We start from the raw sequence: 288,358 nt of genomic DNA on the forward strand, positions 1-288,358 counted from the left end.
GCACATTATCAACATTAGAATAGAATCTCATTATCCATTAGCTGGTATTTGTGCGATTTATAACTCACTTTAGATTGAGTTTTGCAGAATTTCATGATCTTTGCCACATCATCAGCTGAAAACGTAGGTACTGTGTCTTTGTTCGTCAGTGTGATATTATTAGCTAGGATGATGGCCCTGTGTTTTCTAAGCTGTAGAAATATTTTAAGAGCTGCTGCTAATTAACTATTAAATAAATGCTTGGATGAAGTTATCTTCATAACAGATAAGCTACTTGGAAATTGTTTTCAGTAAAATGGAATGAGTTGAATTTTCTTTGTATTTTTGTTAACCTTTGCCTGTCTTCTCTAAATCTCAGACACGGCACTATACTGTGTATTGTTTTTAGATCTGAGCTCTCTTAAAGCTTAAAGAAGGAACTGGTAAAAAGATTGCTGTGAAATGGTTTATGAGAATTAGAGGTCTTCAATACTGATGTTCCCTCTGCTTTGAGGCAAATCTAGCAGAATGCATGTGGTTGTTAACACAGGAAGAGAAAGAAACCTAATAGAGGCAAATGTTTCAAAATTTACAGAGTGAATCACATTATAATTTACAGAGAATTATATATTCAGTAAGTCAAATACTTTTTAAAAAAATCATTTTGAATGAGAAAAGAAAAACTAAAAAAAGCTAGGAAAAGTGAGTGCCTTGTATTTTTTTTTTTTTTTTCATTTTTGAGATGGAGTCTTGCTCTGTTGCCCAGACTGGAGCGCAGTGGCGTGATCTTGGCTCACTGCAAGCTCCACCTCCTGGATTCACGCCATTCTCCTGCCTCAGCCTCTGGAGTAGCTGGGACTACAGGAACCCGCCACCATGCCTGGCTAATTTTTTGTATTTTTAGTAGAGACGGGGTTTCACCGTGTTAGCCAGGATGGTCTCGATCTCCTGACCTCGTGATCTGCCTGCCTGGGCCTCCCAAACTGCTGGGATTACAGGCGTGAGCCACCGCGCCTGGCCAGTGCCTTGTATTTTTCTTAAAGCTATGACAGATTATTTCATTGGATTGAAAATTAAATGTAAGCCTCAATTTTAAGTACAAAAATGATTTCTTAAATAGGTAAATACAGGTATCTTAAGACATTTAGCACTTTTGGCAAACATTTATCTTCCTTTTTAAAAACACTACTTAAAGAAAAGTTTCTTTTCAAAAACAGAATTTAAATGTGCAATTTGCTTAAATTCACCAAGCCAATGACATAAATATTTATTGGGAGGGACAGATTGAGGGGCAGGTGGGACAGCCTTGGGAGAACAGGACAGTGATAAATGAGACATAGGAGTTTACAATTCAGTGGCAAAAGGAGAAGCCTTCTGGAGGAAACCCATTCACCTTCTAGAGGGGAATGGCCCTGTGGTACTGATACAAGGACAGGCACGCTGGTTCAAACAACATTGATGACGGCACTGGGACTAGGCATTATGGGCAGGAGACGAGGAGAAAGAGGTTGCTATATAGGCTTGGAGGAGAAAAGAGAGAAAGTTGTTTAATTTAAATCCACCAACCAACCCATGCACTCCTCCACCCACTCACCCATCAAATAACCAATAGATATTACCGCATATAGACTGCAGACAAATTGCTGTGCTGGTTCCTGTGAGGGAGATGGAAAGGCGAATAAGACCCCGTTCCTGACCTCAGAAAAATAATCTAAATGCCAGCTCTTTCCTCCAGTGAAAAGGTCAGTCCTTCTTGGTTCATTATCTTGCCAATTTACATGACAAACAATGACAAAGAATTTCCTTCCCTCTTTCTGCCAATATATAAGACTTGTCATTTTTAATGGTTTTCTGTTTTTCCTTTGGGTTTAACTTTCCTCTTTCAAAGAAATGAAAGCCTGGATCTTGCTTCTTAAAGGCAATTTTATTTCTTTGATACTGTTCCCAAGACTCTGCTTAAGCTTTTTAAAGTCAAAGAAAGTTAGGCATGGATTATCCTATATAGAAAGGTATATTGACTCATTAACTACCCTTTGTGGAATACCACACATTTTTTTTTTCCCTCTAAGGTGTTTAATACCTTGTTGCATTCCATTCATGAAGGTTGTGGTGATAAGAGTCATTGATATAAATATGTTTTAAGCAGAAAGTGTAGAACAGTGAAAAAATAAATTAAAAACTGCATATTTGCCTGGAGCTAAGGCTAAAGAAATCAGCTTCATTATTTTTTGTTGCTTAGTTGGTCTTATGGGTAAGTCTGTTTATACCACATATCATTCTTGTCCACTTCCAGAGATTTCAAAGGAAATTCCTAATTAAGAGGATCTAGCTCCAATTATGAAAACTATGTTCCTGTTTTTAGATGTTTCCTTCAATGTGGAAGACCAAGTAGATTTGTGGTTGCTGCTTGTATGCTTGGAGGTCGGGGCGGGGGTCATTCATCGTAGTCACATGACTAGCTCCTACTCACTGGCATAAGTTTAAATTCTGGAACTCCAGATAAATTTGACAAAATGATTGGTGCTCGAAAAGTAGATCCTGAGCTTCACTAAAATTTGTCGTGGGTGCCTGGGTCTCAGCTCTGGCTGTCTGGAAAGTTTCTCTAATCTCTGGATAGGCCTTGTCAAAAAATTCATTCAATCAAGTCCCTAGGCTGCACACAGAAAGGAGACCCTGGGCCTGGCCCACGAAACCGTTTTCTCCTAGGCCTCCTGGCCTCTGATGGGAGGGGCTGACTTGAAGACCTCTGACATGCCCTGGAGACATTTTCCCCATTGTCTTTGGGAATAACCTTCTGGTGCTTGTTACTTATGCAAATTTTTGTAGCTGGCTTGAATTTCTCCTCAAAAATTGGGTTTTTCTTTTCTATCACATTGTCAGGCTGCAAATTTTCCAAACTGTTATGCTCTGCTTCCCTTATAAAGCTGAATGCCTTTAACAGCACTCAAGTTACCTCTTGAATGCTTTGCTCCTTTGAAATTTCTTCTGCCAGATACCCAAAATCATTTCTCTCAAGTTCAAAGTTCCACAGATCTCTAGGGCAGGGGTAAAATGCCGCCAGTCTCTTTGCTAAGACATAAAAAAAGTCAGCTTTGTTCCAGTTCCCAACAAGTTCCTCATCTCCATCTGAGACCACCTCAGCCTGGACCTTATTGTCCATATCGCTATCAGGCTTTTGGTCAAAGCCATTCAACAAGTTTCTAGGAAGTTCCAAACTTTCCCACATGTTCCTGTCTTCTCCTGAGCCCTCCAAACTTTTCCAACCTCTGCCTGTTACCCAGTTTCAAAGTTGCTTCCACATTTTCGGGTATCTTTTCAGCAATGCCCCACTCTACTGGTACCAATTTACTGTATTAGTCCATTTTCATGCTGTTGATAAAGACATACCTGAGACTGGGAAGAAAAAGAGGTTTAATTGGACTTACAGCTCTACATGGCTGGGGAGGCCTCAGAATCATGGCAGGAGGTGAAAGGCACTTCTTATATGGCAGTGGCAAGAGAAAATGAGGAGGATGCGGAAGTGGACTACAGGCATATGCCACCAGGCCTGGCTAATTTTTGTATTTTTAGTAGTCACGGGGTTTCACTGTGGTGCCAGACTGGTCTTGAACTCCTGACCTCAGGTGATCCACCCACCGCAGCCTCCCAAATTGCTGTGTTTATATGTGTGAGCCACTGTGCCCGGCCCTGGATACTATTATTCTAAATGAAGTAACTGAGAAATGCAAAACCAAACATCATATCCTCTCGCTCATATGTGGGAGCTGAGCTATAAGGATGCAAAGGCATAAGAATGATACATTGGACTTTGGGGACTCAGGAGAAAGGGTCGGGGGCAGGGAGGGATAAAGACTACACATTGGGTACAGCGTATACTGTTCAAGTGCTGGGTGCACTAAAATCTCAGAAATCACCACTAATGAACTTATTCATGTAGCCAAACACAACCTGATCCCCAAAAAACCTACTGAAATAAAAAATAAAAAATAAATAAAAAAAAATCCCCACCAAGATGGCCTACATTCCTACAGTCAACATGGAGGCAATGAATATTCACTGCAAACCCATGGCAGACACTGCTGGTTGCCTGTCCAATATCTGATCTCCTCTTCTTCCTTGCTCATAGAGAGTCTCTATTAGTTCAGGGTTAGAAATAACACAGCAATGCAACTTGTGCAACTGGGTGGTCATGTGACATAGTTTTGCCCAATTGGATATCTATGGGTGGCGTCTCTGAGGAATATATTTCCTTATTAAAAAGGGACAGATTCACCTGTAATCCCAGCACTTTGGAAGGCCAAGTGGGGTGGAATCACTTGAGCTCAGGATTTTGAGACCAGCCTGGCCGACATGGCGAAACTCCATCTCTACTAAAAATACAAAGATTAGTCAGGCATGGTGGCGCATACCTGTAATCCCAGCTACTCTGGAGGCTGAGGCAGGAGAATCACTTGAACCCAGGAGGCAGAGGTTGCAGTGAGCCGAGATTGTGCCACTGAATTGTTTTTGCCTCTTGACACTTCCAACCATTCTTTCTCTTGGAAGTCAGTAAAAATGCTTGTATGTACTGGGTCCATATGATGATGATAGTGAGGATTAAAGCCACTGGTTAGGGTAGTGCAGCAGGAGAGCTGAAGGGTCCTGGTTCCTGGATGACCCACTTGAGCAGCTGCAAAAGTTGTAACTTGCCTTTTTGGAGCTTCTTGTTATTCAAAAGAACACATCCCTACTTGACAAAGCCATAGTAGCTGGGTTTTAGCTCTGTGTGGCCAAAAACGATCCTAATTGGTGGATGGCCTGAAATGCAACACACCCAAAGCTGAGGAAGCATCTCCTTCATGCTGCTTCTCTGTTTCTTTTCTATCCAGTTGCCCAAGTGGACAGCCTGGACGCCATCCTCACTCCTGCTCCTCCCTCATTGCTGTTAGCTGTGACACCTGTTGTGCTGCTGCCACGGAAGGTGCTCTGAGCACAACCTCTGCTACCCAGCCACTGCTACCCACTGAGTGCAACCGCTAAAGCTCCTGGCAGGCAATTGCCAGAGCTTCTGACTTTGAGGAAATCCCTGCTTGCAGTATTTGGGTGCTGCAGAATCCAGTGTGGCTGGGTGGAGAGAGGGATACTCTGGTTCAGGGCCACACTCTTGGTAGCTCCTTACCGAGCTTGTCTGCGGATGGAGTCTGTGTAACAGAGCCTCTGTTTCATCCTTTTGTGCAAAGAGGATCTGGCAGGGATTCTGGCTTGAGCACTCTCGGTCTATCTGAGCTGCTATAACAAAATACCATACCCGAGTTTATTTCTAAGTTCTAGAGGTTGGGAAGTTCAAGATCAAGGCACTAGCAGATTTGGTGTCTAGTGAAGGTGTATTTCTTCACAGATGGCACCTCTTGCTTTGTTCTCACATGGCAGAAGGGGCTAGCTTGCCCTCTGGGGTCTCTTCTAAGGACACTGATTACGTTCATTAGGGCTTTGCCCTCATGACCAAATCATCTTCCAAAGGCCCTACCTGCTAATACCATCACATCAGTGATTAGTTTTCAACATATGAATTTTGTTGGGACACAGCAAGTGCTATGGTTTGTCATAAAATTCATATTCTATTGTTTCTTTTTATACCTAGAAGCCCTTAAAATACTATGAGAATATTAATCTTTTACTTTCCTTTCCCGTATTGTATTAGGAGGGGGAGTGAAAAAAGTTTGAGAGACTCACAGGCATTTGGGCTATGGGAGGTTTAGGCACCAGCTCTCAAAGATAAACACTAGCTGCCATGTTTGATGAGTTGCCAAACCCTTTCAGTTTCACCTCAAACACACTGCTCTACTTGTTCCATTTTTCTACATCCCCACAGGCGGTGCTCCACCCAGCTCCTCTCATCCCTTGCATGAATTCCTATGGCTTCCTGATTGACCTCTCAGCACCCAGGTCTGCCTTCTTTCAGTCTGTTTTCCACCTTGCATTCACAGCAGTCCTATCTGTTCATGTCACATCATCGCACTTTCAATGACAAAGTTTCTCTGATGCTTTCAGGATGAAAGAACAGACTCCCACATCTGCCTTGCGGTTGATCTTTGTGGAAAGGCTCCTTCCTGCCACTTCATTTCTCACCAGTGTTCTTTATTTGCTACCTTCCAGTCCTACTGGACAATTTCTGGAAGCAACGTGTGCTCTCTTGGATCTTTAGGACTCTGCAAATACAGTTGGTCCCCCATGTCTGTGGGTTGCACATCCACAAATTCAACCAACCACTGATGGAAAACATCTGAAAAAACTCCACGAAATAACAATTCAATAAAAAAATAAATAAAAATATATGATAAGAACTATTTATGTAACATTTACATTGTATTAGGTATTATAAGTAATCTAAAGATAATTTAAAGTATATAGGTGGATGTGCATAGGCTATATACAAATATACTACATTGTTTTATACCAGAGACTCAGATGTTGGTATCCCCAGTGGTCCTGGAACTAAGGGATGATGGTATTGTATTATTCCCTTGAATACCAGCCACCTTCTCCTGCCTCTTCTTTATCTTCCTAATTCCGTCTTATCCCTTCAGATTCCTACTTAGACACCACTTCTTTCAGGACGCCCTCTCTGAGCTCTAAGACACAGTGAGGTGTCCCACCCTGCAACTGTGAGCTCTCGGAGCACGTTGTATATATCCCCTCATAAGAGCAAGGACCCTGCGTCAGAAAGACAGGTTTCAATCTGGGATTGGCCATTTACTTGCTATGTGATCTTGGGTGGGTTATCCTTTTTAGACGCAGTTTTCCTATCTATAGAAATGGAAAAAACAGGCCGGGTGCGGTGGCTCACGCCTGTAATTTCAGCACTTTGGGAGGCTGAGGGTGGCAGATCACCTGAGATCAGGAGTTTGAGACCAGCCTGACCAACATGGAGAAATCCCATCTCTATTAAAAATACAAAATTAGCCAGGCACGGTGGTGCATGCCTGTAATCCCAGCTAGTCAGGAGGCTGAGTCAGGAGAATCGCTTGAATCCAGGAGGTGGAGGTTGCAGTGAACCGAGATTGCACCATTGCACTCCAGCCTGGGTGACAAGAGCAAAACTCCATCTCAAGAAAAAAAAAAAAAAAAAAAAAAAAAAAGGAACAACAGTAGTAGCTACCTCTTAGTATTGCTGTGTAAATTAAATGAAATAATGCATGTGATTTCCTATGGATGATATAGTGGTACTGGGGAGAAGAAGTCACAGTGGAGACAGGAAATGCCCCTATGCACCTCTCAGGTGGTGCCTGTTCACAGGACTAGCTGTCTAACCAAAGCTTGTGTCCAGGAGCTCCTGGCAGTGATGACTAATGGGAAGTGAGCCTGCGGCCATGGCAGGCCTGGGTGCTATGGCCAGGGCTGAGAATCAGAGAAGAACTGTGTTAGTCAACATAGGCACAAATGAAACACGCCTTCCCTGAAACATTCTGGGGAAGTCTCTTAGGAGCACACCAGGGCATGGGGAACTGGCGGATAAACAATCTGTTGATATTAAAAAATAACTTCTAACCTGTCTTCTGCATTCGGTGGATCTGGTATTTACTGAAGAGTAAATTTTTACTGTTTGGAAATGATGTTAGGCACTTCCCCCAAATTACTTCAATGAATGAACCCATACAACCACACACCAGCTGCCCTTCCTTCCTCCATCTGCCTAGGAGACCGACAGAATTTCTCCAATGCTGTTTACCCCGGCAGATCTAATCAGATTACAGAATGTTTTAAACCACCACAATGAGCTAGCTGGAGATAGAATAAAAGAGAAAAAAGGGAATTCAAGGAAATGTGAAATTTGGGCTAAGTCTGAGTAAAAATACAAGAAGTCCCAGGGTATGAGCAGAAACCTAGAACAGAGGCAGAGTGGTAGAGAGGATCCTTTCTTTCTGTGAACAATAAGTTGGGAGAACACCTGAGCGAGGTCAGGAGATAAGTTGGTAATGGGATCATCCACAGTTTGGAAATGGGTGCTGGATACACCTGCTGTGTATCAGATTCTCCTCCAGCAGCAACTGCTGACTTCTCCTTTTCAATCCTCCTAAAACAAAGTCACGCCCTGACACTGGGTGACAGTCAGGAGGGGACAAAGCCAATAGAGAGAAGACAGACGCTCCAAAAATGGTCAACATTGGCAACATGCTAAGGCAAAAAATTTAAATAAAATGAAACAACACTCCTCTCGAAGAAGTTGGCAAGGGTTAAATAAGAGCATTTCCCCCTCAAGCATGAATTCTAGTGAGAGGTACCTATAGTTAACTGAATAAGGAGGGCATGTCCTTCCTTCTCCCATCCCATATTTCAAACTCTTCTTTTACAGTGAGTTATCTGTGAAAGATAAGTTAGTTATCTTAGCCTTCCAAAGAACAGACTCTCAGCGATTAACTGATTCATGGATCATAGTCCACTCTAGGTTGCTATCATAGTGGTGTCTCTACAGGTTGCCTTTTCCTGTTGCCAGAACAAATAATGTCCACATCTATTATCCAGAATGACTAAATGCAGGGAAATAATATTTCTCCCAAATTTGCTCCAGATAACTGGTGCACACAGAACTGAAGCACAGTGACAAGAACTCGAGTGTTATTTTCATCTAACAGGAAAACTAGAAAGAAAAGTAACATTCTCTAGGCCTGAGAAACAATAGGATAGAAAACGACCTGATTCACAATTTATCTCCATGGAGAAATAGGTGAACATCTAAAAAAATGGAAATATTACTCACATACCATAAAAGTAGGTGAACAATTTAAGTTGCAAAATGAGGCAGAGAAGAGAGAACTGAGAACTGTTCAGTGTAGGAACAGAAACTTCCATAGAGATCTCTAAATACAGGAAGAGATCATCACAGCCTGAGGAGGTTGAAGTCCTGTCCAGGACTCAGATTTTGAGACTAAGTGGGTTTGTGAGTGATTTGCCTCAAGGATGGGAAGTCAGTCACATGTCCTCTCAAGATTGCATTTGCTTCAATGGGAAAATGATAATTTACATGGCTAAACTTTTCCAGCATTAGATGGGGGCAAATAGGATACAGATGCAGGACTGGCATGATTCTATAGAGCCTCCACATAGAAAAGAAACCAAAACCGAGGGCATAGTGTGCAGGATGGGGTAAGATTTTAAAAAAACAACATAAAGCCAGTGGAGCAGACCATTTTACAGTATTTTGTAATACTGTACAGCAGACCTCCCAGTATTTTGGGAGGCCGGGGTGGGTGGATCACAAGGTAAAGAGATCGAGACCACCCTGGCTAACACAGTGAAATCCTGTCTCTACTAAAACAAAAATTAGCTGGGCGTGGTGGCGCGCGCCTGTAGTCCCAGCTACTCGGGAGGCTGAGGCAGGGGAATTGCTTGAACCTGGGAGGCAGAGGTTGCAGTGAGCCGAGATCATGCCACTGCACTCCAGCCTGGTGACAGAGTGAGATTCTGTCTGAAAAAAAACAAAACAAAACAAAACTGTGGTCTACTCTCAGAACAATCACATTGCCCCACGACTCTTACTCATGAATCACTGATGTGTGATAAAAACATGATTATATGAAAATTTTTTTTTTTTGAGACAGTGTCTCACTCTATCACCCAGGCTAGAGTGCAGTGGTGCAATCTAGGTTCACTGCAGCCTTGATCTCTCGGGCTCAAGTGATCCTCCCGCCTCAGCCTCCTGAGTAGCTGCAACTACAAGGCACATCACCACACCCAGCTAGTTTTTGTATTTTTCGGGGTAGAGATGGAGTTTCCTCATGTTGCCCAGGCTGGTCTCAAGCTCCTGGGCTCAAGTGATCCGCCTGCTTTGGCTTCTCAAAGTACATTTCATGGCTGGGCGTGGTGGCTCATGCCTGTAATCCCTTTGGGGCTTGGGAGACATGAGCTACCACACCCAGCCATGAAAACTTTTAACAGGCAATTACACTGCTTCAAGATGGCAATTTAACTATGAAAAAGGAAATTGTTGGTAGTTTACTGGATTTATAAAAATCAGTCCTCTTCTTAAAAGGCGAATTGAAAAACAGACTTGCTTTAGCTTGTCAATAACTGTGTTCCTGAGAGTAGTAAAGGGTATATAGAATGAGGCAGAAACATTTATGCAAAAACTATAGATCGATGATTCTCTTTTTCTTAGTTAGGATGTATCTTTTCTTTGTCCTTTCTTCCATGGCCAATTGGGTGGGTTCATGGTTTGACTCTGAAGGCCAAGGAGGAGGATTGAGATATGGTTTCTCAATCCAAACTTGAAAGTAAGTTTTAGTATAATGTTAGTTGATAGAGCTAGTTTCAGGTTGAGGGTTTTGTTGTTCAAAACAAACCAATGGATTTTTTTTTTTTTTAAGTACAACTTCTTTTTACTCAAGAGCTTCTGACTCAAGCTATTCACTCTTAAAATTCCGGAGACAGGCCTGGCATGCTGACTTACAACTGTAATCCCAGCACTTTGGGAGGCTGAGACGGGCTGACTGCTTGAGCCCAGGAGTTCGAGACCAGCCTGGCCTACATGGTGAAACCCCATCTCTACAAAAAATTAAAAAATTAGCCGGGCATGGTGGCGCACACCTGTAGTCCCAGCTACTCAGGAGGCTGAGGTGGGAGGATCACTTGAGCCCAGGGAGGTTGAGGCTGTAGTGAGCCATCATTGCACCACTGCACTCCAACTTGGGCGACAGAGTGAGACAAGAAAGGAAAGAAAGGAAGGAAGGAAGGAAAGAAAGAAAGAAAGAAAAATCCCAGACTCAGAACCAAGAAGTGGCAAGGCATATGACAGATCAGTTTTCTACTCTCTTCCCCAGTGGACACCTGTTGAAAAAATGCATAGTGCCCCATCTTCAAATTCCTTATCTTTCTTTCTTGTGCCTCAGCCTCCCGAGTAGCTGGGATTATAGGTGCCCATCACCATGTCTGACTAATTTTTGTATTTTTAGTAGAGATGGGGTTTTGCTATGTTGGCCAGGCTGGTCTCAAACTCCTCAAGTGGCCTCAAATGATCCACCCACCTCAGCCTTCCAAAGTGCTGGGACCATAGGCATGAGCCACCACTCCTGGCCCTTTATCTTTCTTGAGCTACTTCTGTTTATTCATTTCTATAACTAGGATTCCAATGCCTTTGGCTAACTGAGGAAAGTTGAAAAGTGACTGATGGAAAGAGACTCCAATATGGTTGGACTGAAATTTTACTCCTTCCTAATCCCTGACTCTCCACTGTACTCCATTAAGAGTTGATCGGGGTGATCCTTGCGCAGTCATTGGCTGGGTGGAAAAGCTCCACACCCTGTGGCCATATTTAGTACTACAGAGCTGCTTCTCTTCCTAGGTGCCACAGCCTGTAAACTCTTCCTAGCAGCTAGCCTGGATATACAGCAGGATGAAATGTGTGTGTGCTATCTGTGAATCTTTTACATTTTCTGTCCCATTCGTCTCATTTAGCGTCTCCACTGAGTGATCCGTGTTATCAAAGAGTAGGAGATGTACCCAGAGCTTCCATTTTATATGTAGGTTTCTCTTGATTTCCACCTAACACTGACTGAGGAGTATCAACTGAGGACTGCCCTGTTCTTTAGTCTTAGACAAAGAAGTTGGAGGATCAGCATAGGACATTCCATGCACTAAAAAAACAAGTTACTTTTGAAAGTTAAAAGCTGAGGAAGCCGGGAGACAGTGTTGTAATGGGAGGAATACAAAACAGGGAACTGGGAGATTTTATTTCTAGCCTTGGTTCTTTCATGACCCATATGAGGTCTGGGGCCCATCACTCACCCTCCATGGGTTTCATTCCTATAAGGAGGAGGGACCAGATCCTTTCCAAGGTCCCTTCTGTCTCTAAACTTCTATGATCTGCCTACAGATGGTATTTTCCATGCTCAGCACCATGTCTCCTGGCCTTGTGTTTCTGAGCACACAGATCTCTGTTTCTTATCTTTACCCATCCCTGCCTCTGACCCTGAGACCACTCTTAGCTGAGGTCATTCAACCATATCTCTTACTTTTCAATTGCCTGTGTCTTTTAGAGCTAGTATTTGAGTCAATCTATGGGAACACATCCTTTCGAGTCATTTTTTTTAGCCATTAAAAATGGAAGTCATTGAATAAATAAACTAAGAAAAATTTATTCATTGGGAAGTGATACAAACTCAACCTGGGATTTCTAGACAAGTTTACATTTCACCCATTTTTAGGCACTCAGATATTTTATGATGAGTACAAGTTTCATTGATATCACTCATCTGACCTTACTTCGTTACATTGTCACGTGGTTGCAGTCTTGACTTTGATGGCACAAAGACTGGCCACCATCAGGAATGTGATTTTCACACTGTCATTCAACAGAACCTCAAACAGCACCTACTTCTGAAGATACAACAATGAAGACATAAGCCCTGATATCAAAGAGCTTATAGCTTTCCAGGGGACAGAGATATGCACAGAGAGCTATATCAGTGCAAAGGAGTGAAATCTAATCAGCTTGGGGATGACATTTGGTAAATCCTGAAGGATGTGCATGAATCACCTAAGCAAGAAGGGGCTGAGCACATCTTTTTATTCATTTCAGTGTAATAAGAATTGAAGCAGGACTTATTGTTTTCAATGATTTGGCTTTTTCTAACTTCAGATATATAAGGAATCAAAGGACATCTGATTCTAACCCAACTTATTTCTAAACTCAAATTTACTTTGCAATATCTAATTTTGGGAGTCAAATGTTCTAGTGTATACTACTTGATGAAATACTCTAAAAATCCTGAGATAGATCTCGGGAAGTTTCAGTCAATCTAAGTCAAGCCTATAGGTTCTTCTAGCACACATTCCTGAAATCCAGTAAAGTGGACACGTATGGGTTTAGTCACAGGTTTATGCCTGTGAAACAGGAAAGAAGGGTTGAAGGCTTAAGTGTAAGATGGAATGAATGATTTGGGGATGCTTTTAGTCTAGTAAAAGAAGACAGGAAGATTTGGGGCATAAAATATTGAGAGACTATTTTATGCTATTTTGAGTACAGTTAAAGTTCTCTTAACCAAACTCCACTTGCAATTCTCCAGCTTCTGTGTAACACTTCCCAGTGGATGCTGCAGCATATTGAACACTCAATTTTTCTTTAATAGCCTCAGCCATCTCTGCTATTTGCTAGTTACATAAGTTAAACTGTATGTAAGCCAAAGAGATATAAATTTATATTATCTTTCTTTTCCTCATTCAAATGTATACTTTATTTTTTAAGAGTCAAGTGCAGTAGTGAGAGTGGGAAAGAGTAGAACAAGGAGTTTGATCTGTAACTGATGGTGAACGATCAGTTGAGACAACTATCTTTGGATCAGGGTTTTTTTTTTTTTTTTTTTTTTTTCCTCACCAGTTTATCTATTTCATCTTCTGCACTATCTCCTGACCACACAGGCCCTGGATTATCTGTATGCCATCAAGTTACCTAGTTACCCACATCTTCTGACTATGCACGATAGCCACAGTCTTCCATCTCTTATTAATACAGAATGGGCTTGCAGTATCGGGACTCCCTCCAAATTCCCTACTCCTAAGTGAGGATGGGAAACAAGTCCTTAGAAAACTATGCACTAGGTCTGACCACTGAGGAACAACTGCAAGAAAAGCAACTTTGAAAATTTCTTTATTATAGACATTTCAGAACCATTTAAATCAACAGACAAGGAAATTTTTAGACATAACATACTGTGTTTATCTTGAGGTACACATTGGGCCCATTAGATAACGTTTTGGAAAGTAATGCCATTGTTAACTGGTAGTTAACAACCCAAGTTTTCCAAGCAAAGAAACTGTAAAGATGGTTACAAAATTCTTTGAAAAGAATACACCATTTCCATTCAAGATAAACTCTCCAAATTCTTAACTGATTTCAATTTTTAGGCTTAGCTTAAATATTTTAAATGAAACTTAATATGAGAGTGGGAGAAAAGGTTTATAGCTAAGAAATTATCTGAGCCCTACTACATGAGATTGTAAACAAAGGAAATTTGCGATCTGATAAGCTCTATTACAAAATTTATAGCCTAAAAATTAGAGCAGCAAAATTACAGAAGATATTTGTATATAGTTTAAACTGAAATCACGTTTATTCCTTGTTTCTGGCTATCACAATGAGACAAATTTTAAAACACCAAGTTTTAAAGACTGAACAGTGTGATTTAACATGATGTAACCATGAGAATCCCATATTGTTACAATCCCACAATCTAAAAACTACTTCACATAATTTGCACTCTAGGCCTTTTATTCTTCTTGCTCAAGCAGCCTGGTGCCTTTAGGTAACTTGAAAGATAGTGGAAATTGATATAAGAGGCATGTTTCTGAAAGCCCCCTATGTCCAACAACAGATTTAACTTTTCTGGTAGACTGAAATTAAAATTTCCTTTGAACAGTTCGCTAGGTTCTTTGAAGGATTATTTGTTTTCCAGTTTGTTATTCAAAATGTTAATCTTATACTTGCTAGGCACGATGAGTAGTGACTTATACAAAGTGTTTAGAAAATGAAGGACCCTCCATCCTTCCACACCCCACCTCCCATCCCTGGACTTCTCAGGGAGCTGTATGGATAACATGCAGGTGGCTGTGGAATGTGAGCAGAGACTGTTTATGCATGTGTCTGAAAACAGTTGGAATGGACTGTCATAATATTTCCCATAAGATTGTTGAATTTCGACATGAGACAAGAATAAACACTGCAATTTAGCTGAATGGGCAGTTCACTGCAACTTCATAAACTGCAATGATATATGTGGGTTGAAAGAATGTAAGTAAATTTCACAGTTCATAAAGTTGAGCAGCTCAACTTAAAGAAGAGAAAACTTGCAAGATTGATCTGTGAGTGTTTGAATTCTGCCTCCCAACATGAGTCAGGTCCGCATTATACATTTTAGTTGCTTGGCTTGGTTTATTGCTGATTTTCTTTTCTGATGGGGGCCATGATGATTTTTGCCATGAATCTAAGGACCCAAAAGGGTCTTGTTTAGATAGACACTTCCTCTCTTTTGATTACAGGGGACCTGCCAGAGAAGATAAGATGATAAGTCTTGACCTGGCTGGTTAGAAGGGTTGTGTGTGTGGATCTCTGGGCATCACTTTTCACTGCAGAATCGCAGGGAAGGGCTGTGAAAGGGAAGGGCTTCTCGAAAGGGAAGGGCTTTCTCCTTATTATCCCTGCTTTGCATATCTTGTCATGATTCTCTTGGAGCTATGAATGCTCTGTCCAGTCAGGACACCAAGGTCCTTCACAGACAGGTGCTCAGCTTAGGAATGGCAATTTCATTTATTTGTGGCATTTATTTGTGACAGAAGATATTTATTACAATTAAAAGAATTCCAGGTCAGTAAAAAAAAACAAAAAACAAAAAACAAAAAAACAACAACACTAGGCAATGAGAGAGATACTTTCTGCCTCCAACACATTCCAAGTTTTAGTGATCTTGGGGTGTTCTGTACCCCTTAATAGAGGCTGACGTTTTAAGGACAGGACACACGTAATTCTCCATATACCCAGCTGCCCAGAGGACTTCACGTCTTTCTTACCCACACATACATACTCTTAGCAACTGAGATTTCAAATATAAACAATATGATCTCCAAGAGGGCAGGGGCTGTGTCTTTTACTCAGCACTGTAGTGATACTAGACTGTAGCATAAGTGAATCAAAGGCCACAGTCCCTGCCCTCAAGGAGTCGCTGCATTGCCAATCAATATAAACTTGACAAAAATACACCAAGTCCAAAACAAGCAAAAAGAATTTAAAACCCTATTTTGTGTAAAGTTTTTACAAAAAGAAAAAAAACGCTAAAAGGAGTCAGTTGTTTATGTGAGGCAACCTTTATAGTAAACCCAAACCAACTCTGTTCCTTCTTCCTGAGTTTGAGAATTGTGTCCGAGTGCTAAGTATTTTAAAACGGATTCAGCTAGGTTTGCCAATGAAAACTTGCAGCTTAGTAACTGCATCTTGTCTGTTTTTATTTTAAAAAGAAGTTCTGAGAGGTTTACTTTACTAAGGGAGGCAGTCCCCCTCACACAGAAGGATGCTTTCAAAACACGAAAGCTTCATAGGCCTCATGTCCTGTGAGTGCAGTACCAGCACTTCCTCATTGAATCATCTGTGACTTTTGAAGAGGTGCTCCAGGGTGAGAATTTTACAGGGTACTCTTTTTGCCTATAGTATTTACATTTTAGGAGACACATTAGGAGGAAAAAAAAATGCTTTTTTTTTGATAAAGGAGATCTAAGATGGAAAATTAGATCTAAGATGGAAAATTGGGTATCAATTCACTTCAACTCTAAAACCACGATATGGATTAAAAATATCTTTCTTCTAATGCCAAGAAATAAAGACATATTTCACAGGTCTACAAAACTAGACTGGTGGGTCTTGTCTTTCAATTTATTTTTTTATTTTGGTAGCAGGAAGAGATGGTAAGATATAAGTCCATCCTGCAAGTTATGCTGCCGCCTCACTGGCTGACCTTCCTATTCAAGAGGGCACTGTGTGCACCTCGGTCATGGGCTGTCCGCAAATCTGGAATCTGGGGCCAGACTCTCGGGTGCGGGGGAGTAGATGATGCCTTGCTCCGAGAACTAATACAGTCTTAAGATGTATATTCTCTAAAAAAGTCAAGAATAATGACGCCATTATATTTTGGAATACTTAATCATATTTAGCAAAAATTCTCAGACTAATGTAAAAGTATGGTAATAATGTATTTTCTTTGAAAGAGAGGGAAGAAGTGGTTTATGAAATAAACAAGTCCTCTTATTGGTATTTTTAAAATACTCAACAGATGTAGCATATATAATAATAAAGGCTGGTGCGTCTGATTTCTGAGCTCTCGTAAAGCATGAAGTAGGTTGAGAATGCCTAATGTACTCTGACAAATGCTCTTCAGACCTCTCGCCATCAGACACCAGGGGAAGGAGACCCTCAAACCGGAGAATTATAATTCAACAGAAACTGTCATTTCCCCAGACATCATGGGAGTATTACATGCAAAAACCAGCCCTGCAGTGAGTGGGCTTAAACTCAAACTTAATTCTTCAATACAGGACTCTTTACTGATTTGTTCTAAGTTTTCAGTGATGAACCCAAATAAGATTGAGCTTCAAGAGACAAGGTTCTGAGAATCTTTGGAGTCATTCTGTCCACTATTCCTAAGAGAATCAATGTAGATAACAGTCCCAAAACCTCAACAGATTGTTTAAAAGTGAACAGATGTTATCTAAAATATCAGAATCAAAATTACGTGTAAAACATATCCGGGTGTATTGTGTATGCACCTATACATGTTTATATATGTATATTCTTTTTTCTCTGCTCAATAAAATTAGCAGCAGTTACAGATAAATTATTGTGGTCATGATTTGTGTGATTTCTAAGGACAACATATATCCCTCTATCAACATATGACTCTTGGAAAATGCCTTGTGATAAAAAGATCCCCACCAAGCATACAACATTAAAGTGTCAATTCGTATCACTAACATTTTCAGGCACAAGAGTAAAACAATTAGCAAGAAGCAATCTGAATGACAGAGCACAGAACATAGTTAATTGTCTAAAGTCAACCCTCCTGAAAGAAGGGACTTGTTGTTCAAAAGTGTTTTTTTTTTTTTTTTAAAGATTTTTATGTCTTTCAGCTTTGGCTATTTTGTAATAAATATCATACCTTCTCGCATAAACCTACTTGGGTAAGAATGATTTCTCTGCACATGCCTTTTTTTCTTTTAGCAGCTGCTGAGTGTTTGTTGAGTGACGTACAAGGCACACCTCCAAGTGTTCTGTACAGCATTTTTATTGATGTACAAAATAGCCTGTTCACCATTCAAAAACGTAATCTGCATAGTAAGAGTTTCTCTTATCCCTATTTACAGAGAAGGTTTTTAGTGCAAAAACATGAAATTGTGTCCCAGCCCACCCCTTCTAGCACACGCATTGATCAGTTTTGTTCCATGCTGGCCGGGGGTTATTTGGCTATATTTTGGGCCTCCAGCCATTAATGAATTGCATTATCTTCTTCACCTGCAGTTTGCTCAATTTGAAATCCTCTGAGAGGATTTCTTCCGTTAGCTGAACAAGCAGGTTCCCATCAATCTTTTCAGTAACAAAGAATGATATGACATCTTCGGACAAACCAATGAACCGTAGTGACTTGGACACTTCCTCTATAGAGAGTCCTGATAGGTCAGCAGGTGGCTGCCATGGGGAACCGTCACCACAGGATCTGGGGGCCAGCTGGAGATGGAGCGGAGATGAGAAAGGGTAGGAGGCAGAGAAGATGTCCTGCATGCCCTTTTTAACAAAATACTGGTCCTCCGAGAGATCTGGTGACCCAGACTTGGGGTCTTCCTCAGCACCATCAATTTTCAGAGGCAAAGGAGATGTTTCGGAGGCGACCTTCTCTTCCACTAGTTTTGGAGCCCTGGGGGGTAAGGCAGGGCATGACGTACTCTGCTTTGTCACACCAGCTGCAAGAGATTTCACATCTGTGCTCTCCAGAGAGTAGCTGGCTGACTTGGGACAACCAGAGACGCTGCTACTGAATTCTGCAGTGACTGGGCTAGTGGGGCTGGCCAAGAGCTCACAGCCATCAAAATCAAAAGGTGCTGGGCAGTTTCTCTTTGGTGTGCCTGGCGTCTTTTGTCTAGGGTAACTATAACTCCTGCTTGGATCCAGCAGGAAGTCACTCCTGGTCTGGCTTTCTGATGCTCCTGAATAATGGTTAGGCCATGAGAGCCGAGAGGACACAGCTTCAGCAGAAGGACTTCCAAACGGGGATTTCAGGTCCACAGAATCAGTTTTCACTCGGTTACATGGATAGCAGGAAACAGGAGTGCTTTCAGAAGGACTTGTGTCAGTTTTAGTGACGCTGCTTAAAAGCAAACACAGAAGGAGAAATCAGTTAAAAGAAAAAAGCCAAATCCCAAGGCTTTTGTTATTTATAGACGTTACTGCTGAGTAGAAAAGCGCAGTTAGTTTTGAATTCAATAAAATTCCTGCTAACTTCACTGGGTTTTTTTTTTTAAAGAATCTTTAATAAAATACATTGGTAATTGTAGACATGTACATAATGATTTAAAATGCTACAGTGGAGATAAAATAAATATTTCAGCTAGTAAGAAAATAATTGTTAATAGGTGCCTGGATCTTTATGATGAGGAAAATTATTAAGTCATGTGTAGGCTCTGCACCAACAGGTGCCATGATTGATGAATGATGTCTGCAGTGAGCGAGGGTAGAAGGAGAGAATAGTAAATGAGTGGCGCATGCTTGCCATGCTTGTGCTACAGTGACATGATGGCATCACACCACCCGTGACTCTATTTCCACCCAAAAGTCTGAGGCAGGAGGAAATCCTTCAAATAAAATGTTTATCCTTGTCTTAGTTTCTGAACAATCGAGTAACATTAGCGCAAAGATTTAAATGTCCAGAGAACAAAAAGTACCTGCAAAGAGAGCTACTTTAAACTGTAATGAGCACATGTGGAGCAGTGGCTTAGGCTCTGGGGGGTTTTAAGAGCAACATGAAACTAGAGTGTGCTCAAAGGAGGGTGAGCAGGCCGGTGAGGGGTCTGACAGTGATGTCGGGGAAACAGCAGAGGGAATCAAGGATGTTTCTTTTGGAGAAGAGAAGACTTCTATCATAGCTGACTCGGAATTTTCATGAGTTGACAAAGAGATATGGGATGGACCTATTTTTGTTTCTTTAGACCTAAGAAATGATTGAAAGTTACACAGAGGTTGATTTCAACTCAATATAATAAAGGGTTTTTTTTTTTAAGTATTGGTACTTGCCAACAATGGAATGAGCTGTGTTGCAGAAGAATGATCTCAGAGCACTGGAAGTATCCAGACAAAAGGAAATGACCACTCAACAGTGATGGTCAAAAGGGGACTCCTGTCTGGATGGAAATTCAGAGTAGATAGCCAATGGGACCCTTTCCATTTTAGGTCCTGGTCGAAGGTGTTGTCTGCTTGAAGGTGCTGTCTGCTCGTGTCAAAGTGGAAAGAACCAGATGCTGATTTGTGAGAACTGATGGCAGCCCCCGGGTTGTTTCCAGGAGAATCTAGTTGGCCTTTACCTCTGAATTTCTCAGACTGGTGTGGCATCTTTTCTTCCCAAGACATTGGCTCTTCCATTCTAGCTCAAAACAAACAGGGGCCCCATCATGCTCACTCAGTAAAATTATTTAAAAAATTAAAAAGCCATTTCCTCTCCCACCACCCTGCCTGTTAGGGCTACCGTGAAAATGCTTTCAAGAACCCATGAACTGGTGGATGAGAAGATAAGCGTGCAGTGGGACCTGGCAGGAAGACTTACATGTTGTGTAGCCCTGAAGAATAGTAGGACAAGGTGGGGCTGGGAGAGCGAGTCTGTTGCCGCGCTGGCTTGACTGTGCGAGGAGGGATGGAGGGACTGGTGGACAAAGGCTTTGCGCTTCGGGGTGGAACAGGTGGGGCGTTCAGGAGCCGGCATTCTTCTCTGACCTGGCGCAGAAAAGAACACTCCAGGTTAGCAACAGACTGACAATGCCACCGGGCGCCAGCTCAATCCTGCAGACTTGCTCAAGTCACACTCTTAAACCGTAACAGCAGGGTGTAAGCATGGCAGAGAGAAGACTGAAGTAAACAAGAATGATGGGAAGCACAGAGGCTGCCAGAGAGCAAATCAGACGCCTGTCACACACTTGCTGGGACAGAATGATTTTTGAAAGAAACTGCTTGGCAAATGCTGGCTGCTGCTGAAATATAGAAAGTAATATGAAATACGGCAAGTTAAAGTGTCTATGGTTAAAGAGCTAGTGACATGTGAGGATGGATAAAGAGGAAGTATTAAGAAAATAAGAACGTAAGGCATTCACAAATTTAACTTGAGGATTCATCTCTTCTATTAGGTTGTGTTTTTTTCATTATTCAAGCTGAATTCAATTTGATCCAAACCTTAGAGAACCCTGGACCTGGTCCAGGGCTAAAGCTCCTTCTGAAGTCATGTTCAGGGATGTTTTTTTTTTTTTTGAGATGGAGTCTCACTCTGTCGCGCAGGTTGGAATGCAATGGCACAATCTCAGCTCAGCTCACTGCAACCTCTGCTTCCTGGGCTCAGGTGATCCTCCCACCTCAGCTTCCCGAGAGCTGGGACCACAGGTGTGCGCCAGTACACCTGACTAATTTTTTGTATTTTTAGTAGAGATGAAGTTTCACCATGTTGCTCAGGCTGCCTCCCAAAGCACTGGGATTATAGGCATGAGCCACCGTTCCTGGCCAGGGCTACTTTTTAATTTTTTTAATTTATTTTTTTTATTTTTCAAGACTGAGTCTTGCTCTGTTGCCCATGTTGGAGTGCAGCGGCACCATCTTGGCTCACTGCAACCTCTGCTTCCCGAGTTCAAGCAATTCTCCTGCCTCAGCCTCCTGAGTAGCTGGGATTACAGGCGCCTGCCATCATGCCCGGCTAATTTTTGTATTTTTAGTAGAGTCGGGGTTTGACGATGTTGGCCAGGCTGGTCTTGAACTCCTTGCATCTACTTGCCTGGGCCTCCCACAGTGCTGGGATTACAGGTGTGAGACATTGAGCCAGGCAAGGGCTTCTCAAATGTAAATATGAGTGTGTATCATCTAGGGATCTTGTTTAAAATGCAGGTTTTGATTCTGTTGACCCAGGGTGGGGCCTGGGAATCTGCATTTCTAATAAGTTCCCTGGTGATACTGATGCTACTGGACCATGGTCCACACACTGACAAGGTTGCAGAAGGAGTAATGAAGCGGCTCTCTACATCCGAAAAGTACTTTTTATAAGAGCTGCTTCCAGCTCTCTCACATTTCCTTCGTCTTCACACTGGAGAGGATCTAGCTGATCTGGGCTGTCCATGGCTTCTCTGAGACTGCCTGCCATTCCCCTAATTTGCCTTCCATTCCTTGCAGGCATTTCAGAATATAATTACTAATGAAGTGACATTTTTCATGTACTTCTACGTGTCAGGCAGCAGGGGGCAGTTTATACCTGGCTCTGCTAGTCTACCCTAAGCTATAGAGGTAAAAATATTAACAGAGCCAATTCTGACTCTGTCAAAAATGCTATGCTTTGAAATGCATACCTTGTCTACTTTTAGGCTATGTTCCCACCAAGTTTTTCACCTTCACTTTCAATTCCTTTCTGGCCAAGCAGCTCTGGGATAAGACAATGAAACAGCAAGCTCCTATTAGCTTTGGTATTGAGTTTGCTTAAGCGGAAATGAAATGGGTTCATGTTATCACACTGCATCTCCTACTATCTACACCACACCCGGGACCTCTACCTCGCATCCCTGGCCTGATTCACTTGCCAGAGAAAACCAGCCATTAAGAAGACTCATGGCTATGGGTAGCCCAGTAAACCCAACTCTAAATGAAATGGAAGCAATTTAAAAAGTCTTATCAACTGCATTTCTTCCCAGGGCTGGGGATCACTGCTCCTACCTGCAGGACCCACAGCCCTGGTTACTGGGGCCCAGTGGGTTGGTGAAAGGGAACGGTTTCATCTGGAGAAGCTCTTTAGACTAAAAGAAAATATTCGGAGCAGCAGATTTCTTCCACAATAGACGCAGGCTTTCCCCTTGTGAGCTTTTAAAAAGGTGGTGGATGACTGCAGAAAGGATGCCCGGGAGGAAATGAGGTTTGGATAATGACGTGAGAGGAATGCTTGGCTGGGCTGGCCCAGGAAAGACCCTTGCACCATTCTGGGGTCTTTTTTTTTTTGGAGACGGAGTTTCACTCTTGTTGCCTAGGCTGGCGTGCAATGGCATGATCTTGGCTCATTGCAACCTCCGCCTCCCAGGTTCAAGCGATTCTGCTGCCTCAGCCTCCTGAGTAGCTGGGATCACAGGCATGCGCCACCACACCCAGCTAATTTTGTATTTTTAGTAGAAAGGTGGTTTCGCCATGCTGGCCAGGCTGGTCTCGAACTGCTGACCTCAGGTGATCCACCCTCCTTAGCCAGGCGGGTCTTCTTAAGAGGCTGAGAACCAACCAGGATGCCGGAGCTCAGGCTGGGCCACCCCGCTTTCTGGCTTTGGTTCATCTTCCTTCTGTCTTGTTAGTGAACTGCACAGTAGCCAGATGTGTTTCTTTCTTAGGGAATATCTATAGAATTTAGGGTGGATGGCTGTCACTTTATTACAGATGTGCTTGGTTCTATTTATGTTTATAGAAATAGGGCGCATGGAAAATGTGAGACGATAAGGACTCTGTCAGTTAACTTTTCAATTTTAAAATAAATACTTAGTTACTTCCCAATATTGGATTAGAGTGGAACATGAGGAAAACATGGTTAATGCTGGATTCAATTTAGCACTTTCAAAATTTTAGAATTAGCCACTAAATATGACGTTTCATTAGGAAACACTTACCTGGGATGTCAATTATAATATGCTCAGATGTCAATTACAATATGCATTTTAATTTACAATAGTTGGCTGACTTAGGTTTATAAACTCAGAAAAGAAGCCCCTTGCAGTTGAATTTGACCTAAAGGAACTCCCCTCTTCCTGTACTTATAATTAACCCCAGGTACCCAAGGTCACTTAGAGCTGGTTCTGCCACCTTCATAACTAGGGACTCCTGAAGGGCTAATAGGTTTCCCACAATGGTGAGGAGAGGGCAGTAGTGAAGAGAAGCATTTCTAAGCTAAAGGGCCTGGTGAGGAGGTTCTATTACTCTTTGCTTCTTGATTTGATTCACGCAGGATATTTATATCCAGGAGGAAGGTAGCTGTGCTTTAGATGAATTTTATCTGTCAATAAAAGGCAATTTTTAAGACTAGACGGTCAATCACCCTATCTCCAGTTTTCCTTCATATTCAATTTAGCTTTTAAGTGTAACATTTTCAGCACATCCCTTCTGGAAGCCTCAGCATGTGGCTCTCATCATGTTACTCGCTGTCTCCGACGGCTCCCTCTGATTCCTGGATAAAGGCCGGCCCCCCCCTGCCTGCCACCCAAGGCTCTGTGCGACCAGGCTCCCACGCATCTTTCTAGCAATCTCTCCCACTGCTCCTAGTCTATATGGGCACGCAGGTCCATGCAAAGTGGTGGACTCAGTGTCCCCCCAGCACACCCTGTGCTTTCCTGCCCCTTTCTCTGGTTTAGTTTTTACTGCCCACCACACCTAAACACCAGTTCCTGTGGGCCAGCCCCACACATTACACACTCTGTGTGCCACTCTCCATCTATATTTAATGAGCCTGCGAGCTAAAATGTAGGGACTGCCATTTTAGCTATCCCTTGTTATTATTATCCTGGGGATAGCAGAGTTTGGGGATTTGTCACTCCTGGCATGAACATGTCACACAGAATGCCTGGTAGATGTTAAGAAATGTCACAAAAAATACAAAAAAAAAAAAAGGCACTTAAAAAAACCCATATACCATAGAATATCTTTTATATGTTTATGTGGAAATTATTACTGACAAGTCATTTGGGCTGAATGTTAAGTTTTTTTGGTGACCCTGAGTCAATCTAGGGGAAAAAAAGGCACCAGAAGACCTGCCACATATGACCACCACCAACTCTACCACCACCCTTTGACACAGTGTCATGGTGAAAATGACAGTGACAGTATTCCTGAACTAGGAAGGGCTTTAATCTAGCACACCCCAGAGTAATGACTATTCTAAAATGAAGATCTAAAGGACTATATTGTGCCTAATGGACTAAAGCCTTTCTATTTATTTCCAATGTAATGTTTATGACTGGACTTCCACTGGCAACACAAGGAGAGAGGGGCCCCTGTATTATCAGGAATGAACCTCCAACCCTCACGCTCAGTGAAGAGCTGGCGTTCTGTTTTGAGGTGGGTGTTACCGTCCATTGCAGATGACGGTGATCTCTGCCTATGTGTAGTTAATTTCAGGTTATGAGTACCTTGACTATTCACAGAGAAGCTCCTGGAACCAAAGTCCTGTTGATGACAGGGTCAATGAGCACAGTGCGGATACACGGAGTACCCAAAGCCTCGCTTCCTGAGCAATTCCCCGGCCTAAAGCTTTTCTTCCCAGCTGCCCCACTGCTAGCATACTTCTCTCCTCTTGCTCCTTCAGAGTAAGTCTATCTCTTTTTTTTTTTGAGACAGAGTTTTGCTCTTGTTGCCCAGGCTGGAGTGCAATGGCGCGATCTCAGCTCACCGCAACCTCCGCCTCCCAGGTTCAAGCAATTCTCCTGCCTCAGCCTCCCGAGTAGCTGGGATTACAAGCATGCACCACCACGCCTGGCTAATTTTGTATTTTTAGTAGAGATGGGGTTTCTCCATGTTGAGGCTGATCTCAAACTCCCGACCTCAGGTGATTCGCCCGCCTCGGCCTCCCAAAGTGCTGGGATTACAGGCGTGAGCCACCGTGCCTGGCCTAAGTCTGTCTCTTTTCTAAAATGTTCAGTGTTTCAATTATCATCAAACATGAGACACCACTACTCTGGTGTTGATACAAGTCTCCTTGGTATTCACATTGCAAATCAGGAATGCAGAGCTAAACAGAAAGCTCATTTATTAAAGAGGTAGAAACGGTGAGTTCTGTTCTTTCTCGAACTTCATCCTCTTTAGTCAATGAGGCATATTTCTAGAGAGGCATATTCAGGCAACTGAAATAATCTAATAGTGGGGGCTTAAAGCAAGCTGTAAAAGGTGTCTGTCCTGGGGGCTGACGGCCGGGATCACAAGCATCGACTTCCACCATCCCTGAAAGTCTGAACAACATGGCTATCACTTCTCTTTTCCTACAGCCTCTATTAATTCCACTTTGCTATTTGTTCAAATAGATTGAGTGCCTATCATGTGCTCATTGAGTTAGTGTTGAGTATACAACAGTGAGTAACTCATGGAATTACTTATGAGGGAGGGAAACAAACATAATTAAAATACAATCTGGTAAGTGTGATAAGACAAGTATGTGCAAGTTTCATGGGAGCACCATAAATTTACTCAAGGTGGCAGGAGAAGAACAAATTCATAGGTAATTTTACTGAGAAAGTCTTAGGAGGGATTATGAGTGTACAAAAGGTAGAACATAAAAGAACATGGCATAAAAGAAGAACCAGAATGATGATCTGGTCTGTGGGCTTAGATGATGAAACAAAACACTGGTACCATTCATCAGATAGAAATTTGGAAGAACAGGGCTTGGGAAAAGCAGAGGAGGTCAGTTTTGAAAATACTAACTTTGAGCTCAGTGTTCTAATGATAGATAGAATCTGAAGTTATGGCGGCACTGAGATCCCAGATGAGAAGTGAAGAAGGCTGAACCCCCAAAGGATGGGCAGAAGAGAAGACAGGAGGGGAAAAACAGGTAACTACACTTTAGTGCTCACAGAGCAGAATCATGCCTGAATGGCATCAAGGAAGCCAGGGGAGGGAGAGCTGCAGGGGAACAACAGTGCAAAGATGGAGAGATGTCAGGAAGTCAGGAAAGAGGCTGGAAGAGGTTCCCCTTATGTGACAGCTAGCAAGTCACTGGTGATCTTAGCAAATGAGGCGTGAGTCAAGTGAGGGGGCAGAGCCAGACTCCAGTGAGTCAAAGTTAGACAGGAGGTAAGAGTGGTGTTCGTGAGGGCAGACCACTCTTCTCAGGAATTGTCTGGAAAGAAAGGAGTGAGGCAGTTGTTACAAAAGGATACTGGTTTGAAGAAGGCATGCCTTTTTAAAAAAAACTTTAAAGAAACTTGAAAAAATGTGCCTGGGTACGTATATGCATGCATGTAAGCTGGAGGTCAACTGTACACTGATGCCTGGGACCCTGTGCTCACCTTTAATTTAAGAAGATAAAGGGGAGACCATTTTTCCATTGCTCCCTGCCTCTGTCATGCCATCACTGGCCACATAAAGCTAGAAAAATAAATTAATGGTAGCATATCATCTTAACAGTGAAAGCAAAGATGAAACACACTAATAGAACAAACGCTTTGGAAAGCTTCATGTTTCTAAGTGGAGGTGGTCAACAAAGTCAAGTGCAACTCCAATCTATGGTCCAAATCAAACACATCATAAAATGGAACTATTTTCTTTACTGTCAGAATACTGCCCAGGGAGCTTAACGTCATTTCCTGAGTCCTGGAATAGACATTTAACCTTCTTTTCCCTTCTCTCCTTACAGTTCTAACTCTCGCTTAGTTGGGAGGGAATTAAGCACAGGTCAAGGATCAGTAATTTGTCTCCTCTAAATTGCAACATGTTGAAAATAATGCACGAGAATTTGTTAACAGTAGGAAGCTCATCATTGCATGAGTGGAAAGCAGAGTTACATGTAGATCTTTGGAGGACAAAAACTGAAACATACATACAATTGGAGTGTTTTCTACATAGTATCTATGAAATAATTTCTTTCTCCTGTTACACCTCTTTCTCTGATACTTCCTAGGGGTTTATGAAACAATATGTCTAAGACTGGGGGCTTTTTGGTACAACAGCATTTCTTGGAAAGCCTTTGTTTTTCACAACTTCTGACTCCTCTGTTCTGTGGAGGAAACACAACTTTCACATGCAGTCACTAACAGGACCAAAGAGCTTAAGAAACGTAAAAGGACAGTTAACTAAGGCATGGTCTTAGCAGTTTTCAGATAGCTTTTTGGGAAAAAAATCAATTTCAGAGCAGTGGTGGGTGCTCAACTCTTACATACAAGATGATGGATCTAGGGACATCTGCTGACAGGGCCATGTATTTCCTGAGTTAACCTTCTAGAATCAACTGTCACATGCCTGGCAGGGGCGTGGGGGAGACAGTATACCTCCTGTCTCAAAGATCATATTGTTTGGAATTGTGGACAATCAATAAGGAGATTTTGGCATACTTAGGTGGTGTAAGGATCGTTTTGTTTCCATATTGACAATGATTAAGAACACTGTAGGGGAGCTTGATTTAAAATGAGATTCACCTTTCTTGTGCATTTTCTTCCCTAAAAAGCCAAATGCAGGACAATGTCAGCAACCCAAAGAAAGGAGTTTTGTAACCATGCTTCCTTGAACTTTGTAACTTTGCCTTCACTGACTGCCCTCTGCCCTGTATTTTACATTTCTTCCCACACTCCCAGATAACAAAATCATTACAGCCGTTAAGAAACCTTATTTATAAAGAGGCTTTTATACAGAGTTCATAACCCTGTCGCATAACCATCAGTGGATATTTTCAGTCAAACAGAAATTAAAGTTTTATAATGACAAAGTACAATAAATGAACCTCTATTTGATTAATTACACAAGGGCAAATGTGATTTACAGTCAAAATCCTGATTCTTAGATGTGTGAGCTTCTTTTTTCCATTTTTATACATTGATGATAAGGACCTAAGACAGACCTTTCTCAGAAATGGTCTCCAATATTCCAGCCTCAGGCAAGGGAGGCCCAGGGGAAGGAGCGGGCAGCCACTTACTCAGTGGCAGGAGGGGCAAGTGGTTCTGAAAAGATGTACTTGTTTAACATTTAGGGTGCTTTCATGGACTCAGAAAGTATATGCCATTGAGGAGTAGAATAAAGATCTTTCCTGAGCAAGGAGTGTACGTGATAAATATACTTAAGTAGTGTATAACCTTCCTATTAATGTGATTTTATACAAATGGTACATACCTAATTGTACAGGTTTGGAACAAGACTTATCCAATAGAACAGGGTCCCCAACTTTTGGGATATGGACTGATACTGGTCTGTAGCCTGACAGGAACCAGGCTGCACAGCAGGAGGCGAGCAGCTGGCAAGTGAGCCAGTGAAGCTTCATCTGTATTTACAGCTGCTCTCCATCCCTCGGATTACTGCCCGAGCTCCAGCTCCTGTGAGATCAGTGGCGGCATTAGATTCTCATAGGAGCATGAACCCTACTGTGAACTGCACATGTGAGGGATCTTTGCACGTTCCTTATGAGAATCTAGGTTGCGTGTTCCTTATGAGAATCTAATGCCTGATGATCTGTCACTGTCTCCCATCACCCCCAGATAGGACCATCCAGTTGCAGGAAAACAAGCTCAGGGCTCCCACTGATTCTACATTATGGTGAGTTGTATAATTATTTCATTATATATTACAATGTAATAATAATAGAAATAAAGTGTACAATAAATGCAATACACTTGAGTCATCCCGAAACCACTCCCTCCCCCAACCCCAGGTCCGTGGAAAAATTGTCTTCCATGAAACTGGTCCCTGGTGCCAAAAAGGTTGGGGACTGTGGCAATTGAATATTATATCCTTATTATCATTTTAATCATTAAGATTTTCAATGGACCCAGAAGAAGAAAAAAACAAATCTTGGCCTAGAAGCTTTCATTTAAAAAGAACCTACATGAAACAGAATGGCAAGTAGTTTCAAAGTTATCAAAACACAATAATAATTTAGTCCTTATTTCAATTAACAAATGGGAACTTAAGTACGGCTTGCTTACAAAGTACTCCTCAAAGCTTGTAATTAAAATTAATTAAATGTCAAATGCCCTACGAAACCTCATTAACTAGTGGAATCCTGAGTATATCTTTTTGTAGAGCAGTTATTTTGAAAAGTAAATAATCACTAAGCTTAAATATTAATACATCAGATTTAAGAAAATCTGTCAATACCTTTTCTAATATTAATATTTTACAGAGAGAAAAAGCCCAAAGACAAAATAAAATAAAAATGCAGAGTAGAATCAATTCTTAGCTACTTTCCACAGCTTATTATCAACAAACATATTTTATGGCACTTTCTTAACTTGGGTAGTCACGTGAGGCCCCTAATTCTGTAGGCTGGGCATATCCAAAGTAATGAGATCTGGCAGCACCAGGAGCTGGCCTGGCCAAGCCCGAGGAAGGGAGTCAGTTATCCAAGGCCACTTCTCACCTTTGATATTTCTGTGTTGGTTTGCCCGGGAATACCAGTTTCTTGACACTTGTTCACAGCCTTAGAGCCTCATGTGGCTTTTTCACAGGCACTCTAGTTCTTCAAAACCCCCGACTCTGCCACTAAAAGATTATGCTATTGGGATCCACAGGGTGCCAAGCATTTCTGGAGCTCTTTTTGGGGGCATATGATGATTACAAAGTTTGTGATGATTCCACAGTTAGGTAACTAAAACATAGTACCTATCTTACCAAGTAGAAGTTTTAAAAGTCAGATTAAAAGAATGTTTTGCTATTTTTAAAACCAATTGTGTGTTTTTGTAATATCTTAGAAACCCAGCAGAATGAACTAGCACACCCACTTCTGGAATGGGAGGCTGACTGACCCCCGTGGTAGCTGGCTCTGCCCATCTGCTGTGGGGGTGGATATGTCCACTCCCGCCCACCTTCTGACTCTTTGGAGGGGACTTATGTACCTGGAAAGTGTGACTTCTTCTCTCCATCCCTTAGTCAAGGAAAGACAGTGGGAAAAAACCTCTAAACAGTGACTGTCTACCTGACTCTAAACTGGAATCCATCCTATATTAAATTATTGCTACTATTTATTTTAAATGTTTACCGAGTGCCAGGGAGAAGTGCCAAGTTCTTCGCACAGTACAAAAATGCAGTGAAGATGTTATTATCCCCACAGGAACTGACTCAGGGAGGTTAAATATTTTGTGCAAGGTATGAAGCTACAAAGTGGTAGCGTGAGGATTGAAATCGATGTGCAGCTCTCAGATGCAATGCTGCACGCCTCTAATTATCTATCACATAGTGAGTGTTCTGCCTGTCTGAGGCAGATTCAGATGGCCCAACTGACTTCTCTATAGTTAAATCAGTTTTTTTCAAGCACCTACTAGGCTAGGCCCATCAATCTGGCATTAAATTTACTCTTTAAGTCCCATTTTTCTCAAACACCAACAACACAGTGTGCTTCATTAAAGAAACTTTATGATGAACTTCCGGCCTTCTAACAATGAATGCATGTTACCAACCCATCTTAAAACTTAGTCCCTAAACTCTGTTTCTCACAAGCTGTGGGGCAACCCTGTCTAACACAAAGGTTCACAAATTCATCAACACTGCAGTAAAATTTAGTTGAAACCAGTGGTTCACAAAAGAGCTCCTTTCATCATTTTCCTTTTACCAGGAATTGCTATAATATCAACCACTATCCATGAGGGAATGTGTTTTTTTCTGTTCTTAAAGGCAGATGGAGGCCGGGCACGGTGGCTCATGCCTGTAATCCCAGCACTTTGGGAGGCTGAGGCAGGTGGATCATGAGGTCAGGAGATCAAGACTGTCAGCCCTCTGAGCACAAGCCAAGCCATCGCATCCCCTGTGACTTGCACGTATGTGCCCAGATGGCCGGAAGTAACTGAAGAATCACAAAAGAAGTGAATATGCCCTGCCCCACCTTAACTGATGACATTCCACCACAAAAGAAGTGTAAATGGCCGGTCCTTGCCTTAACTGATGACATTACCTTGTGAAAGTCCTTTTCCTAGCTCATCCTGGCTCAAAAAGCACCCCCACTGAGCACCTTGCGACCCCCCACTCCTGCCCGCCAGAGGACAACCCCCTTTGACTGTAATTTTCCATTACCTTCCCAAATCCTATAAAACGGCCCCACCCCTATCTCCCTTCGCTGACTCTCTTTTCGGATTCAGCCCGCCTGCACCCAGGTGAAATAAACAGCCATGTTGCTCACACAAAGCCTGTTTGGTGGTCTCTTCACACGGACGCGCATGAAAAAGACCATCCTGGCCAACATGGTGAAACCCCATCTCTACCAAAATAAAATTAAAAAAAACTTAGCCAGGCGTGGTGGCGTGAGCCTGTAGTCCCAGCTCATTGGGAGGCTGAGGCAGGGGAATCGCTTGAACCCAGGAGGTGGAGGTTGCAGTGAGCTGAGATCGCACCACTGCACTCCAGCCTGGTGACAGAGTTAGACTCCGTCTAAAAAAAAAAAAAAAAAAGAAGACAGATGGAGAACACTGATCACTGGGTGCTGGGGTCCCCAGATAGGACACTGCCACACAAATGGTTTTAGAAGAGCTGTGAACCTGCAGGGTTTTTGTTTGTTTGTTTGTTTTTCTGAGACTGAGTCTTGCTCTGTCACCCAGGCTGGAGTATAGTGGCACGATCTCAGCTCACTGTTGGCCAACTGGTCTTGAACTCCTGAGCTCAAGTGATCTGCCCACCTCGGCTTCCCAAAGTGCTGGGATTACAGGTGTGAGCCACCGTGCCAGGCTAACCCTGCAGTTTTGATAACCATTTGTAACTCATTGAATAGACGAGAACAGACTGGAAGTCAAATGATCTATTTATAGAATTTTGTGCAATATAAAGTCTTCCCAGCATTGCTCTCCAAAATGGCATTTTCTAAAGAGGGGGAAAAGAAGATTGCTCTTGAAGATTGCCTTTTGTAGAGTACATCTGGGTAAATATTTTACATATCAGCCGATAACCAGAGAATCTAACTGATGAATAGAGGCCTGCAATATTATAAAATAGAGGATATGTTTAGAATAAACACATGGATCAATAAGGATAATCCACTTAAGAGGGACTGTCAGGTCATTCTGATCTGGGGGCACCTTGCAAAATTTTAAAAAGGGAAAATGCCAGACTGGGCATGCTCCCTCAGTTGGGCTCAGCTGCAACAGTTCTAGGGGTTGCATCTTGTCTATTTCTTGAACCAGGAACTGTTTACTTTTCCCTGGGACATTCCCGTTAGGAAGAGAACGGCCTCTCATATTCCAGAGAGGTTAGTGTCAGTGTTTTGTTTAAAAAATTATTAAACATGGCTGGGCGCAGAGGCTCATGCCTGTAACCCTAGCACTTTGGGAGGCAGAGGTGGGTGGATCACTTGAGGTCAGGAGCTCAAGACCAGCCTGGCCAACATGGTGAAACCCCATCTCTACTAAAAATACAAAAAAATTAGCCAGATGTGGTAGCGCATGCCTGTAATCCCAGCTTCTCGGGAGACTGAGGCATGAGAATCACTTGAACCCGGGAGACGGAGGTTGCAGTGAGCCAAGATCGTGCACTGCACTCCTGCCTGGGCAACAGAGCGAGACTCTGTCTCAAAAAAAACAAAACAAAAAAAGCATAAAAAATTATTAAACAATCTTTACAAAGAGATAAGAGGACTAGAGCATACAATTCTAGAGCATCAAATACAAAGATACAAGAGGACTAGAGCATCAAATGCAAGTTAATATACAAGATATATTAACAAAATACATGAATGGGATTAAACGGATGACTCTGCCCCCAAGGATTTTCTGGTTGGCTGACGATGTAGTTTCCCTGTTTAAGATACAAACAGAAAAGGGCTGATGAGCAGAGCCCGGAGGATGCCAGAGCTGCAGCACAACTTGGGAGGAAGACACCCTTTCTTTGACTGCCATGGCACCTTCTATTTCTAAGGACCTGGTGAGAGATGTCACCTTCCCAGCTAATATCTAGCTGGTGAACTTTCAAGGGAAGCCAACATCTTTAATTACTGGGTAGGATAGTTGGCTGGACACATGGCACATCTCTCTCCCAAGACTCATTCCACCGGAACTATCCAAATAACTTTTACTTAATTCTGTGGGAGCACTTAAATTTATGCCCCATTAAAGTTCCCTTTTGAAAATTACAAGCTGAAGCCACATCTAACAACTATGATGTTCTCTGGATCCCACGCACATCCTAAAAATGGAAAATTCATTTCATGGCCACAGAACCAATAAAAAATATGACTTCATTTGAAATGCCTAAATTTTTTTAAAAAACCAAATTAAATGATTTCAGGTGTTTATAAAAAATCTTTAGGTTTATAGCAATCTACAAACACTGGACACGCTCTGAAAAGATTCTCTTATGTCATAAGAAGTTACAGCTTAGACTGGAGGCCAAATTTTTTTTTCTTCTGTGAGATTTGCTTTTAGTTTCAAATTTAGCATTTCTTTTTTAGTACCAAGGGCAAAGTTCGACCTCTTAATATTTATGTTCTTACTCATCTTTCATTAGCCACAGAAAAAACAAGTGATGCTAGTTTCCTACCTCTAGACTTGGTTACATAAATGACCCTGGGTGTGACCATCTCGGATGAGTCTGTAAGTCAATCAGCAAACATGAGTCCCCACTGTGTGCCAGGTAGGACCTAAGTTCAACAGGAAAAGCTCATGCAGTCATGTTTCTATTGAAGGTCAGAGCCCCAACCTTCAAGTAACATGAAATACATAGCTGAATTAAGACATCCCTCAAGTTCCAGGAGTACTTGTTTGGAGGGGCGCCCCCTTACTTTTTTTTTTTTTTTTTTTGAGACAGAGTCTTGCTCTGTCGCCCAGGCTGGAGTGCAGTGGCGGGATCTCGGCTCACTGCAAGCTCCACCTCCTGGGTTCATGCCATTCTCCTGCGTCAGCCTCCTGAGTAGCTGGGACTACAGGCGCCCGCCACCACGCCCGGCTAATTTGTTGTATTTTTAGTAGAGACAGGGTTTCACCGTGTTAGCCAGGATGGTCTCGATCTCCTGACCTCATGATCCACCCACCTCGGCCTCCCAAAGTGCTGGGATTACAGGTGTGAGCCACTGCGCCCGGCCCGCCCCCTTACTTTTTACCCGGCTTTTGATGAACATTCTTAGGGAATTGCTGACATAAACACAAGGGCCAAGGACCCCGGCTCCACCATTAAGTTCCCCAAATAGTCCATGATACTTAGTGAATACAGGGATCTCTGGGCTTGTGCCTGATGGTCCCCAGAGGATCCTGTAAGGAGCAAGGGCAAGTCCAGACCTGTAGCTGCTGGGGAGCTCTCAAGCCCTGCAACAGAGGGCCAGAGGTGGGTCCTCTCTCAGGAAAGCTTTGCAGCAATGAGGACTCTTTATGGACAGCTAAGCATGGAGCCTGGCACAAACTGCTGCCTGACACCCAGGGCTGTCCATGCCCTGGCACCAGCCTTTCAGCCACCACTGGCCTTCCTGCACCCTATCCAGCCCTATTCAACTGCCCCACAGAACTCCTTGTTTTCCCTCTTACATGCTTAAAGCTGCCCCAGCTTCCAGCTCGTTGCTCATGCTGCTCTGTCTGGAATGTCCTTCTTTCTCATCTCTCTACTCTTCCAATTCAGGTACATTTTCTAAACGCATTTAAAATGTCATAATCTCCATGGAGGCTCCTCTCATTCATCCCGCGACTAGAAGTTTCTCTGTCTCTTCTGAATTCTCCACACATTATCTCTCTCTCGTTTTCCTATTGTTTATCACCTTTTAACTTGTATTAACAGTCATTGCTTTTCATCTGCTACCTTCCCTGTAAAACTGAGACGTACGAGGGGCTAGAGTCCAGGTTTTCTTGATGATTGTATTTCTAGCATCTAGCCTAGTAATTCCATAGTTTTTAAAAACCCGGTTCTGCACAGCCCCAGTGTTCCAGAAAGGTATCCTAAGATCACCCGGTAGGGGCAAAGAGTGGGCAGGGACCCAAGGAAGACCCCTTCCCCACAATCTGTGCTTTGGTCAGGTAGGTTTTGATTTGAACTCTTCTATATATTGGGATTCATGTAATTCTTTTAAAAAGGATTCTTCTACAGATAGAAAAAAGAAAGCCACTGTAATAGATATTGTCAAATAAATAAATAGAATTACACTTAATACCTCTAGCCCTTTCTCCCTCAGGGATAATGAAATTCAGTGATCAAAAATGAGTAGCAAAGGTTCAGAGTGGCTGGCAATTGAAGAACATGGTCAAAATAGAGGGCCCTTTCTCTTGTTCTAAACAGAACTGTACCAAAATTTTAGTTTTACATTAAAATCAAGCTCTGAATAAGTTATGTTTAAGGTGTTAAATAGAACTACCCTGGCACCTGGTTCTGGTGTGTGTGTGTATGTGTGTGTGTGTGTATATAATACATTAGCACATCCACTATGCTTTGATCTCAATGTAACTTCAGGGATATAGGAAAGAGTTATAAGTGAGGCTACTGCCTCTTGATTTTCCTCTGCTTCCCCTCCCACCACCAAATAAATTTACTCCTCCTTCAGTCTTCCCCATCACAGTAAATGACACTAATATCCATTCTGTTGCCCAGGCTAAAAATCTAGGAGTTTTCTTTGATTGCTCTCTTTCCTTCATGTCTGACATCCAACTCACAAGTAAATATTGTTGGGTTTACCTATGAAACAGTCTGAAGCAGCCGTCTCTCTCTGCCAGCCACTACCAGCTGCCACGGTTTAGGGCCTTACCACCTCGCACCTACCTTAATGCAGTCACCTCTTCTCTGCTTCCCACCTTCTACTCTCTCCTCCCTATTATCCATTCTCCGGGCAGCAGCAAAAGTCATGTTTAAAACTCTCCTGTTAAAAACTCTCCAAGAGGTTCTCATCAGACATAGAGTAAAACTCTAATTCCTAATGGTCAAAATAATCAAGCTAGCATGTGTATCTCACTCCAAACTAAACAAATTTGCTCACTCTGATAATCTTCAGTTGGGGAGTTTTAAGAAAATAAATTAGTGGATGACTGAGCAGAGAGACAGAAAGACTGGCATCGCATTCAAAAACAGAAATGACTTACGGCTTCAGATTTGGGAGGCACTGGAGGTGGAGGTAGGGCAGTATCTGAAGACTTCATTGCTGCTCCCAGAGTCCCAGGGATGGGAAGAGGAGAAGTCGCACATTTGGATCGGACAGAACCTCTAAACTGATCACATCTGTTCTTCTCACTCAGAGAGCGAGTGAGAGGCTGATGGCTGGGCTTGCCTTCTTCCAGCCACAGCTCTTCGTAGGGAAGTTCTGACTTTCCCGAGATGCCTGCTGATTCTTCACTAGCTTCTGGGAAAAGGTAGTCGCTCCCACTATCTCCAGAGTCCTGATAGGGCAGGATGTCATGAGGAAAGGGAGCCCAATCTCCCCCCAGGTCCCTGCAACCATGAAGGTTCACCTCACTGTTGCCATGGAGATTGTTGCCATACACACAGACCGAAAGTCGGTGGAAGGACTGGGTGAGCTCATCGCGGGCGTAGCTGAGCGAATTGGGCACGTGGTTGTGGCCAGAGCACCGGCCCTTCTTGGGGCTCTTGCAGTCCTCATTCCAGTCAGTTTTCACATCACGGACAGCCCGTGAATACTCATCGATGTCGAACTGTTCTTGGCAGATACCTAGCCAGTGATGGACCAGGGTTTCGGGCCAGCCCTCTCCCTTCACCAGGTGTTCTGGGAGGCTGAACTTGGGGACAGTCAAGTGCAAAGGAAAGTGCATGGGGAGGATCTTGTTGTTCCGCAGCACACAGCAAACCACCACCGTCTTGGTCTGGATGTTCACAAACTTATAGCGGTGCCCCTCACGGATGAAGTGGAGGTCGTATGGGTTTCTCGGTGGAGGGCTTGGCACAGTCACATTCACAGGAAGCCTGGTTTTCTCCACAATGTTGCGGATGGTGTGTTCGCCCTCTTGCATCTGAAGTTCCAGGGGACTTCGGGTGCTAAATCTGCCCTTGCACTGGAATGGAAGGCTAATGCTTTCGTTGGTCCGGTGATTCATACAAATAAGGCACGGCATTTTGCCTTTTCCCAGCTTGCTGATGGAATTGAGCTTCCCAATCTTTTTGAAGATTGTGTTGAGTCGTGACTTTTCCTTGAATGTCTTTGCATAAAGGATTTCTGCCTGCCCCATTAGAGTGAGTTCATCCCCAGTACACAGGGTGATGTTGTAAACTTCAGTGTCTTCATTGCATTCACCTGAAGCAACCTACAATATAATAAATCACATTTTACGTTCATTTCCTTTGATCTATTCACGCAAAGAACTTCCTATTAAGACACACACAAATTCACAGAGGAAAATGCTGCACTTTTCTATAATACTAAATTTAGACACCTCATTTCTTTTATTATACTTATGTGATTAACAATAACTACTATTTGTTCAAGATGATATTAGTTTAGAATCTTATAAACATCTCTTTTCTCTATATATGCAGAGTAATCTATCATATGGATACTAACAGGGATATTGTCATTTTTTCTTTTGCAGTTATAAATGTTCTCATGAATGCTGATGTAGAAAATTCCTTGTTTTTTATTATTTAAATTTTAATTTTTTACTTTTTAAAATTTTATTACATTTTTAAAATTTGAAATTGAGAAAAAGAACTTAAAAATGTGGTATTTCTCAATTTTTTAAAAAATTATACATCCATTATTTAATTGGAAGAAATATTAAAAATATAAATATAAAAATGAAGAACTTCTATACTATCTTATCACTAAAGATAATCTGTCAAATATAAATAGAAAAAAGAAACAGAATTGATCCATCTATCTCAGAGATACAAATAGATACATATATACACAATTCTGTTACCTGAGTTTCTAACTGTATCCATTTCCCCCGGGCATATCCTTCATCAATAGTAATACTAACCTAATGTATTCCATTTTGTATGAATGTGCATTATTTGACTAGTTCCTTACTGTAAAATAAAAATATAGATGGATTTTTCCAATGTCTAGCAATTATAAATAGTACTGCAATGAACTTTTTTACAGCTCAATTATTTCCTTAGGATAAAGTACTAGAAAAACTGCAGGGACAAAAGCTACGCATATATTTGTTTTTTTTGTTTTGCTTGGTTTTGAAGACAGGATCTTGCTGCTCAGGCTGGAGTGCAGCGGCATGATCACAGCTCACTGCAGCCTTGACCTCCCAAGCTTAAGGAATCCTCCCACCTCACCCTCCTAAGTATCTGAGACTACAGGTGTGAGCCACCACACCTGGCTAATATGCATATATTTGAAAGGTCTAATATGCACTGCCCACTGTGTTTTCATCAATGTTATACTTATTTATACTTTTATCACTTTATGAAATTATGTCTCCCTATACTCACACTGAAGTTTATTTCATGTTTACCAGTATGAGAGGTAAAGCATGCATGCTGAATTTATTTTAAATATATTTATTGGTATATTCATTTTTCAGTATTTATCTAATTATTTAGATCTCTTACTGATTACTTTTTATGTAAATGAAAATGTCATTTGTGCTATGTATTCTTCCATTTGTTGTTTGAATTGCAATTTTATAGCTTAACTATTAAAGTTGGTTTTTTTTAAATGTAGTCAATATTTTCAAAATTTTCCTTTGTGATTTCATTCTTGGGTGCTATGTTTCTAGCTGAGATGATATAGATTCATGATTCTGAACCAGGGGTGACTATACCCACTAGGGGGCAATGTTTGGAGACAGCTTTGATTGCCATGACTGGGGAAGCTGCTGTTTGCATCTAGTGGGTAGAGGCCAGGGAAGCTGCTCAATATGCTATAATGCCCAGGACAGCTCCCCACAGCAAAGAATTAGCCAGTGCAAAAATATCAGTGGTGCTGAGGTTGAGAAACGCTGGTATAATTACCAGTGTTTTCTTTTAATACTTTGCTATGTATCTCTATTTTTTTTTTTTTTTTTTGAATCCTAACCACTAGCCCAACAGGGAATGTAACTGTATTTACTCTGGTAGCTTATTTAAGGTAGGTTTTTTTGTGTGTGTGAGTGTAAGTTAACTGAGTGTTGAGTACACTTCCTAAAGAGTCATCCCTTTCATCATTAATTTGCAGTGTCACTTTTACTGTATACTAATATTATATACTTTTATATCATAAATTAAAAATATATAAAGTATTATATACTAAGTTCATAAAATACATACATTCAAATATATACCTATATTTGCATTTATTTTCGGGCCATTTATCTTAGCGACCTTTCTATTTTCCCACTGTAACTATATTGTTTTTGTGTCTTCATCTTATATTTTCAGATCTGATAACAAAAGCCCTGACTTGTGTTTATTCTGACTCAAAAAGTATGTGGATGGCAGAAAACAAGAGAAATAAAGTCAAAAGTCAAACGACAGACTGAAGATATCTGCAAAACATATCACAGATAAAGAGCTAATATCTCTAATATACAAGCAGCTTTTTAAAAGTAAGGACCTGAGACCATCCTGGCTGACATGGTGAAACCCGTCTCTATTAAAAACACAAAAAAATTAGCTGGGCATGGTGGCACCTGACTGTAGTCCCAGGTACTTTGGAGGCTGAGGCAGGAGAATCGCTTGAACCCGGGAGGCAGAGGTTGCAGTGAGCCAAGATTGTGCCACTGCATTGCAGCCTGGGTGACAGAGACAGACTGTCTGAAAAAAAAAAAAAAAGAAAAAAAAGAAAAATAGGCAAAATACATGAAAAATCAATTAACTAACAAGATGTACAATGGCTTTCAAACCTATGAAAAGATGTTCAACTTCTTTCCTCTAAGAGAAATGCCAATTAAAATTATACTAAGATACCACTTCTTACCTAACATATTGATTAAAAATTCAGAAGCTTGACATCACACTCAGTTGGTAAGGCTATGGGGTAAAAAGCATCCTTGTCCATAGCTGATGAGAATACAGCATGATACAACCCGTGTGGCAGGGAATTTGGCAATATCAAGTCAAATAACATATGCATTTATCCCTCCATCCAGCAATCCTACATCTAGGAATTTACCCTGAAGACATTCCTCCAACAATATGAAAGTACACATGTATAAGGTTATTCACTGCAGCATTATTTGTCTTTGCAAAATATTGGAACTCATCTAAATGCTTACATATAGGAGGCTGACTGAATAAACTACGGTACACACACTTCCTGGTACTATGCAAAAGACAATGAGAATAATGAATCCAAGGAATGCATATGAAATGACTTTCAAGAATATATTGTTAAATAAAAAAATAAAGTGCAAAAAAAGTTTATACAGTATACTTTTTTTAAGAAGAAAGGAAAAATTAGTATATACATTTTCTTTTTATTTTTGTTACCAAAAAAAAAAAAAAAAAACCAAAAACATGCACAAGGAAAAACAGAAAACAATGAAACTGGTTACTTACTGGAGCTAGGGACAAGGGAGGAAATGATACCTTTCTGAGTATACCTTGCCACAGAGTTTTGACTGCAAGGATGTATACTAATGTGCTACATATTTTAAAAATTAGGTCAACAAGAATTTTTTTTTTATTATAAGTTCTGGGATATGTGTGCAGAACGTTCAGGTTTGTTACGTAGGTATACAAGTGCCATGGTGGTTTGCAGTACCCATCAAACCATCATCTACATTAGGTATTTCTCCTAATGCTATCTTCTCTCCCTTAGCCCCCCACCCCCCAACAGGCCCCGGTGTGTGATGTTCCCCCCGTGTCCATGTGAACTCATTGTTAACTCCCACTTATGAGTCAGAACATGCAGTGTTTGGTTTTCTGTTCCTGCGTTAATTTGCTGAGAATGATAGTTTCCAGCTTCATCCATGTCTCTGCAAAGGACATGAACTCATCCTTTTTTATGGCTGCATAGTATTCCATGGTATATATCTGCCACATTTTCTTTATCCAGTCTATCATTGATGGGCATTTGAGTTGGCTCCAAGTCTCTGCTATTGTGAACAGTGCTGCAATAAATATACATGTGCATCTGTCTTTATAGCAGAATGATTTATAATCCTTTGGGTATATACCCAGTAATGGGATTGCTGGGTCAAATGGTATTTCTGGTTCTAGATCCTTGAGGAATCACCACACTGTCTTCCACAATGGTTGAACTAATTTACACTCCTACCAACAGTGTAAAAGCATTCCTATTTCTCCACATCCTTTCCAGCATCTGTTGTTTCCTGATTTTTAAATGACTGCCATTCTAACTGGCATGAGATGGTATCTCATTGTGGTTTTGATTTGCATTTCTCTAATGACCAGTGATGATGATTTTTTTTTCATATGTTTGTTGGCTGCATAAATGTCTTCTTTTGAGAAGTGTTTGTTCATATCCTTCACCCACTTTTTGATGGGGTTGTTTTTTTCTTGTAAATGTAAGTTATTTTAAAACTGAATGCAAATGGAAATAAATGCAAAATCCAACTGTTTTTTAAATCGACAAAATAACCATTCTGGGGAAAGAGAAAATCCAAGTACCTTTGGAATGCTGTCTGATATGGTTTGGCTGTGACCCCAACCAAATCTCACCTGGAATTGTAATAATCCCCACTTGTCAAGGACGGGACCAGGTGAAGATAATTGAATCATGGGGATGGTTTCCCCCAAGCTGTTCTCGTGATAGTGAGTTCTCACGAGATATCATGGGTTTATAAGGGGCTTCCCACATTGCTGGGCACTCATTCTCTCTCCTGTCGCCCTGTGAAGAGGTGCCTTTCTCCATGAGGGCAAGTTTCCAGAGGCCTCTCCAGCCATGCAGAACTGTGAGTCAATTAAATCTGTTTGCTTTATAAATTACCCAATCTTGAACAGTTCTTTATAGGAGTTTGAGAATGGACTAATACACTTTGACCATATAATGCCAGTAGGGAAAAAAAGACCAATAAATATTCTGATCCTTTTGGTAGATTTGTTTTTCATAGGGATATGGGTAGAGAAACTCTGAGTCAAATTTATTTGTATTGTAAGATTGAATGAATGGGTAAATATATTGATGTCTTGCGAGTTACAGAGATTGCATTTTGGAAGCAGAGACAGAAATGCAGAATGAAGAAGACCAGGAAAGGCAAGACAGAGCTCCTTGGGGTTTGGATTGAAATTAGAGGTATCTGTACTAACTCAGACTTTTCAGCAGTTATACACACAGACACACATAGACACACAGACACATACACACACACACAGACACACACACACACACGTATATCTTAGATTTTTTCCTTTCCAAGCAACCAGACACTGCCCAAATCATTCCCCACTAAGAGGAACCAGGGCTCCCTGGAGAAATGATGAATTCCAAGGGTAGGGCTGAAATGGTACAAGGTGTGCTTGGAACATTTTGTCGTGCCAGAAAGTAAGGTGCTCATAAGATGATGGGAACATGCCAAAAAGACACAAGAACCAGCCTAAATGAGCTCCTACTGCTAAAATCTGGGACAATTTGAGCATCACAATAAAGACCACGATGAATTATAATCTATTGAATAAAACAGGAACACCTAAGTCCATGCTGATAGCAAAAAGATGACAAACAAGGAAGACTGGAAAATCATAATTTTGAAACTTATTATTTACTTCATTATTTATTACTATTATACTTTATACTATTATAACTTTAGTAAAGATCATTTTATATAAGAATCATCAATAGATCCAAATTTATAGGAGTTTGATTAAGGAGGTGATTAAGGAGGTTATATGCATGGTCTTAGTGTCTTTTTCCAGAATGCTTATTCACTGCAAGAGGAAAAAAGTAACTATGTAGTGGAGAATATACCTTGGACAGTACCTTGACCAGGTTATCAAATTTAGTATCACCAAAGAGGCATACTGACATCCTCTACCTCTGAATGTGACTTCCTGAGAAGTTCATGACCTCGCTTATGTACCATTCTAGCCAAAACTATTATGAAAATCCCATCATGAGGAAATATCAGACAAACCCAAACAGAAATATTCTATAAAATACCTGGTGTGTATTCTTAACAAAATTTCCATGCCAGAAATGACAAAGAAAGGCTGAATAATTGTTCCAGATTAAAATGAAATAAGTAATTGTTCCAGATTAACATGAAATAAAGAGAAGTGAAAAGTAAATGCAATAAAGTACACTTTTGGGACATCTGACCAAATTGGAATCAGGACTATAAATAAAAGTATTGTTATCACTGCTAATATTCCTGAATATACTGTGTTTACATAAGAGAAAACCCTTCTTCTCAGGAAATATACACTGATGTATTAAGGGGTAAGGGACATAATGGATTCAATTCACATGATTCAGAAAAAGATACGTTATATTATGCATATGTGTATCTGTATATGTGAGTGGAGTCCGGGGAAATGGGTAAAACAAATGTGCTAAAATGGCAAAAGTTGGTGAATCTGGCTAAAGTGATAGGGTGTCCTCATTATTATTCTTGGAACAATTCTTTAGAACTGAAATAATTTAAAAATGAAAGGTTGAAAAATTTGCCTTTTCCAGATAAACTTTAGAATCATTTTTTCTATGGTTTGTAATGATAACTTTATTGTAGTACATTAAATCTACATGGTGTTTTGGCAAGAAGTGACATCATTGAAACAGCATTTCCAAAGAGGCACATAATTCTCATCATTTATTCAGATCTTTTATTTCCCTTATTAGTATGTAATTCTGCCTTCATTATCAATCCCTGGACACTGCTGTTGAGTCATAGTTGTTGAATATGTTTTATTGCTATTTTGCATGTCCAGTGTCTTACTGTAAGGTTTTTTTTCCAGTTAATTCTCTTGGGATTAGGTGATTATAACTTACACAAATGATGAAAAATTTATCTTTATCCTTTCAATTTTCATCCCTTCTCTCTCATAACAGAGTGATGGTGGTGACAGTGAGCATTTTAGTGTTTCAGATTTTAATGAGAATATTGTGTTTTAATATAAAAATACGAGAAATTTGTTTGAGATATTCTTTATCATGTAAGTAATGTCTTTCCAATTCCAGTTTTCTAAAAGTTTCTACAAATAAAATTTTTAAAAATTTTAATAAAATGTTGATTCTATATCCAATTAAGATGGTCATATGTTTATTTTTGTTGTTGTTGTTGTTGTTTTGTTTTTGAGATGGAGTCTTGCTCTGTCACCCAGGCTGGAGTGCAGTGGCATGATCTTGGCTCGCTGCAACCTCTGCCTCCCGGGTTCAAGTGATTCTACTGCCTCAGCCCCCTGAGTAGCTGTGATTACAGGAGTGAGCCACGTGCCTGGCCCATATGTTCATTTTTCACTTCTGTAATACACTCATTATATATTATAATAGATTCCTAAATATTAAAATAATTCTACATGCTTGAAATAATCTCCACATGATCATAGTACACTTAAGACAAAACTGTGTAATTCTCTGATAGTACCTGATCTATGATGTCGGCATCTTTGTCACAGATGAGACTGGCCTACAGTTTTATTATCTATATTTTATCAGGTTTTGGTATCAGGCTTACATTAAACCTAAGCTTGAATTTTTTTCTCTCATGTTAATAAAAATGTCTGGGTAAAGTAACTGACTACGTTCATACCATATACTGAGTGGTGATCATCAATATGTGTTTAGAAAACTAGGAAGAGCAACCTTTGTAAATAATTTCTTACCTTCTATTCTAGATGATCTCTGTATAATTTTAATCTTTGGAACAAGTAATTTGTCAATCAACAACAGTACTATAAAAAACAAACAGCTTTGTTGTTTCCAATAGTGAAGTGAATTTCTCCGTAGGAGACATTGTAAGCACAGAAATGACAGCACAATATTGTTTTAATGGGAATATATGCTGCCAAGGCTTAAAGTCCATTTTGGATGATTCAGGTAAGTATTGCTATTATTTTTTAACAAGATCTCAACCTAACTGTGTTTACTTTTAGTACTTCAGTATTCATTTGGTTCTAACATAGATGCTAGGCATCTAAATTCAAGCCTAGGAATTTAAATACATTTTAGCTTTTTCTTTTTTTTTTTTTCTTTTGAGATGGAGTCTCACTCTGTTGCCCAGGCTGGAGTGCAATGGTATGATCTTGGCTCACTGCAACCTCCGCCTCCTAGGTTCATGTGATTCTCCTGCCTCAGCCTCCCAAGCAGCTGGGACTACAGGCACGCGGCACCATGCTCAGCTAATTTTTGTATTTTTAGTAGAGACGGGGTTTCACCATATTGGCCAGGGTGGTCTTGAACTCTGGACCTTGTGATCCACCTGCCTCAGCCTCCCAAAGGGCTGGGATTACAGGCGTGAGCCACCGCGCCCAGGTAGCTTTTTATTTGGAATAATCTCAGATTTGCAGAGAAGTTACAAAGGCAGTACAGAAAGTTCCTGTATACTCTTTACCTAGCTTCTGTTAACATGTTATGTGACCATGGCATGTTTATCAAAACTAAGAAATTCACATTAGTACAATACTGTTACATAAAGTACAAGTTTTATTTGGATTTCACCAGTTTTTTCCCCATGAGTGTCATTTTGATATCCCAGGATCAAGCCAGGATACCACACTGCCTCTGGTCCTCCGATCTGTGAATTTCTTGGCCTTGTTTCTAAGGCTTTGACAGTTTTGAAGAATATAGCTCAAGGTTTTTGTTTGTTTAGAGCTAATACATCATTTATAAATGACAGTGCTTGACACATACAAGGGCTTTCTTTTTCCATAGGACTTGTAGTTTCAAGTTTTCAGTTATTATTATTTTTTTTTTTCTTGGCAGTTTTTTTTTTTTTTAAGAGACTGGGTCTTGCTATGCTGCTCAAGCTGTACTTGAACTCCTAGGCTCAAGTGATCCTCCTGCCTCAGCCTCCCAAGTGGCTGGGACTAGAGGAACAGGCTACTCTGTCTGGGTCCTGGTTTCAGTTATTTTATTCTCTTGACTTAGGTCACCAAGAATCATCTGCTATCAATTTTAGCTTTTGGTTTATCCCTAAGGCTTTTACTTTCAACCAGCATCTAGTTAAACTTACAAAAATATAGATCAAAGGTCAGCAAACTAATACCCACAGTCCACACCTGGCCCACCACTTGGTTCTGTAAATAAAGTTTTATTGGGACACTGCCACACCCATTCATTTATAAATAGTCTATGGCTGTTTTCACGCTATGATGGCAGTGCTGAGTAGCTGCAACAGTGACTGTATGGCTTGCAAACTCTAAAATACGTGCTCTCTGTTTCTTACAGTAAAGGTTTACTGATACTGGGTATAGATGGATGAAAAGAACCACGGCCTTTGGAAACTGACAGGTACAATACTATTAGTTAAACTACAAGCTGAGTTTCAATCTTGCCTTTACAGTGTAGTGACTTCAGACAAAATGCTTTTAGTTTTTTGAGCCTTAGGTTCCTCACCTATAAAATGGAACATCACCGTCTATTTTGCAGGCTAAGTGAACGTATGTAAACAAATGCTCACAGTGCTTGGCACATGGTAGGCTCTCAATAAATGGAGGCCATCGTTACTATTACTTTTATTAACAAAACATTTTACTTTTTTTAAGTGTTTCACATTGCCTTTCACACCTCTGTATTTTCACATAGATTTCTAAGTTTTCATCTCCTACTGTGTTGAAGCCCAAACCACTACTTCTAAGTATTATCCTTCTCTGTACTGAATATCGTTCAAATTTTTATTGACTATGTTATCCCAGAATAAAACTTAATGCCAGAATAGAGCCTGAAATATCATTACAATTATATCCCAAAGGATGTGAACATATGGAAATAATTCAAAATATACAATTTTAGAATAGTCTAGTCTGCAAAACTCTCAGCTGCACTGCTATACTTCCTTTTTATTAGAACTTTGTGAAAAACTTGGCGAGTCACCCATTTGAATAAAGATGGAGACAGGGATAAGATGCAGACAGGGATCCGGAAACTAAAAAAATATGTTTCTATCCCTTTAAATCAATATTTACTATATTTTTCCTAATTTATCTTTATAAACATACACCTTCCAGAATTAAGAAATGATAAGTCTAGTGAAGTACTGCACAGGAAATGAACTGAAAGATAATGTCCACCAGTTTTTGAGACTCGTATCAAACAGTACACGTACAGATTAAACAGATCAAAGTTCTCCTTACTAAATGTCACTATCTGGGCACATTCAACAGTTTTGTCTACATTTTCGTGTATGTGTGTACTTCTTAAATAACTTACTCCTACTCTCATACATAAAAATGCGTAACATATGTGAGCACAATCTGTATCTCATGCTTCCAACTCTGAAGTCATTATTAATGCTAGCAATTAGCCCTGAATAAATTATACAACTAACGTACTGACCAATTTTGTGGTCACTGCCAGTGACAGATGAAAAATCTCATAAATAAATGCTCTTTCTTTAGCAGTAGAGCCAAATAGTCTCCTCAGGTTTCTACAGATGTAATTTATTTGCATAATTTTTTTCCTTTTTTTTTAATAGCAAAAGAAACAATGCATTCTGTCTAAGTGCTTCCGTATGTGTGTCTGGTTAACATTTCCAGTTTCAATGTTTCCTGAGAGGAAGTAATTCAAAGTGTGTTATCTAAACAACTCTAATAGGTCTGATCCAGGAAACTATCAGGGTTTTACTTTTTACCACTCATAATACCACTCAGAATTAATACCCCATGGTCAAGAAACATTTTGAAACACTGACGTAAAATTTTAAGCTTGTGGACGCGCACACATTCTCTCTCTCTGTCTGAAGGTTCTGGCAATAGGAAATCTGTTCTCTAGCAACAATTGTTCTAATAACAATTGTTCAAACATGTAAGAGGTTAAAATTCCAACTCATAAGATAAAATCAGGAATGATCTGATTGATATATAGGTTATATAAACAATATTTGATTAGTATTATGTTATGTCTTCCCAAATTAAATTTTCATTACTCTTTCTTTTGGGAAAATGACAGCAAATGGAAGAAAATTGCATCAAGAGTAAAGATAAACGTTAATCCTAAATGGTGTTTATATATATGTATTTTTTAACACAAAATAGGGCAAGAATGACAAGTACAATGGCAATGGTTGCATTTGTGATGCTATAGCAGAGGGCTTGCCAACTGGTAGTTTTTCAGAGGGCCCAAAACCTCAGATGACAAAAAAAGCACTGAGCTATCTTCAAACATTGAAATAATTAACCTCACAATTGTATCCAATTTATCATTCTGAATGGATCTCGAAAATAAATGACATCTGACTCACCCTAAGGGAAACATAATTTTAAAAAACTGGAAAATAAAAAGTGACTATATCTAGCCAGGCGCGGTGGCTCATGCCTGTAATCCCAGCACTTTGGGAGGCGGAGGCGGGCGGATCACGAGGTCAGGAGATCGAGACCATCCTGGCTAACACAGTGAAACCCCGTCTCTACTAAAAATACAAAAAATTAGCCAGGCGTGGCGGTGTGCGCCTGTTGTCCCAGCTGCTAGGGAGGCTGAGGCAGGAGAATGGCATGAACCCAGGAGGCGGAGCTTGCAGTGAGCCGAGATCGCACCACTGTACTCCAGCCTGGGTGACAGAGCAAGACCCCATCTCAAAAAAAAAAAAAAAAAAAAAAAGTGGCTATATCTAAATACATTCAATTTTCATTTTAAATATTCCTTTTTACATCTGACAAAATTCAGGTTGCATAGGAATCAATAATTTCTGACCTCTCTGGAATATAGCCAAGAACAAGACAGTGAGCTAACCAAAATGATGGGATGTTGTTGATATTAGAGCTTATGTTGAAAGCCTGTGAGGTCCTTAACTTAGTGTACTGATTCCTAAGACTCCATTAAACGTGATTGCCAATTTACAGCCTTAGCAAAACAGAAGTGAAAAATTAAACTAAAAATAGGGACTGTTAAGAAAGGTATTCTGAAAAAGACACAAGAGGCAAATAAGACAGCAAACCTTTAAAGGTTTTAAACAAAAAAAGTTTTAAAAAATTTATATTATGAGACTGTAAAAATATAAACTTCTCAGGGCTTATGGTCTCTCTATATAAAGGCAAAAGTCATACTCATCTCAAGTGGGGCTGAGTGCTTTAATCAATTATCAAACAGGAGACAGTGATAAGTTTAAATTTTGTTCAAGTACTGTCTTTAAGATAGTAGAAAAGTGTATTATAAAATACTGAAAGGAAATTATAGTCATTTTGGACAGAATTTGGTTAACATTCACAGCTACTCCAAAAACTGGCTAGCTAGAACTACTCATGCCCTAAAGACTCCAGAGAGTAGGTAGAAAATGCTGGAGCAAATAATTCCTACCCATTTTGAAAAATCACAGGAAAAGATGGTCTCTCTGGCATTATTATAAACTTAAAACGCAAGATTCCTTTTCTGAATTCTTGAGATGGAAACTAAGAATTGTATTTTAAACGAGGAATGGTGGGTTACAACTGAACTACACTCGGAAAACAAAATAAAAAACCCTGAAGAATACTAAATGTTTCAGTACTACTAGCTTGTATTATTTTACAGGACAACCACAGGATGGCCCACGTATGCAGAGCAAAGTCTACTAATAAACTGTTTTTGTGTTTTCAAAGACAAAACATGACCAGGAGGATGGCAGAGCATAAATAATTATGACGAGTAGAATCACAAGCGGCTCTGTCTGTAGTTTGTTCTGCTAAAATGAATAAAGAAAGTAACATAGGCGGGGCGCAGTGGCTCACACCTGTAATCCCAGCACTTTGGGAGGCCGAGGCGGGCAAATCGCTTGAGATCGGGAGTTCGAGACCAGCCTGACCAACATGGAGAAACCCTGTGTCTACTAAAAATACAAAATTAGCCAGGCATGGTGGTGCATGCCTGTAATCCCAGCTACTTGGGAGGCTGAGGCAGGAGAATCGCTTGAACCCGAGAGGCGGAGGTTGCGGTGAGCTGAGATTGATCCATTGCACTCCAGCCCGGGCAACAAGAGTGAAACTCCGTCTCAAAAAAAAAAAAAACAAAAAAAAAAGAAGAAGAAGGCACAGTCTAACTGGTCAGCAGAAGCAAAAGGTCTTCATTTTTTCAGCACTTTTTCAGACGGCAACTTTTAAAACGGCAACTAATATGTTAAAATAAAAGGCACATGGATTGCATCAAATCTATGACTTGGGAAAATATATTGGCTGCTTTTCAGTAACTTGGAAGCCTTAGGAGACATTCAGAGTTTGGCATCAAGTTGCATTAATCATATTAAACTTTAAAATCCGTGCTTGTTTACTCAGCAATGCATTTTAGTCATGTCGGTGTATCTTTAACACTGCTTCAAGCAACAATACAAGAACCCAACCTCTGGTCTTGCTGCTTTATTAATACTGGTTAGCACTCTAAAAATTCTAGGTTAAGACCTTATGGAGTTTGAAGGAGTTCATTCTGACATGTGATATTTAAATAATCAGAAACTACATTAATACTGATAGACTGAAAATTTCAAAATAAGTGTGAACAAATGTGAACATGAAAGAGCCAATCCTCTAAGATGGATCCTGAGTGGCTAACCGGGTCTAAATTTAAAATACAGCCAACCAACCATTTGCTGATTGGAGGTCACACATGTGCTCTGAGTTCCTGGAAAACCCATGCCTCCATTCAACTTTTGGACTTTCAGAGCTAATGCGAACCAACCAATTAGAACTCACCAGCCTCAGCCAATCAGGGCTCAGCAGCACCAACTAGTCAGAACTAATCGTGTTTCAATCCTTCATTTGCTATATGGACCTGATTGAGAACCTGAGTGGGCACTTTTGCTATAAAACCCGGGACCTTCCCTTTGTTCTCAGGAATTGCATCTTCATTTTACACTGAAGGCTATCTCTCCACAGTCTGCAAATTGTTCACTGGAAGAGTCTTTCCTTCAAATTCCTATTTCAGAGAACTTTTGTTCATATAAGTTGCAAGATTTTATTTTTTAAATACTGGCACCATACTTTACTATTAATAAGATATAAAAAGGTACATGTATAACATTCATAAAAGCTGCCGAATCCTGTGTGTCAGACCATAAATGTTTCAGAAATACAAATGACAGAAGGATTTTGGCTACATTGTACCACATGCCATAATGATTGAACATGTTTGTATTTTTTAAAAAGGAAAATGAATTAAACTATACAAGCTATTGTGTCAAAGTGAAAGTACATTCTGATCACAATCTTGGGCCTTATCTCAAATCCATAAACAGAGTGTGATGGAGCAGAGAGGTGACTGGATTGTATTAGGAGACCTGATTTCTATGCTGGGCTTTGCTGCTGAGTCATTTTGTGGCTTCATATGAACCAATGAAGTCAGCTAACATAGCTGTTTCTCAGTTTTCATATTTGCTAAAAGAAGCAGGATTAGGCAACGTCTAAGGGCCTTTCCAGATCTAAAATGTAATGATTATAACAACTCAAAGTCTATAAACTTCCTAGTCCTGTTGGATAATTTATAGTATTTTATCATTTTACTCTTGGTCATGTTTCTTAGTATTGCAAGGCTCTAGTTTTTTCACTTAAGTTCTCTGAAACTTATATGATGTTTTCTCCAATTAAAAAGAGGCACTTCTGGGTATATATACACAACAGAATACTATTCAGCTTTAAAAAGGAGGAAAATCGTGTTATCTGTGGCAACATGAATGAACCTGGAGGGTATTATGCTAAGCAAAATAAGCCAGGCATAGAAATACCACATGGTCTCATTTATATATGGAAACTAAAAACATCAAACTCATGGATACAGAGAGAATGGTGGCTGTCAGAGGCTGGAGAGTGGGGAGAATGGGAAGATGTTGGTCAAAGGGTACATGTTCCAGGTAGAATGGGGGGAAACTGAGAGGTGATGGAAATGTTAATTAGCTTGATTCAATCATTCCACATTGTATACCTGTACTACAGCATCACTTTATCAATATCCAAAGAAAAGGTACCGCTGAAATCCTTCTCCCCACATTACAGTGGCTCTGCTGCTAGGCACTGACACCCCAGCCCACAGCAGGTGCCAAAGCAGTAATCAGAAGCTGATAGGCTGATGACAAGGCTGTCACCTCCGCTCCTGGGCGGACCACGCACGCAGTAGGGAAGTGGTTCTGAAGAGGTCTAGGCAGGCAGAGGCAGCGACTGTATGCCACATCTGAATGAAACTTCACATTCCCGAGTGGGTAACTTTCTCTAATGAAGCCAATGCAAACTTGTTACTTTGCCTCTGAGGAAATCTATGCTGGAACAGCTGAAAGTATGGATCTCACTAACTAGTTGGAGCTAAAATAGTAACATTATAGCATCCAGATTAGGGTATTTGGGCTCTGAGACTTGAGAGTAGTAATTTTAATGTAGAAAGCTTCTGGATTACATCAGTGAAGACAGGATGCCTCAGACTCAATGCCAAATCGAAGGCCACCTTTTTCCCCTCTCTCTCCACAACTGTCATAGTAAAGATAGAGCTTAAATTAAAACTTAATTTGTTAGTCATTATTTTGATGGCAGGAAATGCAGACGGGGAAAATTTTCTTATCTTTATTGGGCTGAGTTTGAAAGGCTGGAAGACATTTAAAATAATTCGTAGTTATTAGTGTAGTAAGGTCTCCAAAAAAGTATTTGAAGTGAAGGGGTATTTCAAAACCACAACAAAGAACAGCTACTATGTACTGAGTTTTTAATAGTAAGTCACTGGGTAGGAAGTATTACATAAAGAGTAAGCAGGCCAGGCATGGTGGCTCATGCCTGTAATCTTGGTATTTTGGGAGGCTGAGGCGGGAAGATTGCTTGAGGCCAGGAATTCAAGACCAGCCTGGGCAACACTGTGAGATGCTCATCTCTACAGAAAAAATTTAAAAATCAGCCAAGAGTGGTGGTGCATGCCTGTAGTCCTAGCTATTCAGGAGGCTGAAGCAGGAGGATCACTTGCGCCCAGGAGTTCAAGGCTGCAATGAGCTATGATAGCGCCACTGCACTCCAGCCTGGGTGACAAAGCATGTTTCTTAAAAAAAAAAAAGAAAGAGGGAGAGAGAGAGAAATAAGAGAGAGGTGAGAAAAAGAAACAGAGAAAGAGGGAGGGAGGGGAGGGTAGGGAGAGGAGGGATAAGAGAAAAGAGGCCAGGCTCAGTGGCTCACCCCTGTAATCCCAGCACTTTGGGAGGCCGAGGAGGGTGGATCACTTGAGGTCAGGAGTTCGAGACCAGCCTGGCCAACATGGCGAAACCCCATCTCTACTAAAAATATAAAAATTAGCCAGGCATGGTGGTGCGTGCCTATAGTCCGAGCTACTTGGGAGGCTGAGGCAGGAGAATCGCTTGGACCTGGGAGATGGGGGTTGCAGTGAGCTGAGATCACACCATTGCACTCCAGCCTGGGTGACAGAGCGAGACTCTGTCTCAAAAAAAAAAAAAAAACATAAAATAAAAAATAAAAGAAAAAGAAAGAGTAAGTGAAATAATCTTAATCTGTGGTGGGAATTTTTTTAAATGTGAAACTTAATTTTTTATGATTCTATGTTCTGAACCAAGGATTTGCAAACCTTATCTTACAGGTCAAGAAGGTAATAATTTTAGGCTCTATGGGCTATATAGTCTCTGCTGCAACTACTTAATTGTGCTGTTGGCATGAAAGCAGCCATAGACAATACATAAACATATAGACATGGCTTTGTTCCAATAAAACTTTATTTACAAAAACAGGCAGCTTGCCCGCCTCCTTACTAGACACTTGCAAAGTACTTGAGCGTATTACTTTACTTAATTCTGATGACAAATCTATGAGGTGGGTAGTATCACCTCCATTTTGTAGGTAAAGACACTGTGGGCTCAGGTCTTGTGACCCGCCCATGGTCAGAGTCAATGCCTGGGGCAGGGTTCTGAACTCACCCCTGAGTTCAGAGCCTGAGCCACTATACAGTCCAACTCACTCTGTAGATCATGGTGGCCTGCTTGAAGAAAAATATATGGCTTGAAAATTGTTAGTGCAGCTGTTTTTATTTTTAAAAGGAGGGGTATGGGCCTTCAGTTGGAATGGCCAACTCAGAAAGAGGACATCTTCTGACTTTGGAAGCAAACATGAGAAGAAACATGGTTGATGAAAAAACTAAGAGAGATAATTAAGAGAGAAAAAGCCTATTACAGTTTAAAAAAACCCACAAATATGCAGGAAAACAAGTAAACAAAAACAACATTCTTACCCTGAAAACTAAAAACCAGATGGATAAAGAAAAAAAAAAAGTGAAAGAGACAGGTGACTGCTATTCCCAAAACATGGAATTCCTTTAGCTTTGCAGGGATTAGAAGAGATATATGCAAATGATCAGTGAGAGGTAACCTGCCCACATATCCTTTTCTTTTCTGTACTCTCTCATCTCCCACTTTCTGTTTCTACCATCCCAGCTGCTCACTCAAATGGACATACTTAGATCAGAAAATAGAGCTACTCCTGTCATTACTGATCTTACTGCCTAAAGTTAAATTTCAAGAGTTTTACACTCTACCACCACCTCCTATTTTGCATCTCATTTTCTCAAACATATCTATCTCATAAGTCCAATTCTCATTGGGGCTACACTTCTATTCACGCTTGGTTAGCCAGTAGGGATTCTTCTTTTTTGTTGTTGTTTTTTGAGATGGAGTCTCATTCTGTCACCCAGGCTGGAGTACAGTGGTGTGATCTTGGCTCACTGGAACCTCTGCCTCCCAAGTTCAAGTAATTCTCCTGCCTCAGCCTCCCAAGTAGCTGGGATTACAGGCATGCACCCCCATGCCCAACTAATTTTTATATTTTTAGTACAGACGGGGTTTCGCCACATTGGCCAGGCAGGTCTCGAACTCCTGACCTCAAGGGATCCACCCGCTTTGGCCTCCCAAAGTGCTGGGATTACATGCATGAGCCACTGCACCCAGCCCCCAGTGAGGATTCCATGGCTCAGTGTGACCTGTCACTCACTCTAGGGCACATTCCATCAACACCTTTGCTGATCTCTGCTATACTCACTGGCAGAACCTCAACTCTCATTAAACTCAGCTCTCTTGGTCTACTCTATACCTGCATCGAGGGAGCCGAAAATGGCTGGAAGAAAGGGTAGTGCTGAGTAATCTCACTTGAAACTTACCTTGACAAAACTCTAGGACCACCCTACTGTACTGTCCTGGTTAACTCACTTTCCAGTCTCAGAGCTGATTATTATTTGCTTCCTATCAAGGCCACTCATGACCTTCACATTTTGCTAAATTTCATGGTTAGTTCTCAGTCCTCATCTAATTCAATTACTAAGTAGCATTTGACACAGTTGCTCATTCCTTCTTGAATCTTGGCTTCTGGGACACCATATGCTCCTGGCTGTCCTTCTACCTCACTGCTATCCTATCCAGTCTTCTCTTCTAGACCCCTAAATGCTGGGGTACTCCAGGGCTCAGTCCTCAGAGCTCTTCTCCTTTTAATCTTGTCTCTAGGTTAATGCTTCTCAACCTTGGCACTACTGACATTTTGGGTTGGATAATCCTTTGTTATGGGAGCCTGTCCTGTGCATCACAGAGTGTTTAGCAGCAACCCCACCCTCTACCCACTAAATGACAGTAACATCCTCCACCCCACAGTCATGACAATCAAAACTGTGTACAGACACTGCCAGTGTCCCCTGAGGGACAAAGTCACTCCTGGTTGAGAATCACTGGTACAGGTAAACTCAACTAGACCCATGGCTTCAAACGTCTTCCAGAAGATGATGAGCCCCAACTATATACTCTGAGCCTAGACTATTCTCTAAGCTCCCAACCTGTAGATCCAACTGATTCTTGATATCTCTACTTGGAGGTAGTACTGATACTTGTTTATGTATTTATTGTCTACCTCTCCTACTATACTGTAATCTCCATGCAGTGAGGGACTTGCATATTCACTATTTACCCCCAGGGCCTGCAGTAGTGCTGGGCATATAGTAAGTGCTCAAAATATATTTGCTGGTTAAAGAATTAAACACTTAATGCATATGAATTCATTTCACGCAGTTAATCGATGGGGCCAATCAGGCAGATAGTTTTAAACACACCAAGGTATCTTTTAAAGACAAATTTTAGTTCCAAATTAAAAAGAATGTTTCATTTTTAAACAAATGTAAAAATAGTACTAGTACTAGCCATTAAATTTAAAATTTGAAGTTAAAATTTTGCTACAGTTTGTGAAGAAACCCAGAACTAGAGTTCCCCTTTTTCTAATACTTTTGCTTTATTTTACATTCTTATTAAGATTAATTTCAGTTTGGACTTGTAAATAAATATATCAAGATACATATGTATATTTATTTCTAATAATAATGTCTTGATTATCATGATGCCAGATAACTATCAATTTTTAACTGCAAGTGCTTTTCTCAGTGGTTTATCCTTTTGGTTTAATTTACGCTGTATCTGAAGTAGAAGAGAGAGGGTGAAATCTTCTAAGAAGGTTTGAAATCTTTCTTTTAAAAAACTGCTTCTTGGATAATAGCTACATTTATGAGTAAAGAGTATTGTTTTTAATTTTTTCCCACCTTCTCCATGAGAATAACCAAAATCCCATTTCTTTAACTCCTCCCCTGCTAGTTCTTAGTTCTCACACAGACACAATAATCCAGACTTTTTGTTTTTTTTTTAAGATGAAGTCTCACTCTGTCGCTAAGGCTGGAGTGCAATGGCGTGATCTCGGCTCACCGCAACCTCTGCCTCCTGGGTTCAAGCAATTCTCCTGTCTCAGCCCCACCGAGTAGCTGGGATTAGAGGTGTGTGCTACCAGCCCAGCTAATTTTTGTATTTTTAGTAGAGATGGGGTTTCACCAAGTTGGTCAGGCTGGTCTTGAACTCGTGACCTCAGGTGATCCACCTGCCTCAGCCTCCCAAAGTGCTGGGATTACAGGTGTGAGCCACTGTGCCCTGGCTTAATCCAGTCTATTTTTAATTGAAGAAGACCATGACTTCCAGCCTTTATTATTGGTCCAGGTGGTATCCAGACAAACTTTTCTATGACTATCCTTAGTTTATTTATTTACTTGTGTGTTTGTCACTAAGCACAAAACCTTTTGTGTATTTATGTAAATTTCCTGAAGTTCCTATAACAATCCTTCTTTGAACAGAATTGAATAATGTTTTAATGATTCATGCAAGCTAGAGGTGATGGCACCTTAAAACTCCATAAGTAACAGACTAGAAATATTAAATATTTATGTTTGCACAGCACAGAACTCAACCCAAATCCAATTAGTTTTATGGATGCTATAAGCTCACACTTCACACACTTAACTGAGCCTTTGAACTCTTAAATGATATTCTCTATTAAACACATTTTAATGAATACATTCAGTCATGGTATTCTATATTAAAAAAAGAACTCTAAAATGTATAAATTTAAGTGTTATCCTCTCAGTCATTCTGATTTACTACAAATTCACCAAGAAAAGCTGCTAGAGGCATTTAAAAAAATAGTATACATGAGCAATGTGTGGCAAAAGATGGAATGTTACATTTTAATACTAGAGAAAATCTTTAAAAATCACTTAAAAATTTACATTTGATTTATTAGCAAATGAAATATTTTTCTAGAAAGGAGTTTAAAACTACTAACTTTCTAAAAAAAACTTTTTTTTTTTCATTTAGAGAATTCTAAATATAAGTTTTAGGGAGAGATTTAAGTCATATCAAAACACTAATGGAATAGGATTTAACTTCTGACCAATGAGTCTAGGTATGTTTAAAAATGAACATGTTTGCACAAGTTTTCACTGTAAACAAATGCAAGCTGTCTTGACTGCTCATGTATTAGGGCCACTGAAAAAGTTAAAAATGATAAATATTTTTGTATGTAAGCATAATTTACTTAGTAAAGATTTTACAAAATATAAAATATCACTCATCTTAATAATAAAACTAAAGAGCGTAGACCAAAGCAGCTGTATTTTAGAACTGGAAGAAGAAATGACTTAGCTTAGACAATGAAATGGGCAGAACCGTTTCTCCAATAAGGGGCTGTCCTGGGCATCTCCTCCCTTTCCTGAAGAGTGTGGGTGGAGTGACTCATCCACAAAGACACTGCTGCATTCTTGGGCCAAGACACCATGTAGTCTGTTTTTCACATAGAGTAGATTTCTAAGAAACAGGAATCTTGCCCCCCTAAATCTTGAAATGTTTGGAAAATGTGATTTAGGTGGACTTTGGGCTGAAATGACATTAAAGAGAAAACCCCTTCAATGTGAACACTTTCTAAAGTGTTTTAGTGTAATTATGAGTATTGCTGGAGAAAATGTGGAAGATTTGCAGGCAATACGATGGGCCTGGTTGGTGGCTTGCTTCTCTGGTCAGTCCCTCTTCAACAGCAAGTCTAGTCAAAGGACCTCGGTCAACATCTGGACAGGGACTGCACTGTCCCTTTAAGAATGCAGAACAAGGCCAGGCATGGTGGCTCACACCTGTAATCCCAGCACTTTGGGAGGCCAAGGTGGGCAGATCACGAGGTCAGGAGATTGAGACCATCCTGGCTAACACGGTGAAACCCCATCTCTACTAAAAATACAAAAAAAATAGCTGGGTGTGGCGATGTGCGCCTATAGCCCCAGCTGCTGGGGAGACTGAAGCAGGAGAATGGCATGAACCAGGGAGGCGAAGCTTGCAGTGAGCCGAGATCGCGCCACTGTACTCCAGCCTGGGTGACAGAGCAAGACTCAGTCTCAAAAAAAAAAAAAAAAAAAGAATGCAGAACAAATAGAGCACAGCAAACACTATATAGCTTTTCTCGGGGCAATATCAGTTTTCTCTATATATAGTGAAATAGATAGTCCACAAAGAATGGAATGAATACATGCTAACTTCAAGAAATGCTTAGAAACCTATTCTATCTTTGTATTTTTCCTGTCTTTCTTTCTTTTTAAATAAGTGTTTGGTATTATTTAGTTTCATCATATCCCTTTTGCTCCCAGAAGTGGAGATCTGGCTAAACATCTGTTACATATCAGAAAATGAAGTCCAAATTTTAAAAAATATCACTTATCTGCCTCAACAGCTACAGTTTTGAACTCAGATATCAGTTTTAAATTCTAACAAAAGATAATGCTAATAAATACAGAAGCAGTCAGGGAGTCAGGTCAGCTACAATATATATGTGGTTTTGGCTACTGCCACTAACTATCAGAAGATAAAACCCTCCTAGGAGACAAAAGATGAACACTTACTGTGTACATCCAGACTTGAAAGTTAAATTATCTTTAGTGAGTATAAATATTTGGTGCTTCAAGAGCTACTACCTTCACGTTGAATGTGATATCCTCCATGACGTACACGCGTTCAGGAAATGCCTTAGCCACCTCCTCCACACTGTTGAAATATTGCACTGGCTCCTTTATATCTCGGTCTTGTTCCAGCAGCTTGAATTGCCCTAAAACACACGATAAACAGAAGAGATCTAAGATGTTTATGCTGGACTGCTGTTACCATGGCAACAACATCCTCTCTCTTTACTCCAGCCCTTTTTTGTCAAAGATTCCTGTTCATCATTAATTTTTTTAAAAAGGCATTATGGTAGGTTCCATTAAACTAGAAGATAGATATATTTTAAAATCAGCTTAAAAATGAAAATAAACTGCATTCTTTTTGTTTACATTCAGAGTTTATTCCCAGATGTCCAAAATCAAACTGAATGAATGCTTACTTGCTGTTTGATCTCAAAGTGAAAACTCACTTTGTTATAAATGGTTGTTTTTAACAGTAAGTTAAACATTGAAGTTACCTTGCCCATCAGTTGTTATAAGAACCACACATTTACACTCTAGAACCGAGTCTTAGAAGCCTGGGAGAGCTAACTTTTTAAAATTAGTATTAAATTTTTTTTTTTTGCAAATAGAACAAAATGATATAATGGATTCCTGGCTTTCACATAACTCATATTCCTGGTGACAACAATATGCAGGTAATGTCTAGGGCTCATGAGCTGCTGTAATGTGTGATGCTGCTGAGGCAGAAGCATGGAGCAGCAGCAGACAGCTGTCTGGTGAGCTTCCTCTCAACCACTGAGCCTGCCGGCCACTCAGCCTCCAGAGCTCCACGTGGCTCCTTTCTTTCCTTTTACTGCTATATATGAAATTCATGCGAGTAGGCCATATCATGGTCTCCACAATTTACAGGATTTATGAAGAACTTTGAACATATTCCTAAAATATCAAGGATCTATCATGTTGTTGTTTACATTTTCAGTATCTGTGACCTTGCTGCAACATTTGAGAAGAACTGTTTTCAGTTTGGAATAAAAGACCATATGCAATCATATCAGGGATACAGTGTTTCTTAGTAGTTATTTTCTGAATCCTGGCTATAATATAATACTCCAGAAACTTAAAAGGAATTAAAAGCTATCATGGGCAAATCTCTCAGGCAGAAATAGGAAAACTTTCATTCATATTCTCAACACAATTTTTTAGCATCTACTAGGTGGAGACATTATTCTAGATGCTGGAGATCCATCAATTAATGGAATTAACACAAATCTCTGTTCTTCCAAAGCTTACATTCCAGCAGGAGATGGATACTATAATACATGAGTAAGAGTATACCATGGTAGAAGGTGAGAAGTGCTATTAAATTTAGGGCAGGGTGTGGGGGATGGAGAGTGCAGGGAGACCAGTCAGTATTGCTGAGATGGTGACCTTTGGTGTAGGTGAGGGAGGGTCGTGCTTGGTAGTTGCAGGTAGAGGTCTCAGAATTCTAAGACTAGGCAACAGTCTGCCCAAAGACTCTCAGGTGGGTGGGCTGCCTGCCTGGCATGCTGCCACTATGGCTGGAGTGGGATAAGGGAAGAGGGGAAAGAAAGAGCAGTAGCAGGTGGTCAGACTGTATATAGCTTTTAAGGAGTTGCACTCTTCACCTGAGTGGAATGGGGATTTGAGCGGAGAGGAGGTGATCTAACCAATGCTACAGAAGGATCCCTCTAGCTGGCATGTTGAAAAGACCATAAAGGTGCAAGGCACAGAGGCAAGTGACACCAGGTAGAGGGCTCCTACAATAATTCAGGTATGACATGGCAGGGGCTGGGAAGTGGTTAAAGTGTGAGGACCCTGGCCTGAACAACTCTGAACAGAGCTGACATTGACTGAGACAGGACAGCTTTGGAGGGTGAAGGGAGGATCAGGAGTTCAGTCTGGACAGGTAAGTCTGAGATGTCTATTGGACACGCAAACAGAGATGTTCAAAAAGTTCTTAGACACCGAAGTGTGGAGGTCAGGAGAGAAGTCTGGCTGGAAAGAATAAATCTGGCAGTCATCGGCTAACAGATGTTATTTGAAGCCATGACATTTTGATGATGATGACCATGGGCCTGAGTGTGAACAGAGAAGAGGTCTAAGGTTTGAGTCCTGGGAGACTGAGAAGGACTGGCCAGGGGAGTGAGAGGAAAACCAAGAGGGATGCATCCAAGAAGCCAGGTGATCTGATTCCTCTCATGAATGGGGAGTGGGTGTCAAATGCTGCTTACAGGACAGTAAAATGAGGGCTGAAAACTGTAGGATTCAGCAACTTGCATTTAATTGAGGACTTCAACAAGAGCAGCAGAAGAGCTGTGCTAAAAGCTTGGCTGAACTGGATTGAAGGCAGCCTGGGAAGAGACAGAAACCAGAAATAATAATGGGCACCAGATATTTTGGGAGTTCTGCTATAAAATAGAGAAGAGAGATGGAACAGAGGCTACTGAGAGGAAGCAGAAGTGAGATGTAGGAAATGTTTTTATTTTCCTTAGTATGATGGGAGAAGAAACAAGCATGCTTGCATGCTGATGGGAATGACCAGCAGAGGGGGACAAGGTGATGACAGGAGAAATGATTGGAACCCAATTGAGCAGGCAGAGAACGTGCATCTGATGTTGAAATGGAGGAGCTGCCTTCAGACAGGAGCACAGGCCATTCATCTCCAGCCCCAAGAGATGCAGCAGTGGAAGCTGTTGGAAGCTTCCAATTTTTCCAGCCAAAGTTGGAAGGAAGGCATTGGTTGAGAATAAGGTTGAGAGAGGAGTTGTTAGAGAGTTAAGGAAAGAGAAGGTTGCAATGTAATATGATTGCTGGGCAGCATTTTTTAAGTTCTTACTTGAGGTTCATGGTCATTAATTAAAAGTAAAACCACAGAGTAGAGTTGTGTTTTTGTCCAGCCAAGGTCAGATGCACAGAGGCTGGCACAAAGTAGCCAGAGATTCAGATTCAGCCAGAGCCGAGACTACCAAGTGAATATGAGAAGTGAGAGGGGCAAAGGAGTCAGGATGTCACCAGGAGCAATTATGCCACCTGAACATGGACACTGAGCTGGATAAAATGGGCACAGGATCCTGGGTGGGAGGGAAGTGGGTCCGGGAAAAAAGTAGTGGGATCAATGGATCATGGATTTTGATGGAATTGAGTTTTGAACCCTAGAGGGAGTGAGCTCAAAAGCCATGCAAAGGAGAGAAGTCAGTGCATGCAGTTGAAAAAATGGAAGGATGGAGTTGTTGGTTATGATGTGGTCTAAGGAGGGACCATGTCTGCTAAAGGTTGAGACGGCAAACAGCTAAATGACTGAGAAGCCCAGGGGTATTAAAAGGATCATATTTCCAAGGAAAATCCTCCTTGATAAGAAGAGGAGTATATCTGGAGAGAATAACAGCAAGCCAGGAACTAAAATTATGTCACAATGAGGACAGAATCCTAGGCTTGGTAGGTAACTGACAACGATGGGGTAGTGGGTGATACAGTCTGATGAACAAGAGGTTTAAAGCCTGGTGGACAAGCGGTTTAAAGCAAAGAGATTTAGGGAATTGTGAAGTGGAATGGTAAAGGTGATGAGGAAGAATAAAGAGACCACTTACACTCCTCTACTTTGGGGCAAAAAATAGAGCTGCCACCTGAAAGGGCTTCTCTCAGGGAATATCCAAGTTTGGGTTTAACAAGATAAAAGTAATTTCAAAGAAGGCTTTAAGGATATAGAGGTTTTGCTGGTGAGGGACCATGAGGGAGGAGTTTTCAGGAGTTAAGAGACAGGTGATAAGGACAATACAGAGGATGAACCTAGACATGAAAGAACAGCTCATATACCACATAGAAATATGTAGGGGTATGAATAATACATTTGAATATACAGTATGAATATGTTACAGTACATACTTTTTGACAAAAAAAGTTTTTTTGTTTTTTTTTAAAATAAGGCAATTTCAAAATAACACTTATTTAAACAAATTCTATCACAAGTTAAACTTTTCATTTGTCTCTATTCCTACCTGGTCCATGCACAAATTCTTAACAATTATGGTGTTCTACAGTTTTATACCGTGCCCTTGCCCACTGAGCTGAGCATTTCTCCATGCAATGACACCCATGTCTGCATACCATTTCATAATGAATTTAACTGTTTTTCCATTCTTTCATGATTAGTCTAAGTTAGACAGATGCCTAATTTAAATGCAGACTCTGCCACTTTCAAGTTTTGTGGTGCTGGCAAGTTACAAATCCACTTGAGTCTTGTTTCCTCACCTGTAAAATGGGGACACTTCAAGGGCCGCCATGAGGATTAAATGATATGATGCATCCAAAGTATTTAGCACAAGTGACCATTCAACAACTCCTAGCTTCTATTCCTCTTCTCAAGATGCATACAGATTGTCATTTCTCGGGTCACTTTTTGTTGTTGTTTTTTTTTTTTTTTGAGACGGAGTCTCGCTCTGTCTCCCAGGCTGGAGTGCAATGCTGTGATCTCAGCTCACTGCAACCTCCGCCTCCTAGGTTCAAGCCATTCTCCTGCCTCAGCCTCCTGAGTAGCTGGGATTACAGGCATGCACCACCATGCCTGGCTAATTTTTGTATTTTTAGTAGAGGCAGGGTTTCACCATGTTGGTCAGGCTGGTCTCAAACTCCTGACCTCGTGATCCACCTGCCTCAGCCTCCCAAAGTGCTGGGATTACAGGTGTGAGCCACTGCGCCCTGCCAATTTTTTTGATTAAGAAATTATAGATTTGGAATATGAACAAATTTCAAGCTATCATTAAGCTAGGTATACTTTCATGAAAACCTGCAAATGGTATCTTTTCAATAGTATTTAATAAGTTTAATTTATTGTAATTTTATGATCAGTATTTTAGAAAAATGATCTCAAGATGCAGGGATTCATATGTATGCCAAACACTCATTGAGTAGTCTACAGATGCTCAATCTCTGAGGTAAGAGGTTACCTGAAAGCGTCATGCCTATAATAAATTTCATTCTGTCCCTTCAGAAATGTACTCACAGGCCAAGGATGCATCACTGCACCCTAATATATCAAACATTACACTATAGACTATCTAGCAGATATAGATACACTATAGTGCTATCTAGCAGAAATATAACAAGCCACATGTGCAATTACATATTTTCTAGTAGCCACATTTAAAGAGAAGAGGTAAAATTTAAATAACATTTTATTTAAACCAATACATCTAAATTCAATTAAACATCACTAATGATGTATTATATATAAATATATATAAAAGTATATATATAAAAATATATATAAAAGTATATATATATAAAAGTAGATATATATAAAATATATAAAAAAGTAGATATATATAAAATATATATAAAAGTAGATATATATATATATATATATATACTTTTGCATTAAGTCTTTCAAATCTGGTGTATGTTTTACACTTAGGGATCATCTCAGTTCAGACTAGCCACTTTTCAAATGCTCAACAGCTCCATGTGGCTACTGGCTGTCATACTGGACAGTTGGTGCAGGTCTAGAATATCTCTGCATTCCCTTAAAACTGTGATTGCAGGTACTGTTCAAGTCGTTAAATAAAGATTACATGATACAATCCTCTTAGGGAAAAAGATGTATTTCCTGAAAAAGAAGAATGTTTCTTCTCATGAAATAAGAAGAGCTTTGTAATTCCTATTTTCCTTTTTGCCTTGTTTGCCATGATTGCTGATATTATGGCCTAAATAACAGAGTCTTGGTTTCTTAATATAACCACCTTTATCCCCTTGTCTCCCAACTTGGGTTCTTGTTTTTTAATTATTTTTCTATTGCGTCTGTGATCTTGTACTATCAGTAGCCTCAAACATATTTTGGCATACAGAACAAATGAGTAATCACTTTTGGTATGGTCATAGGGTCCATATTAAGCTGCATAGTCATCTGTGTTTTGTCATCCTATTGGACAGGAAGACTTCAGAATCATATATACATGGGAGCATGTGTAAGAAATTCTACTGAGAATGATTAACACACACAGATAAGAGAACAAGGAAAAAAACTAACAGCTAAATATGGCCAAATGCTACAACTGTTAACATTTATGCACATAGTATATCAGATTAACAGGTTCCTTTCATTCGTTCTTTCAATTGTTTAGTGAATACTCAATTGTCAGTTAATTTCTCTCTTCTCTTTTCCATAGTGTTTTCAGATCATCCTGGAAGATTTTAATTTACATATTTGTGTACACATATTATATTTTAAACATTCTCTTGTGATTTAAATTATTGAAAACCAAATACTACCTTACATTTCTTTATTTTTCAGACAAGGTCTGGCTCTATTGCCCAGGCTGGAGTGCAGTGGTACCTTCTTGGCTCACTGGCTCCCCAGACTCAAGCCATCCTCTCACCTCAGCCTCCCAAGTAGCTGGGACTACAGGCGCATGCCACCACACCCAGCTAATTGTTGTATTTTTTTGTAGAGATGAGGTTTTGCCATGTTGCTCAGGATAGTCTCAAACTTGTGAGCCTAAGCAATCTGCCCACCTCAGCCTCCCAAAGTGTGCTGGGATTACAGGTGTGAGCCACCGTATGCAGCCCTACTTTGCATTTCTTGCGCCCCACAAATGTCTTTAAAATAGAAATAGCTAAAACCTATAAAATATTTTCTTAATGTAATGTTTAAACACTAGGTCACAATACACATGCAACTTCCTATTGCAGGAGTTGCCAAACTTGTTCTGTAAATATTTTAGGTTTCATGAGCTAAACAGTCTCTATTCACATCTACTCAACTCTGGCCATGTAGGGCAACAAAATCAGCCATAGACAACACGCAAGTGAATAAGAGCAGCTGTGCTCCAAAAAACTTTATTTACGAAAACAGGCCACAGTGTGCTGACTTCTGTCCTGCTGGAAGGAGTGGAAAGTATAGGTCAGGGCAGTGGCAAGACAAGACATTAGAAGTGAGAATGGGCCAGGCGCGGTGGCTCACGCCTGTAATCCCAGCACTTTGGCAGGCCGAAGTGGACAGATCACTGAAGGCCAGGAGTTCAAGACCAACCTGGCCAACATGGTGAAACCTCGTTTCTACTAAAAATACAAAAATCAGCCTAGAGTGGTGGCACATGCTTGTGATCCCAGCTACTTGGGAGGCTGAGGCAGGAGAATCGCTTGAACCCAGGAGGCATAGGTTGCAGTGAGCTGAGACTGCATCACTGCATTCCAGTGAGAGAGCTCTGTCACAAAAAAAAAAAAAAAAAAAAAAAGCAAAGCAAAGAAAGTGACTAGTCCTTTTACTGCATACCACTGAACAGTCATACCAGAGTCTCTTGTAAGGTACCTGAAATCACATTCTAAGTTGCCCATGTTTGTCTTTGAATGGCAGTTTTGCCTTCAAATAGGAGTCTAATATCAACAAGTAAAAGCTGTAGAAGTGGACTTATATTAAAAGAATAATGTAAATAACCAGCAAACATGAAGGCCTACATTTTCTCACTGTGTTTTGCAAGATAAAATTTCTATGAACTTTTATTTCGTTGTTGCTTTTTTTTTTTAAGAATGTAACATTCTCAGATTAGCCAACGTTAAGTACTCTGGGAAAAATGCTGAGTATTACTACCTCCTCTATGATTGCTGTGTCCTGGAAATCGGAACTTGTTGGAGTCAAATCTTGGAGACAATCTAAAGAGTTAAGAGCCAGTTTCCTGCCAAAAGTGAAATCAATTTACATGACACATATTCCCACAATCCCCACATGGAGGAACTAATTTTTTAACAGACCATTTCACGAATAACAGAGTCTTTGTGCCACCAAATAAAAACATTTGGAGATTGTTGAAACATCTGTTCTGAGATGTTACTGTCAAACTCTGTTCTTGAAAGGGAGGAAGCTGCATTGTCTTTCAGGAGCTTTGATGATTTCATAAAATGTCTCCATTGTAAGAGCTGTTCCATCTGCAGGCCCCTGAAAGTTCCAGGAACAAATTCAACACCAATGACATGCTCGCTGATTATGGTTTAAATAAATTTATGGTAATATTTAAAAAGCAAAGATGGAAGCTATATTTCATGATGTATTTCTAAAACTGTATTTCATAACTGACATTATGAAATAACCGTCATCTAGAAAATATCCATTTTGTGTGTGCCCCTCAAGATAGCCACAGTGAGTTATTTCAGAATGGATAACACATCAGCTAAGATGCTCCAAATCCTTCCTTCATCTAAGTTTCGATCATCTGTATGGGGCTGAAGGGACTAAACTTCACTCTCCTTTACTTACAGGGAAAGGTCACTTGTCAGAAATGAAAAGTGGAAACAAATTTTGCTAATTAAGAAGACAGCAACAATGCCGAGATACGAAGAAATAAAAGGGAGACTTAGAGGTGGTCAAATTCAGGTCTGTCCAGTTTGCTTCTGGTTGGGAAGTTAGGGTTAGTGCCACCGATGAAGATGCAGCTCCGCATGATGTGTGCCTCACTGTTCGCCATCACCACTGGCAGTCAGCATGACCTGCGGTGGGCCCTCTTTTGCAGCTGTAGTTTTACTGTCTGCCATCCCTTCAGCATGGCAGTCTACTTTGTGTATCAAATAAAAAGAAATGGAATGACAGCTGAGGCCCACAGTGTCCATCTGTGGACCCACAACTCAAGTGAGCAACATTCTGTTGTCATCTCCTCCATGACTGGGAGCAGAAAAATGTTGCTGAAACCAGCCCAAAATGTTAAAGTAGAAAAGAAAGCAAGAGCAACAGAAATGGGACCAGAACACCAAAGAAACATAAAAATGGCTAATGTGAGGAAAAAGATTAAGGAAAAGGAAGCCTAGAATGTTGAAAATGCCATGAAGGGGAGGGTCCAGGTCTGTGATTCAGTGTGGTACCTCCAGCATCATACCACACATGGCATAAAGCAGGTGCTCACTAAATAGTGAATGAATGAACTTTTCCTCTCTTACCTTTTTCAGAGACAGGCCACAGACAAACTTAGATGGTTCCAAGTCAACTGTACAAATGAAATGCATTTAAAATGGCTCAAATAACTGGCCCTTCAAACCACTGGCCCATATCCAAATGTGAAGAGATCAGCAATTCTCAAGTGACAGAAACAAGTAGCCAGTTGCCATTTTTCAATAAGTAAATAAACCTGGGTAGGAATGTGGACTTACCAGACAATACCAAAGTTCAAACACACTCTTGTATTTTAATCTTATGTATGCATGTAAGCTAGAGTTTCTGTGGGATTAAAATGTAAAAGTAGGATTGCCCCATAAAAGATATGCAGCACTTCATTTTGTATGGCACCAACCAATACATATTGCCTTTTTAACCTTTGTATAAATGTTCACCTCCACTAAGTGTATGAAACCTCATTTACCTAAATCCTTCATCAACAGTGAATGCTACCTCACTTCTCTTTCCCTGAGTAAGGTGGAAGACTTTTAAAGATTGCCTAACGTATGTACATGCCAAAAAATCCAAATAGTACTACTAGAGGGTGTAGGGTGAAAAAGTAAGTCTCCCTCCCAATCTTACCCTCAGATCTTCTTGCTGAAGCAGCTGCTATATAGTCTCCTGTACATCTGTCCAGAGGCAGTATCTGATATAGTATATACACATAATGCTACCCTTTTCAAAACAAATGGTGGCATTCTGTACAGTTATTCCATCACTGCATAAAAATCTGTCTCATTCTTTAAAAGAACTGCACATTATTTCATCCCATGCATATACCATAACTAATTTAACCAGTCTGCTATTGATGGACACCCACATTTATTCCAATCTTTTGCAGCCCCAGTGATATTGAAGTTAAATATGCTTGTCCTGAAGGCTTTGAGTACTTAGTCCAAGTACATTGGTGGGAAAATGCCTAAATGAGGAATTGCTGAGCCAAAGGGTAAATGCATTTTTATTCTTGATACATATTGTCAAACTAAGAGGTCTGTGTCCACTTACATTCTTACAAAAATGTGTTTCCTCATGCTTTTCCTAATAGTTCATTACCAAACTGAAAAATTATCATTGCCAATCCAACAGGTGAAAAATAGCATTCCATTGGGATTGTAATTGTGTTCTTCTTATTATAAAGGATATAATTATTTTTATAAGTAATCTATATTTCATATTATGTGACTTTTCTGTTCATTTTCTTATTCCCAATCTTTGAAATTTCTGCTGATCTTAATCATAGTCTTAATGATAAAAACAAAAACTTGAAATTCTACAACATGGCATTCCCTATTTTAAAATCTGATTCCCTACATTACTTGAAGTTAGTTCCTAAAATTACTATTTTTTCATGGCGGAGGAAGTGGAAGTGGAGTTGGGGGAAAGGAGGGGTAAGGAACAAGTCTCAATACAGTCTCAAAACATACAACCACAGAGAATTGGAATTAAAACCAGAGAAAAGAAGGCATCAATCAAAAATAATGAACCGCACCATAGATAATCTGTGGTTATTTCTATTTATTTCTCCATCTGAGATTTTATAAAGCAAGTGGTCAGACCATTACTTCCAATTCTGAAACTCCATTCTTGAACTTAACTAGGCCCAGAATTCAAAACTCAACCATTCTGGGATCTATGTTCTAAGCAGCCAAACCATTTCACACCGTGCAAACTGGTTTCCCTGTTTTTTGAAAATGGGAAGACTGCATTTTTCATTGTATCTCACTGGTTAATTGCTTCTTCAGAATTACCAGAAGTTTTCTGGGACAAATTTATCATAAACATGATGGAACCTAGAAAGGTCTTAGATTGAACATGGTTGCTAACACATTATGAAATCTCGGCACTTCTTTCCTTGAAATCTCTTAGTCCAGAGCACTCACTGCTACTATTCTGGTTTTGATTCTCATCACTTTGTAATGGTATTACTACTTCAGATTTTAAGACCGTTTCCATCTCTGCCCTTCCATTATCACATTATTCACCTTAAAATACAACCTAAAACAAATCCATCTCATTCAAGAACCTAAGTGTTCCATAAACACTTGTAGAATAAATGAATAAATAAACATATAATAGCTCTTTAATCTCTAACCACCAAGCCCAGACTCCTCTGCCTTGGCTTTTATTCAAGTCCCTCCATGATCTGCTCCACTTAGCTTATGCAAACATTTCCCCACCATCTGTGCCACCAGTACTCACTCTTTCCCCTTTGCCTTTGCTCATGCTCTTTTCTCAGTCTGTGCAAAAATATCGACCCTTTTAATGACATTCTGAGTTCTGTGCATGGCCGTCTTCCTCTCATTCCGCTTCTTTTCTCACTCTCTTAGCCCTCCTGGGGGAACTCCTCTATCATCCTGGCTCCAAGGACCACCTATGTAAGTTGACAATACATCAACCTTTCTCTCTAGCAGGATCTCTCCTAAATTCCACATCAGCCTATCCAATGGCTTCTCCAATGGCTCTCCCACAAAAATCTCAGTATCAAAATATGCCAAACTAAAATCATCTTTTTACTTCCTGAATCAAGCGACCATACAAGTCAGAAAGGATGGTCATCTTTGACACTTTCTTTTCCCTAATCTCTCACATTCAATTACTGTCAACTTCAACTCCATTCTTTTTCTTACATCGATCAAATCCTTTCTGTCTCCACTGCTACCACATATTCCCAACCACAGCATCTCTCACTTTGGCCAGTTTTCCTAGTTGATTGTCTTGCCTCTAGATTTCCACCCCAGGAAACCATCCTTACACCACTGCTTAAAATTCAAATCTAACCATATTTCAATTTAGAATAATGTGCACATGATTTAGGTACAATGGAACTATTGGTCATGAAGTGGGTAGGCTATAGGGGAACCACAGTGATAACCTGGGGATAGTATCAGAGATGTCACCACCACTGGCCTCAAGGGACAAGAGAGGGACTAGCTATGGAAACAAAGATTTGTATAATTACCCTGGCTTTGAGAAAAGGAGAGGCAGCTGGCTCTAGTGATTTTTTTAAGGGAGGAAGCCAACAGAGAAAAAAGACCTTGACCTCGCTCTGTTCCTGCCCATCTCTGGCTGAGGCTATTTAGCCACTGGCTGAAACTAAAAGGCATGACAGTCTGCTGATTTAACCCTACAGGTTAGCCTCTGGGCTGGAGCAGGGTAGAGGTGGTAGAGAGTAGATTTGTAGGAGGGGTAGCACATAGGAGATGTGTATACAGGCCTCCAAGATCTGGCTCTCACTTTCTTCTCATCACGCTAAAACCCATCTAGATCCATCCACAGCGGACTATAGAATGCACCATCTGGAATTCCTTTCCTCTATTCCCAGATTTCATCAATCTATTTATTTTCCAAATCAATTCACTTATTACCTAAAGATTGGGGTCAGTTACACACCTGAAAGAATCTTATCTTTTGAATGACTGCATTATCTACAGATTTTTATCAAAGCATGTATAGTATTTTATTGTCCTTATTTGTTTTCTTGTCTTTGTGAACTAACCAGTAAACTTTCTAAAGAAAGGAGATGTGTCAATCACCTTTTTATTCCCAGTACTCAATACTGGGCAAGACACACAGAAGGTGCCTAATAAATGATGGCTGAATGAAGGAACTTAAGAGCCAGCTCAAGTCCAACATAATCTATGAAGTGTTCCTTGACAACTTCAGCTCAAATGATTTTCAGTTATGTTGATTACCAGAGTCTATTCACCGATTCTCTACTTATTTTACTTCCTTTTGTGCTGTTTTCTTAATTAGACCACAGTGCCCTAACAGCTGGAATCATGTCTTCTGCTTCTCTGATAGCTGAGTTTGAGTCCAAACTAGAAACTGAATAAATGCTTTCTTTGAAGAGTAGGTGTTTAGAGCAGGAGAAATACATATTTTTGGGAGTCTCAAACTCAAATACTTATGAGACCACAAAGTCTTGCAAATTGGTAACATTGATAAAAGTAGAAATGATGACCTCTTAGCTCCAGCACCTGCTGGTTCCCAGAGGCAGGAAATTTTTATGTAAATGTGTTCAACTTTTAATAGTTTTTAATAGTTGGCTCAAATAAAAAATGTCACCCAGCCCCAAGACGGCTCTGCATTTCTTAAAGAGAGTCGGGCATAGGTGTGGATTGAGCAAGGGCTTACAACATCACTGATCTAGCTGATGCTGTTGTATTTGTGAATGGGTTAATGTTGGTCAAGAAATGTGTGGGAAGTCTAGGGTCCAGGAACTCTTCATTCTACCTTCATTTGAAACCACGGTCCTGAAGTGGAAGGCTACTCTTTACAGCTTTTAGCATAAGCATTATGAGAAAGCTCATTTAAGACCTATACTATTGGCTGGGCACAGTGGCTCACACCTGTAATCCCAGCACTTTGGGAGGCCAATGTGGGCAGATCACTTGAGGCCAGGAGTTCGAGACCAGCCTGGCCAACATGGTGTGCTTAGCCAACTTAGCCAAGTGTAGTGGTGTGCACCTGTAATCCCAGATACTTGAGAGGCTGACGCAGTAGAATCCCTTGAGCCCAAGAGGCAGAGGTTGCAGTGGGCCAAAATTGCGCCACTGCACTCCAGCCTGGGCGACAGAGTAAGACCCTATCTCAAATAAACAGATAAATAATCAATCAAGGTTCCAATATGTAAAAAGCAATTTTACTTGAGGAAGAAGCTTTTGGAGAAATATAAAATGATTCATTTTTTAATCTACATAAAAAATTAAGAGCAGCAAAAATTAAACTTTAATTTTTACTCATAGAATTTTCAGTTATTTAGTATGAAAAGAGAAGGGGAAAACAAAGGTGAATAGAAAATATAAAGGAAAGAGAAAAATGGGGAGAGAGGGAGATAGGGAAATAGATACAAAAAGAAAATGAGACATAGAAATCTACCTATGAAAACGACAGTTACACAAATAAACATGATTTCAACCCAGACAAAGGAAAGGAAGACCACGCCAACACAGATGGACAAAAGATGGACATATGCAACACAAACAGACCCTAAAGCTACGCTGCCACTGTACAACTACAGGCAAAAGTGAAGGCAAGCTGTGTAGAATCAAAGCTGAGGTGTCTAGGAATTTTCAATACTATGGTGCTTATGCTTCTCTTCTACGCCTTATGGAAGTATTTAGAAAGGAAAAAGAAAGCCAAATTGCGTATACAGAGTGTGAGGAGGGTGAAGAAAACACTCAGGGATTTTAACATTCCACCATTATTTCTCAATTGAAACATGACCGTGTTCTTGGCTTATTTGCTCCCTTTTCCACAGCCTAACAGTAAACTCCCACACACCAGTGGGACCACAGAGGAGAGACAATAATACAAGCAGCTGCTTGAGCTGTGGTTTTCATTAGGAAAAAAAGTGCCTTGATTATGAGAGATTTAGTTTTTAACCTGTGTGCCAAAACCGAAGTGATTAAAACTCCATGTACAGAAACACGAATGGTTTCTTAAAAGTGGAGTATAGAGCACACACAGTATTATCAAAAGAGGATAGGAGGACAGTCCAAATTCTAACACCCACGCCAGCTTGTGCATTGACTTGGATATGGGAAAGTTAGCAAAGACACAAAGTAAAATAAAAACATACTCTATAGGTTCTGCATTGCATTTCTGTCAAGGTTAGAGACACATTTTCACCAAAAATTTAAGCTACAAACAGCAAGGCAATCAAGCCATGAAAAGACATGGGGGAAACTTAAATGCCTATTACTAAGTGAAAGATGCCAATCTGAAAAAAATTATACCATGTATGACATTTCTGGAAAAGGCAAAACTATGGAAACAGTAAAATGATCAGTGGTTACCAAGGGTTAGGGAGGAGGAATGGATGAATAGGTGGAACACAGAAGTTTTTTATTTTTTAGACAGAGTCTTGCTGTGTAGCCCAGGCTGGAATGCAGTGGTGCGATCTTGGCTCACTGCAACCTCCACCTCCTGGTTCAAGCAATTCTCCTGCCTCAGCCTCCAGAGTAGCTGGGATTACAGCCACGCGCCACCATGCCCAGCTAATTTTTGTATTTTTAGTAGAGACAGGGTTTCACCATATTGGCCAGGTTGGTCTTGAACTCCTGACCTCGTGATCCACCTGCCTCGGCCTCCCAAAGTGCTGGGATTACAGGTGTGGCACAGAGGTTTTTTAGGGCAGTGAAAATATTCTGTATGTTACCTTAATGGTAGATGCACGTCATTATATGTTTCTCCAAACTCACAGAATGTACAACAGCAAGAGTGAACCCTAAGGTAAACTGTGGGCTTTGGGTTATTATGACATGTCAGTGCAGGTTCATCGATTGTCACAAATATACCACTCTGGTGCAGGATGTTAATGGTGGAGGCTCTGCGTGTGGTGGGGAAAGGAGTACATGGGAAATCTCTGTACTTTCCTCTCAATTGTGCCGTGAATCTAAAACTGCTCTAAAAAATTAAGCCTTTAAAAAACAGAAAAAAGGAAGGCAACTCCTTAAAGTCCCCCATTTGATTCAAGACTGAGGTAGGACAGTCTCAGTCAGGCACGTTTTGTTCTCATGGCTCAGCACAGGACTGTTAATTTTGGATTCAACATAATACTCACTGATGATCATTTTGCTACCAAATCTTTGCACAACAGGTAGTGTATTAACTTCCAGAGTTCGAATCCTGGCTTTCCCTCGTATCATGCAACTTTGGTTGCATCATATCCTTCTACACCTCCATTTGCTTTCCAGTTCTATAATACAGGACAGTAATACTGACACTGGACTTATGAAGATGACTAAACATATATGAAGGGCTTAACACAGTAAGTGGCACATGAGAAGGACTCAATGAGCATGTATGTCAGAGAGAAGTTTAGGATGAAGATACACTTGTCATGAATGAAAAGGAATGTAATCATGCTATTATTCTGATTTACTTACTGAATAGGAGAAACATATTAGCTCCTTCTTACAGTAACCCTGGAAAAACTGCTCCAGAATATGAGACATCAAAAAGTATTCTAAATTTGACATACATAAAAAGATGGCACAATCAGTAGTTTGGTAGATAGGAAGAAGAGAGGAAAGAGCTATGCAGAAGGTATTCAGGGTGGCTCACTGCCACCGGGTTGGAGACTTCGGTTATGGGAAAGATAGAGACTGGGAAATAACAAGCGTGATCTTTTCCATGACAAGCTACCTACTAAACTCTCTGCTCAATCCAAGAGCAAATGCAATTAAAATGGCTCATGCTTAAAATATAATTCCTGTAATAAATTTGTGGCCATAATGACAGTGGCCTAGAGTCCTATGCTTGTTAGGAATCAGTCAAAACTGCAGTAAAAATGGAAAGGCTAGTAAAATGCAAAGGTCCTACATTGTAGAGAGCCCCCCACTCTTGCTAAGTCTTTTTCTTTTAATTAAAAAATGGAGAAGAGAAGCAAATAGCCATGTTGCTGCTCTGCTGACCTGCAGCTCCATTTTTGCTAAAGTGCTTAATGAATGAGTATGCTTCCAAACAGGCAATACATACCTTTGTCCTACTCCCAAACCAGCAAATGGTTTTTCCCTTCCACCCCCTCACAAGAGACCGACACTGTCTTCTTTTGTTTTCTTTAGTCTTTGCTGACAAAATGCCCCTGCTCTTGCTCCCATCTTCCAATACTTCATTTTCATCCAAATGCCTCCACTTTTATTCAGTACAGATCCAGCTTATTGAGCATTCTCTAGTGCCTTTCAGGTTTTGACCCTCTTCCATGTTAAACAGGCTGCGGTGCAAGGGTAGGATGGTTGCTCAGTAAAATATTCCATCCGACAGGGGCAGTTATGTAAACAGGGCTGCTTTCTGGCAGGAATGTCTGATGGGATAAACAAGGCTGGAGAGAAAAAGTACTTTTAGAGAGGAGTGACTTTGTCAGGGAACAGAGATACATTCCAAATTAAAAAACACTCTTCTAATGTAAGACCAGGCTTTTTAAAAACAGGAATCACTGGGAGAAATGTAAAAAGAACTGTAATAACTGAGTCAGCAATTATGATTTCTGATATTGTACAAAGGGGATCAACTTTTTCATTTTGTGGTTGTAAATTTTTATTTCTTGAAAAAGAAAAAAACAAAAACATCTTAAGTGCCAGAGATATTGGAAGGCTACTTTCAGAATTTATTAATATTTAAGAACCTATACAGATGCTGAATGGGAATTATGGCTAATATTTTATAACAAATAAGAAACATAGTCATCAGATAATTAGTAGATAGATTCACTAATGTACTCATGTTGATGTTTACTGTTGAAAGAGAGACAGCATTATCTTCATTAATATCTAGTACATGGGACAAGTGATGAAGTATTTAGCCTTGCAAACAAAAGACTATACACAGAAAATTCATTATACTAAGGTGATAATAGCTCATGATGAAGAACGCGGGTATGATGAAAGCAAATAGAGATTGCAATACCCAAAACTGGACACCAGCAAATATGCATAACAAGAAAAGAATGACTAGAAAGTGAAGGATTAGGATTATGTTTACAATTTTATTGTAAAACCTAGAGTGTGACTGGATATTAAATATATGAGGTTGGGTTCTTGGCATGAAATGCACAACGTGGTGTTCAAATATTTTTAAAAACAACCTCATTTAGTGAGACATCACTTAGTGAGACTAATATGAGGCAATGTGAGTAGTGGACAAGAGCCCAGCTTTGGAGTGGACAGACAAGTTTGAATCTCAGCCTTGGCCTTGACCTTGAGAGGAGGACATTTCAGGGCTTCAGTTTCCTCATATATAAGATGGGGATGTTGATACCTGCTTCATGGGACTGTTACAGGGATTAAATGAGGCCATATAGGAACAATGCTCAACAAAGGGCAAGATGCCTCTGATTCACAGTAATATGATTAATAATATGAATATTATTTTTTATTATCAAGATTCCATAAGAGAATTAAATATACAGGCCAAATTAATTTTTCCTCCCCATTTAAACTATTAGTCAAAATATTAAAATTTCAAAGATATTTATTTATCAATGTATTACTCTGTTCAAAGCAGTATATGAAGTGCTAAGGATATTTCAAAGCACTCAGAAATACACTTTGAAATCTGTGTTTCCTTGTCTTTCATTTACATACAGATTTGAATTTTTTCCAATGTCTATTCAATTTTTAAGATGAGTGATTTAGGATGGCATATTTATTTTGAATAGCCCACAAATAATTATTAAATACAAAATGATTAGAGAGTTGATAAACTCAATTACTGCAGAAGATAGTGGGATAGGACCTAAATTTATGCTGGCTGGTGTGGTTGATAATCTGTAGATAGAACAGAGTAAATAAGTAATAGCTTCTTTCAGCAGTTACACTGTATTTCACCTAAAGTCTAGCTGAAACTTTCCAAGGCCAGGATAAGAGCATTCTGACATTATTTTCATGAGTGCTATTCCTGCTAGTCATCAGGAGGCAGCTTCTTCCTCTAGCCTTCTGAGTCATTTTAATCTAAGCATTTTGTGGAATAAATGACGTTAGAGAGGGTTAGGTAAATGCAAAACATTTTTATATAATATGATAAAGATATCACCACAAGCCAACTGGAAAAGATCACTTAGTCTCTGGTGCTGGTAAAACTGGCTCATTATATGGAGAAAAACAAAAATGAATTCCTACCTGATACCACTTAGGGGCAGGGAAGGACTTCAGAAGCAGAAAGTATAAGCAAAACATTGATTACTTTAAGATTAAGGATTTTCTGTTCAATTAAGGATACTATGGGAAAAGTTGACAGGTGACAGAACAGAAGATTTTGCAAAGCCTAAAACTGAAAAGAGACTGATGATAAAATTATTCAGCGAAATCCTGAAAATTAAGAAAGACACCACCACCAATACAATGACGGGCAAAGAACATGATGAACAGGCAATTTACTAAGGAGGTATCCCTGAAGACTAGCAAGCATGTGAAAAGAAGCTCAACCAGCCAAATAAATGCAAATTAAAAGCTATTACTTCTGCCCGGCATGGTGGCTCACATCTGTAATCCCAACACTTTGGGAGGCCTAGGTGGGAGGACCACTTGAGGCCAGGAATGCTAGATCAGCTTGGGCAACACAGTGAGACCCCACCACAACAGCAACAACATCAACCAAATCAGTCAAGTGTAGTGGCAAGTGTCTATAGTCCTACCTACTCAGGAGGCTAAGGTGGGAAGGTCACTTGAGCCCAGGAGTTTGAGGCTGCAGTGAGCTATGATTGTGCCACTGCACTGTAGCTTGGGCAATGGAGCAAGAACCTGTCTTGGAAAAAAAAAAAAAAAGGTATTGCTTCACACCTATTAAGATTGAAAAACTGGCTGGGTGTAGTCGCTCATGCCTGCAATCCCAGCATTTTGGGAGGCCGAGGCAGGTGGATCACAAGGTCAGGAGTTCAAGACCAGCCTGGCCAATATGGTGACACCCTGTCTCTACCAAAAATACAAAAATTAGCCAGGTGTGGTGGCGCATGCCTGTAGTCCCAGCTACTCGGGAGGCTGAGGCAGAAGAATCACTTGAACCCAGGAGGCGGAGGTTACAGTGAGCCGAGATTGCACCACTGCACTCCAGCCTGGGTGACAGAGCGAGACTCCATTAAAAAAAAAAAAAAAGATTGAAAAGCTAAAAAAAAATAAATTCCTGATGTAGGTAAGAAATTTCATTGGACTATGGTGGGAGTGGGGCTGGGGCAGCCATTGTGGAGAGTGATCGGGCACCATTTAGTCAAATTAACTCTTCATATTACTAACACCCAGCAATTCTACCCCTGTGTATAAGTTCCAAAGAAATTTCACACAAGAGTGTCAGGGGAATGCATGAGGACATTTGTGGCAGCATCATTTTTGCTGCTCACCCTTTGGAGATCATATAAACACACAACAACAAAAATAGATTTTGACAAAAAGAAAATAAATTGTTCTACCAGAAAGATGCCTGCACTCATATGTTCATCACAGCACTACTCACAATAGCAAAGATATGGAATCAACATAAGGGCCCATCGATGATGGACTGTATAAAGAAAATGTGGTACATATATACCACAGAATACTACACAGCCATAAAAGAGAACAAATCATGTCTTTTGCAGCAACAAGGATACAGCAAGAGGCTATTATCCTAAGTGAATTAATGCAGGTACAGAAAACCAAATGCTGTATGTTCTCACTTACAAGTGGGAGCTAAACATTGGATACTCAGGGACATCAAGATGGCAGCAATCGACACTGGGGACTACTAGTTGTGGGGGGAGGGAAGGAGGCAAGGGTTGAAAAACTATTGGGTACTAGGCTCACTTACATGGGTGACGGGATCATTTGTATCACAAACGTCAGCATCATGCAATGTACTCATATAACAAACCTGCACATGTATCCCCTGAATCTAAAATAAAAGTTGAAATGATTAAAAAAAGAATAGATTTGGAAACAAGGGTGTATCTTTAAATAATGCTAAATGAAAAACATGAGACTTAAAACACAATACAGTTTATGTAAATTTAAAGTATTTGTATACAAACCACTGCACTTTTAGAAAAACAGAGCCAAAGAAAAAAGGCACAATAAATACATTTAAATGGGAGGGTGGAAGGGGAATGTACTATCAGGATGAAATGGGATGAAACAAAATCTTCCCCACGCTTTTATTTCTGGGGAGAAAAGTTAAGATTAGTATTTTAAACATTTATTTAATATATCAGGAAGGAAACAGAGAAGGTGAGAAAAGGGAAGGAGGAAAGAAGGGAACATTTTGAGGGTCTTACAGCCAAGCACTGCATTTGATAAAAAAACTAAAACATTCTTTCTTGAAATGACTGCCTTTCCAGCACTCTTTACAGTTCCATATAGGCTGCTACACAGACATGCTCTGACATAAGTACATCCTAACCTCACAACCAAACCAAGCGCTGTAGTTCACAAAAAGTCTGTTCCTCCTTCTCTCTGATCATTTCTAGAAAACTGACATCATAGATAATTATAGGTTTTTTTCCCTCTTTAATTCTATTATATTCTATTATTATTCCTTTGGTGGGTAGCAATAGTTTAAAATTTCAAAAACATTTCTCCCTCATACTTAAAAACCCGACAAAAAATGGGTTTGGAGTTATACCCTTTCTTAAACTGTACTCCCTACTAATGGGAACCTCACAACTGGTGTCAGAGGCTGTGAAGAGTTTAACATTTCTCTACATATACTATGAATTCCTAAGCAGATCAAGATGAAATTATTAGCCATATGGAAGGAGGTAAAAACTACTGAAATAGCTTTCAGCGATTTATCCAAATGTATATTAAACTGTTAAATGTTAACACTATGTAAAAACACATATGTGGGCAAAATAGTGGACTTATTATCTCAGTGTGGAAGCAAAATATTAATCCTGTATATGACATAAGAAAATAAGGCAACACATAGTACAGTTCTACAGCAGTCACATACACTAGTAGTTTTCAAGCAGTAGTATGCCTCAAAATCACCCAGAAGACCGTGAAAACAGATTGCTGGGCCTCACCGTGTCTGATTCAGAAGGTGTCGGATGGGGATCAAGAATGCATCTATAACAAGTTCCCAGGTGACAAGGTTCCCCTTTGAGAACTCCTGGCCTAAATAATAAGAGGAGGGACAGTCACAATTGTATTGTTAGGACAGAGAAGAAACTGGGATATGAGAGAGGTCTGGGGGTGGGTTGGGCTTTGGGTCATTAAAAGAAAGTGAAGGGGAAAGAGTGAGGAGAGAAACACTGCGAGTGGTGAGAACATCTGGGCGCAGGCAGAGCCATGGGTGGGAAGGACGCACGGCAGGGACAGACTGACAGGGCTGGTGACCCAGGGGACGGGAAAAGGCATTGGTCTTTTCCCTCCTCCCTTGTAGACATCACAGAACTGACTGTGTCCTTTCGTACAGGAAGGGTGAAGAGAGTATCATCTAGGATGCTTGACAGAGGCAACTCACTTGGGGCATTTGTGGTTGGGGACTTGCATCCTCTTCCTCTTTTATCCTCCCTTTTTGGAGTGCTAAGACTTTCTGGTGTGCCTTCCTTTGGGATACAGTTTTGGCTCTGCTCAGAGGAGTGAGAAATACATGGCTTAGTGTAGTCTTTGCCTACCAGGTTATAAGAGAGCAATGGCGGGGCCGGGAAGAGCGCATTGTGCTCTGAGCAGCTTGGGTTTGAGGTCCTGAATGCTGGTGTTCATTCGCTTAGTGGATGTGGCGTTTACTGCACAGAGGCACGCCATGTAACACACCAGAGACGCAGCCCAGCCCCCGTGCTCACATGGGGGGGTTGGAGATATACACTTTCTACAACCAGTTTTGCAGCTAAGATTTAATTGACACAGCAGTTAAGTGCTACGGAAGGGTGGCATGCAGAAGCTGTCATTGGTAGGGGCATTTGGCACTGGTGTGGCCTTCCTTCTACCTGAGGAACTGTAAGTGCAGCGTGGCAGCTGGACAAGGAGGGCTGTGGAGGCAGCAGTTCAATCCTATCAGTCCTCTGCTCTCAGCACTTCAGTAGCTGAGTCCCACTCTCCTTCAGCCTCCCTGCCTATCACCAAGCCCACCACACTGTCCCTGCTGTGTCTCCTACCATACCATCTGACGGGACACTGTCGGGATTAAATGTAGTAAACCTAGAGAAGAGTTCAGTGCAGTGCTTGGCACTTGAGGCTTCAGAGATGGAACCTGTTGTTTCTAAGCTCTTAAAGCTGGTCCCTCCTATCTGTGCCCTAGAAGCCTGTGTGGACTCTTTCCTGAAAACGATGGCATGACAGAGAGAGAGTATCAGTGGCCAATATAGTGGCCTAGGACATGGATTGAAATGACAATGACAAAAATAGACACAGGAGAGGAGAGGAGGGTGCCGTTAGGGGAGATTTTTTTTTTTTTTCTTTAGAGAAGCTGAGGCTGAGATGATAATAAAATAAAAAAGTAGAAATGTATTCAGTAGGCTGCTGAACTTTGGAATGGGAGTTGATTAAATAGTGAGACCTACAAGAGATGACAGGGAAGCCAGGAGGGTTAGGTTTTCTGTGGAGATGATGAGAGGGAAAAGAAAGAGAGAGACATTAAGAGGAGGGAAGAAGAGGGATAGAGGAGGAGGAGGAGGTGGAAGAGAGACAAGGAAGGGGAGTGGAGAGGGGGAGGGGGAACAGGCACTGAATCTACAGGTCAACATAGTGGATGGACCAAAAAAAGAGAAAATGAACAGCAGACAGAAAGCTGGGAGAATGGAATGTTAGGGAGAGTGGGAAGAGGAGTCCCAAGGAGAGTTCTCACTAGTGTCTGGGGCTACAGAGGGCCAAGGAGCAGACAAGGGAAAGACCATGGGTCTGATGGTGAGAAGCTGTTATGTCAGAAGCCAAGTTTCAAGGGCAAGTGACTAAAGAGAAGATTGAGGCCCCTTGTAGGCACTGCTGCAATCCAGTATTCCAAGTCAGAACTACAGGAGTTCTTGAGTAGTTTGTATAACTTCCTGAGCCAGTATACAAACTCCAATAAAGTGGAAACCTCACCCACTCTTTTTAATTCAAAGGAGCCTCCAATGCTGCAAGGCTGTGTGATTTCCTGTGAAGAGGTGGCTCCATGGCAATAGATCTCATCCTCTACATTATTAGCTGCTCTGAATGCTCTTCCTGGGCTGACAATGACGCTCAACCGGATTGCATTTGGTATTTTTTTTCCTCCTCAGTTTTGGAAATAACCTCTAGGTGCTTATCATTGGTGTCAACAATGGGAGCAGGAGCAGCTGTGTCCAGCATGGAGTCAAGACTCAGGTCGCTACACAGGCTGGTGTGCGGTCCGCAGAGTGAAGAGAGAAGTCTATTTGTTCCACCTAAGCAGGAAAGCCACAACCACACAGGCCAGCCCCTAGATGGCTCCGGAGGATGATTCAGGGCAGGATCTGTCAGGGATGCTGAGACCATATTGTGCACTGAGCAGTTAGGAACATTGTGACATTGCAGTCGGAAAGAAGCTGGTGTCCCGAGAGAGAGAAAGAGCAGAAACCCACATAAACTGTAACCCAGCCAGATACTTCAATTCCCAATCTAACTTAGCCACTTTCCCATCAGAAAAATCTATAGGAGAAGAGAGAGCTTTATAGAAGACTCAGTCACACCCCGAGGGGGGCACATTTTCCAGGCAGTTCGGATGTGCGATGAGAAAGCCCAGAGGTATATTTAGATTCTACCGGCAACAGCTTTAAAACACACGACACCCCGAGATGTCAAGATTATTTTTGTGGAAATAAAACCTGCTGCCAAGTTTTTATTTACCAAAACTTCTCACCTTAGAGGAAAAATAGAAAAGTGCAAATACTCTTAAACAGTCACAGGGAGTGGGGGGAGGACGGACAAGCGAAAGCCAGGAGGGTCTTAATATTTTTCTAGTCCAAGGAACAGATGCAGAGGGAGGCTCCGGCTTTATGCAGCAAAAGATATTTCCCCCGAGTGGGGTTCCACATGGAAGCGGAGGAACAGGAGATAGTAAAAGATGGTGTACTTTTGAGGGGCACAGGCAGTCCTGACACGGCATAACCTATTCCCTGTGTTTTTGCTGGTTTTAAAGGTTTCTTGTCAATGTTAACTTTGACAAAAATTAAGGATATCCTAATTTTGTCTACCTCTCTTGAGCTAAACACAGAAATACAACCTCCGATAGATCACTTCTCTGCCCTTACCCAGTGAAAATCCCATGATTCCATTTCCCTCTTCTTGGTAGAAGTGGGAAACAGGTTTGGGTACGAGATATGTGGGCACCCTCAGGAGAGTTGACAAAAATATTTAGACACCTCTGCCAGAAGGAGGTGGCTGATACTACCCTCTCTTTGCTGGCGAATGCCCACTGAGACTGGGAGCTTTGAGGACCGCTCTTTCCGCCCACTCCTTCCTTCCTCCTCAAATATAGCCACCTTCCCCCACTGCCAATTTTCAAATCGGCACAATGATTAATGACCCAGGCAAGAACTTAATTTCCTGTCCAGTAGTCCAAGGCTGATTTCCAATAAAAGAACTCACTCAAGACAACGATTTCCTCTCTACAGCCTCTAATCTTTTATTCAATTGTGGGCATTCTTCTCTCTCAGTGTGAAAGCTGAATCAATTTTTGAACTTCTATTTGGCGAATATTCCAAAGAATCATAGAATGCTAACGCTGGAACAGACCTTAAAGGCAATGTAATTCAACCTCCTCTTTTCTTGCAGTTCAAACAGGCCTTAAGTTGGAGGCTTTGACTCACACGGTTCTGTGTGCACATGGTCAAGCTGCAAGTGAAGAGGGAATTACTCTCGTTAAAGGACACAGCTTGGGTCCTTACTGGTCTCATTATGGAGTTACCTTTAATGAAACAGTCCATTTTGAACCGGGAGCTAATCACCATGGGAGAATATTTCTGCAATTATGGGCTCCAGCAAAACACAAACAAAACAGGTGTCAGTGAAACCCTTTGGACAGAGCAATGCAATTACTATGTTCAATTACCTCAGGACTCCTTCAATACCCACTGCAGATTTAATGAGTTGTCCTGATTTGAACTACATGTATCCATCTCTTGTATTTATTTCTCAGAAATGCTTGATAGATAACTCCACTGCTTTCTGTGAAATTAATTCTGAAAAGCACAGGTTTCTAAACAAGATGCTAATGACTGCATAATATAATACCTTCTTTAGATGCATGATTTCCTGTAGACAATTCTAGTTGCAATTCAGGAAATGCTTTCTGGGTTGATGCTTAATTGATCTGAAGTTCACAAGTGAGGGATGCAAATGGCAAGCAATGGGTTGGGCTGATGGTGGGCTGTGGAAGAGCAGAGTGACCATGGGAGCAACGGAGTGCACTGTAAGCAGCGAACGCTGACACTACCAGAAAGAGTAATGGGCATGAGGTTCAAAGACGCCAGTTTGTGTCCGGCTCTATTTATTATTAGCTGTGTGCCCTTCCCCAAGTAATGTATTCTTTTTTGAGGATCGGTTTCGTTATCTGTAAACAAACAATAATTAAGGCCTGCCGGGATGTTATAAAAACCATACAGTAGGCCGGGCACGGTGGCTCACACCTGTAATCCCAGCACTTTGGGAGGCCGAGACGGGCGGATCACGAGGTCAGGAGATCGAGACCATCCTGGCTAAAACAGTGAAACCCTATCTCTACTAAAAATACAAAAAATTAGCCGGCCGTGGTGGTGGGCGCCTGTGGTCCCAGCTACTCGGGATGCTGAGGCAGGAGAATGGCGTGAACCCGGGAGGTGGAGCTTGCAGTGAGCGAAGATCGCGCCACTGCACTCCAGCCTGGGCAACAGAGCGAGACTCCATCTCAAAAAAAAAAAAAAAATCATACAGTATATATGAAAGCAGCAATCACAGTGCCCAGCAAATACTGGTGCTCTATAAGTACTTACCAAATTTAAACATCTTAATTCCCTCATGCTGTACTTTCTTCTGGATTGAAACATCTCAATTGTCATAGAAATGTAAATACAGGGATTTATACAATTATTGAAGTCTGCATATAGCGAGGCTGGGCACCAACAAAAGTTAAATCTACATCAGTTCTGACCTATTTATTCCCCACTCAAACACTCTGATGGATGAAAAGTTAAATATGGATCATAAACAGCCACTGAACTTAACAGTATCAACCTGAAATGAAGTGCAGCTTGAATCGGAACAAGCATGGGCCTTAGACCAGATGGGCTCCACTTACCAGCCCTTCGGTAAAACTAAAACTACTTGAAAACTTAAAACTACCCTGAAACTTACCTTCCTGACTTCACAGGTTGTTACGAGGATTAAATAATATTAGTGGCTGTCTGTAAAACAGCACAATTCCTGGCTCAAAGTAGGTGACAGAAAATGGTGACTGCTAAAACTATACAGTCCTTAAGTAAATGCCATTCCTCTGTTTTTGCTTATTTTATAACATCAGCTCTTCTACCAACTGCAGATTTGTTGTGAAAACCCAATGAGAGACTCTAGGGAGATATTCAAAACCATACAGAATTAGACATGGGCACCTGTATATTCAAGGCACAAATACATTTGGAAATCAATTCCTGGAAAATATTTACTTTTTAATGGCCTGGTTATGGCTCCAGAAGGTTTGAAATGGTGCCAGAATTGTGACTAACAGAGCCATATGCAATTTTCTTGTGAAAGACCAATTGGAGCTTTGGCCACACACTTAAACGTCATCCTGGCAAAACAAAGCAGATGAAACTATCTGATGAAGCCAGGACAATTCTTTGAAAAGTTACAATATGTACGTAAGTGGGGTGAGTGAATACACATTTTAGGACACTACGATTTAGTATCTGGCCCACAAGCTTGAAACTGATAACTCGGTAATTCTGTGCGCTATTACCCGGCTTATCCACTTAAAAGTGAGACTGCTGCCTGAGGCTTACGGCTTCCCATCTGCATTAGTCACAGGAAAGAAGGACAAGCTCTGCTGCCATTACCTTTGAGATCTAAATGATCTTAGGTAGAATGCAGAATATTCAAAACTAAGATCTTTACCACATTTGATATGACAATGAGTAAGTGATATGAACTTTCACAGTGGCCAAGAGCTAAGGAGCCAGAAGGTGTTTCCAATGGCTATAGGATATCTCAGTAAGACCTTGTTTTCTACTCAAAACTCAATTTGTGCTCCAAGCTCTTCCAGCCTAAAATTAGTGGGTGGTTTTCTCAATCATCGCCCGGAGAACTCAGCCAGTCTGCCACTCGTAACTTGGACAGCATTTCTACCTTAACCGGCTCTCTCAGAGACAGTATTTTGAACTTCCTTGGTTGAATGCAAAACACATTCGCTAACTAACCAAACAAACTGGAAGGAGGCATACCACAAGACCCAAACCCGACAGACTCAATGACTGTGAAAACACCCTCTCAAAGGCTATGGCGCAGCGAGGAGGTGACCTGAGTGAGTGAAAGAGGTGGTTTCTTCAGAGTTTCAATACTTACTCATCCACAAATACAAAAAATGCAGACTGAGGAAGGAATGGACTGCAAACTTAAATTCCTCTAATTTCCAAGTAGCTTGAAATACCTACAACCCCAGAGGGATCAAGTTAGGCATATAATCTGGTAAATTTATTTTTATTTCCCCTACCGTGAATTCAAGTAGGAGTTCTGTAAATATTCATTCCCATAGTCTGTCTCTGTTTTTCTCTCTCCCTTCCTTCTCTTTTAGAAATAAGGTGTTTGGGGGCATGGCAGGGAGGGACAGGAAGGGCTCAATTTACAGTGAGAAGACCTAGGTTCAAACTAGTCACTTAATGGTCCTCAATTTGGCATGGAACCTAACACTGGCTCAACCCGTTTCCTCATCTGTAAAATGGAAAGGAACCATGAAATGCTTATTTTCTGTGTGTTGAGTGTATGAGTTTTTAGTTTTGTAATACAAACTGTGAGACAAAATGAAAAAACCATGATGCATTAAACACCCTTAAAGCAACAGCAAAGCTCCTTAACAAGCAATGGCCTTTGGTTCTTTAAGGTCTTGAAATTTTGGATGTTTTGGACACTTGACATTTAAGCTCTAGATAATCAGACTAAAGCCTGAACCTCACATGGAGGCCATCTTTTCTAGACCTGCAGCATTGTAGAGCTTTCCTGGAGCAGACAGGGCAGCTTCCTGAGTGTGATGGTTAATGTTGTGTCAACTTGGTTTGATCACGGTATACAGATATCTGGTCAAACACTATTCTAGATGTCTCTGTGAAGTTCTATTTTTGGACAGGATTAACATTTTACATCAGTAGACTTTGAGTAAAGCAGACTCCCTCTATAATGTGCGAGGGGCTCATCCAACCAGCTGAAGGCCTTAAAAAAGAAAAAAAGGAGGAATCCTGCCAGGAGACTGCCCTTGGTCCCAAACTGCAGCTCTTTACCAGGTCTCCAGCCTGCTAGGTCTCTATCCAGCACTTTGGACTTGTACCTCTATAACTGTGTGAACCAATTCCTTAAAGTAAATCTCCCTCCCTCTATCTATAAATACCACCCCCTATCCTCCAACTCTGCTGCCAACTGGTTCTATTTCTCTGGAGAAGTATGACTGATATACTGGTTTCACCCTTCTTAATTTGTTTTTAACATGAAACCATGAATATTTATTTCATATTGACCTTTGCTTCCACTTCCCTTGCTGATATGAATGCCAGGTCCACCGCCCACTGATAAGTGCCCGGAAGAAGCATACCTACCATGATTCTTGCAGAACGACTATGTGAAAACACTGTCCTACTATGCAGGGAAATGTCTGAGGGCAGATATTTCTGTATATTACAGCTTCCCTGCTGGCCTCTAAGAAAAACTTCTGAATATAAAAAAGCACTTGCAGACAGAAAATGTGGAATCCTTATAGACTGAAATTTTCTTTACAGAAGATGGGTTTGGGCTGGACCTATGGGAAGGACTGCTGTCTGGACCACCTCATTCACACCTACAGCATCCACTTTGTGCAGACCTGTGTCTTCTAAATCTCTCCCTAGCCCAGACCACCTTATGCCTGCCTCCACTGGACAATTCCTCTACGATGCCTTGCAGGTGTTTAACATATACAAATCTAATTTCATAGTATTTCTCTCTAAATCTGATCTTCACTCTCTGTTCCTTAACTTCCCAAATGAAAGTCAAAATCCAGAAAGTAATATAAACCAGGAACGTGGAAGTCATCTTTATCATCATGGCATCTCTTCACATCCACTCCACACATAGTACCATTAGTCCTTCCATCCGAATGTTTCCCGAAGCTGTTCCAGCTGCTCCATCCCTGTTGTATAAGTTCTGACCCTGTATTCCACCCATCCACCACACTGGTGCTGGAGTGACCACTCTAAAATGCTATCTAATCCTATAATCATGGCCTTGGCTAAAATCTCTCACTAGCTCCTAAAATACCTGGACACAATTCAAAATCCTTCCTTCAGAACACAGCAGTTCCCCTGTTCTCCAGTGGCACTTCTTGCATGTCCTCATGGAGCTTATGTTCTCTACTCCAAACCTGGCCTTACTCCCAGTTCTGTGGGATGCCCTTTTCCTACTTATTTAGGCAAACTGCTGTGCTAGGCCCTGAGGGCTATAATGATGAGCAAAGTGGACAGCCATGGCCTCTTAGAGATTCTTGTCAAGTGATGGGTGTCAGTTATTAAACAATCACTCAAAGAAGTATGTAATTATAACTAGGATCCATGCTCTAGAGAAAAAGTGCTGTGAGATTATGGGAATCAGACTTTGTCTAAGAGACCCAGGTCAAAGCTTCCCAGGGAAGTAACTTTGACCTGAGACCTAAAAGATGAGCAGAGGTCAGGCTGCAGGAATTCTGGCATGACTCGGGTCCAGAAAGAAAGGGGAAGAAAAGCAGCACATGATGAAGCTGCAGAATAGGCAGGGGACTATCACAGAGACTTGCAGGCAACAATGAGATTTCACTGAGACTTCCTTGGACTCTTCCATCTCTCTTCCTTTAAAATTTTCTCTTAAAATTTTTAAGGGGCTGTAAAAGTAAAGTATGTTTACTGCAACAACTCAACAATAGGAAAAGAAATAATAGCAGCGTACCATTTATATAGTATTTACTGGATGCTAGGTACTTCCTAAGTGTTTTCATGCTGTTATTATCCATAGGGAAGTGCAAAGTAAAAGCCCAGGGCCATAAAGTTAGAAAGTGAGAACTAGATATCCCAAGGAGTCTAGTCCTAGAGCCCAGCTCAGAGCCACCAACTGGCCCCACCTCCAATCTCACCCCCTGAAGACTGACGTAAAGTGTGTTACATGCCCTTGCTTGGGTTTCTCTGTGCTTAAATATATAAAACAACTGGACGAAAAAGAATTGATGTGTATTGGATTTTTTTTTTTTTTGATACTTTAAGTTCTAGGGTACATGTGCACAATGTGCAGGTTTGTTACATATGTATACATGTGCCATGTTGGTGTGCTGCACCCATTAACTTGTCATTTACATTAGGTATATCTGCTAATGCTATCCCTCCCTCCTCCCCTTACCCCACGACAGGCCCCGGTGTGTGATGTTCCCCACCCTGTGTCCAAGTGTTCTCATTGTTCAATTCCCACCTGTGAGTGAGAGCATGCAGTGTTTGGTTTTCCGTCCTTGCGATAGTTTGCTGAGAATGATGGTCTCCAGCTTCATCCATGTCCCTACAAAGGACATGAACTCATCCTTTTTTCTGGCTGCATAGTATTCCATGGTGTATATGTGCCACATTTTCTTAAGCCAGTCTATCATTGTTGGACATCTGGGTTAGTTTCAAGTCTTTGCTATTGTGAATAGTGTCGCAATAAACATACATGTGCATGTGTCTTTACAGCAGCATGATTTATAATCCTTTGGGTATATACCCAGTAATGAGATGGCTAGGTCAAATGGTATTTCTAGTTCTAGATCCTTGAGGAATTGCCACACTGTCTTCCACAATGGTTGAACTAGTTTACAGTCCCACCAACAGTGTAAGATTAATGTTGATATTTTTCTTTAAAGCAATGGGAAATCACTGGAGTTTCTTTCTTTAATATGGCAGCAATGTAATTAATTTCTGTTTTTGGAAGATCGTCACACTCTGGTTCCCAAGTGGAGAATGGGGTGGAGCGGGGAGAGGTGGAATGGAGAGGAGATACCCAGCAACCATTTAAGGGCAGAATGTAATCCTCTGGGCTAAGACAGTTGTAATGGCAGAACTGGAGAGAAGTGAATGGATTCCAGATTTACATAGAGGATAAAATCATCGGCGATGGGTGATAAAGCCCATATAACAGGAGGGAGAGGGTCCTGTCAAGGATCATGCTGAGGTTGCTGGTGATGAGGTACGTCTGGGAGGATGACAAAGTGAGGTGGAGAACACTGATATTGCAGGCCACCAAAAAAGAAAAAAAAAAGGTTTATTTTGAATAAGTTGGGTTTGAATGACCTTTGAGACCTGGCATTATAATAATTATTGCTATTTACTAAAAGCCTGCTACATACCAGGCATTGCATAATCATCATTTCTAACCACTCCATAACCTTTTTTTGAAGTTGGTACTATTATTATCTTCACTTTACACATGAAGAAAAATGAGGCTCAGAGGTTAAGCATCTTGCTTGAGGTCTCGAAGCTAAAGAGAGTCAGAGCCCTAAAGCACATTTACCATCAATAACTCTCCTGGGTTATCTCAGCATCCTTTGAAATGACCCGCCCTCCTCCAGGCTAGTCTCATCCTCCACGCTGCTGCTGGACACTCACTTGATCATGTCATTCCCAGCCTAAACTTTTGCAGGGCTCTGCTTACCACCCTTTTGGTATGGCACACAGAACCTTGCATGATCCCACCAACCCGTCCTGTGACTTTTTTCCCTGAGGCTGAGACATATGGGATAGCTAAGAAAGGCAGCGCTCTCTCCTGTGTCTGGGACACCTTCCCTCCTCTTGTCCTCTATGCTTCCTACACACCTCAGCTCACAGTGGACTCCACATCCTTACTCTGCTGTACCAACTGCTCCAGCAAAATTGTCTGATTGTCTCTCTAACAAACAGAAGCTTCTTGAGGACACTCTTTGTTTGGAATCCCCAACCCCTTATACATACAAATTGAAAGGAAGAATAAATAATTGAATACTATACACATCCAAATGTCTGTTGAATAAATGAAGGGGGTGCTGCATGAATAAAAGCTCAGAAGACTTTGCAGCAAAGACAGGTAGAGGTCTACTTTTATGGTACCATGCCCACCGACCCACTCTAGCCACAGTTTCCTTTGCCCCATCTATGTACTATCTATGCTTCTTTTGTACTAAACAATTTGGCAGATACTATCACCAGTTTATAGATGCAATAACCTGAGCTCAAATCAGAGTATTTGCTAAGAGCCTTGAAGACAACATGTCTGACAGTCAGTCTCCCTGTATCTCTGATATTCATCCCAAATGGTAAGAACATTGCTAACTTGTTTTAGGAACTGCTATCTTCCCAAATTGCTCAAACCAAACTTTAAACAATTACTGTTGAATTTTCTGCTACACAGCCATAAACGTAAAAAACAAATTTAGTTACAGAAAGTACACTATGTAGAAAATGCCAGAGTTGGCAAAAAATGATACAAACTGGAAAGCGGGTGGAGAAAAAGCACCGTCACTGAGAATCTTCAAGTAATTCCGAAAAGCTAAAAGAGTACTCTCCCCCACTGTTTTTTTTTTTTTTTTTTTTGAGACAGAGTCTTGCTCTGTAGCCCAGGTTGGGGTGCAGTGGCGCGATCTCAGCTCACTGCAACCTATACCTCCTGGGTTCAAGTGATTCTCCTGCCTCAGCCTCCAGACTAGCTGAGATTACAGGCACCCGCCAATTTTGTATCTGTGGTAGAGACTGAGTTTCGCCATGTTGGCCAGACCGGTCTTGAACTCCTAGCCTCGAGTGATCTGTCCACCTCAGCCTCCCAAAGTGCTGGAATTACAGGCATAAGCCACTGTGCCTGGCCACAACAAGAGTACTTTTAAACCAAGCTAGTTCAAAGAAAATGAAACAAAATGTGTACTTCATATTATCAATCTCATATATTCCAGATTATGAAATATTAATATCTTAGTATAACATTTTACCATTTGCCTAACATGCACTTACGGCAACTTCATAGGAAATACTGTTGCCATCTGGCACTGTCTAGATCCATGTGAGCAGTCAGAACGGACATCTGAGTGTCAGTAAGCCACCCGCTCCTGGCAGCCTGGGAGAACAGCTGTCCAGGATATCTACAGGCACCTCCCACTCCCAGCTCTGCTGCCCCACACCTGAATACAGACGGGCTGCTCCTTTCCCCCACAAGCCTCTCTGACTCCCTCCTAGGCACACTCCCTCCTGGCATCTTCAGGTCATTCCTCGCTTTGTTTTTGCCAAGGCTCAGATCTCCAGGGGCTTGTGTGTATCCTATTCTGGTCTCCTCCCATCTCACCTTGAAGGAAGTCTTGGAAATGCCCACCTTGGCAAGTGGTATTAATAACACCTCTGCATTACAGTCACAGAACTGCGCTGCCTTCCTCCCCGCCTCCTCACTCCCAGTCCCCAACTGTAGGCTGTTTCTTTAGGATTTGATCTCTTTTTGGACCCAGATACTCAACTAGACTTAGTGTAAATAGGCTGCATTCCTGTTGAAATCTGGTCCTGAACCACTGACCTCTTCCCCAAAACTCAGGAGCTTTCAAAGTTTCTCAAAATTGGGGCAATGCTGACCAGTAACTTTATCCTTCTTAGTCTTGGCAATATACATCAACCTTCCGCTAAGAGCCAATGTGGACAACTGGGACATGTAAAGAAGCTCAACATGTTGCATTGATGTTTGGATTCATAAGGTACAAAACAGATTATCAACAGAAATTATCAATAATTATGCCTAATCACGCTAAATGGGAAAAAAGTAACTGCTCACTATGCTGAGTAAATAGCAGTTTACTCTATCTAGAAATGCCTAATTACCTGAATAATATTTTGGAAATTAAATTATATGGGTAAAAAAATTAACTAAAGATTTCTGGTACAAAAAAACAATTTTCAAAATAAACACTGTCGAATGATAAAACATATGTATGTATTTATATAAAATTTGTAATAATGAAGTGTCAGGTCAGAAAGCTGATGAATAGTCTCCAATAAAACAGTCTGTAGGCCGGGCACGGTGGCTCACGCCTATAATCCCAGCACTTCAGGAGGCCAAGGCGGGTGGAACACAAGGTCAGGAGTTTGAGACCAGCCTGGCCAATATGGTGAAACCCTGTCTCTACTAAAAATACAAAAAAATTAGCCAGGCATGGTGGCGCATGCCTGTAATCCCAGCTACTCAGGAAGCTGAGGGAGGAGAATTGCTTGAACCCGGGAGGCAGAGGTTGCAGTAAGCCGAGATTGTGCCACTGCACTCCAGCCTGGGTGAAAGAGCGAGACTCAGTCTCGAAAAAAAAAACAACAAAAACCAAAAACCAAAAAACAACAACAACAAAAAACAGTCTGCAGTCTATAACTAAATCAGACAAGTAAAATATATGAGCAAATCAAATACAGGCATAGTACAGTTAGCTCTCAATTCTCCAAAGGATAGACTAATCATAAAGATTTCATTCATGAAATGGTTAAAACAACTACAAACTAGTGACATATCTATGTACTAGAAAGACTACTGTTAGGAAACCAGTATTACCAATATAGCACAGGGAGTCTTCTCCAATCGTATTTCATTTTTGAAATATAATTACATTTTTGAAATCTAAACCCAAACTAAAATTTGGCAAAAAATTTTAATTGACAGAAACATCATTCAATGATAAACTACGAGAACAAAACCTTATGATATAAATTAGATAAAGATCAAATTAATTCCATTTGAACCTGCACCAAGTTCTTCAAGTAGAGTAAAAAAATAGGAAAACTTTAAAGAAGTCCTCTCTCTACAACCTTGATAAGGCAATGATAATTTGGTTAAGTTGGCAATAAGCAAAGAAAATGCCAGTTTCTGGTCAAATCTGCCCAAACAAGCAAATGCTTATTTGACTCTTAGAATGAAAAGCAACTGATGAATTTCTGGCTGGGATTCACATCGCTAAGCTGATGAAAGCGACATTGGGGCAACTTGACCTGGATCTGAGAACTGGGTGATAATGGCACTGTTGAAATGGGTGGTCAGAAAAAGGGTCCAGCTGGTCAAAAGCAGATTACTGATGGTGCAGCAGTTAATCATCTTGACGGTCTAAACAGTAAATATGCTTTCTATTAAGGTGATATTAAGTTTATTTTATATCACACTTTGGGCTGGTTTTAACTTTTTATCATTAACTATCTTAAGGTGAATTTTAAGACAATTAAGAATAAAAAGACGAGCTAAGGTCTAGAATTTAATTTTTTTTTTTTCAGTTTCAAGTTCTCCACTAAACTCAATCTTAACTACTTGAATATATCAAGTATAGTTACTTTACAACATGTGTCTGAAAACTTCATAATTTGGCTCCTTTGTGGTCTGTTTTTATTGCCTGTTGCTTTATTTTTTATAAAATAATCATTTTATCTTGTCTCTTCACATGTCTGGTTATTTAAGATAGAATACATTTCCCATGTAAATTGCCATGTTTATCAAAAGTTGACAAGATCAACATCAACATATTGCTTCATTATAAACATAACTGAAAAAGGCAAAAATCAAGCAAATTTATAATTTTAAATGTAATAAATACAAATATTTCAAGATACTCTCACATAAAATAAAATTATTGACCAATATAAACTACCATTACAATTGGACCATCATTTTATGGGAATTTCCTTAAGTGTTTAGCAAATGTTTCATCAATATAAAGTGAATCCTCTTATAAAGCAATAGATATTATTATAGGTAAACTGTTATTTTAAAAAGGTGACCAAGCATGGGTTCGATGATTGGTTTGTTTCACACCACATAGAAAATAAAATTCCAATACAACCAAAGGATTTGGGCTCTCCTTCAGGGTAGGAGAACAAATGGTTTACTGTTCTGCTTATGTTTTTATGCATTAATGTTATGGGAATCAGAAAAACAACTGAATTACTACTCCTAGTTGTGTCAGACATTGAAAGGGAAGCAGTGCAGAATCACTGGATTTTGGAGAACTTAAGAGAGAATCTGATTCAAAAACTTTTAATAAGGTTCCAAAACACAAACCTAACGTTAAAAGAATGTTTACAAAGTAGAGTTGAACTGCAGGGGAGAACAGGCCTTGCAGACAGCTACTGATCTGAAAAGAACTTCCTACAAAAGGGAAAGAGGCCGGTCACCAGGGCTGAAGAGGAGAGAGGAGACGCTGTGTCGGCACCAATTCAGTGCAATTCACTCTTCAGTCTCTGCTTTGTTCACACTACATTTCTGTTTGGAAACAGAATTTGGAGAAGTCTGAATATAAACTTTCCCCAAGACAGCCAGGTTTGGGGCCTTTAATTTATGGAAATATGCATACACTGTGTCCTCAAATGCTAGCTGTGTGCATACAACAAAAAAGGAAGTGACTTTTAAGATAGTTAAGGATAAAAAAGAAATACTTGAGAGAATAAAAGATTAAAGTCTTAGTAACAATACCATTATAAAAACAAGGCCTGGCATGGCGCTCATGTCTGTAATCCCATCACTTTGGAAGCCTGAAGTGAAAGGATCACTTGAGCCAGGAGTTCGAGACCAGCCTGGGCAACAAAGTGAGACCGTGTCTCAAAATAATAATAATAAAAATTATAAATAAAAACAAAAGAAAACTAAGTGCACCTCTAGTCTATGGAAAGCACTGCTCTGCAGCAAAGGAAATAAATCTCATGTCCTGGTTGAGGGAGGACCCTCTAATACTCTAGTTGGCTGCTTGGGAACAAAGGAAGAAACTGGAGTTCATATTGGAAAATAAGGAGAGAAAAGAAATCTTAAATAGCACTAAATATAGAAAAACAGTCTTTTCAAAGGTGAACTGAGGGAACTTTCCTAAAGCAAACTGGGTCAATTAGGAAATATTTCTTGGAGAAATGCCTTAAGATGCACACAACAACTTAAACTCAAAACCACAGAAAGACTAAAGCAATGTCAATTAACAAAACATTTACTTATTTTACACAATGCATAAAAGTGGAACAAATAGTATATCAGGGTTTATAAGACAGTTCTTATCCATATAGAGACAATGGTAATATCAAAAACAGTACAACTGTGGCTTAGTAGACCATCTTGTATATCCTTTCATGCCAGGTAACTATTTCACTCGTGTGTCAGGTCCTTTTCTCGCTGGAAATTCACTCTTGAAATTCTAGAGAATGTGATGAAGAGTTCAAAAATGGGAATGAAACACTGGTTGAGGCCTCCTTGCTAATTTGAAAACTACTTTTGGAATCTGCAATTATTTCTTAAAATAGAGATTTAAAAATCTCTGTATTCAAACTAGATTTTAATTTGCCTAGTTTAAACTTGTTTTGAAACTTCTATAAAAAGCCGCAAGGGAATGCTCTAAAAATTATCAAAAGGATACATTTGCCATAGAGCAATGCTAGGAGGATTAAACATAAAATTCACAATGATTTGAGTTTATGAATTGGAATTCAGCAAGTCATTATGCCACTCAATGAGAACAAAGGACAGAGGACCAGGGTTTTGCCTATGATTAACAATACTTAGTGTTTTGGCTGGCACCCATCTCAAGTTCTATTATTTTGAGTGAATCAAAACTTGGTGATTAAAAGAAAACTGTAGCTCACATCATTATTATAAGAGAAATGAAAAGTAGGCAATATTCAACATCAGCCTAGAAAGTCAAACAAAGCCCACTTTAAAATTAAGTCAAGGCTGGGCGCGGTGGCTCACACCTGTAATCCCAGCACTTTGGTAGGCTGAAGTGGGCAGATCACTTGAGGCCAGGAGTTCGAGACCAGCCTGGCCAACATGGTGAAACGCCATCTCTACTAAAAATACGAAAATTAGCTGGGCGTGGTGGTGCGTGCTTGTAATTCCAGCTACTGAGGAGGCTGAGGCAGGAGAATCGTTTGAACCTGGGAGGCAGACGTTTCAGTGAGCAAGATCGTGCCACTGCACTCCAGCCTGAGTGACTGAGTGAATGAGACTCCATCTCTAAATAAATAAATAAATCAAGAAAATTCCCCCTTTCTTTCCTTGTAAAGATGTAATTTGCCAACTCAAGTTGAGAGGATATTAAAAAATCAAATATGTTTATAATATAAACAATTATGTACTGATATTTTGTTTCTTAGGTTAATTAGGTCATCAATGTGCAACTACTATAATAAATCCATATAAACACATCCATATTTGTTGGGCATTTACAAAGAATTCTGAGGACTAATATATTTCACAGAATTTATCTTATTTAGTCCAATTTTCTGAACATGTAGTTAAAACTGTCCAGAATCATTCAGTTATCCAAGACTTACCTGTAAAATTATAGTCAGACTATATGATTTTCAAGGATCATTTCAGAAATAAAATTCTGCACAGTATTGAATTACATGGGATAACTAGATCAAATGCAGCAGATATAAAATAGAACAGGTTTTATTTTAAACCTTTGTTCTACAAAAATCCATAAAATTGGGCTTCAACACATTTTAAATGTTAGAAGGACTGAACTCTTCATGGCCCTCTTAACTTCTGTATAAATGAGATGTCCATTAAATTTACCAGGACAAGGTATACACAAAGTTCAACTACTCCTTTCAATCATAGCCATCTATCTAAATAAGTTTCAAAAACCGTCTGGATTTTCTAATATTTATGGCTTACAGGCTCAAATCATTTATTAAATAATTAGATACAATGATGTATATCATAGTGGTTTCCAATCAGCTAGCCAAGAATCAAGAAATAATACAAGGTATCAGAATTCATCTGATAAGTTCCATCTCCTACACAGAGGTATTACGTCCCCCAAAATAGGTAGATGTCATTGTTATTTGTGAAAAGGAAATTTAAAAAATCAATGAAATATCATAAATTATAAATATAGATATAAAATAAATACTTGCTAAATGAGAGAATACTATTAATAAAATTCCAATTTGTTAAACTAGCAAATCTGACTGGTTTCACCAACTGATAAACTTTTTATCATTCTGTATTTAATTGACAAATACAAAATGTATCATGTGGGCTTGTAAACTGTCAAGCTGTTAAAAATGGATCCCTTATTCTGAAAAGGTAGCACATGAAGGGCAAGTACTGAAAACAAGGCATGCTTTTTAAATCCAATCCTGAAACTTCAGTGAGCTCTAAAAGGACATTTGCTCGAGTCCAGGGAATGTGGAACACAGCATGAGAAATGTGAACATTCTTGGTAAACTGACATCATCATGACAACTCTGGCAGGGCTCCAAGTGTCTGAAGCAGAACGAAGTCTTGTTTATGAAGTGGGAGAAAGAAACTTGGGCTTTCTGATTTACACCTTGGCAGGAAGCAGAGATGGTTAAAAGAAAGGGAACACTTTTTAAATACAGTAACTGGCAATTTTCAGTGAAGAAATGGGAAGAAGAGAAAAGAAAGCTATTTGAAAAGTTGAAAACTGCCCCCCTTTTTTTTCCAGAATGAGTCATTCAGAGGCTCTCTCCTCTCTAAATATATATACACACGGAGACATGTTTTTAAAAGTCTATTTATGAAAGTAATATAACCACTTTATAGTTTGGAAAATAAGAAATAAATCACCTGTAACAGTTCAACCTTAATACAACTACTATTACAATGCACTGATTAGATTTTTTGTTGGTTTCTTAAAATTATTTAATGTATCCAACTGAAGGATTTTTGGCTAATATTAGTATACTCTTGCCTCAATTTCTTTAAAAATAGAGTCAGGGTCTCTCAACACATTAAATAGAGATCCAAAGGCATTTAAGTTAGGTAGAAGGAAGGATAAACATTTCTACTCAAACTTATGATATTTCTGACTATATATGTGATCTGATATTGCTTCAGACTAAAAACAAGACCCCTTCTCTCTAGGATATTTGAAAACAGCATTTCAATGCAATTTTAAAAACAGCTGTACATGCCAAGTAAACTCTTGAAGGTTACGAATCACTTTAAAATTCTTAAAGTGTGTCCATTATTTAGCAAACAATAAATTGTTTTCATTTCTACTGTAGAAACAAACAACCAAGTGATGGCCTTCTGGTTTCAAAGTATACATGAAACCCAACTGGTCAAGCTTTTACATTTCTGGTCCACCATTAAGTTTTATGGCATATCAGGAATGTAAAGCATGATGTTTAAACAAAATTTCAATTTATTAGACAAATTCCTACTTTTGATAAATACAGTATGTTTTTAAATGGTATGCCCATTTTTAATTAGGAAGAGTACAAATACTGGCAAAATGTTATGTAGAAAAAGTTGACTTGAATTTTTCTAGGAACTTATTATTTCTTAGTCCTTTGGTTGAACTTCCAGTCCTTCTGATTCCTCAATTTCTAATTTTTTATGGTGTACTGGTGTATTTCCTAACATCAACTCTGAAAAGTTTAAAGTAGCCAATGATGCTATTTTGATGGAATTAGGAAGTAATTTTCATTCAATTGCGTTAAAACTAGAAATGAACACCCAGGCACCAGATGAAACACATCTGAGTGCCTTAGTCACATATCCTTTTAAATCATAATTATATGTTCACTTTCTTGGCTCTCCAATGGTTTTAAAAGGTTATCTTTAGATTTATTACTCATTAATCTGACTCAAATTTATCAGCAGAGAAGGCCTATGTAAAACTATTGATGCAAGCAGGAGAAAAATAATTACAGTTCTTGGCCCTAACTTAATTCAGATATAAACAATATATTAATAAAGGTTCAGACATTTTCCATGAAAAGCTTTAAAGTGCACATTCAAGGGCCTGTGTGAACTGAATGGGTTTCACACAGTTCAGCTAAGTTCCTGAGGACACACTTCATGTAGTTAAGTTTAACCAAGAGAAGTATGTGGATAATTACTTCTAGGATGATGCTACACACACAGTGTCCTGATAACCTGGTTAATAAATATTCTAAAAAATATACAGAAAAATGGAAAAGTAAATATCTCTCAAGCAATACCTTCTCTCTTTTTTTTTTTTTTACTTACACAAACAGAAAACATCACTAAAACAATTATATGAAAAGCCATCTTTTACACAGCATGACTTGATACCAAGGTTTAGGCCTGACCGGCTACCCTACTTTCAAATTCTCAGCATATTCTTTGAAAAGAATTATTAGTTTCCATGCCATAGAGAAATGCCTGTGTAAAGTAATTTTTTCTTCAGCATAGGTACACAACTGTTGATAGATATAAGGAATTACATGAATCTGAAAGACATTTTTGGTACAAATGTCCCAATTTAAATGAAAGAATAATAAAAATTAAAATGATTACAAAGTACTTTTAGAGCCAAAAATTCTCAGTGTTAAAACAAACCAAACATCCTTTCTTTCTCTTCACCTCCAAACCCAAACAAAGGCATTCTGAGCCACTACAGGATACACCATTATCAGAAAACAGGCAGCCACCCATTTACAAACATATGGTATTCCAAAAGTTCATTTATTAGTCAGTTCTGCAAAATTTTAATATTTTCCTAGGGAAACAAGAATAAAATTTGAGGTTAAGTTGTCAGATCAGCCCACAAAACTGGATTTAAAACATAATACTAAGACAAGGCCAGGAGTAACTCAGAACACTGGGGAAAATGCATCCCGTGGCCAGCGCCACCTGGGGCGGCAAGAGCATCCTGCCTCGCTGGCCTGAGCAGGGAATCCTGTTCCTTTCATTGTAAGCTTAGAATCTTTTCACAGTCACTCCTGGGGATTTGTGGGGTGTGGATGCCATGAGAGGGGATGGAGAGTAGCCTATAAGAGGGCCACAGTTTTGGGAGGTGAGGGACAGAGCCAAGGGCTTGGGGATGACAAATGAAATGGGAACTTGGGAGGAGGTGGATGAGGGTAATGAATTGAGATGGAGTGGAAAGTGGAACAGAAAGAGGGGACAGGGGGTTTAGAGTAGGCCAGTGAGGACTTTTCCCTCATTTCTCTGATTTACCTTTTCTTTCCTCAGGACCAGATTAAGAAGATCACAGCTGGGAACACCTGTGATCACACCTGTGAAGACCACACCTGTGATTATGAGAGAAGGAAAGAATCTCCATGGAAGAAGGGTTTAAGGAGGATGGGGCTAGAGGGGAGAGAATTCTGGGCTGATTCAGAGTCTGTAGAAGAGGAAACTCCCCAGCTGTGGCCATGGGACAGAGGAGTTCTCAATGCCTCCCTTCTAGAACTAGTACTAATATGGAAGTGGCATAAACAGATAACACAACAGACATAAAATATAAACAACAAAGGAGTCAATTTTTTATTAATGAGAGGCCAACTCACACAATCTTTCAATTACAAATTTCCATACCCTGATTACATGGTTAGCAGACTGAATTTTTAGATAAGTCAGACGTTAACAGATAAGTAAGTTATGTGATTTTCTATTTAGAATGAGAACCTATATCTTTTATCACTGACCTTAGTCCATTTTTGTTACATTAATATTTTTAAATGTCCACACATAAAGAAATGTACAAAAGTTCTAATCAGACGATAACAAAGTCAGAAACATTTTTTCAACAAATATCTTTTGAGGGCATATTGTGGGCCATGTGTTTTCTGAGCATAGGGGACACAGTAGTATGGCCTCCAAGTTCTCGATCCTACTTTTATTTCTTAGCAACAATACTTCCATCTAAACAAGGCAGCTACTCAATGTCTACCTGGCCTCTCAGACCACTGTTTACTTACCTAATAGCTATTTTGTTAATGTACAGCCAGCTTTTGACCTTAGCCCAACTATAAGGGTTAAAATAATTTGTCACACTTTTATAAGTCCTCAAGTAACTGGCCTAAAGTATTGAATTTCTTGCTTTAATTATAATAGGGCCTTCTTTACCTATGGGCTTTGACTTCTGAGTTACATTAGGTAAAAGTACATTAAAAATAACTTAAAGTTTACCAACAGATGAAGAATAAGGAGACAAAGATGAGTCATAAAAGGAGAAAATGGCTAATCATTTTGACTTCATTACAATCATACCACCACTGGCAGGTGAATTCTAAGGTGTTTCATGAAATAATTCTATGCTGTTCTACAAGTATATGGAAATACTAGAAAGTTGAACCTGGGCCTTTATGATTTAGAATTGATAGAAATCTGGGGAAGACTTAATAGGGAAGAAGGAGAAGAGAAGGAAGGGAAAGGAAGAGAAGGCAGAACTAAAATGCTCAAAGTCAAGAAAACAAGTTTTGTCCTTAGATTATAAAATCTCTGAACAAGTTGATTAATTAGAAATAGATGATTACAAATAAAAGATGCCCTATTGGTATATGTTAAGAAATGAATTGATGAGTATTAGTAAAACCAAAGGAACCACAGATAACATACATAAATAATTTTGAAAATCTAAACTGACAAATTCATGAGCATTACAAGGTAGCAGCAAATATAAAAGAATACTTTAGTACCAGAGGTTGTGGTTTATCTGTTCATTTATATTTTATATCATACGCAAAACAAAATTAGGAAAGGATTATGTGAAAGAAGTTCATAGCTTTTGTGTACACTTCTAAACATTAATAATAACTTAGTTTGAAAGTATGAACGCATCATACTCAAGATAGATTTGCCAACTTTAAGACAACTGTATTATATAATATATTGGATTTCAGTGCCAAAGAGAGTGTCTGGCACATAGGTCAATAAATCTTTGTTACTTGACTGAATACATGTTAAGAGAAAGGGGAGATAGGCTATGGTTAGAACTGGAGTTTTCATCAGAAGAGTCCAAAATTAACTCCAAATGCCACCAGCACTCCCAGATGAGTGTGTTTCTTTTTCATCTATGATACAAATTTAAAATTTGAACAACACATTGAAGCTAGGAGAGAAACAAGCTACAATCCCCCTCTCTAAAACTTCTCCCCAAAAGCAAAATTGAATATTCTGATCATCCAGAATGGGCTAGAAGAGACGGCAGAGACAATGGGGTCAACTCCCTCCACTGGCTAAACATGGCCCGGAGAGGAGAAGCGGTGTGGCTGAGGTCATGAAGCAGAGCAGTCACTGGAATTCCAGTCCTCTGATCTCCAGTGTTTCTGTTCTTTATTGACTGTTTAAATGAATGTTTTGTAAGAAACCAGAAGACACAGGCAAATAAGTGAAGAGGGGGTGTCAGAAGCAGTGATGGTATTTGCCTGATGGTAAATTTACCATGGAGACCACTGCGTCAGTGAACTCTGTTCCAGAAAATTCCATATACAAAATTATCTCTACAGGTGATGAAAAGAATAAAAATTAGAAATGAGTGAGGAGGAGAGATTAACAGCTGTGTACCTATGCCGAAGAAAAAATTACTTTTCACAGGCATTTCTCTATAGCATGGAAACTAATATTTTAATCCATCTTTTCAAAGAATGTGCTGAGAATTTGAAAGTGGGGTAGCTGGTCAGGCCTAAACTATGGTATCAAGATGGAAGAAAAAAAAATTTTTTAAAGTCTTGTGATCATTATAGATATTGAAGAACTTGTGTCTAACTATGGTATTCTTTTTCCACATCTATCTAGGAGTTTCAAAATTTTACAAATCTACATCTAATTCCTATTTAAAAAACAACTCAAAAAGCAAGAGGCCTATGGTGAATAATGAAGTAATGCTGCCTAGAACCCTATCTATGGATAAATAAAATTTTATTTTGTGAAAGGTTTTTTTCATATTTGGAGTCGATGCATTTTTACACATGACTATTTTATCTAGATTTCTATTTATGATATTCATAAATTTTACTTAAGGAATCAAGAGTACAGAGAAAAGTGGTCAAAATACTAATTTTACACTCATGTTTCAGGGCTTTATGCTCAATGTTTCATCACTAAAAAGAGTGAAACAAAAATCAGACATACTAGAAGTTTATTTCATTTTTATCTTTTTAAGTAATGACAATTAAAAATTACCAATTTCAGTCTGCTGTTTATAAATACGGGGGAACTTGGACTTTTTTCTAGTACCTTGACACCATTACATTTGATATAAATTCACAGAAAGAACAAGAGTATGTTGACAGGTGAAAAACATTCTATAAAAGAAATGGAAGATTTTTAAGCAAATGGATGTAATCAAAAGGTTATAAGCCCACCAAACCGAACTATTTAGGTCAATACAATCATTGGACAAAAAAGAATGCACAGTACAGTTGAACAGGAAAATTCCATATACAGTTATTAGAGAAGGCTTATTTTAGAAAGCTAATTTATCTACAAGCGTTCTTGGTTGCTATGAGCAACATTTTTCAACCACATTCTATTGCCTAAATCAGGTCACGATTACCTCCTAAATGGACTTTGCCATTCTAGAGAAGCAGTTTTTCTTTCATTCAGGATTTCTAAGGAAACAGCTTTCATCTTAGGCAACTAAACATCTGGCTTCTTGGTTTGTTTTAAGGAGCAAAATGAGAAAGGAATGAATCACCATGAAGCAGGTCAGGTTAGCATTTTTTTCCCATTTCTAAAAAAGTTAAAGTCTCCAAAAACTTTTCCTTGAGAAAATGAGTAATTCAAAATGCACTGATAATTATATACCAGGAATATTTGAATATGTCTAATGACCAGTCACTCCATGTTTGTTTTCTGAACTCTTACATACAACTCCACAAAGTAAAAACACCCAGGAGGAAAAGGAGTGAAATTATTCACATTTTACTGCTATGCTTTTTGAGTTTCGCTATCACAAAGACAAATATCATTTTTTAGCTCCTCTCTTTGATTCTTAGAACAAATTCTTTTATATATCCCTCTCCTATTTAATGACCCAATAGGTTAATTATTTATTATTCTGCTCCTGTGTCCACTAACACCTGTTTAATGTCCTAAATACATAATAATAACAAACTCAACGACTACTCCCATCACTATCATATATTGAAAACTTATTAGATGTCAGATACTGTACAAGTGTCTTATATATCATATATCCTTCAATCTCCCCTATGACATATGGTATTATCACACCAATTTTACAAGGTAGAAATCTGAGACTCAGTGGAATTAAGTCATTTGTCCCAGGCCACAGAATGAACAAGAGAAATGGGATTCAAATCCACCTTAATCTGACGAATCCAAAAACCTTCAGTAAGTGTGAAAACTGTCTCCTAGGAGGACCATCATTATGATGATATTTGAAGATCCAGGACTTCAAGTTCTGCTGTTTAACCGCCACCCTCCACCCCCAACCATGGCAATCAATGGCTTTCCATTGTATGTATAATTTTAAAATGAAAATCCCTAATGGAGGTTTTGGTCCTAGCTTCTCTGGCCCCACAGCCTTCGTAGCACAATCCCGTGCTACTCTGCCCCTTCCTTTCTGAGAGTAGGGACACAGAGGCTCTCTGGATTCCTTTCGTACAAAGAACTTGTTCTTGTTTCATATCCTTCACACACTCCGTTCCCTGTACTTGCAATACTACCTCCTTACTTGTTACTCAGGTTTTGGCTTACAAGTCATTCCGCAAAAAGGTTTGCCTTGGCCAGGCACAGTGGTTCATGCCTGTAATCCCAACACTCTGGGAGGCCGAAGCAGGAGGATCACTTGAGCCCAGGAGTTCAAGACCAGCATGGGCAACACAGCGAGACCCTGTCTCAATTAAAAATAAATAAATTTTTTAAAAAAGGTTTGCCTGAACTCAACCTCAAGTAGCTTCTCCTTTTAAACTCTCAAGACACCTGGAACTTTTCACGTGCTACCTTTATCTCAATGTGCAAGTGCTTAGCCTCTCACTCTCTCTGGACCGTGAGCTCTCCAATGCCAGAGACACTTGATTTGTGTTCAGCCCTCTATCTCTGCTGTCTAGCACAGTGATGGGCACAGGACCCGAAGGGATAGCAAAAGCCATTACAGACTGGGAAGAAGGAAGGCTCTGATTGTTGCATCAGCTCTTCCTAGCACTCCCAGGCATGCCTGAGTTAATGTTACTTGCATTGGAGCTTTCATCCTTTATAAAACTGTTTTATCCTTTATAAACTTTCATCCTTTATAAAACTGTTTTATCCAAAATGCAAAACAGGAAAAGAAAAAATTTTATCTAAGATAAATGCTTCCTTATACTAAACATAGCTATACAGCTATCTCTGGAACACTGCAATTATAAATAATTGTAATGAATAAATAAGTTATAACTATAAATAACTTAAGAAAAACAGCAGAACACACATACCCGAATTAGTGGTGCCTTGAATTCTATTACATCATGTGGGCAGGGGGCTGTGCAATGACTACTCATACACTATTGTTACTCTAGATATTTCTAAGGTTCCTCTTTGGTAACTGCCTTTAAAATTACTTTACTAACCAAACAAGAAAACCTGCCTCCTCACTTCAGAGTGACAAGCTATTACCCCTTAGTTAGCACCGTCTATCCCCTCCCTCTCTCTATGTGACTTACTCAGCTGAGCCCACCCCCCACCCCGAGTAAGCTTCAATGACATCCCACCCCACATGGAGGCTTTCACAGGGGACCCTTTCGGAGAGCACACCCGGCTTGTGTGCTTCCCATGACGCCTTCCCCATCTCACAGGTGGGACTCCCAGTCTGCCATGCAGTGACCAATGAGATATGCCCCCTGCAGGGGAAGGGAACTGCCTGCAGGGGACATAGCTCATTACAGGAGGTCAAGTGAGGGCTTCAGGTTGTCAAAAGGGGCCAGATTTTAGTTCTCTCTGTGTACTCATTCACCGGGGTCTCCTCACACCTCAGGGCCACCACAGACTTCCCAATCTGGACAACGATCTAAGCTTCTTCCTCTCCCCCAAAAGGGTGCTGCAAGCTTAGCTCTCCACTTCTCTGTTGTGAAGTATTGATATTCTTTCCTGTGAAAACCATTTCCCTCAGTACATAATTAATTAGAATTAAAAATAACCTTTTCCCACACCAAATGTCTTCCTTAAAAGGACACAGAATTAACCCATAGAAGCCACCGTAACAACTTTCTACGGTATCATGCAATACATGACTTCCAAATTCCCTCGTGAGGGAATGTCGGTTTACGTCAATCCTGGTGGCCTTATCAATATGTGAGTGGTGAAAACAGCAGGCCACTAGGAGGTCAGGGTCAAAGGAAGTAGTAGCAACCTCACTCAGGCTAGAATCCAAACAATGTATCTATTAGAAGCAGGCCTGGCTACATAATTTGCAGGGTTCTGTGCAAAACGAAAACGTGGGTTCTCTCTTGTGCCTAAATTATTAAGAATTTCAAAACGGCGACAGTAGAGTATTAAACAAAGTGCTGGGTCCTGTTCACTGCACGGGATGCTCACCTGTGAACCCACACCTGACTGGAAGAACCCGTCAGCCATCCTCAGCTGTGCAGTTTACAACCCTCATACTGTGATATTTGTGTGCCATTTCAAAACTGTATGTGGTAGGTTTTGAAAAAAGCAAAAAACTATGCTGCCTGCTTTAGTTTTAAGTCAAACTAAAATATGCCCATGGTTTTAATAATCAGATGGTATTAAAAGGCTTATAATTAATAAAAGAAAACCAGCAGCCCATGCCCCATACCTCCCACCTGATTCCTTCTCCCTAGAGGTGTGTATTTCTAACTCTTGGAGCAGTTTCTGTTGATACTTGTCTCCATGTTTCTAAATATGAATGACTTATATATCTTATCTACTGATTTTCCATTATGTAAGAAGCTTATCACACCGCATATACTCACACTCCACATTCTCCCTCCCCGATCCTCCCAATTTGGCCTATCACAGTTTGGGGATTATAATAAAAATTCAGTTTATACTATACAGTTCACAGTGGAGCCAAATGGATTATACATCCTTTCCTGTGCAATGCCCCCACTCCCCAGCCTGGGGTGAGTAACTGCCTTACTTTTACAGTTGCTTTGTTTTTAACGTAACTATCACAAATTCTTGTTAATCCAAAGCATAAAACCTGTCTCAATATGGTTGAGCACATCATGTGATCTATTAGTTTTCTCTTTTATAAAAAAAAAGATCCTTGCTAGCACTTTGGGAGGCTGAGGCGAGAGGAACAACTGAGACCAGCCTGTGCAACTTAGCAAGAGTTTGTCTCTACAAAAAGTTTTTTTAAAAAATTAGTTGGATGTGGTGGTACATGCCTGTAGTCCCAGTTACATGGGAGGCTGAGGACAGAGGATGGCTGGAGCCCAGCAGTTTGAGGCTGCAGTGAGCTGTGATTGCACCACCACACTCCAGCCTGGGCAACCAAGTAAGAACCTGTCTCTTAAATATAAATAAATAAATAAATAATTGAATAAATAAAAAGAATCACCTCTATCTATACAATGTACAAAATGATCGCCTCTATTCCTTTTCTGGGACATCTATTACTTAAATGTTGATCCTCATGGAGACATTCTCTAATTTGTTTTCTTCCTTTCCTATCTTACGCTTTTCTCCTTTTGAAAATTTTGACTTTCTGGGAAAGTTCCTCCCCTTCAGCCATCCAATCATTCTGGATTTCTGCAATTTTTAGTTTCCAGCTGCTTCTTAAAGAAAAAAAAATCCTGTTTAAAAAAAAAATATATATATATCCTCTATTCTCTGATCCCTTTCAAGCAATTAAGGAACTTTTTTTCTGGTTCCTATATGGTATTTCTTCCAAGATTCTTCTTTTCTGGTTTGTGGTTTGTTCCTAACTGTCGTATCATGGACATTCCTCACAAGTCTGAGGCCGCTTGGTTGCCAGTTCTCATTTAAGAGGAAAACACTAAAATTCAGATGGAAGTTTCAGGTGCATGAAAGGGGCTTGTTGACTGGTTAATTTCACTGCAAGGTGGTCACCTGGGAAGCCTACTGGCCTTACTGGTTTATTAGAGGACCCTCAAATGTTGTATCTACAGATCTTTTTTGGGGGGGTGGGGAGCATTTTTCCAAAAAGGAATCCTCCTGCCTATAGGAGTTATGCCTGGCCAGCAAACACCCCAAAACCAAGTGGCTTTGGGGGTTTTGACTTTCACAGGACTCTTGTTTTTAATACTGGCATGTCATCCTCACTATAGCTCCATTCTGTTGAAAACTGATTAAATTAGGTTTGAAATTTCCGTAACTTATTCCAGAGATTTGTTAATATCTTTCATTTTCTGTGATCTCACTCTCCTGTCTGTTCTTAAGAGTCTGTACCCTATTTGTTCTTCACTTCATGTTCCTTTGTTTTGGGAGAGAACAAGTATTAAACACCTGTGCTCAAGCTGCACATTTAATCAGCATTCTCCCTTTGCCTCAGATGTTAAAAACACTCTTCATGATGCAACATTTCCAGTTATGTCAAAATATTCTCCTACTTAATACTCTTTTTAGAAATAATAAAATTCTCAAAAATGATAGACTTGATTTTTTATCTCATTGTTAGATTTTGCCATGCAACCACATGAAAACGAAGCACAGTTTTGTCAGGTCTTAAGCAGGTAGGTGGTTTTTCTTTCTTCCCTGACATCACTGTCGTTGCCTACATTGCCTCACACAGTTCATAAGTAGATTATCTGCCTTGGGGATCACCTACAGATAATCCTGAAATCTTGGATTGGCTCCTTACTTCTGATCCCACCATAACCACACACACCTGGCCTACTTCCTCATTCACTTTTTGTTGGCATGAGCCTTTTAAAGATCTTGACTATTTTCTAATGTTAGAGCCAGGCAAGTATGGTGAGGAAGGCAAATCTGTTGCAAAAAAACAAAATAAAACAAAATCCAAAATTAAATGAAAATATTTTTGGATATTTGTTTTGCCTCAATGAAATTAAGAATATATTACTTCTGAACAACTGGATCTTATTAACAATTTAATAATATAATTAACCACAAATTCATTTGGTGCAGAGGCGAACTCTCTTCAAGTTTTGATTTTACACAGAGAATTAGTTTCAAACAAAAGTGTTTGGAAATTTGACATTCCTCCCTCTGCAAAACTAACAGGAAATGAAATTAAGACATTTTAGGAAAGATTTTGACATCAGTATTTTATAATTTCCCAATATCCTGTTTAAGCCAATTATTTTAGAAAAATTTGTAAACTGTTTCTATTTCCTCATAGAGTTTATAAAATGTACGATGTTTACCTTACATAAAATCAACATCAAGAGGGTTAAACTGACAGGTAGAATGATGGAATGGAATTTCTTTCCTTTGAATCCATTCATTCAATCCTTTTTTTGGAGACATATGTACCAGGTTAAAAATTTAAATGATGAATACAGTACATATCTTTACATGAGTGTGTATTTCCATTTTAAGTGTATGAATTACACTTGAAAAATGACTATTTTCAAGCAATGTTACAAAAATCAAAGTTTATAAACCATTTCTGCCACCTCCAATAGCAACTAAAAACTATCATGCTTGGCCTGGCAAGAAGGATGGGAAGCCACAGAGGAACAATGATGAGACATGGAAATCCCCAATTTGTGGCCCGCACTGCTATGCTCTTCACCATCTCCCATACCAGATGTTCTAGCTCCAAGGATTCTGATTCCAGGAGAGACTCCTGTTCACTCATCTTTCTCATCAGTCTTCACGATTCACAGTTTCTTTCCATTCATGTACATTTATCTTTATGGTACCCAAATGATGTATCTCTCTGGAACAAGTCACTTTCTAGAATAATACCTTTCCTTGTCTTTTGTAAAGACCTTCATGAGACTTTTTGTGGGTTAATGATCTAATTCCTACTGTATTCCTAAATTAGATGCACTTTAAACTACAAATAATATTTGAAATTACATATTTTCCTTCGGTTGTTAAATATATGTAGCAGGTCAATAATAAACAACTGCAATGTGTGATTTTGTTTTCTATATATCAGTTCTAAAGGCAAATTACAGAAAAGAGAGAGAAGTTCCTGGGAACCATGAAAACCTCAATTATGAAATGACTAAAAGATAAATTTATATGGTTTAACCAAATGATGACTAAGCTGGTGTTTACTGGGATAAAACCCCTAATATTTTGCAAGACATCAGAGATCACCTAACCATCCACTTATGCTTCAACCTGCCCTTCCAGTTTCAGTTGCAATACAGCAAATTTCAAGATATTGTAACTATCATAACAAGACGTGGATACTAATGAGGAAAGGAGAGATGTTTATCAGCCATGTTTGCATTTGAAAAACAGTAGTATCCCACTAATTATGTGCTTACTCATTTGTGTACTTCTTTGCAAAACTGTAAATTTGCATCTACGTTGAATCATTTTATACCAACTAGCAAAGGCTGCTCTTCCAAGGAATCCTATGGCAAATATGTCAAGTATATAATTTAATTTATATACCTTTATATCCAAATTCATTCATCAAGTTTGCTCAAATTGGGGTAAACTAAAATTGTAGCTTGTAAGTATTCCGCTATGGCAATAAGTTATATAAGGGGTTTAGTTTTGAATCCAAATTGATGGGCCTGAAACAAATATTCCTGAAAAACTGGATATACCAAAGTTTCCCTAGCGAATATTACAGAAGTATACCAATGTTTCTTATGAGAAAAAAATATTTTTCTGTCTCAAGGCAAAAAAAAAAAAAATCTTACTTAAGAACACAGTACACCTTTAAAACACGAATTATTTTAAGCAAATTAAAAACAACTGCCTAGCCATTAATTGTAATTGTAGTCCATGGTTCCATTCCTTTGCAAATGTAAATGTTACCTTGGACATTACTTTTAACACTGTTTTTTAATAAAATAAATATGCTGTCATAATTGTATAGTTAACTATCCTGCTTAAATTCTCGATGATATCTATAAATTATTTATAGTAGGTAAAACTAAAATAGATACAATTTCTTTTGCACTTCCCTGATTCAATAAGATTTTTGAATCTTGGTGAAAAATCCTTTTTGAACCGGGCACTGAAGGCTTAGGTCTCTGTCTTCACCCCTAACTAAATCAGGTTTTAGTAAAAGATCTGAAAATTTTGCAAATTTTCAAAAGCAAATGTTAGATTAGAAAACATTTAATGAGTTAAATCAATCCCCTTTCTCCCTGTTACAGGAACACTGGAACACTGTGAACTTTTTGAGACAAAGCCTTACGGCTTATGATTTTCAGTCATCAACATGTAAAAGGAAAGGTTATTTTGAAGAGGCTCAAAGTAATCTTCCTAGAACTTTTTGAAATGTCACAGGAGAAACCCTTGCCACAGCTGACTTTAAGGCTTATTTTGGCAAAGGTTATCTTTCATTATATTTTGGTCAAGGTTATACACACACACACACACACACACACACACATAAAAATATATATATACACATACAAATATATATATACACATACAAATATATAATTATAAATACATATACATACACAAATACATAAATACATATATACATATATATATATATATATGTTTTTTTTTTTTTTTTTTTTTTTTTTTTTTTGAGACACAGCCTCACTCTGTCGCCCAGGCTGGAGTGCAGTGGTGCGATCTCAGCTCACTGCAACCTCCACCTCCCAGATTCATGCAATTCTCCTGCCTCAGCCTCCTCAGTAGCTGGGATTACAGGAACCCACCACCACGCCCAGCTAATTTTTGTATTTTTAGTACAGATGGGGTTTGACCATGTTGGCCAGGCTGGTCTTGAACTCCTGGCCTCAAGTGATCTGCTTGCCTCAGCCTCCCAAAGTGCTGAGATTACAGACATGAGCCACTACACCCGGCCAAGGTTATAATTTTAATATCTTACCTCCAAAAGTATTTACCCCTGTCTTCACCGCTCCACCCCTACCCACACGTACACACATGCACACACACACATGCACGTGCAAGTGCGTGCATGCACACAGAGCATGTAACACAGAAACAATAAGTATGGTAGACAAGCAAAATCTAAAAGCAAGAACTATATTTATTGATTTTATAAAAGTCTGTTGTGCACAGCACACATTTACCTATGTAACAAACCTGCACAGCCTGCACATGTATCCCAGAACTTAAATTAAATTTTTTTAAAAAGTCTTATGTGCCAGTGTTAACATATTTCTAGTGAACAAATTAAGGTTGGTAAAATATACTTATAAAATTCTCTAATCTAGCCTGTAGCATTGATGTACAGAAAAATTCTTTATGAACACAAGACACGTTAACACAGCAGCAGAAAAATGTGGAAAAAGTACACCAGAGATGAACAAAGATAATCAAATCAAAGTTTTTAAATACGAGAATGTACCATGTGCGAGGCACATATAAGAGCACAGACACACACACACACACACACACACAAATCAAACACTTTATGTGTATTATTTCTCCAGACTTCTCGATATATTACTTCTAAAACAAAATGAGAAAGAAACTGATCTTCAGAGTGTAAATTACAGAGTGGTGAGTGGCAAAGCAAAAACTCACACCCAAGATTGTACAAAACCTGTGCCCTTAGCCATCTACAGAATTTTTTTTTTCCTGCTAACACTGTGGTGACAAGGAATTTTTTTAAATGAGCGGAGGGCTGTAAGATGGAATTGTCTTTACTCCTAGGCTTCACAAAGAACACTGGTTCAGAACAATAATTTAAAATATAACCAGAACCTTTACATATGTGGAACTAATTTAATTTTTGTTGGGAAACAATAAATATCATTCCAATATTCCAGTATTTATCAATGTCAGATGTTCTATTCTGGCAATGATATTTTATTCAACAGAACAAAAAATACTAGCTCTTCATATCGTGAAATATTATCATTCCAAACCCAAGTCTACTAAAGCAACTGAAGAGATTATTTTGATTTCAAATAATCTGTTCACTATGCATACATATCAATGAGATTTCCTATAAATCCAATACTTAAGGACCCAAATATCTCACATGTAGTACAAAACTATGGATATCATAGGTAAATAACCTTTCTATACCACAATGAGGAAATGGGAAGTAGAAAAGAGGAGGAAGGGTTGGCCAAAACTCCAAGGATGGTGACAATGTACTTTCTGACTTGTTCCCACTCCCACTGGCCTGTTGCACCCCACCCTAGTCTCATTTCAGGATTTGCCCTGCTTCACACTCCCACTACTTTTTCGCATCTTCCATCTCTGCCACCAGCACTTCATCAAAAGGCACTCTGGGTACTAATCCTAACTCCCTCAGGCTCATCTGAGAAGGAAAGCAACCCCATTAAAGTAATGCACAAAGTAGTATGAAACCTTTTCATTATGAGTTACACTTCTGGAGGTAATACATTTCATAAGTAAAAGTTAAATGAGGCAATTCCATGGCTAGGGGAGGATTTATAGAAGTGCAGGTGCATTTCCAGAACACCTTTAAATATTGTTTAAAGTTCTTAGTAAATCATAAAAGATCCTCCAGATCTGATTCCTGTTTATCAGTTCAGTTCCCTCTCTCTATTTTCTTTCTTCAAACTGTTAGCACCAGTAGTTTCAAATGAGTAATTTTATTTCATTGAAATATACTGCTACCTCTCCCTGCCTGCCACACTTGTCTCCTCCCCTCACTCCACCCTGCCCACCTAACACACCCTAGGACCCAGCAGAACATCACCTTTTAGTTCTCCCAACTCTACCTAGTACCAGCTAGGAACCCCTTTCTAAACAGTCCCATAGCACCTAGTGCTTCCCTCTATAATACTACTTATTACTTTACATTGTAACAGTAAACACTTAACAGTAAACCTCATAAGCCTGCCTCCTTTCAGGCAGGCTTATGATTTCCTTGTGACCCAAACACTAGTCCAGGGCTTCGCACAGAAGAGTCCTCAACAAATATCTGCTGCATGAATGAATTCATAAATAAAATTAGGGCAAGGGCTACCCCAAGAGAAAGCAAGAAAGAGACTTTAAAGTATACTAAATTTTACATATTTTTATAGGAAAGGGAACCTGTATATAATAGAGAAACTTTGTTATTCATGGAGTTCCATCCATTCAAAAACCTAAAATGGCCGGTAGACTAGAAAACTGCAACAATGCACTTTTAATTATTTTCCTCATCTACTTTCACAAGACAGTCTAATGATCACATCATAATATATCAACTCTGGTTAAAATCATTAACTTAAACGGTACAGTCAGTGGGCAGTTATGCAATAAAGAGTGATTTAAATTATGTTTTGTTTCCGGCTAGCTGGGAGGTCTACATACCAAAACTGGGTTGGCAGCTCTTAGTTGTTGAGAAAGTCCTGCAAATATTCTGGAAAAACCAGTGGGTGGAATTTGGGTCCTCAGTAATACAGCTTTTATTGTCAACAGGTGAAATGTAAGCTTGAAAAACCAAGTATCATGATATTAGGGTCACACACTTAACAGTGAACACCCTGTCAAAAAGTACTCTGAATAATCTCTCCTAAGCTCTTTCCTAATCCCACAGCCCTCTAGCAGTGCTCATGTCTTTAATATTTAACCTTATACTTCAGATCTTCAAATTTATTCATGTCAAACAACAAAACCACACAACATAAAAACAGGACACTGTACTCTCTTTTAAAATATATCTATATAAATCCTTTCATTTTCTGCAAAGCCCAAGAAAATAGTCTCTATTTATAAAACTGATCAAGTACTATTTTCAAACAGTATTTTAAAAGAAATACCACTTACCTAATAGCAATAGTGCTTAAGGTTTACATGGGATACTGATTTCTGACTGGTTGAAGGACACTGGTTGGCAGGTATATATATGCATGTAGTAACAGCTAATATAGGTAACAGCCTGCTTTTCCTCCTCACAGAGGCAATAAACTTGTCTAAGACTAAGATTATATACTGAGTCTAAGACTCAGACAAAGCCTCTTCTTCTCCTAAGATATTTAGTTTTATAGATTTATATAGTCTCTAGGAAAAATCCAAACTCCATTGATTTATAGAAGATATGCTCCTTTGAGAAATTTCTCATACTTCATTCACCCAGTTTTGAGGTTACCTCCCTTACAAAACAAATACGAGAAGAGCAATCTCTCAGGTCTTCACTGCCAAAGTCCAAATTTTATTTTTTATTTTGTTTTATTGATTGGGCATTTCCAAACTGGCCACTCGCTTAGGTTTTAGGGATACAAGGATGGCAGACACGGTTCAGTCCCAATTCTAAGCAAGCCAGGGAGACACATACGAACCATGATGACCATACAAAGCAACAGGGAGATAAGGAGGAGAAGCCAAGCACCTTCACAGGAGGGATGGCTGTCTGCCTACGGGAGCCAGGTGAGATTTCACATAGGAGGTGGCTTTGAGTCTGGAGCTTGAGGGATGGGCAGGGAGAAGGGCGTTCCTGAGACAAGGCAGAGTCAAAGAAGACCATGAAATGTTTGAGACGTTCACTCCTAAACTAAGATCCTCAGGCAAATACATCTATTCACTTTTCTCTAAACATCTCCAGTACATTCCTATCCGTGCTTACCCCCCTTTCTTTTATCTCCCCCTCCCTTTAACATGCTTAAATCCAGGATGCCTTTTTAGGCCCAGCTCAAGCCAGGCCTTGATCTCCCAAGAAGCCCTGGCAGCTTTCGTTCCCTCCTCCCCTCCAAAACTCACTCCTACAGTTCTCATGGTATTCCTCAATAGATTCAGGCACTTTTGACTTATGCTGGAACTTGTCTCTAAGCTTAGGTCTCTCTGTCCTTGAGTGTAGGGCCATGTCCTGCTAGCCTCTCCCTTGTAATATCAGTGCCTGGGAAATTTCCTATGTTTTAATGAATGTCTGCTGCTAATGAGGAGCCACTGATCAGCACTGAGTCATATTATTTCACAACTTTATTGCACTTCCATGTACCTCTGGATCTTTGCATCATTTGCAAAGTGTCACAGCTCTCAAGCTACTTTCCTGGAATATCAGGCCAAAATTCTGCCTAGTAGAATTAAAAGAGAGGGTTCAAGATTTCTTCAGTTGGTAAAAACACTAGTCTCCTTTTTCTACTCTGAATCACTGCTCAACTGCCTTATTTATAACCTCTAGATGGCAGGAAGTCTATCTTTTATATATTAAAGTGTCCACAGACCCTACTGATAAGTACCAAGTGGCTAAATTATTAATTTTAATGAATGAAATGCATCTATAGAGACCCTCTACAACCTTGCCCTACATACTTTTCTAGCTCATTCTTTCACATATTTTCTTTCTTTCTCTCTCTCACACATGCAACATGAATGTGGCTTTTCACAAACAGGCTCTGTGTTTTGATCAGAAATCTGAGAAACTTAGTTTCCTGGTAATAACACCAGTAAAATTAAACCAACAAAAGGTAATGCCTAGCACTTCAGTTTAAATATAGTGAGCCAAAAAAAAATCTGCTTTGTGAATTCAATATAAAATATAATAATTGTCCATTTAGAAGGTGAACAATTAGTCTGTATTTGATCTCAACAGTACACCTATACCACTGTTTCTAGTGAAGATCTGAACTGTCGTGGCATACAAATGCTACTTTTATCATATTGCCTTCCCCACACATAAGTTCTACAGATGACTACATTCTGGCACAAGTGCATGTTATCAGAGACATCCTGAGAGTGAGTGAGTGAAAGGCAAAGCTAATTCCAAGTGTGTATTCACATTTCAGGGCCCATATGCTGCTTTGAAAGGTGCGGAAAGGCTTTTCACATCATGAATTTGGACAATGATTCCAATTACTTCATGTCTGCATATGTCAAATAATTTTTATATGTTTTTGAGCAGAGATAGTTAGGAATTAGTCAGAGAGTATTTCTGAAGCCTGTCACTTTACCAATCTGAAACTCTTTCCTTCTAATTTCAGCACAAACAGACAGACTTTTTTGGTAATGTCATTTGTTGGAGGTTAAAAATGTGTACATTTTATATGGTTATGTTTTATCTATATGTATGATACATGGAGATGGGTGGAGGGAGGGATTTATAAACAGATAGAATATATGGAGATGGATGGAGGGAGGGATTTACAGACTGATCAATATCAACCCCAAGAATCTTTTAAAATAAAAGAATGACAATTTTATGGTTGCTAATAAACAATACTTTTGTTGAAAACATCAAGGATTCTTTTTTTCGTGGGAGGGAAGGTCAGGTATCATTCAAGCACATTTATTTAATTTCTTCCTGATTCCCTAAACCACATCACAGGGCATCTTGTCAATAAAGAAAGAACCACCTATACCCTTAGGCTTCTTAGCATCACTCTGACACAATCATCATCATTCTGCCATTTTCCCTTTGGATATGGATTCGTCCATATTATGTAGACAGTAATGCACAGATGACTACAGAGGCCTGGCCTCTAGTCCTGGGTCCACTGCTAACTGTGTATGTGTCCTTCATTTTCTTCAACTGTGAGGTTTGGGGGATGAACAAGGTGACCCTTCACTTAGAGCTGTAAGCTGCTACACCCATCACCAGAAAGAACCTGAGACAAGACTCTTAAACAGGTTGTACACGAAGAAAATTACAAAAAGTTTCCACTGACTGGCAGGGTGCGGGCTACTTCATGGCAATTTTAAAGTAAATGTGGCTACATCATTCATATCAACATGCTTTAAAAAGCGTAAGGTGGGCTGGGTGCGGTGGCTCACGCCTGTAATCCCAGCACTTTGGGGGGCCGAGGCCAGGGGAACACAAGGTCAGATCGAGACCATCCTGGCCAACATAGTGAAACCCCGTCTCTACTAAAAATAAAAAAATTAGCTGGACGTGGTGGCGCACACCTGTAGTCCCAGCTACCTGGGAGGCTGAGAAAGGAGAATCACTTGAACCCAGGAAGCGGAGGTTGCAGTGAACTGAGATCACCGCACTCCAGCCTGGCAACAGAGCAAAACTCTGTTTCAAAAAAAAAAAAGCGTAAGGTGAATTTTTACCATAGGCATAACACACAATATTTACAATCATGTTTTGCTAAATTATTTAAGTCAATATTCTTTAATTTATATATCATATTCCTTTGGTTCCCAATTTTCTCATGCTCCTTGTGTATTTGAAATTCCAACATAAAGTAAACATAGTGTGGTGCATAAAACAAGAGAAGTTTCAATATGGCGTGTGCCCCTCCAAACTGATTGAGCACAATTCTCTTCATCTTCACCACTTAGATTGGCAATCAGTAATAGATGCTAATACTAACATTAAGATTATGTTCAAACTACCTGCTGTTTACAATCTTCATATATATACAGCCTATTGGCGATCAGTAATAGATGCTAATACTAACGTTAAGATTATGTTCAAACTACCTGCTGTTTACAATCTTTATATATATACAGCCTATTTCCTATCAGCAATCCAAACTACATAGACACATCATTGGTCTGAAAACTTACTGTCTTATTGCAAGCCAGATCCTCTGACAGGCACTAGAGATACAAAAGAAATTGTAGATGACCTCGAAGAGCTCAGGATCTACTGGGGGAAACAACAATGACAAATGTGGACATTTAGTGTCAGAAAGAGAAGATTACAGGAATGCCAAGGAAGCATCAGAAGAGGCTTCCTAGATGACGGGTGATGAAGCCCAATCTTCCAGGTGGAGAGGACAGCATGACCAAAGGAAGGACATGGAGGTGACATGGCATGTGTAGGGAACTACACTGAACACTGCAGAGAGCCACTGGCAGGACCCAGGCCAGGGAGCACCTACTTGGTCATACTGGGGAGCTTGGCCTTTCTCTTGTTGGTCTGGAGATCCACAAAAGAATTTATGCCAAAAGTTAGAGGTGGATAGATTTTAAATACTGTGTTTTTAAATACCGAGGATTTAAATACTCTGATGGTTTATCTAATTTTAGGGGAACAAAACTGGAGGCAGTTAAAAGGCCCCTATAAGTGAAAAATGAAAAGGGTTTGTATTAGGGCAGCAGAAGTATGTTGTTGTCTTCTTAAGTCACATTTGATATGCAGAGAAGATAGAATCAGTGGGATTTTTAATCACAGGATGTGGGGGATGAAGTCGTGGGAGGGCTCCCAGATTTCTGGCTTGGGCAGGGATACCACCAAACAGGATACAGGAAGAAGAGTGGGATTAAGGGTGGGTAGTAAGTCTGGCTATAGAGAGTGGAGCTGGACACTCCTACAGACATATCCCAGGAGGGAAAGGAGTGGGCCCAGGATGGTACTCTGGATGATACCAAGTACCACAAGGAGGGTGGCACCGAGGGCAGGAGAGCTCAGAGGAAAACTAGGTGCATGTGGTGATGTCTTGGTAGCCCTGAGGTCCAGAATGCCAAGGAAAAAGGCACAAGTGATAATCTTAAATGCAGTAGAAAGGCCCAGCTAGGTCAGGGCTGGGAAATGCCACTAGATATAGAAAGCAGGATGCATTGAGGACCTTAGTTAAAGCTATTTCAGTAAAGTTATGAGAAAGAGAGTCAGACCACAATGAGTTATGAAGTAAATGAGAGGTTATGAAGTAAATGAGAGGTAAGAGGTAAGGAATGGAGACATTTCATTGAGTAGCTGTTAAATGTAGAAACAGGGTTAAAGGTGGATTGGATTGCTTTGTTTTTTAAATTAATTGAAATTTCACTACCTACAGATAACCAACACTGACATTTTGGTGATGATCTTTTCATATATTCTTCTGTGTGTATGTGTACACACACAAAGCAGACAGAAAATATTTACTGTCAACAAGATTATTATGTACTAAGAAGGCAAATTAAATATTTACCCCAAGCCACCCTTTAAGTTATCAGAATTGTAAACATACACCTAAAAGGAAGTGTAGTTTCTCTTCTAAATCAAAACCCAATGCTTCTATGTGACGCACACTAATCTGTTTCTTACTACTGAGAAACAACACAGCACAGTCAGCCTAGGAAACAGACACACCCAATCCTATTGATTTTTAGATATTAAAAATTACCCACTTGAAATGTTTCCAGGGGTTTAAACACAATCTTATGAGTAGAGCCCTAGGAGCTATGCCTCTGAAAACAAACCACCTTTTAGCAAGGGGGTACTGACAATATACACCCAAAGAGTGACACCCAGTGAGTCATCAGAAAGGGACAAGTCCCACCCTGTGGAGCTTCCACACCTGCCTTCTGCTTCATGACCATGGAAAAGAGCAACACACAAAGCTCTCTAGTGTGGTGTTGCAATGTCAACAAAACTGGGAATACTGGCTAAACTGGCCTAGTTAGCTGAATGGCCACTGGATTTGGCTTGGGTTTGCCCTACCAGGAAATGGGGCAAGAGGTCAGAATTGTAATACAGAGAAGGTGGCCCACAAATACTTCCGGAAAACAGAACAGGACATGGGGTGGTTCCTGTAGAAAACTGGGGGTTGTGTAGATTTTTTAGTAGAGGAGCAGAGCAGCTCCCAGGCAGCTTCATCTCGATTACAGCTCTCTCCCGCCTCACCCACACTCCTACTCTCACTGCTTAAGCTAATTCTCTTCCATAGAAGTTATCCTGGCAGACATCAGAGGAACATGTTTGACAATGCTTTTCTGTATTAATCACTCTCCCTAGTCTGTAAACAATAGATTTACAAGTATTCATGCTGTATCTCTTTATATAGTAGATAAATATCTAAATTTTTATTTTTAAATGGAGAATGAAAAACTAAATAGTCAAACAGTCTAGCAAAAGGGGACACATAAAATTGTTGTATCAACTTGGAAGAGAATCCTATTTCTTGTTTATAATGTCAAAACTCAACTCTTTCTGAATATATTTTAATAAAAGGAAATAATACCTACTCAGTAAAAACTAAGTCCCATTTGGGAGGAGGGATTTCTTTCTACCACTACCCTAAGCTGATGAATGTCTGTATCCCCTACAAAATTCAAATGTTGAACCCTAATGCCCAACATGAAGGTATTTGGGGGTAGGGCCTTAGGGAGGTGATTAGCGCATGAGAGTGGAGCTGCTCTGATCAGAGAGACGCAGACCTACATTTTCTCTTCCTTCACATTTTCCTAAGAAGACTCTGACAAGAAATAGTGAAACAAATTTTCCAGGTCTTCACGGATACTTTTCCAAGCAAAACCACCTGAAAATAAGGCATCTGGAAGAATACAATGCCAAAGGCGACAGCTGACACATGCTCCGCTCCAGCCGCCCACAAGCATTTCTATAAGGATATCTCTAAGGTTGGTCACTAGGTGCCATCCTGGTTTCTTTTCAACCGCCAGAGAGATATGAACCTGGTAATTTTCCATCACCTGCTTTAGAGTGGACCAGATCTACTGCCAATGGTGTCAATGTACCGGAAGTCTCAGAATTATTTTATAAATCAGTCTTTAAGGTCTTATAAAACAATAGATGAGAATTCCTGGCAAAATGAACACACTGGTATCCACCTAAGTAAACCATGCCAACATAGTGTTCATTAATGATGACAATGTTCTTACAGATTTCACTTTGCCAATACACTCCCTGGGAGCTTTGAATGCTTAAAATCTGATGTGTGATTCAGCAGCTTTCATAAACTGAGACATGACTTGGTTGAGTTCTCGGATGTGAAATGTTTCGGCTTCCACCAAAGACCATGAACCCAGCATTCACACAACATATCTCCTATCAGATATTTCACACATGGTCTTCAAAGGCATGAGGAACATTCAAGTAGATATTAGAAAAGTGACACTCTGCTAAAGGCAAAATGAGGTCACACAGTCATAAATTCCTTTTCTGGGCAGCTAGCCAGCTTTCTACATTGTGTTCAGTCATTACATCTCACTCCACTTCTTGCCCTGGACAATAATTAGAGTGCTTCCTTTAATTTGCAGGTTGGTTTTCTAGATATACGTTTATATGTTCTTGGATGAACAACTGAACTCCCCACCTTCTCTGCAAGTTTTGCTCTCCTTGTCAGCATGTGCCCCTATGAGAATGTTCTACCTGTAGCTTAAGCCGCACTGATAGTAATCAAGTGTGCTAGACCTTATGCTAGACCCTTTCTTAGCAAAACAATATAGCTCCAACAAAAGCAATTAAAATTTGCATTAGTTTTACACAGGTACCTCTGGAGAAGTATGTATAACATGATAACAAAGGAAGACAGAAAAGTAGAGGATGAAAGGTAAAATGAAAATGCCTGAGTGATTCTAAAAATAACACTGTTCTGTATAACATGTGCCTTGAGAAGAACTTTCCATGGGAAATAAGACATATAGTAAGTTAACACCTGTTTGTGTATTCAACTGTTCAACCATTTAGGTATCTACCGTGTACCTGGCATGCCACAAAGGTACTGTGAAGAATGCAAAGATAAATGAAATATTATATTCAAGAACTTTCAGGAAAGTAGCAGATATATGTATAAGGTATCTTATACACTGAAGTGCAGACATGGTTCCAATAGAGTGCCATCAAATTTAGAAGAAAAGGCCCTTTCAACAGGCTTAGAGATCAGATACCATTTATTTCAAGCACAAAAGACATCTACTTTCTCCTAAAGAAGAAGCTAAATATGAAGGTTCAGGAAATTCTAGTCCTACTAAAAGTAATGCTTTGCAATTATTATAAATTATATATACACACTAAATATATGTATGTAAATTATAGTTTACGAAATTTCTATGGTCTGAGATATATTTAATATTCCGAGTATCTGGCAACCTAGGTATTATTATCACTATTTAAACATTTTAGGAACTGAGTTTTAGAAAGAATAAAGGCAGTTTTTGAGGTTATAAGGCTGGTAAACTGTAGAGGCAAGCACTAGAATCTACCGATTCTACCTCTCCATAGCGACCCTGGAGTCTGAACACCCAAAAGAGCAATTCTAAATATTGGTGAGGCTGTAAAACCTAAGCTACATCAATACTGACTTCATATGGCCATCCCAGAGCAAAAAGGTTTCTTCACAGGTTCGTTTGAGTTTGGATGACCTTCATACCTTATTCATTCAGACCAATTAAACTGAGTCCAATGCCAGTCTAACTCTATTGGCTGTCATGAGATTAGTGAGTCAAGAATCACTTGAGAAACCAATCCATTCAAAAACTGCCAACTGGAGTGACCTTTCCTTGACTTAGGTCTCACACAGATACAGAATTGTCATTCTAGATATTCTGTTGGTCCTATATGCAGCCAAAGTGGAAATCATTTGATTAAAGGCAATCAAAGGAAGTTAAGAAGCAGTGATTTGGAACTGATTCCAATATTGAATAAATTATAAAAGACAATAGGATCTGCCTGCCTCTTCAATCCCATCTACATCTACTTTATATGGAATATAATAGATTTGCTCAAGATTCAGTACTGACTTCATATGGCCATCCCAGAGCAAAAACTTGATTGGGGCAGCGGTCTTCATAAAAGGGTTGAATATCACTTATTTTTCTCAAATCTCCACTGCTATAATCACTGCTGTGCAGCCACAAGTGGATTTCTAGGCATCTTAATTTCTAACAGAAGTCTGCATGAACTTAGTTGAATGTAAAAAAAAAAAATCCGGGCAATAATCTTGTGAACATTTTATCATCATGCTTTATTATATTCAGGCAAATGGCTGAATTAAAAGTATAGTATGGATTAATAATTTCCAGAGGAAACCTATTGATAAAATCCTCCATGTAAAGGTAAGAGAAAGACTTTTAAATGTATAAACAAATTTACATATAACATTTAACATGGTTTTACATGCCAGTAAAGAATCACTTGTCTTACTGAATAAGTGATGCATTGACGTCTCAAGATTTAACTGTCTCCACTTAGATCAGGCCAAGGACTTTACAGGGTAAACAAGAATGTGTCTTGGATGCTGCTCTGTACTACTTTGTAAAAATTACATTTTCCACTTGGTTATTTCAAGTATATCTGAAACATTATTGACGTTTACATCTCGTCACTAAAATCTGATATTAGTTATAATCTTTTGTTCAGTTGATTTACTTGGATTTTCTGGTGAGACAATCACATAAACTGTAAATATTTTTCTCTTCCTTTCCAATGTTTAAAATCGAATTTCCTTTTTTGTCTTACTACATTAACTACAAAACACTAGCAACTGGGCGTGGTGGCTCATGCCTGTAATCCCAGCACTTTGGGAGGCCGAGGCTGGTGGATCACCTGAGGTCAGAAGTTCGAGACCAGCCTGACCAACATGGCAAAACCCCATCTCTATTAAAAATGCAAAAATTAGCCAGGCGTGGTGGCACATGCCTGTAATCCCAGATACTTGGGAGGGTGAGGCAGAAGAATCGCTTGAACCCGGGAGGCGGAGGCTGCAATGAGCCGAGATCGCACCATTGCACTCCAGCCTGGGCAACAAGAGCAAAACTGTCTCAAAAATAAATAAAAAAATAAACAAATAAACAAATAAATAAACAAAAAACAAAACAAAAAAAAACACTAGCAACAGCAGCAGGACACTTACATGATGTTTAGTATAAGCCAGTGTGTTAGCTATAACTCTTCTAAAGTATGTTAGTTACAAATTTATTTAATCCTCATGACAGATACCCATGAGATAAGTATTATTATCCTAATTTTAGAAATAATGAAACTGAGGCACAAAAAAGGTTAGGCAACATATATAAGACCACACGGCCACTAAGGAGTTGACCAGGACAATGAACCTCCTCTTTACACTGTCATTTTGGCAGAGTATTTACAGAGTATTGAGTTGGGAAGAAAACCCCAAGGTGTTAGGCCACAGAAGAGAAGAAATTAAAATGTGAACCCTTATCTTATTCCTGATTCTAATTGGATCAGTACTGTATTGTTGTTGCTTTAAGCCATAAGGAAGAAGGGGATGAACTTGAGTCTCCGCCAGGCATCACAGAGAACGTGTTCCAAGGTGGTTCCTACCACCTGGACATCTCAGAGCCTGTGTCATCCAAGGTCTAGCATTCTTATTGGGCAAGTGAGGCACTACCCAGCTGCCAAACGTGAAGACAGTGGTATAAGGTGACTGGACATTAGCAACACTTGTGGACCACTTCCCTCTAAATGGCCACATGCTCCACGGCTGCCATATGGGAAACTCACCAGAACCAGGATAAAAAAGAGAAGATTATTTCTTTTTTTTGAGACAGAGTCTCGTTCTGTCGCCCAGGCTGGAGTGCAGTGGCGCGATCTCAGCTCATTGCAACCTCTGCCTCCCAGGTTCGAGCACTTCTCCTGCCTCAGCCTCCCAAGTAGTTGGGACTACAGGCGCATGCCACCACACCTGGCTAATTTTTTGTATTTTTAGTAGATATGGGGTTTCACCATGTTAGCCAGGCTGGTCTTGATCCCCTGACCTTGTGATCCACCCACCTTGGCCTCCCAAAGTGCTGGGATTACAGGCGTGAGCCACCGGGCCTGGCCAGAAGATTATTTCCTAATGGTTCCTGCAAGAGGTCAAATGCATCAAATGATTTTCCTTCTACCACCTCACAAAAGACTATTCACTTACTGGATGAGGAAAGCAGGCTTTGGGATCTCAGCCAAGATCCCAAAGATCACTTACTATATAACTGTGTGTGTGTGTGTGTGTGTGTGTGTGTGTGTGTGTGTGTGTGTGTGTGTGTGTGTGTGTGTGTCTGTGTGTGCGCGCTTTGGAGGAGGGCAGGGTTGAGGTGAAGTGAAGTGATAAATGCCAGGAATTCTGTAGTTCAGTTTAAATCTCTTCATTTTTTAAGTTTCTATAGTTGTCTGTTCTTTCAATCTACATATTGGGTTTTTGATCAAATAAAAGAACTGCTTGGCAGGGCATGGTGGCTCACGCCTATAATCTTAGCACTTTGAGCGGCCAAGGCGGGTGGATCACTTGAAGTCAGGAGTTCGAGACCAGCCAGGCCAACATGGTGAAATCCCATCTCCATTAAAAATACAAAAATTAACCAAGCATGGTGGCAGGTGCCTGTAATCCCAGCTACTTGGGAGGCTGAGGCACGAGAATCTCTTGAACCTGGGAGGGGGAGGTTGCAGTGAGCTGAGATCACACCACTGCATTCCAGCCTGGGCAACAGAGTCAGACTGTCTCCAAAAAAAAAAAAAAACAAAAAACAACTGCTCTTTCCCAAGCCCATTTACACCTTGGGAAAACATAGAAGACCTTTCTGCATGATGCTCCAATGGGAGGGAGGTGGAACAAAAAGCCCTGGCACTTGTGAGCTTTTCCTGCTATAGAAGAGCTCTGGTTAAAAATACTACCTAATAATACTGGCTGACAAGAGGGTTAAAGGTAAAGGAAAGATGAAAAAACAAATGCTTTCTCATATCCAAGAGTGTGCCATCCTTCTCTTCCTGACTCATACAGCCTGCCTCTGAGTCTCCTCAGCAGACTCAGGGAACAACGGAATGTACTATTTGCTATTTCCACTTTACTTATGCAATTTGCTAGTCACGAAAGGCCATTCCCATCTGCTGCCAAAGGGTTATCTCTAAAACACAAATATTGTATCATGGGAGTGAGCTCACTGCTTACGGGAGACAGATGAAATTCAAAAGGTTCCTAATCACTCTGCCACCTGGCCTCCTGAGGCAGGCTGTACATTGAGTGCTTAGCTCTCCAACTGGGCGGCTCTGGGTTTGAATCTCAACTTCACCACCTGTAGATGGTAGGACCTTGGCTAAGGTCCCAAAGCCTGCTTTCCTCATCCAGAAAAGGACAGTTTCTATATTAAATGAGATAACAGCAGTGTATAAAAGCCCTGGCCCAGATACTGCATGAAAGATGCTCCCAGAGTACTTACTATTATGTGTCTTAACTGCCACACTGCCTCGTCACCAGTTGTCCCCTCTTCACTCACTGCTCAGCATCTAGTAGATCTTCAATTATTCAGTTAATATCTGAATAGATCCACGGACCTGCAGCAACAATATTTCAATGGAGTCTCTCCTTCCTAGACTTGGACTTTCTATGACGTTGCCCAAACTTAAAAATGCTGGGAAGGGGCCAGGCACGATGGCTCATGCCTGTAATCCCAGCACTTTGGGAGGCCGGGGGGGTGGGGGGCGGGGTGGATCATGAGGTCAGGAGTTCAAGACCAGCCTGACCAACGTGGTGAAATCCCATCTCTACTGAAATACAAAAATTAGCTGGGCGTGGTGGTGTGCGCCTGTAGTCCCAGCTACTCAGGAGGCTGAGGCAAGGAAAATCGCTTGAACCCAGGAGACAGAGGTTGCAGTGAGCCAAGATCACACCACTGTACTCCAGCCTGGGTGACAGAACGAGACTTGGGTCTTTAAAAAAAAAAAAATCGTTGGGAACGGAAGGAATTAGCGATAGAAGAGAAATGGAAAATACACTTGGGGGGCTGAGGAAGCTGAGTTAGGGAGTCCCAAATCTTGACCTCACACAGATACATGTGAAAATTTTAATTTCAACACCATTTAAAAATCACATGTCATGTAGATGCATACTGCTATGAAACAGGGAGACCAGGTTTGTAATGTTGTTTTAATTCCTTAAAAATCTATTTATTCTAGGCACTTACAGATACACCCTTTTTTAAAATAAAGGAAGAAGGGCCAGGATAGTTCTGGAAAATAAACAAAGCTTTGCAACTAAAGGGATTGCTCCATTGCTCCCCCCTGAATTTTTCTGCCATGACACGCATGGTTGCTATCAGTTTCACACAGTGTGTACAGAAAGTAATGTTGATTAATAATCTGTGGAACATTTTTCTATAAGTCTGAGCAATGACTGGTTATGATTTAGAAATCAAGTCTGGGCCGGGAGCAGTGGCTCACGCCTGTAATCCTAGCACTTTGGGAGGCCGAAGCAGGGGGATCACCTGAAGTCAGGAGTTCAAGACCAGCCTGGCCAACATGGCAAAACCCCATCTCTACTAAAAATACAAAAATTAGCTGGGTGTGGTGGCACGTGCCTGTAATCCCAGCTACTTGGGAGGCTGAGGTGGGATAATTGCTTGAACCAGGGAGGCGGAGGTTGCAGACAGCCAAAATCGCACCACTGCACTCCAGCCTGGGTGACAGAGTGAGACTCCATTAAAAAAAAAAAAAAAAAAAAAGCAAGCAAGAAATCAAGTCTGGTAGCCTCTGTCTGTCCGAAAAGTGAGAGTTTTTGCTAATGGAGCAGAAAATAAAACTGATTACCAATAATAAAGGTATTAACAATTATAAAATATCTGGGTTTTCCACCTTGGCACCATTGACATTTTGGGCTGGGTGACTCTTTGTCACAGAAGCTGTCCTGTGCAGTGTAGGATGTTCAGCAACTTCCTTGGCTTCTGCCCACCAGATTTCATTATCTTCCCCACCTCCTACTGTGACCACCAAAAATGTCTCTAGATGTCGCTGGGGTAGGGAAGTGGGTGCAAACTTTCAACTTTGTTGAGAATTGTTTTTCTTAAATAAGGAGGTAAGAGAGTTAAAAACTGTGACAAATTCCTTAATAGATGTTTTGATCCTAACAAGTCAACCTACCAAACACATATTCTCCCACACAGATGAATTTGTCATAGTACTGAAAATATACAGCCAGAATATTTCATTCATCAGACTTTTCTAGATTTTTATATGTAGAACAAAGAATTCCTCCTACTAGATGCAGAAAATAAGTAATTGCCAAATATACGTAAAACTATCAAATCTTTATGGTATCAATCTTTTAGAGCCTGAGACTTTTGTGCACCATTTTTCTCCATCACATAATCTTTTACTCCAAATACACTTCTCTGTGGAACTCCTATCTCTTACATATCTGGCAAGCCCAAGAACTAAAAGGACATTCTTGCCGTCTAGAGGTCCAATATCTGACAAGATAGGAAACTTCTCTGCTAGAAAGCCCTGAGAGTCCCAAAAGATAACAAAGAGGTTTTTTGTTGTTGTTGTTGTTGTTGTTTTCTTACTCTATTTCTTATTAGGAAGAACCTGAAAAATTCTTCCTTTAATAATAAACAGAGTAAGAAAAAGTGTGCAAAAGCAAGTGCCTGTGCTAAGAAGGTTAATTTTAAAAAATGTTTCCTTAAAAGCTAGGGGGAAAAGTTTTAAAAATTTCTCAGAATTATCTTTTGCTCCCTTTTCCTCATTCCTCTTACCTAAGTATCGTTGTTTTTCCTCTGGAACATCTCCCTCCCAGCCTAGATCAGGTGTTCATTATCTTTTATCAGCTCTATCTTAACAACTTCCTAACTAGTTCTTCTACCTGCAATTTCTCACCATCTTCTCATCCTCCACTCCTGACCAATTTAACTCACCTGCAGGGGAGGGAGGACACTTGCCTTCACTTAATCTTTCTAAAAAGCAGATTCTGGGAGGAACTCCCCAGGGCACAGAGATTATAGTTCCCATTATTCAGTCTGGAATTTGCTCCAAACTAGGTTTCTAACTTCATCTGCTAAATACTCCTTCTCCTCTATCCCACAGCCATTTGTTACCTTCCGGAATGGTGCCTGGTACTTTATCTAGAACGCCCTTAACCTCGTTCACCTGAAGGCCTCCCACTCCTAGACAGCTGTCAGAACTACCTACTCAACAATTCCATGGCATTTTGCTTGCAACTGTTAGAGCACTCACAATCACCATTCCTGGTCAATGTCTCAGAGCTGTACCTGCCTGACTGGAGGGAATTAAGAGACCTGACTTGTTCTCCAGGTAGTTCTCAGGCATCTTTGATGTTTCTCCTTTAAAGAAGAATCCATTTCAGTTGGGTTAAAATTATTTATTGAGTCCTTAAACTATTCAAGGCTGTGTTAGATGCTGTATGAGACAGGACTGTCCTCAAGGAGCCTTTAGTGGTGGGAAGAGTGACAGCAAGACAAACAGTCATGGGTGCAGATTGTTACAGGGATTCTGAAGGGGAAGGATCTACCTGGTGAGAAAGATTAGGAAAAGCTTCTTGAGGAAGGTGGTAAAAATGAGGCCGGATTTCACTATTCTTCTTCTTGAGGAAGGTGGTGGTGGTTGCGGCAGGATTTCTCTATTGGGTGGTGGCTATGAGGTGTGAGCCCTCCAAGCAGTAGACACAGGCGGGAACAAGGCAGGGCAAAGCCTACCTGAGCAACAACAAACAACCTGGTGTGGCGAGTGCCTGCTGGGTTGTCTGCTGGAGGATGATGCTTGTAGTCAAAGGAACACCAGACCTCAAAAAGGCCCAGCGTTAGACCAGAGTTTATACTCACGTGGGAAACATCTCTGAAAACTCCTGGCTAGCTGGTAAAATAACAGAGCTGTACTTGAAAAAAATAATAATCTGACAGTAACATAGATGACTGATTGGAGGAGGAAAGGGAGGCACCTTGCTCTTTAGAGCAAGGGAGACACAGTCACTGTAGGCTGGAAAGGAGGAGCAGTTTTGATAGGAATTGTGTGGAAAGAGAATCAACAAGACTCGCTGCATAATTACCCTGTGGGTCAGGAGGAAAGGACCCTAGGTGGACAGAGAACTGGGACTCCCACACGAGGGGACCGGTTTTATTAAAGGAAAAGAGTTGGGACTATAAAATGCTATGAAGGTCTATAAGAAAAAATGTAATTGCCACTGAGAAACGTATGGAATGTAGAAGGTATGAATGGGAAAACGGAATCTTTCTCATGTCTATGTGTCTACTGCATTTGGTTTACCTACAATGATTTTTAACATCTAAAAAATAAAAGCTCTGTGTTTATTTTGCTTGTCTCACACTCACGCATTGGCTTGACTCACTATTAGGGACAAACCCTACGGTGTTCTGTAAACCAGTTCTAACATGTTGGAGGCCCTGTGTAATGTATACCTCACCAAAAATCAACACAGACACGTCTGAATCATCTACCCTCTTGCTCCAAATATCAGAAAAGTTCACATGGTACACATAGTTTTGTTGTTTTCCTGTTGCAGTACACTCAACAACTACAGAAATGGGTCAGGGTTAACAGAAAGCCAGCACACGACTTCCCTGGATAGTGACTCACAAAGGCAAGTGATTCCAAGCCTAAGAAATGGAGCAGAGTGACTTCAATTCAGGAAGTTTTGCTAGCACTGCAATCAGTTTTGGAACCCATGAAGTCTGTTTTCCACAAATAGAAAAAGCTCAAAGAAATTCCTAAAAAAGAACCTTTTAAAAGGTCACACTACTTCTTAGAGGTACAAATCCAATATGGAAATCAAATTATGAAGTGAGACAAGCACTTTCCCACCCATGCTATAAACACTCCATTAACAGTGTGGTCACAGGCAGCTTGTTCAAACTTTCCACCTGATGTTAATCATATTATCTCATAGGTTAAATTATATTTGAACTGGCGTTAGCCCTTTCAAGTAACCAACTTTCCACTGAGTACCTAAATGTAAGTATAAAGAAATGGAAAACAGTAGCCTAGGAGTTTTGAACCCCATCCCTGTTTTGTGCTAGAATTTTCGTGGTTTTTTTTAATACTATACTTTCTGTTTGTAGATTCAGTAAATAATTTGCAAGGATTCTGAGTAAACAGGCTGAAATGTGAAAATAAGCAATCAAAGGACTCTAAAATTTTTAGAGCTTTACTAGCATTTATAGAGCAATCTAGAAAAGCCACATAGTATGACACCAAATAATTCTGCAATGTATTTGCTCATATTCTCCCTTTCCATATCTCTCATAAAGCTCTTATTTTAAGAAAATAATTTTTTAAAAAGTTCCTTTCTTTCCAAGTTTTACATACACCTATCCAAACTTTACCCCCCTTTAATAATTAAATCACTACCATCAACTGGGTCAGTCGCTAGAAACCAGCCACAGCTGGGAGCAATCAGGTTTCCATAGGAAGTCATGAGCTGGAAGCTTCTACCACATGGTGAAAACAACATCATTTCTTCCTGAATTCACCCTTCACTTTGTTGTTGCCACAAACATTTAACACTGGAACAAAACGACCCAGTGAAAGATGAACTTTCACCCCCAGAAAAATTAATTAAGACTATAAATAGGATTCAAGGATGGAGGCAGAGTGGTTTTGATAAAAATGCCATATAAGAGTTCAACTATACAATTTATTTTGCCACTGGTGGTTGTGCTGAGTCAATTTTTTCCTTTTTATTACAATAATTCCCAAACACATGGAAAATTCGGGTAATGAACACCCATATACCTTTTACCTAGATTTAACAACTTAGTTTGCCAGAGTCATCTATTTTTATGTCCACTTTTGCTCGAGCATTTTATAATCACATTTCACCCTTAAATAATTCAGGATGTCTCCCTAAAAAGTGAGGATATTTTCCCTCATACTATAATACATTGATTACAAATAACAAACTCACAATAATTCCCTAATCATCTCATCATGAAATCCATTCATATTCAAATTTCCTTGAGTTATTATTAAGCAATGTGAAGTAGGACTAGAAAGCTATACTGAAGATTGGTGACAATCTTCAATCCATTCTTGTAGCAAAGACACTTAGATAATCTCTTCATCTTTGTTTTGAGTTAAAATATGAGTGTGAATACCAATGTGTGAAAGATACATTTACCCTCTATCTGACCACAAAAACTATGTTACAGCAGCTATGAAATTTAAGTAATGGAGAGAGGAAGAGAATAACATTTTTGACTCTTGAGGAAAAAAATGGTAGAGACAATTTCCTAGACAGCAGACTAATATACTACTTAATTACTTTCTCTCTTTTTCCTTTTCTGAATCATTTCCCTTAGTCTAGAAAGATTTCTCAGATTCCATTATACTTAAAAATATGAAATACTGGAAAGCTGATTTCACTCCTATGTCCTCTTTCTTGGCTTCCTTTTTTTTTTTTAAATAAAATTTTTATATTTACTTTGCTCCCCCCAAATCAAATGTCATTGGTTTCCCTTTAGTACAAAATATCTTGGCAAAAATAGTTGATCCTTGCTTGCTGTCTACCTTTCACTCATTTTTAACTCTCTTTTGTAATCTAATTTTCCTCAGTTTCCTTACTTGAAACTGCCCTGTTGAACATCACCCATTTCCTTCTTCAACACTTAAAAGACTCTTTCCCCAGGCCTCCTGCCTCTGATCTGATCACCCCCCTAGGCCCAGCAGCTGTCCCCTCTGAGGCTCCAGGGGCTCCCCTGGAATCTCTTCCCAGAAATTTACTGAGCAAGGGGAATGTCACCTGTAGGCAGATGACTTGTAAATCTGAAAAAGTCAAGTCTTATCTATCTACTTAATTTTTCCCTAGAGTCAGAATACAAGTAGGGAGCTCCAGTGAAAGGAAGAAAAGTGAAAGCTTTACCCAGCTTATTGGCTAATTCTAACAGATCTCTCCTCTCTAGGATGACTTCCAAGTAAAAGTGCCTCCTAGCACTTTCCAGGGAATAGTGGAGACGGGGGCAGGCTCTGAAGCCACATATCCTGGGTTCAAATCACACTTATTAACTGTGTATTATTACAAACACTTAACATCTCTAAACCTCAGCTTGTATTTGTATGAAATATAGATTAATAGCACCCATTTCATGAGTTTCTTGTGAAAGTCACATGAAAAAATAAAAGTAAAATGCTGAGTTAACGAAGTGCCTAAGAAATGGTAAGCACTAAATAAATTTTAGTTATTGTTAACTATAACCTAAAAATTCAGTCATCAAAAATAGTTATTTTTTAGATCTATAACATTTCTTAATGGCAAAAAATGGCTGAGATAAATGTTCCTCAGCATACTATATTAGTTCTGAGGACTTTTGAAAAGAAAGTTTGGTTATTTTCCATTTCGTCACATAAGCTTTATCCCATGTAACAGGGAAAGTACACAAAGTGTTGTTCAACACTAGTAGTTACTTTTATAAATGGATGATTCATGCTAATTAAACTTGCAACCCAGGAGAATAAAATTAGCTTGTTTCAACATTTCCTTTTGTTCAGTAATTACAATTCAAGGTTATGTTAGATGCCACATTACTATAATTTTGCCCAAGAGACAAACACTGCACATCCTACACTTTTAAAAACAGGCACTGCTGATATAAATCCAGGTGCTTGCTGAATAAGGGCCTTGAAAACTGCATAAGCAATTCTTACCCATCTTCTGCTCAAGTGTCACTTACTTCTGTACATATTACAACTAGGAGGGAAAGTACTGAGATCATTTTAGCTTGTTACAGATTCACCAGATTTGCAGGAGGATGAGAATTTAAAAATAGAAGCCAAACGTGGCTGGAGTTTATCTCAGATGCTTATGTTCAAGTAGCAATCTGTTCATCCATGATGACAGTATCTGTTCATCCATGATGACAGCAAGCTTGCCACGGAATGCTATAAATTTTCATAAACCCACTCAGAATTCCATTACTTTGCAAATTGGCAGACCTTATAGACACTTCATGTTCTGACCCATTTGGTTTCTCAAAGCTGTCTCTTGCTAGAGTTTTCTTTGTTGTTTTTCATGACAGAGGGGAGTGAGAGGAGATACCATTGATTTTGTATTACTCACGTGCCAGCACTGTGCTGAGCCATTTACGCAAGTTAGATCTCCGAGAATCTGAACAACATTTTTCTACAGTAGATCTCCATTTTATAGAGTGGAGACTTGGAGCTCAGGAGGGCAAATAAAATTCCAGAGAGAATGGTATATCTAGGCTTTCGTGGGGCTTGAGGTTTATATTCTTTTTTTTATAAAAAAAAAAAAGTCACATTATGCATACTAAGTTAGGTTTCAGGCCCTAGAAAGGGTCAGCATAAACAAGGGCCTTGAGACACCAGCTTTAGTGGTAACCAACTGGGGATGATCTGCTTGACTGGTCATGCTGAGCTGCAGAGACAAAAGGAATTTGATGAATAGATACATTAATTGTAGAATAAAAACCATTCAACTTCAGAAATTCCTGGCTAGAATTAAGTTGCTAGGTTAAAAAAATTTAATATTTGTTTTTGTTTAATAAGTCAGGGTAAAAGAGTGGGAAGAAGAGTGGGTGTGCAGGTTGAGCTAGCAATGTCTGACACAGGTCCAGGCAGTTTGGAGTTAATGTTCTGAGTATACAGAATGCAGAAAAAATCTTGAGTTCTGTATTGTACATTTTGTAGGAAAGGTTTGCCCCTTTGGTAGCAATGTGAAGTAGGAAAGTTTAGATTACATTTATCTGTGATGTCTTTTGAATACAATTTGTACGAATGTGGCAATCTCTTTTCTAAACACTATGTCAATTTTTCTTAAGTGGGTTCTCTACTATTAGCAAAATACGTGATGTTGACTGGACACATTCTCTCAGGATCAATTATTTGGTATAACAAGAAAACACCTTTTGTCTAAAACTTATTTTGCCAGAATAGGGAATGTCTTTATTTTTCCAAAGCACATCTAAATAATTTCAGAATTCAGAATAAGGAGATTCTTGTCACCACCATTTCAGTGTGAGGTTCTCATAAGAACCACAGAAGTCATAGTTACCTTTTTTCAAAGTTTTATGAAATTATTTTTCATATTAAGAATTTCATGAAAATCTCTGATGTAACACATATCTTTAAAACGCTGAGTTTTATTGCTTTCCAAAATATGCATGAATGGAGCTGTGGCCTATGGCTGCCGAGGCTGTGCACTGCCCAACTCCAAGGGACTCTCTTACCAAAGATCACAAAGTAAGGGGTACTACTTGGAATAGGAGAGTGTAGGAGCCTTGACCAAAGGAGAATACTGATTGAAAAGAATGGTTGTTACCTATGCCAGAAAATAAGGACATGATTTAAAAAATGAAGGGGGCATGTCACAGAGACACAGGTGCCAGCCTATACCCAAATGGAGAAACATAGGACCATTTGAAGAAACAAGGACAGCAATATATCACAGTACACTGAATGGCATAAGAATCCACAAGTCCATGCTCATAATAACAGGTAAGTAAAAAAATAAATAAACAGAAGAGAAAAAAATGCTTTTCCTTACAGGAGAATGACGGCTAACAAATACAAGAAGGAATGGTGGAGTTAAGTTAGAAAAGCACTGTTTTGCCACCTTCATAGTAAAAACGGAATCAGACAGGAATCATCAATAACTACTTAATAGGGGAGTGGTGGGGGGAGAAGATTTAGGGAAAGAGCAAGATAGTTACAGAGTCTAAGAGTACGTCCTCTCAAATTTCCCAGTAATCACAAAGTAAATGGTAATTATACAGCAGAGAAACTGGACAATACGTTAACCAAGTGATCAAAACTAAAATCACCAATAAGGGGCAAAGGACATCCCTTGCCATTATCACAACACAGAGCAGACCAGCCAAGACTGCATAGCCTCATCAAATCACGAGGACACAGGGAAACCCAAACTGAGGGTTGTTTTAGAAAATAATTTGCCTGTATTCTTTAAAAAATGTCTATATGACGAAAGACAAAGGCAGCTGAGGAACTTGTTCCAGATTAAAGGAGACTAAAGAGATACAAGAGCAAAATACAATAAGTGGTAAGTGGTCCTAGACTGGATGTTGTCCCAGAGGGGGAAAAAATGCAGCAAGGCATTATTGGGACAATCAACAAAACTGGAACATGGACAGTAGATTAAAGTATTAAATGTACTGAATTTGCTACCAGTGCTGTGGTTATATAAGAGGATATCCTTGTTCTTAGGAAATACACAGTGAAGTATTAGGGGGATGTATGCTGTCTACTCTCAAATAACTGAGAAAAAAATAAATAGCATATTTGTCTGTATTTGTATGTGCATTTGGTGGGGAGGGAGGAGGGTAAGAATGATAAAAAACAAATGTGGCAAAATGATACTAAAAATGGGTAAAACCGGGGAAATGGCAAAAGGGAGTAAACTATACTACTGCAACTTCAAAATAAAATTACAAAAGCAAAACAAAAAACAGCAGCCCAAATAACATTGAGGGGTGTCGGTATTCAACTAGCTTGAATGAAGAGTAATTCAACTTGTAATTAGTAGTGCAGGATAAAGAATTAAATCCTTAGAAACATTTAGTAGCTAACATGATCACAGTCATCACCATTAACATTTATGGAGGCTTACTTAGTGGTAAACACTCTGAAAGGTGTTTCTCTTTCAGTCTTCACAATTACCCTAAGAGAAAGGCACTATAATTATCTTCACTTTATAGATGAGGAAACAAAGATTTAAAGAGGTTTAGTAGCTTGCCCAAAGTAATATAGACAGAAAATGGCAGAATGAGAAATCAAACTTGGTTGTTTGATTACAAAGCTGGTGGGCTTTACTACTCTGTTAAACATTTTAAATTACTGTTTATTAACTGTCCTAAAAAAAAGTGAGATTCATTTCAACCTAGATGAAATTCTGAAAAATTGGTAAAATATACATATATAAGGGTTTCCTCTAATTAAAACTAGAGCACAAATAAGCTAGGGAGACATAAATGATTTTTGGTCTCCACAATGTACTATACGCTCTCTTTTTTCCAAGGGCTAAACCTGGCAATAAATAGATTCTTGGAGACAAAATATATACACTATAACCTTGAAATGATCAATCATATCAAGACTCCTGGGTCTCCATTTTACACTGTAATCAAAACATACTCCCAGGCCAGGTGTGAATGGCTCATACCCATAATTCCAACATTTTGAAAGGCCAAGGCAGGTGGATTGCTTGAGACCTGGAGTTTGAGACCAGCAACAAAGCGAGAACTGGTATCTACAAAAAATTGACAAGTTGGCTGGGCGTGGTGCCAGGTACAAGCCTGTAGTGCCAGCTACTCAAGAGGCTGAGGTGGGAGGATCCTTTGAGCCCAGTAGTCCAGGGCTGCAATGAGCCATGAACACACCACTGCATTCTGGCCTGGGTGACAGAGTGACACCTTGTTTCAAAACAAACAAACAAACAAAAAACACTTATAAAACCACACTGCCTTCTTATTTACCTGTTTATACAATTTTTTTTAAAAAAACTACCAAATCACTAAATTTGTCTTGTAAAGCAAGTTTCATGGTGCTATCTTAAGATATGAAACACAAAACAAAATGATCAGCTGGAATCTATTTGTACCTCAAAACTTCTACCTAAACTTCTTGTTGAAAAAATTGAGGAAGACAGCTTAGAACATTCAGACACTCATGACCAGCGATTCATTCTATTTTGTTTAATGGCAAATGATCTCATGAACTATTTGGTCCTGTTTCAAGCTTTTCTTTCTTTAATGTATTTTCTCTCTTTTATGTTGAATGATGTGATCTTAGTGCCCATGTTTCCTCTTAAGTCTTGGCACCTCAATTTCATTTTTTAAAATGTATATTTGCAACATAATCCGTCACCTTCCTTATGGATCAAAAGCAAGCTGCTCAACAATATCACATCTTTCTTCCCAATGGAAGCTGGATGGTTCTTTTAAAAAGAAGTTCCAAACACCAAAATATTTACAAATATTTGTGTGTGTTTGAGGAAATCTTATCTCACATTGTGGATGCTCATTCTACAACAATGGGTTCCCAACACTGGCTGTATATTTTAACCACGGGGGAGCTTTAAAAATTCTGATATCCAGCCAACACTCCAGACCAATTAACTTCTGGAGGTAGGACCCCACATCAGTCTTTTTAAAGTTCTCCAGGTGAATCCAATGTATAATCAAGTTTGAGATCCCTAAGTCAAACACCCATAGCCACAAAGAATTTTCTTTTGAGTACAGATCCAAAGGCTTCAGGTGTTTTTTAGAATTGGTATAACTTGTTAAGGACTGTACAGTCCAACTGGTGAGTGTGTACACAGGAAAAGGTAATTGAATGAAGACTGAGGACGTGTGCTAAATGAATGGGACACATCAGGAGACCATGTGGGGCTGCGGAGGACGGCTGAACCCTCCTGATGAAATGATGAGCTAAGGGAGGTAACTCCAGCTAGCTAGAGACTGTGTAAATGGAAAAGTGTCTAGTATGTTCAGGAAACAGTGAGACGACTAATGTAGCAAGAGTGGGAGGTTCACTCTTCGGAATAGAAAAGATCAGTTTGGAGAAGTAGACTAGAACCAGCCTCTGGAAAGCATTCAACAACAAGTCAAAGAATCTAGCAGCAGGATGCAGTCTCTAAAGGGGTTTGAGGAAGTGATAAAATGAGGGCACTCTTTTGGGAAGACTGATTTGACAGAGCTTTTCACAGCGCTTTTGCGGGAAAGACTAAAACGTAATTTCCTCATAGAAGAATACAGCAGATTAGGTAAAAGTATATAGGATGAAGCAATGTAGCAATTTACCTTTCTTTCCAGTTTTCCACAAAGACAGAAACAAAATTTGGACTTGCTAAAAGTAGCATGTATCTCACTACTAGTAGGAACCATTCTGATGACAGAATGGGTAGGGTAGGGGGTTTGTTTCATTCTCTGCCCCTGTGAAAATTGCCCCACTTGCCTGAGTTACAGTCTAACAGATGTAATGCTTTCTACAAGTATACATTTCTCTTTTTCCATGAAGGCTACTCTTAGGGCTAGGAAATACAATTCTAGAGGACAAAGTTTTAGGCCACAGAAATTCTGTCTTATAATTTTTTTGAGTAAGAAGGATTTTTGAGAAGCTAAGTAATCCCTGGGTCATATCAGCATTTGAAGATTCCCAGGAATCAAAAATGGTACCAAACTATTCATTCATTCATTAAATATTCATCAAACAAATACCATTTGCTGTGTCTAGACAGTGGGAATACAGTAAGGTCCCTTTTCCAAATAATAACTCTCTGTGCATTGTAAAGGGGTTATTCGAGAACACAATGGCAGTCTAGGGCTACACAATTTATGGTTAGTTGATTAAGGTATTCTGAACAGACTTGGAAAATATTGAACAATACTAGAGAAAAGGCTAAGATCCTTTATATAATGTATTATAAGTGCCGGAAAAAGCATATGGTAACATAAGTTTTTTTTTTTTTAATGGCATTTATAAGCTATCACTATTTAAAGCTTATTTAAGCCACTAGATGTATCCCAACCTCCTAGAACAGTACTGGCACACAGAATATACTCAATAAAAATCAGTTATATGGCACTATTGCATTGAGTCGGGTTCAAAGTGAGGTGAGAAGGCAGGTATTACCCTCATTTAACTAAAGCAGTGAGGGCATCTTAGTTGCCTGTAATCTAAATGCCTATTGAAAGGAGAGACATACCCAGGTATATGAACTACCAATCCAATACTTTTAAACCCAGACCACAGTATTAATTTGTGAGACGGAATCTTGTGAAATCTTCACAAAGTCATTCACAAAAGCAATGTTCAAACTGTATACAGGATTCCTCAGAGACATGACCCCCTGAAGCTCTGAGGTTGGCTACATGTATTGATTTTAATTCCAAGACAATAGAGGTGTTTTATTTGTAAAATTTCTATCTTATAAATACCTAATAAGAATCCTCATTTAACTACATGCATTAATTAGAAATACTTCTAACAAAACGAATCTGAGCTTTCACTGATCGATAACCACACACAAATGTTTGATTCTCTAAGTCATTCTACTTTCTAGTTTACAGACAATTCTTAGAGGAAAAGTTTAGCTATTCACATCCCCTTTCTCTCGCTGCCTCATCTTGGCCCTTGGAGGAGTCTTACCTGCATAATGTACCGGAATCTCTATCTTTGGCCCAATGACATAGTGACCCTCCTCCAAGCTGTGGGCAGTGATGGTGGTCCACTGGCGGCAGGAATGAATCAGCAGGTAGTCATTTTCCCGCAGCCCTTCTACGCACTCTCCTAGGAAATACAATTTTATATGAGAAACTTAGAATTCATAATCTGCTTTCTCCATACTTTGCAATAAAATTTCATTAGTTAAAACTTGACTAATGCAGAAGTTGACAGTTCATCCCAAGATGAGATAAAGTTTACCTCTGAATTGTTTTTTTTTTTTAAAAAGGGTATTCCACACCAAGCTGACAACTGTACATAGAAGTCCATAAAAAAATGTTTCCCACTCATTTGCAAATAGCTATTCAAATATCACATTATACCTAAATGATTATGTTTTAATGATAATAAAACATTTATTAAGTGCCTAGAATATATTAGGTACTGTTTAGATGCTTTGCATATACTATTTCATGTAATAAGATAACTTTAGGAGGTAGGTAAAAGGTAATGCTCCTTCTTTACAGGTGAGAAAAATCAAAGTTTGAAATGTTAACATGTCTAAGCTCACAGATTTAATAAACTGAAAAGTGAGGATTCAAAGCTAGGTCAGATAGATTGAAAGCTTATGATTTAATCACCACAATAAAGCTACAAAAATAAATAATCTTATCTCTGTTGAAAGAGTACTTGAAATTAAATACTCACAGTTCCTTTTAAATTTTATGTTTGCCAATTTTCTCTGGCCTCCTACCAAACTTCCCGATCAATTAAAAATAATGATTTATAGCATACAAATGAAATTTCTTTTCGTTTTAATATTTTCTGAAGTATCTCTTTTCGGCATTTGAACGGACGACAAACTATTTCAAAAGAGAAATTCATTTCCTGAAACTTAAAAGATGTTTTTCTAGATGCTGAAATAATCCGTTCCATTAATCCTAGTTTAGTAATTTTCAGTGCTCAATGAAAATATCTGAAAAGGCTAACTTTTTATACAGAAAACAGCCTTATTTTGACACTATATTACAGTAATTATTAGTGATTTAACTGTGTTTTGAAATGGCATTTTAGATCTCTCAAAAATTCTTAAAAATTTCAGTACTTTTTCAATAAATAGAAGAGACTGTAATGATCAACTTGGCTATCCCAACCTAAAATGTCTGAATTTGTTTCCAAAACAGTAATGCAACAATCTTTAAAACAGTCTTGGCCTGGCATGGTGGCTCATGCCTATAATCCCAACACTCCAGGTGGGAGGATGGCTTGAGTCCAGGAGTTTGAGACATGCCTGGGCAACATGGCAAAATCCCATCTCTACAAAAAAAATACAAAAATTTGTCGGGTGTGGTGGCATATATCTGTAGTCCCAGCTACTTGGGAGGCTGAGATAGGAGGATTGCTTGAGCCCGGGAGGTGGAGGCTACAGTGAGCTGAGATTGTGCCACTGCACTCCAGCCTGGGTAACAGAGCGAGACCTTATCTCAAAAAATAAAAAATGAAATAAAATAAAAAGGTTAAAACAGTCTTAATGCAGGAATACTTTATAGTGCAAAATACAAAGAGTTAAAAAACTTTATAAGGGGACAGAGAGAGAAAAATAGATCTGGAAGTGGAGGTATATTAGCAGAAGGGGGAGAATCCAATTCATCGGGGGGATTTTTCAAACCAGACTATGCTGCCCATCACCTCTTGAGAGGATGTGGCCTGGCTTTTTCAGAAAGATACTGCCTGGGGGCCAGTGGTACTCATGAGCCCTTTGTATCCCTCAACCACCTTAGGGCAGGAAGGAAAAATCTAGAACTGCTGCTCCAAAGGAGAAATCATGCAGCCCCCTGCTGAGCATATGCACAGTAGGCAGGAATTACAAGCACCAGGTTTAGAGTCCCACAGACCTGGTCTCAAGCGATGTTCCGCTACCCACCATGGTGTGGTCTTGGGCACGAACCTCCTCCTTTCACCTGTGAAACAGTTATTAATACAACAGGCCCTGCTGCACAGAGTGGATGTGGAAACACACAATGAATGGAAAGTGTGTAGCACCAGTTCTAGCAGGTATTAGCAGTGATCAGGACACATAAGCTACTGATTTTATGGTATGCTTTTTTCCCTCTAAAACGTAATCCTTCTATAAATATTGTAATTCAAGTTATATTAACCTTTAAAAGTTAGGAAATGACCTTCAGAGGAGTTGAGAAACTTGCTCAAAGCTGCACAGCATAGTAAGTGGCAGAAGCTGACTTTGGGGTCTCTCTCCATCTCTCTCCTGATCTTCCAATGCCACAATGTCTCTTACCTTGAAAAACACTGACAATAATCCAAAGAAAGGGGAAAAACTGACCTTTGGCTTCAAGTTTCATTCATTCACTCAACCAATATAACAAGCACTGTTCTGAGTGCTAGGCACATACGGGTGAACAAACCCAAGATCGCTGCCCTAGGGCACTTACTATTCAACAGGGAGAAGACAGCCAATACCAATAACAAAAATAAGTAATTAAATTACAAATTCATTCGAAGGTGAGAGATGCTGGGTGGGGGAAGTAATGGGTAAGAAGATCAGGATTATATAGAACAGGGGACAGTTCACACATTTATTTTTAACAAGTCCAACAAACATTCATTCATTATCCAACAAACATTTTTTATCTTTTATGCAAAAGGCAATGAGGGAATGGGCAAAAATATAAAGAAGACTTAGTCCCTACATTCAAGAAGTCATTCTTGAGAGTGAGGTGGGTTCATATGTAATTTTACATTAGAGAAGCCATGATGAGTGCTACGCAAGAGGAATGAGAAATGTAGAGCACCACCTATGGGGGCAGGGCATAGCCGAACAAAAGGCAGCAGAAACCTCTGCAGACTTAAATGTCCCTGTCTGACAGCTTTGAAGAGAGTAGTGGTTCTCCCAGCATGGAGTCTGAGATATGAGAACGGACAGACTGCCTCCTCAAGTGGGTCCCTGACCCCCGAGTAGCTTAACTGGGAGGCACCCCCGAGTAGGGGCAGACTGACACCTCACATGGCCAGGTACCCCTCTGAGACGAAGCTTCCAGAGGAACAATCAGGCAGCAACATTTGCTGTTCAGCAATATTCGCTGTTCTGCAGCCTCCACTGCTGATAACCAGGCAAACAGTGTCTGGAGTGGACCTCCAGCAAACTCCAACAGACCTGCAGCTAAGGGTCCTGACTGTTAGAAGGAAAACTAACAAACAGAAAGGACATCCACACCAAAACCCCATCTGTATGTCAACACCATCAAAGACCAAAAGTAGATAAAACCACAAAGATGGGGAAAAAACAGAGCAGAAAAGCTGAAAACTCTAAAAATCAGAGCACCTCTCCCCCTTCAAAGGAACGCAGCTCCTCACCAGCAATGGAACAAAGGTGGACGAAGAATGATTTTGAAGAGAAGAAGGCTTCAGATAATCAAACTTCTCTGAATTAAAGGAGGAAGTTCGAACCCACTTGCAAAGGAGATAAAAACCTTGAAAAAACATTAGACGAATGGCTAACTAGAATAACCAGTGTAGAGAAGTCCTTAAATGACCTAATGGAGCTGAAAACCATGGCACGAGAACTACGTGACGAATGCACAAGCTTCAGTAGCCGATGTGATCAACTGGAAGAAGGGGTATCAGTGATTGAAGATCAAATGAATGACATGAAGCGAGAAGAGAAGTTTAGAGAAAAAAGAGTAAAAAGAAATGAACAAAGCCTCCAAGAAATATGGGACTATGTGAAAAGACCAAATCTACGTCTGACTGGTGTACCTGAAAGTGACAGGGAGAATGGAACCAAGTTGGAAAACACTCTGCAGGATATTATCCAGGAGAACTTCCCCAATCTAGCAAGGCAGGCCAACATTCAAATACAGGAAATACAGAGAATGCCACAAAGATACTCCTCGAGAAGAGCAACTCCAAGACACATAATTGTCAGATTCACCAAAGTTGAAATGAAGGAAAAAATGTTAAGGGCAGCCAGAGAGAAAGGTAGGGTTACCCACAAAGGGAAGCCCATCAGACTAACAGCAGATCTCTCAGCAGAAACTCTACAAGCCAGAAGAGAGTGGGGGCCAATATTCAACATTCTTAAAGAAAAGAATTTTCAACCCAGAATTTCATATCCAGTCAAACTAAGATAAGTGAAGGAGAAATAAAATACTTTACAGACAAGCAAATGCTGAGAGATTTTGTCACCACCAGGCCTGCCCTACAAGAGCTCCTGAAGGAAGCACTAAGCATGGAAAGGAACAACCAGTACCAGCCACTGCAAAAACATGCCAAATTGTAAAGACCATCAAGGCTAGGAAGAAACTGCATCAAGTAACAAGCAAAATAACCAGCTAACATCATAATGACAGGATCAAATTCACACATAACACTATTAACCTTAAATGTAAATGGGCTAAATACTCCCATTTAAAGACACAAACTGAAAAATTGGATAAAGAGTCAAGACTCATCAGTGTGCTGTATACAGGAGACCCATCTCACATGCAGAGACACACATAGGCTCAAAATAAAAGGATGGAGGAAGATCTACCAAGCAAATGGAAAACAAAAAAAGGCAGGGGTTGCAATCCTAGTCTCTGATAAAACAGACTTTAAACCAACAAAGATCAAAAGAGACAAAGAAGGCCATTACATAATGGTAAAGGGATCAATTCAACAAGAAGAGCTAACTATCAAAAATATATATGCACCCAATACAGGAGCACCCAGATTCATAAAGCAAGTCCTTAGAGACCTACAAAGAGACTTAGACTCCCACACAATAATAATGGGAGACTTCAACACCCCACTGTCAACATTAGACAGATAGAGACAGAAAGTTAACAAGGATATCCAGGAATTGAACTCAGGAATTGAACTCAGCTCTGCACCAAGTGGACCTAACAGACATCTACAGAACTCTCCATCCCAAACCAACAGAATATACATTCTTTTCACCACCACAATGCACTTATTCCAAAATTGACCACATAGTTGGAAGTAAAGCACTCCTCAGCAAACGTAAAAGAACAGAAATTATAACGAACTGTCTCTCAGACCACAATGCAATCAAACTAGAACTCAGGATTAAGAAACTCACCCAAAACCGCTCAACTACATGTAAACTGAACAACCTGCTCCTGAATGACTACTGGGTACATAACGAAATGAAGGCAGAAATAAAGATGTTCTTTGAAACCAATGAGAACAAAGACACAACATACCAGAATCTCTGGGACACATTTAAAGCAGTGTGTAGAGGGAAATTTATAGCACTAAATGCCCACAAGAGAAAGCATGAAAGATCTAAAATTGACACCCTAACATCACAATTAAAAGAACTAGAGAAGCAAGAGCAAACACATTCAAAAGCTAGTAGAAGGCAAGAAATAACTCAGATCAGAGCAGAACTGAAGGAGATAGAGACACAAAGAACCCTTCAAAAAAATCAATGAATTCCAGGAGCTGGTTTTTTGAAAAGATCAACAAAATGGATAGACCGCTAGCAAGACTAATAAAGAAGAAAAGAGAGAAGAATCAAATAGACGCAATAAAAAATGATAAAGGGGATATCACCACCGATCCCACAGAAATACAAACTACCATCAGAGAATACTATAAACACCTCTATGCAAATAAACTAGAAAATCTAGAAGAAATGGGTAAATTCCTGCACACATACACCCTCCCAAGACTAAACCAGGAAGAAGCTGAATCCCTGAATAGACCAATAACAGGCTCTGAAATTGAGGCAATAATTAATAGCTTACCAACCAAAAAAAGTCCAGGACCAGATGGATTCACAGCTGAATTCTACCAGAGGTACAAGGAGGAGCTGGTACCATTCCTTCTGAAACTATTCCAATCAATAGAAAAAGAGGGAATCCTCCCTAACTCATTTTATGAGGCCAGCATCATCCTGATACCAAAGCCTGGCAGAGACACAACAAAAAAAGAGAATTTTAGACCAATATCCTGATGAACATTGATGCAAAAATCCTCAGTAAAATACTGGCAAACTGAATCCAGCAGCACATCAAAAAGAAGGCTTATCCACCATGATCAAGTGGGCTTCATCCCTGGGATGCAAGGCTGGTTCAACATATGCAAATCAATAAATGTAATCCAGCATGTAAACAGAACCAAAGACAAAAACCACATGGTTATCTCAATAGATGCAGAAAAGGCCTTGGACAAAATTCAACAGCCCTTCATGCTAAAAACTCTCAATAAATTAGGTATTGATGGGAAGTGTCTCAAAATAATAAGAGCTATTTATGACAAACCTACAGCCAATATCATACTGAATGGGCAAAAAACTGGAAGCATTCCCTTTGAAAACTGGCACAAGACAGGGATGCCCTCTCTCACCACTCCTATTCAACATAGTGTTGGAAGTTCTGGCCAGGGCAATCAGGCAGGAGAAAGAAATACAGGGTATTCGATTAGGAAAAGAGGAAGTCAAATTGTCCCTGTTTACAGATGACATGATTGTATATTTAGAAAACCCCATCGTCTCAGCCCAAAATCTCCTTAAGCTGATAGGCAACTTCAGCAAAGTCTCAGGATACAAAATCAATGTGCAAAAATCACAAGCATTCTTATACACCAGTAACAGACAAACAGAGAGCCAACTCATGAGTGAACACCCATTCACAATTGCTTCAAAGAGAATAAAATACCTAGGAATCCAACTTACAAGGGAAGTGAAGGACCTCTTCAAGGAGAACTACAAACCACTGCTCAACAAAATAAAACAGGACACAAACAAATGGAAGAACATTCCATGCTCATGGATAGGAAGAATCAATATCGCGAAAATGGCCATACTGCCCAAGGTAATTTATAGATTCAATGCCATCCCCATCAAGCTACCAATGACTTTCTTCACAGAATTGGAAAAAACTACTTTAAAGTTCATATGGAACCAAAAAAGAGCCTGCACTGTCAAGTCAATCCTAAGCCAAAAGAACAAAGCTGGAGGCATCACGCTACCTGACTTCAAACTATACTACAAGGCTACAGTAACCAAAACAGCATGGTACTGGTACGAAAACAGAGATATAGACCAATGGAACAGAACAGAGCCCTCAGAAATAATACCACACATCTATAACCATCTGATCTTTGACAAACCTAACAAAAACAAGCAATGGGGAAAGGATTCCCTATTTAATAAATGGTACTGGGAAAACTGGCTAGCCATATGGAGAAAGCTGAAACTGGATCTCTTCCTTACACCTTATACAAAAATTAATTCAAGATGGATTAAAGACTTACATGTTAGACCTAAAACCATAAAAACCCTAGAAGAAAACCTAGGCAATACCATTCAGGACATAGGCATGGGCAAGGGCTTCATGTCCAAAACACCAAAAGCAATGGCAACTAAAGCCAAAATTGACAAATGGGATCTAATTAAACTAAAGAGCTTCTGCACAGCAAAAGAAACTACCATCAGAGTGAACAGGCAACCTACAGAATGGGAGAAAATTCTTACAATCTACTCATCTGACAAAGGGCTAATATCCAGAATCTACAAAGAACTCAAACATATTTACAAGAAAAAAACAAACAACCCCATCAACAAGTGGGTGAAGGATATGAACAGACATTTCTCAAAAGAAGACATTTATGCAGCCAACAGACACATGAAAAAATGCTCATCATCACTGGCCATCAGAGAAATGCAAATCAAAACCACAATAAGATACCATCTCACACCAGTTAGAATGGCGATCATTAAAAAGTCAGGAAACAACAGGTGCTGGAGAGGATGTGGAGAAATAGGAACACTTTTACACTGTTGATGGGACTGTAAACTAGTTCAACCATTGTGGAAGACAGTGTGGCGATTCCTCAAGGATCTAGAACTAGAAATACCATTTGACCCAGCAATCCCATTACTGGGTATATAGCCAAAGGATTATAAATCATGCTGCTGTAAAGACACATGCACACGTATGTTTATTGTGGCACTATTCACAATAGCAAAGACTTGGAACCAACCCAAATGTCCATCAATGATAGACTGGATTAAGAAAATGTGGCACATATACACCATGGAATACTATGCAGCCAGAAAAAAGGATGAGTTCATGTTCTTTGTAGGGACATGGATGAAGCTGGAAACCATCATTCTCAGCAAACTATAGGAAGGACAAAAAAACAAACACTGCATGTTCTCACTCATAGGTGGGAACTGAACAATGAGAACACTTGGACACAGCAAGGGGAACATCACACACTGGGGCCTGTCGTGGGGCTGGGGGGAGGGGGGAGGGATAGCATTAGGAGATATACCTAATGTAAATGACGAGTTAATGGGTGCAGCACACCAACATGGCACATGTATACATACATAACAAACCTGCACGTTGTGCACATGTACCCTAGAACTTAAAGTATAAAAATAAAAAATAATAATAAAGACTAATTGAATATAAAAAAAGAAATAAAAAGAAGACAGATGTAGAAACTTAATAACTTAAGTTTTTTTAAGTACTTACTATGCTTCAGATAATGGTCTTAAAAAAGAAAAAAAAAGAAATGTAGAGCAGAGATCGGGACTTCAGCAGAGGAGATCAAGAAAAATGTGAAAGGGCAAATACAGCATGTGAGCTGCTCTTTCTTTGAAGAATGAGTTGGGCTTAGATAAGAGAGAGGCAAAGGGGAACCACTGAAGGGTTTTGGATGAGAAGATGGCCAAAGCTCTGCTTTAGAAAAATTAATCTGGCAGAACTCTAAAAGATGGATTGGAGAAGAGAGAAACCAGAGCCATGGGGCGTATGCAGAAAACCCAGAGGTAGAACACACTGCCATTCAGGGGGAAAAAAATGTTGTTTTCCGCAACTAAATTGTTGTATCATAAAAATTGTTTTAATTTTATCCCACAGTGGGCTCTAAAGAGGCAGCCAAGAAACAACTGCAGTCAAGTTAATCAAAATGAAAATTTAATGTTAAGTCCTACTGCTAGCTGGTGTAGTAAACACTCCAGCAAGAGGATTCAGAATGATTTTTAAAGCCATAAAGTAGTAAGAAACCATGCCTATTTTTGAGCTTATGTCTTTTTTTATTTAAACTGAGCTGTGTGCCTGCTTTAGGCAAAATAAGTTTCAGAAAAATTGTCTAGAAATAAAACTTAATATAATCACTTAAAATATCCTAGGGTAGGCCACTAATAGAGACATTATACTAAATGAATTCATAAAGTAAACAATTTTGTGACATAATTATTCTGTTGCTTAACTACTACATATAATGTACTAAAATTTATATATTTAACTCAACGATGTAGTAATGAGACATCTAAAAGAAGTGCATGTTAAATTCCAAAATATGTGAATGCCATCCTGAAATTTCCCCACATTTAACATGCTTCTGGGATATGCTTGGATTTTACTTGCCCCATTTGACCTTGATCCTTTCAACATTAAGTCTTACCTACCTACCTGTAAAAATAATTTTTAACACTAGAATAACTAGAATCCATGAAACCTTCAAAGTTAGTCTGCTTAAAAAAAAGGATTCAATTTCAAAATCCAAAATAAATATTTATAAAGTGGACATGCACAAATGGGTAATTCTCTTTTCTGCTCTTTTGGCTTCTGGGCCAACAGATCTCCTGAGCCACTTTTCTGATCCCTCCTTGCTATTTTCTCTTAGTGCTTTCTCCTTGACATTTGCCATAACTGTAGGAGCTATCGAGGCTCCACCTTTAGCCTGTTCCCCCTGTCTCCTCTACAATCTTACATATTTCTCAAGGATTCAATTAGTTGTAGACAACTCGAAATCCTTGTTAATACCAGCTGCTAACGTTTATTCGGAGTCCTATTCTGGACTTTATTTCCCACACATTTTCTAACTAGATGTCCCCCTGCCCTTCATCAGGCATCATATATTCAATCAACACACACTTACTGAGGGTCAATTATGTTCTAGGACCTGGAAACTTGGTAATGAACCATGTACCTGTGCTCGTGGAGTGGACCTTTTGGCTGGATTTTCAATCTTTTCTTTCCTTCTTTTTCTTTTATTGAGACAGAGTCTTGGTCTGTTGCCCAGGTTGAAGTACAGTGGTGTGATCTCAGCTCACTGCAACCTCTGCCTCCCAGGTTCAAGTGATTCTCGTGCCTCAGCCTCCTGAGTAGCTGGGATTACAGGCATGCACCACTACCCCCAGCTAATTGTTGTATTTTTAGGCTTTGCCATGTTGGCCAGGCTGGTCTCAAACTCATGGCCTCAAGTGATCTGCCTGCTTCGGCCTCCCAAAGCGCTGGGATTACAGGAGTGAGCCACTGTGCCTGGCCTCAATCTTTTCATTCTCCTAATGTATTTAAATATTGCTGCAGATAGCATTTTAAAAAATGAAAATGTAGTACTACTTACATGCCTTCAACAATTCCATTCATACAGAATGAGGCCCTGAGTCCAATACTCAAGGTCCCCATGATTTACTTCTAATAGTTTACCACCTTATGTTACCTGCTCCCGCTCCCAACCTACACAAAATCCAAAGGGACTGTTCTCTGTTTACACATATGCTGTACTCTCACTTACACGAGCCCTCTGCTCACTTCAGTTTCCTTGCCTTGGCCTTTATCTCTCAACCCTTATTTACCCAGTTCCTCACCCTAACTCAAGTGCTACCTTTGTGAATGTCTTCTTGATCCTAATCTTTCTTTGCTTTTGTTTTGAGATAGGTTCTTGCTCTGTCACCCAGTCTGGAGTGCAGTGGTCCAATCACAACTCACTGTAGCATCAACCTCCCAGGCTCAAGTGATCCTCCTCCCTCAGCCTCCCAAAGTGCTGGGATTACAGGTATAAGCCACTGTGCCCAGCCCTGGTCCTAATCCTACTCATCTAAACTGCACTGATTTTATGGCTTTGCTTACAGTCTATGCTGAATTTATAGGTTTGTTTTAGAGCTATGAGTACATGAATCTTAGATCAACTTTTTAATGTTTATGTATTAATATTTAAAGGCCAACACAGTAAAAATAACTTAACCTGTAGAAATTACAAGCATTTTTTTCCATTTTAAAACTGGTCTATACATTCACCAACGTTGAGAAACATGGTTGTAGGGGATAAGGAACAAAGGTATGCAGGACCATAACATGCTGTTAGTCTTTATTTAGAATATTTCTCCCTGGACATTGAATCTTTTTTTTTTTATGCTGATTGTAAGTATTTCAGCTTTGTCCAAATTGTCATTACCTTCATTACAGTTGAATGTATCTGAATCATTGCATAACTATAGTGTCTTTATGAATTAAAGCACTCTTGTGAATTACTTAGGATGGCTGTGAATCAATGTAAGTAGTTATGTAACATCTGTCACAGCAGAATCCAAATCTCTATTAAATGCTTTTTTATTTTTAAACATGAAGATGAAATACATTTGGATGACTAAATATAATATGTTGATAATCAACTTGTTAGCTTCATTACTGATGAGTTTTCTCTTAAGGTTGGGATGAATCCAGAGAACAAAACAGACACACGCTTATGTTGGGTTTTTGGGTTTGTTTCTTTCCATTCTTATGTTGCACAAAAAAAAAACCCTGGTTGACAGAACAAAGAAAAGGCAAGTATATATGTGATTTTAGTTAATTCTATAAGTTGTGTGCTAGTATATTAAGGTGTTTTTTTTTTCACATTTGTGTTTCTTTATACTCAGAGTATTGTATTTCACATTAGAGTAACTGGCTTGGTCAACCATCTGAAGCTGTATCCCTGCAGAAGGCATGCATGTTTAATCCTTTCAACTCCGAAATACCTAACTTTGCAAATACATAATCTTATATGACAGATTTATTTTTCTTTTTAAAGAATGTTTTTATTCCTCATTAGCCTGGTTTTTTCTCAGCACTGTGGTAAAGCCTTGTCTATAGTGGACATTTAAATAGTTATTGACTGACTAACATGGCCCCACTGAAATAATTTGATTTCTTAGTACATATATAGTAAGAATCCGATTGGCTGAACTTGATGTTGTTTTTATCTGTCACGGACATAAACTGTTCTTATGTCATAGCTAAATCTATTAAACAATGAATAATTTAATAAGTTCTAAGATTTCTGTGTTGGCACTTAATATAAATTTAAGAGGTGTGCATTATTTTACCAATATCAAAAGGAAAGCTGTTCAAGTGATAATACTGTACTTATTCTTCCTCTTTTAATAAATAGTGTGGCATAATTTTAATTATGTTTACTTGTCCTTTTCATGTAGAAAGGAAACTTACTGAGTCAGTTAAATACCCAAACCACTGTACTTCTCTTACAATTTTTTTTTCTTTTTTTTTGTCTTTTTGAGACAGAATCTCGCTCTATCACCCAGGCTCAAGTGCAGTGGTGCGATCTTGGCTTATTGCAACCTCCACCTCCCGGGTTCAAGTGATTCGCCTGCCTCAGCCTCCAGAGTAGCTGGGATTACAGGCGTGCACCACCATGCCTGGCTAATTTTTGTATTTTTAGTAGAGACAGGGTTTTTTCACGTTGGCCAGGCTGGTCTCAAACTCCTGACCTCAACTGATCCACACACCTTGGCCTCCCAATGTGCTGGGATTACAGGCTTGGGCCACCGAGCCAGGCCTTCTCTTACAATTTAAACTTTTTTCAAAATACCTTCATTGGAAGGGGCTGACTACCAAGTAAGTGTCCTCTTCCTTCCAGGTGCACAGTAGACCACAATCCCTAACTGTCCTTGCAGTTAAGTGTGCCATGTCATTGAGTTCTAGCCAATGATGTATGAACAGAAATGACATTTCCTACTTCCTGTCCTGGCCTTACCCATGAAAGCTGCTCACAAGCTATCCTCTGTGCTCTTTTCTCGACCAATGGCTAAATATTGACTCTCAGGAATACCTTGGAACAAAGTGAAGATAGCACAGCTGCCAGCAGGCTGGGTTCCTCAATTCAAACATATTCGAACAAATCACCTACCTATGCCTGGACCACACACTGAGTTGTTATGTAAGAAATACCATTCTACTGTGATACTATGCCTGTGATGTGTTGTAGTTTTCTTTTTTTGTTACAGTAGTTAGCCTACCCAAACTAAAACATCTGTATACATAACCCTCAACACCAGCGGTCTTCTAATAATCACAAAAGTTTTATTACACAGGCTGTTCCTTCTAACTATTGTTCATACACACAAACTTACCCTTCACCTTTCAAAGGTAGCTTAGGCTAAAAAACTCCATTCCTTATTCTTTTAGTTACATTTGATTCTATAAACTGAGGGATATAATTAAACACTATTTAATTAGCATCTTCAAACATTATTTTTTATTTTTCTTTTTTGTAGAGATGGGGTTTCGCCATGTTGCCCAGGCTGGTCTCAAACTCCTGGACTCAGGCAATCCACCCACCTCAACCTCCCAAAGTGCTTGGATTACAGCGTGAGCCACCGCGCCCAGCCTAGCATCCTCAAACATTTAAAATAAATGATGTCCTAGTTGTTTTACTGTCTTGTAAACAAACAAGAACTGTTTATTGTGAGAATACAACATGACATTCTGGTAGTATTTCTCCGTCCTGATGGACTATAATCAAATGACATGATGAGTAAAGAAACGGTGTGTGGTGGGGGGAAAGAGGTGAAATCATAGAAAACTGCTATAAAACAATGAAAGAACAATCATGAAATCAAAAAATGAAAATGTTGTCTGCGAAAAGGCAGCAAGGTGTTCCAAACAGAAAGTCAAAAAAGCGAGAAGAACTCTGAAAGAAATAACTAATTGGCAACTAACTTTTAAGAGGGAGAAATGATAAAGTGATCAGGAAGGATGTGGTTACAGGAAATCACTGAAGTACAGGTAATAATTGAAGTCAATGGAAACTGAAGAAACCAAAATTTCTTCAGTGGGAAAAGAAAGCTCTAGGAATAGGAGAAGAAACTGCTTTTAGCCCAATGGTTGAGGTCTTATAAGAAAGTATAAGACTGAAGAGGAAGGAACAGACACTGGTATCAATCAAATAAAACTATCTGAAGTCACCTGATGATAAAAGCTTCCTGCAAAGCATAGTATGGATTTGCAGAAAAGACAGTTTCTGGCACAGATACCAGGAATGTAAAAGAAAATCAGTGTCCTAAATCTGAGCAGGCACAATGAATAATTTTATTACTATGCTAAAAGTCACCTCTAACATTCAGCTATCCCAAATGATCCTCCAACACTATGCAAGTGCCTACGTTTCTACTCTCATTCACTTCAACAATCCGCCCATTACTGGGTGCTGTCATTTTGTGGATCCTAAGACACATGTTGTGGTACAGAGAAAGGGCTCTGGAAAAACAACCACGGTAGAGAACAACAGTGTCACTTGAGCTTAGTTGCTGTCCTGTTCTAATCACATGTAAAAATGAGAACATAGTTGCCTGTCTCAGGGCCAATGGTCCCTGTGTATGAAAAGGACCTGCAGCCTTAAGGAAGATGGTGACAGTGGTTCTGAGTGGAGGTTGCAGTGAACCGAGATCGCACCATTGCACTCCAGCCTGGGCAACAAGAGTGAAACTCTGTCTCAAAAACAAACAAACAAAAAACAAAAACAAATGGATTCCTTAGGATTTTCTGTATACAAATTCATGTCATCTCTGAAAAGACATAGTCTTACTTCTCCTTTTCCAAACTGGATGCCATGTTTTTTCTTCTACTTGCCTAATAGCCCTAGCTAGAATCTCCAGTACAATGCTGAACATAAGTGGCAACCAAGATCTAGCTTTAAAGAGTATGTGCCCTTCTCTTCCCTCTTTATTCTTTCTGATTGAGGGAATGTAGATGACATTACTAGAGTGGCAGCAACCATCTGAGACCCTGAAGGGAAGTTAGGACTGGAATTGAGGCCAAGAAATAGCAACAAGTGAGAAAAAACCTGGGTCCCTGCCATCCTGGGCAACATAACCTCAGATCTCCTAGCTAGACTTCACTTTGGGTCTCTGTGACTTGAGTCCAAGCTGAAATTGATGCACAGGAGCATTTAAATAAAATTTAAATATTGCAATGCCTGCATGACTCAATCAAAATATATGAACTACTTTCAACACACAAAACTAGAGTTTTGTCTTTTTTTAAAAAAAAAACTAACTCTACTAAAGGTGTCAATCTAAGGAAGTACTGTCTAAGCCTGGTAGCCTGGCTCTAGATTGTAAATTTTGAAAAAGGTTTGGTATGTAATTTTTTCCAACTTCAAAATAATTCCATTGGGTTTACAGTATTTATCAATATTATGCTTCTAATATATTCTTTCAAGCTTCCTAACTAGTTTCTGACTGTAGAGGCTGTATTACTTTTGCTAACTCTAGATTACTTCTGAAAGCCAAGATTACCCTAAAATCACTAAAAATATTGTCACACCTTTAATTAAAAAACTCCTTACTTGTGTCTATTTACAAAAAAGAGGTATTTGTTAACTCACAATTTGAATGGTTAAATTCGTATATATTATATGCTTTGATTCTAAGTTATTGATAAAACTAAGTCAGGAGCATAAGTCTAAATGGGGTGATATCAAGTATCCCTAATGCAGAGAGAAAAACAATGAGTGCTTTTATATTAATGGCAAAAAAATTGTGAGGAATACAGATGAAACATCTGTCCTAGAATTTACCATCAGCAGGAGAACCTAATGTCAGCATTAATACCTGACTGATATCAAATAGTGAGTACAACAGAAAGGGAAAGCCACTGCACAGACTGTGGCTTCTGTATCCATTTGACCATTGTTAAGACTAAATACCCAGTAACCAACTCTCAATCCCTCCTCTTGTACCTCAGGCCTTAAACATGCAGCACAGAAATTCTAGTGCAACCCATGATTAGGAGCTCCCTGTTTTCTGAAAATGTCCAAAAATTTAAAGGAAAGCAACTTAACTTTTGGGAGCAGAATCTATATGCCAATCAAATCAGAAAGGTTTTTTCCTTTGTATCCCTCAAAATATTTTTGTTCCGGGAAAACATTCTGATTAAGTTAAGCTATGTATCTGCTGTCATATAATGTTGACTAATCTAAAAGTGACTTCTAATTCTTATATTGACTAGAAGTGTAAAATGTTTAAAAAGTAATGAGAGAATAAGTGCTAAAGATGCACTTAAGTCTCCATAGTGCCTATCTTTCCTTGGAGCGTACACCACGAAACAAGCAGAAACCCTCATCTCCCCAGTTAACCCATCAGCTCTTTTGGCTCAACATCATCTCTTTTTCTGCTGTTTGCATTCCACAAGACCACTAGGCAACAGAGCAGGTGGGTAAAAACTGCTTTCTACATGAACTATCTTAGGTATAAATTGGTGTATGTTCAAGTAAGTCTAAATATAAATTAAGCACTCAGATTTTAAACATTTAAACCCCTCAAAGAAAGCACAGTATATAAGAAAAAGAACTTTTTTTCAAGTATTTTCTATTGATCTCTTCCTACCTTAAACATCAACAAAGCTTTATTAAAATCCTATTTTTGGGTGAGTACTTTATTCAAAGGCCCAAAGACTATAACCTTGAACTCCAAGCAAGTGAAATAATTTTGTTTCCACATTTTGTAGTTTACTGTGAAATCCCAGCAAGAAAAGAAGAAAATCGAGATTAATCTAGACAAAGCAATATGTGGTAATGAAGTCAAAGAACTTCATGGTGAAATCTAAACAAAAAGGAATGCATGAAACAAAAGAGAAAAAAGATTAGGGATATATTATTACCTCTTTTCAAATGAACCCTTGGACAAAAGACTCCTTTCTGAACAGTAGAATGACCAGGAATTACATATAATAGACTGCTGTATGAAACAGAAGTATGCCTACTTAATTCAAATCTGAAATTTTACACCCTGAAATACTGCACGGTAACTAATATTTAAAAGATAAGATTTCTACGCCAAGCAACTTTCAGAAAAACAGATGAGCAACTGTAGTACCAGTATTTCTGCAAACATTAATAATATACTAAATCTCCAACAAAAGGCCTGACATATACCATGGAATATTTCAGGCAGGCAGGTGAGAGAGGGGGCTCAGATTTACATAAAAAATTCTTTGAAAATCCATTAAACTACAATATAGAGACATTCCTCTCAATAAGTCTGATACATCCAGTTTGTCCTCCACTGTTGGACAGGTCGTAAGATGATGCATTTGGTTTGTGCAATGTGTGTATTTATAACACTGTGTGAAGAGATGCTCACACCATAAAAGGCGCACCAAAGACAGAGAAAGTAAAAGAATCACAGAAGCAGACAGGTGTCATCTCAGGCTCTACTAGACATCAGATGCCAAATGACCAGGCATGTTTCTAAGATCCCAACCTCTCCATCCCCAACTCTCTGCTTCCAGTAACTTAAATGTATTTATTATTCTACCTGGTAGGTGAGACACAGTGTGCCTTCTCTCAGAAATAGCCTGGGATTGGATTTACAGCCAGATTTAGTTGAAATTGTGGTTTACTTATATTTATTTATATATTTTTAGAGACAGTCTCACTCTGTTGCCCAGCCTGGAGTGCATTGGCATGATCATAGCTCAATGCAGCCATGAACTCCTGGGCTCAATGATTCTCCTGCCTTAGCCTTCCAAATTGCTGGTACTACACATATGCACCGCCACACTGGATAATGTTTTTTATTTTTTGTAGAGACAGGATCTCTCCCTATGTTGCCCAGGCTGGTTTTAAACTCCTGGTCTCAAGAGATCCTCCCATCTTGGCCTCCCAAAGCATGGTTCTATTATTAATTAACTATATGATTATGGGCAAATAACTTCTTGAGCCTCAGTGTTCTCACATTTAAAATAATAGTATTAATAATTACATAAGGAAGTCGAGATGCTTTTATGAGAACAAATATAAAGGACTCAATATAGTACTGTATAGATAGAAGTCTCTCAACAAATACGACTTCGGTTTTTTGTTCTGTTTTGTTTTGAGACAAAGTCTCACTCCATCACCTAGGCTGGAGTGCAGTGGAGCAATCTCGGCTCACTGCAACCTCCGTCTCCCGGGTTCAAGCGATTCTCGTGCTTCAGCTTCCCAAGTAGATGGGATTACAGGTGAGTGCCACCACGCCCAGCTAATTTTTGTATTTTTAGTCAAAATGGGGTTTCACAACATTGGCCAGGCTGGTCTCAAACTCCTGACCTCAAGTGATCTGCCCACCTCAGCCTCCCAAAGTGCTGGGATTACAGGCATGAGCCACTGTGCCTGGTGACTTTGGTTTTATTTTCTTCTTCAATCAGTTCCCTTTACCTTATTAGGCTGGCTCAGGTAAATAATTCAGCTTCTGTGTCTAATAAGAAAATGCACTAAGGTGCAATGACTTGAACTTTTATGTTTCAATTCAACTAACAAAATTAAGGAGTGATTTTCATCAGGGTGTTAATGTCACATAAAACCCAACAATTTTATTTCAAGAGGATAAACTGAGCCACAAGTCAAACGTTAGGGATTTTCAGTGTCAGTTTCAAATCTGACATAGCTTCCTTTGAACTTTATTATGTGACAAATAAAACAAACATAAAATACAGAAGAATCAAATTATAAAATATAATTCATTGTACCAGAAGTTATATCAAATATATATTCTTCAGAAAAATATTTCTTTTTTTTTCATTCAAGAGAATTAAATTGTTTATTGATTACACATGATAATGGATGATACACAAGCTTCATTCCCATCTATAATTTTATCTGGTATCATTATTCAATTTAGATATATTGCATAGGATGTGCCAACAATCACTTTTATAACCATTCCATGATTTTGCTTGGGTAATCCCTTTTAATGGTGAACTTCAGGTCACAACAGTAACTATCAGTTCAACTACACCAAGGTTTCCGAAGACAATGGCTTCTCCACCCAAGCAGGTTGTATATAAATTCCAAATAGAACCTGGCATCACCCTGAAGGAATTCTAACTTCACACTGTTGGGGAAATTTACCAAGATGGCTTCAGAGTAGACTAACTTTACACAGCACATTAAAAAAAAAGACATTTATTCAGCGTCACGATCAGACTATTACATTTAGCAATCAACAGCATGGGTGCAAAAAAAAAAAAATCTACATTAAAACGCTTTGTTGGAATGCTTTACACTTTCCACAGAACAGAAACTAAAATAACCTGTTATACAATTAGTCACAAATACAGTCCTCGAGTTTTTTGCCCATACACATGAGTATTTGTCTAAAACATGTCTTCTTTGTAGCAGCTAGGCCCTGCCACCACTGTGCTTGGCTGAGTTCACAAATCTGTTGTAACCTGTGGCTTCCCTGTCACTTCTCTGGCTCTCCTCTCCTGCTAAGCTTTGTTTCCTAATTAAAATCTTCTGCCACTGACATAGCTACTGCTGCTGCTGGAACTGCCATAGCCACCTTGGTTTCGTGGTTTTGCAAAGTATTGGCCTCCACCGCCATAGGGGCCAGAGTTTCTGCCTCCAAAATTTCCTCCCTTCATGGGTCCAAAATTTGAAGACTGATTGTTGTAATTGCCAAAATCATTGTAGCTTCCACCACCTCCAAAATTGCTTCCATCATTACCAAATCCATTATAGCCATCCCCACTGCCACCATATCCACCACCACCACGGCTGCCACCAAAGCCACCACGACCACTGAAGTTTCCTCCATGACCGAAGTTGTCATTCCCACCGAAACCACCTCCACGACCACCACCAAAGTTTCCAGAACCACTTCGACTTCTTTGGCTGGATGAAGCACTAGCCATCTCTTGCTTTGACAGGGCTTTTCTAACTTCACAGTTGTGGCCATTCACAGTATGGTATTTCTGAATGACAATCTTATCCACGGAGTCATGGTCGTCAAAGGTTACAAAGGCAAAGCCCCTTTTCTTGCCACTGCCTCGGTCAGTCATGATTTCAATCACTTCAATTTTTCCATACTGTTCAAAATAATCTCTTAGGTGATGTTCTTCAGTGTCTTCTTTAATGCCACCAACAAATATCTTTTTCACAGTTAAGTGGGCACCTGGTCTTTGAGAATCTTCTCTGGAGACAGCTCTCTTTGGTTCCACAACTCTTCCATCCACCTTGTGTGGCCTTGCATTCATAGCTGCATCCACCTCCTCCACAGTGGCATATGTGACAAACTCAAAGCCCCTGGAGCGCTTGGTGTTTGGATCTCTCATTACCACACAGGCCGTGAGCGTGCCCCATTGCTCAAAATGGCTCCGCAGGCTCTCATCAGTTGTTTCAAAGCTCAACCCTCCAATGAAGAGCTTCCTCAGCTGTTCGGGCTCTTTAGGAGACTCTGACTTAGACATGACGGCAGGGTGAAGAGAGACTTTAACGATGCTTCTTCGGCGGCGTCCACGGGCAGAAAGGCCAGAAAAATATTTCAACTACATATTTGACAGTTTGGGGGAGTCACTCACATTAAGTAGATTTCCAAAAATACCGCTTAGCCTTAAAAACAAAACCACATAAAACTTGAAAGAAACAAAGACTCATACAAATGTCAATGCTGAAAACCTAATGATGTTTCCAGTATCAATATATAAAACCACTGAATTTTAATATTCTCTGTACACATAACAGTGGGTTAATAAGAAAAATGAAGATTATTTTATTTTGCCAGGTGGGTTGCCCTGAAGACAGTGGCTAGGTGACATTCTACATCTATGACTTCAAAATACACACAATAAAAAAGTTCAACATGAAAGGACACTATATCAAAATAATGGAAATAAGCAAACACTAAAAAACCAGATCATTAAGTTTTATAGATAGGTCTATAAAGATATAATAGGCCTAAAAGAAGTAAAAAAGTGTCTCTGTTAAGTAGGGTGCAACTTCTTAAAATTGAACTGGAAAACAAAACAGCTATCATTTCTTTTTAAAACTCTAAAGATAATGAGGAAAAAAAACCCACCAAAACAAACCCCAGGAGTTTACAGATATTGACTGAAAGATATCATCAATTAAATTGGTACTGTGGTTAGTTACACTCCCAAGCAATTATATTGCTTATGAATAAATTACTAGTATAATTTTCTGGGGCAAAATGTAACAAAAGAAAATCACTTTGACACTTAGTCATACTTACATAGGAATATTTCCTAAACTTGTCATCTGAGACATGGAATATTTATCTGGCTTGAGGGGAGGCAAGCTATAGCCATGAGAGTTCACAAGTGTATTGTATACACATATACTTTTTTTAAATGAAAAATCTATTTTAATGACTGAAAGTATACAAAAAATTATAGATAAAAGGTCACTATTTGCAAAGTTTAAATTACATTAAATTGGAATAACATTTTAAGGTTTTCACAGACAATGACAAAATAAGGGATCAGTACAGCTTGGCTCAATAAATGTAAGGACTCTCCTTCACCAAGATCCATCAGCAAATCACTGTGTCAACTCGATCCAGTGACTATTTTCTAAACTTTCTCAGACAGACAGATAGATGAGTATACAGACCAAAGAAAGAGAGACAGTTGGAATATCATTAAGCATATATAAACATATGAGTTATTTTTTTCAGACAAGGGCAATCTAATTGAAGAAGTTTACCTGAAGTATGTGGTTACATAAAAAAAAAGGTTAGGTCACAAAACAAGTCTTAAAACATGCAAAAAAACTGAAATAATATCAAGCACCTTCTTCTGACCACAACTGAATAAACCTACAAATCAATAACAAGAGAAATTTTGGAAACCATATAAACACATGGAAATTAAACAACATGCTCCTGAGTGACCAATGGGTCAATGAAGAAATTAAGAAGAAAATGTAAAAATGTATTGAAACAAACGACAATAGAAACACAACATACTAAAACCTATGGGATACAGCAAAAGCAGTGTTAAAAGGGAAGTTAATAGCTATAAATGCCTATATCAAAAAGGAAAAAAACCTTCAAATAACCCAGTGATGCATCTTAAAGAACTAGAAAAGCATGGGCAAACAAAACCCAAAATTAGTAGAAGAAATAAAAATCAGAGCAGAAATAAATGAATTTGAAATATAGAACACAATACAAAATACCAATGAAACGAAAAGTTGGCTTTTTGAAAAGATAAACAAAATTGACAAACCTTTAGTCAGACTAAGAAAAAAAGGGAGAAGACTCAAATAAATAAAATTTGAAATAAAAAAAGGAGATATTACAACTGATACCACAGAAATTCAAAGGATCATTAGTGGCTACTATGAGCAACTTATATGCCAATAAATTGGAAAATCCAGAATAAATGGATATATTCCCAGACATATACAATCTACCAAGACTGAATTAAGAAGAAATCAAAACAAGAACAGACTAATAACAAGTAACGAGATCAAAGCCATAATAAAAGTCTTCTAGTAAATAAAAGCCCTGGACCTGATGGCTTCACTGCTGAATTCTAACAAGCATTTAAAGAAAAACTAATACCAATCATACTCAAACTGTTCTGAAAAAAAATAGAGGAAGAGGGAATACTTCCAAACTCATTCTACAAGGTCAGTGTTACCCTGATACCCAAACCAGACAAAGGCACATCAAAACAAACAAACAAACAAACACAGGCCATTATCTCTGATGAATATTGATGCAGAAAATCTTCAACAAAATACTAGCAAACTAAATTCAACAATATACTGAGAAGCTCATTCATCATAACCAAGGGGGATTTATCCCAGGGATGCAAGGACAGTTCAACACACAGAAATCAATCAATGTGACACATCATATCAACAGAATGAAGGACAAAAACCATATGGTCATTTTACTGATGCTGAAAAATCATTTGATAAAGCTCAACATACCTTCATGATAAAAAACCCTCAAAAAACTGGGTATAGAAGGAACATACCTCAACATCATAAAGCCATATATGACAGACCCACAGCTAGTAACCTACTGAATGGGGGAAAACTGAAAGCCTTTCCTCTAAAATCTGGAACACAACAAGTAAGTCCATTGTCACCACTGTTATTCAACATAGTACTGGAAGTCCTAACTAGAACAAGCACACAAGAGAAGGAAACCCCTACTGGGAAGTGAGGAGCCCCTCTGCCCGGCCAGCCGCTCTGTCTGGGAGGGAGGTGGGGGGGTCAGCCCCCAGCCCGGCCAGCCGCCCCGTCCGGGAGGGAGGTGGGGGGGTTAGCCCCCCGCCTGGCCAGCCGCCCCATCCGGGAGGTGAGGGGCGCCTCTGCCTGGCCGCCCCTTCTGGGAAGTGAGGAGCCCCTCTGCCTGGCCAGCCGCCCCGTCCGGGAGGGAGGTGGGGGGGTCAGCCCCCCGCCCGGCCAGCCGCCCCGTCCGGGAGGGAGGTGGGGGGTCAGCCCCCCGCCCGGCCAGCCGCCCCGTCCGGGAGGGAGGTGGGGGGTCAGCCCCCCGCCCGGCCAGCCGCCCCGTCCGGGAGGGAGGTGGGGGGGTCAGCCCCCCGCCCGGCCAGCCGCCCCGTCCGGGAGGGAGGTGGGGGGGTCAGCCCCCCGCCCAGCCAGCCGCCCCGTCCGGGAGGGAGGTGGGGGGTCAGCCCCCCGCCCGGCCAGCCGCCCCGTCCGGGAGGGAGGTGGGGGGTCAGCCCCCCGCCCGGCCAGCCGCCCCGTCCGGGAGGGAGGTGGGGGGGTCAGCCCCCCGCCCGGCCAGCCGCCCCGTCCGGGAGGGAGGTGGGGGGATCAGCCCCCCGCCCGGCCAGCCGCCCTGTCCGGGAGGTGAGGGGCGCCTCTGCCCGGCCGCCCCTACAGGGAAGTGAGGAGCCCCTCTGCCCGGCCAGCCGCCCCCTCCGGGAGGGAGGTGGGGGGGTCAGCCCCCCGCCGGGCCAGCCGCCCCGTCGGGGAAGTGAGGGGCACCTCTGCCTGGCCGCCCCTACTGGGAAGTGAGGAGCCCCTCTGCCCGGCCAGCCGCCCTGTCCGGGAGGGAGGTGGGGGGTCAGCCCCCCGCCCGGCCAGCCGCCCCGTCCGGGAGGGAGGTGGGGGGGGTCAGCCCCCCGCCCGGCCAGCCGCCCCGTCCGGGAGGTGAGGGGCGCTTCTGCCCGGCCGCCCCTACTGGGAAGTGAGGAGCTCCTCTGCCCGGCCACCACCCCATCTGGGAGGTGTACTCAACAGCTCATTGAGAACGGGCCATGAAGACAATGGCGGTTTTGTGGAATAGAAAGGGGGGAAAGGTGGGGAAAAGATTGAGAAATCGGATGGTTGCTGTGTCTGTGTAGAAAGAGGTACACATGGGAGACTTTTCATTTTGTTCTGTACTAAGAAAAATTCTTCTGCCTTGGGATCCTGTTGATCTGTGACCTTACCCCCAACCCTGTGCTCTCTGAAACATGTGCTGTATCCACTCAGGGTTGAATGGATTAAGGGCGGTGCAAGATGTGCTTTGTTAAACAGATGCTTGAAGGCAGCATGTTCGTTAAGAGTCATCACCACTCCTTAATCTCAAGTACCCAGGGACACAAACACTGCCGCAGGGTCCTCTGCCTAGGAAAACCAGAGAACTTTGTTCACTTGTTTATCTGCTGACCTTCCCTCCACTATTGTCCTGTGACCCTGCCAAATCCCCCTCTGCGAGAAACACCCAAGAATGATCAATAAAAAAGAAAAAAAAAAAAAAAAAAAAAAAGAGCATCCAAATTGGAAAGGAAAAAGTCAAATGGTCCTTTTGCAGATGATATATGATTTTATATCTGGAAAAAACTAAAGGCTCCACCAAAAAATTATTAGAATTGATAAACAAATTTGGTAAAGTTCCAGGATACAAAATCAACATACAAAAATCAACGGCATTTCTATATGCCAACAGTGAACAATCTGAAAAATAAATCAAAAAAGCGATCACTTACAATAGCCACAAATAAAATTAAATACCTAGAAATTAACTTAACCAAAGAAGTAAAAGATCTCTACAATGAAAACTATAAAACACTGAGGAAAGAAATGAAGAGGACACAAAAAAATAAAAGATATTCCCTGTTCATGGATTGAAAGAATCAATGTTGTTAAAATGCCCATATTACTCAAAGCAATCTGCAGATTCAACACAATCCCTACCACAATACCAATGTCATTCTTCACAGAAACAGAAAAACAATCCTAAAATTTATATGGAACCACAAAAGACCCAGAATAATCAAAGCTATCCTGAGCAAAAGAACAAACTGGAGGCATCACACTAACTGACTTCAAATTAAATTAATACTACAGAGCTACAGTAACCAAAACAGCATGGTACTGGCGTAACAACAGACACATAGACAAATGGAACAGGACAGAGAACCCAGAATCAAATCCACACACCTACAATGAACTCATTTTTGACAAAGGTTCCAAGAAAATACACTGGGGGAAACACAGTCTCTTCAATAAACAGTGCTGGGAAAACTAGACATTCATACGCAGAAGAATGAAACTAGACCCTTATCTCTTGCCATATACAAAATTCAAACCAGAATGGATTAAAGATTGAAATCTAAGACCTCCATCTATGAAACTACTAAAAGAAAACACTGGGGAAAGTCTCCAGGACGCTGGACTGTAGATTTAAATCTTGAGTGATACCCCACAAGCACCGGCAACCAAAGCAAAAATGGACAAATGGGGTCACATAAAGTAAAAAGGCTTTTTGCACAGCAAAGAAAAGAATCAATGAAGTGAAGACAACCCACAGAATGGGAGAAAATATTTGCAAACTCCTCATCTGACAAGGGATTCATAACCAGAATGCATAAGGAGCTCAAACAACTCTATAGGAAAAAAATCTAGTAATCCAATTTAAAAATGGGCAAAATATTTGAATGGACATTTCTCAGAAGAAGATATACAAATGGCAAACAGATATACGAAAAAGTGCTCAACATCACTGATCATCAGAGAAATGCAAATCAAAACTACAATGAAATATCATTTCACCCCAGTTAAAATGGCTTTTATCCAAGTCAGGCAGTAACAAATGCCGGCAAGGGCATGGAAAAAAGGGAACCCTCATACACTGTTGGTAGTAATGTAAATTAGTACAACCACTTTGGAGAACAGTTTGGAGGTTCCTCAAAAAACTAAAAATAGAGCTAACATATGATCCAGCAATCCCACTGCTGGGTACAGATAGAAAGGAAAGGAAATCAGTATAACAAGGAGGTATTTACACGCCCATGTTTCCTGCAGCTCTGTTCATCACAGCCAAGATGCGGAAGCAACCTAAGCATCCATCAGCAGATGAATGGATAAAGAAAATGTGGAACTTATAGACAATGGAGTACTATTCAGCCATAAAAAAGAATGAGATCCTGTCATCTACAAGAACATGGGTGGAACTGGAGGTCATTATGTTAAGTGAAATAAGCCAGGCACAGAAAGACAGACATTGTATGTTCTCACTTACCTGTGGGATCTAAAAATCAAAACAACCGAATTCATGAAGACAGCACATAGAAGCATGGTTACAAGAGGTTGGGAAAGGTAGTGGGGGTGGGAGGAAGGTGGGGATGGTTAATGGACACACACAAAAAAAGTAAAAAAGAATAAGACCTAGTATTTATAGAACAACAGGGGGACTATAGTCAATAATATTAATAATTTAATTGTACATTTAAAAATAACTAAAAGTATAATTGGATTATTTGTAACACAAAGGAGAAACACTTGAGGAGATACCCAATTTTCCATGTGATTATTATACACTGCATGCCTGTACCAAAATATCTCATGTAGCCTATAAACATATACACCTACTATGTACGCACAAAATTAAAAAAATGAATATGGAAAACTTTCTACCCCATTCCAATTCTCCATCAACTTAATAAAATGAGAGAAAATATTTTCTTCCATCTCATATTTTTCAATATTTCCATTTCAATATTTTCTAGATGCAAGAGGAAAGTAGATAAAGTGTCTAAAAACACCAAGGAGACTAAAATAGAATAATCACATACATATAATAGAGCAACCCGTGTTCTTTTCCCCCTTGTGAGATAGTCAAAATTAGCGACTTTCTTCTTGCTATGCTTACAGAGTTCCGCGATGAGTCTCAGATGTCCATGGTGTCAAAGTCCATGAGCCAAAGTCAACGGCTCCTGGTTGCTGTGTACTGTAAACACCCTCTACTCATCCCACACACCTCTCTGTTCTAGGGCTCAATTCCACCTTGTTATGGAATAGCCACATACTGTTCTTTTGCTTGTTTGCTACATATGAAATGGGAATAACAGACCCACTCCAAAGGATAACATGAGCATGACATAAAATCACCAAGAATTAACTCAGTAAAGTAAAAGGGAAAGAAACCTGTATCCTCAAATCACTTTAAGCATGATGATATTTAACAAGTAACCTCTCAACTGAGAGGTTAAGGCCTTTCCTACCTGCCCCAGAGGTTGAAATCCATACCAAGTATCACAATACAATAGAACCAATAAGATCGAACTGGGGGTTTCAAAAAGAGACAAGGGGAAAGAAATGAGTAGGGTTCTCTTTCATTTAATGCAACAGTGGCTCTTAAGGCCACAGATGGAAAACATATTGTAAGCTTGAGAGATGCTAACACTGCAACTCTTAAGACCAATAATCAGCGTAAGTAGACAGAAATGAAGAGAAGGATAATGTGTTAGTTTTGTAATGCTGTGTAACAAGTTACCACAAACTTAGCAGCTTAAATATAGTCAGACGTCTAGCACTCCAAGGCTGGGCTCTCCACTCAGGTTGAAATCAAGGCGTCAGCTGGCTGCATTCTCATCTGGAATTCAGGGTCCTCTTCTAAGCTCATTCTTGTTGGAAGAATTCAGTTGCAGTTGTTAAGACTGAAGTCCCTGTCCTTTTGCTAGGTATTCACTGGAAACTGCTCTTGATTCCTATTCTCAGGTCCTTGCCCAGTGGCCCCATCCCCTTCTCAGCACCAGAAAACCTGTCTCATGCTAAATCCCCCTCAGGCTTCAAATATCTCTGACTTTCTCTTCTGCGACCAACTAGGGAAATCTCTTGCATTCAAAGGGCTTGCCTGATTAGGTCGGGCCACCAAGATAGTCTCCCTCCATGGATAATAAGCTGAATGCTTGTTTTCTCCCAAAGTGCATGTTGAAATCCTGACTTCCAGGGTGATGGTATAAGGAAGTGGGGCATCTGGGAAGTAAGTAGAGGGTAGAGCCCTCATGGGTAAGATTAGTGAAGGGACCCCAGGCACCTCTCTCATTCTCTTCCTGCCATGTGAGGATACAAGGAGGTTGGCAGCCTCCAACCTGCAAGAGGGCCCTCACCAGAACCTGACCATACTGGCACTGTGATCCTGGAATGCCAGCCTCCAGAACTGTGAGAAATAAATTTCTGTTGTTTATAAGCCACCTGGTCTATGGCACTTTGTTACAGCAGCCTGAACTAAGACACTAGGTTCAACCAATTAGGGACCCTAAAAATTACATCTGTAAAATTTAAATCGCCCTTTGCCATACACATAATCTGGCATAACACCAGGGGATGAGTACAAGGGAGCCATTTCAGAATTCTGCCTATCACACACGCTAATACAGGAAGGAAGCTCGTTATTTCAGTACAGAGTAAATACAGAATTAAAGAGAATGATGGGTCAAGTGTTGTGTTTATACAGTACCTTTCAAAAAGACTTTATGGGTAAAAAGCAACCGAAATCCATTTATACTTTGAGATATTATGATACGAAAGCAGTTGTCACCTCACCTAAGGTGAGTGGAAGAGCCACGTAACAGTACAGCCTGCTTCATTTACAGTGCCACTAGGCCAAAAGAACACACTCCACAGGCTCTGGAGATAAACAGAATCTTAAACTCAGATAAATTTAATTGAGAAATGAATGCAGCCAAAACCTATTAGTCTTTAAGAATAAAGTTTGAAATAATTTTCAACAATTTCACTTGGCTTTTTAAAGTTAACTGAGCATAATTATCATAGCTTTAAATAGTTTCAAAATTATTACTCTATCTGTCATGCTGAGGTCTTGAGACTTCCTTTCTTTGCTCCTTTGACTGTACTTTTCAACCCTAGATAGGAAGGGGAAAGAAGAAAGGGAAGTCTTTTTGTTTTTTTGCCAAAATAACTATATTAGGGACCAGAAAATATTTAAAAATAGGAAAAAAAAAAAAAAAAAAACCCTGCTGGCCACTGATATTGAGGGAAATGGGCACTATGATTTAAACTCCAACGCATCTCTACCTCCCGGGATGCATCTAATGGTTTCAACTGCTGCTGGGCACTGACTCCCCCACTTTATGGATTCACTATTCCTGACCCTGAATTGCCACCCTGGGGCACTCATCCATCCAAATGACCACCACTGGGAAACCATATACCCATGGGAAGTTTGTAAAAAATGTTTCCATTTAATTTGCAAAGAACAGAATCCCGGCTGACACAGTGGCTCATGCCTGTATTCCAATGTTTTAGGAGGCCAAGGCAGGCGGACAGCTTGAGTCCAGGAGTTTGAGACCAGCCTGGGCAACACAGTGAGACCCCCTTCTCTTCAAAAATGAAAAAAAAAAAAAAATAGAATCCCAAAGCTGGATGCAAGAGAGCCACATAGTACTTAACTGCATTGGTTTCATAAACATGAACGTTCTCTGCCGTGGCTCTGTCTTCATTATAGAGAATCCGACAATCTTGGGGCACCTCAGACTGTTCTCACTTATGCAGCAGCTGGAGTTCCTTCCTCAGTATCTGCACTGCATCTACCTATTTAGAGTAACATTTATAAATATACCCAGGGAGATTCAGAAAGGATATAAACTCAAGTCCCATTCAGAGTCCTTTGGATGGAGGGCAATTATGAAAGGGCCAATGAAACTATATTAAGCTTCACTAATCCTGATAGCTGTTGTATAATATTTAAAGTTATACATAATTGTCAAGCACAGGCCCAGTAAGTTACTTAACCCACTTCCCTCATCAGTAAAATGCAGATACTAATAATAATAGTGTCTACTTTGTAAGGTTGTAGGCTGGATTAAATGTGTGTGTAAATGCAAAGCACTTGGACCAGGCACTTGGTACACAGTAAGCACTCAACAAAGCTTGGCTAAAATGATTGTCATTGTTCTAACTCATTGTCCCTCAGGTCCATTCTCTTCTGCACATCCCCTTTGTTCTAGGCTTAATACAGGCTCCCAGCAGCTCCCAGCCGATTACATTCTAACATCCATCTAAACTGGTTCCCATTCTGGTGCTATGAGAACCTTCCTAATGCCAATCTGCTCACATCATTCCCCTGCTTTGAAACCTTCAATGGCTCTTCACTACTCTAAGAAAAAAGTCCAAACGCCGTGGGGTGCAACATGAAACCCTTTAGGACCCAGCCACAGCAGTAACACTGGTAACGTATATCAGAAGGCAGAATCAAAAAAGGGTGCACAGATAAAGACCAGCACAGCTCCAGGGGCTAGCTCAGGCCTCCATGTTTTTTTTCTCACGCTTATTCTGTTGCCTAGAAAGCCCTTCCCCCATATTACCCAAGCTAGAAATTGGAGAGTCTCCTCTGTCATATTTGCAAGAGATCTGTTTTTCCTTCCCTTCTTAACAGTCTCCTTAATGCCTAGGATACTCCCAAATCCACACAAAACCTTCCCAAGCTAGACACAAGTTACCTTTCCAGCACATCATCCTCTTCCAGCAGGTGATATAAACAAACTACCTGAGGTTCTCAGAACCATAAACCTTAAAGCTTCTGCCCCTCTGTACACACTTCCCTCTGCCTAAAATTATCCTTTCTCCTACTTTTTTTTTTATACTTTAAGTTTTAAGTTTTAGGGTACATGTGCACAACATGCAGGTTTGTTACATATGTATTCATGTGCCATGTTGGTGTGCTGCACCCATTAACTCTTCATTTAACATTAGGTATATCTCCTAATGCTATCCCTCCCCCCTTCCCCAACCCCACAACAGGCCCTGGTGTGTGATGTTCCCCTTCCTGTGTCGCTGTGTTCTCATTGTTCAATTCTCGCCTATGAGTGAGAACATGCGGTGTTTGGTTTTTTGTCCTTGCCATAGTTTGCTGAGAATGATGGTTTCCAGTTTTTCTCCGACTTCTAACTCCCATTCCCAGTGAAGCCTTTGCTGGCATGCCTCCCATCTTCCATCCAACAGATGGAACTGATTCTTTCCTTTCACTCCCTTGGCCCTGGTACACCTCTTCCCCAGGTTTCTTTTAACTGCAGTGACATTTCGTATTTGTAGGTCTGCCTTCCACACTAGGCTGAGAGCTCAAGGTCTTAGCAACTCCAGTACTTAATAATGATGCTCAATGTATGTTTCCTGGATTAAGTTTCCTGTGTAACTGGCATTATGCTGTCATTTTCCATTCTCCAAATTCAGGATGAGAGCTTTACTAAGGAACACTATTACAGAATAGAATTTTTTGGAAGAAAGGTTTTCTTTATCATTAAAAAGGGATTTTATTACTATACTATCCAAAACTTGAAGCCTAAAAATTTCTGGCTTAGACAATTAGAAACAACATATGTAAAAATTTGGTCTAATCATATGAGGTTGGAGTTTTTTAAAGCAACAATTTTGAGTGGAACAAGAACAAATTTGGAATCACAGAATTTTAGAACTAGAAGGCTGCTTGGAGAAACTAAAGGTCAAGTGCTTTCCTTTGATAATTGAGGAAATATGTACAAGGTTCCTGATCAGTCAGTGGCGACAGCAAGACTAGAACTCGGCCTCCTGCTTCTTGGTCTCCAACATTATACCATCTGAGAGGGAAAACTAAATCGCCTATTCTATAAAATAAATGAGATACTCAAATTTCATATGAGCACATAAACATTGACCTAAATTGTGTATCTCAATGTAGTATCAAAGCAAACCCAGCCCAGGGGAACACAGTAAAGCAACAGAGAGAAGGGCTGGCTTTGAAGTCTATGGGCAGAGTAAGAATTCCAGTGGGACACTAGCTGTGTGCTCCTGATTAAACTGCTTGCAGGCAGTTTTCTCATCTGCAATGTGAGAACAGTACTTCTTTCAGAAACTGTTATGAGGATTAAATGAGAACATCAGTGAGAGCATTCTGCAAATCATAAATGTTACACAAGTGCCAGATATTAATAAAATAAAATATGAAATAGGTATTAGTTTACACTATATTTTAGTTTACACTGAAAAATACATTCACATGTGAATGTGAAAACTAGTCACTACTTCATTATTCTGTTTATCCTTATATCTTTCTCTTGTTTTGATGTTGGCCTTTGCTCTGTGCAAGAGAATTATACCAGCTCCAAGGTAAGAAAAAGAAAGGGAAATTAGGTTTTATTTGATTATGCAATAATTCAGGTTTTTCTTAGACTCTGTTGTCAGTGACAATAGAAAGAGCTCTTTAAAATCATCACAAGTATATTGCCACCTCACAACTGTGTAACACAGGCAGCTGCTTATGTATTCCAACAGACTACAGGTCTCATACAAGCTTAACGTCAGTGAGGCGCAGAATCTTTAAGTTGCAAGGAGCATTAAGGATCATCTAAATCTTACATTCCCTTAAATGACAAATTATAGTATTTTGTACTTCAACACACAAGTTAATTATTTCATATGTTAGACCTGACTATATAGATGTCTATTAAGAAATGGAGCTGGGCATGGTGGCTCACACCTGTAATCCTAGCACTTTGGGAGGCTGAAGTGGGAGGATCACTTGAGCCCAAGAGTCTGAGACATGCCAGGGCAACATAAAGAGACCCTGTCTCTACAAAAAAAATTCAAAAATTAGCTGGATGTGGTGGTACATGCCTGTAGTCCCAGCTCCTCAAGAGGCTGGGGTGAGAGGATTGCCTGAGCCCAGGAGATAGAGGCTGCAGTGAACTGAGATCATGCTGCTGCGATCCAGCCCAGAGAACATAGTGAGACCCCCATCTCCCCACCAGCCAGAAAAAAAAAAAAAAGCAAGTGTCTCACAGGAGTACTTCCATATGCTAAAATCTATGATGAATTAAATTCAACATAAATGCTAAGCCTGTGACACTGAAGTATAAATAGAAGTATTATAAAAATGTTTGACAGTTATTTCTCCATTGGACATTAAATCTCACAGATCTTTTTTATACTTGTGCAAACACGGTTACATAAATATATGATCCCACAGTATAATTTCAACTTGGGATTCCATTTTTAGAAAGGAAACCATAGTTACTTATGATGATAAAGTAAGATAAGATATTAGGATAAGATAAAAGTCAAAGGCAAGTGAAAGGAAAGAATCATGACTATATTCCCGGTTACAAATCAGTATTGCATGTGTTTTGGTTAACGTAAATCAATTTACCAGGGTCTGATACATTTCAAACCAACAAGGCAAAAAACCAAACAACAACAACAACAAAAAAAAATGGATTCTGAAATAGCATTAACTATATCAAGATACTGTATATATTTGGAACCAGATGAGATCATTTTCTCTCAGCATACATATTCACATGTATTAAATAAAAATTTAAAAATAAAGCTTTAAGCATGGCTTTATATTGCTATCAACATATATATAAATAGAACTTGTAAACATCAGATGTTTTACTCACTTTCCTTTGTGAAACATCCTTATAACATTCTCTTAATTCAGCATGTTGTCAAATAGTACTTATTAAGCACTATTCTCAGTAAATGAAGCAGAACAGTCCCTTGTTCTGTGTTGTAATTTGGCACAGACAACATCCACAGAGGCCAGCCCTCCAAAGGGTATATCAAACTGTTCTAAAGAAAGATTACAACAGTAAGGCCCAAGAAAAAGGCACTTAAAATTCTGTACCAGTCCCAATTTAGTGTTTGTGATTGAGTAAAGGGTCAACCAAATGATCACTGGGCTCCTCCCCTCCACTATTTTTACCTCAATGTGTTGGGCATATGTTAATTTGTTATTACTCACTTAACTATTCCACTATAAATGTGCTTAGTATTTTCTATATACTTAGCTTTTAAACCCTATTAACTCAGCAGCTCCCACTTTAAAAATATATATTTTTTCCACATTAATGATAGGAAATACAGTTAACCAATTTACTAAACCATCACTGTGGCACAAAATTTTATTTGGAGCCATTTCCCATTAACTACTGTGAAGATTTCTTTAAGAAAGGTCCTACCATTTTTAAGTAAAAATTGTTATCTTTTGCGGTAAACAGTGATTCCAAGTATTTTCATAAACATTGTGGGAAAAGATCTTCCTCCATAGTCTGCTAATTGATCAGTTCCTGGAAAGTCTCTTAGTGGCCACAAGAATTTGTTTTGTGCTCTGTACTACCTTATAACTTAGAAGAGAGAAACAGGGGGTGGAGACACAAAAGAGAGAGTAATGTGCATAAAATAACCAAGAAATAAAGAACAGTGCGAGATAAAAATGCTAATTTTGAGGCTGAGTGCTAATTTTGTGTCCAAGACTCTAAGTCAACAAATGTTCAGTGAAGGCTTGTACCCTACCTCCTAAGAACACAGCCAAACAAAGATATGTTGAACAGTAAGCATGACTCATATGGATTTCTCTTTTGCAAGAAATACTTCTTTTCATCTAATCTAAGTAGCTCTTGAACTGTTTCTCTTTCTTCAGTTCTTTGTGAGAAAGAAAACAGTTGTTCAGCCTTCTTTTCTTGACAATTTTTTGCATATTCAGACAGTTAAGTGGTCTCTTAAACTTTTCTTCAAATTAAAGATTCACAACTCCTTTACCCTTTCCTCATTTATGGGCCTTATTTTTTATAAGCCTTTGACTATTTCTACTACTCTTCTCTGAATTTTCTCCAGTTTTAATTCTTTTTGTTTGTTTGATTGTTTGTTTTTGAGACGGAATCTTGCTCTGTTGCCCAGGCTGGAGTGCAGTGGTGTGATCTCAGCTCACTGCAACCTCTGCCTCCCAGGTTCGAGCAATTCTCCTGCCTCAGCCTCCCAAGTAGCTGGGATTACAAGCACGCGCCACCACGCCCAGCTAGTTTTTGGTATTTTTAGTAGAGATAGGGTTTCACTGTGTTAGCCCAGGATAGTCTCGGTCTCCTGACCTCGTGATCCACCCGCCTCAGCCTCCCAAAGTGCTGGGATTACTGGCTTGAGTCACCATGCCCGGCCTCTTTCTTTAATTCTAGAGTCTGAAAGAGAAAATAGGATGTTTGACTAATGGCCTAGCCAACAGGCAAAGCATGATTATTTTCCTGTTCTTAAAAATTATATTCTTTTACTGACATTAAAATAGGAATCCCAGGATCTAAGGTAAAAGACACACATGACAGAAATTCTGGCTTCAACTTATGCTTCACTCTATTATATACAGGTCTGTTCTTTCAGTTTCCATTTTCTACTTCATGTATTTGAATTGTACATCTCCATGTACATCTCCAAATGTATCACTACCATTTTCTTTTTCTATAGAAATTCCTCTTTCACCTCTACTTAAGTGTTTTCACAATTCAATCAACTCCACCAATTTAATATTACTTGACTGGCTAATGAGCTTGTCAACCTTTGTAACCTTCAGGAAGGTTACAAAATTTATCAAACTTGCAAATATAAGTTTTTCAACCATTTTTATTCATAAGCTTGTCAAACTGTTTTAACAATTTTCCTCCAGGTGGCTGCTCTATATCTTAAAGATCACTGCATTTTTAATGGCATTATATTTTTTAAAAAGATGATTTCCTTTTCCTCTTACATAATCTATCATCATTTTTAGAACTCTCCATATAATACACTTTCCCTCCATATATAGTCATGTATTTTCATGCACTTTTACTTAAATTGCATAGGAGCCCTTTCTTTCCCTTTATTCATTCTATTGTGTGTTGGAAGTTTTTTGAGACCTAATAAATTTTAATCCATTCTATTCCTAAATTTGTTTTACTCTTGTTGTCCCAACTTCCCATGGTAGTTTCTGGGAGCTCCAACTTTTGAGAGCCATATACATTTGCACTGCAAATCAATAAAAGAGATATCAAATGAACTAAGATAGGGACTTTTCACTGGGGAAGTTATATTGCAAAGAAAACACCTACATCATTAAGTGGCTCAGTAGCTACCATTTACTGAGCAGCAATTCTTTTCCAGGAAACATATTAAGTGTTTAACAGTCAACAGGTATATAAGTTATTCTTCCCAAATTTATAGATAAGAAAAACTTAAGTTCAAAGAGGTGAAGTAACCAGCCCCAAATCATTCTGTTAATAAATGACAGAGCTGGAGAGAGAACCAGGAATGTCTGCCTCCCTGAGTTTGACATGGAAATTGAGAGTTCAATCTTGAAATGATTGCAATGGCGATGTTTGAGGGAGCTGAGGTCTGGTGCAATATCACTACTATCAGAGGCATCGACAGAAAAGCTGATGGCAGCAACATGCTTATCACCCACAAATGCGTATTAAAATTTTTCCTCCAAGGGACTGTATCATTATATTCTGTCACATCATAAAAATCAAAATCAGACACGTGAAGATAAGTGATACTCTGGGTTTAAATTAAGCATCTAACCTTGGAGAGAAAAACTGGCATTAAGCTCAGACAACTAAAATGACTCATGAATATTTCCAATTTTCCTTCCAACCATAAAAAATGTGACCTTTCAAAAAATGCCACATCATTTGTGGGTATATTAAAGCTATATTTTCTAAATCTGAAAATTAAAATTTCTTAGGTCTCAAAAAACTTCCAACACACAATAGCATGAATAAAGGGGAAAAAAGGGGTCCTATGAAATTTAAGTAAAAGTGCATGAAAAAATATGACTATATATGGAGGGAAAGTATATTATATGGAGAGTTCTAAAAATGGTGGTAGATTATGTAAGAGGAAAAGGAAATCATCTTTTTAAAAAATATAATGCCATTAAAAATGCAGTGATCTTTAAGATATGGAGCAGCCAGCCACCTGGAGGAAAATTGTTAAAACAGTTTGACAAGCTTATGAATAAAAATGGTCGAAAAACTTGTATTTGCAAGTTTGATAAATTTTGTAACCTTCCTGAAGGCCACATACCATTAGAGACTTTAATTCTTATAAGCTAGAAACTTAAACATGGTATTGTAAGAGACAACTTTTGGGAGTTCTGTCTAGTTTACCCTTTAACCATTGATAGGGTTTGGATCTGTGTCCTTGCCCCAATCTCACATTGAATTGTGATCCCCAGTGTTGGAGGTGGGGCCTGGTGTGAGGTGACTGGATGATGGGGGTGGTTTCTCATGATTGGTTTAGCATCACCCCCTGTGGTTAGAACAGTGAGTGAGTTCTCGTGAGATCTGGTTGTTTAAAAGTGTGTAGCACCTCTCCCCTCTCTCTCTTCCTCCTGCTCCAGCCATGTGAGGTACCTCACTACCCTTTGCCTTCTGCCATGATTGTAAGTTTCCTGAGGCCTCCCCAGAAACTGATGCTACCATGCTTCCCATATTGCTGCAGATCCGTGAACCAATTAGACCTCTTTTTTAAATAAATTACTTAGTCTCAAGTATTTCTTTATAGAAATGCAAGAACAGACTATACAACCATTAAATGTCACTCTTACCCCCAGAGGAGGGGCCCCAGACACAACATTTAATACTAAATGCTTCAACTCTCCAGACACAGTTGATTGGCTCAAGAATGAGTATGTGGAATCATCTTCCATCTTTTCGGTTCCTTGTTTTAGTCCTTTGCTGCATTCTTGCCCCTGAATTCCCTGATAGTCCTCTATTCTCCTTTTCTCATTCAGTAGTTCAAGTTTTTTTTTTGTATCATCTGCAAAGCCTTAGCAAAATTTACAGTTTCAAAAACCTTTACAGAATGAATTTATGTTTATTTATGTACTACCCTCTCCTCTCAAAAAATAACTCTCTAAAATAAAGACTTGCAATGACATCTTCCTTTTATGGGGGAGGGGGAACGGGCAAGGTAAGTTTCGGAGTCTCTATCATCCATATTAACTTTTATTATCTCCATCAATTAAAGGGAAATGCCCTGTCTCAAATTTTGATTCACTGTTGGACCGCTTTTATATCAATAACAACTTAAAACTATATGTCATTCTACACTATTAGGTTTTTATTTCTCCTACATTTTCCCAGTGATATTCTAAATCATTTTAGTAATTTTGGAGTCCATGATCCTTTGGCAAGGGATCCAAAAAGGATCAAAAGCCACTTAGGATTATTTCTATCATAAGAATCAAATAGAAATAGTTCAAAGAACAACTTCAGCATTCTGGGTAATGTCCACCTCCCAGAATCACTATTGTTAATACCCAATAACCAAGCCTAAATCTTTCTAACAAAACAAATCCTTTATTCCATTATAGCCATAGTCACCTTAAAGCAGAGGCTGCATGCCATTCTGAATTCTGTTGCTACCACGATATTTTTGAACTCCACAACACAGTACTTCAAATACTAAAAGAGAATTCAAGCTGTGAAGATATGAATTGAGAAAAGCCAGAAAGTGCTTCAGCTTGCCGGCTATGTTTCCGGCTTAGGTGCTTGATACCATTTTAATCTATGCTGATAAAAGACACTTCACTCCTCTAATGAAAAGCACTAATCCAACTAAAGGTGAACTTTAATTCTAAATGAACAACTTTCTATCTCACGCCTTCCTGGTGCAGAGGAGGAATGACATTCTTTAATCTTAATTGCTGTTAGCCTACAGTATGCATGTAAGATAGAAAAAAACAAAAACAAAACCACAGTTGAATACTTAACCACTTTCTGCACTGCAAAGACTAGTAAACAAGTTCAAAAAATACTAGAAATCATGGCTTGTCATGGACAACTGAGTAACATGAAACTGAAGGACATGATATAACAATTTGGTTTCAAACACCATGTCACTGTATTATAGTTTCATTTGAACACTGAAAGAGTTGTTGCTGAGTGGGATCAAAGCAAGGGGTGGTAAGTGGAAGAAACAATTAACACTGAAGTACAACTCTGCAGGCTGTCAGACCCAGACAACAGACCAAAGACAAAATCATGGCAGAGAATGCTGGTATTTCAGGATATCTCAGAAATATGAAAACCAACCTTTAGAACACTCTCTTACCAAATGAATCAACTATATTACAAATGAATGGCATATACAAACATACTGACAGGCATGAAGGGAGCTGTCCCTAGTAGTTTTGGAAACAGTGTTTCTGACTTCATGCTGTAATACAAAGAAAAAAAGACCTGTACACAAATACTGTAGTCTAGTTGCTAAACTTGTTTCTCGCAAGAGTACGGATTCACAAACTCTCTCTGTATATATACTAGGATTGAACAAATAAACAAATATATTGGAAGGAAGGGAGTCTCAGTCTGGAGAGCCACAGCCTTTTAAGGATTCTTCAAGAGATACAGTACACCTCACCCTGTTTCTCCACTGAATGCAGTTATAAACCATAGAGAGAGTGCATGGGGCAGCATTCTGAAGACTCTAAAAAGTACACAGCAGCCAGGAGAAGAAGAGGACATGACTTTGATGTAGCATCACATCAGGGTCTTCAAGCAATCCACAAGTAATGACAGTGGCGGCAACAGCTAGGTAGGTCCCTAAAACCCTGAACAAGGAGAATCCTCTCTGACTAGAGAAACTGTGGTTCCAAGAGTATGGGGCAAATAACTTGCTTTTTAAATCTCTTTGTACTCTTGCCACTTGGCCCTGTAAATGCAATTGTGGGGAGTGCAGAGCAGAGAGGAAAAGCTAAAGCTTTGATTTTTTTGGCCAGAAGACTAGGAAGGGGGTTTCAGAGAGCTAGAAAATGTCAGGGATATCACAGAGAGAAAGGAGTTCAACAGAGTGATCCTATAAATTTGAGTATGAATCCCTTTGTATGAAAGCTTTGCATGCCTGGATCTGACCGTAAACAACTCGTCAAATGCTTTAAGAATTGAACTGCAGTACAGACCACTACCCAAGACCAAGACTGGTTACTGAGTGGTGCACACAGAGGTCAGATCTGATATACAGAGAAAAGTCAGTAAATCTGAAGATAAATCAATAGAAATTACCCAATATGAAAAACATTAAAATATGACTAAGGGAAAAAAATGAACAGATCCTCAGGATACTATCGAATAATACCAAATGGTCTAATATTCATGGTATAACGGTCCAGAAGGAAAAGAGAGTATGGTATTAAAAAAGAATATAATGAAAGGCCAGGCATGGTGGCTCACGCCTGTAATCCCAGCACTTTGGGAGGCCGAGGCAGGCGGATCACGAGGCCTGGAGTTCAAGACCAGCCTGGCCAATGTGGTAAAACCCCGTCTCTACTAAAAACACAAAAGTTAGCCAGGTGTGGTGGTGCACAACTGTAATCCCAGTTACTGGGAAGGCTGAGGCAGGAGAATCGCTGGAACCCAGGAGGTGGAGGTTGCAGTGAGCCGAGATCACGCCACTGCACTCCAGCCTAGGCAACACAGCAAAACTCCGTCTCAAAAATAAACAAATAAATAAAGGAATAATGGCTAAAAACTCTAGAAATCTAGTGAAAGACATAAATTTACAGACTCAAAAATGTCAGCAAATACCAAATTGGGTGAGCTTAAAGAAATCCATGCCCTTACACATCACAATGAAACCGGTGAACACGAGACAAAGGAAAAAATCCTGAAAGCAACCTGATTAAAACAACTACCTATAGAAAAAAATGGGATTCAATTGACGGTTGATTTTTCATCAAAAATCAAAAATCATGGAGGTCAAAAGGAACTGGAACATTTTTCAAGTCCTAAAAGAACTGTCAACCCAGAATTCTATACCCAGTGAAAATATTCTCAACAAACGAAGGTGAAATAGACATTCTCAGGCGAAGAAAATCTAAGAGAAATATCTGTTGTCAGCAGATCTGCCCTAAAATAAAATAATTTAAAAATTATTCAAACAGAGGGAAATGGCAACTGAAGGAAACTGGAAACATCAGGAATGAAGGAAGAATAATAGAAATAGTAAATATCTGGGTAAATACCACAGACTATTCTTTTCTTAATTTCTTTAAAATAAATATGATGGTGCAAAGAAAAATTCTAACAATGTCTTTTGGGATTTTTAGTGTCTTATGGGATACTACTAACGCAGTGATTAGAAAGAAAGTTATAACATTAAATGCTTACATTATAAAAGTAGAAAGGGCTCAAAATCAATCTAAACTTCCACTTTAAGCAACTGGAAAAAAAAGAACAGAATAAACCGAAAGCAATCCAAAAGAAAGAAGAGCACAAATAAAAGAAAAATGTTTTAAAGAGTTTAGAAATGAGAACAGATATCAATTAATGTTTAAAAATAGAAAAACAATAGAGAAAAATCAATAAGTCTAAAGATCTTTCTCTGAAAAGATCAATAAAATTGATAAATGTCTGGCTGGACTGACCAAGAACAAAAGAGAAGAGATATAAATTATCAATATTAGAAAAGAGGGAATGTCACTACTGATCTAACAGACATGAAAAGGATAACAAGGCAGCACTAAGAACAACTCCACACATATAAATTTCACAGTTTAGATAAAATAGACCAATTTCTTGAAAATCACAAACTACCAAACTCCCTGAAGAAGAAATAGATGACTTGAATAGTCTCCTATTAATGAAATTAAATTTGTAGTGAGACAATTTTCCTCAAAAAGAGAAATCCCAAAGCCAAGACAGTTTTATTGGCAAATTCTACCAAACATTAAAAGAAGAAATAACACCAATTCCACAAGATCTCTTCAAGAAAATATAAGACAACAGGACACTTCCTAACTCATTCTATCGGGCCAGCATTACCATGTTACCAAAACCAGACAAAAAGAGTACAGGAAAAGACAATTACACACCAATATCCCTCATAAACCCAAAAGTAAAAATCCTCAACAAAATATTAACAGCAATATATCAATGCCAACTGGAATTTAGCCCAGGAATTCAATATGTGAAATGGTTCAATTGAAAATCGGTTAATTTAATTAACCACATTAACAGGCAAAAAAAAAAAACAACCCCACACAGGATCATATCAATTGATGTAGAAAAAACATATCACACAACTCAATATACCTTTATGATTAAAAAACACAAAAAAACTTTAACAAACTAGGAAGAGAGGAGAACCTTTCTAACCTGATAAAGGACATCTACAAAAAACCCCACAATTAACATCATACTTTCTGGTGAAAGAACAAATGTTTTCCCCCTAAAATCAAGAACAAGGAAAGGATACCTACTCTTATCACTCTTATTCAACATAATACTAGAAGTTCTAACTACTGCAATTAAGGACAAAAAAAAAAAAAAGAAATTAAAAACATATAATTAAAAACATATAGAAAGGAAATCTATATGTTATATAAAATTGTCCCCATTTTCAGAGAACATAAATATCTACACAGAAAATCCTTTAAAATCTATTTTTTAAGTTCCTGGAACTAATAAGTAAAATTAGCAAAGCTGAAGAATATCAAGCCAATTCACAAAAGTCAGTCACATTTCTCTATCTTAGCAATATACAATTGGAAACAAATTTTAAAATATAATACCATTTACGATAGTTCAAAAAAAGTATAAATCTAATAAAAATATGTACAGAATCTGTATGCTGAAAATGACAAAATCTTTGAGAGAAATCAAAAGAAGATGTAAAGAAATGAAGAAATAGCATGTTCATGGATTGGATGCTCACTATAGTTAAGACATCAGTCGGTCCAAAATGATTTATAGAATTAGTACAATTAAAATCTTGGCAGGTTTTTTTGTAGATACAGAAAAACTGATTCTAATATTTATAGGGAAAGGCAAAGGAACCACAATTGTCAAAATGATTTTTAATCACAAGAATAAAATTGGAAGATTCACACTATTTAAGACTGAACTATAATCAAGACTGTGTTGTACTGGTGAATGGAGAGAGACACAGATCAACACAACAGAATAGAGAATCCAAAAATAGATCCACCCAAATACAGCCAATCAGTTTTTGATAATGAAAGCCAGTTTCTCACTGTTGAAAAAAGAAGTTACAAATACAAAAAGGAGGACTATCAAAAAGAACCTTGTTGTGTTAGGTATCAGAGTTATACACTATGAACTCCTGAGTTCATACACAGACAGATGGATCCAGAATAAAATATATAGGTGTGCGTGGACATTTGTTATTAGATATACATATATTTCCTAACTGTGAGCTAGAAGCCTAGGGCTGTCACTAGTTGTAATAAGCACAAGTACCCGGATCTTTAAAAAAAGGAGGGCTCTTTGGAGAGGTCATTGATTCCAGGCCTAGGGCAGGGGCATCTTGTGCTGCGTCAGAAAGTAAGAAAATACTTTTTTAAAAAAGATGGGGGCACACTGAAGGACACAAAAGCCAAAATTAGAGTTCCCTATGGCCAAAGCTAGAACAATTTGAGCAACAAATTAAATAGAAATAATACTAGATTATAAACCAAAAGAATAAAATATCCATGACTCATACTGATATAAATTAATAATACAAATAAGGAAATAAATATGGGAGAAGCAAATCTTCTCTACTGAAGAATTCCAATTAGTAAACATAGAAGGAAGGAGGGAAACAGAAAATCACCAGCAGAACACCACTATAATACCGCTACAGTTAAGATCCAACAGTGAATGCTAAAATGAGTGGGCAAAGGTTTAAGCAAGAACAGGATAGATACACATTTCCAAGTAACTCTCTCCAAATATTTATTAATTATAAAGAGAGCAGTAGTAACTTCATAATAGAGAACTCTGGCAGAGACCACCCTAACCGATAAGGAAAGTTAACATCACCAGTAATGAGCTATATTGACATCACGTATCCCTAACACAATGCACCGGGAAGAGCGCATCGTCTCATCTCTGCATGTTTTCCCTCTCAGATCTTTCCCAATAATACACAACTTCAACACAATCAAGATAAAACATTGAACAAATCCAAACCGAATGTCATTCTACAAAATAAATGACCAGGATTCTTCAAAAGTGTCAAGATCAATAAAGACAAGGAGACTGAGGAACTGTCAAAAATTTAAAAAGCCAAAGGAGGCAGGAGAGCTGAATGCAATGTGGGATACTAGATTGAATCTTGGGATGAAAAAAAAACAACCAGCAGTGAAAAAACTCATACCATCCAAATGAAGTCAACAGTTTACTTAGTACTAATGAACGAATGCTAATCTTACAGCTTTGATAACTATACTACAGTTTTTAGGGGAAGATGGGTTAAGGGTATATGGGAAAACTCTATTTTTCTAATTCCTTTAAGGCTAAAATTATTTCAAAATAAAAAGCTGAAAAAACAAAAGTTTTAATTTTAACATTAATTGGCTGTCTGAATACTAGATCACATTTGTCTGCAGAACATCACTGGTAGATTTTCCAAGATACCTCACAAAAGTCTATTTAGCCAACAAGGCTTTTTTAAATAATGGGAGAAACCAGTAGAGGTGTAACAATAACAATGAAAAATGGTGACACAGAATAAAAATTAGGGTTTTAGAAAATGTTGTTATGTGATAAAAAGTAGTAAATTAAAAGAGGAGAAAGATGTTGCTGTAGAGGTAAAATCCCACACAATCTCTGAAGAGCTACTGTGGCTAATTTCACACATGGAATCTGGGAGGGGTGAAAGGCAGGTGAGAAGTATTCGTGTTTGAATTCCTAGAGTGTGCCAGGCAGTTTTAAGTGGCTTTGGCGCATAATCTTAGCTAATCTTATTACCTTGTGAGAAAGGTTATTACTAGCCCTGCTTTACAAGTAAAAAAATTGCACCCAAGGTCTCCTAGTTAAGCAGTAGAACTGAGTTTCAATCTCAGGTCAAAGTTCAAAGTCTCTTTCTCTATATTTACTGCATCTGATGAAAACTGAGAGTAATTTTCCTCTGATAAAGGGCAAAACTTAGAGGCTAGCAGGAAGAATAAAATATATCAAAGGGGATGAGTAAAAATATGTGAATAAAGATGGTATACGGTAGAACTGATTAAGTTGTTAAATGATAAAGGGAAGACAATGGTGGAAGAGGTTTTAGATGAGCGCTCTCCTCACAAGAATTTCAGAGTTGGGGAAATACGAAAAGGGATGTAAGAAATGCAGCACAAAACCAACCTGTGGACCTCTGAAGGTCAAGTAAGTTAAAGGGAAACAGGCAGAACATAGAGCCATTACAGTCACACTCTTGAGATTATTTTAGCTCTAGTTTACCAGTTGTGTGTGTGTGTATGACTTGCAATGTCTTATCCACAAGAAAAATAACTACAAGAGGACATATATTTATCTATATTCTTCTAACCTAAAAGAAACACTTCAAATTAACAGCTGTAACTTAAATTCTGGGTAAAAGGTTACAAAATTAGAAGCCAGCCCTCTGTCTGTTGCTAAATACCAATGTTCTTTCTTACATAGTTAACCTGATGAAGCAGCTGAAGTCAAATGTCATTTCTGTAAGTTTAAACAACTTCATTATTAGGAGTGTTTAAGCATATCACCTTATTTGTACCAACAATTTCCCTTGAATTTTATTTTAAAATTAAAGGTAGGATAATAGTTTAAGAAAAACCCATTATTCTGATTACGCAGTTTCAAACCTAAAATGGACAAAATATCAAGTGTGAGAGATTTATTTATTCTGAATATGTAACTGGGAGGTACTGAAAGGACACAGATTTTGAAGACAGAGAAACAGTTTCAAATCCTAGACTCCTTTTTCAAATCCTAACCTCCTTACTTACTAGCTGGGGGACCTTAAGCAAGCCTTATCTTTTGAGTCAATAAATGTGAAGCCTACTTTAAAGGTCATCATGGAATTAAATGAGAAATTACACATATAAATCCCAATCCAGCACATGCACAGAGAGAGCCTTTAACACAGGTAGAGAGAAAGTAACTCTATAATGTTCTTCATTTTACACCTGGATTTAGACCACTATAATGACATACAATCATTAAAATGATGAAAGTGACAAATGGGCAACTAGCAAGTATAACCAAGCAAAGCAATGTGTTATAATGAAAATAGCACCAGACAGAGCCAGGAGACGTGGGCTTTAGCTGTTATTTCACGTGTTACTCAGCAATGACCTTGAGAGGACTACAATAGCTCCTGTGCTTGCTTTCTCCTGCTGTTCTCTTTGCCATAGGAAGGGGATGGGATGGCATCATCTCAGGGCTTCCTTCCAGCTACAGAATCCTGAGAGCTCAAGATACTACTCTGTGCTGGGTGCTTGAGAAAGACATGAGTGAGAAATGTTGTAAAAACTGTAACTGAAATTAGTTCTAAAGAAAAGGAAAAGGAAGAAGGCAACTGATAGTCTGCACACATTTGAGGGGTTATCCCAAGATCTTCAGTGTCTAGAATTCCATGACCAGCAGAAACTGACTTTCTAGAGGGGTTAAAGGTAAAGAAGAAAATGAGCAGCAGGGACAATGAACAGCAAGGATGATGATTAAATCCTGAAACAGGGAGCCAAGCTGATTACCCCGAGAAAGTCAAGGTGGTTCCACCTCTGAATGCGGAGACAGATTTACCTACAGATGGCAAACCAGGGAACTTTCAAACACGAGAAAATGGGAGGAAAAAAAATGACACTTCAGTGGCAGTCTTTATTTTCTTATTAAAAGATCCCACATAGACAATAGCAAATATAAGTTTTAAAGAATGTTTCCTTTTTAAATTATTTAGAACTGTGTTGTTACTCAGTTTCTGTGCTCCTCACATTCTTAAACTAGGCAAACTGAGCTTACCTTTAAGCAGCATTTTTAAGACTCTCATGATGTTCCATCTAAAAACAGTTGAACTGATCTCTTTAAAATGGTAAACTAATGTCCAAAAGTCCAAAATAACCAAACCCCAGCACCTCTAAAGTCTAAGATAAAAAACAACTGCTTGAACAAATTACTGCTTTCACCAAAAGTATGAGGAACTAAACATGTACCTTCCCCCATTTCTGTATTCTTTCTTTCTTACTTGGAAAGGAACAAACTTCAGCTGCCATTCCTACTCCAAGTAAAACAATAAGGAAGAGAGAAGGCCTACGATATACAACTAAATAAAAGACAAAAATAAACCGGATTTATCTGGCAGAGCGGGTCTGTTTGCTATGGTCTAAAGCTAGACTCCCATGCCAGCCACCAGCCCTGTGAATTGATGGCTTCCATCCGTGACCTTCCTTTCACAGGTCGTGCTAAGCCCTCACACTTTCCTCACCTTGGCCATCTGCCTGGCTTGCCTGGCTTCTGTGATGACAGCTAGCGCTCCTCCACACGGCCCCTTCTGCCCTAGAGGCAGCTGAACCCATTGTCAAACTGACTGTTCCCCTTGGGAGGCTGTGAGCCACAGGAACTAACTGCTGCTGAGGACAGGGGTTAGCGACAATGACAGCCTTCCTTTCTTTCCAGACCTTGCAACAAAGGCGAGTCAAGAACAAATGCATGTCAAATCCTCATCCTGATAATTACACTTAAATATGGAAGCAAGAAACTTGGGCTGATTTATAAGTTTATAATGGAACTTATCTTTTACTTCTATCTTTAGGAATTACCCAACTGCTGAATCTCAGTTTTCTTATCTATAAAATGAAATCTATAATAACATTACCTTCCGAGGTTGCTTTCAAGATACAGGACTGCTAAGAAACATTTAAGGGAATTGTCACTGAAATAAGTAGTTAGCCCCTCAAGGTGACAAATTTGAAGGCACCGTGTCTCCTAAGCAAGAGCCCCAGGAATTGGAGGAAGATGGGAAGGGATGAGAACAGAAGTAGCACAGCTTTCATTCCTATCCTCCACACATCCTCCCATGAGTAACAGTGGCTCATTTCAGTAAGGACTCTGGTGGTAAGGTGCAGGTGGAGGGGGCGTGGTATATACTGATCCTCAATCTCACCCTCACTCCATTGCTCTAATTGCGAACAGGTGTCACTGCCTTTATTGAGTCAATACTATTATTTGCAAGACCTGGAGCTTAAACAGCATAATTGCAGAGGATCCTCAAGACAAACACCAAGACCGAGGCTCTGAAGGCTTGCTGGGCACTGAAAGCCTGGTCAATAGAATTCTAAGGCCCACTTTCTTCACCTATCATTACAATTTCAGTTATTTAACATGAAGAATTATAGAGAAAAGAAAGAAGAGTTCTTTTTCAAAAGAACATGCATGGAAGGAAAAACCAGAATTAGGTGACAATACAAGCCTTGGTTCTATTGCCAGGCTGACATCAGATAAGCACAGAATTGACTCAGATCAAGAACCCGAAGCAGGCACACTTTGTATAAGGAGAAACTTCCTGTGATTGCTTAAGTCAATTTACTTCCGATAAGGTGATGCTCCAGGGGGTTTGTTCAGTCCTATTAAACCTCTCCAACTCAAGAGAACCTAGCAGATTGACAACCCTGCAGGTTGGACCTTATCCTGGGTCATTTCTAGACCAAAGATATTGAGAAAACACCTGAAATGCTTTGGTTGGAAAGTAACAGAGTGACCAAATGAGCTTTTCTTTTTTTCTTTAAAAAGCACTTTTTTAAAAGTGGGGTTATTTCTGGTAAGAATACGAGAGGTCATTGATTGACATAGCTAAGTAAGGGCAATGTTGGGTACTGAGCCTTAGCATCCATCATTCCCAATCACCCCCTCTAAGTCTCAATCAGCCACCAACTTCCATTCTGACACACTCTCTTACAAAAACAGTCACACAAACAAATGACCTTTATGTACACTCAGTGACAGTTCTAGTGAATGAAGGTGAATGAAGGTGCCAGCGCTGCCTCCCATTCCTCATCCCCCAGTCCCAAGAGTTAGCTCTAGAAATTGCATCTTGGCCTAGTCCCTTAGGACCAGCGGGGGCACTCTTGCACAGTTTCTGCACATCTGCTCCATTCTTCTGTCTCTGTTGGCTGGCCTCTTCTGTTCATACATTGTTCCCTAATTCCTGATGATTTCAGGCATTTATTTGATTGTTTATTAGCTTATTTAACATAAATAGCACTTACCAGTACATCAAGCAATGTTTTAAAGACTCCACAGATATTAACTCATTAAATCAAAAAGTCTTGACATGGAAACTATCATCCTTACTTTTTTTAGCTGAAGAAAGTGAGGTACAGAGAAATTAAATAACTTGCTTAAGATCACACGGCTTCTACATGACTCTAATGGGTTTTGGGAACCTCTCTATCTCATGTTATTATAGCTTCAGATCCCAAGGCTGTTGATATGTCCTAGTTCAAATTCTCAAGAGAGAATTAACCAGCCAGCCCTGCTTAATACTGTAATTAGTATACTGTCTGTACTCTGTTACCATTACTAATAATTAACACAAGCACATTCAGAAAATGTAATGGTGAGCCTCATTAAAGGTGATGAAGTTAAGAAATCTCAGCCTTTGATTTTGTTCCTTCCTTTAAGATTACAATACTAAGTTTTGATTCTACAATGAATCTCCAAAATTGGAATGTATCCTACAATCATTGCTGAGCAGATGGCGGTTGTGATGTATCCTCATTGCCTGTGCATACCCGTAGAACTTACAGAATGAGTGTCAGTAGCTTGGAAGAAAATTCTGTAGACAACAGTGGCATTCCTAAGAAATGCTGTATCAACAATGCTCTTGATGGCACAGAGGACCATATTGTGTGGAAATACATGGACATCTGCAGCTGCGTGGAAAAGCAACGCAGAAGAACTCAACTGTGAATGGAAAGAAGCCTTAGAAATACCTTCGTTTATTTCACATATACATTTTTGTCTCTATGAGCCCAAGTGTAAAAATCTGTGTCTATATAAGTCTCAAAGAGTTTATCAAGTATAAAATTTTAAGTGATTAAGAAGCACCATTTTATGACATCTTTTTCTTTCTTAGCTGTATATATAAAAAACAGTACCTCTTACAAGTGATGCTTAAGATTTAATAAAATACAGAAGTTAGTATCATAACTAACAGTTAACTCAGAGACTTAAAAGACATCAAGACTCTAGTTCCTATGTTTTCTTTGAGAGGGAAACAGTCCACCTGAGAAAGCCTAGAGGGACAGAAGGAAGTTCTCAGATAATACACATTTAAAGATATGGAAGACAATATATATTTTAACTAAGAATACTTAACAATTTTTTTAAAAATTCATTTAAGAATTTGGGTTCTGTGTGGACTAGCGGCCAAAGTCCAACAACAACGTCTAGCATAAAATGGGAACAGCAACAGTACTGAACTCAGCTGCGGTTGTTATGAGGACTAAATAATCCATCTAAAGAAAGAACACTGCTTGATACAGAGTAAATATTCAATATATGTGAGCTACTCCTAGCAGCCAACAATCAGGAAAACACGGCTTTCGAAAAGAAAAATTAAAGCAGCAGATAAATAAAGCTGCAACATACTATATTCAAGTGCATGACTAAATCTCCTTCCAAGATCGTGTTCTCCATTTAATGACTGCGCACCCAGACACAAACATCTTTTAAACATACAGAAGCCTTCTCTTATACCCAGAAACAAAAGCAGCTCGACTGCTGCTTTATTTCCCCGTTTCAGTCATCCGATCCAAATCTGAAAGGGCTCCTTCTTCGGACACAAGCCAACCCACACAGCAAATCTCTCCACATAGAGGCTAACCTCCCAACCCCGCACAGAAAGAAAAGTGCTCTTAGAGTCAGCTGGAGAAACAATGTGCCAATATTTTTGCTTGCATTCCAAAATACAGCAAACTTCCTATCCCTGATGCAACCTACCAAGTCCGTTGGAAGGTCACCGTAACAGAACTTGAAGCAATTCATAACTACCCCCACAATACAACACCGTGCAGCTGAAAGCTGCTTCCATCCATAATCAAGGCAGGTGCAAATTGTAATTTTTTTTTTTTTACAGAAAAAAAATCCCTCTGAGGTGCTAAAGCAGCTTTGCCAAATACTAAGCTAAATTACTGAGCTGTTACATGAAAAACATTATTGATCTATCATTTTAAAATAAAATTTATATTGAAAATCCGTTTTTCTACTTAGCACTGCTAAGTAAACTATTTTATGGCTTGATACAATGCCCACTGCCTGTTATATCTCAACTACAGCAGTATTTATCAGATAATTACCAATTTTTACAACTATAAAATGTGAAACTCAGCTATTTATAGCAAATTATTTAAGAACCTGATAAGCTAAGTACACCAAAATAATAACCAAAGAATAGAAACAAATTTATGTGAATTCAGTGCAAAAATTCCATTTCAGCTTTTTACTCGGCATGTGATATTTCAGGGTAGCAGAAGCTCTTTGAAATACAAAGTACATTTTAAGAGATCTTAACACTTTTAAATTTAAAACATGCTATTTATAAAAAGAGCAGTATCACCAAATGCTAAATTAAGCATACTAAAGGATGAAAAAACATCTTGTTTTAATAAAAAATCTAAAAGAAGATGACTTTATAATAAAACTTTATAGCATATTATTTGAGGAAGAGAATATATTGTGAAGTTGCCAGAACTCAACTTTAATATGTATGTTAACTTTCAGCACTTACAGCATATGGGATGTGGCAGTTCCCAAGTCACCTGCATGTCTTCAGCTTTTGCCCTCTACTCAGTAGCTTTGTTCATTGTGCAGATAAGAGGCTGATGGGAAGAGAGATGCTTTCATTGAAAGATCCCAAACAAATGTTCTCAGAAAATGAAGATATTGTTCTAGAACAGAGACCAACTGTTCAGGTTAACAGAGCAAGAGCCTTCAGCACTACACTGACTTGTATTTGCTACTGTAAAAGAGAACATGTGTATTCTTCAACTCACAATAGCATTAGGTTAAAGAAAATTAAAATTAATAACTCTATGTCAGTAAGTGGATTCCACCAAATGACCAAAAATAATACAAAGAAGAATGAAATGGGTGTTTTTCTTAAAACTTTTCATGTAATTTCATGTGGATTCAAACACTAGAAACACACCGAAGATAAAACAGCTAAGAAACACAGATAACTCTCATTAAAAAATAATCTATATAAAAATCAGCTCAAAATGTATCAAATACCCAAATGTATGAGTTAAAACCATAAAACTCTTAGAAGAAAGCTAGCAGTAAATCTTTGTGACCTTGGATTTGGCAATGGTTTCTTATGTGTGAAATCAAAAACATATGCAACAGAAGAGAAAACTAAATTAGACTTCTTTAAAATTAAAATTTTTGTGCTTCAAAGGATACCATCAAGAAAGTGAAAAGATAACCCATATAGTAGAAGAAAGTATTTACAAAACATTTATCTGATAAAGAATTTGTATCCAAAATACACAAGGAACCCTTGCCATTCAACAATGAAAAGTAACCCAATTTAAAAATGGACAAAGAATCTGAATAACCATTTATCCAAAGAAGATACACAAATGGCAACAAGCACATGAGAAGATGCTCAACATCATTAGTCATCAGGGACATATAAATCAAAACCACAAAGAGATACCACTTCACACTGCACTGGGATGACTGTCATCAAAAAGAGAGACAGCAAGGATATGCAGAAACTGGAACCTTACACATTGTTCTGGAAATTTAAAATGGCACAGACACTCTGGAAAAGAGTTTGATAGTTTCTCAAACAAATGTAGTTATCATATGACCCAGCAATTCCAGTTGTAGGTACGCATCCAACAGAAATGAAAACAAATGTCTGCGTAGTAACTTGTACACAGATGTTCATATCAGCAATATTCGTAACAGCCCAAAGTGGAAACAATCCAAATGTCTATCAACTGATGAATAAGTAAACCAAATGTTGTAGATTGGTACGATGTGTTATTCAGCCATGAAAAGAAATGAAGTGTGAAAACATCCTATGACATGATGAACCTTGAAAATGCTATGTTCAGTGTAAGAAGTCAGTCACAAAAGGCCACATATTGTATGATTCCATTTACACAAAATGTCCAATGTAGGCACATCTACATAGACAGAAAATAAATTGGCAGCTGCCAAGCAGTAGAGAAAGGAAGGAATGAGGTGACTGCAAATGGGTGCAAGGTTTCTTTTGCTAGTGATAAAAATGTTCTGGAATTAACGAATGGTGATGGTTGCACAACTCTGAATATACTGAAAAACTGAATTGTACACTTTTTAAGCGGGTAAATGTTATAGTATGTGAATTATTCTTCAATAAAACATGTTAATAAAATGTTTTTAAAAGTAATTTACTATATGCAAATAGCATGGGCTCAGAGTTAAGGGGCTCAAGTCCTGCTCTGCTTTTGCCCCCAGGCTTGCTTAAATGCCAATGGCTCTGTGAACCTCAGTTGCCACCTATGTTTAAGTGCATGGCTAGGGTGCTAGGAAGAAAAGGCCTCTGGTTTCAACGGGATGATTCTATGATCATGCCAGATATCAAAATACAGCAGCAATTCCACTGCATATTTGGGAGTCACTAGAAATTTCACATTCTATTCTGGTTTAAGTATAGTCTTTATATGAGAAATAATCCTCAAGACGGTTAATACTTCCAAAAAACAGAAAGGATCACAGTAAAACCAGCTGAACTAAGCCGTCCCTGGGAACCCCAAACACCCAGCAATGCCAGGTCTCACCCCAGTTGTTTCCAACCTGCCCTGATGAATTAACCTAGTGCTAGCAAGTGAAAAACTCTCTATATCCCTTTTCCTATGGGCTGGTTCAGCAAATTCTAGATTGAATGCATACGTTCCTAAGGCACAAACATTTAAGTGGGTATGACTTTGTAAGATTAATAGATATGTTTGAGAGATACAGGAAAATAAAGCAGGCCCTCTTCATCTGGCTTAATTCCTATCTGTTCTTCAAGACTCAGCATAGGCAATACTTCCTTCTTGTAGCGTATCCTGCCTCCCTTCCCAACCATCAGTATGGATCTGTCCATGACCTGAGATCCCAGAACGCCTGTGCCCATGGATGTGCACAGGTGAATGAGAGAGAAAACAACCAACTGGGGTACATCTCCACCTGGAAGTCCCATCAGCAACTCAAAGTCAGCACATCCAACCCCTGACCTCATCATCTTACTTTTCCACTCCCCAACACAAACCTGCTCTTTGATTTCTCATTTTGGAAAGACATCAGCATCTATATAACCTAATGAATGCAGGTGGGAAAATATACACATATTAGTAAAAAGGGTAAATTACAGAATTATTAAAAGATATATTGCTTTCACTAAACCCCCCGCCCCTGCAAAAAAAAGGCTAAAGAGCTATTATCTGGGCATCTTTCATGAAGATAAAAGAACAGATTTGTAAGCAGTATACCTATGATCTATGTGTAAAACAGTACACCAGAAATGCTTACCAGCAGTCTGCTCCTCCAATAGGGGTATATACTCCCCCCTAGAACCCCATTCACATTGTTATTTTAAAAAGAGAGAGAAAATAAAATGAATGGCATCAATAGTCTTGTCAAAACTATTGCTATAGTAATATTTCAAGTTCATGAATTAATGAATATAAACCAGAAGTCTTCTGACGAAAGATAATCAAGCTGACTGGTTGAAGCTAAAGACTCCCAGTTTAACTAGTCAAAGTTCTATGTGTAAATATGATTTAGTTTGTTTCACAGGACTGTAATGTTCAATCATCTTACTACAGTGTAATAAATTATTTCCACCTAAAAAAGTTTAGAATCACTATAGTAAGTCATAAATAGCTGATTTGCACATATAATAATCCCAGAATCAAGCCATTTGGTATTAAACTAAATTCATTTTTCTGGCAAAAAAAAATATAGGTTAAGGCAATAGCAGCATGGTAGAAATTAGTCTCACAAATTATTTCAGTAGCAGAACCATGTTATTCCAGGAAGTATCATGTTGAGGTAAAATGCATGTTGCTCGTCAAGAGAAATGCTCTTAATTTTACATGATGCTCTGCCATGAGGGTGGCACAGCCTTCAAATTAATTCAAATAACAGATGGGGACATTGAAACAATGATACACAGAGCTGTGCAGCAGAAATCTCTAATGACATAAATACAATAGTAATTATTCATTTCAAAACACAGGGACTGTTGATTACTAGTACACAATAAATGGCTACCAAAATAGTCTATCCATTTCTCAGACTGTAAGTTCCCCATAGTGTGTGTGTGTGTGTGTGTATAACAACAGAATTGTTCACCATTAACACAATATTCAAGGTTATCTGCTGTAACAAAATTTTTGTAAACCAAAAGCATCACAGTGTTCACTTTGTATTATTTCACTTAATCATCACAACAAGACAAGGAGGGAGGTATTATCTCTACTTCACCTATAAATACAATTTCCATACAATGTATTGCCCAATCCAAGACACTTCTGAGAATCTAAGAGGGCATAAGAAATGCAAGCTGGACTATCCTGACCAAACCGGGATGCTGGGATTCTCCATAGAGAGAAACAAATTCAGAAAAGTTTATTAATTTCCCAAGTTCACACACAGGGACAAGAGGAAATTGGAAATGAAATCCGTATCTGACTGTGGTTCAAAAGAATGACAACTTCCAAAGCAAACAAAAAACAGAAGTTGACGAATGTAGTACCAATATTTCTCTATTTCCTATTTTGTTATAATTGTGAGTTCATCAATATGTCTTGTATGAGGCTTCCTGAGCTGATTATTATTGCTTCCATCAACACTTTTTCTCAAATCCCCTTGCAATTCCTATAATTATTCTAGGTAAATAAATGTGGGGATTAAAACTTCAAGACACTGGGATCATAAAACTCTCTGTGAGTGCAGAGTGGAAACAGAAAAATCCAGCCGTGGTGAGTGTCATCAGGCACAACCTCCAAACAGTAACTGAGCAGCAGTATCTTATTAAAGGACGTTTACTGTATACATCATCCCAGCAGGCTCAACTGCCACAGGCCATCAATGGCCCTGATTGTCCTGTATCCATAGAGAGCACTAATCACATGCAACTTTGCTGCTTTTAAAACTATATACACTGTTTCTACTACAGTGTGCACAAACAGCAGTTACAACCCTTTCACGGCAACCATCACCACCTAATTTACATTCAGTAGGAAGCTGTGCGTGGGTTTCTGATAATTCATTTACATTTACTACACTATTCCTCCATGTTTTTAGCCAAATTTCTGAATAAAATATTACCAAATTTAAGAATATTTTCTGGTTGGAATTTAATATATATACCTTTAAATAAGAAACTGGCTAACTTATTTACATATCAAAACATTCAACTAAATTCTCTACTTTTGAATTTTTACTTTCGCATATTTAAAAGCTTATTAACAAAACCATTCGTCAAATAAATTTCTGAGTCACAGTCCTACGGGCATACACTCCTTCTCCTCATATTATAAATAAATTCCCTTTATAGAAAAGTAAGGCTTTTAAAAGAAGATATATAGTCATATTAATATTAATGCAACATTTTCTTATCGCATCATAACAATGTAGTGGTGAAGTCTAGAAAACTTTATTTTACAGGAAAGCAATAATGATGAATAGTTACCTCTCAGGATTGGTATAGATCTGGTCCTTGTTAAATCTTCCAAATTTACAAATTTGGAATTTGGAATACAAATTTACAAAATTCCAAATTTGTAAGAAATGATGTAACTTTAGTACTAAAAGTACCAAATTTTAAAATTTCTTGATGATAGGGATCTTATACTTCCCCATCCGCTTTACACATCATAGGCATGTTCACAAAATTGTTTTTATTTCTACAGACATTTCTCAAGTCATATGAATTAAAAGATGTGCCATGGATGAACCAAGAAACTACATAATTTAGAAGTTATGTTGTTGAAATTCTTTGTTATTATTGAGGCGTTGCCTTCCTAATCCTATACCATGTGTGTTATATCCAATAATTCAGTTGGCATTGGCTAAGTATACTGTGAGAGAGTACTGAAGAACCTGGTGTAAAATGAAAATTATGTCATTTCACAAATAAATATATGGACACAGATAATAAAGAACTGCTATGGTGTATTTCTAAAAGGGTTTATTGTGGGATCTCTCTTGCCCCATTGTCAAAGAGACACCTACTAATAGTACTAAAGAAAGTACTATTAAGGACTCAGGGTCTGAGTCCTTGGCTTCACACAGGTGGAGGGTGGTCCATGAATACTTTGAAATTATGTGAAGAATTGTGTTTATACCTATTTGCAGCTTTCACAAGATCTCCAAAAAGCTAAGCAAGAATCACTGCTAATGTTGTAATCAATAAAAAATGTAAAATTATCACCTGGTACAAATGTATACTAGGGGAGGGGAGATTATCTGTTGATGTCAGAACCTAAGTGTGACCACATCCCCTGATCATGTCTGTTATGCTCTTACTTGTCATTTGTGATGGCACTGGCCTGTTTCTGGCTTAATTTCCATAGCACTTGCTACTTACTCTACTCCATAATCGTAAAATGCACTCCTCAGTTACAGGAAAGTGTTTGACAACAGGTATGGGCTTTGTGACAGGTAAATACCAGAAGCAGAGGCTCTCTAGAAAGAAGGCTGGAGTTTCTTCAAGTCTCACCCCAAGGTAAATGAAGGATATTACTATACATATGTGTTTATATATACAAATATCATATGTATGTATTTATGTACCTTTGAGGACAATTTGGGAACAAGTCTTTTACAAACCAAGAAGGAAAAATGCAAACAGTTCTTACTTTGCTGTTACATGTCACCTTCCACCCCTAGTCTTTCTTGTTGGGGAGACTGGGGTAGGAAGACAATAAACATTCAAAATGGAAAACCTTCTTCAGTGAGTAATCCCCAAAGTCCAGTTGAATTCTGCGGGGCCCTCATGGTTCTTTTTATTTCAATAGTGGGATCAGACCTATCCTTGGTATTTTTGCTTACAGTGGTTCAACTTTCAATAAAGATAATGGACAGAAGACTCTCATTTTATGATAAGCAATACGAATGGGAAAACACTACTTGTTGGTCTGAGAATTAGGAAAGGCAGGCCAGCGTTTAAAGTACAAGCTCTAGAACTGCCTCCGTTGCTGGCTTCTCCGCTTTTCAGCCATGTGACCTTGAGCAAATTATTCCTTATGTCAAAGAGCTCTTGAGAAGTAAATGAGATAACGTATGTAAAGTGTTGTACAGCAGCTGGCACCATAATTAGTCATCAATGAACGCTAACTATAATTATTATACAGAAATAAACACCAATGGATTTGTTTGGGGGAATATGGAAGAGTTACTTTTAACAGTTTTATGTGCCTTTGTTAAGAAGGTAAAAGCTATAGCTTCCTTTTTTTAAAAAGTTTTTAATCATTCATAGTAAAGTGTTATTAAAAAGCAGAAGGTTAGGCTGGGTGCGGTGGCTCACGCCTGCAATCCCAGCACTTTAGGAGGCCGAGACAAGTGGATCGCTTGAGTCCAGGAGTTAGACAACATGGCGAAACCCCATCTCTACAAAACATATATATTTTTAAAAAATTAGTTGGGTGTGGTGGTGCACGCCTGTAGTCCCAGCTACATAAGAGGCTGAGGTAGGTGGCTGAGGTTGCAGTGAGCTGTGATTGTGCCACTGCACTCCAGTCTGGGCAACAGAGTGAGACTCTGTCTCAAAAAAACAAAGGGTTGGGGGGCAGGCACGGTAGAAGTTTAATAAATATTCTTTCATCTTCTGTGAAGACCAGAATTATTATTTCTTATCATTACGACTATTCTAATTCTTCAAAAATTTCCTTTGCAGAGAGAATGGTGACATGCAGTAAACCAGGTTTGTTTTTTCATTTTCCTGTTAATACATAATCTTGAAGGGAGGAGAGTCTATTTTGGGTAATCACCAATGTCTACATAAAAAGTTTAAAAGGTGAATAATTTAGGTGGAGACCCCTATGGACGTTGGGCAGGCAAAGGCATAGGAACCTTTAAAAAGAATGGACAGAAAAAGCAAGTCTCCTTATGTAAGAACACTAGCCAATGGGAAAAAGTGCCATTAACTACCTCCCTTTGCCAGTGATTGCAGCTATAAAAAGAATATTATTACAGTAAGGTTAAGTTAATATCTTGCTGTCTGTGGCACAACCAGTCAGAAAATTTTTAAAGATATTCTAATATTCTGAGTACTCAGCAATCAGTATCAATCAACTTATAACTGATCTTCTGTTCCGACTGTAACGGCTATCCTTTGCAATACTTTTTCTTCCCTGCTGGATTAGAAAATTGGCTGAAATCCTACTGCAAAATCTAAGGGTACCTTTTAAATCGCTAAATGCAAGTCAGCAATTCTGGAGTTTAAAAAAGCTAAATCCTGTTTAAGTGATTAATTCAACCCCTATGCCAACTGTTACATACAATTATTTAAAAGTTCTAATAAGCTGCTAAAAAAAAAAAAAACTGTTTAGGGGTTGCGACATTTGTAACCACAAGCATTAACCTTGATCTTTTACCATCATCAGCACTGGCTCAATTCCCTCTTGATCAATGTGATTCACTCGGTAGCTTGATTTATGACCATTACATTGAAATCTCCCAGTATTATTTCTCTAGCCCTGAACTCTCTCAAGATGCAAGCCCAGATTTCTGACTCCTGAACTGAATTTCCCCTTCAATACCTCAACATAGCCACAAATTATCTTGCTGCTTTCTCATACCTCCAGCCTTTAGCAGTTACTGGAGTCATAATCCCAGCATATGGAAAGATGGTACCTCACCCTGTTGAAAGTTGGGTGTCGCCATGGGTCTTGCCAGTAACAATGACATGTAAGAGGGATACAAGGTGCATCACTTCTGAACAGAAGCTTTAAGGGGCCAGGGCATGATTTACCATATTCTGCCTTTCCTCAACAACTGTGGTAATCCCAGCACTTTGGAAGGCTGAGGCAGGAGAACTGCTTGAGCCCAGGAGATTGAGACCAGCCTTGGCAACTAGGGAAACCTCATTTCTATTAAAAAAAAAAAATTAAATTAGCCAGGTGTGGTGGCACACACCTATAGTCCCAGCTACTTAGAGGGGCTGAGGTGGCAGAACCACTTGAGCCTGGGAGGCTGAGGCTGCAGTGAGTCATGATGGTGCCACTGCACTCCAGAGCTGGATGACAGAGTGAGACCTTGTCTCAAACAAAAACAAGAATGAAAACAATCGTGGAAGCACAAACTGAGGCTTTTAGGCCTGGGATCCTCAATGAGGATGATGATGGAGAGCAGAGCCCCCATCCCCCCACCCCCAAGCCAGCTCGTTTCATCTCAACTGTGAAGACCAGAATTATTCTTTCTTATTCCCACAACTATTCTAATTCTTCAAAATTTCATGCAGCACAAGTGAACAATAAACCCTTGCTGTTTTAAACCAACTAACACTTTGGAGTTGCTACTGCCACCTAATCTGGCCTACTCTGCCTCATACACTCACCTGCAACCTGCTTCTCTGTCTCTGATAAGGGCATTAGTACCCAAGTCAGTAACCTCAGGACTACTTAATGCTTCCCTCTTCCTCATATTCCATTATCCAGTTATTAATCCTGGAAATCTTACCTTATAATATTTCCCACTCACCCTGCTCCACTACATTCCCACAAATCTAGTTTTGCCTAGAGGCCCTCTTTCTCTTTGATTATAAACCCTATAGCTTCCAAATATTGTCTAATTCCAAACTTTTTCTGCTCTAAATGATCTTCCAGAATGACCAAAATAACCCTTGTTAAACAACAAAAAAAATCTGGGCCTTTCCCATATTTATAGCCCTTCAGCACTTCCCACTGTTTGTATAACAAATATTGGAGGGGCATGTTTGCAAACAGGCACTGTGCTAGGCACCACAGGAATGAGGATGAGCCATTTGCCTGGACAATGATCTTCAACATGATGCAGTGACAGAGCCAGCATTATTATACAGAAATAAACTATAAATATATATACTATATATATTTATATATGTTGCTTAATACTAGCATTTAGTAAAATACTGAAATTGGTGACAAAAGGTATTTTTAAAATAAAAATTAGAGTTAAATCAATTAGAGTTAATTCAAGTTCTGTGAAGACTTGACTTTCACTCATATTCTGACATGCTTTCTTGAGAAGGAGAAGAGATGGAGGTCATCATTAGCTAGCCAAGACGTGCACAATGGCCCAAGATTCTGCATCAAGTCGTTCCTGAGACTCTACTGATATTAGGAGCTTACACATTATTATAACATACATCACTGTAGTTTGTTACCCATTTTTATAATAGAGTTCGTCAAATTTAGGACCCCAGTGAATTCTGCTGCAATCCATTCTGTTGTAACACCATCTGTCATTTGTGTCCCGGAAGGGGAAGGGAAGTTAAGAGCCACCAAGTTAGCCAGATGAGAAAAGTCAAATGTCAGTATATTGTGGCTCTTCAAAATCTGTTTCCCAACTTGCCCTCCCCTAACATGCCTCTGTTCAGGCGTTCCAAACCTTTGTCAGGCCACCATTCCCTCTTTAAAACCTCGCAAAATTCTACTCATTGAACAACTAGTTCAGTGATCAATTAACATTTTCTATTAAACCTGTCCCAAGAGTTGTAGGCAACATTAACTGGCCTCTGGGCTGAAGCATTTCCTTGCTTATCACATGACAGTATTTAATTGTCTAAGAACCTACCTACTCAGTGGGCCTCTGAACTCCTTGAGGATGAGTATCACATGTATTCATCTTTGTGCGCCTAGCCCTTGTTACTGTGCTTGTACAGCAGCAGGCACATGCTCCACAGCTGTTAAATGAATGGTGTGGAAACCACATACCATACTCCCACTTACCCATCAGCCTACTGATGAATGTTAGGGGAAACTGTTACTTTGAGGATCCAGAGAAGGGGGTTTTATACTTATAACTTCTACGTTTTTTTTTTTAAAGAAACTTGGCATGTTATTAACTATAGGGTAGCAAAACTTACATATGTATGTATGTGTGTGTGTGTGTTTACACGTGGGTGTGTGCTTGAGTATGTGTCTTTAACAGGTTTACTGTGACTGCTTGTATTAGTCCATTTTCACGCTGCTGATAAAGACGTACCCGAGACTGGGTAATTTATAATGAAAAAGAGGTTTAATAGATTCACAGTTCCACGTGGCTGGGGAGGCCTCACAATCATGGTGGAAAGTGAAAGGCACATCTTACGTGGCCACAGGAAGAATGACAGAATGAGAACCAAGCAAAAGGGGAAACCTCTTAAAAAACCATCAGATCTGGTGAGACTTATTCACTACCATGAGAACAGTACGGGGGAAACTGCACCCAGGATTCAATTATCTCCCACTGGGCCCCTCCCATAACATGTGGGAATTAGGGGAGCTACAATTCAAGATGAGATTTGGGCGAGGACACAGCCAAACCATACCACTGCTATAATAAACTACCACAAACTGAATGGCATCAAACAATAGAAAATTTATTCTCTCACAGCTCTAGAGGCCGAAAGTCGAAAACCGAGCTGCAGGCACAGCCACACTTCCTTTGAGGGTCCTAGGAGAGATTCTGTTCCCTGCCTCGCCTAGCTTTTGGTGGCTCAGGTAAGCCTTGGTTTGTGGCTGCATTACCCCAATCTCTGCAACCATCGTTACCCTGCCTCCTTTTCTGTCTCAAATCTCTGTTTGCCTTTCTCTCATAAGTACGTTGTCATTGGATTTAAAGCCCACTCAGGTAATCCAGAATGAACTCCTCTTAAGACTGTTAATTACATTTGCAGAGATCTTTTCTCAAAAGAAAGTAACATTCACAGGTTCCAGGGATTTCGATGTGGACAAATCTGCTGGCAGGACCCCCATTCGATCAACTACACTATGTGTGCACATGCCTGTGTGCATGTGTGTTGTATATTGTACAAAGAAGAATCCTTAAACAAGGCTCTGTTGAACACCTACATGTTACCAAGGTAACACAGTTTGGAAACTGTGTTAGTACTGGGGACACAATGATGAACATGAAAGACACAATCTCTGCCTTCATAGAGGTCAGAATCTACAGGGGAGTGGGGTGAGTATGAAAATTAAGTTATTCTTTAAAGTTGGAAAACGTAATATGAGAAAAAATTACACTATGGTTGTATATAATAGTGACCTCATCTTACCTGTTGTTAAATGAGTAAGCTAACACTTTCTCCATTAGGGATGGATGGTTCAGGGAATACTACTTGATTTTCAGTTTAGATTATCTCCCACCCTGTATTGGGACATTCACAAAAAGTCCTTGTTTCTTATGTTTGCTTTACACATTGAATTACTGGACCCAAAGATACTCCATGGCACTACCACAATTCATACAATTTAGAATGCCATCACTTGCAAGACAATCATTGTTTGACAACCACCAAGACACAATGCTGCTGATAAAACTATGTCATGCCATTAACTATAAGACACATGCTGATTTCAGAGATATGAAAATGTACACCTTAGAATCAATGAAATATGTTAATTTCCATTCTGAAATATATTCTTACAATACATCCAGACAAATTAACAGCTTCTGATTAAGTAGTATAGCCAAATCTCAATGATTTCCCAGCAAAATTTTAATGCTGAATTGGCTTCACAAGCCTCAGAGTATTTTTCAACCTCTTTCCATCAGGCTAATATATGCAAATATAATTCACTAAGTCTTAAAAGTAGGACATATTCTCATATTCTGGGTCTCTTCCAGGCTTGAGACAGTCGGAAAAGTCAGAGACTGAGAAAGAACTCTAAATTCCTTGAGCAGGAAGAGGCTGCTGGAATCATCACTTCTTTCCTTGCCCAGAACCTGCTAAAAAGTCAGATTGTAAAGAACAGAGTGTGTGCACCTGTGTGTGTATTAGTCGGGGAAGCTTGTAAATACTTTAGGGATAGGCTGAAGTATCCCAACAACTCTGTAGATGAGTCATTCAGACAAAATTTTTGATCCATCTGTTGGAACATCACACCAGATCATGTGAACTGTGTGAAATGAACAGTGCAAAGACAAGACAGGATCCCTGCTCTCTGCTCTTGGACAGCTTAGAAAGACAAATATAAAAAGGGAAGTAATAAAACTTTTAAACACGCACAACTCCAACCTAATAAAGTCTGCATGGAATCCAGGATCAAGGTTTTGTTACAATCTTACACAAAGGTTATGTAGTAGACAAAATCTCAGGGACTAATCTCACACTTGTTTCTCCTGTATTTATTCAGTCTGGGTTTTGACATTAAGATGTAAGATTCACATTGCCCTACATTGTTTTTTTTCTAAAATGTAGATTTCATTCTGGTCTTTGCATGTGAGATTAAGAGGAATCAGGAATATAAGTCCATGAAAAATTGGGGGAAAGGTAAACAAAATGTAAGGGAAATTTAAGAATTTTTAAGTGGACAGATGTAGGTCATTATGGGATTTCAAAGAAAGAGACACACATACATTGAGAATAGCATGTGAAAGTTGCCCCTCCTACAAAAAATAATGGGGGAAATACACTTTCAACTAAGCAATCAAGCTGAGTGCAACTTGCAAATCCTTCTTAAATTCTGAAACACACACACACATACACACACACTTACTTGAACAGCAGCTTTGTAAAGAATCATTTTAAAAGCAAATTCTTCCCTGGAGAAAACTTAACTGCCAAAGCATCTGGACTATCCTTCTAGAAGGCATTTAACAAGCTACTATCACTTCAGAGACTCACCAGGGTACACGGGCTTCAAAATGTATTTAAATTTTCTTTAGAAAAACACATATCAGACCTCTCACAGCCATTGGAGAAGAAGGATAAGTCAAGATCAGGAACAGTTCTAGCTACAACTTCACTTCTTTAGGAACAAAATACTTGTTTTCCGATTTCATTAACTTTATGTGTTCTTGGAACACACCCCAAGGTAGTCCCGGAAAGAAAGGTGTTGCTGAAGTGTTTTTCTACTACTAAAAGAGCAAAATAAGTTTGGCAAAGATAGTTCATATCAGGAATAAACAGGTCTTTGAATAAATGGGCTGGCACAACAGCCTGGAAGAAAAAAAATCTTATGTCATATGCAAAAATTAATTCCAGATGGACTAGAAACAAAAAAAAATTAACCTTCCTACAAAATCTTAGAGACTACATGTACAATCTAGGTGTCAGGGGGACCTTTCTTAGGATTGAAAACAGGAATAAGAGACCTCTCTGTATATGTGAAAATTTAAAACTCTTAAATGGAAAAATGTAGATTAGGTCAATTGATCGGAAAAATGTAAATAAGAGAAAATATTTCCATTATATACAGATAGCATCTAGAAACTGACAAGAACAAGCAAGCCAACAACAGAAAGTATGATTTTAATCCATAGAAGAGCAAGTCCGAGTGGTGAACATATATATAAAAAGAGAGCCCTCAGAATCACTGATAGTCAGGGAAATGCAAATTAACGCAGCAATAAGAGCTTTATATCCATTACGCTGGTGAATATTTTTTAAAACATTATAATAACTATGGTTGACACAGATTTGGAGAAATGGTATTCTCACACATCCATGATAGAAATGAGAATTGCTATGGACTTTTTGGATAGCATTCTGGCAGCATCTATTAAATCAACTCCACTTCTGTGAACTGAGTTTGACTGGGATGCAACACAATCACTTTTCCCCTACATTTTTTCCCTAAAATTATTTAGTTTTGGTAATTGCATAGGAAATGAAAAGAATCAGGAAAACAATGTTATCAAAAATGTTTTGGAGAAGTGAAACTTATTAGAAATCACAGAATTCTACAGAAACAATGAACAAATTAATGATATGTACAGGAAAGTTTAGTGAAGTATAATTCACAGAGGCCAATAAAAGGAAACAAACTGAACTCCTGTCAATAAAAGAATGAGTATTGTCACATCACGGAATATTATGCAGTTGTTATGAATTTCAATTATACCAGATGATTTAGAAAGATTCCCATAAGTGATATAAGCAAGAGGCTGAAAAGTATTTGTCATATAATCCCATTTTTATGGAACAATGACAGAATTCTGCATGTCTCTGTATGTATATGTAATAGCGATGTAGGATTCTGTGAGTATGAAGAAGATATGAAGAACATGCACTGGACTGTTAGAGTGGATTACATTTGGATTACGTAGGTGGGCTGGTTTGGAGGAATGGGGTCTGTCATGAAGGAAGAAAGTTTGTTAAAAAGTAGCTAAAATGCCACTATTATGTAAAATTGTGTGTGGGGGGTGGGGGAGAGAGATTGTGTGTGGGGGGGGAGAGAGAGAATGTGAGTGTGTGTGTGTGTGTGTGTGTGTGTGTGTAGAAAGAACAGAGAATGAATCAAAATGTTGGCGGTTATATCAAGACTTCAGAACACCTAAGTTTTTAAATAGTTTTAGGTATTCAAATTCTTCATAATATATATGTTTATAATCAGAGGGGAATGAAGACTACAAATAGTATTTATACTTAGTTCATACATTTCCTCCCTCCCAACTCCATGGCCTCTGCTTAGCAAGAAACTCTCCTCTGATAACACACATTATTCAACTGTACACAATCTACTCAGGTAAGTATCTTCCCAATTGAGTCAAGGGGAAAAAAAAAGGAACAGAAGATGGGGGAGGGATGAGTAAAATTCACAGTCTACCTGATCTACTATAAAGTTAATTTGAAGCTTCTTTGGTGTGGCACTAAAAGATTCTCTTAAAGCTATCTTGTTGTTTCACTTTTAGCAACTGCCACCACAACACTGATAAATACAACTATTTATAGAGTCCTCAGGTGCTAAATTGGCAGAGTGATATGTACTTTTTTAATTATTATTTTTTATTATACTTTTAAGTTCTAGGGTACACGTGCACAACGTGCAGGTTTGTTACATATGTATACATGTGCCCTGTTGGTGATATGTACTTTATTACCCATCAACCCCTGGATCTATGTCCAGAGAGAATTAAACTGGACTTTTAATTTCTCTTCTTAGTCATTACAGTGAAGTCAATATTTACACAGATATTCAATAGAAAAAATGAAATGACATTCAAACTATCACATGTGCTTCTCCCCATGTCTGGAAGTGATCTGTGAATTTCTATTATTTATTCACTAGTGTCTGTACATAGATTCTAAACTTCAACAGACTCTGAAGTTGTGTCATCTATCTCTTATCTAATTACCCCAAATGTGGCACTTCAGTTTATGTATTACATGTAAAAATAATTAAATATTTTTACAAACGTGTCCATTTACTTATTAATATTTAAAGCCAAAAAGTGACAAATTGTTCATCAGCTTCGTTTCATGCAATGCACAGGAATTTATCAACAATGAAGTCATCTTTGGGGAACTCTCCATGAATGGAACACAAATATAACTATATTTGTGAACACACAACATGGTTTTATCAAGATTTTCATGAGACTATTTGATTCCATACAATGCAAGGCAATTCTTTCAGAGGACAGTTACAACAGTGAACATATCATATCTAAATCCAATATCCAGGTTGGTTAAGAAAAGTAAATGAATCACAATTATTCAATTTCAAAACCAGAGGTAATGTCTATTAATACTTATGAACATTGACTGCTGAAGACAAATAAGTTAAAAAGTAACTAACCCACAAGAAACCGGAAGATTATTTATAAACATCCCATAAAAAACTAAGAGAAATGTACAGGAGGATATTTTATTACAGGAGATTTGAAAAAAAAACTCTACCAAAAAATTGAACAAAGGGCTCAGGAAATTCACAAATAAAATATGATATTATTGAAGCTATTCTACTATCGAGCAAAGAAATACGTTTTCATTATCTAAACTAGCAAAGGCAAAACAAAAAAAAGAACTATGATATTCAATGATATACAAAATCATGGGCTTACTCATCCACTGCTGAAGGTAGAATCTTTCCTGGATGCAATTTAGCAATAAATACCAACATTCTAAAAATAATGAATTTTGAACAATCATCCCACTTCCAGGAACCCAAAATAATAAAATGATGTAAAACGGACACATTTAAGTAAAAAGTCTCAAAAACAGGACACTCAAAACAACTAATGTCTCGCAACAGTCAAATAAATAATAGTTGACTGGTAATAACAGAATTCCATTCAGTCACAAAAGGTCTATTTCCAAAGAATATTAATAATGAAGGAAAAGGCTCAAGATCTAATGTAAATTTTAACAAGCAGTTTTATATACAATTTGGTCCCATTTATAAATGTATTTTTGATTTACATCCCATGCCTGCATAATAGCAAAATGTTGGTAATGGTTATATAACAAGTTATACAATATTATCAGTCCTGGACTACATATCTTCAGACTACTGCTATATGAAAGCAAAACAAAATAAACTCTCTGTGTTGTATAAGCCGCTATTTTTTTTTTCATCTATCTTACACACAACTGAAATTAACCTTAACTGATGTCCCTGGCCATGATGAGGCTGTGAAGATTCCCTCTGATCCTATGTCTCTTAGTGGCTGACTTCCTCTTAACTGGCCAAAGACAGGACCAAAATAAACAGAAAAAATAAGAGTAGAATCTCTTAATAAAGCTTTCTGTTACTTGTTATTTATTTTTAAATAAGTAATCTGAACCTCCTAAAGTGCATGCTCTCTCTCACACTCTGTCTCTCTCTCGAAACAACCAATTAAATAGTTTTTAACTTGGGTCTAGTGCTTGATTGATTTTGTGGGTCAGCGGTCAAAGGTAAAAAATGAATCTTGCATTATTTTAAAAACCTGAAACAGGCTAAAAATGAAGATCTAGGAGCATAAACTACTGGGGACCAGAAATGACAATGTTAGTTTTTTTATTCAAACCAACACTTACTTGCCCATTGCTGCTGAAAGAAGACAGCAGCAATCCAAAATGAGAATCAATCATGGAATATAGCATCTGCACAGACAGCTGTCCTGGGGTTATTCAAGTGGGCCTTCTCAGGTATTTCATTAACCTTTTCTTTAATGGATGACAGACTCTGTTATAACGAGTGCTTTCTAATTACCTAACAGTAACAGATATGTTTTAAAATTTCAAAAATAAACATTTACCCTTTTTCTGGTACTTTTAGATATTTAAACTCTAGTTCCCTGCTAGGAAGGCAAATTTTCATTTCTAACATCCTAAAGTCTGATAATTGAGAAAACTGTCATCTTATTTAAAAAAAAAAAAAAAAAAAAGTCTGACCAAAGAACTTTTCCCCTACTAATTGGAGAAAAAACAACAACAGAACACAACTCATTTTAAATCTTCCCAGGGACACTTACATAAGCACTGCTCATAGAGAGTTACATTCCTCTCAACACTATATAACCAAGCTTAATCATAACAATTTACTGTATATGTTAAATATTAACTAAAGTGTCTTCATAACTATAAAGAATTCATACTGCATTTTAAATTCAATAACTTGGTATTTATTAAACAACCATAAGGTCATCAAAGCCCACGTGGTATTCAAATACTTCAAACTAGGTTAACAATTAGCAGAATCAATTAAAATAACTTGCCCTGTAATTGTAAAGCAATTCATCCACAGAACTGGAAAGGAGCTTGGGAACACTGTTGTTTTCTTCTTTTACCACCATGTAATGCTCCCGCACAGCATAAAAGGAAACTCATTGTCTGGGATTCAGACACTACTGTTTCAAGTCAAACTTGGGGCTATTCTAGGAAGATGACAACTGTACCAAATTAGCAGTCGTAGTTTTGTAACATTGTTTGAACCAAGTGGCTTGTTTGCTTAGAAGTAAAATCCGTGGTGCCCAGAGATGAGAGGATGGATAAATGGTAAGCTGACTATGCCATCAGGTCTTTGCTAAGAGTTGACTAGTTTCTAAGATTCATGGCATTCTAGTCCATATACTCAGGAGTCATATGAAGAGCATGATAATACCAAAGATTAAAAATCCAGTGACATGGAAACACGTAATATGTAAAGGAGACATCTTAACTTCAGAATGAAAAGAACTAGCAAAAAGGTGAAAAACTGAAAAATGAGTTGTACTTTCTAGAAATACTTTATTTAGAATATGGGTAACTAATGACCCTAAGAATCATTATTTTATAAATCATGATAGTCTCTGTTTTTCCTTCTGCTAATATTAAGACCTGCCATCTTAGTTCCAATTTATATATTTAAAAATATAATGTCTGCCTCAAATGAAACAAAAGTGACATTCTATTTCAGACTTGCAGAGCTCATACACTGCTGTAGTAATATAGATATCTTGGAACTTATAATTTTTAATACTGAGATTTGCTCATTCATTTATTAAATGCTTATTGGGTGCTTTCTACATGCCAGGCATTGTGCTAAGAGCTGAAAAATGGTAAAAATACTTTTAGATACCTCTAACCTGAAATTCAAGTAAGCAATTCTTATGAAACTGGGAGTAGGGGTACAGCAGGGTGGTAGGGGAGGCTTTTCATGTGGAAAGGTCTGAAATAATTCATCCTGCCAGGGGTGGTGGCTCATACCTGTAATTCCAGCACTTTGGGAGGCCAAAGCAGGCAAATGGCTCTATCTCAGGAGTTCAAGACCAGTCTGGGCACACAGCAAAACCCCATTTCCATAAAAAATACAAAAATTAGGCAGGTGTGGTGGCAAGTGCCTGTAGTCCCAGTTACTCGGGAAGCTGAGGTGGCAGGATCACTTGAGCCTGGGAGTTCAAGGCTGCAGTGAGCCATGATCGCACCACTGCACTCCAGTCTGAGGGACAGAGCAAGACTCTGTCTCCAAAAAAAAAAATAATAATAATAATATTTTAGCAGGTATTTTATATTTTACAAAAACAATACATAAACCAGAAATAAAAGTTACTTTTCCCATGGCATATCATAGCTGGTGTTGTTAAGATTGAGAGTCCTGCTGAAGATGCATGGGGAGTTTATGAGTCTTCCTAGAACCGGCAGCTCAGTAAGTGAAAAGACAGATACCTCAGGAATCTCAAACAAAAATAAACGAGTTGACAAGCTGGTCTACATGAACTTGCTATTTCAGTAAGGCAGCCAATGAGTGAAGGAGACTAAAATACTCCCTCTTTAAACTATAATGCAGTTGATCACAACAGTCAAACCAGTTTTCCTTTCAGAAATGAACTGAATGTCTTAAGATTTTTACAGACAATGTGGATACTCATTTCAGTTGACACTTATTTCCTTTGGATATACACCTAGTAGTGGGACTGCTGAATCACAAGGTAATTCTATTTTGAATTTTTGGAGGAACCTCCATACTGTTTTCCATAATGGCTTTATTAATTGAAATTTACACTCTTACATTCCCACCAACAGTATGTAAAGGTTCCCTTTTCTCCACATCCTTGCCAACACTTTTGTCTTTTTGCCATTCTATCTAGAGTAACATCGATCTCACTGCGATTTTGATTTGCCATTCCTGATTAATGATGGATGTTGACCATTTTTTTCATATACCTATAAGCCATTTGTATGTCTTCTTTTGAGAAATGCCTATTAAGGTGTTTTGCCCATTTTAAATAGGATTATTTGTCTTTTTGCTATGGAGTTGAGTTCCCTATACTCTGGATATTAACACCTTATCAGATACGTAGTTTGCAAATATTTTCTCCTATTCTGCAAGTTGCCTTTTTGCTCTGTTGATTGTTTCCTTTGTCATGCAGAAGCTTTTTAGTATGATGTAATCCCATTCATCTATTTTTGCTTTTGTTGCCTATGTATTTAGGTCTTATCCAAAAAATCCTCGCCTAGTCTAATGTCATAAAGTGTTTCTACTATGTTTTCTTCCATGAGTAGTTTCATAGTTTCTGGTCTTACATTTAAGTCTTTAATCCATTTTGAGTTGATTTTTATATATGGCATTAGATAGGAGTTCAGTAATAGATGATAGATAGGGGTCCAGCAATCCCTCTATGGGTTATATATAAAAAGGACATGAAATCAGCATGTAGTGAATATAGCAGTAGCTACCAGAGACTGGGGAGGGCAGAGAAAAGCGGGGCAACTGGGGGAGGTTGGCCATTGGGTACAATGTTACAATTAAATAAAAGGAAGAATAAGTGTCCTACTGCACAGTGGGGTGACTACAGTCAACAACAGGGTATTGCATATCTCAAAATAGGTGGAAGAGAGGATTTTATATGTTCCCACTACAAAAAAAAAGATAAATATTTGAGGTGATGGATATGCTAATTAGCCTGATTTGATCATTGCATAATGTGTACATATATTGAAACACCACATTGTACTCCATAAATATGTATTAATATAATGATTGTGTCAATTAAAAATTAAAAAGTTATACTTTTTAACTAGAATATGTAAATATTCACCTTACATTCAAGATACTTGTTTTCCTTTCTAAATGGATATTACAGTACTGTTCTCTGGAAAAAAAAATAAAAAGACTTTCAAAACAGCCATCTTACTTGAAAAAAAAGACACTGGAAGAGCTATCTGCAAATCTTGTCCTGTGGGTCTGGGTTTATCACTGTCCACTGCCTGCTACAATGTCCTCTCCTATTTTTTTCTCATCATTTTTAGGCACAGCCAATAGTCAGAATAGGTCAAAACTGGAAGAAAGTGAAAGTATACCATATATCAATGAAAATTAAAGAGAGTTTTTTAAATCACTTTTTTTTTTTTTTTTTTTGAGATGGAGTCTTGCTCTGTCGCCCAGGCCAGGGTGCAGTGATGTGATCTCAGCTCACTGCAACCTCCACCTCCCCGGTTCAAGCGGTTCTTCTGCCTCAGCCTCCCGAGTAGCTGGGATTACAGGCACATGCCACCACACCCAGCTAATTTTTTGTAGTTTTAGTAGAGACAGGGTTTCACTGTGTTAGCCTGGATGATCTTGATCTCCTGACCTCGTGATCCGCCCGCCTCAGCCTCCCAAAGTGCTGGGATTACAGGCGTGAGCCACCACGTCTGGCCTAAATCACCCACTTTGTGTATAACATTATACTAGGCACCTCTTTCCTGCTAACCATTATACAACTATAGGTACAAAAAAATGATCATCCATCAGTGAAAATAATGATGAGTACGTGGTTTAAAAAAAAAAAAAAGGCTGGGCGTGGTGGCTCATGCCTGTAATCCCAGCACTTTGAGAGGCCAAGGCAGGCAGATGATCATTTGAGGTCAGGAGTTCAAGACCAACCTGGCCAATATGGTGAAACCCCATCTCTACTAAAAATACAAAAATTAGTTGGGCGTGGTGGTGCATGCCTGTAAGCCCAGCTACTTGGGAGGCTGAAACAGGAGAATTGCTTGAACCCAGGAGACAGAAGTTACAGTGAGCCAAGATTGAGCCACTGCACTCCAGCCTGGGCGACACAAAAAGAAAAAAAAAAAGATGCAAGTGTCTAAGCTCACTGTTTTGGTACCATTTGGTAAAACTCACCTGTGATTCTGGATTAAATTAAAATTTCCTGGCCAGATGTGGTGGCTCAGGCCTACATAGTCCCAGGTACCTGAGAGGCTGAGGCCAGAGGATCATCTGAGCCCAGGAGTCTGAGGGCAACCTCAGCAACAAAACGAGAACCCATCTCTTTTTTAAAAAAAGAAAAGTTCCTTTCCAAACTCCTCCAGTCCCTCCGAAGCCCAATCTTGGTTAGATTAGTCAGTTTATAACACTTTCTGTCTGATAAAGACCTTTCGCCACCTTTCTATAACCTGTGGATTACCAGATCAATAACCTGGAATACTCAAAATGAAACACACTCAAGTCACCCAGAGCATTTCTCTCAGCTTCTTCTGTACAAAGACAATAAAACCTGCTGCTACCTAAATGATATGCTATACTCTGAAGCCTCCCTCAACTGATCCGTATCTCTACTACAGCCATCTCACACATGTATTTGACATATATTATTGCATTTAATTCCTATAATAAGTAGATACACAAGAATGTAAGCACCACAAAGACATACAGTTTTGTCTGATTTGTTCAGTGCTATAGTCCCAACACCTGTAACAGGGCTTGTCACATAGCAGGGGCTTAGTTATTAAGTGTTAGTTGACTGAATAAACAATTTACTGAATGAAGAATAGGGGCAAGTATAATGTCTAGTTTTCCTACACGGGAAAACCACAAATCAAAGGGATTACAAGACCTGACCAAGATCACATGACTATGAAATGGCAGTACCTCTAACAGAACGAAGGTCTCTTGGCTCCAAATCCAGTATTCTTTAAATTATCATTCCCTCCACCCTGGCCATGTGTACTCTCTTAAAATACAGAATGCCAGGAGAAATGAAGCCACAAGATAAACACAGAACATCTTCCAAGAGCAAAACTAAGTTACTTTGGGAAAAAGAAAAGAAAAGAAAAAGAAAAAGACATCAATTACAAAGTAGATTTTGAGAACTTACTTCAATTTCAATGATAAAACATGGATCCGAGAAAGACCTTTGACGTTTACAAACAGCCACTTGGAGCCTCCCTGGGGCCTAAGTGTCCATGTTTTTGCTCCTAGAGGCCAGTAAATGATAAAGCTGCAGAAGCCTCTGAGCACAAAGTAAGGACCAAATTTCCCACAGTCCCAACACATCCGGGACTTAGAATCTGATCTGATTCCTACGCACAGCCAGGAAGGAGAGACGGTCACTGCTCCTATTCTACCTACTTAGCAGTCTCCTACTCTTTTTCTTCCCTCTCCCTGCCTTTCCATGCAGCCTTGGTCTTCCTTTTCCTTTCAGCAAACAGGGCCATTAACACATCTTTTATTGTGCTAGACCAGCATTCTTTAAACTGGGGTACATGTTTGGGGCAAAGCTAACACTTCCCAAGGGTCTCATCATCACAACTGTAAAGGAATCAGTTTCTACATTTGAAATTTCCAAACGTACTCTTGTTTAAAAATTAATGGGCTTGGGTCCACGATTGCGTTGGACATCCATCCTGTGATGACCTTCACTGTGATGGAAGGAAGCTGTCGTTCACCATCTCCCCTTCACAATGGTTCTTCACTCACTTTACAAAAGTAATGCACTTGTATTACCTTCTCTACATCTTTTTAAGATGCATTGCCTGAGGGTGAAAAGACCTTGGGTAGAGAAACAAACAAAGGAACAAAAATATTGATTCATGTTGCAGGGTGAAAGTCTCCACTATTTAGGTAACAACTATTTCTGTTAAGTCAGGTAACTTCCAATTCTTTGTTTTAAAAAACAACCAGAAATCATTAAATATTGAAAGTCTTATGATCAAAATAAATACGAAATACTGGATTTCAATCTATATACTTGTTTTTTTTTTTTGGTTACAGAGAGTATGGCAGAGTGATCAATAGAATACTTTCAAGCATAAAAATATATTACACTGAGACAGAATTCTATACAGCGGAAGAGAAATGGAGTAAGAATTTAAAGAGATAAAGAAAAGGTGTAAAATGTTTAACTTTCAAAAGATTGATTCTTGAATCTCATGAATTTTTAAACAAATGATATTAAAAATCAAATATATATTTTACTAGAGTTTTTAGAATGATGTAATACTTTAAAATATGAATAGTTACAATATGCTGAGAAATCACATCCCCTGCAAGCATTTAAACTTAGAATGAAAAGTTTTAGCATTTAACTGAAAAATGTGCTTAGGGACAGAGTTTCACCAAATCTTTTAGGAGGTATAGAAGCAAAAAGGTTGTAAGAATGCTACTCTAACACAAGCCTTCAGGGTCTATCCAAGATGAAATGAGGAGGAGAGAGAAAATGAACAATTTACCACCCATCCAGTTTTGAGTGAGGATGGTTGGGGGTGGAGGATTAGTATTTTCTCCATCCTCTCCTTGGTCCTAAGCACATTTGCTGAACCCAGTTCTACAGTCAACAGTTTATAAGACTGATGATCAATCAGTTTAAATATCTGATCTTAATTGCACTGCTGACTGGGCTTAGACCTCAGCTGATGAGATACATCTCATCAAATCTCCCAAGGAGAATTGCTAGAGTACCTTTCTCTGGGTTCTCCAGAAAAACTTATGGGGCAACATTTATAAAGGCTCAATTATTTTGTATTTATCTTATCATACAAAGGCAAATTTCACCATCAAGGATGTAATATTGAACACATCTATCTACCTGGCACTTCAGGAGTGGCATGTATAATGCAAAGAATTGGAGAGTTCTTTATATATTGTGTAGTGAATATTCTAAGGATGGCAAATGTCCTGAACAGTCATCTCAACAGACATATCTACGTTACTAGGCCCTCAAACCCCAATTTTTTTTTCTCCTGTTCTGTAACCTCTTCTTCCCCACTGCCTCTTGCCTCTTTTCTGCCACTCCTTTGGGAAGCAGAAAGTTGTATGTATGATGGATGAGGCCAGCACTTAATTTGGTGTCTACACTGTTTTTAAAATATTGACTTTCCAGTCCTCAAGCTCTCAGAGAGACAGTGAACCTATTTAGAGCAGATGTCAGAACAACTTCAACCCTTCTCTCCTTTAGTACCAGGAGGTAGCCCAGTTTGAGATAAGAGGTCAGTCTTCAGAGTCAGAAGGTCGGCTGGAAATTCCACTCCACCATTTACTAGGTACGAGTCTTCAGGCAAGTCAATTTTTCTGAATCTTAGGTTCCTGAAATTCTTAAAAATTGTGTTGCTGAGGATTTGAGACAATACATATTATGCATCTAGAAATGTACCAGCCCATAGTAGGCTTCTGATAATCAATAGTTGTGAAATTAGATTTTTTAATGTTCTTTAAAAATTATTTAAAATTAGCCAATCATTTCCTCTTGGCATAATGTCAACTAGTGGCATGTTTTTCAATTTTGTTCTAGTCTCTTTAAAAACAAGTGATTTGAAAAATGACTATCTTTCATTTCTAAGTATAGGGTGGGCGTGTGCAGATGTAAAATGTACCTGCGGTACTAAAACTGGGGAAAAGGCAAACACAGGATGAGGACAACACAAAACTTAAGATTTCACCTATAACATTTATAAATATGCCAGCATGTCCTCAACCTGTCCTAAACTGTGTGAAACATGTTTAAAAACATGCAAAGAATCTATGATTGACTCTTTTAAAGTGTACCCAAATTAAACTGCTATAACAACACTTTCCCCAATCAAATTAGAAGAGAATTTTTTGGTAAATACTTAATATTTTCAGGATGTAGACAGACTGATACTACCACAATGTTCACGTTGGTGTAAATGAGGATTTCCTTTAGTCTCTAAAGCAATTTGACAATGTGTATCAAGGATTTTAATAGGACTGACATGCTTGTTCAGCAAAGTAGAAATATATTCTAACCAAAAAACTCCCAGATGTATGTACAACAGTATTCATTACATCACAATTTTTAATAGCACAAAATAATACAGCTTAATAATGTCCACAATAGGGGATGAAATTACTTGGCATAGCTTAGCCCATGGACTCTTTGGCAGCTATTAAAAATCATGTTGACAAAAATATTTAAATGAGATGGGATTGTTAAGTGAAAGAAGCAAGGTATAAAGCAGTATCTGGCAATGATTCCAAATTTGTATGTGCCACTATGATTCTCAAGCGGCAATAAGGAAATAAGAGAAATTTACAATGAAGAATTGGAATTACATGTAGTGATCAAAATCCATTCCACAGCTTGAAAGGACACAGTGTTAAGACTTGCTACCCACGTCCTCATTTTAGAAAGAAGTGTGGGATGAGTACACTGCTGATTCAGATCCTTTTTATGAATGGCAGGGATAGAAAAGTGGGAAATAAAACTGAAAGTCATGTCGGAAAGTGAGATATTCCACCCCTTTAAACTTTCAGTTTAATGAAGCTTTTGAGTGGCTTTTACACCACATGCAGCAATGCTCTCTGCCTAGCTAGCAAATGTGGCAGTGTGCAGAGATGAGAGAAGGTAGGAAAAGGTAAGGACTCACAATCTGCCAATATACACAATTTTGGAGGAGGAAATGAAACGCTGTGAATACAAACACACACACCAGTTCAGGTCTGCAGATGCTATTTAAAGCACACAGCATTTTCCCACCCCCACTCGAAGCAGAAACGCCTCAACACACCACCTGTGCGTCCCCCCGCCCCGCCCCCACCCCACCGCTTCAACAGCTACTGTGATCTGCACTTCATTACTAGTTTTAAAACTTCCAGCTTATTCCCAATGCACCCTACTACTACCAACAATCAAACGAGGATAGCAAGCAAGCCAAGATTGTTTTCCAGCCTTCACGAACTTTCCTGCATCTATTTTTCACATCAGATATACAAATGTCTAATCAAACCCCACAGATAAGAAACAGAATAAAAACTCCTTTGTGTATGTATACATCTCACGTTACCCACTCTTCTACCCCAGGAAACAAGGAGTAACCCTAGTGCCTGTGACTCGAAATGACATCTTTCTGCTTAGTGTTCTTCTGACCTGGCCTGTGTAGTCACAGCTCTGCCTGCCTGCCTGCCTGCCTGCCAGCCTGGGCCCGGGTACTTCCACAGCTGCCCCACAGCAGGGCAGGCTTCTTTCTGCAAACAGTCTAAAATCGCATGACGCCAAAGCCCACTGAAGTTATGATGAAAACAAGAGAAGACCAAACACACCTAAATTGCCACCTTACGTGTCATCACTCTCCAACTGAAAGGTGTCTACTTGCTTGACAGTATGCGCAACTATGTGTTTGCAGCTGTCACACCGCAGAATAAACAGTTGGGGGAAGGAGTTGGGTGGGTTTCTGGTGGTCAGTTTCAGGAAATACACCCTTCTTAGTTCTGAGCTCAGGTTCCGAATCAATACGTTTTGGAGACTTATTTTTTTTTCCAGACTGGAAATGCGCTAAACCTAATAGTTAACCTTAAGCATACCATCACTTCTGCTAAAAACATTTTCTACACACAGCCCCAAATTACTTTCAGTTGGGTTAAACAAAACAGACAAGCTGTAATACAAGGTCTCTGAGAAATGTGATCCTTTTCAATGGTCACCCAGGAGCTTTTCCTCTTAAATCTGTTTGGCGGGGGATGGGGGAGATAGGGAGGAGAGCACCCAAATTAAGATGCCACCCGGAGCACAATGATATTCTCAAGAAAGTTGCCTAAGATAACTCTTCAGGGTTTCCCTGGTTGAGTAATTCTTGCAGGCGGGTGGGGAGGGATATCTGGCGTCCAAGATTACGATCTGCAGAGGTCTCCCTATGTTGACTTTTTTTTTAGGGCGTCCTTTTTAATTATACTGCAAGGACTCTGATTTCCACCTCCTTGTCTGCTGCTGGGGGGAGTTGAGAGCAACGCGCCAGGGCTGCGGCAGCCGCTCGGGCCAACTCCGGCGCTCAGGGGCGGGCAGCCCACTCCCCGCGGGTCCCACCCTCTCCAGCACACGCGCGCACACCCGCGTGGAGACGGCTGTCCTCGCCCGTCTGCCCCGCGCCCCAGCTGGGACTCACCGTTGTCCAGCCGCGCGATCTGGGGCAGCCGGTAAGTGCTGACCAGGAGGTCGAGCGGCACGGCCACCGAGCTCCACTTCACATCCTTGAGGCTGCAGCCCAGCGAGGGCGCCGGGTCCATCTTCCCCGAAGCCTCCTGTCCCGCGCTCCCCCGCCGCCGCCACCGGCACCACCCGCGCCTCGGCGGCCGCCGCTGCTCGCGCTCGCGGTCTGGGGCGCGCGGGAGGCGCCGGGCAGCTCCGGCCGCGGGCAGCCGGGGGGGCGCGGCGACTGGGGCGGCCCGGAGGGCGGGGGCCGGCGCCCGGCTCAGCTGCCGCTGCGGGGCATGGCTGGGGCGCCCCGCGTGCCCTCACGCCCGGAGAAGACTCAGAGCAGCCCCGCGGCTGCGGGCGGCGGCGGCGGCCCGGGTGGCTGCGGCGGCTCCCGCTCCGCCTCCTCTTCTGGCCCTGGGTCTGCAGCTGCGGCGGCCGCCCGCTCGCCTCCTCCTCCTCTTACCCCTCCTTCCCTCCGCCTCGAGCGTGTGAGGAGGAGCCGCGGGTCTGAGAAACGCCATAGCAGCGCTCCCAGCACTGACTAATCAACAAGGTGCGAGCAACGCCTGCGCAGCTCTGGGAGACACCGCCTCCGCCTCCCAGGCGCCGCCCGCTCCGCCCCCAGCTCGGCCTCCGCCTCCCGCAGCTCCCGCGGCCCGGCAGGCTCGCGTCAGCTCCCCGGCCGGGGCCGCCAGCGCCGGCGGCTCGGCGCACTCCGCAAGCTTTAGCTCTCGCTCCCCCGTCCGACCACTCGGGCGCCCTGCAGTCTCGCCGGGTGCTGCTGCGCGCCCCGGCTCCTTCCCCGCCCAGGCCCGTCCCCGGAGCCCGGGAATTGCCGAGCGAGCTCAGGTATCGCTCCCTGAGTCGTGGTGTCGGGCACCGTCCGCCTCCACTCCCATCCTGGCAATGCGGTGGCTAAATACAAGGCACAAAAGATACCTTTAGTGGCGCTCCCTCTTGCTTCCCGGTGACCCAGACTTTGGTCAGAAGAGTACCACAGCCCGACGGGGCTGCGGACGGCAGGCGTGGAGCACGCCTTGGCGTTTCCCCTCAACCCTACTCCTCTACCATCGGAGCTGGAAATGACTCCCAACAGTCTCAGCTTTGGCTACTAGATAAGATAAAAAGGGCAAAGCACCGAAAAGCGGAAAGGTGGTGGGTGATGAGTACCCACATACAGGAAGGTGGCCATTCGGTCTAGGACCTTCACTGAGTGAACGAGCTGCTGGAGGCGACGGGAGTTGATGAGGCCACCAAACACCGTAGACACGGAGATGGGAAGGGAAAACTAGGTTACTGGGAGGCTGCTGGGGTCAGCTGTTCTCACCCGCTTTTCCCATTCATTCTCTTCTCATCTTAAAGGTTGGGATCATTCTCGTTTTCTAGGTATATGTACCAAGACATTAGGTAGTTTGGCAAGATTTCATAACTCGTAGATGGCCGTGCTGGGATTCAAACCTACAGTTTGCTTTGCATGATCAATCATTCTCTGTCTCTCACAATGTTTGACATGGCCTGCTCACTGTGGACAGAGCTCAGAATATAAAGGTGGCATGTCCTGCCTTGTATGCTAATCTGCTTTCTTTCTTTCTGTCTTTCTTTTTCTTTCGCTTGCTTAACATTTTGTTAAAATAGCAGAGGTGAGTGGTTGCTAAGGTTGCGTATCTGCTCTGTTTTCAACACGTATTCAATGTTCAGTGCTTGATAAGGTACAGCAAGTACCCGCTTCGCCAGCCCAAGGGGACTTGAAAACATCCCGCTGCCTTTTCGTGGCCTGGCTTAAAAGGTCTGTGCTAATAAACCACTCCATTAACATTTGAAGAAAAACACAGATTCTTCTACACCCACCTTCCTGATCCTCTCACTTTGAAGCATTAGCGATAATTTTCACAAAATTCATCTGAAAGTTTTGACCTTTGGGTCATTCACATTGATTTTTTGAAAAAGTCTTGGAAAAAAGTGGGAAGTATTTTACTATAGAGTGTATGCAGAATCAGAAGTCCATAAAGTTCTAAGAATTGCTCACATAGAGTGTTTCGGCCGGGCGCGGTGGCTCACGCCTGTAATCCCAGCACTTTGGGAGGCCGAGGCGGGCGGATCACCTGAGGTCAGGAGTTTGAGACCAGCTTGGCCAACGTGGTGAAACCCCGTCTCCCGTCTCTACTAAAAATACAGAAAGTTAGCCGGGCGTGGGGGCGGGTGCCTGTAATCCCAGCTACTCAGGAGGCTGAGGCAGGAGAATCGCTTGAACCCGGGAGGCGGAGGTTGCAGTGAGCCGAGATCGTGCCATTGCACGCTGGCCTGGGCAACAAGAGCGAAACTCTGTCTGAAAAAAAAAAAAGTTTCAAAACTTTAAAGATTTAAGTGCCAGCTAATTTTTTTTTTTCTGAATAATTAATCACTTCTGGAAATAAAGCTCAGAATCCAAAAATGACATAGGAAACATCTAAGATTGGGCAGGGTCAAGGGTCTTTCAACCTGTAAGTAGATCCTAAACCCTTATATGGTAGGCTGATTTTTTAAAAAATGACTTTGTTACTTTTATATTCTCTTTAAAAGCTTCAGAGAATAAGAGAAGTAGTTTCCTCTCACAAAAGGACTGGTGACTTTTGACCTAAAGACAAGATAAAAAGTAAAAAGATTAATGTAATCAACTTTTTAAAAATCAATAAAGGACTTACATTAGATCTGTTATTGCTGACCTTGCAGAAAAGGTTGTATTTCAATCTTGAGTATTAAAAGGAAGAAATTTTAGTGAGCTGCAAATTCTTAGTAAGTTTCATGTCCTGGAAGAACTCTTACAGAAGGATTTTATTTGTGAGATGGAGAGTTTTGGTTAAACTGCCAAAAACAAAAACAAAAAGCAGTTGAGAGGGATAATCTTTCAGTCTGGCTGAACTGTACTTCCAGACATGTTTCTTTAGGTTGTTGGAACAATGCAAACCGTGTATACAAAAGCATTACAACTTGGTGCAGGGGCAAAGCTTACAGGACTTTGAAGTTTATGAAAAGGAACATCCAAGAAAAGTTTTCTTTAAGGCAACAATTGATGCACTGGTCCCTTGTTCCTACTAAGTACCTTTACAAACTGAGATTTGTGAATTAAAATATCAGCTCCAGAGCCAGATGGCTTGGATTTGATTAGTGGCTCTGCTTCTATTTAATGTCATGGGAAACTTGCTGTTTCCTCCTCTGAAAAATGAAGATAATAATAGTACTCATCTCATAGGGTTGATATGAGAATTTAATCATTTAATATACATTTAGCATTTAGAATAGTGCCAGATGCATAGGAAGTGCTATGGAAGTATTAACATTTGCTATTATTATTAAAAACCATTGGCTTTAAAGGGCAAAATTTATAGAAAAGATGAAGAGATAAATGCTGACGATTTGAATAGATTTGAAAAATAAGAAATGATTAGATTTAGGAAAATAGTTATATCAGGCAAGGAGTAGAAGAACATTTTTTAAATGACAAACCTAGCTGGGGGACTTCATTGCAAATCTAGAGTCTGTGGGGTTAATTTATTCCACAGTGAACCCGCCTCCTACCCAGCAGACCCAGGCAGTGATCATGAAGACTCTGTATATGCTATTGATAAGCCCAAAGGTGAATCAGGTAAATGACACTACAGGACTCAAGTGACAGACACTTGCCAGCTTCCTAACTGTGAGTCTACTGTTTATACACGCATAACTTGTTAATTCTCTGCATTATCAGCTTTGCAAGATAAAAATATTACATATTGGTTTTCCTCATATCAGAGTGTCCTGGCTTACATAATATTCTAGCAGTCAAGTGCAATATCAAAGTTCACAGCCCTAGTGATTTTTTAGGTCTCCCCATTCTTTCCCCTTTCACTTAATTGCCATGTGATCCCCAGAGCTAACTTGAAAGACAGTCCCTAGCTAATGCTTTTTGCAGTATCTATATCGTCATTGTCTATGAAATTAAGTGTAGAGCCCTTGGCATGGCGTAGAAGGTTCTTCCCTTATGTGGCTGGGTCTGCCTCCCTAACCTCACTCCTGTTTGGCTACCTTCTAATACCCTATGATCTGGGGTAGCACCTGCTTGTAGTTGCCCAAATGTATCATGGTAATGCATACCCTTGTAGAGCTTGTTCTCTCAGCTTAGAATGCCTTTCTCCTTTTCTCTTACTGTGAAAACTTCATTCCAGCTCCAGCTTCCTGCATTCCATGAGCTGCTGTATCTCCTCCTCCAAGGAGATTCCTTTTTCTGTGTTACCATTGCACCTGCAATACCCTCTTTTGACTGTACTAGTTGCACTCTGATTAATTGTCTTCCTATATTAGCTTTGCCTACTAGACAACAATTGACTGTGGACACAAAAAGAGTATTTTTTTTTTACCTCTGTTTTGCCAGCTCCTATTACCATGCCTGGCACACAGCAAGTGCTCAATTAATGTTTGTTGAATTGAGTAATCAATGCACTGAGTCAACTTCTCACTCTATATTATTTTGTAGGTCACTGCAACTCCTTTTTTTCCCCAAGCCAAATGGTATACAGCTTTAAAATTTTATTTACTTTATTTTTTCATTTCATTTTTTATTTTATTTATTTGTTTTTTTGAGACAGGGTCTCGCTCTGTGGCCCAGGCTGGATGCAGTGGCACTATCATGGCTCACTGCAGCCGCCAACTCCTGGGCTCAAGTGATCTTCTTGCCTCAACCTCCCAAGTAGCTAGGACTACACTCATATGCCACCATGCCTGGCTAATCTTTTTTATTTTTTGTAGAAACCAGGTCTTGCTATGTTGCCCAGGCAGGTCTTGAATTCCTGGGCTCAAGCAGTCTACCCACCTAGACCTCTCAAAATGCTGGGAGCTACCACTCTTGACCTTGTATCTAGCTTTATTAAGATACTTTTCAGCCGGGCCCAGTGGCTCACGCCTGTAATCCCAACACTTAGGGAGGCCGAGGCGGACGGATCACGAGGTCAGGAGATCGAGACTATCTTGGCCGACATGGTGAAACCCCATCTCTACTAAAATACAAAAAATTAGCTAGACATGGTTGCGCGTGCCTATAATCCCAGCTACTTGGGAGGCTCAGGCAGGGGAATCGCTTGAACCCAGGAGGCGGAGGTTGCAGTGACCTGAAATTGCGCCACTTAACTCCAGCCTGACGACAGAGCAAGACTCCGTCTCAAAAAAAAAAAAAAAGATACTTTTCATAAACAACCATGGTATCAGGCAGGACATGTGCAGACAGTCATTAAGAGTATAGAACAGCTTTCAAATTCTCTCCTTCAATGGACTACTCAAATCAGAAAGCCACTCTAAAACCCAAACGAACTCTTCATTTGATACCCTGACCCTCATGTAAGGGAAGAACCTTCTATGCCATGCCAAGGGCTTTACACTTAATTTCATAGAAAATGAGGATATAGATACTGCAAAAGGCATTAGCCAGGGACTATCTTTCAAGTTAGCTCTGGGGATCACATGGCAATTAAGTGAAAGGGAAAAGAATGTGGAGACCTAAAAAATCACTAGGGCTGTGAACTTTGATATTGCACTTGACCGCTAGAATATTATGTGAGCCAGGACACTCTGATATGAGGAAAACCAACATGGAAGGGAAAGTTTACATGAAGGGTTGACATTTCACATTTAGCATGTTGTTTAATTTTTCATGAGCCAACCCTGACTTTCAAGAAATGGTGGAATTTATCTGACGACCCACAGTCTAGAACAGGAACTGCTGCTCTTTTGAGGGATGCCATCTCAATGGTACCACTGAAAAGTCCAGATTGCCTGGCACACTGGTAACTGATTTTGGGAGGGTCTGGTTCCAACAGGTGTATGGGTTTAAGGGAGTTAAATCTATGCTGAAGGCAGAGAGCGAGAAGAGGACATAAAAATGCATTTTAGTTTTTCCACACCACCGGGCATTTGTGCCAAGGTGGCTATGTGTGTCAACCTCAAGGAATCCTTCCTCCTGGATGCCAAGAGGAGGTCTCTCAAAACTAGAAAGGAAAGGTATTTTCCCACATCAATTCAGCTTCAGGAACATTCTATTAGTAATATATGCCCCTTCCTCAGAAAACCACAATGAAGTGTTTGGTGTGCTAACAACATAGCCTAAAAAAACAGGAAAACAAAATTCTGCACTTTTATATAATTTGGTAAAAAATCATATTTCAAACTGCCGTCACCAGAGTACACAGATACCGAAAATGCACACACTGCACTCAGCATCTTCAGCGCCTCAGCTTCCTGTGCCTGGTCTGTTTAGGCATCTTCATTTTCTGCAGGGTTATTCCCATCCTTGCCAGCATCAAGAATGCTTTTTTTCCTTTGAGTACCTTCTCTCCCTCCTTTGCAAGGGCCTTTTTAGGTTTGGGCTCTGGCTTAGGAGAAGCAGATTTAGCAAACAACCTTGCAAGTCTTTTGTGGTTCATCCTTCACCTTGACTTTATCTTCTTAGCATCCCCTTCATCTTTTCTCTTGGGCAGGTTGGTGACTGCAGTAGGACATAAGTGCTGGAATCAGAGATGCAACAGCCTGCGAGCTTTGCTCAGTCCCGGGGTCATTCTTGCCTCTTTCTCACTGCTCTAATCTCTTGATTATAAACAACATTCATCAAGTCTAGAAATGTTCAAGATTTTTGAGATTTTAATTCCAAATAGCAATGTTTCCTATCAGATTGGCCCCCAATTCTTTTTATTCATCTGAAAATTTGAATTTCATTGAATTCAAGATCTGCACTCTTATTACCCAAGTAGAGATTATGCTTCTAGACTAGCAGTTCCAACATGTATTAAAACCATTAGCATATGTGTTATTGTTTGTTAATTTTTTATCTTCCTTACTAGGACTTCACCCCCAGAAGAGCTTTCTTTATTATCTCTGCATCCCTAGCATTTGGCATATAGTAGACAGTGTGTGTCTGTGTGTGTGTGTGTGTGTGTAGTGAATAGATATATAGTGTGATATATATGCATGCATATATATTGTGATATACATATGTTGAATGGATAAAAGTACCATAAAACAGCATATCTCATATGGACACTTTCTGAAAGTCTCTTAAAAAATACTCAAACTGGCTGGGCGCAGTGGCTCATGCCCGTAATCCCAGCAGTTTGGGAGGCTGAGGCAGGCGGGTCACTTTTGGTCAGTAGTTACAGCCTGGCCAACATGGTGAAACCCCATCCCTACTAAAAATACAAAAATTAGCCAGGCATGGTGGTGCGTGCCAGTAATCCCAGCTACTGGGGAGGCTGAGGTAGGAGAATCACTTGAACCTGGGAGACAGAGGTTGCAGTAAGCCAAGATCACGCCACTGCATTCCAGCCTGGGTGACAGAGCAAGACTCTGTCTCAAAAAAAAAAAAAAAAAAAAAAAAGCTCAAATTTACTGTCATTGCTCCCTTTTGATATAGGACATGCCTTTCTTAAGTAGATCACTGGATAAGACAGATATTACAGTGCCAATATAGGAATATTAAGGAAAATATCACCAGTTGCAAATTAAATTTCATGCAGGCTTGTTTGCTTTTAAAACAATACATAACAAATCTCCATTTAGAAATACATATCACATGGTGACCCAGTACACACATACATATAAATTGAAACAAAAGTTATATAAAACAGTATTTATTTGTATACTTATCATATCAACTGCATCCTGATCTTTTACTTTTTATTTATTTGTTTATTTTTAGTGCTAATCATGACCCACTAACTTTATAGATTTCACAATCTATAATGGGTCACAACCTGCAATTTAAAATCCACCATTCAAAATAATAGTTTCTTTTGTGCATTAAGTATTTACATTTCACTTGATCTTAGCCAAAAGGCCGAGAAGCGATGAGTATTTACATTTCATCAAAAGAGGGAGCATTATGGTTAAAATTGTTGGAGCTTCTAAAATTTATGAATACTCAGAAGCAAAACTGTAGATGATAAGAATTTAATTATTTAATTTACCAAAATCATCATATATGTTTCTCTATGTGTATGTGTATGCATGTGTATGTGTAACTTCATAGGTTCTAAGTTTGGGTTTATGAAGAAGCTAGCTCTTTGTGGGTGGTGCTTCTACTTTTACTCTCAGCCAAGCACAAGACCTCCCCTTGAGAAGCTGCTGGTAGTGAGAAATGATCCTGGGTGGGGCGTGGCTTTTCTGCTGTTTGAATAAATTCTTTCTGAAAGTAAAGCAGAATTGCTAACTCATCACTAATTATTCCTTGTGCATATGTGAATGAACTGTTTTTAATACTACACTTGAAGTATTGGTTAAAGAAACAGATAGCTTAATTGGTTATGTCATTTGTGAACTAAATAAGCTAAGGTTCTTTCCGCCTACAAGAGTCTATGGTTTATGACATAATTTAGATTTTTCTCAATGTATTTATCTACTTAATGTGGCAAAGCACAGGTAGGAAACCTTTCATTTTGTTATTTTTAGCATCAAACTAATCATTCATATTATTAAATATTTATTAGTGACCCAAATCTTCCCAGGATGTGTACGAGTTTGTTGTTGAGCTGATGATTTGAATCTCCAAAGGAGTTTCAGTGTCAGAGGCACTTACAGATGGCTTCCAGTTTTAAGCCTTCCATAGAAAGATAATGAGATCTTAGCTCCCTGCTGACAAGTCCTCTAAAGAAAGGCTGTCATACATGTTTTCCTAGGCTGCAGATTCTTCTCCCCTCTCTTGTAGTAAGCAGGGAGAAGGGAAAGACAAGAAAGATGGTGGTTATGCTGGATACCTCCCTGGGCCCCTGACTACACTTATTCAAACTGGACACATTTTTCCTTCCTGACCTCTCATTTTTCAGGTTCCTGGTCTCTGAAGGCTTGAGAGTATCACATTAATATACTTAGAATTGCTTAAGATTATACTTAACTTGCCTAGCAGACTTTCTAATCATTTCCAAACCCATGTCTTAAAGAGTTTTTGCCTTTCCCCCACCTCAGAAGCAAATTAAAAATTTCCCAAAAGTTGTGTTTAAAATATCTATTTTATAAAATTTTGAAAATGCAAAATATTTAATGAAGAAAAAATATGACCTATAATCCCATCACCCCAAGTTAACTTTTTATCACTCTTCATATTGGGTGTGTATTTTACTTTTTCTATATATGTATGTGTAGATCTATTTAGTTTGGATTAAACTATAGTATAATTTTGTAGTCCACCTTTCTCATTTAACAATATATTGTCAGCACTTTCCATATTGATATATATTCCAAAAGGTGATATTTAATGACTTGTATAGTATTTCATCATATGCACATACTGTAATTTATCCAACTCTTTATTATTTGACATTTTTATTGTTTATAATTTTTTATTATTAATAATTCCTTCGTGACTATCCTTGTAGGTATATCTTTGGGCATAACCATGACATTTTTCCCCTTAATATAATTTCCTACATAGGGACTTGCTGTATTAGAAGGTATGAACTTTTTTAAAGGCTTTTGATATAAACTGCCAATCTACTTTCCAGAAACGTGTGAATTTTCATTTCCACTATTTGGAAGCAAAGTCACCTTGAAGGGACAAGATAGTTCCCAGGTCGGAGCAGGTTTTATTGACAGTCTCAACATTTAGCGAACTCTAGCAATGTAGTTTATATCAGGCTGATACTATTAAACTGACTTTCTTTTTTCTGATGACTTGCCTGCCTAAGTAGTGAGGAATCCTTGTAGATTCCTTGCTTTGGGTCCTGGGACTGAGTATTCCATTAACAGGAGGAGGAAGAGAAAGAGAAAGAATTGGTTTGATTTGAACATATTGGATTGAGTCACCTGTAAAATATATGAAGTAGACAATTGGAAATAAAGATCTGGAGCTTGGAAAGAAATTAGGGAAAGACGCACATTTTAAGTCATAGGAATGGATACGATATCCCCAGGAAGGACGTAGATTGCAAAGAGAGAAGGGAAAATGACAGAATCTTGGGGAATACCAACACTTAAGGGTCACAGAGGAGGACGCAGCAGAAGATATTGAGAAAGAATAGTCAGAGAAATAGGAATAGAATTATAATTGTTAGGCTTTCCTTTTCCCGCACAGGTTCTTTTCCTACACCTTGAAAATTCTCCAAGGCTCATCTTTAACTGCCTTCAAGAAACCATCTCTTTGTCAGAATCAATTTTATCCTTCTCTATAGTATTTTGAGTGACTATTACCACAATAGTAATGTATTGTGGTTATCATGGTTATCTTTGTGCATTTCTTAATCTCCTTATTAAACAATAAATCAAGAAGTGTGAAAGTCTGAGAGTTTACCTACTTGGAAGCTAATAAGTAAGCCTGCCACACTTATATGGAAGCTGGCAGAAGATAAGAGACTCCTAGATCACACACAAAGGATTGATTACTTTTGGTGCAGCAGTCAGCATGAACTTCATGTTCACACGAAGTCTCTTTCCCCAGGTCTCATGGGGTGACTCAGAGAGGCCCAAGTAGATTCTGCACATAGAGTGGGCTTGTGTTATAGCAGAGATTAGGAAACCAAACCTTTTATAAGCAAACCTGACCTATCTTTTCCTCCAGAGGTAGCCCTTGTATTTGTTTTGCTAGACAGCACAAAAACTGCCCTCTGATCCAAAGGGAGACATTATCTCTGTCTTCTAAGGCTGTTCACGATACAAACATTCTCAAAAAGATGAGCTAGAACAAAAGGTGTCAATGCCCCTGCTCACAAGATGTTCAGAAACCCTAGAGACCCAAGAATATTGTCTCTCAATAGGCATGCTAATGTCTTGTATATTTTTATGTGCCACTTGCATCTCCCAGGTTATATGCCTTGCATATGAGAGTTGCTAATACATAGTTGTTGAAATAATGATTTAGAAATGACAGCAACATCAGAGATAGTTTAGAGCAGTGGTCCCCAACCTTTTTGGCACCAGGGACTGGTTTTGTGGAAGACAGTTTTTCCACGGACCGGGTCAGTGGAGAATGGTTTCAGGATGATTCAAGCACATTACATTTATTGTGCACTTTATTTCTATCATTATTACATTGTAATATATAAGGAAATAATTATACACCATAATGTAGAATCAGTGGGATCCCTGAGCATATTTTCCTGCAACTAGATGGTCCCACCTGGGGGTAATGACAGTGACAGGTCATAAGGCATTAGATTTTCATTAGGAGGACCCAACCTAGATCCCTCACATGTAGTTCATGATAGGGTTCGCCTCCTATGAGAATCAAATGCCACCACTGATCTGATAGGAGGCAGAGCTCAGGCAGTAATGTGAGCAAAGGGGAGTGGCTGTAAATACAGATGAAGCTTTGCTTGTTTGCCTACCACTCACCTCCTGCTGTGCAGCCTGGTTCCTAAGAGACCATGGACTGCTATCAGTCCATGGCCCAAGGGTTGGGGACCCATGGTTTAGAGGATGTTTCCCTAGAATTATAATAGGCCGTATGAAGGTTGCTTTAAACTTCTGATATAAGCTATTTAGAAAAATGGTTTAGTCATAACTATAACCTCCTTGAGAATAACAATGTATCTTAATCCTTTTTGCTTCCTTTAGTCTAAAACAGAGCCTAGAACATAAGACCTGATCAACTAAGGTTTGTTAAATAAACTGGAATATGTGGACGATCTCAGCAATCTGAGTGATGCAGCACTGACAAAGTTGTTTGCTCTTCCTCAGCACTTCCAGTCCTCTTTGGCAACAATGCCACAGCCTTTATACCCTCTAAAGTAGCTAAATAGAGGAAAATGAAGACACCAATTCCTGCTAAATGTTTGTAAACTGGTGGATTAGTGGATTACTCCTTCAGAAAGCTTCTTTTTTTTTTTTTTTTTTTTTTTTTTACATCAAGAGCAGGCTGGATGTCAAGGATATGATTAAATGGGTTTTCTCATACCTTGCTCGTGGAAATGTAAATTGGTATAATCTTTATATCTGCATTTGGCTATTTTCAATGAGGTTTTAAATGCCTATTCAGCAATTTAATTTTGGAAAAACTGCCTTAAATAAATTAATCTAACTATAGAAAAGAAGTTTTATGCACAAATATGTTAAGCCCAAAAATGTATTTGTAGTAGCATAAAATTTTAAGATTACTATTGAACTTAAGAAAAAATTATACTCTGATGTGGTAAATCACTGCGTAGATCATGGAAAGACATTATTACCAAGTTTTATTCCAAGAAGTATAAATTATCACTATTCCTAGACAATTTAAATATTGGTGCCATGTGTCTTTCCAAGGTCTCGTCAATTTCATTTAGTCTAGGTTATATGACTCATACCTGTCTATAAAGAAAGGTAATGAATTTTTCAATTGCTTCTCATTTTATTTGGGGTTGATCTTTTAATACACTGATACTCTACTGGAAGGAGGGAATGAAACTCTCCAGAGGAATGTATGTTCAATATTACAATATTTTACGTTTCCAGTAGTGAGGGAAGGTATTAATTTCAAAATTATTTGAAGATCTAGAAAGTTGCTCCTAAAATTTTATTTTAATATAGAATCCTCTGATATTATTTGTACTTATAAATAACAATTACTCAAAGATATTGAGGGAGTCAAAGATTTCCTATTTATGTCCTATTATTCTGCCCAGAAAACGTCAGTAGGTCAGACCAAATCAGGAAGTGGAAGGCAGATGACAAGAGTACTTATTTAAAGCTTATTTCATGTAAAAATGAAAAAATCCTGATGAAATCCATTTGGTGCATTTGGTGCTTTCAGAATTTTGTAAAGTGTTGTCACTGGGTTTGTGCAATGTCGAAAGGCAAATCCCACATCTGGAGGAAAGATGGCAGTAATTTAATAAAGCATTTGGCCTTTTCATATTAGCTATAATTCCATCTAGAGTTAATAAGGTTTTTTTTAATTAGTAAATCTCTTTGATGTCAAGATATGCATTGACGTAGTTAATTTACTTTTATTTGAAGTAGGCACTCTTGGGTCTCATTGACGTACATGTGAGATTTAGTGCCTTTGGTTTTTCAGGGAGCCCCCTCAGTAAGCAGTTTATATCACCTTTTCTCAGGATTAAAAAAACACTTAGAAGAGTGCAGTTGGCTAAGTGGGACTTTCTGCTTTCTTTACATTATATGGTCAAGGTATAAAATGAAACAATGACAAGGGAAATAGGGTTACTATCTTCTGGGATGAATTCGCATCAGGCTCCCTGAGAAGTAAAGATGAGAATGTCCTATTATACTTTTCTGACTAAAGCAATAGAGAAGTTTAAAAGACAGGATAAGAGCTGAGAGAGAGAAAACCTGAAAATGGGGAAAATGGAAAAGGAAAGTCAAGGTGGTGCAAAAGAAGTGGAGAGCTGTGGGGTGCCTGAGGCAAAAACCGAGCTATAGACAAGGGGAAGAACTGTGTTGCTGGGGGTTATCAGAACAGTAAAGGATATGCAGAAAACTTCAATCCAAAATGAGGGAGTTAGGCTTGTGAGAGGAGGGAGGGAAGGGGGAGGGAAATCATAAGATAAAATCTAATTTGTGGCAGTAAGTTTTATTTTCTTGAAAGTGGGTACAGGAATGTAAAATTTTCTTATGCCCTGAGAAATCCATTATTGATGTTTGAGACCCCCAGCCAAATGTATTTTAGTCATCTGTAATGTACACCAGTGGGAACATTGCTTCATACATATGTAGATGCTAATTTAAGCCAACACGTATTCCATTTTAATTACTCGAGTACAAACATCTCACATTTTCCGTTTGGTATAAAATGGAAACTTTTATTGGTTGGTCCAGCAACAGGGGCTACAATATATACAATATGAAGAAAGATTGAGTTGACATTCCATTATGAAACTTTAAGTGTCTACAAGATTACTGTAAAAGTCATCTTAAAAATTATGAGTTATGAATATGTTAGTTGTTTGGGGAGAACCAATTTTTGGTTTGGTTGATCTACATTTCCTCTATTTTCTATTTTATTAATTTCCAATAATTTATTTACCTTTCACTCTCTTCAGGTTTACTCTATTGTCTTTTAACTTCTGAGCTGAATTTTTAACTAGTTTATTTTCAATCCCTTTTATTCTTTTTTTAAAAAATAAATGTATCTATAGGCTCCAAATTTCCTTCTAAGAACCACTTTGGCTCCATCCTATATGTTTTGATATATCAAAATATTTTGATGTAACCAAAATAATTTGTAAATTCTATTATGAGTCCCTCTTTGATGAGTTATGAGGGATGTATTAAAACATAAACATCTTGATTTTTTTCCAATTATAGTTGACCCTTGAACAATGTGGAGGTTAGGGGGACTGACCCTCCGTGTAGTTGAAAATTCATATGTAATTTTTGACTCCCCCAAAACTTAACTACGAATAGCCTACTCTTGACCAGAATCCTTACCAATAACATAAATGATCAATTAATACATATTTTCTTTGTTATGTATATTATATACTATATTCTTACCATAATGTAAGCTAGAGAAAAGAAAATGTTATTAAGAAAATCATAAGGAAGGTATATTTACTATTCATTAAGTGGAAGTGGATCATCATAAAAGCCTTTGTCCTCGTCATCTTCACATTGAGTAGGCTGAGAAGGAGGAGGAAGAAAGGGGGTTGGTCTTGTTGTCTTGGGGGTGGGAGAGGTAGAAGAAAATCTCAGCATAAGTGGACCCACACAATTCAAATCCATGTTGTTCCAGGGACAACTGTATTGATTTCTAACTGTTGCTTTGTAGTCAAGAAATGTATTAAGTAGATAATTCTTCAAAATTTACTGGACTTCTTTTGTGACTCATTTGTGATCAATTTGCATAAATGTTTTATGTATACTTTAAAGTGTATATTTTCTCTTTGTTCACTGCAGGTTTTTATACTCACCCATTGTACAAGCTTATTAATTTTACTGTTGAAATGTCCTCTATCCTTCTCACTTGTAAAATTTTGTTTGCTTGACATGTTTGTTTCTGATAGAGATTTGTTAAAATTGCCTACTATGATTTGGATTTGTCAGTTTCAACTTGTAACTGCCTTGTTTTTTTCATTTTGGTTTGTCATTGGGTTCATAAAAGTTTATGATTGTCATATCTTTTTGATGTCTTGTTCCTTCTATTCTTTTGTTACCCATCTTTATCTATATTTGCCTTGCATGTTGATATGCTACATCAGCCTTCTTTTGGGTGATGTTTGCCTAATATATATTTCCCTTTTTTTTTTTTACATATTTCTGTGCCATTATGTTTTAGGAATGTCTCCTAAAACCATGTGTAGCTGGATTTTCAAAAAATACAATCTAGTCTGAGAAACAGGAGCACTTATTGTGGAAGAATGCCAGGTCTACTTAAGCCATTCCAATTTATCTATTGCCTTAATCTCCTTTTTATAAAATTTCTTAGTGAGAAATACAAGATGCCTCTGTCTAACAGTTTTGAGCAAACAGAAATTTAAGTTTACAGAGTAGCACATCAAGATGCCCAACACAAGCAATAAATCCAAGACTTAATTTGGTTTCCTTGTGTGCCTGCAGAAATTAGGATAGAAATGATTCTGCAGGTGTACTACAAGAACAATTTAATAAATTCTACTTCGCTTTCTATTATTTTTCCCTTAGGTTTTCATAGAAAGCAAATCTTGGGAAGGAATTCTGCCATAATCTATGATGTTAAATGTTTCAAACCCTCCCTAAATTGTTAACTCTTCAAAGGCAGATGTATCTTGTTCATGTTTGTGTATCTAGTGCATACAATTGAAGCTCAAAGGTTGACTTGAGCTAAATCTTAATTTGGTGGAGGGAAGAAGGAAAAAAATGGGAATTTACAAAGTAATTTTTTTCTTTATGACAAATTACTGTGAAAGAATGGCAATGGTGCCAGAATTTCCATTGTACTTTATTACCAATCTGAGTTATGGCCCCAAAGACTGCTTTTTACAATATGCCCAAGGATACTATTAATTTTTCCAAAATAATAAGTTACAGGAAATTTCAGAATAAAAATACAAAGTGTCCCTCTGTATAAATCACTACTCTGTAAGCTCTTTGAAGGAAGTACCATGGGTTCACCCTATTAGGTTGTAACAGTGCCAAGAAATGTTGGAATGAACGGATGAGTGTCATGCAAATCTCGATTAACCTTACCTTAGCTGAAAACTTTCAGAATCCATACCATTTCTTTCCTTATAAATACAGTTGAAACTCTACCATTTCTGCAAAAGATTTTTGACATCCCAAAGAAAGAATTAAACTTTCTCTTCTTAATGTTCCCACTTTGTCCATTCTGCTAAGTAGCACTTTTAATTTCACAATGCAGGTATCTGTTTACCAATCTGTTCCTATTCTAGCTTATGGGGGATTGTTTCTTAATAATTTTAAAAATCTGTTTTGCAGTTGCAAAGGCTCAACGAATCTTTTTTGAACTGGATTTTCTTAAAGTAAAAATTAAGTGCCAATACTTGTTGAGCGTGTACTATGTTTTAGACCTTTTGCAAAAAAAGGTAAAGAAGTTTTCCCTTCAGTTCTCATAGTAATCCTATGAAGTATGTATTATTAATCCCTTTTAATGTATTAGAAAACTAAGGGCAATGAGGTTAAACTAGTCATCCTAGGCCAAGCCTCCAGTACATGAAGAAGGTGGGACTAACTTTGTGTTCTTTTCACCTAACCATGCAATGCTCTCCACCCCTGCTTCCTTTCTTCCCAAAACCAAACAAACCTTCTTTTTTTTTTTGAAATGGAATCTCTCTCTGTCACCCAGGCTGGAGGGCAGTAGAATGATCTCGGCTCTCCATAACCTCAGCCTCCCAGGTTCAAGTGATTCTCCTGCCTAAGCCTCCCAAGTAGCTGGGATTACAGGTGCCTGCCACTATGCCCAGCTAATTTTTGTATTTTTAGCAGAGACGGTTTTGCCTTGTTGGCCAGGCTGGTCTTGAACTCCTGACCTCAGGTGATCCATTGGCCTTGGCCTCCCAAAGTGCTGGGATTACAGGCATGAGCAACGTGCCCAGCCCCAAACTAAGCTTCTAAGGACATCTGTACATATTTCACTTCCTCCATCAACAGCCTCTCAAAGCACATCATGGAGAAAATATATAACGTATTTGTCACTGAAGACTTTTTTAGGATCACACCATTTACCTCCAAATGTACGACATTGTTTTTAGTTGAGACATGTTTAACCCTAGGAATGAGTATTCCTTCTAGACTCTAACACCTAGAAATCAGGGATGCCTGTTTATACTAAATGATCATCAAATCAGTTGTCCAGGGCATTCCTGTTATGGTACTTGGGCTGCAAATCAATATTCTAGATGCTTATAATGTATGAAAGAATTTAAGGCAAATTCAACGCTGATAATGAACATTAATGTACATGATGATGATGATGATATTATTCATAAATTTGGCTTTGCAGTCATACATATCTGCACTTAAATGTTTGTTCTAATTCCTTGCTAGCTGAATACTTTAGACAGGCTACTTAATCTCCCCAGGCTACAGATTCCTTACCTGTAAAACAGGGATGAAGGTATAGTCCTTGTGGATTAAATAAGATAATGCCTATCCTATAACTGGTAGTCATTATTGTTAATTATTACCCATAGAAATGCATGTTCTCCAAAAACTGTGAGTAAGTTAGGTTTGTCTACATGGCTTAAATGTCTCTAGCTAATACCTCTTTATTTAATACTGCTTATTTGTCTTGTGGCTACTTCCAAACTGATACAGAGACAAATGGGTGGAGAAGCTCCCCAGGCACGGGTTAATGTCCCAGAGAGAGATTAAAGCAAACATGAATGCCATTTCCTTCTATTCCTGTGCAGAAATTTATGGGAGCATTAGAAAAGGATGAGACACAAATTTTATACACATATTGTACATTAAATATACATACCATTACACCCTGTCTAGAATTACAACAACATCAATTATGATCATTACCTGTCAGTCACTACTCTATAAGCCAAACTGCACTTATAATGAAGTCTAAACATGGTGTTTTCTCTATAAACAACCTCAGATGTGCTGTAGTGATCTATTAGAGGTTTTCTATATCCTTTCCCTGCCCCCTTCTGATCCTTTTAGGCTCTTATGAGCAAACCGTTGATCATGACTAAAAGCAGCTAAGTGCTTTCTTTCTTGGTGCTTAGCAGTTTCTCTGGAAGTCAGAAGACAATAATGTAGCCCTTAATACAGACTCAGACCAAATTTAGTGAGTGAAGGAAAGTACATGATACAAAGTTAAGGAAACATGGCCTTTAAGAAGACTAATGAAGACAAATATTTGCAAGGCAAACTTTAAGTCTCATGGCTGTAAGTGTTTTTCCTTACAAATTTCCTTTACAAATTACTTCTGAACCTCCAGTTCTGTAGGAAAAAGTACGGAAAGAAATGAAATAAGCTAGTTGCCTAAATGACAGAAAGAGAATTTGTTTTTGAGACAGCGTCTTGCTCTGTCACCTAGCCTGGAGTGCAGTGGTACAAACATGACTCACTGCAGCCTTGACCTCCTATGCTCAGGTGATCTTCCCACCTCAACCTCCTATGTAGCTGGGACCACAGGCACATGCCACAATGCCCAGCTAATTAAAAAAAAAATAGAGATAGGGTCTCACTTTGTTGCCCAGGCTAGTCTTGAACTCCTGGGCTCAAGTCATACTCCCACCTTGGCCTTCCAAAGTGCTGGAATTATAGGCATGGACATCACAGCCAAGAACATTTTAAGTTATATATACTAGATATCATCTTATAAGATGATAGAAAAGTTCTCTAAGTCCTGGAATGAAAATATGAGTACATTCTGAATTATCCCCCTCTCTGTTCACTACTGAAGAACAATCCTTTCAGTAGAGAGGACCCTTGCATTTTGTGGGTTTCCCATTAAACAGATGCTGCCTGGGCACTTACCTTACTTTTTCTCTTGATGATCATTCACTTTGACTTCATAGTCACTGTTGAAGATTGGGGTAAATTCTAAAGAGATGCATTAGATCTCTCTCTGGAGCACAGTCAACTGTTTTTCCTCCTGCCACCTAGAAAACTGGTACTGCTCATTCTACCTATAGTTTCACTTTGGGGCATGGAATTATACAACCAGGAAATGTAAGATGTTGCATCAATGTTAATATTTTTGAAGCAAACATTATGTAGCTGATTTGTTTTATCAATAATATATATTAGGAAAAGGAAAAGTGTAGTAAGTCCTCAATTGATGAATTAGTATTACTCTTCAAAATATTTGAAAATTTCTTGATTAGAAATTGCATTTCTAATGCAAGAAACAATATGTGGTTAAGGCCTGTGGCCCACAATATATCCAATGAATACATAACCTACTTATCTTAGGGATCACTGGATTCTGAATACAAATTATGGCACATTCAGTCTAATAACTCCTGTATTTGTTTTTGCCTGTACCTGCTCAGACAGGATATTTAGTTTCTCAAAAATTATATCTGAAAGTCCTCAAGGGATTCTTTAAATGTTCTCATGAGACATTGTTATTGCTATTCCTATTTTGTTGATGCATATCATAGGATAAATCAAATAAGTATGCTGGCTTATTTTAATTACTTGAATTTTTGGCACAGGAGAAAGGAAATACAGAAGTAAGATGAAAGAGGTTAAATTAAAATCGTGTAGTCTTGATTTTGATAGGAAGTATCAATAGGATCTTAAAAATACATATTTTCTATATCCTCTGAAAAGGCTGAGAAAAATGATGATTACAGTGGCAATCAGCATCCTTAACACTTAGATTGTGTCTCAAAACATCATTTCCCTTGATAAGGAACCCATTATCCTGAAGAAATGGCTGATTTCAGATATGGGACAAGAATTCTTCAATAAGAGCCTGAAGCATCTTGTCATATACGAAAGCAGGAAGCAATCCAAGAGTAACAAAGATGTGTTCAAAGACTCAGAAGCCACCCAGTAGGCTCTCACTGGTCAGTTCAAGCATCAATATTTAAATTGGATTGAAGCTGAGCATAGTGGCTCATGCCTGTAATCCCAGCACTTTGGGAGGCCGAGGCAGGCGAATAATCTGAGGTCAGGAGTTTGAGACTAGCCTGGCCAACATAGTGAAACCCCGTCTCTACTGAAAATACAAAAAAAAAAAATAGCCGGGCATGGTGGTGGGTGCCTGTAATCCCAGCTACTTGGGAGGCTGAGGCAGAAGAATGACTTGAACCTGGGAGGCATAGGTTGCAGTAAGCCGAGATCATGCCACTGCACTCCAACCTGGCAACAGAGTGAGAATCTGTCTCAAAAATAAAATAAAATAAAAATAAATTGGATTGAAATTCATTAAATATATTTATGAATAAACTAACTGGTCACCATTGGAAAGTACTAAAGAACCAGTTAAATATCTTTAATATTGGTAAATAAAGAGAAAAATTCAAGCATTATCTTGCCTATTTTGTATAGAGTATCTTAGAGTAACCACATAGTTGATGAGGTAAAATATTCTTTAATAGAAGGATTCCAAGTAGTCAACAAACAAAGACATCGCTGTTATGCAACCCCTACTGAATTAATGGACCTGCATGATGATCACAAATGCCTACTAGCATCATGAAAAGGAGACAATAAGTCCTTATGTGCTTCCTGATGGGAATACCCAATATCATCTGTGAAGTAGTCTAGACAAGACAATTGAGCCTGAATCTCATCAAGGCTCTAGATCTATCTACCAATTTACAGGAAATACAGAAGAAAGAAGAACATGTTTAACGACACCACCATGATGCAATAAGTGAATCTACACAGTGGGACCTGGTTTTTTCAATAAGATACTTAGGGAAATTTTCAGGGGAAAAAAAAAGAGTTGAGAGGGAAACCTAAAGACTAAATAAACTCAAAGACAAACCACAAAATGTCTATGTGTGAACTTAAACTTGATCCAGACTTAACTAAAATTTTGAGGTAAAATTGTGAGATGATTGGGAAAATTATAACACTGAAATTAAGCTTTGAAATTAAGTAATTATTGTCAATTTTTAGGTATGCTAATGTGCTGTGGTTGTGTTTTAAGAGAGTCCTTAGGTCTTAGAGATATATCATTTTAAAGTTTTAAAAATAAAAATAAAATGATGTCTGTGACTTGCTTTTAAATAATCCGGGGCTAAGGGAAGGTAGTAGATTTGGATATAAATAAAACAAGATTGAGTGACTGCAAATTGATAATTGTTGAAGTTGGGTCATGGATACATAAGTGTTCATTATGCCATTTTGTTCTATTTTCTATGATTAAAAAAATTTAAATTGTACCTCTAAGTCATTCTATTAGGACAATGGTCATAAGACATCCACATGTTCTTCTTTTGTTTAGTCTTTTCCTCAACAAAAGTCCTTTCCTCTCAGTGCATTTTGACAGAGGCCTCTCTATTGCTATTGAAATAATTATTAATAATGATAATGCTAAAAGTGCCTATCATAAAGAGAATGTCATTGGTCCAAGTCTAGGATGCTGAATCTTGATGTTCTCGAAGCTTCCCATATATTTCTACATCTATATATTTTATAAAAATGAGATCATTCATGACATGCTGTGTGCATCCTGCTATATTTTACTTGATAAACTATTATGACTTTTTTTTTTTTTTGAGATGGAATCTCACTGAGATGCCCAGGCTGGAGTGCAATGGAGTGATCTCAGCTCACTGCAACCTCTGCCTCTTGGGTTCAAGGGATTCTCCTGCCTCAGCCTCCCAAGTAGCTGGGATTACAGGCTCCCGCCATCATGTCCAGCTAATTTTTGTATTTTTAGTAGAGACGGGGCTTCATCTTACTGGCCAGGCTGGTCTCGAACTCCTCAGGTAATCCACCTGCCTTGGCCTCCCAAAGTACTAGGATTACATGCATGAGCCACTGTGCCAGGCCTATTATGACTATTTTAATATATTTTTATAACGTTTTAAAATCGTACCTGGTTTTCTATTAGATAGGTGAGGCTAAAACTTACAAAAATACTTTACTAAAAGAGCAAAGAGGAGAATATATATGAGACGTACAGAAAAAATTATAGCCATGTTCTGTAAATTCAAAGGCAGCAGATGATCTATTTCATTAATTTTTTCATGAGTTGTTTCTCCTAGAGAACTTTAGGCTCCAACTCCAGCCTACACAGGTACTCTCTGTGTCTGCTATATCGATGTTGTTCTGGGACTTCGCTTTATTGCTTTCTAGTGTTGGAATCCCCTCTCTTTTGAATGTCATGTTTTATCTCTTGGAGTAGTTCTCCCCATCCCCATTTAAAAATGCGTATCTTCTGTCCATCCCTTCTCAAGGAACAATGCACCTGAAATAAATTGGATTATTTTCATGTCTGAAAATGCCTGTTAGACCTTCTCAATTAATTTTCAATACATTGCTCCAATGTCTTCTAGCTTTCAACAATACTATATTAATTTCAGAAACTTTTGACATTTTACATTATGAAAGCATTTACTCATCATTAACAATGTTTTGAAATTTTGAGGTGATGTTCTTGGTAACAATTTTTCTCCATGATCATTAAGCTAAAATGGGGGTCCCTTTTAGTCTAGTGATTCAATATTTTCAGTGTTGAGACACTGTCTCATACTATTTCTTTCATAATTTCCTTCAGTATTTTTTTTTCTTGAGGAACTATCAGTGATATCTTGCATTCTCTGGATTTCCTTTTTAAATTTTCTTACCTTTTCTCTTGCCCATATGTCTTTTAGTTCTACTTTCTTGGATAGTTCCTTGGTATTACCTTAAAAATCTTCCACTGAATATTAAATTTAGACTCAAAATTTTGAACTTTTAAAAAATTGTTGTGGCTTCTTACAGCTATTTATTTATTATTTCCTGAATATAATTTTTCCTCTTAATCCTCTTAGGAAATTGATAATATTTAGACTTTTTTTTCTGCTCCCTGTTTTATTCTTTCATTCGTTTTTATTCTGTTTGATTGTTTCAGCCATCATTCACTTAGTAAGCTTTCATGATTGTACTTTCATGTTTGAGATCAAAGCATTAAAAATGATTTGATATTCTCTCTACATGGACAAGGCTTTTATATGTATGAGTTTGCAGTAGGGTAGTTGGGCAGTAAGCTGACATTTTTTTACTGGGAGATTTCCAGAGTCCTTATCTGTATATCATTCCTCTGGAGGTATTCAGTTCTACAGAGAAGAATGTTATTATAGGCTGAGAAATGGCTTGGGTTAAGGTCCTGTCATTCATCCTGCAAATTTCTATTTGATCTGTGTTTGATATTTTCCACTTGTCTCTCTGAATGCAACTTCTATCTTTCTTTCTCCTGCTATCTGCCCCTGGAATCCATTTTTATTACTCGAAGAGTGTATTTATTAGACCAATGCACTCTTTTCTCCCTTACTAACTGTGATTGGGTTGAATGAATGGGAAACCACAATGGGAGATCAAAAGGAGGGAAGAGAGGATTTATCTCCCCAACTCCCCTGCATCAGGGTCCTCTTGGGCTGGTTGTGTAAGTTAACTGAAGGTCACTACTCCCCTCAAGACAGCCCCGCTAGATGACTCTTTCTGGGTCCCAGGAACTAGTGTCTCCTCTCTTCCCTTTGGGCCCAGAGGTTATATCTGTTGGGCCTAGAGATTGTATTGGTTCTGTGGTTACCATCCCTTGCAGTTTTCTTTTATCTCATCCACACTTTCGTGGATAGTTCCCTTATGAATTTTTTCTAGAGTTATCCTGATTTCTTTTTTGCCATCTGTTTCCTGCTTCGACTTTGACCAATACCGTGATTGGTTCCATAATTGACCCAAAAAAACAGACCCTTAAAATAGAATTCTGGGATTGGTTTCTCATATATCTGAGGAGTGCAGGAATAAACACTTTTCCAGGGAGAAATGCAATGTGGGTAATCAATAGCATTATGGTGGTGTCATTATGATATTCATATGATCACAGGTGGTAGCAGAGGATGGAGAGCCATAGAAGACAAGGGCTGTAGGAGAGCAAATGATGTGGCCCATAGTTGCTGTGGCAACATAGGGATTATACAATATTGTGGAGTCACTTGGCTTTAATGACCCTAGAGGGCATACATAAAGAAAAAGAGAAGTTAAAAGCTTTATAAATTTCAATTAAGAATATATGTGGAAAGCCAGAAATCCACCATGGCATCTTTAAAGCAGTCTCTCTTTTCTATAGTTTCATGGCAGATCAGGTTGAGAACCAAGCCTAGGGTAAGGGCAATATTAGATAAGAAATGCAACCCCCAAACAAAGAATATGGTCATTTTAGCATCATGGCTGCCTCTGAGAACTTTGATCCTCAAGCTCTCCTTGAAACTCATAAATTGATGCCAATTCTTCTCAGTGTTTTCTCATTTCTTCTAAGCCCACAGTGGGAGTTAGTTCCCAACAGAACATGGAGGGAGAGGTAAAATGCCTGTTGAAGGAATATATCTTGAAAGAGTTACAAAAGCTTTCTAATCAGCAAAAGCCTGGGAACGTATATAGAAGTGCTAGAGCAAGAGTGATGAATCAATTTATTCAAGGTTTTGACTAGTATGTCCTGAGCACCTGGGAGTGGCATTAATCATTGGCTTTATGTATGTGTACAAAAAAAATTAATGAATGAATAAATATTCATATTCTTATTTAAATTTTTCTATAAGTTATTGGGGTACAGGTGGTATTTGGTTACATGAGTAGGTTCTTTAGTGGTGATCTGTGAGATTTTAGTACACCCATCACCTGAGCAGTATACACTGCACCCTATTTGTAATCTTTTATCCCTCTTCCCCCTCCCAATTTCCCCCAAGTTCCCAAAGTCCGTTGTATCATTCTTTTTAAAATTTATTTATTATACTTTATGCTCTGGGATACAGGTGCAGAATGTGCAGCTTTGTTACAATTGTATCATTCTTATGCCTTTGCGTTGTTATAGCTTAGCTCTCACATATCAGTGAGAACATAAGGTGTTTGGTTTTTCCATTCCTGAGTTACTTCACTTAGAATAATAGCCTCCAATCTCATCCAAGTCACCGCGAATGCCGTTAATTCATTCCTTTTCATGGTTGAGTAGTATTGTATCATATATAGATATGATATATCTATATATGTGATATATAGATATATAGATATATATATCTCACAGTTTCTTTATCCACTCGTTGATTGATGGGCATTTGGGTTGGTTCCACGATTTTGCAATTGCGAATTGTGCTGCTATAAACATGCGTGTGCAAATATCCTTTTATGAATAATGACTTTTCCTCTGGATAGATACCCAGTGGTGGGATTGCTGGATCAAATGGTAGTTCTACTTTCAGTTCTTTACGGAATCTCCACACTGTTTTTCATAGTGGCTGTACTAGTTTACATTCCCAATAGCAGTGTAGAAGTGTTCCCTGTTCACCGCATTCACGCCAACATCTATATATTTTTTTATTTTTTTGACTATGGCCATTCTTGGAGGAGTAAGGTGGTATGGCATTGTGGTTTTGATTTGCATTTCCCTGATCATTAGTGACATTCAGCATTTTTTCATATGTTTGTTGGCCATTTGTATATATTCTTTTGAGAATTGTCTATTCATGTCCTTAGCCCACTTTTTGATGAGATTGTTTGTTTTTTACCTGCTGATTTGTTTGAGTTCGTTGTAGATTCTGAATATTAGTCCTTTGTCAGATGTATAGATTATGAAGATTTTCTCCCACTCTATGGGTTGTCTGTTTACTCTGCTGACTGTTCCTTATGCTGTGCAAAAGCTCTTTAGTTTGTTTAATTATGTCCCAACTATTTATCTTTGTTTTTATTGCATTTGCTCTGGGTTATTGGTGATGAAATCCTTGCCTATGCCAATGTCTTGAAGGGTTTTTCCAATGTTATCTTCTAGAATTTTTATAGTTTCAGGTCATAGATTTAAGTCCTTAATCCATCTTGAGTTGATTTTTGTATAAGGTGAGAGATGAGGATCCAGTTTCACTCTCCTACATGTGGCTAGCCAATTATCCCAGGACCATTTGTTGAAAGGTGTCCTTTCCCCACTCTATGTTTGCTTTATTAAAAATCAGTTGGCTGTAAGTATTTGGGTTTATTTCTGGGTTCTCTATGCTGTTCCATTGGTCTATGTGCCTATTTTTGTACCAGTACCGTGCTGTTTTTGTGACTGTGGGCTTATCATATAATTTGAAATCAGGTAGTGTGATGCTTCCAGATTTGTTCTTTTTGCTTAGTCTTGCTTTGGCTATGTGGGCTCTTTTTTGGTTCCACATGAATTTTAGAATTGTTTTTTCTAATTCTGTGAAGAACGATGGTTGTATTTTGATGGGGATTGCATTGAATTTGTAGATTGCTTTTGGCAGGATGGTCATTTTGACAATATTGATTCTACCCACCCATGAGCATGGGATGTGTTTCTATTTGTTTGTGTCATCTATGATTCGTTTCAGCAGTGATTTGTAGTTTTCCTTGTAGAGGTCTTTTGCTTCCTTGGTTAGGTATATTTCTAAGTATTTTTTTTTTTTGCAGCTATTGTTAAAGAGATTGAGTTCTTGATTTCATTCGCCACTTGGTCACTGTTGGTGTATAGAAGAGCTACTGATTTTTGTACATTAATCTTGTATCTGGAAACTTTGCTGAATTATTTTACTAGTTCCAGGAGCCTTCTGGAGAAGTCTTTAGCGTTTTCAAGGTAAATGATCATATCATCAGCAATCAGTGACAGTTTGATTTCCTCTTTACCGATTTGGATGCCTTTTATTTTTTTCTCTTGTCTGATTGCTCTGGCTAGGACTTCCAGTACTATGTTGAAGAGGAGTGGTGAGAGTGGGCATCCTTGTCTTGTTCCCATTCTCACAGGGAATGCTTTCAATTTTTCCCCATTCAGTATTATGTTGGCTGTGAGTTTGTCATATATGGCTTTTATTACACTGAGGTATGTCCCTTGTATGCCAGTTTTGCTGAGAGTTTTAATCATAAAGCGATGCTGGATTTTGTTGAATGCTTTTTCTGTATCTATTGAGATGATCATGTGATTTTTGTTTTTAATTCTGTTTATGTGGTATATCACATTTATTGACTTGTGTATGTTAAACCATCCCCACATCCCTGGTATGAAACCCACTTGATCATGGTGGATTATCTTTTTGATGTGTTGTTTGATTTGTTAGTTAGTATTTTGTTAAGGATTTTGGCATCCATGTTCATCAGGGATACCAGTCTGTAGTTTTCTTTTTTGGTTACGTCCTTTCCTGGTTTTGGTATTAGGGTGATGATGGCTTCATAGAATGAATTAGGGAGGATTCTCTCTTTATCTTGTGGAATAGTGTCAATAGCATTGGTACCAGTTCTTTGAATGTCTGGTAGAATTCTGCCATGAATCTCTCCGGTCCTGGACATTTTTTTGTTGGTAATTTTAAAATTACTATTTCAATATTGCTGCTTGTTATTAGTCTGTTTAGGGTATCTAATTCTTCCTGATTTAAGCTAGGAGGTTTGTATTTTTCCAGGAATTTATCCATCTCTTCTAGGTTTTCAAGTTTAGGTGCATAAAGGTGTTCATAATAGCCTTGAATGATCTTTTGTATTTCTGTGGTGTCAATTGTATTATTTCCTCTTTCGTTTCTTATTGAGGTTATTTGGATTTTCTCTTTTCTTTTCTTGGTTAATCTTGCTAATGGTTGATCAATTTTATTTATCTTTTCAAAGAACCAGCTTTTTGTTTCATTTATCTTTTGTATTTTTGTTTGTTTGTTTGTTTCAGTTTCATTTAGTTCTGTTCTGATCTTGGTTATTTCCTTTCTTCTGATGGGTTTGGGTTTGGTTTGTCCTTGTTTCTCTAATACCTTGAGGTGTGACCTTAGAATGTCAGTTTGTGCTCTTTCAGTCTTTTTATGCAGGCATTTAGGGCTATAAACTTTCCTCTTAGCACCGCCTTTGCTGTATCCCAGAAGTTTTGATAGGTAGCGTCACTACTGTCATTCAATTTGAAGAATTTTTTTTTTTTTTTTTTTTGAGACGGATTTTCGCTCTTGTCACCCAGGCTGGAGTGCAATGGGTGCGATCTCAGCTCACTGCAACCTCTGCCTCCTGGGTTCAAGCAATTCTCCTGCCTCACACTCTTGAGTAAGTGGGATTATAGGCACCTGCAACCACGCCCAGCTAATTTTTATATTTTTTAGTAGACATGGGGTTTCACCATGTTGGCCAGGCTGGTCCCTAACTCCTGACCTCAAGTGATCCACCTTCCTTGGCCTCCCAAAGGGCTGGGATTACAGACATCAGCCACTGTGCCCAGCCCAAAGAATTTTAATTTCCATCTTCATTTTGTTTCTGACTCAGGGATCATGCAGGAGCAAGTTATTTAATTTCCATGTATTTGCATGGTTTTGAAGGTTCCTTTTGGAGTTGATTTCCAGTTTTATTCCACTGTGGTCTGAGAAAGTGCTTGATATAATTTCAATTTTCTTAAATTTATTGAGGCTTATTTTATGGCCTATCATATGGTCTATCTTGGAGAAAGTTCCATGCGCTGTTGAATAGAATGTGTTTTCTGCGGTTGTTGGATGGAATGTTCTGTATATACCTGTTAAGTCCATTTGTTCTAAGGTATAGTTTAAATCCATTGTTTCTTGCTGACTTTCTGTCTTGATAACCTGTCCAGTGCTGCCAGTGGAGTATTGAAGTCCCCACTATTATTGTGTTGCTGTCTATCTCATTTCTTAGGTCTATTAATAATTGTTTTATAAATTTGGGAGCTGCAGTGTTAGGTGCATATATGTTTAGGATTGTGATATTTTCCTGTTGGACAAAGCCTTTTACCATTATATAATGTCTCTCTTTGTCTTTTTTACCTGCTGTTGCTTTAAAGTTTTTTTGTTTGATATAGGAATAGCTACCCCTCCTCACTTTTGGTGTCCATTTGCATGAAATGCCTTTTTCCATCCCTTTACTTTATGTGAGTCCTCATGTGTTACATGAGTCTTCAAGGCAGAAGATAGTTAGTTGGTGAATTCTTATGCATTCTGCAGTTCTATATCTTTTAAGTGGAGCATTTAGGCCATTTACATTCAATGTTAGTATTGAGATATGAGGGTCCATTCCATTCATTGTGCTATTTGTTGCCTGTATACCTTGGTTTTTGTTTTGTTTTGTTTTTTAAATTGTATTTTTGTTTTATACGTCCTGTGAGATTTATGCTTTAAAGAGGTTCTGTTTTGATGTGTTTCCTGGATTTGTTTCAAGATTTAGCACTCCTTTTAGCAGTTCGTATAGTGGTGGCTTGGTAGTGGCAAATACTCTCAGCATTTGTTTGTCTGAAAAAGAATGTATCTTTCCTTCGTATATGATGCTTAGTTTCACTAGATACAAACTCTTGGCTGATAATTGTTTTGTTTGAGGAGGCTGAAGATAGGACCCCAATCCCTTCTAGCTTATAGGGTTTCTGCTAAGAAATCTGCTGTTAATCTGATAGTTTCCCCCACCCCTCTTTATAGGTTACCTGGTGCTTTTGTCTCACAGCTCTTAAGATTCTTTTCTTCACTGGGCGTGGTGGCTCACCCCTGTAATCCCAGCACTTTGGGAGGCCGAGGTGGGCAGATCACCTGAGGTCGGGAGTTCAAGACCAGCCTGACCAACATGGAGAAACCCCATCTCTACTAAAAATACAAAAAAATTAGCCAGGCATAGTGGCACATGCCTGTAATCCCAGCTACCCAAGAGGCTGAGGCAGGAGAATCGCTTGAACCCAGGAGGCAGAGGTTGCAGTGAGCCGAGATCACGCCATTGTACTCCAGCCTGGGCAACAAGAGCGAAACTCCATCTCAAAAAAAAAAAAAGATTCTTTTCTTCATTGTCTTAACTTAAGACAACGTGATGACAATGTGCCTAGGCAATGATCTTTTTATGATTAATTTCCCAGGTATTCTTTGTGCTTTTCTTGTATTTGGATGTCTAGGTCTCTAGCAAGGCCAGGGAAGTTTTCCTTGATTATTCCCCCAAATATACTTTCCAAACTTTTAGATTTCTCTTCTTCCTCAGGAACACTGATTATTCTTAGGTTCAATCATTTAACATAATCCCAGACTTCTTGGAGGCTTTGTTCATATTTTCTTATTCTTTTTTCTTTGTCTTTGTTGGTTGGGTTAATTTGAAGACCTTGTCTTAGAGCTCTGAATTTCTTTCTTCTCCTTGTGCAATTCTATTGCTGAGACTTTCTAGAGCATTTTGCATTTAAATAAGTGTGTCAAATATTTCCTGAAGTTTTGAATTTTTTAAATGTATGCTATCTATTTCCTGAATATTTCTCCCTTCGCTTCTTGTATTGTTTTTTGGATTTCCTTGCATCGGGCTTTGCATTTCTCTGGTGCCTCCCTGATTAGCTTAATAACTAACCTCCTGAATTCTTTTTCAGGTAAATCAGGGATTTCTTCTTGGTTTGAATCCATTGCTGGTGAGGTAGTGTGATTTTGGGGGGATGTTAAAGAGCCTTGTTTTGTCATATTACCAGAGTTGGTTTTCTGGTTCCTTCTCATTTGGGTAGGCTCTGTCAGAGGGAAGATCCAGGGCTGAAGTGTGTTCAGGTTTTTGTCCCATGGGGTGTTCCCTTGATGTAGTAATCTCCCCTTTTTCCTATGGATGTGGCTTCCTGAGAGTCAAACTATAGAGATTGTTATCAGTCTTCTGGGTCTAGCCACCCAGCAAGTCTACCAGGTCCCAGGCTGGTACTGGGGGTTGTCTGCACAGAGTCCTGTGATGTGAACCATCTATGGGTCTCTCAGCTGTGGATACCTCCACCTGTTCGGGTGGACTCTGTGAGGGTTCTTAGCTTTGGTGGCTTAATGCTCTATTTTTATGCTGGTTGGCCTTCTGCTGGGAGGTGGCACTTTCCAGAGAGCATCAGCTGTGATAGTATGGAGAGGAACTGGGGGTGGGCGGGGCCCTAGAACTCCCAAGATTATATGCTCTTTGTCTTCAGCTACCAGAGTGGGTAGGGAAGGACCATCAGGTGGGGGCGGGGCTAGGCATGTCTGAGCTTAGAATCTCCTTGGGTGGGTCTTGCTGTGGCTGCTGTGGGGGATGGGATTGAGGTTCCCAGGTCAGTGGAGTTGTGTACCTAGGAGGATTATGGCTGACTCTGCTGAGTCATGCTGGTTGTCAGGGAAAAGGAGGAAAGTGGCAGTCATAGGCCTCACCCAGCTCCCACCAGCTCCCATGCAATCTGTAGGGGTGGTCTCACTTCCACTGTGCCCCCGCCAACAGCACTGAGTCTGTTTCCAGGCAGTGGGCAAGCAGGGCTGAGAACTTGCCCCAGGCTACCCACCTTCCAGCTGCAAAAGAAAAGTGCTTTAGTTCTTCCCCCCGCTTGTGAAGTCTGCACATGAGATTCATGCCCTCCCCCGAGTTCTGGCCAGGAGGCTTCTCAACCAGTTGAAATGTTACAAAGTTCAGCTGGAGACCTCCTTCTCCCTGTGGCGTTTTCCCTGAGCTGCTGGCAGCCCTCCTGAAGGATCCCAGTGATGCCAGGCAGGAATGGTCTGCTTGGTGACCCAGCAAGCTCCCAGGGCCTTTCCCGCTGTTTGCTCTGCCCCTGTATTTCACTCGATTCTTTAAATTGACTCAACTCCAGGTAAGGTTGGAATCTTCTCTTTCAAACTAGACCTTCAGTTTCCCCAGTGGGGATGTATGTCAGGGGCAGAGGAACTCCCTTTCCCACTTCTGCAGTTTGGGTACTTACAGTATTTGGGGTGTCTCCTGGATCCTGCAGGAGTAGTCCACTTCCTTCAAAGGGTCTGTGGGTCCTTTCAGGATTCCTGATTTATTCCTGCAGCCGTTCTGGAGCTAAAATTCACAATGCGAGCCTCTGCATGCTGCTCTGTCCATCTGAGTCAGAGCTGCAGTCTAGTCCTGCCTCCCCTCTGCCATGTCAATCCAAATCTAAATATTCATATTCTTTGAAGAACCCTGACTACTACAGATTGTGATACCTAGCATAGCTGAGGTTCCAGATGTAGTATCTTTACTAGCACAAATCGATAGAATGACTAGCGCCTGGTATAAAAATACCTTCTTTTCTATTTCTATTAGTAAGTGGAATCAGAAATGGCTTGCACTTACATAGCAGGGACAGCAATATGCTATTACACTCTTGCTCCTTGGGTCACAAGTTGAGTTCTCCAGAAAGCACTCTCTGAGAAGGAGCTAAGCATTCAGAGTGTTAATCAGCATAAACATATCTCCATAAAGATCAACACCTGCGGAAAGAGTACGGCAGATGTTTGCCCAAGGATGAGAGGGAAAATCTGTGAAAGTTCAAGAGCCTACAATATTGAGGTTTATGGAGGACAAGTGGTCTGAGTCATATTGGGACATCCATCTGAAGTAGAAGAGAAGTTACTGTACCTTGTACCGCTCAGAATGCTTTACGGTCCTCTTTGGGTTATTGAGGCAACATCTGCCACATTAGGCATACTGTATCAACCAGCTTACTGGGTACCTTCGTAAGTTGACAGTTTTGATTGGAACCTGAAATAAGAAAGAACTCTTAGACAGTTCAGGCTGCAGTTCATGCAGTCTTGCCACATGGACCCTGTGACCAAGCCAAACCAATGGTCTGCTCTGTCAGTGGCAGACAGAAGTGCTATGCAGAGCATCTGGCAAGCCCCAATAGAAGAATCACAAGATAGACACCCTAGAGTTTTGGAATAAGGCTATGTTCTATTCTGCCAACAACTATTCATTAGAGAAAAATATCCTGACTGTGCTGGTCTTGGAACAGATTGAATTCTTGACCATAGGATATCCAAATTGCCAAACTTCTGTTTTCTGATTCACTGAACCATAAAATTGGATGTGCACAGTGCATTGCATTATAAAATGGAAGTAGTATATATCAGGGGGTCAGCAAATTTTATCTATCAAAGACCAGTTAGTAAATATTTTAGGCTTTGTGGGCCATATGGTTCCTGCTGCAACTATTTAACTCTACTGCTGTGGCACAAAAGTGGCTATAAACAAGATGTAAATGAATGAATACGGCAGTGTTCCAGTAAAACTTTATTTATTGCACTGAAATTTGAATTTCAGATAATTTTATGTATCATGAAATATTATTCTTATTTTGATTTTTTTCCAGCCCTTTAAAAAATGGAAGGCCCATTCTTAGCTTGCAAAGAATGCAAGCTACAAAACAGGTGGCAGGCTGGATTTGGTCCATGGGCTGTGGTTTGTCAATTCCTGGTATATATGAAGCCATACCTGAGCAGGTACAGAAGGTACAACAAACTGTCCCAGGATAGCCAGTGGCTCCAACTCCCATCTGGCATCTGCTCCTACTGCTTTGCCTTCAACCCTCTCTATGATGAATTAACTGCAGAGAAAAAGACGTAGGCTCAGTTTATGGATGGATCTGTCTGGTGTGCTGGCAATAGGAAAACAGGGATGCCTGCTGTACCACTATCCCACTGCTGGTGGGCTCAACCCTGAGCTGTATATACAGTTAATCACTTTGCGTGTGGGGAGAAATGGCCTCAGAAGTAGATCTACATTCACTCAAGAGCAGTTGATAATAGTTTTTTACACTCAGGAACTTGGAAATGACACTATTGTAATATTGATCACAATGTGGAAGGGGAGATAGAGATGTGGATGGGCTTCTTGGAATGAACAGAACATGAACATATTTGTGTCCCAGGTAAATGCCCATCAGAGACCATTCATAGTAGAAGAGCCTCTCAATAATCAGATGGACAAGGTGACTCATTCAGTCATTGTCAGTTACTCTTTTTCTCCAGACACTGAAGTGCATGCTTAATAGGCTATGGTGACAGGAATAGTGGTTGTACATAGGCTTACCAACTGTGTCTAATCATCATCAAAGTTGTTTGACTATTACCACTTGCAGAGTGGTACAGACATTAACAGACTGTGGTTGCTGTAATTGTCCATTAATAGTTAAAAGTGGACAAGAGAATAGCAAGAGATACCACAGGGGATTACTTGAGTGAGAAACATGTTTCTCTATGCCAAAACTGTTTAGTAGCAACTTCATAATTTTATAGTGATTTGTTAACTCCTTTGGTGCCTACTGCCCTACTGACACAATGATCCCAAAGTTACCAGATGCCAGCTGTAGATTTCAATTTAGTGAAACTCTTAATGTGTACCCTAAGAACGAGGGCCCCTGAACTCATAGAGCCTTGCAGAGATGAGAGGCACACATTCTCCAAGTGGGTTATGAGGAGTAGCAGTAGAAAGGGACACTCCTGTTTTTACTCCCTGATTCTCTGACCAACATATCCTACTGGGGTTACAGCATCCTATATCAGCATTGGTTTAAGGTATATACTGCATCCTGAAGAACATCCACTCATCATCAAAGAATGACATCTCTAAAATGGTGCCTTAGTTTCACCTTTAAGAGTCCACTCTAGTGCTGTATCAAGCTGCTGGGTCCTGGATAACGATGAATATAATAAGACCAATGGAGTCCATGGTCATGAGCTCACTGACCTACCTCCTTTGCCAAACATCGTCCCTTGGTACAAAGTGATGTGAACCAGGAACACATGTTAGAAAACCTGACACTCAGGAGTTCTCATATAGGTATCAGTCACAGCATCATGGGCAGCAAAGTCAACCCCATGTTTGGAAAGCACGTCAATCCCTGTCGGTGTTAACAGTGCGGAAGGGGCCCAATAACTTGCCAACACTGGGCTAATTAGGTTCCCTCAGGGATATACCAAAGTGGGGTGTCAGCATTGCCTCTATTGACAGCAGGCCACACAACATACCCAGCAGTAGAAGTAGCTAGATCAGCCTTCGAAAGAGAAAGTCCAACTTATTAGGTGCCCCTGCATAGTATATATATATATATATATATATATATACACACACACACACACATACATACACACACACATATATAGCTATATATATATATATATTAGTATATATATATACTAGATCAGCCTTGGAAAGAGAAAGTCCAACTTATTAGGTGCCCCTGCATAGTATATATATATATATATACACACACACACACACACATAGCTATATATATCTATATCTATATATATCTATATCTATCTATCTATCTATCTATATATAGCCACTGTGGCTACAACTACATGACCAGTGTACAAACATCGGTGAGTCTGGGGAGAGAGCCAACCATCTACTGGCTGACTCTTCCTCTCCACTTAGTTGTTTTGTGCTTCAATTTCAGTGGAGGCTGTCTGGTGGGCATTGATGTGTGATACAAAGATCCTCTCCCTTTGTACCCTCCCCCATAGGTCTATCCCCATATTTCTTCCCTCGGATCTCTTTGTATTCAGTCTTTCAATCTTGCTTCTTTCAGTTCCTGACTAACTAGCCAAACTATTCAACACTGCCACTGAGTCTATACATATTCTTATGTTGGCTCCTTCTCCCTCCACCAAAAGCGCTGCTCACCAGGAGGATTTTCCCTTATCACTATTTAGGATCTCCACCCACCCCCCCGCCCGGGGTGCTATAGTGGAATAGCAATCCATTTTTGATTCCTACCAAAATATTGAGCCACCCCATCTATGCAACAACCCTTGATCGACTGGTCATAGAGAACTCTGATAAGGCCACAGGAGCAAGCCGAAGGCAAGGTATATATGCAATAGTCATGGGTTACACGTGGTTCTGGGCTACCTATTCGTGCAGCTTACTTGTGCCCCTTAGATCTGCCTGGGCTTGATACAAAATGCATCATTTTCATTGTATGACAGATTGCTCATGGGCCTTCGCAGTTTTATGAGTTGGTGGGTCTGACAGCACCCAATTCATAATGGGCACCTCCAGCCAAATACTCCCTTAGTGACCTTAGTGGTCATAGCTTGGTTTGCAACTAAACCTAATAATATGCCAGCAGTTGCTTTTAGCATGGAAGATAGTTCTGTGCTGCACATGCATGGTCTTAATTCAGAACTTTAGGAGGTCCACATTGCAGCTTGCTATTGGAGCTTGCTAAGTACTCCTCATGATTTATTGATCTATCATATATGCCTCTAGTATAATGGGGTATACCTTGTCATATGGCATAAGCAACAAGGTGATTTGTACTACAGCCTGGCTTATGCTTGTATTATAGTCCCACCAGAACAATCTGGGTCTCTTTCAAAACTGGCAGCCATCTGCATCACATGGTAAATGGATTGGAACAGTATTCCCAAGTGTAGTATGTCACCTCCAAAACATGAAGAGGCCTACCGAATGCTATGCTTCATGGTGTTAGAAGATGCCAAGTGCAATAACTTGCCCCTTACCTTAGAGGCAATGTCCTGGCATGCCCCAGACTATTGGACTCTTGAAAAAGTCACTGTCGTGGCATTCTTTAAATTTGTATAGAACTTATATCCCTCCCTCTGGAATACCTTTGTCTTATCAGACCATCCAGAGTACTTACCGCTTCTTACTCATCTGGTCTGATTAACATGATATCAACAATATAACAGATACATGTAATGTTGTCTAGAATGTTCAGATGGTCCAGGTTCATTTGGCCTTTATCATGATAAACGGCAGGAGAGCTGAAAGACAAGACTGCAAATATAATCTGTTGTCCATCTTAGTTAAATCTGAATTGCTTCTGATGCTTCTTTCTCATGGGTATTAAAGGGAATGCATTCAATAGTGCATTCGGTACCAGAAGCTGAGACTGGAGTTTGTCCTTGGTTACATTTGTGGTGGTCCTCTGTCTTCTGACCTACCCAGTTTTCTGAGGGCCAGACTGGTGAAATAAATGGGAGTACAATAGTGGGACTAAGACCTCCCATTCTACCCAGGATGTGGCATTGTTTTTAGGTTACTGGGGGATAAATTGGAAGCAGAGATTGTTCCATCATAACTTTAGCTTCCTCCTGCCACGGAATTGATAGGGAAGGAGGTTGTTATTTTTCAGACAGAGAGAAGCCAGTTGTCAGGGTGTTCAGTTAACACTATGAGCAAAACTGAAAGTAATACTTTATTCACTTTCTTCGACAGTATAAACAAGAGGCTAAACAAGAAAGGGTGACAGCTCCCCAACATCCCACTTACCCCTTATGAAATGGCATGGGCAAGGGTAGGATGCATCCATGCTGACTAGGGGATTGTCTCATGCTGGAAGAGCTCTGAATAAAAAGTTCCTGCTGTTTTATGGTCTCTGGGACTGATGAGGAGGAGAGGTAGAAGGCCTAGTGGTAGAAAAGTATAGAATCCTGAGTCAGACTGGAAAAGAGTGTTGAGGGCCCCTCAATAAGGAGGCTTTGTCAGAAGCATCTGAACAATGTCTCACTGGAGGCCTGTCCCAATAAAAAGGCTTCCAAATGGTGGCACCAAGGCAGGAATACAGATAGGCACAAGAGCATGGCTGACCCAGCAGGCCTGAATTCTTGCCTGTAACTCCCTGCAAAGATGGCAATGCAGTAGCTGTGCACTGAGTCTGGTGTGGGGAAAACAGATATCCTCCCCCGCCCCATGCTACCACCCACCCTCCTACCTCCCCAGCCTTTGAAATTGCCTCTGATAGGGCCTGAAAGATTACACATAGGATTTTGACTTGTAGCCAAACTCCCCAGTTATTGTGCCACCTGGATAATTGATCATGGGGGAAATTGGGTTGCTGCTACACCATGGAAAAAGGAGGACTATGTCTGGAACTCAGAGGGCTTTCTTTTGGTGGGTGGGGCTTGTACTCCTTTTTGTTTAGAATTCCTTTTTAATGGTTTTATTGATAGAAAACTGAGACAGTTTAATAAAGACAAGACCACCAAAGACTTGTGTACATAAGTGAAGTTTTTGGTCTCTAGCAGGTGAAGAAGCCCATTCAACTGAGGTGCTGGCAGAGAGTAAGGGGAACATGGAACGGGTAGAGGAGAGAGGCTGTTCTGATGACTAGCCTAAGACACACACACACACACACACACCAGTAGTAGCTATATGTACACCATGTAATTGCTAAATGTCACCTAACTAGTCATTGCTAAATGGCTATCCTAGACACACACACACACACACACACACACCAGGAGTAGTTATGCATATATCACTAGACTAGCCACACACACACACACACCAGTAGTAGTTATGCATACATCATGTAATTGCTAAATGTCAATTTAGCTCAGTTCAATCATTCAACATGAATTTTGTATTGAGAGAACATATCCTACTCTACCATTCTATTCCAACTGCTTTTGAGATTACATGGCATAAGCATGCAAACCTGCTATGATTTTGTAGCTGATGGGACTTCATGTGTACTGTGGCTTGAGACCTAAAGTTTTCAAATGAGTGGAGGAGAACGGGATGTGGAGGGGCAGAAAATGGGAACTGTGATAGATAGCTTCCATTTGTTCTAGATCCTCTTGCCATGTTTTTCCAGCACACTGTTTGCTCCAGGAGGCAGTTCTGTATGAATAACATCAAAAATCCTTCTTGCCTTCTGTTTCCTCACTGAGCTTGGCCAATGAGGAGACCAAGTAGGAGAATAAGAGGAGGGAGGGGTATGAGGTGAGGGTATATATTTTTTCAGCTTTCTCTCTGCAGGTTTGCCTTAAGTTGGCTGTGACCCTTGCCCAAGGTCATGGTTCCTCCCAAGGTGGTCTCTTTCCCATAATACTCCCCTTTGGGTTTACAGTAACTGCTCTCTTCCTTCATTCTTCAGGTCTAGGGGTATTAACAACTCCTAGCCCCTGGGTTCTGTGCTATCCTTTACATTTTTCCTGCACCTTATCCATGGCTGTGTAAATACTTATTTTGGTAAACCTGGCTTGAATTATCCCCATTTACTAAGATGCTTCCCAGCTCACCTTCTTCAATGGAGCCTCCATACTACTATAAGTGATATTTCGGAAAGGCAAATTTTAGCACACCCCTCCTCTTCCTAAAATTCTTAATGGCTCTCTGTCACCTACAGAAAGATAGCATGGCTATCTATTTAAGGACCACTCTCCAGCTACCTGACACCGTTTCCTCCTACACACTCTGCCTTCCAGCAACACTGAACGATGTACAGCCCCCGCAGAGGAGATTCTCTTTTTGCTCATTAAAAGATGAGCTAGAGTTCTTGAATGTCTGTGGTCTGTTTCTTCCTTGGGCTTCAGAGTAACTGGTCTAAATCATCCTCCTTTTGGAGTAAAATCTTCCCTTCTTCCCTTGGATGTCATCATTTCCTCTGAGTTTTAATCCTTACTTCTTTCCCCTGTAGAAAACCTCCCTCACGAGAGGAGGCAAATCTTTTTTTGAATTTCTGAACTGCCATGATACACTAGAGACCCATAGTAACTTAATTATTCCTCCAATTCCAGCTAAACTCTCAAGAAATCTCTGAGTAAATAAATTATCAGATTAGGGTTTTAAGCCCACACTTATTTTAAGATGCAACAAATTAATTAAAAATTAATTTGATCAAAATCCAGAATGTATACAAGATAAGCAAATAGAACCGTGCATACCATCATATATTGTCCACGAGTTAAGCTAGTCTGCTGCTTTTAACACTCTAAAACTGGATAGAAAGCAATAACTGACTTAGGCCAAAATATAGGTAGGCAGCAAGTATAAATTGATACTCTTTTATGCTATAAAACCTAATATACATACAGAAAAAAAAACCCTCCACAAATAGGCTTAATTTTTAGTTCAGGTTATAGTAGCCAATAGAGCTAGAATTGAGGGTTTCTTATAATTGGTTAGTGTGAGCCATGCTGCTCTGTGGCCCCAGACTGTGCCACAAAAATATCTGCTGCAAAATGAATGTCTGCTTTTTATATAAAAAAGTGCTGCAAATTATAATATGTGTGTTCGGATACAAAGAAAATTAGCATGTCTTTTCTATCTCTTTTTATACAAAAAAACGTAAACAGGACCAAAAAACAATAGATACAGTGTCTAAGAGCTCTTTTTAATAATGATTTTTCAATTTTCTCTTTGGAGAAGCTTCTGAGTTCCTCCCTTGTACTTCAGTGGGCAAGAGTAGGAAAGAAGCAGAACAGATTATTCATCTTATGTGACTTGGAGTTTGTAGGCTTCACCATAAGCTCATATTGGCTTTTAGTCCAAATACTGAATATAAGAGCAAATATACTTGCACTAGCATCTTTTGTCTTATTTTCATGTGATCTGGACAAAAGTGAAGAAGACTGGATTGCTTGCTGGAATTCAGGGGAAAAATGTCAATTTAGCCCAGTGCAATCATTCAGCATGAATTCTGTATTGAAAGAGCAACATAACCTACTCCACTGTTCAATTCCAAATAATATTTAATTGCTTTCTGAACCTCTTCCAACTTCAATTAGTGTTAATTTAGTGTGTAACTAAATACATTACCCTAAAATAATTAGGAATGGTACAGTGTCCTCCATAACATATGTGATTTGTATTAGCAGCCTTGGTTCAGAAAAGTCTTAAGCTGGGAAACAGACACAAACTACTCAAAATGATCTCTCAACCTCCCCGCTCTCCCGGCTCCGCCAACCCAACCCACAAGACAAACACAGGGACTTAATTAGCAATAGAGTATTTTAGTCATTTATGGGGCACAGGCTCTTATAGGTTATATAGGATATGGTCCAAATGCCTTGGCGTGATATACTAGGCCCTTCATGATCTGACTTCTACTTCATCCTACACTCCAATTCCAGCAATGTGACATGGTTTTCTCCCACACCTCTGTATTTTTGTTTTTGTAGTGCTATCTCCCTAAAATGCCCTCACCATCTAACTGAATCACTTGGCCTCCACCTCCTCACACCTTCATCCCTGCTGGACTGTGGTTTAGCAGTGGCTTTGCTCCTCTGACCAACACCACAGCTCCCATGGCTACAGCTTTCGCTTGACACTGGAAACAAACCTCCACATCCTTTTCAGCCTGGGGGTGTTAACTTCTTCCCCTTCCTGTTCATCCTTGGGACCTTCACCATCCCTGTGAGTTCCTTTAACCCTGACCTGTCTCGTTAAATAGTCCTTCCAGTAAACACTTGTCATGTAGCCTTTGAGTGTGCTATTTCTCTCTTGCTGGGACAATGACTAATACAGTTAGGTTCTTTATGACACCACCTCTTCGGGTAGAATTGAAGTTTTGTGCTCTCACTGAACCCACTGCAGACTTATATCATACAACCAGGCATATTTGATTGCACCATTTATTAAGAAGTTTATGTTTGGCCGGATGCAGTGGCTCACACCTGAAATCTCAGCACTTTGGGAGGCCGAGGTGGGCAGATCACTTGAGGCCAGCAGTTTGAAATCAGCCTGGCCAAAATGGCGAGAACCTATCTCTATTAAAAATGCAAAAATTGGAGAGACAGCGGGACGGAGGAATGGGAAATGACGTAAGGATTGCAGAGGGGCGCGAGGTTTCAAGATGGCGGAGCTGAAGGGTTGACCGCGAGGCTGAGTTGAAGGCCTTTACAAAGGGAAAGAGGCCAGGAATCGCACCTCTTGGCTGCTCGCAGTCCTGGGAGCACAGCAGAAGTGTTTCTCTTTTCTTTTCTTTTTCTTTTTTTTTAAATGAACAAGTAAACCATACAAATTGTCAACATGGGAAGGAGATCTGCATCATCCACCAAGAGTGGAAAATTTATGAACCCCACAGACCAAGCCGGAAAGGAAGCCCGGAACAGAAGAACAAAAAACAGCTCATGATGGTTTGAGCTGCAGTTTTAAAGATGAAGGATCCCAAACAGATGATCCGAGACATGGAGAAATTGGATGAAATGGAGTTTAACCCAGTGCAACAGCCACAATTAAATGAGAAAGTACTGAAAGACAAGCGTAAAAATAGCTGTGTGAAACCTTTGAACATATTCTCTGACTCTATGAAAAAGAGGATCCAGATATTTAGAAAGAATTGAGAAAGCTAGAAATAGAGTATGAACAGAAGAGGACTCAACCAATATTTGAATGCTGTCGAGAATGCCCAGCACGTGGAAGTGGAGAGTGTTCCTTTACCAGATACGCCACATGCTCCTTCTAACATTTTGATCCAGGAAATTCCACTTCCTGGTGCCCAGCCACCCTCCATCCTTAAGAAACCCTCAGCCTATGGACCTCCAACTCAGGCAGTTTCTATCCTTCTCTTCTTGGGACGTGGTGTTCCACATTTGCCCCCTGGCAGAAAACCTCTTGGCCCTCCCCCTGGTCCACCCCCTCCTCAAGTCGTGCAGATGTATGGCCGTAAAGTGGGTGTTGCCCTAGATCTTCCCCCTCCTAGGTGAGATGAAGGCATGGTACATAGTCCTGAAATTGCCCAGCGAGGTCATGATGATGATGTTTTTAGCACCAGTGAAGATGATGGCTATCCTGAGGACGTGGATCAAGATAAGCATGATGACAGTACTGATGACAGTGACACCGACGGATCAGATTGAGAAAGTGTGCGCCATGATGATGGTGGGAGAGACAACAATGAAAAAAAGAAGTCAGGTCTGAGTGTACGGTTTGCAGATATGCCTGGAAAATCAAGGAAGAAAAAAACCATGAAGGAACTGACTCCTCTTCAAGTCACGATGCTTCGTATGGCAGGTCAAGAAATCCCTGAGGAGGGACGGGAAGTAGAGGAATTTTCAGAGGACAATGATGAAGATGATTCTGATGACTCTAAAGCAGAAAAACAATCACAAAAATACAATCAAGAGGAATCGCATTCTGATGGCACATCCACTGCTTCTTCACAGCAGCAGGCTCCCCCGCAGTCTGTTCCTCCTTCTCAGGTACAAGCACCTCCCATGCTTCACCATTACGGCCTCCTAGGCCACCTATGAACCTTCCCCCTGGACCACCTCCAGGAGCTCCTCCTGAGACCACCTGGAATGCCAGGACTCGGCCTTTACCCTGACTTTTACCTCCACGACCACCGACTTTTACTACCTCCCCCACGTCTACCTCCAAGTCTGCCTCCTGGTCCCCCTCCTCGGGAACCCCCACCAAGCATACCTCCCCCTGCACCTCCAGGTATTCCTGGAGTTTGTAGACTTCACCATAAGCTCATTTTGGCTTTTAGTCCAAATACCAAATACAAGAGCAAATATACTTGCTAATGCAAGTATATTTTGTCCTGGCACGATGCACCCAGCTTTGGTACCTCCCCTTGGGATCTGCCCCCCTGGGCTTTTCCCACCAGCTCCCTTGCTGAACCCTGAGATTTTAAGTGCCCCACCCAGCTTGATTCAGCGACCCAAGCCACAGCAACTGTCACTGCCAAACCACAGATCACTAATCCCAAGGCAGAGATTACTCGATTTGTGCCCAGTGCATTGAGAGTACGTCGGGAGAATAAAAGGGCTACTGCTGCTTCCCAAAGAAAGTCAGAGGATAATTCTGCTGTGCCTCTTGCCAAAGCAGCACCCAAATCTGGTCCTTCTGTTCCTGTCTCAGTACAAACTAAGGATGATGTCTATGAGGCTTTCATGAAAGAGATGGAAGGGCTACTGTGACAGCTTTTGATGCCAGAACAGGCCTCTGTTCACAACAGTAGCCCGTGGAGAAAGAGGCTCTTATTAAACTTAGATGAAAGAGCTGCTTCCATTGTCAGGGTATTTTCTAATTTCAGTTCAAGGAATATCCTAAAATTTAGCCTTGTTCAGAATTTGCTGCACATTAAAGAGGGTATTTCATTCAGAATAGATCAGTTATTGAAGCAGTGCTGCTAACATCCATTCCCTTTCACACCACCATTTTCACCCTGCTTCTTCCCCTTTGGAAATTTGTGATCGGGGGATCTTAGTTGCTTATTTGTTTTGACTCTATTCTTATGTGCTGTGGGCACTGGAGTAGAGATTTCTGAAAAGCCAGTTTATTTCACCTTGCCTTTTGTGTTTGGGTTATTTGTAATGTTTTCCTGTAAATATTTTATAATATTTTGCTTGTAATGAAATAGATCACAATGTCATTTCCTAATACAAGGCAGGATATGTGGGAAGAAAATATACAATTCTTTGATTAAAATTATTTCCAACTGACATATATACATATATGTATATATATGTTATAGGCCAGGTGTGGTGTTGAGCACCTGTAGTCCCATTTACTTAGGAGGCTGAGGCATAAGAATCACTGGAACCTGGGAGGCCAAGGTTACAGTGAGCCAAGATGGTGCCATTGCACTCCAGTCTGGGGGATAGAGCTAGACCCTGTTCAAAAAAATAAAAAAGTTTATTTTTCTCTAGAGTCAAATGAATGCCTCTCACTATCAACAGGGTGGAGCAGTTCCTGATGTATATTTAGTCCTCAGTAAATATTTTTTAATAAATTGATGAATATCATAAATATTATTATTCACAATAACATTTTTCTTAATATTTTTATGTGGCAGTTTTCTTACATACATTATCTCATTTAACACAATAATTCTGTAAGGTGGGATTAACATTCTTGTGTTATAAATGAGTAAACTGAAATTTAGAGAGTATACATAGTTGGTCCAAGTCATAGTAAATGAAAGAATAAACCTAGGTCTTTTGAGTGGGTGATATTTTGCTAATGTTTTCTAAGATTTCCTAGTCCCATCTTGAACCTCATTCAGGTACAAATATCTGAGTATTAATGACACTAACATGGTCATTCACACAGTATAAGATGTAAATTTCGTGGTATTATGTGCAGATTTTGAAAGATTTAATAGGAGAAACTTTATACAGTTTATGCATTTGTTGATATGTCAAACTAATTACCTAATTTTTATTTGGAAATGAGCTAATTCCTTTGCCAATGGGGTGGGATCCATAAAGGAGTGGGAGGGGCTGGGGAACCAGTTGGAACAGATTTCAATCATCCATTCACAGCAGAAAACCACACACCTTAGACCCATGCCAAGATTTACCAAACCATCAATGCACTTAAAAGGTTTACTCCTTGATCATTTGATAGTGAAACACATGGTTTATGGGGTTCATATTATATACTAATCTCTTTTGTTATCATTTAAATAAAAATTCTGGAGCCTTCTTACTGCGGGCCAGCTCTGCACCTGGTCTGTGCTCCATATGTTTGCCCTCTCACCAAAAGACTCATACTGATGTTTAAAATGCCAAGAATAGAAAAGTGCCACATATCACTTATCAAGTGATATGGTTTGGCTGTGTCCCCACCCAAATCTCATCTTGAATTCCCACGTGTTGTGGGAGGGAACCAGTGGGAGGTAATCGAATCATGGGCTGAGGTCTCCCCTGCTGTTCTCCTGGTAGCAAATAAGTCTCACGAGATCTGATGGTTTTTAAAAGGGTGGTTTCTCTACACAAGCTCTCTTCTCTTTTCTGCCGCTATGTGAGACGTGCCTTTTACCTTCCCAGGATTGTGAGGCCTCCCCAACCACGTGGAACTGTAAGTCCAAAAAACCTCTTTCTTTTGTAAATTGTCCAGTCTTAGGTATGTCTTTATCAGCTGTGTGAAAACAAACTAATACATCAAGGGATCATTTCCAGTGAAGATTATTGATTGCTTGCTTGATTGAGACAGGATCTCACTCTGTCGCCCAGGCTGGAGTGCAATGGTGTGATCATGGCTCACTGCAGCGTTAAACTCCTAAGCTCAAGCAATCCTCCCATCTCAGACTCCCAATTAGTTGGAATTACAGGTGCACACCACCATGCCCAGCTAATTTTTTAATTTTTTGTAGAGATGGGATCTCACTATGTTGCCCAGGGTGGTCTCGATCTCTTGGCTTCAAATGATCCTCCCATCTTGGCCTCTCAAAGTGATGGAATAAGCTACCTTGCCTGGCCCAGTGCAAATTTTAAAAGAAGTGAAACAGAGAAATTAGACATCTCCTGACTTTGAGAACTTTTTTTTTTTGAGTGTCCTGATTATGACAAACAAGGCCTTCATTTTGGATTAAATGGAATTATCATGGTATAACCTTTCTAAACACATCTATTTGTTCTTCAAAATGTGAGGCAATTGGACATTTTCATCTATTTCTTCAATATATTTTTGTCACGGGTGAGTGATGACTAGCTCGGCCAGTGGTGCGGGGGTAATAGAATTTACCACGGCAGTTGTAGGTAAAGAACGCAGATTTATTAGAGAAAGTAGGAAAATATCTTGTGAGAAGGCAATGGGCAGACCAGCAGAAGAGAGGCTGACTGCAAGGAAACAAAGGCTTGCTGGAGATTTTATAGGATGGTTCTTGGGTTGATTGATAATGCCAAATCAGCAGAGAGCTTAAATTGCATTCTTCTGTCAGCCGAGGCATTTGATAAATTGAGGCATTTGAGGGTAAGCAGGAAGTTTGTGAGTTATGTATGTTATCTGTGCAGGAGGACCATCTATCCTGGGCCATAAAGGAAAGCAGACCTATAGCTCATCTCCTTCCTCTTTTGTTTATATGTCCTGGACCATGAAGAAAGGCAGACTTATAGCTTATTTGCTTTATCTCTTTACTTTCCCTTGCTACCTCCACCAGCCTAACTCCTTTTCCCTAATTAGGGCTCCTCAATATTTACTGAGCACCTACTACAGACTAGCTGTTCCTACTGTGCGGGAATCATCACTGAACAAATCAAAGGTCCCTATTCTTGAGAATCTGTGCATTTTCATGAAAATGTATTCTGTACTTATGGAAAAGTGGAAGGAAGAGTTTTCAGATGCATAGGCTGCCTTAAATTTTATTCTCCAATTCCAAAAAATTTAGAAGAGCACAGAAATTCTTACAAAATAACTTAATATTTAGAGTTAACAGATGATGCATACAAGTTGTCAGGCATGTTTTAGATACATTAATTTAATCCTTACGAAAACTCTATGACACTACTTTCAATCTCATAGACAAGGAAACTGAGGCAAAGAGAAGTAAAAAAACTCACCCAATGTCATACAAATTTTCCTGCAGCAGAATCTGGACTTGAACCTGGTTCATTCATCCTCATTGTCTTTGTTCTAATGCACCGCAGGATTCTGTTTTGCTGTAATTGGCCTTTAGTCAAAGTCTCGCAGAGGGCTCACACCTGTAATCCCAGCAATTTGGGAGGTCGAGGTGGGAGGATTGCTTGAAGCCAGGAGTTGAAGACCAGCCTAGGCAACATAATGAAACCCTTGTCTCTGCAAAAAATTAGCTGGGTGTAGCGGTGCACACCTGTGGTCCCAGCTACTCAGGAGATTAAGGCAGGAGGACTGCTTGAGCCCAGGAGGTTGAGGCAGCAATGAGCTGTGATTGTGCCACTGCACTCTAGATGAGGCAACAGAGTGAGAGAGTGACAGTCTTTCTCAAAAAAAAAAAAAAAAAAAAAAAAGACGCAGAAGATTTGAAATGGATTGAGACTCGTAAACTCATTTGATAAGATATCTTGTGCAGTTTAGGAATTCTCCCAAGTGGTCCTGGCTCTTCTTGAAAACTATACAGAAAAATACTATTTCTTCACATGACAAATCCCTTCGATTATCAGCAGAAAGCCATTATTGCCCTTCTCCTTTCCCCTCTCCCAGTACTTTTAATGATTCTTTTTTTTCCCTCTCTCTCCTTTTTTGGTTAAACAACTTCTTATTCCACAACTATCTAGAAGTAAAAATTACTATAAATTGAATGATGAAAACTTCAGGTCATTCCTTTCAAAGTCATTTCCAGTGCTGCATGGAGAAAAAACGCAATCTACAACCACAACAATAAATGAGGTATGAGATTTAATTCTGGATATTACAGGGAGGCTTAATGAAGCAGAGAAGTGGATTTCCGGAGAAGGAGAGATTAAAGTCTGGAAAAGAAGTATACCTGTCTGGGGATTAAAAAACAAACAACTTTGAACGGTCAAGAAACCTGGAAACCAAGCTCATAAAAGGTAACATCTGTGCCCTTAAACTAACTTAAGGTGAGAAAATTTAGGTGAGAAAGAAATTATTTAAATAAAATGTTGCCATAAAAAATCATTTGCCTTGAAAAAATAATTTTCATGCTGAGGATCCAAGGACTCATTATTAGGGAAATTGTAGCAGAAGTAGATCTGGTGTATAGTTCAGACTCTCCAGAGGATAGTTACTTCTGATAAAATGGTAAGTGTGAAAGCACATTAAAAAGTTAAAAATAACTATATAACAACTGTATTTTTGTTCCATGAAAAGTTTTAATTTTGGTGAAATAAAAAGTACCTTTGGCAGCACATAACAGGACTAATAAAATGTGGAAGCCATTTATTTCAAACCCACTTTAATTAGAGTTTAAAAGTTATTTAGACAAACCTGAAATTATGGGTTAAAATGGGGTAAAAAGTGTGTCTAAAAATTTTTCAAATGTTAAAAAACCCAAACTTAATACACAAGAAACCCCAAGGAGACAATAAGAAAATCTAATGGCTATCTTATTCTTCCAAACTTAATCTTAACATGTATGTTGTGGGTACAATAAATTAAGGCTCCATATAATGAGGTTTTAATTTATTTATAAGATATTTTTAAATGATTAAAATCTAGTAAATAATACATTGGATGTGTATTCACTAATCTAGAGATGAGGGGCAAAGGTAATCTCTTCAGGTTAGGTTTGTTTGGCTATAATATGTGTTTCTGAAATGAGAATTAGCAAAATTAGCTCATATGGGATGGACAAATTGAGAAATAATGTGAATAAAATAGTTTATCTGTTTTTCAAGCACGTTAATGCTTTGCACTTTCAAGTACAGTAACAGCAGCAAATTGGAAAGTAAGTGCAGGGTTGAAAGCAGCAAGCCATAGAGGAGCCCAGTTTTGTATTTTCACACTCAGATTTCCGCTTCCTTGTTTGGCCCGGCGCTCTGTCTTAGATGTGCCTGTTGAGAGTGATACTCTCAGATCTTTATTCAGTTTTCTCTGCTCTATCATTTAGCAACCTCAACTTTCCTTATATCCACTTCTGTCAAGCTACTATCATTTTTTCTTAAGGTAATGTCTTATATATTCCATAGCATTGTTTTGTTTATTTAAAAATTTAGCATGTCTCTTTAACTGTATAATGTTTTCTTAAAGACCGTTATTGATCCTATTAGTTCTTTGACTGCAAAGTTTCGAGTTTACTGCTCCTAATTCCATTTTCCCCATGCACTTTGTCGTATTTAGTGCACAGTTTTGGAGCATGTGAGATTTTTCAGGAAATGCTTGTAACTTCTAATATGGTATGTCCGTAAACTTATGACCCTGTTCAGATAGTGGTTGCCATCTATATAGCAAATCTTCCTGAGAAGTCTCAAGTATACAGTAATGAGTTATCAATTGTTGGACACTAAATCTCAAAAAAGACAAATCCAGCCATAAAAATAGTGTGTCAGAGCAAATATAAACCAAATTATCAGGATGCAAATATATTATTACTTTGATATGGAGAGAATAATTGTTTTCGTATTCAAATTCATCTTATAAATACTATGTGGTTGATAGTTATATTGAAGAAATAATTAACAAATTTAGGTTTGTATAACTCTATAGCCTAAATCAGAAAAAGCATGTTCATCTGTTTTTAAATACACATATATTAAACCATTAAATGATGACCTTGTATTTAATAGGACAACTGATTTCTAGTTCTTGACAAGATAACTTACTTTTTACTAGAATCATACTAACATCTTCTTTAAGGAAGAGTAGTAGTAATTTAAGAAAGCCTGTGTTTAGTAACAAACTTAGAAAATCTAAGACATTTTGAGTTCACAGAAAAGAAAATAAAGATTATTTAGAAAATAAACTTGTAGACTTTATGATACTAAGAAAGAATGCATTAATAAAATGTAATTAATTATTTCACAATTAACTTCCTTAAGCCTGTTTTTCATCTGTAAATGAGGAGAATAATGATAATAGCTACCTAAAGCATTATTAGGAGGATTAAATGAGATAATATTGAGCATTATAAAGCACTTATCACAGTGGCTGGTCCATAGTAAATCTTCATTTAAAAGTTGGTAATTATTCTAATTGGCAATTAAAAATCCCATTGTTTAGAATGGAGATACATTAATCAATCCTGAGATTTTAATATTTGAGTCATAGACTATTTTTTGCTACTACAAGGTGTCACTCTTTAAATTTTCTCTCTGAAAATGATGACTATTTTATAAAGCCAAAATCAACAACAATGCATGGAGCACTGGTTAAGGCAGTGAACTAAATGTTAATCTGGAGACAAATAAATGTAAGATACAATCCCTGCAATCAAAGTTTACAACCAGATCGCACAAAGAAGACGTAAGAAAGTAACTGTTTGGTTTTTCTGCAATGCATTAGTTACTTACATGGTACTGATACTCAGAGAATAGTTTTTACCCTTTCCCCAAGTAAAAATTAACCCTCTCTTAAGCTCTTTATCAAGGTTAGCTTAAGTGGTATTATTGTATATAAACATATCACATACTGCAGAAGCTCCCAAATCTTAATGAGTTAGCAAGGACTTAATGTTAAGAAAAAAGATAGTTAGAAGATACTGTCTGTCATTACAACATATTAAATGCCAAAGACAAAAAGACATAAAAAGCCTCAAGCAAAAAAAGATTTCATAGGCATTCTGATATCTTTCACCTGCATTATTGCAAAATTCTGAGTTAGTCTTACCACTTTTAATCTCTTCTGATTCCAGTTCATCTTACACATATCTGCTTAAAATAGGTAGTTTTCTCTTTTGCAAGAATATGAAGCAATTTTCTGGTCAGGATCATATCAGACTTAAGGGCTTTAGGCTTACAATCATGACATCTTATTAAACGGTAAACCACTCTTCTATCTTGTCCTACACTTGAACAAATCTAGGCTCAATGCCATGGCCTACTAAATTTAAAAAATCCATGAAAAAAGCAAAATGAGGCCAGGCATGGTGGCTCATGCCTGTAATCTCAGCACTTTGGGAGGCTGAGGCAGGCGGATCATGAGGTCAGGAGTTTGAGACCATCCTGGCCAACGTGGTGAAACCTCATCTCTACTAAAAATACAAAAATTGGCTGGGCGTGGTTGCGGGCACCTGTAATCCCAGCTACTCAGGAGGCTGAGGCAAGAGAATTGCTTGAACCAGGGAGGCAGAGTTTGCAGTGAGCCGAGATCATGCCACTGTACTCCAGCTTGGGTGACAGAGCGAAACTCCATCTCAGCACATTGGGAGGCTGAGGTGGGCAGATTGCTTGAGCAAGAGTTCAAGGCCAGCCTGGGCAACATGGCAAAACCCCATCTCTACAAAAAAATACAAAAATTAGCCGGGTGTGGTGATGTGTGCCTCTGCTCCCAGCTGTTCCAGAGCCTGAGGCAGAAGGATTGCTTGAGCCCAGGAGCTTGAGGCTGCAATGAGCTGAGATGGTGCCATTGTACTCCCACCTGTGTCACAAAGTGAGATCCTGTCTACAGAAAAAAAAAAAAAAGTATATTCTTTACATATACAGGATGAACTGATAGATTTTTATTTTATACTTTGGGGATAATCCTCTACTATTTTATTTATTTTGTTGCTCAAATGGTTCCAGCTTTGGCCACTGGGAGCCCTTTCAGCTGGCTCCTGTTCCCCTTTCATATATCCCCATCACTGTGGTTTTCTTTTTCAGCACTTCCTTCTTTTTTGGAGATGCAAGACGTTCCAGAGTCATCTTGTAGATTTCCTGCCCCAATCTTAGAATCAGCCATTACTCGAAGTAGCCTTGGCCTCTTTTATTAGAGAATGGTATTAGAAACCAAGACTTGGGTGCTAGGTGTGCTTGTTACTACTGGAGTGTCATTGCATTTATGCCCTCTCAGCTGATAGAGAAAGAAAATATATGTATGAGTATATAAATATGTATAAATGCAAACCTATGTATATGCATTAGCTTGCTAGGGTTGCTGTAACAACCTATTGTAAAAACACAATAGATTGGGTGGCTTAAACAACAGAAATTTCTCACAATTCTGGAGACTGGAAGTCTGAGATCAAGGTGTTAGCAAGATTGATTTCTTCTGGGGGCTTTCTCCTTGGCTTGCAGATGTTCACCTTCTCTGTGTCCTTGCATGGTTTTTCCTGTGTGTGTGTCTGTCCTAATCTCTTCTTCTTACAAAGACACCAGCCATACTGGATTAGTTCCCACCCACATAACCTCATTTTACCTTAATTACCCCCTTAAAGGCCTTATCTCCACATACAGCCACATTCTGAGGTACTGGGGATTAGGACTTCAACATATGAATTTATGTGGTTGGGGGAGACAAAATTCAGCTCATAACAGTACACATGTCTATAAATATTTCTAAATGTAACCATTTATCTATATTAAGCTAAACAGGAGTTCATATTGAGGTATCCATCTTAAAAATTATTTTTAAAATCCTTTTTAGCCAGGCACCGTGGCTTAAAAATTATTTTAAAAATCCTTTTTAGCCAGGCACCTGTAATCCTAGCACTTTTGGAGGCAGAGGTGGGTGGATCACTTGAGGTCAGGAGTTCGAGACCAGCCTGGCTAACATGGTGAAACCCCATCTCCACTAAAAATACAAAAATTAGCTGGGCATGGTGGCAGGTGCCTGTAATCCCAGCTACTTGGGAGGCTGAGGCAGGAGAGTTGCTTGAACCTGGAGGAGGTTGCAGCAAGTTGATATTGTGCCACTGCACTCCAGCTTGGGCAACAGAGTGAGATTCCATCTCAAAAAACAAAAAAAAAACCTTTTATGTCTTAAAATAATTATAGATTCACAGGAAGTTCCACAAATAGTACAGAGAAGTTCAGTGTACCTTCACCTACTTTCTCCTGATGGTTACATTTTATAGGAAATTGACATTGGTAAAATGTGTGTGTATAGCTCTGTGACATTTCAACACGTGTTGATTCATGTGACCACCAGAAAAAGATGCAGAACTATTCCATCAATACCAAGATCTTCTTCCTGCCACCCCCTTATAGTCACATTAATCTCCCTACCCCCTCCCTTGTCATGATCCCTAAACAGTAATTCTCAACTACTAATCTCTTTTCCATGTTTAGAATCTTGTTTTGAGAACATTATATGAATGGAATCCTACAGTATGTGACCTTTTAAGAGTGAATTTTTTCACTCAGAGATCCATACAAATGTCGTGTTTCAATAGTTTGTCTTTCTGTATACAACCACCTCCCCCCTACAAAAAAAAAAAAAACCACAGTTTAGAATTTTTTTTTTTTGAGGCAGGGTCTCACTGTGTCACACAGGATCATAGCTCACAGCAGGTTTGCACTCCTGGGCTCAAGTGATCCTCTTGCCTCAGCTTCCAGAGTAGCTGGGACTATAGGCACACACCTAATTTTAAAAATTATTTTGTAGAGATGGGGTCTTGCTATGTTGCCCAGGCTGGTCTTGAACTCCTGGGCTCAAGTGATCCTCCTGATTTGGCCTCTCAAGGTGCTGGAATTACAGCCCTGAGACACCATGCCTGGCCAGTTTAGAAAATTTTGAGGAGGCAAGAGAGGTTCCATCTTCTATACATGTGTTGTTATTCTACCCCTGAAAATGAAATAGTAGATCTTTAATCTACTATTTCTATGAAAAAATGGCTTCTTTCTAGTATATGAGCATGTGGCAGGAGGTAGCTGAGTAGGGACCCATTCGAAGTTCTATCCTATTAATTCTTCTTCCAATAGAGGGTGACATTTGGGTAAATGATAAAACATATCAGTTCTCTCCCAAAACCTCTACCCAAATAAGTCTACTTCTGATACTTTTCAGATACTGTTTCAAATAGAATCGTGAAGCCTATATCTGAAAAGAATGAAAGTTGTCTTATAGCTCAAATAATTTTCCTCTTAAACTACATTTTATAAATGTGTTTCAGAAAAACAAGGCTATTATTATTTTATTGTCACATCTTCATTTTATCATCCATTTATCACTATTTATTGTGTTCCCATATCACTGTTGTAAGCACTGTTGATAGTTGTAAAGAACTGCAAAAATATAGTTCCTGCCATTGAAGCTCTATAGTATAAGAAGATACACAGAACAACCAGAAATAACACAAATGATGAAAACTAGTTATTTCAAATTGTTTGGTCTCAGAAACTCTTTGCACTCTTAAAATTATTAAAGACCCCCAAAAGCTTTTGTTTATATGGGTTATATCTATTTATACATATATAAAAATATATATATACCATATATATAGTATAAAAAGTGAAATTAGAAATTTTAGTATACAAGCATATATTCCGTTAGTAATGATGTCCACATGTATCACGTAGACTTGGGAAAGAATGAGGGTGAAAAGGCCAGTTGTATCTTCAAATTATTATGAAAATTGTTTTGACTTCACAGATTCCCTTAAAAAGTTATTGAGACACATGCATCCTCAGACCACACTCTGAGAATCTCTGGTGTAAGAATGCAAGTGTATTCATCATCAAACATAGATTTTAAAGAGCTCTAGGAGAGAATGACATGAATTTCATATGAAGTAAAAATACAAAGATCTTAGGAGGCAGAGGCAGAAATCAGAAATGTGCAAAGCATATGCCATTTAAAGAAATGCTAGCAAGCATTTCTGCTAGCATTTCTTCAAATGAAATGAAATTTCTGATTATGGTATGCCAATCACTCTATAGATTCACTATTATGTAATATAGCTTTACTTCATGGCTTATATTTGAAATAATTATGTCATACTTCTCAAAATTTATCCCAGAGAAATAAAAGTTTATGTCTTCACAAAAACCTGGATATTAACATTCATAGCAGCTTTATTTGTAATTTCTCAAAACTGGAAATGACAAAATGTGTCATAAATGGTTAACTGTGGATCACCCACATCATGGAATATTACATAGAAATAACAAAGGAACAACTAGTGAGTTAATGGTAATAAAGAGGGAATAATTTATCCATTAAAAATGAAACATATTAATTTAGCTCTTATTTTGCACTGCATGCTGTACTAAGTTTGTGGAACATAAAGACAAAAACCGTGGTGTTTACCATAAATAGATTCATAGTTTTATCCTGGTTTAGTTTTTAAATTTCAAAATGAAGCCTTAAGTCCCTGCAACTCCTTGGTTCTACCCTCAAAGTAAAATGTTTTTCCTGGGAAATTTGCTCTTTTTCTAATTTAACTAAAAAGTGGTCACTAGTCCTCTAATCCTCCAAAATAATTTAATTTGTAAATAACAAAATGGCTGAACAATTCTGAATAAGAACATTTAGATGACCCTATCCTAGTTGCTGAGATCACATTTATACCAACCAAAGATAGTGATAAGACACTTTGGGGTCTTGGCCTATTTGAAATCATAACAAAGACCATTTTCCATTATTTATAAGGATATATTTTTTCTTTATAAAGTGAAGATAAAAATATATTTATATATGATTTTTAAAATGCTGTATCTCCAATCTTATAACTAGGGGCCCAAGTGGAAAAACTAGTTTGACAATGTTCATTTGACCTTTAAGATATAGAATTTCTCATCTTTATTGTACAAGTTAGTTCATTTCTTTGCAAGCCATGTATGGCCCATCTCCTTTCTCCTGTTACAGTTCTTGCTTTTTAATTAGGCTGTGCATGCTAATGCATAGCTGATTGTAGGGGAACATTTTAAGTTTTATTTTAACTGCAATAAAATAGTCTTGCACTAAATATTTGCAAAGGTCAAAATTTTTACACTTGAAAAGCACTCCTACAGAGAATAAAAGAATATAACTGAATAGCTTTTCATATACCTAGCACATGGTAGATACTCAGTAAATGTGTGTCGAGTGAATGAAACATTGACCGTATGTTGATGTTCTCTTACGATATGTTTAGTTAATTCAGTTAAACATTTATTGTGTGTATTCTTTGTGCCAGGCATAGTGCAGAGGATTAAAAAGTTAATAGGATTAGTTTGCCTTAAAATACTTCAGAGTCCAGAGGAGAAGACCTACTATTTCTAAATATTAGGTTGGTGCAAAAGTAATTGCAAAAACTGTAATTACTTTTGCACCAACCTAATGGATATTTTCAATATAATGTGATGGTAACAACAATAGTGACATATATACTTTGTGAACAAAAATTTGGGGGTTGCTTATCCAGACTCAGGGGATCAGGGATGGCTTCAAAATACCTACCTGAACAACAAAGGAATTCATGTCAGTTGATGAAGAAAAGGGGAAGACCAGTGTGGGCACAGAGAGTGCAAGAGTAAAGGCACAGAAAAGGAAGCTGTAGAAGAAGCATCAGCAAAAATGGAGAACTGGGAAGGGAAAACCTGGAGGTGGAAAGGCCAGTGAGCAACTTGAACATCCATTTCATTGGTCTGGAATGGACATGTAGGGGAATGGCAAGAAAGGGGCAGACAGGTCTAAACTTCTCTACTCTTCTTCCTTGAGAGGGACTTCAACACCTGTAGATGACCTTAGGGTTGGCTATTAAATCCATTGGGGTCATTGAAGAAGGAACAATATTCAAAGGAAATGTTAAGGATACACGTGAACCCCTGGGGGCATAGGCCCTTTCTCTCATCTGTGTTTATCTACCCCCATGTAGAAGCCATACTAAGATCAAAATCAAAGATCCAACTGAGACCCACTTTTCTGATGGTAGATCGTCTTCTCTGGGTTGCTTTCCTTTTGGTTTGTCTTCCTCTTGTCTTTCTTGGTGGCTGCTTTCTGCTGTTTTCTGCTATCAGTCTTGATAATTGTCTTATTGGGTACAGCAAGAAACACTTGGGCAGAAACACCTCCCCCAAACAGAGAAATCTGGTGGAGTCTAGGGGAAAGGGGGTGGAATAAACTGTTTCAACTTTTAATTTAGGCCTAAATGTAGATACAAGAACTGATTTTCCAATATAGGTCAGCCAAGATCACTACGTAAGAGAATCCGTGGATATTTGGGACCTAGCTACTGGTGATATATGTGTAACAGGGCCTGGATCCTCATGCCCCCCTCCTCCCAACACTCTTGAAAAAAAAAAAAAAAGCAAAATTTCCCTCCTTTTCCCCTAGGAGTGTTGGTTAACCTGGATAGGTCCATGTTCGTTAGAAGAGCCGGAAAGAAGGCAGACGAAGTCATGTAGTTTTCATGGTGACAAGGTCTAAGCAATGGTTATGTGATTATGTGGCTGGAGTGAAGAGGAAGTAAAGGTCATTGGATCTGAGGAGGTAAAAAAAAATGAACCAAAAAAAACTATATCCAGTTAGGATGTTAAATGGGTTTCTCGTGTATAGTTACTGGAGTGGAGATGAAATCTGGTTTCCAATCACTACAGTCCTCATTAGATTTGTTAGAATCATCTGGAGAGAGTGCCAGGAAGGTTTAGGGAGGTGGGAAAATGGAACGTTTCAGCCTATTCCAGGCTGGATACTTTTTAAAAAACTGTAGGTGGTGGTCCTGTGCATTTGTAGGATATTTTTGCAGCATTCCTGGCCTCTACACATAGATGCCAGTAGCATCTTCCCCTCACCCTCATTTGTGACAACTACCCTCATTTGTGACAAGTATACAATATTGCCCTGGTTGAAAACTGCTAATGTACACCTGAATATCATGTTCCCATTATATCTTATCCAATTTAATATGTACAATAATGATCTGGTTTCCTAGTAAATCTCACTTTTCTTTTTTCTTTTTTTTTTTTTTTTTGAGACAGAGTCTTGCTCTGTCACCAGGCTGGAGTGCAGTGGCAGGATCTCGGCTTACTGCAAGCTCTGCCTCCCAGGTTCAAGCGATTCTCCTGCCTCAGCCTCCCAGGTAGCTGGGACTACAGGCGCGCACCACCATGCCCAGAAAATTTTTATATTTTTAGTAAAGATGGGGTTTCACCTTGTTGGCCAGGATGGTCTTGATCTCTTGACCTTGTGATCCACCCGCCTTGGCCTCCCAAAGTGCTGGGATTACAGGCATGAGCCACTGTGCCTGGCCTGTTATTTTTTTGAGAGGACGTCTCGCTCTGTCTCTGAAGCTGGAGTACAGTGGCGCAATCTTGGCTCACTGCAACCTCCGCCTCCCGGGTTCAAACAATTCTCCCTGCCTCAGCCTCCCAAGTAGCTGGGATTACAGGCACTCGCCGCCATGCCCAGCTAATTTTTGTGTTTTCAGTAGAGACAGGGTTTTGCCATGTTGGCCAGGCTGGTCTTGAACTCCAGGACTCAAGTGATCTGCCTGCCTCAGCCTCCCAAAGTGCTGGGATTACAGGCATGAGGCCCCACGCCTGGCCTCAATCCCACTTTTTACTTAAATTGAAGCTAGAAAATCTACTTCAGTTGTTTGTTAGTTTTTGGGGGGAGGGAAGTGTGGGCAGTTAACATCTGTATTCTAAGAGCTTAAGACATTTTACTAACTTGCAACTTGGACTAGTAACTTTAATTAGACTCTCTAAATATCTGTACAATGGACTAACATTTACTATAATAATGAAAGCAATGAAGGAAACTGAGAAAGGAAGGAGACAAATTAGACCAGAATGGTTTAAGTGCTCAAAATCTTAACTTTAGGGACAAATGTTGGGGTTGTAGGGGATGGATGAAGAGGGGAAGAAGAGCTCAGTTCTTGCTCATGGGTCATTTTGCTTCTCCTTGCGTAATGACTAATATCTATCAGCTTAATCCTGAGTCTTTAAAAGGGTGCTCTGGCCCTCTTGAGGCTTCAGTTCATCCCTGCTTCTCACCATGTGTTACTATGATCAGGGATATGAACATTAGACTATGGACCCTGCCCAAGTCCACTTGTGCATTACCTATAAAGATGCCAGGCATCCCTAGCTTTCAGAGTTAAGAAGATCTAACTTGACTATCAGAACTTGAGTGATTTGCTGACAACAGCTCTGGTACAGTTTTCAACAGCAGTTATTTTACTGAGCTAAACTTTCTTAACATATCAGATCATTACGCTTAAGTGCAAATACATAGTCTTAGTGAAGTAACGGGGCATAGCTTGTATTGGATTTTGATAGTTCTGGCATTTGGTTGAGCAGCAACTTGACCCTTAGTTAATTAGTCTGACAATTCCTGCTGGCTGTTTAATCAAAATACTGCAACTTTCAACTTCATCAGTAATTTAGTTCATTTGTCTTTATTATGATTCCATGATTACTTCTGGTTAGAACACTAGTATTTTTGAGAATTGTAATGTTAGTGATGAATGGCAGTAATAACGTGTGTATGTAAAGAATATGCATTAATATATCTACACTAATATGTGCTTTTAAAATGAATTTCTTTGAAGGAAAGAAGACAGCTTTCTGTTCCTCTAATACTGAAACTATCTTTCCTATATTTTGATAATTTAAATTACCATCCAAGATAAGAAAACATTCAAAGAGGAGAAAACAGTTTCTTCCCCCAAATTCTTTTAATATTTTTGAAAATGATACAAATAACTTTATACAAACTATAGAATTTTTGTAAAGAAACTCCATCAATCTATTTTCTTAACAAATCAGTCACATATTTTCCATGTTTTTTTCCAGTCTTGTTTGCATGCATAACCAATTTTATATAGTTGCAATTACAGTGTAGACTCAATTTGTATTCTGCTTTTTTCACTTAGCATTATTCTTCCATAATAATTTAAAGATAATTTTATTTACAGTTATTTCAAATGTAGAGAATGTAATTTTCTGAACTGTACATAAGTGCTCAATTTAAATATTTTAATGGCTAACCCAAATTATCAAATGTGCTCTAGATAAGGGTGCGTTATAGTTAATGCTTAACATTGCAGGAAGCAACTTGCATATACATTAGATTGAAGTCCAATGTTATATGCAAGTGGAAATGAGGACATTAAAGGCTGGTTGTCTTTATGTATTTTGAAATTTTTCTCCAGTTAGATGTACTTCTAGAATTAGTGAGTCTGGCTGCTAAATTTTCATGCCCTGAACTAATTCAGCCAGTTGTAAAATTGTACCTTTCTGCAGATGACTTAACATGTGCACCTCATTTATACTTGAACTTGCTATGATTCAGATAGCATTATCCTAAATGATGTTAAGAAATTGTTCATTTTCTGTGTCAGCGAAAAATGAGGAAAGGCCAACTACATTTCGCCTGAAGAGAGTCATGTCAGAACTGACATCCTGGCAGATACAAAAATGCAAGTAAGATATTTTAACAGGGCATACTAAAACTAATGAACTGAGGACCAATATACATTTCTACATTGTATTAAAGTGGCATCTACTGAATTTACAAATGTTAAAAGACATGCTTTATTAGTTACTGTAGGAGTCCTGTTTCATTTAGTTTATCACTTAGGAAAATAAATTTGTTTTCCTTTTGTGTAATTTTTAACCCTTATTTTAAAATGTGGTTTGGGAAGATAGATTTTAAAAATTAATTGTTCCAAATATAAAATATTAAAAGAAAAATAGACTACCTATCTCTAGGTAGTCTATTTTTAAATAAACAGGAATATGTATTAAATAAACAGGAAATCTGAACAGTACATTTTTTGCTTGATAAACTAGCCTCATGGGGCCTTTCTTGAGCAATGTTGTGCTTTAACCTAAAAAGCTAATATATACTTGGATATTTTTAAGTTATTGGGTTACTTGCAAGAGCTGGGGAATGCTACTTCCACTTAATTCACTGTCTATTAGGCCTTTGTTAACATATGGTGTCCAACTGTAATTTTTATGTTTTCAGGGTGATTTCTTTTACCCAGAGAATTTAAGGAAGAGCAATAGAATTGATTAAAGTAATATTAATTGGAAGATTGAATCTGATTGAGGTATTTATCCCGAGGAGAAACTAAGATGGTTATTTATTATTTTCTTTAGGTGTATTGGTATTTAGGTGTATTGATAATTTCAATTGGTTACCTCAATTTTATTTAGAACAGAGTTTCACAAAACATGGGCCCCAAACCAGCAGCATCAGCATCACCTGGGAAATTGTGAGAAATGCAAATTCTTAGGCCCCAAGGCCAACCTGTATCAGATCATATCTGCAAATAGGGCCCAGCAACTGTCTTTAACAAGCCATACTGGTGATTCTGATGAAAAATAATGTTTGAGAACTAGTGTTTTAGAAGTAGGCTGGGGGAAAAGAACAGATGATAGTAATAGAGATCTTTTTTTTTTTAAGAGGATGAATGAGTTTGCTTTAACCTCAAGAAGAACCTTTCAAAGTATTGTGGTTTTACTGTACCAGTATATTAAAGGAAGTTTCAGTATTTCTAGTCTTTTACTTACTTACGTGAGAAGCCAAGAACTGCTTTATTGAGTCAGACTCATTGTGTAGTCAGACAAGACTGATTTATGGTCTGTATTTCCAGTCACGTGTACAGACAGGCAGGTTGGCTCTTGAGTCTGCCTCAAGTGGAAGGGGAAGCATCTCCCAAAGAGCTTAATTAGTTCCATCATTACTTTATTGAAACATTAACAAATTTGCATATTACTTTGTGTATTCTACTTAATTCCTTCCCCCAAGATACCTGAGGCTATGTATAATTTACATCCACCTGTTTTAGAAGAAGAATTCAGTCTGGGATTGTAAAGTTGAACCAGCTTTTTAAATTATTCCCCTCTTTTGATCCTGTAAGATAAAATGTAGAAGAGCTTTGAAAATGAAAAAGACACTAATATTGAAATGTAAAGTAAAAATGTAGAAATGTTGTTAACCTTTTTATTTCTCAACATTTTCTTTTTAAAGCTTGGGAAGGTAATAGCCCAAAGACTTCCCAGTGCTCCTAGGTTTACCCATGAATAATGATTGTGTTTTCTGCAGCTACATCTAGGTTCTTATAATTAGAAGATGGGCACAGCTGGGCAGGCATTAGGTCATTACATCCTCTAGATTGGGCCTACAGGTTGTAAACTCCTGGAGGACAAAGACTACATGCTGCTTCTCTATATTTGTGATATCTTGGGGTCCAATCTGAATTGCAGCCGAGTTGCAGCTCAAGGAATGTTGTTACGGTTTGGATGTGTCCCCTCCAAGATTCAGGTGTTGCCAATGTGATAACATTGAGAGGTGGGGCCTTTAAGAAGAGATTAGGCAATAAGAGCCCTTCCCTTGTCAATGGCATTGAGGCCTTTATAAAAGAGGCTTCATAAAGCCTTAGCCCAGTTTGCTCTTTTGCTCCAGGGGGATGCAGCAAGAAGGACCTCCTCTTAGATCAACCAGATGATCCTTGAATTGAACTTTCCAACCTCCAGGACTATGACAAGATAAACTTCTATTCTTTGTAAATTACCCAGTCTCAGGTATTCTGTTGTGGCAGCAAAAGGACAAACATATTCTTTGTGAATGAGTTTGTAGTGCTTGAGGGGATTGAGGAAGGGCCTGCCTCTGACCACAGTATTTAAATTTAGAGTTGGCTCTCCAGTCTGGATTCTTTTCCTTGCTTTATTTTTTTCTTCAGGGCAATTAACACTTTCTAATATTCCGCATAACTTACTTATTTAGTTTATTGTTATTTATCTCAGTCTACCACAAGGAGAGAGTTTTTTTTTTTTTTTTGCTTGTTTGGTTCCCTACTTTATCTTCCCATTAGACCACCTAAAACAGAACCTGGAGCAAAGGAGGCAATCAATAAATAGCAACTGAATGAATGAAGAATTGCTGTCATGACAAACATTCATTCATTCATCCATTCATTCAAGAACCATTCTTGAAAGGCACGTAGTTGTAAGTGGTAATATAATGAATGGCAGACTTTGAGCACATTCTGAATTAACAATTGAGTGTCATTCCATACCCATTCTAGCTCTTACTGCATTTTATTCACCTGCACAGTCAAGGTGTCTAGCACAGCTAACTCAGAAAACGCTGGAGGTGGGGCCCACCCATCTGTGTTTTAACAAGCCCTTTAGGTGATTCTGATACCCTCTCAAGTTTGAGAACCACTGTAATTGAGGACTCAGCAGAGGGCTCAGTTCTAAAGCTATCATGTGAGTACTTCTGAAAAAAAAACTTGGGGCTAGTGATATACTGGTAATTTAACCTGTTCGTTTTATGGGGCATATAGTATTTCCAATAATGTCACGCACGTCCGTGTGAAGAGACCACCAAACAGGCTTTGTGTGAGCAACAAGGCTGTTTATTTCACCTGGGTGCAGGCGGACTGAGTCCGAAAAGAGTCAGTGAAGGGAGATAGGGGTGGGGCCGTTTTATAGGATTTGGGTAGGTAGTGGAAAATTACAGTCAAAGGGGGTTGCTCTCTGGCGGGCAGGGGCGGGGGGAGGGGGGGTGGTCACAAGGTGCTCAGTTGGGGAGCTTCTGAGCCAGGAGAAGGAATTTCACAAGGTAATGTCATCAGTTAAGGCAGGAACCAGCCATTTTCACTTCTTTTGTGATTCTTCAGTTACTTCAGGCTATCTGGATGTATAAGTGCAGGTCACAGTGGATATGATGGCTTAGGTTGGGCTCAGAGGCCTGACAAATAATGAAGTATCAAGAACAGAAAAAAATAATTTGAATTTGTTTCCTATTGCTATCCCATCAAATCACCATAAATAAAAAGAAAACAAACGTGTTATCTTACAGTTTTGGAGGTCACCAGTTTGAAATATACTCCAATGGGCTAAAATCAAGGTGTTGGCAGATTACGTGCCTTCAGGAGGCTCCAGAAGCTGCCTGCATTCCTTGGCTCATGGTGCTTTCCTTTAATTTTTTTTGAAATGGCGTCTCCCTCTGTCACCCAGGCTGGAGTGCAATGGCACAATCTTGGCTCACTGCAACCTCTGCCTCCCAGGTTCAAGTGATTCTCCCGCCTCAGCCTCCCGAGTAGCTGGGATTACAGGCACCTGCCATCATGCCTGGCTAATTTTTGTGTTTTTGTAGAGATGGGTTTTCACCATGTTGGCCAGGCTGGTCTTGAACACCTACCTTGGGTGATCCGCCTGACTTGGCCTCCCGAAGTGTTGGGATTACAGGTGTGAGCCACCGCGCCCGGCCGCTTTCCTTTACTTTCAAAGCCAGCGGTGCAGTATCTTCACATCTCTGTGACTCTGATCCTCTTGCCTTTTCATTTCACTTATAAGGATGCTTGTGATTACCTTGGGTGCACCCAACTAATCTAGGATAATCTCCTGTCACAAGATCTTCCACTTTATCACATCTGCAATGTCCCTTTTACCACACAAGTTACCACATTCACAGGTACTAGAGATTAGGGTGTGGACATCTTTGGGAGACCATTCTGCCTGCTACAGTATTCATTAGGTGGAATAAAATAACAAGCGGCTCATGTCTTAACAATGAACAACTGTAGAATGTCAAAGTAGTTGCTTGAGTAACAAAAGCAGCAATTACGGAGAGCTAGACAGAAAAAAAACCCTTTGAAATCTATTAAAAATCCATTAAACATTTTATGTGGTTAGTCATAATAAAAACAGATGATAGGTCTGTTATACTTATAGCGACTGAAACTGTAGCACAAGGGCCAGTTCTAAGGTAGGATGGGCAGATCCACTGGGGTTATATACCTAGGATTATTTGAAGGGTGGTAGGAAGACCCCTGTAATCTAAAATACCTCTATTGACAACATTAGTGAATTCTGTATCTGTTAATAAACACTTTGAAGTAGAGAAACATCTAGAGAGGGCTTGTTCTAATTAAGGCCTGAGCCAGTTCTTTGCTTCAACATAATTTATATATGAAATCCAGTTAAGATGAACTTGATTGATTGCCTGGAAGAAGAAAAGCCATAAACAGGGAAGTCTGAGGCACTATTTACTAGCAACATGACGCTTAGTTTTCTTTTCTGTAAAATCATTATTCTTACATCATAGAATTCTTATGTGAATTAAAAAATATAATGCCTCTAAAACACTGTTCTCAAAGCTTGGAACACTGTTAATTGTTCAATAAGTGCTACTTGCACTAAGAAGTCATCTTCATTATTATTTATTAAGCCTAAAACTCTTTGAGAGAGATAAGTGGGAGTGCTACTGCCTTTGCTTTGTTGTTGGCGATGGATTTCAAAGGCTGGACATAGACAAATGGCTTTTACTTAGTACCATGGGCAACTATATTCTTCCCCCAGCTGACTTCCTGAATATCAATGGACGTTGCGGAGGTGAGGAAGAAGAGCTCCATGAATAAGGAGTGCAAAAGATTCAGAAATGGAGGTAGTGATGGACAAATTTGAGTTGCTCCACAATTTTCCTGAGGATCAAAGCAGACTGTTAGCCTGTGAGTGGGTTCATGTTGGGTATCATCTTTGCACAGTGCCTGCCGCTCATTGGTGCCCACTGAAGGTTTATTGAATGCATGAATTCTGACACTTCCTGGTGAGCCCTCGTGTTCTCAACCTGAAACCTGGGTGACCCCAATTTCTGCCTTCGAGTCTCTGGGACTAAATATCATATATTAGGCTACTTTCTCTGAAGTCTTTCCTGAGACCTCCAAGATACAATTTGCCAACCTACCGCCCTTGGCCTATATACTTTATATAATCTATCACTTTTTATCACTAAAAATCATTCTCTTCATATGCTAGACTGTAAGCTCATTGAAGACAGGGGCCATATTTTATTCACCTATGTATTTTCAAACCCTAGCATAGATCCTGGAGCAGAGAAGGTGTTTAATAAGTATTTATTTGCTTAATGAAAATGAATGATGAACAGTTTCAGTAGGGGTTTTAGTTGGGGAAGTTTTAGTCCATTGCGTTGAAAGGATCATTATATGCACTATGCAGTCCATAGGTTAAGGCAAAGTGGATGACTGGGAACCAGGGCTGAAGTCTCAGAAGGTGAGAGAGTTTCTTGTGTGTTGATTACCAGTGATGACAAGGGTAATAAGTAGAGAGAATGACCTTTTAAAGAAGAGAAGCAGAGAAAAAAATATGAAGGTCAAAATGAGAATAAGGAGGACTGTGTAGTGAACCATCATTCTATCCTCAAGGAATGTCAAAAAACAAACTGGAAGGAGGGTGATAGAGATCATGAGAGAGACTCTTCAAGGTCATCTATTTTCTCACACTCAAAATTTGTTTTTTTTTTTTTTTTCTTTTTTTCAGATGGAGTCTCACTCTGTTGCCCAGGGTGGAGTGCAGTGGCACGATCTCGGCTCACTGCAACCTCTGCCTCCTGAGTAACATTTCTATATTTTGGTGGGGCACAGTGGCTCATGCCTATAGTCCCAACACTTTGGGATGCTGAAGAGGGTGGATTGCTTGAGCCCAGCAATTTGAGACCAGCCGGGAAACATGGCGAAATTCTCATCTCTACCAAAAATACAAACATTAGCAGGGCATGGTGGGGCACACCTGCAGTCCCAGCTCCTGAGGAGGCTTAGTAGGGAGAATCGCTGAGCCCAGGAGGGCGAGGCTGCAGTGAGGCATCATTGCACCGCTGCACTCCAGCCTGGGCAACAGAATGACACCCTGTCTCAAAACAAACCAAACCAAACCCCAACAATCAAACAAAAAACAAACAAAACCAAAAAACCAATTCTATATTTTAACCCATCTGTATCTCTTTCCCTCATGTTTCAAAGCAAGATGTGCTAGTCTCTTTTCAAGGGTGCTTTCTCACATGGGGTGTTAACCTTGTTCTCTCTTGTCTTGTTCATCAGTTACATACCTTCTTTCTTCCCTTCAGTCTTATGTTCTATGCTTACTCTTTCTGCTTCCAACACATATGCCTAAGCCTTCCTTACTCTAAAATCATCCCTTCCTTTGACCTTGTTACCTCTTTTGAGCTTCTCTCTAAATCCTTGTTTCTTCTTCATTGCTAATCAGGTTGTCTACATTTGGGCCTCCATTTCGTCACCATTTATCCGATTTGGTGATGTTGCTGAAATTACTTAGCCATTATCAGCAATCTTCTAGTCACAAAATATATTTCTTAGTGCTCAGTCCACTAAACCTCTCTGAAGCATCTCACACTGCTGACTTTTTGTCAAAATATGACCATCAGCGTTTCTAACTAAAATCTAATCTGTATGGTGGTTGATTAAACAAACAAATATTGAGAAATTACTAAGGACCAGCACTATCCTAAGGAAAAAGTGGTGAGCAAAACCAGATGAGGTGCTTGGTCCTTGCTGGAAGTTCAAGCTTAATTGGTGGGTGAGACAGTCAGTTCATCCCACAAGTAATTAACATTGCAGTTATGAAAAGGGTGACCGAGCAATCCTCCAACAGGGAGATGTAACCTCATCAGAGAGGTCAGGCAAGGCTGCTCCTGTGGAAAGTTTTTTACATGGAGATCTGAGGGATGTCCCAGACTTAGCGTGGATA

At 39.3% G+C, this 288,358-nt stretch overlaps 1 protein-coding gene and 2 pseudogenes across 2 annotated transcripts; 1 reads left to right on the forward strand and 2 right to left on the reverse strand.

Annotated features, from left to right (window-relative positions):
* Positions 1 to 13,582: 13,582 nt before the first annotated feature.
* Positions 13,583 to 221,644, reverse strand: GAREM1 (GRB2 associated regulator of MAPK1 subtype 1). Of its 2 annotated transcripts, none has more exons than XM_003830252.6 (6): positions 221,368 to 221,644; positions 142,276 to 142,416; positions 59,580 to 59,710; positions 36,418 to 37,590; positions 20,304 to 20,470; positions 13,583 to 18,851 (listed from the first exon to the last, which is right to left on the reverse strand). In XM_003830252.6, exons 1-6 carry the CDS (start codon positions 221,486 to 221,488, stop codon positions 17,957 to 17,959), a joined length of 2,628 nt encoding a protein of 875 aa, XP_003830300.2. In that variant the 5' UTR covers positions 221,489 to 221,644; the 3' UTR covers positions 13,583 to 17,956. The 2 variants fall into 2 exon arrangements, with proteins under 2 accessions (XP_003830300.2, XP_034799824.1); XM_034943933.4 differs by having other exon boundaries at positions 13,583 to 18,854.
* On the reverse strand, positions 160,934 to 162,629 carry LOC100991815 (heterogeneous nuclear ribonucleoprotein A1-like; annotated as a pseudogene).
* A 40,869-nt stretch (positions 221,645 to 262,513) lies between the features above and the next one.
* On the forward strand, positions 262,514 to 265,010 carry LOC100972459 (WW domain-binding protein 11-like; annotated as a pseudogene).
* Positions 265,011 to 288,358: the final 23,348 nt, after the last annotated feature.

Source organism: Pan paniscus, chromosome 17 (assembly GCF_029289425.2).
Source record: "Pan paniscus chromosome 17, NHGRI_mPanPan1-v2.0_pri, whole genome shotgun sequence".
In the NCBI taxonomy this organism is placed as follows: domain Eukaryota; kingdom Metazoa; phylum Chordata; class Mammalia; order Primates; family Hominidae; genus Pan; species Pan paniscus.

Bases quoted from the DNA above. Each gene is read 5' to 3' on its own strand.
- GAREM1 (XM_034943933.4), bottom strand. From the start codon at position 221,488: ATGGACCCGGCGCCCTCGCTGGGCTGCAGCCTCAAGGATGTGAAGTGG. The intron at 37,591-59,579 runs GTAGTAGCTCTT...ATTATATTGTAG, and splicing joins ATATCACATTCAACGTGAAG to GTTGCTTCAGGTGAATGCAA. The intron at 18,855-20,303 runs GTAAGTCTTCCT...TTTGCTTTTAAG, and splicing joins TCTTCAGGGCTACACAACAT to CAGCGTCACTAAAACTGACA.